This window comes from Myxine glutinosa, chromosome 1 (genome assembly GCF_964187855.1).
Source record: "Myxine glutinosa chromosome 1, kmMyxGlut1.1, whole genome shotgun sequence".
NCBI classification, from domain to species: Eukaryota; Metazoa; Chordata; class Myxini; order Myxiniformes; family Myxinidae; genus Myxine; species Myxine glutinosa.
Genome location: NC_136261.1, coordinates 414,716,418 through 414,925,661, shown reverse-complemented (window position 1 = coordinate 414,925,661; position 209,244 = coordinate 414,716,418). Strand labels below are relative to the sequence as shown.

General features: G+C 42.5%; 1 protein-coding gene across 10 annotated transcripts; it reads right to left on the bottom strand.

Annotated features, from left to right (window-relative positions):
- Positions 1–46,021: 46,021 nt before the first annotated feature.
- LOC137417712 (uncharacterized) lies at positions 46,022–198,646 on the bottom strand. Of its 10 annotated transcripts, XM_078770540.1 has the most exons (6): positions 153,101–153,213; positions 142,099–142,531; positions 107,524–107,664; positions 107,007–107,387; positions 105,663–106,334; positions 104,583–105,578 (listed from the first exon to the last, which is right to left on the bottom strand). In XM_078770540.1, exons 2-6 carry the CDS (start codon positions 142,517–142,519, stop codon positions 105,124–105,126), a joined length of 2,070 nt encoding a protein of 689 aa, XP_078626666.1. In that variant the 5' UTR covers positions 142,520–142,531; positions 153,101–153,213; the 3' UTR covers positions 104,583–105,123. The 10 variants fall into 10 exon arrangements, with proteins under 10 accessions (XP_078626660.1, XP_078626666.1, XP_078626657.1 ...); XM_078770534.1 differs by lacking the exons at positions 104,583–105,578; positions 105,663–106,334; positions 107,007–107,387 and adding exons at positions 46,022–48,230; positions 48,365–48,505; XM_078770531.1 differs by adding an exon at positions 145,252–145,424 and having other exon boundaries at positions 104,583–107,387; positions 153,101–153,207.
- Positions 198,647–209,244: the final 10,598 nt, after the last annotated feature.

Here is a 209,244-nt window from a genome sequence, read left to right as displayed (position 1 = left end):
CTTTCAATCCTGACAAATCTCACACTCTTACAATGTCTCTCCGAAAGGACCGACTGGACAACCCTCCCATCTACTTTCTCAACAATCCTCTCCAAGAAGTTCTGTCGCTCAAGCTTTTGGGTCTCACTATCTGCCATGATCTTTCTTGGGAAAACCACATTTCCAAGCTGGCCTCCAAAGCCAGTCGCCGACTGGGCATCCTCCATCGTGCGAAGTCCTTCCTTGGCACACCTGAGCTCCTCACCACATACAAGGCATTCATCCGCAGCTCAATGGAATACTGTTCCCCCCCCCTGTGCTGGTGCTCCTGCCTCACACCTTGCTCGGCTTCACGCTGTTGAGGCCAAAGCTTTCAGAATCATTGGAATCTCCTGCGATGTAGTCAACGCCGAGGGCCTTTCACTCACTCACCGCAGGCAGGTTGGTGGTCTTTCTGTCTTCTACCGACTCCTCTCCGGCCTTGCTCCCCCAGCTCTCTCTGTGCTCTGTCCCCCCAATATTCCTTCAGGTCGCACAAGATCTGCCTGCAACCCTCTTCTGGTTAAACTGCCAAAGTCTAGGCTCTCTGCTCACCTTCACTCTTTCATTCCCCTTTTCTCCCGCCTCTGGAACAAACTCCCCCACTCCCTTCAATCCCACTCCTCCCTCCAGGTCTTTAAAACAGCTGTTCACCACCATCTCTTATCTTCCCCCATCGAAAACCTTGATCTTTTCTACCCCCGGTAATTCACCCCAGAGTCCTTGCAGTGTTCATATGTTTTAATCCTCTCCCACCTCCCCCCAAGTCCTCCCGATGTCCCTGCTCTCAAATGTTGTGTTTGTGTCCTTCCCCCTCTCTTTTGTGTCCTTCCCCCTCTCTCCCCATCTTGTCTACCGCTCCCCTTGTTTTTTTGTGTTTTGTGTGTCGGTTTGTCTTTTTGTGTGATTAATGTTAGCTCTTTCACGAGCCTCGATCTTGTATACAAAAAAAAAAAAAAAAAAAAAAAAGGTGCATTTGATGATTGGCTTCACAGTCGGGTATACAAGGGTTGTTGCGTTCTGTATTAGTGGAAAACAACTGCTGCACGTCTCCAAAAGTTATTGCCGCTACCTCTGGAGATGGTCTGTCAACTCGACAATGCTGTTTGTCATGGAGTGGTGGCTTTACGAAATTACGGCATGAAACAGCGTGCTATTGCTCGGCAGTATGGCATCACTCAAGGTCAGGTGTCAAAGATCCTGAAACGAAATGCTCAGAGGGGTGTCCCTACTCCAATACCGAGGCCAGGACATCCCCGCAGAACCACAAGGAGGGATGATCGCCAGCTGCACCGTTTAGTCCGCAATGGCCGTACCAAGTCAGCTAATCGGCTTAGGCCTGAGTGGCAGCAACTGACAAATGTGCCTGAATCCAGAAGGCTAGTCAACCAATGACTGGTTCAAGCAGGCTATCGTGCCAGGCATCCCCTGAGAAAGCCATGCCTGACCAGACAACACCGCCAGCGCCGATTGCAGTGGGCCTGAGAGCACCGTCAATGGCAGCCAGGACACTGGAATCACGTGATCTTCAGTGACGAGTCTAGATTTCTGGTGTATCGTCAAGATGGCCACGTCCGAGTGCGCAGACAAGTGCATAAAGCCTACAACAAAGATTGTATAGTGCCAAGAGTCCAAGCTGGAGGTGGTGGGGTGACCGTTTGGGCTGCTTTTCATGCAGGGGGCAAAACTGACTTGGTTGTTCTGAATGGAAACCTGAACCAGTTCAAGTACAGGGCCATTCTGAAAGAAACATTGCTTCCATTTGCTCGTGCAGCCTTTCGAGGAAACTTTGTCCTCCAAGATGACAATGCACGGCCTCATCGTGCTCGCATGATCCAACACTTTCTTGCTGACCATGGTGTAGAGGACATGGAGTGGCCTGCCACGTCCCCTGATATGAATCTGATAGAGAACTTGTGGGCAGAATTAACGCGTCAAATCGACCACTTGAACCAGCAGCCGACCTCTGTGCGTGAATTGCAGCAGACTATTGTCACTGCATGGCAAGCGATTCCTGTCCAAACCTTGGCAAATCTCGTGAACAGCATGCCTCAACGTGTACATGCTCTCCTGAATGCTCGTGGGGGTTACACGAAGTACTGAACTGTAATTTTACTGTCCGTAATCCCAGTCGTAATTTAACTTTTGTTTTTGTTAAAAAAAAATTTGGCTAATGTGCAAAATAAAGAGATACTTCTGGAAAACGTACAGAGGTTTAACACAGTACTGTCCATGAATTGAGTTCGATATCAGTTTACATCACTTTCAAGGATCAATTTATTTGTTTCGAAATGTCAAATGTGGTTTTTGTTTCTTTTAAAGGTCAAATTAACACAATCTAGAATAATTTCAACATAATTCCAATGAACTTTTGGTTCTAAGACATCTTGAAAAGTAAGTTCACACCCACAAAAAAATATTCCATATTAAATGCCAAGTCTGTGTGTGAGAGAGAGAGAGATAGATAGATAGATAGATAGATATATATATATATATATATATAAATATATATATATAAATATATATATATATATATATATATATATATATATATATATATATATATATATATATATATATATATATATATATATATATATATATATATGTTTTGTGTGGCTTTCTTCAACGAAGTAATTTCTCTTTTTTTTTGGTCTGTAGTATTAACCTCGAAGAAGACACAAACGAGATTTTGTCTCTTGTCCAAAACGACCATCAGAGTCTGACCCTGGTAATTCATTATTCATCTCTCTGACTGGCACCAATAAACGGGAGCTGACATTTATTTATTCATTATCAATACGATGTATCTTTTAATCATTTCTCCTCATGTTTTTCTTTCTTTTTTCAAACAGAATACAACACCTGTTGAGAACGATGACCACAACCACGATCACGACCTCGATGACCACAACTATGAGTGGGCTGCCCATGATTTACCAAAGAGTGGTTATTTCCTGCCAACCTGTGATACCCTAAATTTTCAACTCAATGATCTTGACAAAAAGCTTGATCTTTTAGAGGTATGTGTGTGTGTGCGATTGATAATGCTCATTATTTAAAATCGTTGTTGTAATCGCAATGCTCATATCTCAATTCACAATGCTCATATCAATTCATAATCACAATGCTCATATCCTCTCCTTGCTTCACCCTATATTAATATTTTCTCTCCCCTCTTGTCTTTAACAGAAAGATTCAAAACCTGGAGACATCTGTTGCCTTTGAATTCTGCTGGGGAGAAATTGATGGCTTGTGCTGGGGGGAATTGGAATATATACCTCAAGAAAAATGTTTTATTAATATAAGGATTTTTAGGTTTTCACTATTTATATATGGTTATATTTGTTTTGACTACAATTATTTCATTCTTAATTACAAAAAGAGAATAAAGGAAAAAAAAGAAAGGGAAGTGCACCCCTGCCAAAGACCCTTCACCCCCCTCATCCCACCTCTCCCCTCCCCTTGTGTGTGTGGGGAAGGTGGGGGTGGGATGAGGGGGGTGAAGGGTCAAGGGTGGGGGCACACAGAGGGGTGGGGGATGATGGGTGTGGTCTGTGTGGCCGTGGTCTGTGTGGGCGGGGTCTGTGTGGGCGGGGTCTGTGTGGGCGGGGTCTGTGTGGGCGGGGTCTGTGTGGGCGGGATCTGTGTGGGCGGGGTCTGTGTGGGCGGGGTCTGTGTGGGCGGGGTCTGTGTGGGCGGGGTCTGTGTGGGCGGGGTCTTTGTGGGCGTGGCTTATGATTTTTATTTTTTATTTTTTTTATTACTACTAATTAAATTAACTCATCTGGGTGGGGTGGATAAAAGTATGAATGGTTGTTGTTTAATGGCTTATCAGTTTTGATTTTTGTAATTCTTGTGAGTAAAATGAACCCAAGATTTCTTCCCCATTCATATCATATAATTTGTAGGTCCAAGGGACTGTATCCATTACATCAATGATTTAAAATAATTCATTAGTCCATTTTTTTGTATAACCTTTCTCAAAATGACTTTTCCATCTGTATATTCTTACAATATCACCAACTTTGAACTTCGATTTTCTCAAATTAATCTCCTTTTCATATTCTAATTTTGTAAATGATTCTGACGGTTTTGATTTTGTTGATGAATGAACTGTAACATTGTAATTATCTACAATATCCTGAATTAAATATACCCATTGTTGAGAACCGAGTTGTGTGAATTTTTTATATAATTTCTCTTTCAAAGTGCGATTAAAACGCTCAATAACAACTGCCTTTCCTTCATTAAAGGTGCTGTATAATTTAATACCCTCCCCCTTAAGAAATTTCATAAATATTTTATTATAGAACTCTGTTCCCTCATCAGTCCATAACTTCTTTGGTTTCCTTTTATCCCGAACAAATATTAGCTTAAAGGCTAACATTAAAGTACCACCCTTTTTATTTTTTAAAGGAACAACCCAGGTAAATCTACTCCTCAAATCAATAAAGGTTAAAGCATACCTGTCATTATTCAATTCAATTAAATCAGCGGACCATATGTGGTCAGTGTCTGGAATAAACCTTCCTTCTTTTAAACTTGGTGATTATAGGTTTGTGTAATTCTTCAGCCAAAAGCTCCTCAGTTTTGATGACATCATTAGAGCCTAATAGTTTTTTGAGGGTGAATAACCAAGACTAAATTTCAATTTGGCACTTATCATTTTTTTCACAATAAACCTATCATCTTTCTCTCTCAATGTAGGATTTCCTATCAAAGACAAATTATACAACATTTCTTTATCTGCTTCATGTTTTTCATCCAATGTAGTGGAATTCCCATAAGCAATATTATGCTTCATACACACTTCATCAACCCTATTTATAGGTTTAGACCAAGGTTTAGGATTGTCAGCCTCATCTAATCTTTTGTCCAAGTTTGTTCCTGGACCACAGAAAGAATATCCAGGTAGATGTAGTTCCCCAGGAATTCCAGTTGTTGTAAATTTACTTCCTGACAGAAACTTTTGTGTGTCTCCTCCACTTTTAGGAGAGATGAATTGGCACTTTTTAGAGCCCACACACTTGACATATTCCTTTTTGATAAACTCTATTATTTTTAGCTTTAACATACGATATATTTTTCGTATTAATTTTCTTTTTACACTTAACACAATAACTCATTTATTTATTAGAAAAAGTCCTACATAGTGCCAAAGCCTTTTGGGTTTTCAAGATATACATTTCGATCTTTATTTTTAAAACATAAAGAATCCTCAGAAATGTCTTCACTCTCTCCTCCATTTATTTACAAATAAAACTAACTAAAATCAATAACACCAACATCATCAACTCTATGACCTTTCTCTTCTTCATCATGTATATCTTCTCCCTGAACTCACATCAGCAAATTTTAAAATCAATATCTTCGTAAGAGTCATCATTTCTTTATTTTCCTCTTCGGTGCATTGAGATTGATTTATTTGCCATAATACATCCAATCTTTTATGAATCTCAGGAATGGTCATATTTTTATATTTTTCCTCCCTCTCTCTTTCCTCCCTTTCCTCCTTCTCCTTTTTCTCTCTTTCCTCCCTCTCCTCCTTCTCCTTTTTCTCCCTTTCCTCCTTCTCCCTTTCCTCCCTCTCCTCCTTCTCCTTTTGCTCCTTTTTCTCCCTCGCCTCCTTCTCCTTTTTCTCCCTTTCCTCCTTTTCCTTTTTCTCCCTTTCCTCCTTCTCCTTTTTCTCACTCTCTTCCTTCTCTCTTTTCTCTCTTTCCTCCTCTTCAACTCCTTCCCTTGCTACCCTTGACTTTGGGCCCCAAAGAATATTATACATATATTCATCTGGATATTGAGATATTCTTGTATCTATAATTATTTTTCTCATAATAGGATACCAATAAGATTTGTTGATGATTTCTAAAAGAGTTTTATATTTCATAACTTTGAGAGGTTCATTTTTATTTAATATTTTAATCAAGTCTCTATTTGTGGGTTTAGCAATATCAGTATGTGAGTTTAGCAAAGGCCAGTTTTTAATGACAAAATTTCCATGTATATGTTCCAATTCATACGGTATGTAAAATTGAGCACCCTTTTCTTGTAGGTATCCTTGAATACAAAAATTATAATTCTCTTGTAGTCTTCTTCCTGCCATTTATGTATCAGAAATATATGTGAGATTAATATTATGACAGGTAATACCACTCCACCTTCCCACTACCAAATCGGTTTGTATTCCTCGACTTTCTATCCTTATCTCATTACCTTCCTTCTTTGTCATATAAACTATTGTTTTGCTGTCATATGATTTTCTATTCTTAAAATAATGTATTTGTTGTTTGCTAATTGTACTTCCACATAACTCCTTATCCTCACCAAGTGGATAATATTCTTCTTTACGAGACTGATTTAAATCATGTAGGTCTTCTAAGTTTATTGAAAAAGACCAATTATACCCTAAATCAGGCATATCATACCCCCATTTATTAATTCGCATATTAACTATATGTCCTTCTTTATAAAATTCAATTGTAAGCAGATAGTTAAATTGAATGAGGAAAGGTGTACGGCGGTATAACCAGGTGTTGTGGTTGTAAATTTTACTTGTTTAACAAAACGTGCTGTTTTATTTAAAGATATATATTGTGATAAATCACTGAATCTAATGAAGTCATTCGCATCTGTAGGGTTTGGGTAATTGATTAATTTATAAGTATTTTTCATATTAATATTTTTACTTATACTATATTTTTGTCCTTCAGCCTGTGCCTTTGTATAATAATTTGATAAATCAATATCCTGAGGGGATTCTCCAAAGATAGAACCATCTTTTCCAACATAAGTCATTTATATTAGATTAAAAATGACATCATAAATTTTTTTTTATTGTTGAGTTGAAATAATACATATAAACATAATTGGCCACAACATTTAGAATTAACTTCGTGAACTTGAAATGTTTGATAAACACCATTCTGTAAGAATTGTATTACTTCAACAGGTGGTGGCATACCATAACTATCAAAATAATATTTATCCTGACTATTATGAATACAAACCCAATGAGAACCATTCTGTGTGTCTAAATTCATAATAATATTCTTTGTATTCTTGGGCAACTTTGTTAATTCATCTCTCATACAAATAACCACATTATCAATTTTTTGTTTTTTTACAATACCTAGCAAGTTCAATATTTGACGTTGTATTCTTTCCAAATTGTTTAAACCATTCATCCATTTATTTATGAGAACGATATAACCCATTACCCCTTTTATTTAGTTTAACACCCGCTTGAGTGATAGAGGAAAGCATATCTCCAACCAACAATCTGGCTTTATCAGGTAGGCTTTCAAGTTTTTGAACAAAATCTACAATTAGACCACTTCCACTAATTTGTTTCTCCAACTCCTTGTTATGTCTTTCCAATTCTATTTGTGCTTTTAGTTGTGCCTTCCTTTCGTTTGCAGTTTTTACCGCTGCTGAAATACCACCAGTCAATGCTCCCGCCGCACTTAAACCAGCAAATAAAGGAATTAGAAATGGGAGAAATCCTCCACTCGTTTCCCTTGTTGAATATTTCTTTAACATAGGTTTTGACATTTTAATTTTAAGTGATCCAGCATCATTTAGTGTTTTTACTTGCTCTATTGTGAGTAAAACATCAATTCTTACTGCTCCTTTTCTTTGAATTGTATGAACATTAATAATACAAGGCTTTTGATTTTGAATACAAGATGTTAATTTATTAAGATTGATTTGATTAACATATACCGGTTCTTTCCTACTCATTTATTTATGAGAAAAAACCTATGTGATATTAATCATAACACCATTATCTGTATTAATCTGTAATTCTGTTTTTTCCAAAAGCAAACAATAAGCATCAACTTCTTCATTCTCTCCTCTTTCAATGTATAGAGAAGTATCCACTCTATTAGACCTTATAGTTTCCTTTTGAGAACTCAGGTCAATTGCATAGATTGTATAAAGTTTTTGAAACGCAGTCATATCCAAAATAGGATCATTATTACCGTTGCTTTCACACACCTTTTTGTAAGACTTGTAGGCTTCCGCATAATCATTTTTTCCCCAATCAACTTCCAATCTATCTCGCGGATGAAATGTGCCAATCAAGAGAAACCCGAAGTTGTTTCACCTTAGCATTATCACTCAGTGCATTATTCTTATCAGTACCATCCTCTCCATCTGTTTTTAAAAAAATGAGCCATCGGTATCGTGGCTTTCCTTGAACAACACCTAAATTCCAAGTGGAGATAATGTTTTCCAGTTTAACGTGTTGAGATCTTCTTTTAAGGTATGATACATTTAGCGGTTTCTTCGAGTTAAGTCTTCTATTTAACAGCTCTTCCGTTTTAAGATTAGGAGTATATTCACTGATATACCAACACAAATCATTAATAACAAATTTATTATTGTCGCCAAAAGCATTTTCAACCCCAAAAAGCAACCTATTTACATTATCATTCCTTTGGAGTTGAAATCTAATTTTAAGCCCATACAAAACTTTGTCATAATCACAAAATCCAAATATACCTTTCAAAGGTACTGCTACGGTAAAACTATTCTCTGTTTTTGTTTCATCATTATACATTGCCTTCCTTTGACTATAACCAAGGTCTGCGTTTGTACCCATTGACATATCAGGAATAAAACCTTCAACAGCTCCCTTACCCATTCTATCACAAAACGAATATAGTGTAAATTTCATCATTTCAGATGTAGCAGAGACATAATCAACCACTTCAATCTCTTGTGTTCCAATATACAGGTGAACACTATCAAACATTTTCCAGAAGAAATCATTTACGAGTGTAGCATTAGTATTATTCGCAGCCTTAGTGAATTTAAATTTACACAGCAAGAAACTATCAGCTAGATTCAAGTAAGTTTGTTGATTATTTATTTCAAAACTTTTTGTTCCGTTTGAATTCCAGTCTGTTCCTGTTATAGCATTTACCTTAAAATAGTCTTCCTTTTTAGTGGAGTTTGAAATGATAATCGTATCATCCAAATCATAGATACTATCAATCGCTTCCATACTTGTATTTATGTAGCATTAAAATCGTTGAAACCCTGACCCAAGTATTTTAATGATTTTTTTGTCGTTCTTGTGAAGATAGTTGAGTTTTACCTTTTTTAATTTCTTTGATTGATTGTAATTTATGAGACTCCTTTTGAGCATCTTTTACACTCTTTATAGCACCCGCAACTGAGCCCACGGCAGAAGCAGTTGAACCAATTAGGTCTTTATGTTTAAGAATGGTTGAACCAATACCCATTAGAGTATTAATTATCCATTCTCCTTTATTTCTAAATTGATGCCCCACACCCCGTTGTCTCTTCGGTTTATAGTATCCTCTACCAAGAAACATACCTTCACCCTTATAGTATGGTGAAAGGAACATCCCATCCCCTGTAATTATTTTATATTTTCCCAACTCGTGTTTTCTCACAATAACCATTATTTATTTGTTGAAAAACTTCACGTAGGTGAATTCTGATGGATATAATTTCTTCATTAAAGGAAATCATATGATTATCTTGATCGGTTATCCTAAAATTTAGTCTGTATATGGTCTTTCCTGACACCGGTAAACAGACAAGATTTTTTGGTTCCATATTAAATTTATAACCAATCGGGGTTGAGTATGCGCTGAATGGAAATATTGTATTTGTTCTTATTCCATCGTTATAAGCACCATCAATCAAATCACAATGAATTAATACTGAATTTATACCGGAGGATATTTGAATGACATTATCACTGTAAAACGTCCCGTTAGTTTCAATCTTTTTTGAAGAGAAACCCAATAGCTCTCTAAATGATTTTTCAATCGTGAAATCAACTTTATAATTATTTTTAAGTTTAATAGTTGATTTTGAAGTGTGTTTTTGAATATCTATTACAATATTTTTTGGTTCATCACCTTGTTCTTTCATAAGGCGAGAGACTTCAGAAGATATTTGAGAAATCTCGTAAGCTCCGGGTGAAACGGTTATAGTTTTATATCCACTTCCTGGATTATAACTAAACTTGTTGTTTTTCTCTGTGATATTAAACAAGGTATTATAAGTTTCCATTGACAATAAAGATGCCTCATATTCTTTTGTGGGGTTAAGTTGTAGTGGGTAAGGGAATGAAGCTGTGTAATCACTTGTCGTGAAATTAAAACTAAGAATTGTGCTCCTCATCTTATTTAATATGAAATAAAATATCTTTGTATTGACATTTATTAATTATTTTCATATTCATCAACTGATCTAAAATGGCTGAGGCTTCATTAAAACAATTGTTGTTTCCAGCCTTCTTCCTACCGAACAGCAATAATAGGCTATTAACTAATTGTGATGGGTCATTTGGAAGAAAACTAACACCCGAACCAAGCTTACTTAAAGCATCAATAAAATGTTTCTCCTTCTCATTCTGCTTACTTTTACCAGCAACAGAAACTCCATAGTCAAGTGCATTTAGCAACTCAATATACTCTCTATCTTCCTCTCTTTCTATATCACGTGGTTCATGAAAATATTTTGAACCGCTGAATCCGGAGTTTGTGAGAAGAAACATTAATCTAGTGGATAATTTAACATTTGGTTGAACAGAACTTAAGAACACCAATTTATCATTAAATATCAATACCTTTTCTTTCACAAGATAGAACTGTGCTGGTTCTTCTGTTGGAATGAGACCTGCTCTGGTTTTTGAATCCGCTGAATATTCATTGTTTTGAAGAGCTTCCACAATATAATTAGGGGGTTGATTTCCCTCCTCAAGTTTCCAAAATAATCCTTCATCATCATATTCTAATTCTCCAAGTTCTTGCTCTGTCATTTGACTAAAATCTTTGAGCATTTGAAGTTTTTTTGGAGTAAATTCTACCGTGGGAACTGTAGGTGAAATCATTTGTTGAGTTTTTAAAAGTGGTTTAAAAAATTTCTCTTGTTTTCTTTCAAACGCTTCTTCACTCGTCAGTTTCTGTCTCCTTTTCTTCTTTATGTCTTCCTGTTGCTTTACAACTTTTGAAACCAACTCTTGATGTTCTTTAAACTTTCTTGCTCTTTCTTCAGTATTCATCTTCTGTATTTATTTATTGAAAAATATCATTCAATGAATTGTAAAGGTCAATGGGCCTTTTCTTCGTCATTATAGTAAATGTGTTGAAATAAATCCTTTTCTTTAAATATTTCATCAAATTCTTTATTGGTATTAATTTGCACTAATACTTGTATCTCTGCTTTTCATACGTTTGAGTTGAGTTTCCTCATCGATATCAAAACTGAATGATAAAATCTTAACTCCATCACCACGCAAATGTTTAATAATTTGTCTCATTCCTTCAGGTCTAAAATCCCAAGACCGTTAGATTTTACCCTTTTTAACTCACTCTTACAATGTGAATATTTTGTAGAACCAAGAGAGACCTCCTCAAATATTTGACCTTTGTTCCTCAATCGCATATGTTCCTCCATTTAAATGTAGTAATAAACTTTCACTTCTACTTCTCCTGGTCGCATTGCTCTGGTTGTCGTACCTACAAAACGAATCATAGGGTGTTTAAAAAAAAAAACTTACAATCTTTTCATTTTTACTATTCAAGAGTTTAGATTTATGAAAGTTATTTCCTGAAGCAGATTTACCCAAAAGATTAATAATAATTGTTGTCATTTATGTGTGTAAAATATCAGTTAGTATCTCATCTTGTTTCACAACAATATATTTATATTTTCCAATCGTGTGTTTCATATAATTTTCAAATTCTTTTTTACTACATAACGTAGAGCAATTATCTCTCCAAAAATTATTTACATCTATTGAATTTAACTTAAATAAAATAAAAGTATTAGCATTGTTTCTTATTGAGCGCCGAGGGAGTTGAAAATATGACTGACTAAGATAAATACAATTACAAGAAGAATGTCTCCCTCTTGTACAGTAGCTATCCATTACTGTTTGGTTTCTCTCATTAACACAATCACCAAAGATAACGAGGTTCTTTTTTGATTTTGGGGTGAAGGTATATCATCCATATTATCACTGAGAATACAAGTTATGGGTTTTGGTTTCGGTTTCTGTGTATCACAAAATAATTGTATTTTATCTTCAATATTATAATCATTTAGTTTGTTTTGAAGTTTAAATAAACCGATAATGTCTTCCTTTTTAAGACCCGCATTAAAACCTTGTGAGAGTAGTTGATACTCAGGTTGAAAACTTGACTTTGTAAAAATTATTAAATTATCATAATCTAAAAAATTAGGGCTGAGGAGCATCTTTAAAAGTAAACAGGTTTTTCCACATCTGCTTGAACCAACTATTAGACATCTCAACGAATTTGGAAGATTTTTATGGTTATTAAATTTTATCTTATTTTCCCAAACGGATAAAAAATCATTCATTTATATATTTGGAAAACAAGTCATCTAACTTTTTTTGAGCTATTTTAGAAACTCTATATTTTATCCTGAGTTCAGGTTTAATTTCAAAATAATTCATTATTTTATTTATATAGTATCTTGTTCTTTTGGCGTACACCTGGTGTTGGGCTAGCGGCTAGGGTGCCAGCTTAGGATCCTAGGATCCTGGGTTCGAATCCCGGTCGATCACTGAATTAACGCCAGGGGGGTTGACTCAGCCTGTCATCCTTCCGAGGTCAGCTAATTGAGTACCAGTTCACTGGTAATTCCCTGTTTGTCGTTAAAGGCGGCAAAAAGGGTTGGCGTCAGGAAGGGCATCCGGCCGTAAAACATTGCTTCAAAAAGGGGACCAAAAAACAACAACCACGGTTCCCAAAAAAGGCCAACCCCCGCTTTGCGGGGAAAAATGGCCTCTAAAGGTGGTTATATTTATATAGTATCTTGTATTAACATTTCCATTAAAATTATTTTGAATAATAAATATCATTAAACCCTTATACATTTCCTCCATACAAATAGTCTCTTCCCTTGTAAGAAATGGTGTATTATCATCATAATGCTTAACATTCATCTCTCTTATTAATCTTGCAAAGTAATTCATTTTTGGTTCTAATTTAAAGGAGTTATATATATATATATTTTTATTTATTATCATTAATTAAAATTAAATCAAAGAAAATACATTGTTTATATGAACCCTCATTATTAAGCGCTATTCTACCACAATGGTGGCAGATTTCTAAATTATCATATGGAGAGTCTGGAAATTCTCAATCTCCTTCAGAATTTATCATATTTAAACAGTAAATTTTTACTTAAACTAAACGCAAGTTTATTAGTTAATAAATACAATGTTTCAAAGCACAAAAGACAAATTTCAATCAATCTCTACTTATGGAAAGATATGGAAAAATATGTCAAAGATGTAAAATTGAATAAAGATGAATATGGGAATTTTTGGATTAAACCAATAATGGAGAATAGCATGAGCCCCTCTATTTCATTTAAAGGAAGAGCTCTAAATATGTCAGGAAAGACATCCATTAAAGTAAATCTAACAAAAGTTTCTCCTCTACTCCTGGCAATTTATTCAAAGCTTGAAAAAGTGATCCATCGCGATACTTTGAAAAATAATGATAAGACCATCAACAATACTCGTGGAGAAATTTGTATTTACTTTAATAATCCAAAGGGTGTAGATCTACGTAAAATGAATGACGTTAATATTTCTGGTGAAATGTAATTTCGTTCTATGATAATTAGAGATTATTTTAAGATAACTTTCGATATTAAAAATGTAGTGATTGAATCCGTTAATGAAAGAAAGTATATTGATATGGATGGAAAGGTTTTTTCTGCTAATTAAATATGAGTCATTACAGCAGTGAAGATTTTACTATTTCATTGAACTCGGACGATAGTGATGATAGTATTTCATTTAACTCGGACAATGGTGATGATAGTATTTCATTGAACTCAGATGATAGTTATGATACTAATAGTTTGTGCTCAAATGATAGTTATGAGAGTAGCTTTATTGATGACTCCGAGTATGATTCTGAGTATTCATGTGATAGTTATGACTCAGATGATTCTGAGTGATAAAGTGTTTTAGTTTAAGCACAGCGATATATATAAAACGGAGCTGTAAAGCTCAAAAGTGTTTTATTTTAAGCACAGCGATATATATAAAACGGAGCTGTAAAGCTCAAAAGTGTTTTATTTTAAGCACAGCGATATATATAAAACACCACGTTTTCTCACGCTATAAATATGGTTTATTGTGATACTTGCGAGAAGGAAGTAAAATATTATAAACAACATATGCTCACAGCAAAACATACATACAACATTCTTCACAAACGTTCCCCTCTTCCACCTAAAACAAAATATTGTAAGGTCTGTAAAACAACCATCCTCAAGAAGGGGTTTAAAGCCCATCTTAAAACAAACAAACACTTGTCAAAATTGTTTACTATTAAGAATACTGATGGTTCTTTCAAAAATCATATCAGAATACGCATATTTGACTTTCATCCTCCTGGCCCCAACTCAATTGTTGAGGCTGTGGATATCATCAAACCCTCTGTGAAAGATTTTATTGAAAAGACTCTTATTGAGTTGAAATCAATCAAGTTCTATATGGGTATTAAAATGAAAATCTCAATAGAAGATCCATTCACTGGTGATGTTTTCACTGACACAGCTTACATGAGAACAGACACACACTTTATAACAACATACAATCAGGTCAATCCCGTTTATGATCAACTGATCAAACAAGAACAAGAACTTGAGCATACTATTACTGGAAGTGGTTTCAATATTGATGGAATACTGTTTATTGATATCCACGTTCTTAAATCTGACCCTCTTCACTCTGATTCATATATTGATCTACCTCCTGTGATTCAAAATAAAAAAGCTATTATTAATATTAAGAATAAGGATAATAAATGTTTCTTCTGGTCTATCCTAGCTCATCTTCTTCCATCCAACCATCATGTTGAACGAGTCTCCCACTATAATAAATTTGAGAGTGAACTGGATGTCCCTGATCTTGATTTCCCTATGACACTTAATGACATTTCAAAATTTGAGAAGAAGAATAATATATCCGTTAACGTTTACGGATTGACTGAGAAAAATAAAGTACAGATTCTGAAACTCACTGATGATCATAAATCTTGTCATGTTAACCTCCTATCATTTAACTCTGATGAGAAATCACATTATGCATACATTAAAGATCTTTCTAAATTGGTGTGCACACAAGTTAAGAGTGGGGGGAGTAAAGCATACGTTTGTGAACGGTGTCTTAACTCCTTCTACTCACAAGATAGGTTAGATAAACATATTGCATATTGTAGTGAACATGTGTCAATAGTAATTAACATGCCTAAGAAAGGATCAAAAATTTCATTCAAGGATGAGAAAAAAACATTAAAATATCCATTTGTCATATACGCTGATTTTGAAAGCATCTTGGAAAATATTGACACCGTTTCATCAAACCCATAAGAATCTTACACAAGCAAATATCAGAAACATACTCCTTGTGGTTTTTGTTATTATATTAAATCGTCTGTGGATAAGAAGTATAATAAGTTGGTAAAGTATAGAGGCCCAGATGCCCCAGAGGAGTTTGTGAAACGACTAGAAAAAGACTGTGTTCGATTAACCAAGATAATGAGAGAAACCAATAAACCAATGTCCATAACAAAAGAAGAAGAAAGAGAATTTGGGCAGCCAAAGGCTGTCTGCCATATTTGTGAGGAGAAAATTGGTGAAGGTTTAAAGGTTAGAGATCATTGTCATCTCACTGGTAAATATAGAGGTCCGGCTCATCAAAGTTGTAATATTAATTATAAACTCCCCTCTTTCATTCCTGTCTTTCTTCATAACAATGCTCATTATGATACGCATCTATTTATCAAGGAACTCTCAAAGACCTCTGGAAGTATCTCAGCAATTCCAAACACAGATGAGAAATATATTTCATTCACAAAAACAATTCATACCACTCCATTTACACAAATCAGATTCCTGGATACTTATAAATTCATGGCGTCTCCTCTTGCTACTTTAGTTAATAATCTCGATGATTTCCCATGTCTTTCAGAATATTACCCAGACTCTAGTCTATTGACACAAAAGGGAATTTACCCCTATGATTATATGGATTCATTTGAGAGATTTGCTGAGACAAAACTCCCTTCAAAGGATTCATTCTACAACCAACTCAACCGTTCAAATATTTCAGATTCTGATTACCAACACGCACAAGATGTTTGGAGCCATTATAATATTAACGATTTGGGTGAATATCATGATCTATATCTGAAAACTGATGTTCTTCTTCTAGCTGATGTTTTTGAGGCTTTCAGAACAATCTGCCATACTGGGTACGGGCTGGACCCTGCTCACTACTACACTGCCCCCGGACTGGCTTGGAGTGCGATGCTAAAGATGACCAAACAAGAGTTGGATCTCATAACGGATGTTGATATGCTTCTGATGATTGAGAAGGCAAAGAGAGGTGGCATTTCACAAGTGTGCTCAAAGAGATATGCTAAAGCAAATAACAAGCATATTCCTAATTATGATCCATCGGTAGAGAGCTCCTACCTGATGTATTATGATGCGAACAACTTGTACGGCTGGGCAATGTCTCAAGCACTTCCTTATGGTGGATTGAAGTGGTCAAAGGAAAAGCATTACAATCACATTCTAAAAAAGGTTCTTAACTCTTCACACCTTGATGATTCAGATTCTGGATATTATTTTGAAGTTGATTTGAAATATCCTGAGAAACTCCATAACCTCCACAAAGATCTTCCATTTGCTTGTGAAAAGGAAACACCAAAGAAAGAGTGGCTGAGTGATTATCAAAAATCATTTAGTGTAAAGCCTACAGAGAAACTGCTGACTACACTTTATGATGAGAAGAATTATGTTCTTCATCAATGCAATTTGAAACAGTGCATGGAGGCTGGATTGGAGGTTGAGAAAGTTCATAGAATCCTCAAGTTTAACCAGTCATTGGTTGAAATAATACATTGATTACAATACTAGGTGTCGGACTGAATCAAAGAATGATTTTGAGAAAGACTTTTACAAGCTGATGAACAATGCTGTATTTGGAAAGATGATGGAGAATGTCCGCAAGAGACAAAATATTCGTCTATCAACATCATGGAAACAAGCTTCAAAATTGATCAACAGACCAAGCTTCTCCAGAGCAGAAATCTTCACAGAAAATTTTTGTGCTATACATATGATGAAAGAAAGTGTTGAAATGGACAAGCCAATCTACATTGGGACGACAGTCTTGATTTATCAAAGTCCTTGATGTATGATTATTATTATACTAACCTCAAACCAAGATATGAAAACAATGTGACTTTGTTGTATATGGATACTGACAGTTTCATCCTAGAGATTAAGACTGATGATGTTTATTCTGAAATGAAGAAGGATCTTGCTGTATATGATACGAGTAATTATACACCAGATAGTGAAATGTTTTCAACAAAGAATAAGAAGGTTATTGGAAAGTTTAAGGAAGAGATGGGAGGACATGTTATGACAGAGTTTGTGGGGTTGAGATCAAAAGCATATGCTTATAAATACAGACTTGGCATTTAATATGGAATTTTTTTTTGTGGGGGTGAACTTACTTTTCAAGATGTCTTAGAACCAAAAGTTCATTGAAATTATGTTGAAATTATTCTAGATTTTGTTAATGTGACCTTTAAAAGAAACAAAAACCACATTTGACATTTCGAAACAAATAAATTGATCCTTGAAAGTGATGTAAACTGATATCAAACTCAATTCATGGACAGTACTGTGTTAAACTTCTGTACGTTTTCCAGAAGTATCTCTTTATTTTGCACATTAGTCAAAATTTTTTTTAACAAAAACAAAAGTTAAATTACGGCTGGGATTACGGACAGTAAAATTACAGTTCAGTACTTCGTGTAACCCCCACGAGCATTCAGGAGAGCACGTACACATTGAGGCATGCTGTTCACGAGATTTGCCAAGGTTTGGACAGGAATCGCTTGCCATGCAGTGACAATAGCCTTTCTGCAATTCACGTACAGAGGTCGGCTACTGGTCCAAGTGGTCGATTTGACGTGTTAATTCTGCACACAAGTTCTCTATTGGATCCATATCCGGGGACATGGCAGGCCACTCCATATGCTCTACACCACGGTCAGCAAGAAAGTGTTGGATCATGCGAGCACGATGAGTCCGTGCATTGTCATCTTGGAAGACAAAGTTTCCTCGAAAGGCTGCATGAGCAAATGGAAGCAATGTTTCTTCCAGAATGGCCGTGTACTTGAACTGGTTCAGGTTTCCATTCAGAACAACCAGGTCAGTTTTGCCCCTGCATGAAAAGCAGCCCAAACGGTCACCCCACCACCTCCATCTTGGACTGTTGGCACTATACAATCTTTGTTGTACGCTTCATGCACTTGTCTGCACACTCGGACGCGGCTATCTTGACGATAGACCAGAAATCTAGACTCGTCACTGAAGATCACATGTTTCCAGTGTCCTGGCTGCCATTGACGGTCCTCTCTGGCCCACTGCAATCGGCGCTGGTGGTGTTGTCTGGTCAGGTGTGGCTTTCTCAGGGGACGCCTGGCACGATAGCCTGCTTGAACCAGTCATTGGTTGACTAGCCTTCTGGATACAGGCACATTTGTCAGTTGCTGCCAATCAGCCCAAAGCCGATTAGCTGATTTGGTACGGCCATTGTGGACTAACCGGTGCAGCTGGCGATCATCCCTCCTTGTGGTTCTGCGGGGACGTCCTGGCCTCGGTATTGGAGTAGGGACACCCCTCTGAGCATTTCCTTTCAGGATCTTTGACACCTGACCTTGAGTGATGCCATACTGCCGAGCAATAGCACGCTGTTTCATGCCGTAATTTTATAAAGCCACCACTCCATGACAAACAGCATTGTCGAGTTGACGGACCATCTCCAGAGGAAGCGGCAATAACTTTTGGAGATGTGCAGCAGTTGTTTTCCACTAATACAGAATGCAACAACCCTTGTATACCCGACTGTGAAGCCAATCATCAAATGCACCTGTCCGTACATTTTTCCACGCCACCTGTGATATAATCCTGTTGTTGACTTATTGCGATGACAGACAATCAGTGACATGGTTCTTTTAACAAAGAAATCACCAAAGTGTAAAAGAAACTCGCCCGATTGATATACTGAGTTAAGAAAGTAAACCCAAGTCAAGAAAAAATATATATTCCATATTAAATGCCAAGTCTTTATATCGTGGGAGGAATTGAAAAGACGGATAAGAAGTTAAAGGGGGTTAAAAAGGGTGTTATTAAGGAGACTATAAATTTTAGTGATTATTATGATTGTTTGAAAACTAAAAAGGGATCATTTAGGAAGATTAATGGAATTAGGAGTTATAAACACGATATATATACGGAAGAGGTAAACAAACAAGCATTGAGTGCCTATGATGATAAAAGGTACATTTTAAAGGGTGGAATTGATTGTATTCCATTCGGATTTAACAAAGTATAAATGATAGAAGATAGTTGTTATCAAACTAAAGAGTGGAGGAAAAGCCAAAATTGGTACAAGAATGGAAAACAAAATGAATGTGAAAAGTACTAGATTGATTTGTTAGAAACGTTAATGGGAGTTCCTATTGAGAAGACTGATCAAAGATTGAATCTTAAGATGGGAGTTCTAGAAGGAGGAAGGAAAAGTATTTATGAATGGTCTGAGAACTTTGATAGACGCCACATCGTTGGAGGACAGACCATCTATTATAATCTCAAAATGATTTGTGGATCTGGTGGCGCACAGACTCGATCATTGAGGGAAATTTTTCACTTTATAAAGGCACAGAGACTGAATAGCGATCGGGTTCTGTTTGTGAATATATTGGATGGAGATGAGTCGAGTAGGAGTATAGATTGATTAAAGAAAATGATGAATGACAAAATATTTGTTGGATCAACGAAAGAATGGGCAGAGAATTGATCTCTACGTTCAGAGAGGGTAGACTGATCGAGTGATCATAGGGTTAATGATAGAATGATTGAATGACCATAGGGTAGAATGATCGAATGATCATAGGGTTAATGATAGACTGGGTAGATTGATGATCATAGGGAGAAAAGAGGGCATTAGAAAAAAGGTTAAGATTTTGGGGCGGGAGAGCGGGTAGATTGGAAAACCCCATGTAAATAGATGGGATGGTCTAGTGGTTCAGGATCACCATTATTGATCTACTCCCTTGATTACAGTGTGTTGGAACAAATTGATAAATCATAGGATGTTGATGAGAATAGGAACAAATGTGGAATCACGATAGAAAGACTTTTATGATGACATGAATACCGAGATTAAAAGATTGAATCAAGTAATGTTGTAAATGAGTACAGTAGAGTTAAGATAATGGCATAACGAAAATGTTATGAATTGTGTCAGTTTTACAAGATCAGGGAACTCATATCACCACAAGCTACACACCATGAAAATTAAAGTGATGAAGGTACATACTAGTAGATACCACTAAACCATTAATTACTCTTTTTTTGTTTTTTTTAAGGGGGGAGGAACTATGATAATGGATGCATTATGCATAGTTTGTTTGTTTGCAAAATTTGTTGGGAATTAGATATTCCTGTTTGTGATTTTAATCATATATACTCATTATTAATGCATTTATTTTCTTTGAGTAGTATTAAAATAACTGCTTGAGTTTAATTTTTCAAATTATATTAACCTGAAAGCAACTTTAAATGCTATTCTTAGTTTAGTAGTGAAAATACATACCTGATTTGGTTATTATTCGTGTGAAGTATATAAATGAATATAACTTTTTGAATGTTTTGAGGAAAACAATAAATTGTCAAATGTGAAGCTGTAATAAGATATACATGATTAGTTAATACATGGTAATTTCATGCCAAGATGTACCCTATCTGATTCAGTGTGTGTGGAAAGCAGATAAAGATGTACACTGTAATCACATCATCTCAAATGATGTGATAACGGCAATTGGGAAGAAGTTCGAGAAAGAAAATTTGTGGCTAAAAATGAAGTTAATCTTGGCATACACCCTCCTTCTCAAAGAATGATGAAGACATTCTCCTTTGCAAGATTGGAGATGGATGTTTACCTTCACCAAGGAAAATTTATGTGACCATTTGCCTGGATCACATTGCAACGTATGGAAGAAAGGCAATCACTTACTTTTGTTCGAATGCCTCGAGCATTCATCACGTCAGTAATTGCGGGACAACATTTTACCTGCAACTTCTACTGGATGCGGTGACGTGTGTCATTGCTCTACCAACTTCAGGGGAACCAGCGTGAAGCCGTAAGCGAACGGCTGTGCTTCTTCCTCTACAACGGCTGTGCACAATTCTGCTGGTTGCTCCTGGTATGGACCATGAACAACTTGAACACCATGGTCCTAAAATCGTTGTGGATGCATCTGGCATCTCTGTTCCACATCTTGCTGGTCAACCAACATCACATCAATACTTGCTTCCCACTCATGATGAGTGAGGAGGCAAGTCGACCACAACTGGACGAAGGCCTTGTTCAAGAACTACTATGGCTCACAGCAAGAGTGGCAAGGGTGCTACATGCAGAGCAGGGTCAGTTTATGACTCCGCTCAGCTATTACAACAGCGGAACCCTACACGAAATAGTGGAGGTGCTATGAAGACATCAGAAGAAAATGTTTCATACTTGAATTTCAAACACAAGTGATCAGCCTCTTCTTTTCAAACAAAAGTCAACATTTCTTTTGCAGCAAAACGTATTGCCAAATGTTGCAGATGCTTTATTATTTTAAAATGGTAAATTAAAATTGTTGTGTCTTGGTGAAGGTGAAGTGTTGTTTGCAGAGATATTTGTGATGCAAATGAAATGAACTGAATTATCAATATGGAAAGAGTCAACGAACAAAGAAATGTTTTGTGATCAGATTCTTCCAGGATGACGGTGTATGCCTTACGGATTGAAAATTGGATTACCAAATTTGTGGCTTGAATATTTAGTAGGTAGTTGTTTAAATTAATTGTTTTAATTTAACAAAAGCGAAAAAAAAAAATTCTTTTTTTTTGTATACTGAATCGAGGCTCGTGAAAGAGCTAACATTTATTTCACAAACAAATCAACAAGACAAACAAAACAAAAAAGAGGGAGCGGAAGACAAGATGGGGAGAGAAGGGGAGGCACACAAACACAACATTTGAGAGCAGGGACAAGTGTGGGAGGGAGAAGGCTTGGGGGGAGGAGGCGTGGGAAGGGGGGGGGGGTGGAGAGGTATAAAACACAAGGAGACCAAGGAATTCCAGGACAGAAGTTGGTATTTCAAAAAAAAAAGTGTAGGATTTTGGGTGAAATTAGCGGGGGCAGAAAAGATCAAGGTTTTGGATGGGGGAAGATAAGAGATGGTGGTGAACAGCTGTTTTAAAGACCTGGAGGGTGGAGTGGGATTGAAGAGAGTGAGGGAGTTTGTTCCAGAGGTGGGAGAAAAGAGGAATGAAGGAGTGAAGGTGAGCAGAAAGTCTTGATTTTGGCAGTTTAACCATAAGAGGGTTGCAGGCAGATCTTGTGCGACCTGTAGGAATATTTAGGGGACAGAGCCCAGAGAGAGCTGGGGCGGGGGGCAGGCCAGAGAGGAGTCGGTAGAAGACAGAAAGACCACCAACCTGCCTGCGGTGAGTGAGTGAAAGGCCCTTGGAGTTAGCTTCATCGCGGGAGATTCCAATGATTCTGAACGCTTTGGTTTCAACAGCGTGAAGACGAGCTAGGTGTGAGGCAGGAGCACCAGACCATAGAGCTGCGGGGAGAGCAGTATTCCATAGAGCTGCGGATGAAAGCCTTGTAAGTGGTGAGGAGCTCAGATGTACCAAGGAAGGACTTCGCATGATGGAGGATGCCCAGACGGCGCCTGGCTTTGGAGGCCAGATTTGAAATGTGGTTTTCCCAGGAAAGATCATGGCAGATAGTGAGACCCAAAAGCTTGAGTGACAGAACTTCTTGGAGAGGATTATTCAGAAAGTGGATGGGAGGGTTGTCCAGTCGGTATTTTCGGAGAGACATCGTAAGAGTGTGAGATTTGACAGGATTGAAAGACATGTTCCACTTGTTTGCCCAGTCTGTGATTTTGTCCAGGTCTGCAGAGAGTGAGGAGGCTGCAGACTGCCGATCTGAGGGATGAGGAATGGAGCGACAGAGAGTAGAGTCGTCAGCAAAGAGATCGAGAGGATTTTCAAGAGAGTCAGAGAGATCATTGATGAAGACCAGAAAAAGCACAGGGCCCAGAACACTGCCTTGGGGATCTTCAGACTGAACAGGAAGAGGAGATGAGAGAATCCCATTCAGGGCCACACATTGACTACGACTAGAGTGGAAGTCCGCCAGCCATGCATTTGGTGAGCAGAGCGGGGTGCCAGACCATATCGAAGGCACGTGAAATGTCAAGGGAGACAGCTCTAATTTCCTGTTTGGCGTTGAGGACCTCCATCCATTGTTGAGAAAGCAGAGGCAGCATGTCCAGAGTAGAGTGACCAGGTCTGAAACCAAATTGATGGTCAGAGATCAAGCCATTGGAGAAGAGGAATGATTTCATATCTGAAGCAATGATGGATTCCATGACTTTGCTGGTAATTTTGAGAAGGCTGATTGGTCTGTAGTTGCTAGGATCTGTTTTTGCACCTTTTGTGCAAAGTGGTGATGTTGGCTGATTTCCAAGCAGATGGCGGATGACCTTGAGCAAAAGAGAGGGTGAAGAGAACAGAGAGAGTGAGTGAAAGAGTGGAAGAACATGATTTTAGGACCCGTGGGCTGATGCCGTCAGGACCAGTTGCAGAATCAGAGTCGAGGGTTGACAGACACTTTTCCACCTTGTCAGGAGGAAAGGACATAGAGTCCAAGAGCAGTTGGGTACGACTGGGTACGGTGGGTACAGAGAGGGATGGGTTTGGGACACAAGATTTAGAGGCAAACACAGAGTTGAGGCATTCAGCTTTTTCATGTGCGGAGTCAGCCGTGTAGCCGTTTGAGGTGAGGGAGGGGATGGAGCGGGAACAAACACCAGAAACAGATTTGACCAGACGCCACCAGGATTTGGAAGAGGGAGACAGATAAGAGAGTTCGGTCTTAAGAACGGAGAGATATTGTTTCCTGGCTCTCCTGAGGGTGGACGCACACTTGTTTCGGGCTTTGTGAAAGGAAATGAGATTTCCTTCCGCTGGATTTGCTTTACAGGAGACGAAAGCAAGTTGTTTCTGGGCAACAGCCTCACCACAAGATTCCGTGTACCATGGACGGGAGGAAGGGTATGACAACTGAAGACGAGATGGGATAAATCTGTGCATGAGAGAGAGCAAATTACTTTGGAAGAATTCCCAGGATGAGTTGATGTCAGAGGTGGTAGAGATGGGACACCAGTCCAGATGATTGATGGCTGCTTGAAGACTGTGCCAGTTGGCCTGAGTGAAATGCCAGACTCGTCGACGCTGAGGAGGCTCTCAGAAAATGGTCAGAGAGATGTCCACTTTAACAGGCACATGATCAGATGAGCCGATTGGAGGAGAAGAAGAGCAGCAGACATATTCAGGGAAGTTAGTCATAACCAAGTCCAGAAGAGAAGATGCTCCGTTGACTGAGATCCGGGTTGGGAAATTGACAGATTGTGTCAGTCCCAGTGAGTCGCAGAAGTCCTTTGCTGAAGAGCCATGGCTGGTGAGAGAGGTACCCACACCCAGCCAACTGGCATGGTGACAATTGAAATCACCACATATGAGGAAGAGAGAGTTGGGATGGGTAGATAGAAGTTGGTCCATATTATCAGACAGCGAGATGTAGATGGAGTCATCACTGTTTGATGGACGGTACAACACACATATGAACAAAAGGTGGGAGCGAAGGGGAAGTCGTAGCCAAAGGTATTCCTGGGGGTGAGGTGGAGAGAGGGCAGTGGAGGGCGAGTGAGGAAGAGAGTTTTTTTTAATAAAGATATCAACCCCACCTCCAGGACGAAGCTCCGGTCTATCATACTGGAGGAGGGAGTAACCTGGGAGAGATACCAAGGAATCAGAGACATCATGAAGGAGGAAAGTTTCTGTTAAGTAGATCACATCTGGTTTGTCAGAAGCAACCTGTATGGAGAGATCAGTCAAGTTTGAGCGAAGGCCCCGGATGTTTGAGGTCCATGCCGTTACTGAAGAGGAAGGGGGAGCATCGGATACAGAACAGGGGGGGGGGAGGGGTAGGGTAAGATGCTGAAGAGGAGGAAGAGGTAGGGAGAGCTGTTGAAGGTGTGTCAGAGATTTCAGAGATTTCAGAATAGCTTGGAGAAAGGGAAGAATGGGGCAGACAAAAGGTTTGATGGAGATTGGGTGAGGCACAGTGAGGTGTTTTTTGAGGAGGGGGAAGAGCGGGGCAGAAGGTTGGGGGAGATGAAGGTGAAAGTTGGAAGGGGGAAGAAGCAGGGAGGACGCTTTGAGGAGGAGGGGTGAGAGGGGAGTCTAGGAGGGGAGGAACGAGGGAGAGTCTCGGAGGGGAGGGGTGTGGGGGGAGTTTAGGAGGGAGGGGATGGAAGGGGCAAGGGGGGAGATTTGAAAGGGATGAGTGATGGGGAAGATTTGGAGGGGAGGGGCAAGGGGGTAGATTTGGAGGGGAGGGGTGATGGGGACGTTTTGGAGGGGAGGGGTGATGGGGAAGTTTTGGAGGGAAGGGGTGATGGGGAAGATTTGGAGGAGAGGGGCAAGGGGGAAGATTTGAAAGGGATGGGTGATGGGGAAGATTTGGAGGGGAGGGGCAAGGGGAAATATTTGAAAGAGATGGGTGATGGGGAAGATTTGGAGGGGCGGGGTAAGGGGGTAGATTTGGAGGGGAGTTGTGATGGGGAAGTTTTGGAGGCGAGGGGGGATGGGGAAGTTTTGGAGGGAAGGGGGGACGGGGAAGATTTGGAGGGGAGGGGTGAGATTGGATTTTGAAAAGTGTACGGTTCATGGGAAACGAACTTTTTTTGCAAAATGAGTTCGAGACCTTCGAGTCAAAAATATGTTTGAGGACGCTGAAGGAGGGGTGGAGGGCTGGAGAGTTTTGGGAATGTAGAAAAGAGGAACTGTAAGAGATGGTATTTTTTTTTGGAATGAATAGATTTGGTGAGCAAGACGAAAGCATCCTTTTATAGGAGAAGAAGAAAAAGGTGTTATAATATATGACAGAATACAGTTCTTCAGGGGAGAGATTAAACATTTCTAACCACGTGATCGCGTGATCACGAACAACGTGAACGAAGCACGAACGAACAAAAAAGAACAACAAATAAACGAATAAGAACTGAGAAGGAAATGTTTTTTTTTTGGGGGGGGGGGTTTGAGTAGAGATATTAAACAAGGAAGTATGGGGTGAAGGACTGGGACGAAACAGAGAACGAAAGTAATTGCAGTGCATTTGACGAACCGCTGAGAGAAAACAAAACCACAATGTCAGAGACGGTAGCCTAAGCCTACTCGTACGAGTACTAGGCCTCAGAATACGCGACACGAATTAACCGACGATTGTGTATACATGTACGAAAAATTAACACCGAAAATTTTCCTAAAGACACGCTATAGGTACACACACCGAAGGATAGATACAGTTTCGACAAAAACACAATTGTGAAAAAATTACTTAGCCTCGAAAGCGTGAGCGCATGGAACAGCTTCTAAAAACGTGACCTCCAATCTAGCGCATGCGCATGTCCAAATTGAGGAACGATAGAAGATTTCTATATTCGTTAGGGTTGGCGAGTTATGCAAGTAGTTAAATTGTACTTCAATGTGAACTTTGTTCTTAAAGCATGCAAGGAAATGTGCAAAGAACTTCGACCAAGCAGTCAACCATCTGTGAGATGACCCAGTAACTTCAAAGGATGTGAACGTGGAGTTGGAATGTATCCCACCATTATTGGGACGTGGGGAGGGATTTTATCAGTTATTTGTGTCCTCCGTAATGATAAACATATGGAGTTTGGTGCCCGAAAGGCTGGCGTTAAGTGACTTCGGAATTCCAATGGAGCGAGATCAAAGCAGCTAAGATCTATTTAATGGAACACTCCGAGTCTTCGAGAGAGAATTCTCCCATGAAACGATGCGTCGTGTTTTTTGTTTGCAAAATATAACTGTATTTTCGTGTAACTACTCTCTGCAAGATTAGTAATAAATCTCGATTTGAACTGAGTGAGTCTCGTGCAGTCTGCTTGAGTTTTGGCTGAGAGAGGTGTCCAAAAGATGCCACAACAGTTTTATATTCATTATATAATATTCAATTATTTTCTTCATTTGGCATAGTCTAATTCTTATGGATATAATTTCATCATTGAAAGAAACCATACGATGATCCTGATCGGGTATCTTAAAATTTACTTTAGAAATGTTTTTTTCTGAGACGGGTAAATAGGAGAGATTCTTTGGTTCCGTATTGAATTTATAACCTGTTGGGGTTGAGTAAGCGCTGAATGAAAATATTATTTGTTTTTACTCCATCATCATAAGCACCATCAACTAAATCACAGTTAATCAACACCGAATTTATACCTGAGGATATGTCAACGGCGTTATCACTGTAAAACGTATTATTATCTTCAAGCTTTTTTGCGGAGAAACCTAACATCTCTCGGAATGAATTATTAATCGTGAAATCTATTTTATAATTATTTTTAAGTCTAATAGTTGATTTTGATGTGTTTTTGAGTACCTATTTCAATATTTTTAGGTTCATCACGTTTTTCTTTCATAGTGCGTGAAATTTCTAAACATAGTACAGGAATCTCATCAGCTCTGGAGTGTACTTAGTTTTATATCCACTTCCCGGATTATAACTAAACTTGTTATTTTTTTCTGTGATATTAAACAGGGTATTATAGGTTTCCATAGACAATAACGCCGCTTCATATTCTTTTGCGGGATCAAGTTGCATCGGGTATGGTAATGAAGCCGTGTGATCACTCGCTGTAAAATCAAATCTAAGAGTTGTGCTTCTCATTTTATTATATGTGAGATAAAAGGTCTTTGTATTGCCATTTATTAATTATTTTTCTGTTCATCAACTGATCTAGAATGGCTGATGTTTCATTAAAACAATTGTTGTTTCCCGCCTCCTTACTGCCTAACAAAAGCAATAGTCTATTAACCAATTGTGGCAAGTCGCGTGGAATAAAACTAACACCCGAACCAAGCTTACTTAAAGCAGTAAGAATATCTTTTTCCTTCTTATTCTTACTAACTGTACTAACAACAGAACCCCCATAATCAAGCGCGTTTAGTAACAATATATACACCATCTTCCACATTTTCCATGTCAAGTGGTTCCTCAAAATATTCTGAATTAGCATACCCTGCTTTTGTGAGAAGAAACATTAATCTGGGAGTTAATCTAATAGGATGTCTGTCAGAACTTAAGAATGTCAAGTTATCATTAACTATCCGTACCATTTTGCTAACAAGGAAAAACTGATATCCTTGTCCTTTATAAATGAGACCCGTTTTGGTTTTTGAACCTGGCAAATATTCACTGTTTAGAATAGCGTTCACAACATATTTAGGAGGTTGATTTATCTTCTCAAGTTGTTGGCGTGCTTCTTGTGCTTCTATAACTCCGAGCTCTTGCTCTGCCTCTTGTCTCAAATTTGCTAACTCTTGATGTTGTTTGGGAGTATATGTTATCGCGGGAACTTGAAACATAACCGCCTTTTGTTCGGAAGATTTTAAAATAGGTTTAAAAAACTTCTCTTGTTTTCTTTCAAATACGTCTTCACCTAATAGTTTTTGTCTCCGTTTATTCTTTTCCCCCTCATGTTGTTTAACAACTTTTGAAAGTAATTGGTTATATTCCTTAAATTTTATTGCTCGTTCTTTGGCGTTCATTTTATTGATGCAGAGATATTATTAGTTATTATATCATCTTCTTTAACAACAATATATTTATATTTTTCCCCCGTATGTTTCATATGTCCCTCAAATTCCTTTTTGGTACATAATGTAGAACAATTATCTCTCCAAAAATTATTTATATCGATTGAATTTAGTTTGAATAAAATAAAAGTATTAGCATTGTTTCTAATTGAGCGATGAGGGAGTTGAAAGTATGATTGACTGAGATAAATACAATTACAAGAAGAATGCCGCCCCATTGTATAGAAGCTATCCATAACCGTTTGATTTCTCTCATTAACACAATCATCAAAGATAACGAGGTTCTTTTTTGTTTCATTTAAATCTTGGGGTAAAGGTATATCATCCGTATTATCAGTGAGAATACAAGTTATGGGCGCAGACGATGTGGGTTTTGATTTCTCCTTACCTTTTGGAGGAATGTCACAAAACAGTTGTATTACATCTTCAATGTTGAACTTATTTAGTTTGTGTTGAAGCCTATATAACCTGATTATATCTTCTTTTTTAAGTCCCGCATTAAAACCTTGTGATAGTAGTTGATACTCTGGTTGAAAACTAGACTTTGTGAAAATTATTACATTTTCATAATCTAAAAAATCTGAAGTAAGGAGCATCTTTAAAAGTAAAGCGGTTTTCCCACATCCGCTTGAACCAACCATTAGACACCGTAATTAATTTGGGAGGTTCTTATGATTATAAAATTTTATCTTGCTTTCCCACATGGGTAAAAAAATCATCTATTTTAAATGGGGCTGAAAATATATAGCGGTTAATCATTCATCCTGTGTGTTGTTATCCCTATTATAATTGTGTATACATATTAGAAGTGACTCAACCAACCGTCTCATTGAGTTGAATATATCTTGAAATATTTTTAAAATGGTTTCGTCCATTTTATATACCCAAATAAAAAAATTCAATTTTTTATTTTTATAATTATTTTAGTGAAAATCAAGATAATCGAGGAAATCAGAAATTTTACACATTTTGGAAATTTTGGGAAATTTTGGAAAAATCGTGACAATCGAGAAATTCGAGAAAATGTGAAAATTGAGAAATAAATAAATAAATAATTCGACCACTTCTGGTTTGTAATCCACAACTTCCTGTTTTTGGGGCAAGGGGGATATGGGCATTCTGCTCCTGGCCTGGTCTGGTCTGGATCTCTCCTTTTCTATGTACTTATGTGCTTTGGTAATCTTTGAGTATTTTACATCATCTTCTTTATCATGTATCAAAAGTTGATATGCGTTAAATTTCTCATATTTTTAATAGTTTTTAATTTAGTATTGAACGTCTCATATTCCGTTTTAAAGTTTTTAATAATATTATTATTGATGCTAATAATATCAATGCACATTTTATTAGTCCCCTACCGGTGTTCACCGGAGGGGACTATAGGTTTGCACGCCGTTCCTCCATCTGTCCATCTGTCAGTCCGTCAGTCCGTCAGTCCGTCAGTCCGTCAGTCCGTCAGTCTGTCAGTCTGTCAGTCTGTCAGTCTGTCAGTCAGTCTGTCAGTCCATCACACAAAGAACAGTTTTCCGGACTTTCTTTTCTAAACTCTTAATGCTAATGATTTCAAACTTGGTACATGGTTTCCTCATGATAAGTTACAGATCAAGTTCGAACTTCACGAGATATCGATCATTTTTGACAAAGTTATGGCACCTTGGTTATTCTAGAGTTCTCCTCAAGCCGCACCGCGTGCCCTCAGCCTCGTCTCGTGAACGTCAAAAGCACGACACAGCGCACGCTTTTTGGAGGGGCGGAGCCAAGCCAAGCAACATATATATACACATCGATCATTGATTGTGTAGCGGAAAATATAATAAATTACTGATATTTAGCGACTCGAAAGGTTTTTTTTTGTTGTTTTGTTTTTGTTTTTGTATACAAGATCGAGGCTCGTTGTGTTGATGTTGCTCAACTCGTTAGGGTGGCATAGTTCCGAACCCGAAGGATCGGTAACCGACACAATTTCAGTCTTCGAGGCCGGCCGATAGGCAAAGTGTGACCAGAAGGGACGAGGTTCTCCTGACCACGTGGCCCTCGACTTGGTGGGGTTTGTCCGCACAATGTGGGCGCTTTCAGGATGAACTTTAGCCGGGGAGCATTTGGGCGCCCCGGTCTGATACTGCCGCCCACGCGCAGAACAACTTGTGAGTGCACGTGGGTCCCGGCGGTCCCACTGGCCTAGCGCTACCATGTTTAGACAGCGGAATCCGTCCCCGGGCACCGGCACCTACTCCCGGAAGTTTGAGAGAATAGTGGCGCCAGGCACGGTAGGACACCCGCGGAGCCCCGGCGGACCAGGGACACGTGAGCCTACGCGTTAGCATGCTACGGCGGAATCAACGGCTTCGGCCACGGTCGGGCCGATACTCGGCCCGGTCGCACCGGGAATGAACTGGTTCGATGCCCGCGCTGGAGAGGTCGCGGGCGACTGAGATGTATTAACAAATTAATTAAATAATTTGAGACGTCTGATTTCTAGTGTTTGGAAATTTGGAAGAGCTTGACCCTAGCCTTTCCCTTGCGAGGGCAAGGAGGAACTTAACGCTTGACACTTAAGCTTAGTTTGAAGTACACCCTGACCAGCGCTCACGGTGGGATGGCAAGGCAACCAGAAGGGACGAGGTTCTCCTGACCACGTGGCCCTCGATCTGGGAAGCGAGAGGCATTCCATTAGTGGACGCGCCCCTCACACCCGACTTTTGGGCGGCCCCGGCAGGCCGTTTGTTTTGACGTTCCGTGACAGGCCCCGCACCCCCACCTCCGGGCCGACCGGGCGACCGGAATGAATCCCGGTGTCCCGATCCGAACCTTCAGAGCGGGCCGGCTGGGGAGTGCCTGGCACCCCGTACCTGCACTTTCCGTCCCTGCGGTCCCAAATACCGGAACCACCCGAATACCACTTTATTCGACAAAATGAGGTGCGGCCTACATCTAGGCAAGGCCGCGTGACGTCATCGCGCTTTCACCTTAAAAGACTTATTTGATATAAGTTAATATTTTGATATAAGCCTTAGAAAACCAACCCTATAGAAGTCAATACCTCCAACGACACAGGCGCGCATTCGTGCCGCGTGACGTGGTGACGTCATCGCGCTTTCACCTTAAAAGACTTATTTGATATAAGTTAATATTTTGATATAAGCCTTAGAAAACCAACCCTATATAAGTCAATACCTCCAACGACACAGGTGCGCATTCGTGCCGCGTGACATGGTGACGTCATCGCGTTTTCACCTTAAAAGACCTATTTGATATAAGTTAATATTTTAAATTAGTCGGTCAATTTTTGCCCAATCTTTGCTAAATAAAGGTTGTCTTTACTTACCTGGTGGTGTTCCTAACCACCACAAGTAACCCGGTGCAATAATCGAAAACCGATTCAAAATGGCCCCTCGCTACGATTTTCCACGATCACATTTTATTTTCACGTACTTCAAATCGACGGATTTTTACCAAATAAAATACCTCACTCAATGCACTGATGTCGTTTTTGCGGCAGAAGTGAAAACAGATTCTAATTTGGAAATAAAACGAAGGCGTGCACAATGTAACAAAATCTCCTCAGAATCCAAAGTCGTGCCACGGAACGTGGTGACGTCACGTTGACGTGACGTGCTCGTTGTGTTGAAAGAGCGAACATTAATCACACAGAAAGACAAACAGACACATAAAACAAATAACATCGGGAGCGGTAGACAAGATGGGGAGAGAGGGGGAAGGACACAAACACAACATTTGATCAACGATCAACGACCAACGATCAAACACAACAAACAAACACAACAACACAACACAAACACAACACAACACAACACAACACAACACACAACAAACACAACACAACAACAACACAACAAACACAAACACAACACAACAACAAACACAACAACAAACACAACACAAACACAACACAACACAACACAACACAACACAACACAACAAACACAACATTTGAGAGCAGGGACCGAGAGACATGGAGACATGTTGACATCGAGACATGGAGACATCGAGAGATCTGTGGGAGGGAGAGGGCTTTGGGGGGAGGCATGTGAAGGGGGGGGGGGGTGGGAGAGGTATAAACATATGGACACTGCCAGGACTTCCAGGAAAGAAGTTGGAATTTCAAACAAGGTGGATCTGGGGTGAAGTAGTGCGGGTAGAAAAGATCAAGGTTTTGGATGGGGGAAGATAAGAGATGGTGGTGAACAGCTGTTTTAAAGACCTGGAGGGAGGAGAGGAGAGAGAGGTTTTAAAGACCTGGAGGGATTGAAGGGAGTGTGGGAGTTTGTTCCAGAGGCGGGAGAAAAGAGGAATGAAAGAGTGAAGGTGAGCAGAGAGCCGAGATTTCGGCAGTTTAACCATCAGAGGGTTGCTGGCAGATATTGTGCGACCTGTAGGAATATTTGGGGGACATAGCACAGAGAGAGCTGGGGGAGCAAGGCCGGAGAGGAGTCGGTAGAAGACAGAAAGACCACCTACCTGCCTGCGGTGAGTGAGTGAAAGGCCCTCAGAGATAGCTTCATCGTGGGAGACTCCAATGATTTTGAAAGCTTTGGATTCAACAGCGTGAAGCCGAGCCAGGTGTGAGGCAGGAGCACCAGCCCATAGGGGAGAACAGAATTCCATTGAGCTGCGGATGAAAGCCTTGTATGTGGTGAGGAGCTCAGGTGTGCCGAGGAAGGACATTGCACGACGGAGGATGCCCAGTCGGCGACTGGCTTTGGAGGCCAGCTTGGAAATGTGGTTTTCCCAAGAAAGATCATCAGATCAGAAAGATCAGAAAGATCATTCCTTTCATCCCGCGGTTCTTTATGAACAACTTATTTTCTCGTGCTTCTGCTGACCTGTCTGCAAGGTGTATAAATCGAAGTCCCGAGTGCGAATCACAGCTGAGCCCGTCCTGAGGTAATTAGCGATTGGGGACGATTCAGAACCTGTGGATAAATAACCCTTGGTAATTTCCCCAACAGTTTTCCGGACGACAGACTGCCGGTAGGGGACATGGATTGCAGCGCAATACTCAGAATGCTTGTTTGTTTTTGTTTGTATTTAAATAATATATATATATATATAATTTTCCAAAACATTCTTATTCCATTTTCAATTTTCAATTATTTTGAGAAATATATAATTTGTGAATTATACATTTTATTTAATTTCCAAAAAATGTAATTCATTTTCAATTTTTTCAATTATTTATTTTTTCTCAATTTCAATTTTAATAATTGCAATGAAAAGTCTGGTAAAATTATTTTCGTTATTACTTACAATGTTTCCACATTGCTTGTTTGTGGTGAGTTATTGCTTTAATACTCTGAGCCGTTTGCATTATACATCCCAATTTAATAATATTAAGAGATCCTTTCAATGATGTTTTATCTATCGTCTGATTGTTCTTGATTAATTTGGATTTCATCATTCTCATGCAAGAAAATATATTTTAAAAAAAATGCAGTTTATATTTCAGATATTTTACCACTTTTAAGCATTATCTTATTTCTGTTGGTAGATTTTATTGTATATCCTCAGCTTTCTCATTACGACCAATAACAATCGATGACTGTATTAGATACACACCTTTTGTTTTAGTAATAATTTTTTTTATCTTGGATATTAATATGCTCTCCTATATTAATCATTATAACGGGTATTATCTCGCTGTCAGTTTTGGTTATGTCAATCAAACATAAACCTTGATAAATATCTCCTTTTACTCCCTGTTCATCTTTAGGTCGTTGATCACCTTTTTCTCCCTGTTCACCTTTTTCTCCCACAATTCCTTGGGTACCTCTCGGTCCAGTAGCTCCTCGTCTACCAATAAATCCTGGCCTACCCTGGGCACCTTTATCACCTCTTACACACAAAACCTTTTGAATTATTGCTCCCTTTTCACCTTTAACTCCCAGTACTCCTTGGTCACCTATAACTCCCAGTACTCCTTGGTCGCCTTTAACTCCCGGTACCACAAGTCTTTTATTAATTTCACCGGTTTCCATATTTTTCTCCCTTTCCTCCCTCTCCTTTTTCTCCCTTTACTCCCTTTCCTCCCTCTCCTCCCTCTCTTCCCTCCCACTCTCTTCTTCAACTCCATCCTCATCCCTTGCTACCCTAAAAGCATCTCCCCATAGAATATTGTCGCGCAACCGCCGAAATTAATATCAGGCGGTCACGGATGCCGATCGCGAAGGCCTTAGCCCCCGTTGTGAAAACTCAATGGCAGATTCCAAAACCAAAAGCTACCCCAAGTGCGCGGGATGGAGGGAAGCGGCGAGACCTCCCAGCCTTATCTGTTAAATCAATCGCCCGGAAAACTGCGTTCAAGTATGTACAGCAAATAATATAAGGGTTTATTAAATGAAAACAGGGACTGGAAAAGCACGTGCCAGTAATGAAATATCCTAAATCGGGATCCCGCACACCAGTAATCAAATACAAACGAGGGAATCTGAATTAATGGAAAAGAACACGTCATGTACTGGTGAACGCGCAACTCGGTCTTATCTGGTCTTTGTCGTTGGCATTGGCCGCCGTCCAACACGCGGCTCCTTTCATCCCGCGGCACGCCTCACTCCAATTTCCAAAGCACCGAGCACCACGCACCAAGCCCCGATCACCACGACGTCGACCCTCATACACGGTCAACAAGCCAACTCGGATCTCACCGGGACAGCCAGCTCAGGCCGCGAATCTTCCAGGAATCTGCTAGGAATCTTACTGGAATCTGCGAGCCAATGCAACCAGGGATCTCACGAAACTGTCAGGGCCAGGAATCTCACAAGTGCGCAACTGCTCAAGTCGTCCGTAACTCACTCGGGATCCAACTCACAACTCAACTCGACTCAACTCTGCGCACTCAACTCCAACTCGAATGACTAAATGGCGTTCGGCGCGCGTTCATCAATTGCCTGAAAAATGGCGTTCGGCCTCGATAGTAGATGCTGACCCGTGACGTCAGCATTGGCGCACTGCCAACCAATCAGTCTCCTCCACCGACTCGCCAGCTCACCCAGGTGCACGCCCACTGCTCCACTCACACTCGCGCTCCCTGCTCCTTATGTCATAGCACGTGCTATTCGAGGTGGATAGGCCTCTGAGGTGTAAATGGCGGCGGCCATTCGGTGGTGTCCTGGCCTGATTTCTTCCTAAGTCATGTCAGGGGGGAGGGGATTATTTAGTGTTGCACTGAGGATCCGTCGGAATGTCTATGTGGTGTGCGGTGCCAAAAGGGACAAAGGTTTGGCTAACCAGGGGAGGACACACAGGGGTGCTACTCCTTAATCCCTACACTACTTATCACTCGAACCTCCTGGTAGATTCACAATTATACATCTTAACTGACAAAACGCCGATACAGGAACTTATTACAAGGTAGTTTTCCTTACCGCCACCTCGAAGCATGTTACCTACTCAGATCTAACTGCTCTACATATTGCTCTACCACATCGACATAACAATATTATACATATATTCATCTGGATTTTGAGATATTCTTATATGTATAATTATTTTTCTCATAATCGGATACCAATAGGATTTGTTGACAATTTCTAAAAGAGTTTTATATTTCATAACTTTGAGAAGTTGATTTTTATTTCATATTTTCATCAGGTCTCTATTTGTGTGTAATAGTCTTCTTTACGAGACCAATTAAAATCATCTATGTCTTCCAAGTTCATTGAAAAGAACCAATTATACCCTAAATCAAACATATCATACGTTTATTTTTCATATATCCTCCCCAACTACAGACTTGGCATTTAATATGGAATTTTTTTCTTTTTCTTGACTTGGGTTTACTTTCTGAACTCAGTATATCAATCTGGTGAGTTTCTTTTACGCTTCGGTGATTTCTTTGTTGAAAGAACCATGTCACTGATTGTCTTTCGCAGCAAGAAGTCAATAACAGGATTATATCACAGGTGACGTGACAAAATGTAAGAACAGGTACATTTGACGATTGGCTTCACAATCGGGTATATAAGGGTTGTTGGTTCTGTATTAGTGGAAAACAACTGCTGCACGTCTACAAAAGTTATTGCCGCTTCCTCTGGAGATGGTCCGTCAACTTGACAATGCTGTTTGTCATGGAGTGGTGGCTTTACGAAATTCTGCCATGAAACAGCGTGCTATTGCTCGGCAGTATGGCATCACTCAAGGTCAGGTGTCAAAGATCCTGAAACGAAATGCTCAGAGGGGTGTCCCTACTCCAATACCGAGGCCAGGACGTCCACGCAGAACCACAAGGAGAGATGATCGCCAGCTGCATCGGTTAGTCTGCAATGGCCGTACCAAGTCAGCTAATCGGCTTCGGGCTGAGTGGCAGCAACTGACAAATGTGCCTGTATCCAGAAGGCTAGTTAACCAACGACTGGTTCAAGCAGGCTATCGTGCCAGGCGTCCCCTGAGAAAGCCACGCCTGACCAGACAACACAGCCAGCGCTGATTGCAGTGGGCCAGAGAGCACCTTCAATGGCAGCCAGGACACGGGAATCACGTGACCTTCAGTGACGAGTCTAGATTTCTGGTCTATCGTCAAGATGGCCGCGTCCAAGTGCGCAGACAAGTGCATGAAGCCCACAACGAAGATTGTATAGTGCCAAGATTACAAGCTGGAGGTGGTGGGGTGACCGTTTGGGCTGCTTTTCATGCAGGGGGCAAAACTGACCTGGTTGTTCTGAATGCAAACCTGAACCAGTTCAAGTACAGGGTCATTCTGGAAGAAACATTGCTTCCATTTGCTCGTGCAGCCTTTCGAGGAAACTTTGTCTTCCAAGATGACAATGCACGGCCTCATCGTGCTCGCATGATCCAACACTTTCTTGTTGACCGTGGTGTAGAGCATATGGAGTGGCCTGCCATGTCCCCGGATATGAATCCGATAGAGAACTTGTGGGCAGAATTAACGCGTCAAATCGACAACTTGGTCCAGCAGCCGACCTCTGTGCGTGAATTGCAGCAGACTATTGTCACTGCATGGCAAGCGATTCCTGTCCAAACTTTGGCAAATCTCGTGAACAGCATGCCTCGACGTGTACGTGCTCTCCTGAATGCTCGTGGGGGTTACACGAAGTACTGAACTGTAATTTTACTGTCCGTAATCCCAGTCATCATTTAGCTTTTGTTTTTGTTGAAATTTTTTTTGGCTAATGTGCAAAATAAAGAGATACTTCTGGAAAACGTACAGAAGTTTAACACAGTACTGTCCGTGAATTGAGTTCGATATCAGTTTACATCACTTTCAAGGATCAATTTATTTGCTTCGAAATGTCAAATGTGGTTTTTGTTTCTTTTAAAGGTCACATTAACAAAATCTAGAATAATTTCAACATAATTCCAATGAACTTTTGGTTCTAAGTCATCTTGAAAAGTAAGTTCACTCCCACAAAAAAAATATTCCATATTAAATGCCAAGTCTGTATATGTCCTTCTTTATGAAGTTTAATTGTAAGCAGATGGTTAATAAGAAATAAGAAATAATAAGGTTAATAAGAAAAGGTGTATGGTCTGGAGAACCAGGTGTTGTGGCTGTAAATTCTACTTGTTTGTTAAAGAGTGCTGTGGAATATTTTGTTAAATCACTGAATCTAACTAAGTCATTGTCATATGTGGGGCTTGGATAATTAATTGATTAATTTATAATTATTCTTCATATTAATATGTTTTGTTATATTATATTTTTGTCGTTTAGCCTGTGCCTTTTATAATAATTTGATAAATCAATATCCAACTCTCAGGATAATCCAATGATAGAACCATCTTTTCCAATAATTACATGATCAATAAGTCATTTTTTAAATGAGATTTATAATAATATCATAAAAATTTACATTGTTGTTGAGTTGAAATAATATGTATAAACATAATTGACCACAACATTTGGAATTAATGTCTTGGACTTGAAATGTTTGATAAACACCATTCTGTAAGAAGTTAATTACTTCAAGAGGGGGTGGAAGGCCATAACTACCGAAATAAAAAAAATTCCGACTATTAAGAATACAAACCCAATGAGACCCATTACCATCTTCTAAATTCATAATACTATTCTTTGTATTTTAAGACAGCTTTGTTAATTCATCTCTCATACAAATAATTACATGATCAATTTTTAGTTTTTTGCAATATTTTGCAAATTCTATATTTGATGTTGTATTCTTTCCAAATTGTTTAAACCATTTATCCATTTATTTAGAAGAAAGATGTAATCCATTACCCCTTTTAATTAGTTTTACACCTGCCTGTGAGATAGAAGAAAGCATATCTCCAACTAACTATCTCGCTTCATCAGGTAGGCTTTAAAGCTTTTCAGCAAAATCTACAATAACACCACTTCCACTAATTTGTTTCTCCAAATCCTTATTATGTCTTTCCAATTCTTTTTGAGCTTTTAGTTGTGCCTTCCTATCGTTAGCAGTTTTTACCACTGCTGAAATACCACCGGTCAAAGCCCCCGCCGCGCTTAAACCAGAAAATAAAGGAATGAGAAATGGAAGAAATCCTCCTCTGAAATTTTAAATGTCAGTGAACCCGCATCATTCAAGGTTTTCACCTGCTCACTTGTGAGAAAAACATCAAGTCTTATATCTCCTTTTCTCTGAATCGTTTTAACGTTAATTATACAAGGCTTTTGATTTTGAATACAAGATGTTCATTTATCATGATTGATTTGACTAACATAAACATCAGTTGATACTTTACTCATTTATTTATTATGAGAAAAAAATCAATGTGATATTAGTCATAACACCATTATCTGTATTAATCTGCAATTCAGTTTCTTCCAAAAGCAAACAATATGTATCAACCTCTTCACTCTCCCCTCTTTCAATGTAGAAAGATGTTTCCACTCTATTAGACTTTATAGTTTCCTTTTGAGAACTCAGGTCAATTGCGTAGAGTGTATAAAGTTTTTGAAACGCAACCATATCCAAAATGGGCTCTTGATTACAGTTGCTTTCACACACCTTTTGGTAAGACTTTGTAGGCTTCCGCATAATCATTTTTTTCCCAATCAATTTCCAATCTATCTTGCAGGTAAAATGGGCCATCAAGAGAAACCCGAAGTTGTTTCACCTTGGCATTATCACTCAGCGCATTATTCTTATCAGTACCTTCATCTCCATCTGGTTTCTTTAAAATGAGCAGTAGGTATCGTGGCTTTCCTTCCAGAACACCTAAATTCCAAGTGGAGGTCATGTGTTCCAGTTTAACATGTTGACATCTTCTTTTAAGGTATGATACATTCAGCGGTTTCTTTGAGTTAAGTCTTCTATCTTTCTTTCTCTCTCTCTCATCTCTTTGGTTTTAAGATTCGGAGTATATTCACTAATATACCAACCCATTTCATTCATAAAAAAATTATCACCAAAAGCATTAGCATCCCCAAATAGCAATCTATTTACATTATCATTCCTTTGTCGTTGAAATCGAATTTTAAGTCCATACACAAAACTTTATCATAATCTCAAAATCCAAATATACCCTTCAGGGGAACTGCTACGGTAAAACTATTCTCTGCTTTTGTATCATCGTTATACATTGTCTTTGTTTGATTATAACCAGGGTCTGCATTTGTTCCCGTTGACATATCAGATATAAAACCTTCAACAGCCCAGTAGTCGGAGAATGGGGGTTCTGGCTCACATAAAATTTGACATTGAAGTCAATGGGAAAAATTCAGGAAACGAATTGACTCCTACCCCCTCTTGAAAAATTACACCCATTTCTACCTCTTTTTAACTTATTAACTCCCCCATTTTTTATTATACTCATACAGAGACCCAACGAATATCTGATCATGTTTTATCTCCCTGATAAGATCCGTCCTTTTATCAGAGAAATCACCATCTAAAATATTGATAAATATTACATTAGAATTTAGCTCTCGGTTTAGGTATCGCTGTTGAGCCAATATGAAATGAAAAACTTATCATAATGACCTAATCTGACCCCATCCCGAACCACATATCATTTTGAGATTATAGAAAATTATTTTCCCATGAAGGACTCCAGTCCACATACCTTCAGTCTTTATTTCTTGACAACCGTCAAAGTTCTCAGTCCATTCAAGGATATTGCCTCCTCGAGCCTCCAACTTACCCGTATTTAAATTTATTCGCTTATTTCTTTTATCGACTCTTACCCCTCTTATTTTTTTCAATGAGACTTATTTGATATTTATCACATTCATGATGTTTTCTATTTAAATGCCAAGGTTGTTGATTTCTCCAATCTTTGGTTTGGTTATTGCTTGTTTCTATCATTTATATATTAGTAAAAAAGGCGGCGGCAACCCGTTAAAATTCCTTACCCACTCCCTCACCCCCCTTTTTATCTTATCACTTGTACTTTTCACTTATGTTTATCTTAATATAGCTTAACACTTATATTTATCACTTATATTTATCTTAACACTTATAACCATGAGGGAGACTATCAATTCCATTTTCTGAAATAAACCTCTTATCATCAAAAGCCCCAAGAGCGTTCTTATTTACCTCTTCTGAATATTATTGTTTATAACTTTTTATCGCATTCATTTTATTGAACTCTTCACCAAACTTTGCCAAACTACATCAAATTCATACAAGGGATCTGATCATCACTCTGTTGCTGACAGGCACACATTGATGTGCACCTCAACTCTGAATAGCGACATTTGCAGTGTCGAGTCTTGCATTGCTTCTGGCATGCACAACAAATCATCTCGAGGCAACTTTATGGGATTGGACTCGGTGACATCAGAATCGGCTCTCATCCTGAATCACCACGTTTCCATCCCATTTCCACAGGTGCAGGAAGGTCAGGTTTTTTGTTTTTGTTTTTGTTTTTGTATACAAGATCGAGGCTCGTGAAAGAGCGAACATTAATCACACAAAAAGACAAACCGACACACAAAACACAAAATAATGGGAGCGGTAAACAATATGGGGAGAGAGGGGGAAGGACACAAACACAACATTTGAGAGCAAGGAGATCGAGAGAACTGTGGGAGGGAGAGGGCTTGGGGTGGCGGTGGGAGAGGTATAAAATATATCGACAAGTTGGAATTTCAAAAAAGTGTATCTGGGGTGAAAATTAGCGGGCGTAGAAAAGATCAAGGTTTTGGATGGAGGAAGATAAGAGATTGTGGTGAACAGCTGTTTTAAAGACCTGGAGGGAGGAGTGGGATTGAAGGGAGTGGGGGAGTTTGTTCCAGAGTTGGGAGAAATGGGGAATGAAAGATTGAAGGCGAGCAGAGAGCCTAGGTTTTGGCAGTTTAACTATAAGAAGGTTGCTGGCAGATCTTGTGTGACCTGTAGGAATATTTGGGGGACAGAGCACAGAGAGAGCTGGGGGACCAAGGCCGGAGAGGAGTCGGTAGAAGACAGAAGGGCGACCAACCTGCCTGTGGTGAGTGAGTGAAAGGCCCTCGGAGTTAGCTTCATCGCAGGAGATTCCAATGATTCTGAAAGCTTTGGTTTCAACAGCGTGAAGCCGAATGGCAAAATGAGCATTTCTCCATACCATGGCTTGATAGTATACTCACATCAAATGGAAATTAAGAGCATCACTTGTCGGTGACATTGCTTCTGGTTTACCTGTCTTGGAGAACAACATATGTCTTGCTGAATCAACAGAGGTTGTTCTGTGCACATTATATATTCTGCAGACGAACGTTTCTGCAGATTTGATTGTCTCCTCTGTGAGTTCACCAATGCCCAAGTTATTCAGCAGTTTATGGTGCACTTTGAAGACTTTCCATGATGTTTGCTTGGTGTGATTTGCAAAATAGGAGGTGGTGTGACACCCAGTTAATGCGTGAAATGGTAGCAGTGCTGTGGACAAACTTCTCGGTAGATTGTTTAGATTAGATTACCACATAGAGCTGCATGTATATACATGATATATGAATGCTTTACCCAAGAATGTGTCCAAAAATGGCAATTTGGCGGCTATTTTGTTTATGCTAATTAGAAGGTCAAAAACTCTAAATTCGGCTTGGGAAGCGCGTTAGTCGAATGCAACAAACCCTTATTATGTTAAGAAGTGAGGTTTCCAACCTTTACCCAAAAGTGCACCCAACATTCACATTTATCAGAAATCCGTCTTGTCTGTTAGTAGCTAGACCGCCACTCAGTAGAGCGCATACTCGTGCCGTGGGTGGCCGCTGCTGAGCCCTATCTTCCAATAGTAACAAATCCTTCAAAAAATTCCTGGATCCGGAATAATATCCTGAGCTTCACCAAAAACTAATCAATTATTCCTTATCCCAAGGGCAATCATCCCACCAATTTTCATCCAAATCTGTCCAGAAATTTTCCAGATATCTTGTTCAGAAACACACACGGATGGACACGATCGAATGCATTACTCCCTAGCGGGAGTAATTATCGAGCTGCCTGCTGCGTAGGTCTCTTATCTTGTATAATGAGGTTTAATAATCAAGCACTTAGTAACATGGAGATCGCCCATTGGCCCAAGGGATGGAGGGGTGCAACTGTTCGACGTTTGTTATGTAATTACGTCGATCAAATATAGATATCTCACGGTGTACAATGAACAATGTTCAATGAATGAACAATGAACGGAGCAAAGTACAGAGATATCCTGAATGAAAACCTGAAACAGAGCACCCAGGACCTCAGACTATGTTATGTCAAAGGAGACGAGATCAAGGAAGACTTTCTGTTCTGCAAGCCTCTCACAACAACGATGAAAGCAGCTGACATGAAGAAGCTCGTGGACAACTTCTTCAGAAGCAACGGCCTCTCGTGGGACATGGTGTCTGCAGTTTGCTCTGACGGAGCTGCAGCCATTCTGGGATGCAAATCCGGTTTTGGAGAACTGGTGAAGGCCGATGCACCATACATCATCGTCACACACTGCGTCCTGCACAGACACGCACTGGCATCAAAGACCCTGCCTCGAAAACTGGCCAATGTTCTGAAAATCGTCGTTGAAACTGTGAATTACGTGCGAAGCCATGCTCTGAATCATCGCATCTTCAAAGAGCTGTGCAATGAAATCGGCTCTGAATTCGAAGTCCTTCTCTACCACTCTGACGTTCGATGGTTATCACGAGGGAAGGTAATGAGCCGTGTTTTTGCCTTGCGTGTAGAATTAGCCCTGTTTTTGCGAGAACACCAGCATTGCCATGCAACGCACTTCCAAGAGTCAGAGTTCATCCTCACCTTGGCGAACTTGGCTGACATCTTCAACACACTCAATCATCTCAATTGCCAGATGCAGGGCGGTGGAGTGAATGTCATCGAATCTGAAGAAAAGCTGAGCGCTTTCCGAAAGAAGTTACCATTGTGGAGGCGGCAAACAGAGAACGACAACTTCGTGAACTTTTCGGTACTGGACGAGTGCGTGAGCGGGATGGAAGATGAGTCTGAAGTTGGAGGCACTGCTGTACCGGGGGAGCTGAAGCAAGCGATTGCCATGCACTTGGATGAGCTGGGAAAGTCATTGGACGGTTACTTCCCCGACCAAGAGCAATACCCAGCATGGGTGTGGCAGCCGTTTACTTTTGACGTGGCAATGGCAGTTGTCAATGACCAATACCTCGACGACCTCATCGAACTTCAGCAGAGCCAAACTGAACAACAACTCTTCGGCACAACAACGCTCACAATGTTTTGGTGCCGCCAAATGGAAGAGTATCCTCACATCGCTAAAATTGCCCTTGAGCTCCTCACGCCGTTCTTTACAACGTATCTCTGCGAGCATGCGTTTTCGAAACTGGTGGACATTAAAACAAAGATAAGGAGCAGGCTTGCATGCGAAAATGATTTGAGGGTGGCCCTTGCCAAAACAAAACCACGCATTTCCCAGATCGCCTCCTAAAAAGAGGAACAGAAAACGCATTAAGATGTAATTCTTCTTAATTTTTGGGTCATATTTTAGGGGTTCCGCGAGTGTTCGGTGGGTTTCTTTAGGGTTCGGCGCCTTTAGAAAGGTTAAGAACCACTGTCCTAGGACCTAACGGATGTCGTCACGAGGCGAGGAGAAACACGAACTACACAAACATCGCCATTGTCCAAACTGTTTATTCATGCATGCGCAGCTGCAACATAGCAATACATCACAAAGCTCGTTTTTCGCTCACCTAGACTTTAGTCCGGTCGGTAAATGTATCGATCGAGCAGTGTCCATAGGTAAGTGAGCGAGTGACAGAGAGTGTGTATGTATGTGTGTGTGTAAGACAGTCAGAGAGTTGTGTGAGTCAGTCGGTGAGTTGTGTGTGTCAGTCAGTGAGTTGTGTGTCAGTCAGTGAGTTGTGTGTGTGCCTGTCAGTGAGTTGTGTGTGTCAGTCAGTGAGTTGTGTGTGTCAGTCAATGAGTTGTGTGTGTCAGTCAGTGAGTTGTGTGAGTCAGTCTGAGTTGTGTGGGTCAGTCAGCGAGTCAGTCATTGAGTGAGTCATTGAGTGAGTCAGTGAGTGATTGAGTGATTGTGTCAGTCAGTGAATGTGTGTGTGTGTATGTGACTGAGTGAGACAGTCAGTCAGGGAGTGATGTGATGATGGATTCGATAACCTTGCTGATGATTGGGGTCAGTCAGGGAGTGATGTGATGATGGATTCCATGACCTTGCTGATTATTGGGGGAAGTCAGGGAGTGATGTGATGGATTCCATGACCTTGCTGATGATTGGGAGCAGTCTGATTGGTCTGTCGTTGCAGGGATCTGGTTTTTAATTTTGTTTTTTGTTTTTAAATAATTCTTACCTCTTGGTCTGGCCAGTGGCCACATCGACTTCGACTTGAATCTCAACTTTGGGGTTCGTTGGAGGGGGGGGGGGGGGGGGTGGTGGTGGGGGAGAGTTTTGTTACCCTCTTCCTTTCTTTAGAAGTCTGTGTTCAAAGGTATTCCCTCCATTAACAATGCATTACCATTGATGTTGAGAAAAATGTGGTGGAAACAATCTGTGTGGCCTTTCTTCCACGTTAGGACCTGTATAACCGAGGTGCTTGGCAGCAATCAGTGATGGCATGAAGTGCAGTCTTGCCATGATGGTAAATGTTGTGCAAGGTTTTCAACTGGTCAGATCAGGATTACTTCGAGGGATATACACACTCCAAACTCTTCTTTGACTGATAATTGACCATAATGTGCCATTACATATTCACAATAACACAGACGGTGCATTTGTGCTTTGAGGACCTCTCTTTATTGTGAAACTCTTCACAAATTCAAGTTTCATGAAAAACATAGGCAGGAGTCTTCTTCTGATAAACGATTTTACAACAAGGGTATTCTGGCTAATATCACACGTGGCAATGAAACATGTACTTCAGCTAAGATTGAGTAAAAATTGATGTTCAAACTGCCATGGCAAGATCCCATCTGAGCATAACCATAAAGGGACAAAAAAAACAACTAAATCAATGAGAAAACAAAATTCCTAAACATTTGTCACAATCAAAAAAGAACCAAAAAGAAAAAAAAGGAAGTTCTCCCAGATCCTTTTTCAGTAAAGGATCATTATTCATGAACTGGTTTATGAAACTTCATTCTCATAGCTTTGTTCCAAGGGCTTGTTTTAGAATCCCCACTGACCCTCTGACAGCCTCCACTGAAGTTTATTTGTTGTCATATTCCCTGGAATACTTTATTAGTACTGTTCGGCTTTTCTTGATCATCCAGATTCTCTGTTGCTCCAACTATCACTGATACATATTCAGGTTTCTTCAATTCCGAAATCCTATTCACCTAATTTTTAATATCCCGGTTTTTCAGATTTCAGCTCTCCTGTATGGATCTTCATATGTGATTTCAAATTGCCTTTTTGAAAGAAACGTTTATCACATATCAAGCATTTGAGAGGATGCTCTCCTGTATGGATCGTCATATGCGATTTCAAGCTGACGTTATGAGAGAAACCTTTGTCGCATATCGAGCATTTATATGGACGTTCTCCTGTATGGATCCTCATATGTGATTTCAAATTGCCTTTTTGAAAGAAACCTTTATCACATATCAAGCATTTGAGAGGATGCTCTCCTGTATGGATCGTCATATGTGATTTCAAGCTGACGTTATGAGAGAAACCTTTGTCGCATATCGAGCATTTATATGGACGTTCTCCTGTATGGATCCTCATATGTGATTTCAATTCGCCACTTTGAGAGAAACCTTTATCACATATCGAGCATTTGTAAGGTCGCTCTCCTGTATGGATCCTCATATGTGCTTTCAAATTGCCTTTTTGAAAGAAATCTTTATCGCATATCGAGCATTTGAGAGGATTCTCTCCTGTATGGATCATCATATGTGATTTCAAACTGCCTTTTTGAGAGAATCCTTTATCACATATCGAGCATTTGTGAGGTTGATCTCCTGTGTGGATCCTCACATGTAATTTCAAATTGCCTTTGCGACTGAAACCTTTGTCGCATATCGAGCATTTGTGGGGTCGCTCTCCTGTATGGATCCTCATATGTGATTTCAAACTGCCTTTTTGAGAGAAACCTTTATCACATATCGAGCATTTGTGAGGTTGATCTCCTGTGTGTAACCTCACATGTAATTTCAAATAGACCTTGTGAGAGAAACCTTCATCACATATCAGGCATTTGTGAGGTTGCTCTCCTGAATGGATCCTCATATGTAATTTTAAACTGCCTTTGTGAGAGAAACCTTTATCACATATCGGGCATTTGTGAGGTTGCTCTCCTGTATGGATCCTCATATGTAATTTAAAACTGCCTTTGTGAGAGAAACCTTTATCACATATTGAGCATTTGTGGGGTCGCTCTCCTGTATGGATCCTCACGTGTAATTTCAAACTGTTGCTATGAGAGAAACCTTTGTCACATATCGGGCATTTGTGCGGTCGCTCTCCTGTATGGATCCTCATATGTGATTTCAAATTGCCTTTCAGAGAGAAACCTTTATCACATATCGAGCATTTGTGCGGTCGCTCTCCTGTATGGATCCTCAAATGTGATCTCAAATTGCTGCTTTGAGAGAAACCTTTATCACATATTGAGCATTTGTGAGGACGCTCTCCTGTATGGATCTTCATATGTTTATTCAAATTGATTTTTGTTAAGAAACCTTTATCATAGACAGAGCAATTGTGAGGGTGTTTTCCAGTGTGGATCCTCATGTGTATTTTGATGATACTCTTTGAAGCAAAATCCATTCTGCATACATTACACTTATAACGTATTCGCCTTTCTTGCACCTTTTTGTGTTTGTTTAATTTAATATAAATATTGGTGTTGCGAGGCCCAGACTTGTATTTTATAGGAAGTGGGTCTTGATTTCGTGATTGTTTCTTCAAAAAAGGCTTCTTCTTTACTGTCAAGCTGTGACTGGACCACATTTGTCCCATTTTACTTCTGGATTGTTCTACAGAAACAAAGAACACATTTTATTTTTTGTCAAAATCAAAATGAAAATATTTAACACTTTTCAGAAAATTTTCGATTTTCTCAACACAAAGGATTTGTTAATTTTTGTGAAATTTTTACGTTTCCACTCACCAGTTGCAAAAGAGGAAGCACTTCCGTTTGTCATGTGAATATCATCTGAACCTTCCTTTGCTGAAGCACATTTTGAATCTTCTGTGACAGATGAATCGTTGTTGTGTTGTCTGCCTTCCATATTTACAGGATGGACATCACCTGTATACAAATCAGCATCAGTCTTTTGCAGGTAAATGAGATTGAGAACTATCTTTAGAGTTCATCGATCATGTTACGCCATGGATTGTGCACTTCAATTTAAATATAATAATGAAGTTAAACATTGTTAAAAACAAAAATTCCGGATGTTAAACACTATTGAAACAGTCTTCTACATGACCCTGATACACCACCCTATTTAACATGTCGAAGTACTGCTAAACTGGAGGATCGTGGAAGTAAAAATAAGGCGATTTGTGTTCAACAGTGTTTGTGTTTAATTCAATTTAAATAAAATAAAGATTGTAAAATGAATCAAAATAAATTTCTGGAATTTACTGGTGGTAAAAATTTCTCAAAATATCCTTTCACACAGCTCGGAACAAGTGTGTATCGACCCTCAGCAGAGCCAGGAAATAATATCGCTCCACTCTCAAGACTGAACTCTCAAACTTGTCTCCCTCCTCCAAGTCCTGGTGGCATCTGGACAAATATGTTTATCGTGTAGTTCCCCTCCAATTCCCTCCATTTCCTGAAATTACTACACACATGACACTGCACATGAAAAAGCTGAATGTCTCAACTCTGTGTTTGCCTTAAAATCTTGTGTCATAAAACCATCTCTCTCTGTACCCACCTAAATCAGTCGTACCCAGCTGCTCCTGGACTCTGTGTCCTTCTTTACCGACAAGGTAGAGAAGTTTCTGTCAAACCTCGACTCTGATTCCGCAACTGGACCAGGCAGCATCACCCCACAGGTCCCAAAATACTGCTCTACCGTGCTGTCACACCCTCTCTCTGTACTCTTCACCCTCTCTTTTACTCAAGGTCATCTGCCATATACTGGGAAATCAGACAACATTACCGCTTTACACAAAAAATGTGCAAAACCAGATTCCTGCAACTACAGACCAATCAGCCTACTCCCAATCCATATTCGCTTCTGATATGAAATCCTTCCTCTTTTCCAATGGCTTGATCTCTGATCATCATTTTGGATTCAGACCAGACCACTCTACTATGGAGATGCTGCTTCTGCTGTCTCAAGAATGGATGGAGGTCCTCAATGCTAAACAGGAATTAAGAGCCGTCTTCCCTTGACATATGTCGTGCCTTCGATACGGTCAGGCACGCCGCCCTTCTTACGAAACTCTCCTCTTATGGTATCTATGAAAATCTTCACACATGGCGTGGACTTCCTCTCCAGTCAAAGTCAACGTCTCGCTCTGAATGGAATTCTTTCATCTCCCCTTCCTGTCCAGGCTTGAATGCCTCGAGGCAGTGTTCTCCGCCCTGTGCATTTTCTTGTCTTCATTAATGATCTCTCCAACTCGCTGGAAAATCCTCTCTATCTTTTTGCTGATGACTCCACCCTCTGCCGCTCCATATTACAACCCTGAGATTGGCAAGCAGCAGCCTTTTCACTCTCTGCAGACTGGATAAAATCACAAACTGGTCAAACAAGTTGAACATGTCATTCTATCCTGACAAATCTCACACCCTCACTATTTCTCTTCGTAAAGACGGTTTGGAAAACCCGCTGTCACTCAAGCTTTTGGGTCTGACTGTCTGCCATGCTTTTTTTTTTTGATTTTTTTTTTTTTTTGTATACTGAATCGAGGCTCGTGAAAGAGCTAACATTTACTTCACAAACAAATCAACCAGACAAACAAAATATATAAAAAGAGGGAGTGGAAGACAAGATGGGGAGAGAAGGGGAAGCACACAAACACAACATTGGAGAGCAGGGAGATGTGTGGGAGGGAGAGGGCTTGGTGGGAGGGAGAGGGCTTGGTGGGAGGGAGAGGGCTTGGGGGGAGGAGGCGTGGGAAGGGTGGGGGGGGGGTGGGAGAAGTATAAAACACAAGGACCTTTATGGTATCTATGAGTTGGGACTTCCAGGACAGAAGTTGGTATTTCAAAAAAGTGGAATTGGGGTGAAATTAGCGGGGGTAGAAAAGATCAAGGTTTTGCATGGGGGAAGATAAGAGATGGTGGTGGACAGCTGTTTTAAAGACCTGGAGGGTGGAGTGGGATTGAAGAGAGTGAGGGAGTTTGTTCCAGAGGCGGGAGAAAAGAAGAATGAAGGAGTGAAGGTGAGCAGAGAGTCTTGATTTTGGCAGTTTAACCATAAGAGGGTTGCAGGCAGATCTTGTTCGACCTGCAGGAATATTTGTGGGACAGAGCCCAGAGAGAGCTGGGGGGCAAGGCCAGAGAGGAGTCGGTAGAAGACGGAAAGACCACCAACCTGCCTGTGGTGAGTGAGTGAGAGGCCCTTGGAGTTAGCTTCATCGCGGGAGATTCCAATGATTCTGAATGCTTTGGTTTCAACAGCATGAAGACGAGCTAGGTGTGAGGCAGGAGCACCAGCCCAGAGGGGAGAGCAGTATTCCATTGAGCTGTGGATGAAAGCCTTGTATGTGGTGAGGAGCTCAGGTGTGCCAAGGAAGGACTTCACACGACGGATGATGCCCAATCGGCGACTGGCTTTGGAGGCCAGATTTGAAATGTGGTTTTCCCAGGAAGGATCATGGCAGATAGTGAGACCCAAAAGCTTGAGTGACAGAACTTCTTGGAGAGGATTATTCAGAAAGTGGATGGGAGGGTTGTCCAGTCGTTCTTTTCGGAGAGACATCTTAAGAGTGTGAGATTTGTCAGGATTGAAAGACATGTTCCACTTGTTTGCCCAGTCTGTGATTTTGTCCAGGTATGCAGAGAGTGAGGAGGCTGCAGACTGCCGATCTGAGGGATGACGAATGGAGCGACAGAGAGTAGAGTCATCAGCAAAGAGATAGAGAGGATTTTCAAGAGAGTCAGAGAGATCATTGATGAAGACCAGAAAAAGCACAGGGCCCAGAACACTGCCTTGGGGAACTCCAGCCTGAACGGGAAGAGGAGATGAGAGAAACCCATTCAGGGCCACATGTTGACTATGACTAGAGAGGAAGTCTGCCAGGCATGCGTGGAGATTTCCATGGATACCAAAAGAGGAGAGTTTGGTGAGCAGAGCAGGGTGCCAGACCGTATCGAAGGCACGTGATATGTCGAGGGAGACAGCTCTAATTTCCTGTTTGGAATTGAGGACCTCCATCCATTGTTGAGAAAGCAGAAGCAGCATGTCCAGAGTAGAGTGACCAGGTCTGAAACCAAATTGATGATCAGAGATCAAGCCATTGGAGAAGAGGAAAGATTTCATATCTGAAGCAATGATGGATTCCATGACTTTGCTGATAATTGGGAGAAGGCTGATTGGTCTGTAGATGCTGAGATCTGTTTTTGCACCTTTTTTGTGCAAAGCGGTGATGTTGGCAGATTTCCAAGCAGATGGCAGATGACCTTGAGCAAAAGAGAGGGTGAAGAGTACAGAGAGAGGGAGTGAAAGAGCAGAAGAACCGGATTTTAGGACCCGTGGGCTGATGCCGTCTGGTCCAGTTGCAGAATCAGAGTCGAGGGTTGACAGAAACTTTTCCACCTTGTCAGGAGGAAAGGACACAGAGACCAGGAGCAGCTGGGTACGACTGGGTATGGTGGGTACAGAGAGGGATGGGTTTGCGACACAAGATTTCGAGGCAAACACAGAGTTGAAGCATTCAGCTTTTTCACGAGCGGAGTCAGCCGTGTGGCCATTTGAATTGAGGGAGGGGTTGGAGGGGGAACAAACACCAGAAACAGATTTGACCAGACGCCACCAGGATTTGGAAGAGAGAGACAGATAAGAGAGTTCAGTGCTGAGAATGGAGAGATATTGTTTCCTGGCTCTCCTGAGGGTGGACACACACTTGCTTCGGGCTTTGTGAAAGGAAGTGAGATTTCCTTCCGTTGGATTTGCTTTCCAGGAGACGAAAGCAAGCTGGTTCTGGGCAATAGCATTATTACTCAGGAATAATAATGGGGCACAATCTTTACTGGGAAAACCACATTTCCAAGCTGGCCTCGAAAGGCAGCCGCCGACTGTGCATCTTCTGTTGTGCGATGCCCTTTCTTGGCACTACTGAGCTTCTCACCACATACAAGGCTTTCATCTACAGCTTAATGGAGTTCTGCTCTCTCTCTCTCTCCTCTGGGCTGATGCTCCTGCCTCATACTTCATGCTGTAGAAAACAAAGCTGTTAGTATCATTGGTATCTCCCACGATGAAGCCGATTCTGAGGGATTTTCACTTTCGCACTGCAGGCAGGTTGGTGGTCTTTCTGTCTTCCAATGGTTCCTCTCTGGCCTAGCGCCCCCTACCCTGTCTGTGCTCTGTCCCCCAAATATTCCTTGAGGAGGCACAAGATCTGCCAACAACCCTCTTCTGGTGAAACTTTCAAATGCAAGACTCTCTTGCTCACCATCACTCTTTAATTCCTCTTTTCTCACGCCTTTGGAACAAACACCCACACTCTCTTCAATCCCACTCCTACCTCGAGGTCTTCAAAAGCAGCTGTTCACCACCATCCCTTGTTTTCCCCCATCCAAATCCTTGATCTTGTCTACCTCCGTCAATACACCCCAAATCCACCTTTTTCAAATTCTGACTTCTTTCCTGAAAGTCAAAGTCATGTCCATTTGTTTTATACCATTTTATCCCCACTCCCCAACCCCTCCACAAATCTACTAATGTCACTGTTCTCTACTATTGTTGTGCATATGTACTTTCCTCTCTCTCCCCCTCTCGTCTCCCGCTCCCTTTATTATATATTTTGTGTGTTAGCTATTACACGAGCCTCAACTTTGTATTAAAAAAAAAATGAAAAAAATAATATTGAATGGCACTCAGCAGCACATCCTTTTGACTTCAAAAGTAGTTGGTGGTTGAATTCAGTTCGCTGATAGGAAAATCTTCTTCAAATTTCAAGTGAATTGGATGACAATTGAGGATTTTAGAAATTCGAATAAGTCGTGGACCTTATCGCCGATGCTGATCTGAAAAATAGTTGGCGGTTGAATTCAGTTCGCCGATATGAAAATCCTATTCAAATTTCAAGTCAATCATATGAAAATTGAGGATTTTAGAAATTTGAAGAATATGGTTGACCTTTGGCATTTGTTGATCTTACAACCTATGTTGACATAAAAATAGGTGGAGGTTGAATTCATTCAGCAAATATGAAAATCCTCTTCAAATTTCAAGTCAATCATATGAAAATTGAGGATTTTAGAAATTTGAATTGTTGACCTTTTGGCCGATGTTGATGTCAAACATTGTTGATGGTTGAATTCAGTTAGCTGATATGTGAATCCTATTCAAGTTTCAAGTCAATCGGATGAAAACTGAGGATTCTAGGAAAAAAAAGTGGTTGACCTTTGGCCTATTTTGACCTTTTAACATCAAAAATAAAGACGATTCTTTCAGATCACCAACTCTACCGTTTGGTGGTTTCATGAAGATCGGTTGAAAACTGTGACCTGTAGACGAGTATAAGTGAGCAGACAGACAAACACACAAACCGGAGTGATCAATATACTTGTCAAAAAAGGATTTTTTGCCAAGTAACAAATAGACAGACAGACAAGGGTGAAAACAAAACCTCCACCAACCTTCGGTGGAGGAAGTAAGGATACCTGTTTTCAGTAACTCGTTCAGGAACTCAAGTCAAAGCTGAGATGAACCGAGTCAGGTCATGTGACATGGCAAAGTTAAATGCACTGACACCATGAGGATCTGTGCTGTGAGAGAATCCATTTATCTATTTATTATACCATTGAGCGGAACCATGAGTGCACGATGGCTAGTGGCATGAGCGATCGGTGAGGCAAAACATCCTGTCTATCTGTTAGCACACACTAAATCAAGCCATTTAAGGAAATTAAACAAAAACAGACAGGATGGAAAACCACATACCAAAGAACAGGTACGTATTTAGAAGCACACAAGATTCAATAATAATGGGGCACAAATTTACAAGCACATCAAACAATAACCAAACATCAAGAAAGGCACAAAAGAGTAGATCTTATCTTACCCATAGCACTTATTTCCCACTGAGGTATTCTTACTTATTTATTTGTACAAAAGACATGGCTCCAACAGAACAATTAAGGAAAAAATATAGAGAGGAAGTAAAGCGCATAAAGAGGTTGGGCAAAGTATATGGTAGACCTCTGACTCATCCTCGGCACGCGTCGATGTTCATGTGCCAATCCCGCAATGGGAAGAGAAACAAGGAAAAAGGGAGGGGTAATGAGAGCAGAATGTGGTGAGTTTTAATGAGAACAGTGTGTGGAAAGTAGCTTTAGTCTTTAGAGGAAGATAGGGAAGAGCGAATGAATAGTTAATGGGACGTTGTTATTGTTGTATCAAGGGTTTTATGGCCGGCCTTGTCAAAAAAAAAAACATCGGGAAAAGCCACAGGAGGCAATCACAAACTGGGGGGAAACTAACTTTAATCCCTACCGAGTTCACATAGCTTCACCCCCCATGTGAAGACGCAAAAACAATCTTAAGCTCCAGTTTCCTTACTTAATACATCGGGGTGCCTCCTACGCATCCACGGTCCATGCGACACCTATACAATTCTGCCTCGACGATGGTATTTCATCCCATACCCCCACAAACGTAACACTATCAACTCACTCTTCTCTGTGCATGTGCGGTCGTTAAAAATTCACAGCCAAAGAACTGTTTATTTACGGATTCATGTTCCGATTCGGGTTCAAAATATAATATTAAATTTAAATAAGTTGTCCACATTTGTAGACAGACAGACAGACAGACGTGAACCAATTGCTTAACCCCACTTGTCACTTTTAGTTTGCGAGGTAATTAAACAGCTACCTGCAAGCACAACATAGGAATCCAAAAAGCCTTTTGTGTCGAAGACACAAGAAATGCCAATATTATGGACTGTGTGTTCCAATTTACAGCAACCCTGGCTGACATCACTGTTAAACTGAGATTTTTGCCCATAACTTTCATCCCATCTGAAGGTACCACAAACACTTGAGGATTCCAAGAAGAAAAAAAAAGTGGTTGACCTTTGGCCAATTTTGACCTTCTAAAATAAAAAATAAAGAGGATTCTGTCAGAACCAGTCAGAGCCAGGTTAGGTCAGGTAGGGCAGCCCATCGCCACGCCCACTTTCTGCCGGTACTCCACAGACCTCCAAGCCACCGTCCCCCAAACAGCACGTTGCCCAGCCCATTCCCATCTCCTTGAGATACTGATCAACCGACTGCAATCACAAGGCATGTGGTCAGCCCTCGGGCTCGCACATCTCAGTGACAACATGTGGAACCATTAATATCACTGCCAAGGTAAGTGAATCTCGATGTGATCTCAATATCCTCACCACAGACAGGTACAGACCGGATAGTCGTATCCAAGATGTCATTGAAAGCCTGGATCATATATATAGTCCATGGGCCAGAGGGGCCTACCGTGCACCCCCTTCCCCCCCCCCCCCATGATCCTCCCCAATGTGCATAATTATGATGTGATGTCTCCTTAGATGGGGAAAAAATATTTTGGTCGATGTTTTCTTTTGGCATTTTGGGAGACATGTCAAAATGTCCCTTATTTAATATATCGACGATTTCTTGAAGTATGCTAATTACTTGCACCTTCGTTATGTTGTATCTCAATAATTATAAGCTCAAATATTACTGAATTTGGCATGTCATTGCTTTTGATTATGTTTAACAATCTGACAAAGTTTTACTTACGTCATGTTTTGATTTCATGTTTATTAAGTCATCTCAGCATACATTGAAATACATCATATCTGCCGTTTCTTTTTCTTTCTTTCTTCTCTTCTCTTCTCTTCTTCGTGTGTCTGTGTGTCCGTGTGTCTGTCTCTGTCTCTGTCTCTGTCTCTCTCTCTCTCTCTCTCTCTCTCTCGAATGAACACAGATAATCAAAAGAAGGATTGTGTTAAATTTTGCTTTTATTAACATCCAGTCTTCAAATAACTGTTTGAAATATTAACATGATACACCAATATGCTAATTAACCCAGTTGCACATGTAAAAGTATCACAAACACATATTTCAGTTTATACAGATGTTGTTTGTGTAATCCTTGATGACATCACATGACGTCAGCATGCTGAAAAACATCATACATTCTGTAGTTAACCCACATAAAAGGGATTTATTTGTTTTTGTTCTGGTTAGAACAAGTATTGATGTTGCAGTCGGAAATAAATAGCATACAGTATCAACAACACACATATAACAATTAATTTATTCATAAGCAAACATGCAAATCAACTTGATAACTATTACTCCATGTATTCCAAAAATAATTAACAAGTTGGTCGTGACGTTACATTGGACTATTCACTTGTTTCAAAGAATTAAAGACAACCGTGATCATGCCTTCATAAAGAATACTGTCCTGTCCGTAGCCGATAAAGACCGGCCTCGGACGGATATCCGATCGAGCTTAACAGTCCGGTGCGCTCAGTAAAAATATAGCGGAGAATACACGGGGAGGGCAAAGAGCTTACCTTCACGGGTCCCACCGGACTCTTTCGAATCGGCGATGATTAATTCAAGCTGACACATGATTTAAAATGTACAAAAATACCGAATTTAATGAAGAAATGCCGGTAACAGAATAATACACGGCAAAACTAAAATTCATAAATGGGATGTCCCCACACAGACTCGTATACCACACAAGGGGAAAAACAACTGGTGAAAATAAATGTGTGTGTGTGGGCACTTAGCTCTGAGCGTCTCCTGAACCCAGTCGGGAATCGTCCAGGCCCCAAGCACGGCACAGGCCATGGCGGGAAGTAGGCCTCAGCGCGCTCTCGTTCACACACCGCCGCAGCACAGGGTGCCGAGTCCGCCGCTTCCCAAAGCACAAACGAGCCAATGGAAGGACAATGCGGCCACTCAGCCGATCGCCCGGACCAAGAAGAAAGAATGCACGAGCAGGGACCGTCTGCAGGAACTCAGTACACCCCTGGCGACAACCGTGACTGTTCACTATCAACGTCCCAACTCAAGACCTCGTCCCAATGCAAGAGGAGGGAAAATGTCGGAACACGACCATTCGACACCAAACTCACAGCCAAGAGCCCGTAACTTCGACCGTTCGTTGAGACTGTCCCACCGCAAGAGAACAAATATCGACTGTTCACTTCCAGATCCAGAAACCGAGAGAGAAAATGAGCCACCGTTCTCTATGGAATCCAGAACGAGAAGAGAATAATAAGCGACCTTTTGCTATAAAAACCAGGACGAGAAGAGAAAATGTCGGTCCTCTCACTCCTTTGTACTCAAGGCTCTGACGTCATCTTGCGCCGCCCGTGCCTGCTCCACCAATCCAATAGTCCCATATTAGCAGTCCTTGCTCGAACCAATTCCGGACCAATCCCTGCTCTTTGGGGGCGTGGCCCCACAGACCTGCCTGCTTGATGTGGCGATGTCGCGGCTGGCAGCACCCGCGGTATTGTTCCATCTCTTGCTTCCAGTTACTTTTATTCAGTGTTATTAATGCGTGATTTCTTAGCTTTGTGTGTGTGTGTGTGTGTGTGTGTGTGTGTGTGTGTGCATTGTCATAAAGAACAGAGGAAAAATAACAGAGGCAATTACATATAGGGGATTAATCACCCATAATCCCTAACTAATTAGCACAACTGCACCCCTCATGATGGGAACAAAGATACACATACATGACATACGGTCTACCGGATCTATACTTGTGGTACATGGTGGATCTTCTTCTTTATCGTGACATTCGGAGCATGGTAATCTATACACTTCTACCTGGCTCTAAGGCCGTGAGTAGATAATAAATGTTGTTCCTGGGACACCCCAAAATCTCCATTCACTAACATGTAAATTTTCCTCTCACCCTCACTTTCCCTCATTTCCCCCTTAACACCTCTATTTCTGCCACCCTGATCTTTACAAACCTTTTGGCCTTTTGACATACCAGCTATAGCACCTATCCTTAATGTTGTTCATTAGACCACTCAATGATCCTACGAATATTTGTTCCCTCTCACTCTCTTAATATCATTGATCTCTAGTGGACCACTCAAACATCGATCCTACAAATATTTGTTTATGTGTGGGAAATAATTTAATTCTCCTACAACTCTCATCACCATCTAATAAATTAACAAAATATATGTTTGAGTTTGGTTCTTTATCAAGATATTTTAACTGAGCTAAGATAAAATGGTAAACCTCCCTCAATGTTCTTGTTTGAGTGCCTCCAGTGCCACACACTTTTTGGTAGGCTCTGCCCACTTTTTGTTAAGCTCCGCCCACTTTTGCCAAACCCCACCCACTTTGTTAAGTCACACCCACTTTATAAACTCTCAACATTGTATCATTTCCAGTTAAGACACGCCCAGGTTTGCCCAGGGAATTTCCACAGGAAATGACACACACCCAGCCCTTTTTATAAAAGGCACCGACCACACAGGCTTTTTCAAACACGCTTTCTGCTTCACTTGAGAATGGACTACTGTGCTGAAATGGAATGGGATAACTTTGCCATTCCTTGGAGTCCTGCTACCTGTGTGGAGCTCAACCTTCAGATTGATGAACTGGACTCCAACCTCTTATCAATGGAGATGGAGTCTTATCAATGGAGTTTATTTATTACTTGCAAAATCGAAGATTTTTCAAGTATATTGGTCGGTTGTGTTTGTGACTCTGTTTGTTACTTGCAAAATCGAAGATTTTTCAAGTATATTGGTCGGTTGTGTTTGTGACTCTGTCTGTCTGTTTGTTTGTTTGCTTGTTACTTGCAAAATCGAAGATTTTACAAGTATATTGGTCGGTTGTGTTTGTGACTCTGTCTGTCTGTTTGTTTGCTTGTTTGTTTGTTTGTCACCGGCCTACAGGTCACAATTTTCAACCGATCTTCACCAAACTTCACCAAGTGGTAGAGTTGGTCAAATGCCAGAAGCGTATTGTTTTTGGGGTCAATAGGTCAAAAGGTCAACATAGGCCAAAGGTCACCAACTTTGCTAAATTTCTAAAATCCTCAATTTTCATCCGATTGACTTGAAATTTGAAGACCACTTGCATATCTGGTCAGTGAATTCAACCACCAAGAATTTTTGAGGTCAACGTAGGCCAAATGGTCAACATAGGCCAAATTTCTAAAATCCTCAATTTTCATCCAATTGACTTGAAATTTGGAGAGGACTTGCATATCTGGTCACTGAATTCAACCACTAAGTAATTTTGAGGTCAACATAGGCCAAATGGTCAACATAGGCCAAATTTCTAAAATTCTCAATTTTCATCCAATTGACTTGAAATTTGGAGAGGACTTGCATTGAATTCAACCACCAAGTATTCTTGAGGTCAACATAGGCCAAATGGTCAACATAGGCCAAATTTCTAAAATCCTAAATTTTCATCCAATTGACTTGAAATTTGAAAAGGACTTGCATATCTCGTCACTGAATTCAACCACAAATTATATTTTAGGTGAACATCGGTCAAAAGGTCAACATAGGCCAAATTTCTAAAATCCTCAATTTTCATCCAATTAACTTGAAATTTGAAGAGGACTTGCATATCTCGTCACTGAATTCAACCACCTAGTATATTTGAGGTCAACATCGGAAGGTCAACATAGGCCACATTTCTAAAATCCTAAATTTTCATCTAATTGATGTGAAATTTGAAGAGGACTTGCATATCTGGTTACTGAATTCAACTACCAAGTATTTTTGAGGTCACCATAGGCCAAAAGGTCAACATAGGCCATCATGTATCATTGGAAAACTTTTGGGGGAGGGTGGATTTTGCAAGTATCGTGCTACGCATGACGTTTTCTTGTTTGTTTGTTTGTTTGTCACCGGCCTACAGGTAAGAATTTTCAACCGATCTTCACCAAACTTCACCAAGTGGTAGAGTTAGTCAAATGCCAGAAGCCTATTGTTTTTGGGGTCAATAGGTCAAAAGGTCAACATAGGCCAATGGTCACCAACTTTGCTAAATTTCTAAAATCCTCAATTTTCATCCGATTGACTTGAAATTTGAAGACCACTTGCATATCTGGTCATTGAATTCAACCACCAAGAATTTTTGAGGTCAACATAGGCCAAATGGTCAACATAGGCCAAATTTCTAAAATCCTCAATTTTCATCCAATTGACTTGAAATTTGGAGAGGACTTGCATATCTGGTCACTGAATTCAACCACTAAGTAATTTTGAGGTCAACATAGGCCAAATGGTCAACATAGGCCAAATTTCTAAAATTCTCAATTTTCATCCAATTGACTTGAAATTTGGAGAGGACTTGCATTGAATTCAACCACCAAGTATTCTTGAGGTCAACATAGGCCAAATGGTCAACATAGGCCAAATTTCTAAAATCCTCAATTTTCATCCAATTGACTTGAAATTTGGAGAGGACTTGCATATCTGGTCACTGAATTCAACCACTAAGTAATTTTGAGGTCAACATAGGCCAAATGGTCAACATAGGCCAAATTTCTAAAATTCTCAATTTTCATCCAATTGACTTGAAATTTGGAGAGGACTTGCATTGAATTCAACCACCAAGTATCTTTGAGGTCAACATAGGCGAAAAGGTCAACGTAGGCCAAATTTCTAAAATCCTCAATTTTCATCCAATTGACATGAAATTTGAAGAGGACTTGCATATCTGGTCAATGAATTCACCCACCAAGTATTTTTGAGGTCACCATAGGCCATCATGTCACATTTAAAACTTTTGGGGGAGGGCGTATTTTGCAAGTATCGTGCTACGCATGACGTTTTCTTGTTTGTTTGTTTGTCACCGGCCTACAGGTCACAATTTTCAACCAATCTTCACCAAACTTCACCAAGTGGTAGAGTTGGTCAAATGCCAGAAGCCTATTGTTTTTGGGGTCAATAGGTCAAAAGGTCAACATAGGCCAAAGGTCACCAACTTTGCTAAATTTCTAAAATCCTCAATTTTCATCCGATTGACTTGAAATTTGAGGACCACCTGCATATCTGGTCACTGAATTCAACCACCAAGCATTTTTGAGGTCAACATAGGCCAAATGGTCAACATAGGCCAAATTTATAAAATCCTAAATTTTCATGCAATTGACTTGAAATTTGGAGAGGACTTGCATTGAATTCAACCACCAAGTATTCTTGAGGTCAACATAGGCCAAATGGTCAACATAGGCCAAATTTCTAAAATCCTCAATTTTCATCCAATTGACTTGAAATTTGAAAAGGACTTGCATATCTCGTCACTGAATTCAACCACAAATTATATTTTAGGTGAACATAGGTCAAAAGGTCAACATAGGCCAAATTTCTAGAATCCTCAATTTTCATCCAATTGACATGAAATTTGAAGAGGACTTGCATATCTGGTCACTGAATTCAACCATCAAGTATTTTTGAGGTCACCATAAGCCATCATGTCACATTGAAAACTTTTGGGGGAGGGCGTATTTTGCAAGTATCGTGCTACGCATGACGTTTTCTTGTTTGTTTGTTTGTCACCGGCCTACAGGTCACAATTTTCAACCGATCTTCACCAAACTTCATCAAGTGGTAGAGTTGGTCAAATGCCAGAAGCCTATTGTTTTTGGGGTCAATAGGTCAAAAGGTCAACATAGGCCAAAGGTCACCAACTTTGCTACAATTTCTAAAATCCTCAATTTTCATCCGATTGACTTGAAATTTGAAGACCACTTGCATATCTGGTCATTGAATTCAACCACCAAGAATTTTTGAGGTCAACGTAGGCCAAATGGTCAACATAGGCCAAATTTCTAAAATCCTCAATTTTCATCCAATTGACTTGAAATTTGGAGAGGACTTGCATATCTGGTCACTGAATTCAACCACTAAGTAATTTTGAGGTCAACATAGGCCAAATGGTCAACATAGGCCAAATTTCTAAAATTCTCAATTTTCATCCAATTGACTTGAAATTTGGAGAGGACTTGCATTGAATTCAACCACCAAGTATTCTTGAGGTCAACATAGGCCAAATGGTCAACATAGGCCAAATTTCTAAAATCCTAAATTTTCATCCAATTGACTTGAAATTTGAAAAGGACTTGCATATCTCGTCACTGAATTCAACCACAAATTATATTTTAGGTGAACATCGGTCAAAAGGTCAACATAGGCCAAATTTCTAAAATCCTCAATTTTCATCCAATTAACTTGAAATTTGAAGAGGACTTGCATATCTCGTCACTGAATTCAACCACCTAGTATATTTGAGGTCAACATCGGAAGGTCAACATAGGCCACATTTCTAAAATCCTAAATTTTCATCTAATTGATGTGAAATTTGAAGAGGACTTGCATATCTGGTTACTGAATTCAACTACCAAGTATTTTTGAGGTCACCATAGGCCAAAAGGTCAACATAGGCCATCATGTATCATTGGAAAACTTTTGGGGGAGGGTGGATTTTGCAAGTATCGTGCTACGCATGACGTTTTCTTGTTTGTTTGTTTGTTTGTCACCGGCCTACAGGTAAGAATTTTCAACCGATCTTCACCAAACTTCACCAAGTGGTAGAGTTAGTCAAATGCCAGAAGCCTATTGTTTTTGGGGTCAATAGGTCAAAAGGTCAACATAGGCCAATGGTCACCAACTTTGCTAAATTTCTAAAATCCTCAATTTTCATCCGATTGACTTGAAATTTGAAGACCACTTGCATATCTGGTCATTGAATTCAACCACCAAGAATTTTTGAGGTCAACATAGGCCAAATGGTCAACATAGGCCAAATTTCTAAAATCCTCAATTTTCATCCAATTGACTTGAAATTTGGAGAGGACTTGCATTGAATTCAACCACCAAGTATTCTTGAGGTCAACATAGGCCAAATGGTCAACATAGGCCAAATTTCTAAAATCCTCAATTTTCATCCAATTGACTTGAAATTTGGAGAGGACTTGCATATCTGGTCACTGAATTCAACCACTAAGTAATTTTGAGGTCAACATAGGCCAAATGGTCAACATAGGCCAAATTTCTAAAATTCTCAATTTTCATCCAATTGACTTGAAATTTGGAGAGGACTTGCATTGAATTCAACCACCAAGTATTCTTGAGGTCAACATAGGCCAAATGGTCAACATAGGCCAAATTTCTAAAATCCTCAATTTTCATCCAATTGACTTGAAATTTGAAAAGGACTTGCATATCTCGTCACTGAATTCAACCACAAATTATATTTTAGGTGAACATAGGTCAAAAGGTCAACATAGGCCAAATTTCTAAAATCCTCAATTTTCATCCAATTGACTTGAAATTTGAAGAGGACTTGCATATCTGGTCAGTGAATTCAACCACCAAGTATCTTTGAGGTCAACATAGGCGAAAAGGTCAACGTAGGCCAAATTTCTAAAATCCTCAATTTTCATCCAATTGACATGAAATTTGAAGAGGACTTGCATATCTGGTCAATGAATTCACCCACCAAGTATTTTTGAGGTCACCATAGGCCATCATGTCACATTTAAAACTTTTGGGGGAGGGCGTATTTTGCAAGTATCGTGCTACGCATGACGTTTTCTTGTTTGTTTGTTTGTCACCGGCCTACAGGTCACAATTTTCAACCAATCTTCACCAAACTTCACCAAGTGGTAGAGTTGGTCAAATGCCAGAAGCCTATTGTTTTTGGGGTCAATAGGTCAAAAGGTCAACATAGGCCAAAGGTCACCAACTTTGCTAAATTTCTAAAATCCTCAATTTTCATCCGATTGACTTGAAATTTGAGGACCACCTGCATATCTGGTCACTGAATTCAACCACCAAGCATTTTTGAGGTCAACATAGGCCAAATGGTCAACATAGGCCAAATTTATAAAATCCTAAATTTTCATGCAATTGACTTGAAATTTGGAGAGGACTTGCATTGAATTCAACCACCAAGTATTCTTGAGGTCAACATAGGCCAAATGGTCAACATAGGCCAAATTTCTAAAATCCTCAATTTTCATCCAATTGACTTGAAATTTGAAAAGGACTTGCATATCTCGTCACTGAATTCAACCACAAATTATATTTTAGGTGAACATAGGTCAAAAGGTCAACATAGGCCAAATTTCTAGAATCCTCAATTTTCATCCAATTGACATGAAATTTGAAGAGGACTTGCATATCTGGTCACTGAATTCAACCACCAAGTATTTTTGAGGTCACCATAAGCCATCATGTCACATTGAAAACTTTTGGGGGAGGGCGTATTTTGCAAGTATCGTGCTACGCATGACGTTTTCTTGTTTGTTTGTTTGTCACCGGCCTACAGGTCACAATTTTCAACCGATCTTCACCAAACTTCACCAAGTGGTAGAGTTGGTCAAATGCCAGAAGCCTATTGTTTTTGGGGTCAATAGGTCAAAAGGTCAACATAGGCCAAAGGTCACCAACTTTGCTACAATTTCTAAAATCCTCAATTTTCATCCGATTGACTTGAAATTTGAAGACCACTTGCATATCTGGTCATTGAATTCAACCACCAAGAATTTTTGAGGTCAACATAGGCCAAATGGTCAACATAGGCCAAATTTCTAAAATCCTCAATTTTCATCCAATTGACTTGAAATTTGGAGAGGACTTGCACATCTGGTCACTGAATTCAACCACCAAGTATTCTTGAGGTCAACATAGGCCAAATGGTCAACATAGGCCAAATTTCTAAAATCCTCAAATTTCATCCAATTGACTTGAAATTTGAAAAGGACTTGCATATCTCATCACTGAATTCAACCACTAATTATATTTTAGGTGAACATAGGCCAAAAGGTCAACATAGGCCAAATTTCTAAAATCCTCAATTTTCATCCAATTGACTTGAAATTTGAAGACCACTTGCATATCTGGTCACTGAATTCAACCACCAAGTATTTTTGAGGTCAACATAGGCCAAATTTCAAAAATCCTCAATTTTCATCCAATTGACTTGAAATTTGAAGACCACTTGCATATCTGGTCACTGAATTCAACCACCAAGTATTTTTGAGGTCAACATAGGCCAAATGGTCAACATAGGCCAAATTTCTAAAATCCTCAATTTTCATCCTGTTGAACCGAGCTTTGATCAAGATTGTAAATTTAAATCTTCATGAAATGGACAATTTGCTGTATCAATGGTAAACTTTTGGGGGAGGGCGTATTTTGCATGTATCGTGCTACGCATGACGTTTTCTTGTTTGTTTGTCACCGGCCTACAGGTCACAATTTTCAACCAAACTTCACCAAATGGTAGAGTTGGTCAAATGCCAGAAGCCTATTGTTTTTAGGGTCAATAGGTCAAAAGGTCAACATAGGCCAAAGGTCACCAAATTTGCTAAATTTCTAAAATCCCCAATTTTCATCCGATTGACTTGACATTTGAAGACCACTTGCATATCTGGTCACTGAATTCAACCACTAAGTAATTTTGAGGTCAACATAGGCCAAATGGTCAACATAGGCCAAATTTCTAAAATTCTCAATTTTCACCCAATTGACTTGAAATTTGGAGAGGACTTGCATTGAATTCAACCACCAAGTATTCTTGAGGTCAACATAGGCCAAATGGTCAACATAGGCCAAATTTCTAAAATCCTCAATTTTCATCCAATTGACTTGAAATTTGAAAAGGACTTGCATATCTCGTCACTGAATTCAACCACAAATTATATTTTAGGTGAACATTGGTCAAAAGGTCAACATAGGCCAAATTTCTAAAATCCTCAATTTTCATCCAATTGACTTGAAATTTGAAGAGGACTTGCATATCTGGTCACTGAATTCAACCACCAAGTATCTTTGAGGTCAACATAGGCCAAAAGGTCAACATAGACCAAATTTCTAAAATCCTCAATTTTCATCCAATTGACATGAAATTTGAAGAGGACTTGCATATCTGGTCACTGAATTCAACCACCAAGTATTTTTGAGGTCACCATAGGCCATCATGTCACATTGAAAACTTTTGGGGGAGGGCGTATTTTGCAAGTATCGTGCTACGCATGACGTTTTCTTGTTTGTTTGTTACTTGCAAAATCGAAGATTTTACAAGTATATTGGTCGGTTGTGTTTGTGACTCTGTCTGTCTGTTTGTTTGTTTGCTTGTTACTTGCAAAATCGAAGATTTTACTACAAGTATATTGGTCGGTTGTGTTTGTGACTCTGTCTGTCTGTTTGTTTGCTTGTTTGTTTGTTTGTCACCGGCCTACAGGTCACAATTTTCAACCGATCTTCACCAAACTTCACCAAGTGGTAGAGTTGGTCAAATGCCAGAAGCCTATTGTTTTTGGGGTCAATAGGTCAAAAGGTCAACATAGGCCAAAGGTCACCAACTTTGCTACAATTTCTAAAATCCTCAATTTTCATCCGATTGACTTGAAATTTGAAGACCACTTGCATATCTGGTCATTGAATTCAACCACCAAGAATTTTTGAGGTCAACGTAGGCCAAATGGTCAACATAGGCCAAATTTCTAAAATCCTCAATTTTCATCCAATTGACTTGAAATTTGGAGAGGACTTGCATATCTGGTCACTGAATTCAACCACTAAGTAATTTTGAGGTCAACATAGGCCAAATGGTCAACATAGGCCAAATTTCTAAAATTCTCAATTTTCATCCAATTGACTTGAAATTTGGAGAGGACTTGCATTGAATTCAACCACCAAGTATTCTTGAGGTCAACATAGGCCAAATGGTCAACATAGGCCAAATTTCTAAAATCCTAAATTTTCATCCAATTGACTTGAAATTTGAAAAGGACTTGCATATCTCGTCACTGAATTCAACCACAAATTATATTTTAGGTGAACATCGGTCAAAAGGTCAACATAGGCCAAATTTCTAAAATCCTCAATTTTCATCCAATTAACTTGAAATTTGAAGAGGACTTGCATATCTCGTCACTGAATTCAACCACCTAGTATATTTGAGGTCAACATCGGAAGGTCAACATAGGCCACATTTCTAAAATCCTAAATTTTCATCTAATTGATGTGAAATTTGAAGAGGACTTGCATATCTGGTTACTGAATTCAACTACCAAGTATTTTTGAGGTCACCATAGGCCAAAAGGTCAACATAGGCCATCATGTATCATTGGAAAACTTTTGGGGGAGGGTGGATTTTGCAAGTATCGTGCTACGCATGACGTTTTCTTGTTTGTTTGTTTGTTTGTCACCGGCCTACAGGTAAGAATTTTCAACCGATCTTCACCAAACTTCACCAAGTGGTAGAGTTAGTCAAATGCCAGAAGCCTATTGTTTTTGGGGTCAATAGGTCAAAAGGTCAACATAGGCCAATGGTCACCAACTTTGCTAAATTTCTAAAATCCTCAATTTTCATCCGATTGACTTGAAATTTGAAGACCACTTGCATATCTGGTCATTGAATTCAACCACCAAGAATTTTTGAGGTCAACATAGGCCAAATGGTCAACATAGGCCAAATTTCTAAAATCCTCAATTTTCATCCAATTGACTTGAAATTTGGAGAGGACTTGCATTGAATTCAACCACCAAGTATTCTTGAGGTCAACATAGGCCAAATGGTCAACATAGGCCAAATTTCTAAAATCCTCAATTTTCATCCAATTGACTTGAAATTTGGAGAGGACTTGCATATCTGGTCACTGAATTCAACCACTAAGTAATTTTGAGGTCAACATAGGCCAAATGGTCAACATAGGCCAAATTTCTAAAATTCTCAATTTTCATCCAATTGACTTGAAATTTGGAGAGGACTTGCATTGAATTCAACCACCAAGTATTCTTGAGGTCAACATAGGCCAAATGGTCAACATAGGCCAAATTTCTAAAATCCTCAATTTTCATCCAATTGACTTGAAATTTGAAAAGGACTTGCATATCTCGTCACTGAATTCAACCACAAATTATATTTTAGGTGAACATAGGTCAAAAGGTCAACATAGGCCAAATTTCTAAAATCCTCAATTTTCATCCAATTGACTTGAAATTTGAAGAGGACTTGCATATCTGGTCAGTGAATTCAACCACCAAGTATCTTTGAGGTCAACATAGGCGAAAAGGTCAACGTAGGCCAAATTTCTAAAATCCTCAATTTTCATCCAATTGACATGAAATTTGAAGAGGACTTGCATATCTGGTCAATGAATTCACCCACCAAGTATTTTTGAGGTCACCATAGGCCATCATGTCACATTTAAAACTTTTGGGGGAGGGCGTATTTTGCAAGTATCGTGCTACGCATGACGTTTTCTTGTTTGTTTGTTTGTCACCGGCCTACAGGTCACAATTTTCAACCAATCTTCACCAAACTTCACCAAGTGGTAGAGTTGGTCAAATGCCAGAAGCCTATTGTTTTTGGGGTCAATAGGTCAAAAGGTCAACATAGGCCAAAGGTCACCAACTTTGCTAAATTTCTAAAATCCTCAATTTTCATCCGATTGACTTGAAATTTGAGGACCACCTGCATATCTGGTCACTGAATTCAACCACCAAGCATTTTTGAGGTCAACATAGGCCAAATGGTCAACATAGGCCAAATTTATAAAATCCTAAATTTTCATGCAATTGACTTGAAATTTGGAGAGGACTTGCATTGAATTCAACCACCAAGTATTCTTGAGGTCAACATAGGCCAAATGGTCAACATAGGCCAAATTTCTAAAATCCTCAATTTTCATCCAATTGACTTGAAATTTGAAAAGGACTTGCATATCTCGTCACTGAATTCAACCACAAATTATATTTTAGGTGAACATAGGTCAAAAGGTCAACATAGGCCAAATTTCTAGAATCCTCAATTTTCATCCAATTGACATGAAATTTGAAGAGGACTTGCATATCTGGTCACTGAATTCAACCACCAAGTATTTTTGAGGTCACCATAAGCCATCATGTCACATTGAAAACTTTTGGGGGAGGGCGTATTTTGCAAGTATCGTGCTACGCATGACGTTTTCTTGTTTGTTTGTTTGTCACCGGCCTACAGGTCACAATTTTCAACCGATCTTCACCAAACTTCACCAAGTGGTAGAGTTGGTCAAATGCCAGAAGCCTATTGTTTTTGGGGTCAATAGGTCAAAAGGTCAACATAGGCCAAAGGTCACCAACTTTGCTACAATTTCTAAAATCCTCAATTTTCATCCGATTGACTTGAAATTTGAAGACCACTTGCATATCTGGTCATTGAATTCAACCACCAAGAATTTTTGAGGTCAACATAGGCCAAATGGTCAACATAGGCCAAATTTCTAAAATCCTCAATTTTCATCCAATTGACTTGAAATTTGGAGAGGACTTGCACATCTGGTCACTGAATTCAACCACCAAGTATTCTTGAGGTCAACATAGGCCAAATGGTCAACATAGGCCAAATTTCTAAAATCCTCAAATTTCATCCAATTGACTTGAAATTTGAAAAGGACTTGCATATCTCATCACTGAATTCAACCACTAATTATATTTTAGGTGAACATAGGCCAAAAGGTCAACATAGGCCAAATTTCTAAAATCCTCAATTTTCATCCAATTGACTTGAAATTTGAAGACCACTTGCATATCTGGTCACTGAATTCAACCACCAAGTATTTTTGAGGTCAACATAGGCCAAATTTCAAAAATCCTCAATTTTCATCCAATTGACTTGAAATTTGAAGACCACTTGCATATCTGGTCACTGAATTCAACCACCAAGTATTTTTGAGGTCAACATAGGCCAAATGGTCAACATAGGCCAAATTTCTAAAATCCTCAATTTTCATCCTGTTGAACCGAGCTTTGATCAAGATTGTAAATTTAAATCTTCATGAAATGGACAATTTGCTGTATCAATGGTAAACTTTTGGGGGAGGGCGTATTTTGCATGTATCGTGCTACGCATGACGTTTTCTTGTTTGTTTGTCACCGGCCTACAGGTCACAATTTTCAACCAAACTTCACCAAATGGTAGAGTTGGTCAAATGCCAGAAGCCTATTGTTTTTAGGGTCAATAGGTCAAAAGGTCAACATAGGCCAAAGGTCACCAAATTTGCTAAATTTCTAAAATCCCCAATTTTCATCCGATTGACTTGACATTTGAAGACCACTTGCATATCTGGTCACTGAATTCAACCACTAAGTAATTTTGAGGTCAACATAGGCCAAATGGTCAACATAGGCCAAATTTCTAAAATTCTCAATTTTCACCCAATTGACTTGAAATTTGGAGAGGACTTGCATTGAATTCAACCACCAAGTATTCTTGAGGTCAACATAGGCCAAATGGTCAACATAGGCCAAATTTCTAAAATCCTCAATTTTCATCCAATTGACTTGAAATTTGAAAAGGACTTGCATATCTCGTCACTGAATTCAACCACAAATTATATTTTAGGTGAACATTGGTCAAAAGGTCAACATAGGCCAAATTTCTAAAATCCTCAATTTTCATCCAATTGACTTGAAATTTGAAGAGGACTTGCATATCTGGTCACTGAATTCAACCACCAAGTATCTTTGAGGTCAACATAGGCCAAAAGGTCAACATAGACCAAATTTCTAAAATCCTCAATTTTCATCCAATTGACATGAAATTTGAAGAGGACTTGCATATCTGGTCACTGAATTCAACCACCAAGTATTTTTGAGGTCACCATAGGCCATCATGTCACATTGAAAACTTTTGGGGGAGGGCGTATTTTGCAAGTATCGTGCTACGCATGACGTTTTCTTGTTTGTTTGTTACTTGCAAAATCGAAGATTTTACAAGTATATTGGTCGGTTGTGTTTGTGACTCTGTCTGTCTGTTTGTTTGTTTGCTTGTTACTTGCAAAATCGAAGATTTTACTACAAGTATATTGGTCGGTTGTGTTTGTGACTCTGTCTGTCTGTTTGTTTGCTTGTTTGTTTGTTTGTCACCGGCCTACAGGTCACAATTTTCAACCGATCTTCACCAAACTTCACCAAGTGGTAGAGTTGGTCAAATGCCAGAAGCCTATTGTTTTTGGGGTCAATAGGTCAACATAGGCCAAAGGTCACCAACTTTGCTAAATTTCTAAAATCCTCAATTTTCATCCGATTGACTTGAAATTTGAAGACCACTTGCATATCTGGTCATTGAATTCAACCACCAAGAATTTTTGAGGTCAACGTAGGCCAAATGGTCAACATAGGCCAAATTTCTAAAATCCTCAATTTTCATCCAATTGACTTGAAATTTGGAGAGGACTTGCATATCTGGTCACTGAATTCAACCACTAAGTAATTTTGAGGTCAACATAGGCCAAATGGTCAACATAGGCCAAATTTCTAAAATTCTCAATTTTCATCCAATTGACTTGAAATTTGGAGAGGACTTGCATTGAATTCAACCACCAAGTATTCTTGAGGTCAACATAGGCCAAATGGTCAACATAGGCCAAATTTCTAAAATCCTCAATTTTCATCCAATTGACTTGAAATTTGAAAAGGACTTGCATATCTCGTCACTGAATTCAACCACAAATTATATTTTAGGTGAACATAGGTCAAAAGGTCAACATAGGCCAAATTTCTAAAATCCTCAATTTTCATCCAATTAACTTGAAATTTGAAGAGGACTTGCATATCTCGTCACTGAATTCAACCACCTAGTATATTTGAGGTCAACATCGGAAGGTCAACATAGGCCACATTTCTAAAATCCTAAATTTTCATCTAATTGATGTGAAATTTGAAGAGGACTTGCATATCTGGTTACTGAATTCAACCACCAAGTATTTTTGAGGTCACCATAGGCCAAAAGGTCAACATAGGCCATCATGTATCATTGGAAAACTTTTGGGGGAGGGTGGATTTTGCAAGTATCGTGCTACGCATGACGTTTTCTTGTTTGTTTGTTTGTTTGTCACCGGCCTACAGGTCACAATTTTCAACCGATCTTCACCAAACTTCACCAAGTGGTAGAGTTAGTCAAATGCCAGAAGCCTATTGTTTTTGGGGTCAATAGGTCAAAAGGTCAACATAGGCCAATGGTCACCAACTTTGCTAAATTTCTAAAATCCTCAATTTTCATCCGATTGACTTGAAATTTGAAGACCACTTGCATATCTGGTCACTGAATTCAACCACCAAGAATTTTTGAGGTCAACATAGGCCAAATGGTCAACATAGGCCAAATTTCTAAAATCCTCAATTTTCATCCAATTGACTTGAAATTTGGAGAGGACTTGCATTGAATTCAACCACCAAGTATTCTTGAGGTCAACATAGGCCAAATTTCTAAAATCCTCAATTTTCATCCAATTGACTTGAAATTTGAAAAGGACTTGCATATCTCGTCACTGAATTCAACCACAAATTATATTTTAGGTGAACATAGGTCAAAAGGTCAACATAGGCCAAATTTCTAAAATCCTCAATTTTCATCCAATTAACTTGAAATTTGAAGAGGACTTGCATATCTCGTCACTGAATTCAACCACCTAGTATATTTGAGGTCAACATCGGAAGGTCAACATAGGCCACATTTCTAAAATCCTAAATTTTCATCTAATTGATGTGAAATTTGAAGAGGACTTGCATATCTGGTTACTGAATTCAACCACCAAGTATTTTTGAGGTCACCATAGGCCAAAAGGTCAACATAGGCCATCATGTATCATTGGAAAACTTTTGGGGGAGGGTGGATTTTGCAAGTATCGTGCTACGCATGACGTTTTCTTGTTTGTTTGTTTGTTTGTCACCGGCCTACAGGTCACAATTTTCAACCGATCTTCACCAAACTTCACCAAGTGGTAGAGTTAGTCAAATGCCAGAAGCCTATTGTTTTTGGGGTCAATAGGTCAAAAGGTCAACATAGGCCAATGGTCACCAACTTTGCTAAATTTCTAAAATCCTCAATTTTCATCCGATTGACTTGAAATTTGAAGACCACTTGCATATCTGGTCACTGAATTCAACCACCAAGAATTTTTGAGGTCAACATAGGCCAAATGGTCAACATAGGCCAAATTTCTAAAATCCTCAATTTTCATCCAATTGACTTGAAATTTGGAGAGGACTTGCATTGAATTCAACCACCAAGTATTCTTGAGGTCAACATAGGCCAAATGGTCAACATAGGCCAAATTTCTAAAATCCTCAATTTTCATCCAATTGACTTGAAATTTGAAAAGGACTTGCATATCTCGTCACTGAATTCAACCACAAATTATATTTTAGGTGAACATAGGTCAAAAGGTCAACATAGGCCAAATTTCTAAAATCCTCAATTTTCATCCAATTGACTTGAAATTTGAAGAGGACTTGCATATCTGGTCAGTGAATTCAACCACCAAGTATCTTTGAGGTCAACATAGGCCAAAAGGTCAACATAGGCCAAATTTCTAAAATCCTCAATTTTCATCCAATTGACATGAAATTTGAAGAGGACTTGCATATCTGGTCACTGAATTCACCCACCAAGTATTTTTGAGGTCACCATAGGCCATCATGTCACATTGAAAACTTTTGGGGGAGGGCGTATTTTGCAAGTATCGTGCTACGCATGACGTTTTCTTGTTTGTTTGTTTGTCACCGGCCTACAGGTCACAATTTTCAACCGATCTTCACCAAACTTCACCAAGTGGTAGAGTTGGTCAAATGCCAGAAGCCTATTGTTTTGGGGTCAATAGGTCAAAAGGTCAACATAGGCCAAAGGTCACCAACTTTGCTAAATTTCTAAAATCCTCAATTTTCATCCGATTGACTTGAAATTTGAGGACCACCTGCATATCTGGTCACTGAATTCAACCACCAAGCATTTTTGAGGTCAACATAGGCCAAATGGTCAACATAGGCCAAATTTCTAAAATCCTAAATTTTCATCCAATTGACTTGAAATTTGGAGAGGACTTGCATTGAATTCAACCACCAAGTATTCTTGAGGTCAACATAGGCCAAATGGTCAACATAGGCCAAATTTCTAAAATCCTCAATTTTCATCCAATTGACTTGAAATTTGAAAAGGACTTGCATATCTCGTCACTGAATTCAACCACAAATTATATTTTAGGTGAACATAGGTCAAAAGGTCAACATAGGCCAAATTTCTAAAATCCTCAATTTTCATCCAATTGACTTGAAATTTGAAGAGGACTTGCATATCTGGTCACTGAATTCAACCACCAAGTATCTTTGAGGTCAACATAGGCCAAAAGGTCAACATAGGCCAAATTTCTAAACTCCTCAATTTTCATCCAATTGACATGAAATTTGAAGAGGACTTGCATATCTGGTCACTGAATTCAACCACCAAGTATTTTTGAGGTCACCATAAGCCATCATGTCACATTGAAAACTTTTGGGGGAGGGCGTATTTTGCAAGTATCGTGCTACGCATGACGTTTTCTTGTTTATTTATTTATTTAGTTATTTAATTTTTTTTTTATTTTTTTAAATACGACTCGTGTAAGAGTTAGCAAAGTTTCTTTTAATATTCATAGAGCTTGATTTATACATGAAAAATATTGTATTAAATTAATACATTGTTATTTTCTCTCACAGGAAATTGTATCTGAGATAGGAAATGAAAATACTGCTTTTAACACAACTTGGAATGAAGTTATTTTTTGTTTGAAGACATTTTGAACAGCCAAGACCCACAGAATGAGTTCTATCTTGATGACCCAGCCAAAGAGTTATACATTGGAGATCCACAAAATCATGAAAAAGAGTTCTACCATGATGATACTTATTGTGAGTTATCAAAACAAAACCCACTGAACAAGTTCTACCTTGATGAGCCAGAATACAAGTTATACAATGGAGACCCACAAATTTATGAAAATTGGGAAAGGAGAGTTCTCCCTGATGGTCCACAGTTATACGATGTGAGACTCATCACAGAACCCCTAAAAAATTGGGAAAGGAGAGTTCTTCCTGATGGTCCGCAGTTATACTATGTGAGACTCATCACAGAAACCATAAAAAATTGGGAAAGGAGAGTTCTCCCTGATGGTCCACAGTTATACTATGTGAGACTCATCACAGAAACCCTAAAAAATTGGGAAATGGGAGTTCTCCATGATGGTCCGCAGTTATACTATGTGAGACTCATCACAGAAACCCTAAAAAATTGGAAAAGGGAAGTTTTTCCTGATGGTCTGCAGTTATACTATGTGAGACTTATCACGGAAACCCCCAATATTTCTGAAAATTGTGGTTCCACCTTGGAGACTTGGAAAGATGGTTATATTTTTGGAGACTCAGAATGGGGGTTTTGTTTTGATGACTCGGAATGTGATACCTATCCTGGAGGCTCAACAGGATTGTGGTTATGCAATCTCCCTTGCTGGATTTGCTGGAAAGCAAATCCAACGGAAGGAAATCTCATTTCCTTTCACAAAGCCCGAAACAAGTGTGCGTCCACCCTCAGGAGAGCCAGGAAACAATATCTCTCCGTCCTCAGGACTGAACTCTCTTATCTGTCTCCCTCTTCCAAATCCTGGTGGCGTCTGGTAAAATCTGTTTCTGGTGTTTGTTCCCCCTCCATCCCCTCCCTCACCTTAAATGGCCACACGGCTGACTCCGCAAGTGAAAAAGCTGAATGCCTCAACTCTGTGTTTGCCTCTAAATCTTGTGTCCCAAACCCATCCCTCTCTGTACCCACCGTACCCAGCTGCTCCTGGACTCTGTGTCCTTTCCTCCTCACAAGGTGGAAAAGTTTCTGTCAACCCTCGACTCTGATTCTGCAACTGGACCTGACGGCATCAGCCCACGGGTCCTAAAATCATGTTCTTCCGCTCTTTCACTCCCTCTCTCTGTTCTCTTCACCCTCTCTTTTGCTCAAGGTCATCTTCCATCTGCTTGGAAATCTGCCAACATCACCGCTTTGCACAAAAAAGGTGCAAAAACAGATCCCAGCAACTACAGACCAATCAGCCTTCTCCCAATTATCAGCAAAGTCATGGAATCCATCATTGCTTCAGATATGAAATCTTTCCTCTTCTCCAATGGCTTGATCTCTGATCATCAATTTGGTTTCAGACCTGGACACTCCACTCTGGACCTGCTGCTTCTGCTTTCTCAACAATGGATGGAGGTCCTCAATGCCAAACAGGAAATTAGAGCAGTCTCCCTTGACATATCACGTGCCTTCGATACGGTCTGGCACCCCGCTCTGCTCACCAAACTCTCCTCTTTTGGTATCCATGGAAATCTCCATGCATGGCTGGCGGACGTCCTCTCTAGTCGTAGTCAACGTGTGGCCCTGAATGGGTTTCTCTCATCTCCTCTTCCTGTTCAGGCTGGAGTTCCCCAAGGCAGTGTTCTGGGCCCTGTGCTTTTTCTGGTCTTCATCAATGATCTCTCTGACTCTCTTGAAAATCCTCTCTATCTCTTTGCTGACGACTCTACTCTCTGTCGCTCCATTCTTCATCCCTCAGATCGGCAGTCTGCAGCCTCCTCACTCTCTGCAGACCTTGACAAAATCACAGACTGGGCAAACAAGTGGAACATGTCTTTCAATCCTGACAAATCTCACACTCTTACGATGTCTCTCCGAAAAGACCGACTGGACAACCCTCCCATCCACTTTCTGAATAATTCTCTCCAAGAAGTTCTGTCACTCAAGCTTTTGGGTCTCACTATCTGCCATGATCTTTCCTGGAAAAACCACATTTCAAATCTGGCCTCCAAAGCCAGTCGCCGACTGGGCATCCTCCGTGGTGCGAAGTCCTTCCTTGGCACACCTGAGCTCCTCACCACATACAAGGCTTTCATCCGCAGCTCAATGGAATACTGCTCTCCCCTCTGGGCTAGTGCTCCTACCTCACACCTAGCTCGCCTTCACGCTGTTGAAACCAAAGCATTCAGAATCATTGGAATCTCCCGCGATGAAGCTAACTCCAAGGGCCTCTCACTCACTCACCGCAGGCAGGTTGGTCGTCTTTCCGTCTTCTACCGACTCCTCTCTGGCCTTGCCCCCCCCAGCTCTCTCTGGGCTCTGTCCCGCAAATATTCCTACAGGTCGCACAAGATCTGCCTGCAACCCTCTTTTGGTTAAACTGCCAAAATCAAGACTCTCTGCTCACCTTCACTCCTTCATTCCTCTTTTCTCCCGCCTCTGGAACAAACTCCCTCACTCTCTTCAATCCCACTCCACCCTCCAAGTCTTTAAAACAGCTGTTCACCACCATCTCTTATCTTCCCCCATCCAAAACCTTGATCCTTTCTACCCCCGCTAATTTCACCCCAATTCCACTTTTTGAAATACCAACTTCTGTCCAGGAAGTCCTTGGTGTCCTTGTGTTTTATACTTCTCCCTCCCCCCTCCCCCCTTTCCATGCCTCCTCCCCCCGGGCCCTCTCCCTTCCACACATCTCCCTGCTCTCGGATGTTGTGTTTGTGTGCTTCCCCTTTTCTCCCCATCTTGTCTTCCGCTCCCTCTTTTTGTGTATTTTGTTTGTCTGGTCGATTTGTTTGTGAAGTAAATGTTAGCTCTTTCACGGGCCTCGATTCAGTATACAAAAAAAAAGAAAAAAGAAAAAGGAAAAAAATACCTTGGGAACTTGGAAAGTTGGTTTTATTTTGGAGACTCTACCTGTGGCGTCCATCTTGGAGACTCTTTGGATTCTAAAGCAATGAACAATGTTCATTGTTTAATGACGTCTGATTTAAGGTAAGTTCAGTTCATTAAAAATCAATTAAATTATATGTTATTTAATTCAATATTAGATAAGTAATATTATTTTTTTATTTTTTTACATATACAGTATTTCAGCAATATCAAGAAAATTCGGGGAAGAAAATGCTGGAAAATTCTTTCTTCCCATTTCTCCCTCTTCAAACTTGAAAACATTGCAAGACAGAATTGGGAGAAGAGGAAAAAAAAAAAGATTATGTTGGGGTTGGGATTTTGAATGTGAGGGTTAGGGATGGGTTAGGTTAGGGATGGGGTTGGGTTAGGGATGGGGTTGGGTTAGGGTTAGGGTTAGGGTTGGGTTAGGGATGGGGTTGGGTTAGGGATGGGGTTGGGTTAGGGATGGGGTTGGGTTAGGGTTAGGGTTGGGTTAGGGATGGGGTTGGGTTAGGGTTGGGATTTTGAATGTGAGGGTTAGGGATGGGTTGGGTTAGGGATGGGGTTGGGTTAGGGATGGGGTTGGGTTAGGGATGGGGTTGGGTTAGGGTTAGGGTTGGGTTAGGGATGGGGTTGGGTTAGGGTTGGGATTTTGAATGTGAGTGTTAGGGATGGGTTGGGTTAGGGATGGGGTTGGGTTAGGGATGGGGTTGGGTTAGGGATGGGATTTTGAATGAGGGTTAGGGATGGGTTGGGTTAGGGATGGGGTTGGGTTTGGGTTCTGGATGTGAGGTGAATTTTTGAATGAATGTCATACCTCACAGACTCATTTATCTTATATTAATTATAATTGAATTGTTTCAAAAAAGTTGGAAAAAGATAAATATAATTGGAAGGTTAGACAAAGAGATGGAGATAAGAACTTTTTAAATGGTTGATGTAATGGATACAGTTGTTTAGACTTACAAATTTGGTGTTTTAATGTGGGGGTTAAGGGTTCAGTTGGGGTTAGGGTTGAGGTTGGGTTAGGATTCGTATATTATTATGACTCACTCACACACACACCAACAAACAAAATTGTGTGCAGAAGTTAAGCCCCAACTGAAAAGTTGAGGGATTCTGTGTTTGGGGTTCACAGATCTCAAGAAGGTATCCCCATTACACACACACACACAAAAGTTAAGCCCCAACTGAAAAGTTGAGGGATTCTGTGTTTGGGGTTCACAGATCTCAAGAACGTATCCCCATTGCACACACACCCAAAAGTTAAGCCCCAACTGAAAAGTTGAAGGATTCTGTGTTTGGGGTTCACAGATCTCAAGAACGTATCCCCATTACACACACACAAAAGTTAAGCCCCAACTGAAAAGTTGAGGGATTCTGTGTTTGGGGTTCACAGATGTGTAAAATGAACCCAAGATTTCTTCTCCATTTAAATCATATAATTTGTAGGTCCAAGGGACTGTATCCATTACATCAACGATTTTAAATAATTCATTCGTCCATTTTTTTGTATAACCTCTCAAAATGGCTTTTCCATCTGTATATTCTTGCAATATCACCAACTTTGAACTTGGGTTTTCTCAAATAAATCTCCTTTTCATATTCTAATTTTGTAAATGTTTCCGATGGTTTTGATTTTGTTGATGAATGAACTGTATTGTTGTAATTATTTGCAATATCCTGAATTAAATACACCCATTTTTGAGAACCGAGTTGTGTGAATTTTTTATATAGTCTCTCTTTCAAAGTACGATTAAAACACTCAATAACAACTGCTTTTCCTTCATTAAAGGTGCTGTATAATTTAATACCCTCCCCCTTAAGAAATTTCATAAATATTTTGTTATAGAACTCTGTTCCCTCATCAGTCCATAACTTCTTTGGTTTCCTTTTATCCCTATCAAATATTAGCTTAAAGGCTAACATTAAAGTATCACCCCTTTTATTTTTTAAAGGAACAACCCAGGCAAATCTACTCCTCAAATCAATAATAGTTAAAGCATACCTGTATCCCTTATCATTACTTAGTTCGATTAAATCAGCGGACCATATGTGGTCGGTGTATTCAGAATAAACTTTCCTTCTTTTAAACTGTGATTATAGGTTTAAGTAATTCATTAGCCAAAAGCTCCTCAGTCTTGTTTACATCATTAGAGCCGAATAGTTTTTTGAGGGTGAATAACCAAGACCAAGTTTCAATTTAGCACTTATCATTTTTTTTCACAATAAACCTATCAACTTTCTCTCTCAATGTAGGATTTCGTATCAAAGACAAATTATACAACATTTCTCTGTCTGCTTCATGTTTTTCATCCAATGTAGTGGTATTCCCATAAGCAATATCACGCTTCATACACACTTCATCAACCCTATTTATAGGCTTAGACCAAGGTTTAGGAATCGTCAGCCTCATCTAATCTTTTATCCAGGTTTTTCCAGGACCACATAAAGAATATCCAGGTAGATGTAGTTCCCCAGGAATTCCAGTTGTTGTAAATTTACTTCGTGACAGAAACTTTTGTATGTCTCCTCCACTTTTAGGAGAGATGATTTGGCACTTTTTAGAGCCACACACTTGACATATTCCTTTTTGATAAAGCTATTATTTTTAGCTTTAACATAAGAGATATTTTTAGATTTAGTTTTCTTTTTACATTTCAGACAATAACTCATATTTATTTATCAGAAAAATTCCGACAGAGTATCAAAACCTTTTTGGTTTTCAACACATACATTTCTATCTTAATTTTTAAAACATAAAGAATCCTTAGGAATGCCTTCACTCTCTCCTCAATTTATTTACAAATAAAAACTAACTAAAGTCAATAACACCAACATCATCAATCACAGAATCTTTTCCTTCTTCTTCTTCTTCTTTATCCCCACTTTCTCGTTTAAATCTCCTCCCTGAAAGTGAAGACATTGACGTCGTTATTCTTGAAAACAATATCTTCCTAAGTCATTAATTCTTTATTTTCCTCTTCGGTGCGTTGAGATTGATTTATTTGCCCTAATACCTTCAATCTTTCATTAATCTCAGGAATGGTCATATTTTTATATTTTTCCTCCCTCTCTCTTTCCTCCCTTTCCTCCTTCTCCCTTTCCTCCCTCTCCTCCTTCTCCTTTTTCTCCCTCTCCTCCTTCTCCCTCTCCTCCATCTCCCTCTCCTCCTTCTCCCTCTCCTCCTTCCCCCTCTCCTCCTTCTCCCTCTCCTCCTTCTCCCTCTCCTCCTTCTCCCTCTCCTCCTTCTCCCTCTCCTTTTTCTCCCTCTCCTCCTTCTCCTTTTCTCCCTTTCCTCCTTCTCCTTTTTCTCTCTTTCCTCCTTCTCTTCTTCAACTCCTTCCTCATCCCTCGCTACCCTTGAGTTTGAACCCCAAATAATATTATACATATACTCATCTGGATTTTGAGATATTCTTGTATCTATTATTATTATTCTCATAATAGGATACCAATAAGATTTGTTGATGATTTCTAAAATCTATATTATAATAGCCGTAGATGATTCTGTCTGTCTGTCTGTCTATCTGTTGGGTGTCTGTCCGGGGTGTGGCTTACTCGGTTTGCAGAGTAGCTCCACCCATAGCTCCACCCATTCTGGGAGTGGCTATAAACAAATATCCACCATTTTATTAACTCGCATAGCTTTGAGTCCTGTTTTGTAGGCCCGTGGTGTCTTGCTCTCCCCCAGTTTTATTTCAAATCAAATTCGATAAATCATTTCATTTTTCACAGTCGCTAACATAGTTTTCGACTCGGTTGAAAAAAAAAGGGAAGAAAATCCAATGAAAGTTGCCGTTTATAGAACGAAATGAATTCTCAAAGGCCTGTAACTTCAAGGCCATTGAGTCTCTCTCACGCCTTTATCTCCAATCTAACTCACCATATGATTTCATTTTTATTCATGGTTTTAGACTCGGTGTCAGCAACGCGGGAAAACGCAGAGATATATTTTTTAAAATGCACCATAACACCGCCCAACAGCCAACAAGTATCATACACCGCCCAACATGACACAGACGGCAACATTTCGACATTATCGCTTTTTCTTTAAACCGAGCCGAACCGAATAAACCGAGTGAATTCACCGTTTACTTTTGATGACAGTCGTCACAAAACGACATATATTTCTTCGTTTTTATTTCATTCAACATTATTAGCCGGAAGTAAAATATGGTTCAGGAAATATATCACCGCCCAACAGCCAACAAGTATCATACACCGCCCAACATGACACAGACGGCAACATTTCGACATTATCGCTTTTTCTTTAAACCGAGTGAACCGAGCCGAACCGAATAAACCGAGTGAATTCACCGTTTACTTTTGATGACAGTCGTCACAAAACGACATATATTTCTTCGTTTTTATTTCATTCAACATTATTAGCCGGAAGTAAAATATGGTTCAGGAAATTACCGAGATATTTCTTCGTTTCTTTATTTATTAGTTATTTGCGCATACACTTTAAATAGGTTTATTTGAAATGTTTAATTTTCACAATGTAATTTATTTGTCATTTGATGATACCCTTCCTCTTGATACACTTTCGAGATACTTCCTCTTGACTCGTGACAATTCATGCGTTGCGTGGAAACTTCCATTTCCAAAATGAATGACACAGTCGATGAAGAACGACTCGGTGTCAGCAACGCGGGAAAATGCAGAGATATATTTTTAAAAATACACCATATCACCGCCCAACACCGCCCAACAGCCAACAAGTATCATACACCGCCCAACATGACACAGACAGCAACATGTCGACATTATCGCTTTTTTTTTAAACCGAGTGAACCGAGCCGAACCGAATACACCGAGTGAATTCACCGAGCGAATTTCATCCAATTCCACCGGGTTTCATGAAACCGAGAGATATTTCTTCGTTTTTATTTTATTAGTTACCAGCAGAAGTACCCAGCGTTGCCGGGCGGGGGAAGGGGGAAGGGCATGTACACTTTAAACATGTATATACATGTGGGATGTGGGATATATACATGTGGGACATGTGTACGTGTGTGTGTGTACGTGTGTGTGTGTGTGTGTGTGTGTGTGTGTGTGTGTGTGTGTGTGTGTGCGCGCGCGCGTGCGCATATGTGTGTGGGTGTGTGTATGTGTATGTAGGCTAACCCCCGCTCTAGCAGGGAAAATGGCCTTCAAATGCATGTTGTTGTTGTATGTGTGTATATGTGTCTGTACGTGTGTGTGTGTCTGTTTTTGTGTATGTGTATGTGTATATATGTGTGTGTGTGTGTGTGTGTGTGTGTGTGTGTGTGTGTGTGTGTGTGTGTGTGTGTGTGTGTGTGTGTTGTGTGTGTGTATCTGTGTGTGTGTATCTGTGTGTGTGGAGATGTATATATGTGTATAATGTGCATATATGTGTATATGTGGATACATATGTGTATACATATTTGCATATGTGCATATGTGTATATGTGTCTGTACGTGTGTGTGTGTGTGTGTGTGTGTGTGTGTGTGTGTGTGTGTGTGTGTGTGTGTGTGTGTATATATATATATGTAAACATGGGCCGGTGTGTGTGTAAAGTGTGAGGAGGTATTGGCGAGGAAAATGCAGAGATGTATTTTTTTAAATCGCGCCATGATGAGAAACGAAAATACACCGCCTAAAATAACAGTCGACATATATTTAAAATTCGTCACACACATCCATGCCCGTGGGATTCCCACGGGTGGGAATCCCACGGGCATGGATGTGTGTGACATTTCGACATATTGAGTTAGATGCTGCGCCTGCACATTCAGTTATATAAAATGGTTACTGGCAATTGATCACATCCACAAACGATGTAATCCACACAATTTATGTACTTTACATAACGTTAATAGGAATACATGCCCGTGTAGATGGGAATGACATATAATTCACCGAAAACGTTGAAGCAACCGCATAATATTACGGTGATGTTTAACTCTGAGTGAGAATAGTTCTAAATTTTAAAAACTTTCTTCTGATATTTGTGATTTATTTCAAACAAACTGTATTTCCCATCTATACGGGCATGTATTCCTATTAACGTTATGTAAAGTACATAAATTGTGTGGATTACATCATTTGTGGATGTGATCAATTGCCAGTAACCATTTTATATAACTGAATGTGCAGGCGCAGCATCTAACTCAATATATCGAAATGTCACACACATCCGTCCGTGCCCGTGGGATTCCCACGGGTGACCCCGCTAGTAGTTTTATATTTCATAACTTTGAGAAGTTCATTTTTATTTAATATTTTAAACAAGTCTCTCTTTGTGGGTTTAACAATATCAGTACAAGGCCAGTTTTTAATGACAAAATTTCCATGTATATGCTCCAAATCATAAGGTATGTAATACCGAACACCCTTTTGTTGTAGGTATCCCCGAATACAAAAATTATAATTCTCTTGTAGTTCTTCCTGTTCCTGCCTGACATTGTTCTTCTGCCTGCCATTGCCATGTTCTTCCTGCCATTTATGTATCAGAAATATATGTGAGATTAATATTATGACTGGTAATACCACCCCATCTTCCCACTACCAAATCGGTTTGTATTCCTCGGCTTTCTATCCTTATCTCATTACCTTCCTTCTTTGTCATGCTAACCATCGCTATACTATCATATATTTTTCTTTTCTTAAAATCATGTATTTGTTGTTTACTAATTGTACTTCCACATAAATCCTTATCCGAACCAAGCGGATAATATTCTTCTTTACAAGACTGATTAAAATCATGTAGGTCTTCTAGGTTTATTGAAAAAGACCAATTATACCCGAAATCAGGCATATCATACCCCCATTTATTAATTCGCATATTAACTATATGTCCTTCTTTATAAAAATTCAATTGTAAGCAGATAGTTAAATTGAATGAGGAAAGGTGTATGGTCAGTATAACCAGGTGTTGTGGTTGTAAATTTTACTTGTTTAACAAAACGTGCTGTTTTATTTAAAGATATATATTGTGATAAATCACTGAATCTAATTAAGTCATTCGCATCTGTAGGGTTTGGATAATTGGTTAATTTATAGGTATTCTTCATATTGTACACTGCTCCTTTCCTATGCCACCTCCAGGCATTGCAAATCGTCATTGCCGGGCACCGAAGGGGGCTCGGCAGTGACGCACGCTGAAAGAGAGTACTCAGTTTTCACTCTGGTTTCTTTCTTGTTTTCTTTCTTGTTTTCTTTCTTGTTTGTTTGTCCGGACGATATCTCAGCCATCCTTTGAGCTAGGAAGCTGAAATTTCGGCACAGTAGTGAGCAAGTCCTTTGTCAAATACGGTATTTTTTGTTTTTTGAATAATCAATTAATTGAGGAGTTATTTAATTATTAGCGTTTAATTAAGTACTTATTTAATTAATTAAATTTCATTTCTCTTCTGACCATTATTAACTCAGGCACCTTTTCAGTTAGGAAGCTGATATTTTGACATGCCAATGACCAGGTGATTTGGCTGCAAAGGATATTTTTGATTTATTAATTAATCAATTAATCGATTAATTATTTAATTATTCGATTAATGACAAAAAATTTTTTTTTTTTAAGTTACAGATTCTGATGAAATAGTGGTAGTTTATGTGTTCTCTGACCAAATTGATTAATAATTTAATTTTTTTATGATTATTATTTATTTATTTTCATTATTAATCATTTATTTATTTTCTTTCTCATTTGGCCAATATCTCAGGCACCTTTTGAGCTGGGAAGCTAATATTTGGACATGAGTGACCAAGTGATGTGGCTATCAAGGATATTTTTGATTTATTGATTAATCATTTCATCTATTAAGTATTTATTGATTAATCGATTAATTATTTATTGAGTAATCAATTAATTATTTAATTTTTTATAAATGACTTATTTAATTAAATTTCTAAAAGATACATCTTCGGATGAAGCACTACTGGTTTAGTTATGCGATTAGCCAATTGATTATGAAAATATTTTGTGATAATCTTTTATTGATTTTAATTATACAATTAATCAATCAATTAGTGTACACCTCTCCCTCCCAATGAAGCCTCAATGAGCTGCACTGCGGTATTGCCGGGCGCCTGAGGTGCCCCGGCAATGCCGCGCTGCAGCATATTTAATTATTTGGCATGGGGCGGTGTACTTTGAATGTATGTGTACTTGTTAATATTTTTACTTACACTATATTTTTGTCGTTCAGCCTGTGCCTTTGTATAATAATTTGATAAATCAATATCCTGAGAGGATTCTCCAAAGATAGAACCATCTTTTCCGACATAAGTCATTTATATTAGATTAAAAATGACATCATAAAAATTTTCATTATTGTTGAGTTGAAATAATACATATAAACATAATTGGCCACAACATTTAGAATTAATTTCTTGAACTTGAAATGTTTGATAAACACCATTCTGTAAGAATTGTATTACTTCAACAGGTGGTGGCATACCATAACTATCAAAATAATATTTATCCTGACTATTATGAATACAAACCCAATGAGAACCATTCTGTGTCTAAATTCATAATAATATTATTTGTATTCTTGGACAACTTTGTTAATTCATCTCTCATACGAATTACCACATTATCAATTTTTAGTTTTTTACAATATTTAGCTAGTTCTATATTTGACGTTGTATTCTTTCCAAATTGTTTAAACTATTTATCCATTTATTTATGAGAAAGATACAATCCATTACCCCGTTTAGTTAGTTTAACACCCGCTTGAGCGATAGAGGAAAGCATATCTCCAACTAACAATCGAGCTTTATCAGGTAGGCTTTCAAGCTTTTCAGCAAAATCTACAATTACACCACTTCCACTAATTTGTTTCTCCAACTCCTTGTTATGTCTTTCCAATTCTTTTTGAGCTTTTAGCTGTGCCTTCCTTTCGTTAGCAGTTTTTACCGCTGCTGAAATACCAACAGTCAATGCTCCCGCCGCACTTAAACCATAAAATAAAGGAATTAGAAACGGGAGAAATCCTCCACTCGTTTCCCTTGTTGAATATTTCTTCAACATAGGTTTTGTCATTTTAATTTTAAGTGATCCAACATCATTTAGTGTTTTCACCTGCTCTCTTGTGAGTAAAACATCAATTCTTACTGCTCCTTTTCTTTGAATTGTATTAACATTAATTATACAAGGCTTTTGATTTTGAATACAAGATGTTAATTTATCAAGATTGATTTGATGAACATATACCGGTTCTTTCCTACTCATTTATTTATGAGAAAAAATCTATGTGATATTAATCATAACACCATTATCTGTATTAATCTGTAATTCTGTTTCTTCCAAAAGCAAACCATATGTATTAACCTCTTCACTCTCCCCTCTTTCAATGTATAGAGAAGTAACCACTCTATTAGACTTTAGTTTCTTTTTGAGAACTCAGGTCAATTGCGTAGATCATATAAAGTTTTTGAAACGCAACCATATCCAAAATAGGATCATTATTACCGTTGCTTTCACACACCTTTTGGTTAGACTTGTAGGCTTCCGCATAATCATTTTTTTCCCAATCAATTTCCAATCTATCTCGCGGATAAAATGTGCCATCAAGAGAAACCCGAAGTTGTTTCACATTAGCATTATCACTCAGCGCATTATTCTTATCAGTACCGTCCTCTCCATCTGGTTTAAAAAAAAAAATGAGCCATAGGTATCGTGGCTTTCCTTGAAGAACACCCAAATTCCAAATGTAGGTAGTGTGTTCCAGTTTAACGTGTTGACATCTTCTTTTAAGGTATGATACATTTAGCGGGGTCTTTGAGTTAAGTCTTTTATTTAACATCTCTTCGTTTTAAGATGAGTATATTCACTGATATACCAACACAAATCATTAATAACAAATTTATTATTGTCGCCAAAAGCATTTTCAGCCCGAAAAAGCAATCTATTTACATTATCATTCCTTTGTAGTTGAAATCTAATTTTAAGACCAAACAAAACTTTGTCATAATCACAAAATCCAAATATACCTTGAAGAGGTACTGCTACGGTAAAACTATTCTCTGCTTTTGCATCATCATTATACATTGCCTTCCTTTGACTATAACCAGGGCCAGCGTTTGTACCCGTTGACATATCAGGAATAAAACCTTCAACAGCTCCCTTACCCATTCTATCACTAAACGAATATAGTGTAAATTTCATCATTTCAGATGTAGCAGAGACATAATCAACCGCTTCAACCTCTTGTGTTCCAATATACAGGCGGACACTATCAAACATTCTCCAGAAGAAATCATTTACGAGTGTGGCATTAGTATTATTCGCAGCCTTAGTGAATTTAAATTTACACAGCAAGAAACTATCAGCTAGATTCAAGTAAGTTTGTTGATTATTTATTTCAAAACTTTTTGTTCCGTTTGAATTCCAGTCTGTTCCTGTTATAGCATTTACCTTAAAATAGTCTTCCTTTTTAGTGGAGTTTGAAATGATAATCGTATCATCCAAATCATAGATACTATCAATCGCTTCCATACTTGTATTTGTATAGCATTAAAATCGTTGAAACCCTGACCCAAGTATTTGAATGATTTTTTGTCATTCTTGTGAAGATAGTTGAGTTCTACCTTTTTTAATTTCTTTGATTGATTGTAATTTATGAGAGTCTTTTGAGCATCTTTTATACTCTTAATAGCACCCGCAACTGAGCCCACGGCAGAAGCAGTTGAACCACTTAGGTCTTTATGTTTAAGGATGGTTGAACCAATACCCATTAGAGTATCAATTATCCCATCTCCTTTATTTCTAACTTGATGTCCCACACCCCGTTGTCTCTTTGGTTTATAGTATCCTCTACCAAGAAACATACCTTCACCCTTTTAGTATGGTGAAAGGAACATCCCACCCCCTGTAATTATTTATATTTTCCCAACTCGTGTTTTCTCACAATAACCATTATTTATTTATTGAAAAACTGATGGATATAATTGAATTCTGATGGATATAATTTCTTAATTAAAGGAGATCATACGATTATCTTGATCGGTTATCCTAAAATTTACTCTGTATATGGTTTTTCCTGACACAGGTAAATAGACAAGATTTTTTGGTTCCATATTAAATTTATAACCAATTGGGGTTGAGTATGCGCTGAATGAAAATATTGTATTTGTTCTTATTCCATCGTTATAAGCACCATCAATCAAATCACAATGAATTAATACTGAATTTATACCGGAGGATATTTGAATGACATTATCACTGTAAAACGTCCCGTTAGTCTCAATCTTTTTTGAAGAGAAACCCAATAGCTCTCTAAACGATTTTTCAATCGTGAAATCAACTTTATAATTATTTTTAAGTTTAATAGTTGATTTTGAAGTGTGTTTTTGAATATCTATTACAATATTTTTTGGTTCATCACCTTGTTCTTTCATAAGGCGAGAGACTTCAGAAGATATTTGAGAAATCTCATAAGCTCCGGGTGAAACGGTTATAGTTTTATATCCACTTCCTGGATTATAACTAAACTTGTTGTTTTTCTCTGTGATATTAAACAAGGTATTATAAGTTTCCATCGACAATAAAGATGCCTCATATTCTTTTATGGGGTCAAGTTGTAGTGGGTAAGGGAATGATGCTGTATAATCACTCGTTGTGAAATTAAAACTAAGAATTGTGCTTCTCATCTTATTTAATGTCTAATAAAATATCTTTGTATTGACATTTATTAATTATTTTCATATTCATCAACTGGTCTAAAATGGCGGATGTTTCATTAAAACAATTGTTGTTTCCAGCCTTCTTACTACCTAACAACAATAATAGCCTATTAACTAATTGTGATGGGTCGTTTGGAAGAAAGTTAACACCCGAACCAAGCTTACTTAAAGCATCAATAATATGTTTCTCCTTCTCATTCTTCTTACTTTTACCAGCAACAGAAACTCCATAATCAAGTGCATTTAGCAACTCAATATACTCTCTATCTTCCTCTCTTTCCATATCAAGTGGTTCCTCAAAATATTTTGAACTGCTGAATCCGGAGATTGTTCGAAGAAACATTAATCTTGGAGTTAATTCAACATTTGGTTTAAATATCAATAACTTTTCTTTCACAAGATGGAACTGTGCTGGTTCTTCTGTTGGAATGAGACCTGCTCTGGTTTTTGAACCCGCCGAATATTCATTGTTTTGTAGAGCTTCCACAACATAATTAGGGGGTTGATTTACCTCCTCCAGTTTCCGAAATAATCCTTCATCATCATATTCTAATTCTCCAAGTTCTTGCTCTGTCATTTGACTAAAATCTTTGAGCATTTGAAGTTTTTTCGGAGTAAATTCTATCGTGGGAACTGTAGATGAAATCGTTTGTTGAGTTTTTAAAAGTGGTTTAAAAAATTTCTCTTATTTTCTTTCAAAGGCTTCTTCACCGGTTAGTTTCTGTCTCCGTTTCTTCTTTATCTCTTCCTGTTGCTTTACAACTTTTGAAACCAACTCTTGATGTTCTTTAAACTTTCTTGCTCTTTCTTCGGTATTCATTTTCTGTATTTATTTATTGAAAAATATAATTTAATGAATTGTAAAGGTCAATGGGAAAATTTTCCTTTTCTTCGTCATTATAGTAAATGTGTTGAATTCTTTATTGGTATTAATACAAGTTGTTATTTCTTCTTCACTAATACTTGTATCTCTGCTTTTCATACATTTGCGTTGAGTCTCCTCATCGATATCAAAACCGAATGATAAAATCTTAACTCCGTCACCACGCAAATGTTTAATAATTTGTCTCATTCCTTCAGAATTAGTTTCTAAAATCCCAAGACTGTTAGATTTTACTTTATTTAACTCACTCTTACAATGTGAATATTTTGTAGAACCAAGAGAGACCACCTCAAATATTTGACCTTCGTTCCTCAATCGCATATGTTCCTCCATTGAAATGTAGTAATAATCTTTCCCTTCTACTTCTCCTGGTCGCATTGCTCTGGTTGTCGTACCTACAAAACGAATCATAGGGTGTTTAAAAAAAAAAACTTACAATCTTTTCATTTTTACTATTCAAGAGTTTAGATTTATGAAAGTTCTTTCCTGAAGCAGATTTACCCACAAGATTAATAATAATAGTCATTTATGTGTGTAAAATATCAGTTAGTATCTCATCTTGTTTCACAACAATATATTTATATTTTCCAATCGTGTGTTTCATATAATTTTCAGATTCCTTCTTTCTACATAATGTAGAACAATTATCTCTCCAAAAATTATTTGTATCCATTGAATTCAACTTAAATAAAATAAAAGTATTAGCATTGTTTCTTATTGAGCGCCGAGGGAGTTGAAAATATGACTGACTAAGATAAATACAATTACAAGAAGAATGTCTCCCTCTTGTATAGTAGCTATCCATTACTGTTTGGTTTCTCTCATTAACACAATCATCAAAGATAACGAGGTTCTTTTTTTATTTATCTCAATCTTGGGGTGAAGGTATATCATCCATATTATCACTGAGAATACAAGTTATGGGTTTTGGTTTTGATTTTGATTTCTGTGTGTTACAAAATAATTGTATTATATCTTCAATATTATAATCATTTCGTTTGTTTTGAAGTTTAAATAAACCGATGATGTCTTCCTTTTTAAGACCCGCATTAAAACCCTGTGAGAGTAGTTGATACTCGGGTTGAAAACTTGACTTCGTAAAAATTATTAAATTATCATAATCTAAAAAATTAGGACTAAGGAGCATCTTTAAAAGCAAACAGGTTTTTCCACATCTGCTTGAACAAACTATTAGACATCTCAATGAATTTGGAATATTTTTATGGTTATTAAATTTTATCTTATTTTCCCAAACGGGTAAAAAATCATTCATTTATAAATTTGGAAAACAAGTCATCTAACTTTTTTTGAGCTATTTTAGAAACTCTATATTTTATCCTGAGTTCAGGTTTAATTCCAAAATAATTCATTATTTTATTTATATAGTATCTTGTCTTAACATTTCCATTAAAATTATTTTGAATAATAAATATCATTAAACCCTTATACATTTCCTCAATACAAATAGTCTCTTCCCTTGAAGGAAATGGTGTATTATCATCACAATACTTAACATTCATCTCTCTTATTAATCTTGTAAAGTAATTCATTTTTGGTTCTAATTTAAAAGAGTTATATATTTTTTTATTTTTTTTATTATCATTAATGAAAATTAAATCACAGAAAATACATTGTTTATATGAACCCTCATTATTAAGCCCTATTCTATCACAATGGTGGCAGATTTCTAAATTATCATATGGAGAGTCTGGAAATTCGAAATCTCCTTCTGCCATATTTAAACAGTAAATTTTTACTTAAACTAAACGCAAGTTTTTTTTAGCTAATAAATACAATGTTTCAAAGCACAAAAGACAAATTTCAATCAATCTCTACTTCGGTGGAAGATATAGAAAAATATGTCAAAGATGTTAAATTGAACAAAGATAAATATGGAAATTTTTGGGTAAAACCAGTTATGGAAAATAACATGAGCCCCTCTATTTCATTTAAAGGAAGAGCTCTAACTATACCTGGAAAGACATCCATTAAAGTAAATCTAACAAAAGTTTCTCCTCTACTCCTGGCAATTTATTCAAAGCTTGAAAAAGTGATCGATCGCGATACTTTGAAAAAGAATGATAAGACCATCAACAATACTCGTGGAGAAATTTGTATTTACTTTAATAATCCAAATGGTGTAGATCTAAGTAAAATGAATGATGTTAATATTTCTGGTGAAATGTCATTTCGTTCTATGATAGTCAGAGATTATTTAAAGATAACTTTTGATATTAAAAATGTGGAGATTGAATCCATTAATGAAAGAAAGTATATAGATATTGATGGGAATATTTTTCCTGCTAATTAAATGAGTGATAGTTCCTGCTCAGAAGTTTCCTCATATACTGAGAGTCTCTGTGATACAGAGAGTCTCTGCTCCTGTGATACGGAGAGTCTTCAAAACTAAACTTCAGTAGATAGTTTTGATTCAGAGTCTTTGCTCTTGTGATAGTTGTGACAGTAGTTTTATTGATGACTCAGATGTCTCTGATTGTGAGATTGATTCTGAATATGACCCCAGTTCTGATATCGATTGGGAGATGTAAAGGTGTTTTACAGACTTGGCATTTAATATGGAATTTTTTTTTTTCTTGACTTGGGTTTACTTTCTTACTCAGTATATCACTCTGGTGAGTTTCTTTTACACTTTGGTGATTTATTTGTTCAAAGAACCATGTCACTGATTGTCTGTCGCAGCAAGAAGTCAACAACAGGATTATATCACAGGTGGCGTGGCAAAATGTACGGACAGGTGCATTTGATGATTGGCTTCACAGTCGGGTATACAAGGGTTGTTGCGTTCTGTATTAGTGGAAAACAACTGCTGCACGTCTCCAAAAGTTATTGCCACTTCCTCTGGAGATGGTCCGTCAACTCGACAATGCGGTTTGTCATGGAGTGGTGGCTTTACGAAATTACGGCATGAAACAGCGTGCTATTGCTCAGCAGTATGGCATCACTCAAGGTCAGGTGTCAAAGATCCTGAAACGCAATGCTCAGAGGGGTGTCCCTACTCCAATACCGAGGCCAGGACGTCCCCGCAGAACCACAAGGAGGGATGATCGCCAGCTGCACCGGTTAGTCCGCAATGGCCGTACCAAGTCAGCTAATCGGCTTAGATCTGAGTGGCAGCAACTGACAAATGTGCCTGTATCCAGAAGGCTAGTCAACCAACGACTGGTTCAAGCAGGCTATCGTGCCAGGCGTCCCCTGAGAAAGCCACGCCTGACCAGACAACACCGCCAGCGCCGATTGCAGTGGGCCAGAGAGCACCGTCAATGGCAGCCAGGACACTGGAATCACGTGATCTTCAGTGACGAGTCTAGATTTCTGGTCTATCGTCAAGATGGCCGCGTCCGAGTGTGCAGACAAGTGCATGAAGCCAACAACAAAGATTGTATAGTGCCAAGTGTCCAAGCTGGAGGTGGTGGGGTGAACGTTTGGGCTGCTTTTCATGCAGGGGGCAAAACTGACCTGGTTGTTCTGAATGGAAACCTGAACCAGTTCAAGTACAGGGCCATTCTGGAAGAAACATTGCTTCCATTTGCTCGTGCAGCCTTTCGAGGAAACATTGTCTTCCAAGATGACAATGCACGGCCTCATCGTGCTCGCATGATCCAACACTTTCTTGCTGACAACATGATCCAACACTTTCTTTCTTGTGGTGTAGAGCATATGGAGTGGCCTGCCATGTCCCCGGATATGAATCCGTTAGAGAACTTGTGGGCAGAATTAACGCGTCAAATCGACCACTTGGACCAGCAGCCTGCCTCTGTGTGTGAATTGCAGCAGGCTATTGTCACTGCATGGCAAGCGATTCCTGTCCAAACCTTGGCAAATCTCGTGAACAGCATGCCTCAACGTGTACGTGCTCTCCTGAATGCTCGTGGGGGTTACACGAAGTACTGAACTGTAATTTTACTATCCATAATCCCAGTCGTAATTTAAATTTTGTTTAAATTTTTTTTGGCTAATGTGCAAAATAAAGAGATACTTCTGGAAAACGTACAGAAGTTTAACACAGCACTGTCTGTGAATTGAGTTCGATATCAGTTTACATCACTTTCAAGGATCAATTTATTTGTTTTGAAATGTCAAATGTGGTTTTTGTTTCTTTTAAAGGTCACATTAACAAAATCTAGAATAATTTCAACATAATTCCAATGAACTTTTGGTTCTAAGACATCTTGAAAAGTAAGTTCGACCCCACAAAAAAAATATTCCATATTAAATGCCAAGTCTGTAGTTTAAGTAAAGTTATATATATAAAAAGCCTGTAAAAAGGCAGTTTCTTCTCTATGTGTTTTACTTTAAGCACAGTTTCATCTTTTAAAAAGCCTCTAAAAAGGTGTTTTACTTTAAGTATAATTTTGCTCTATAAATATGACCAAAGCAACGTATTGCAACATTTGTGAACAAGAATATAAACAATACAAAAGACATCTTAAAACTAACAAACACACATTTAATCTACTTCACCAACTAGCTCCTATTCAGAAGGAAACAAAGCACTGTTCTGTCTGTAATAAAAAATATCCTCAAGAAAGGCTTCGAAATACATCTTAAAACAAATCTACATTTATCAAATTTTATCACAACTAAAAACTCTGATGGCGCATTCAAAGGACATATCAAAATAAGAGTCTTTAACTTCAAACCTCCTGAAGCAGAGCCTATAGTTGATGCTATAGAAATAGTTAAACCTGCTGTTCAAACGTTGATTGAAAAAACACTAAAATAAATGAAACCACTTAAATTTTATGTGGGAGTAAAATTAGAAATGACAAAGGATGAAGGAGTTATAGATACACCATACATGAGAACTGAGCCACACTTTATATCTTCATATCAAGATTTTAAAACATCAGGAGTCTATGATGAACTTATTAAACAAGAGCAAGATGTGGATAATTCAATCGTAGGAAGTTGATTCAATATAGGAAAAATTATTTACATAGACATTCATATTCTTAAATTAGATCCTCTAAAAGCTTCTTCTTACATCGATTTACCCAGTGTTATCAAAAATAGAAAAGCAGTTATCAATATCAAAAATAAAGACTAAATGTTTTCTCTGGTCTATTCTAGCACACTTACATCCTCCACATTTTCATGATGAAAGAGTATCTCATTATAAAAAATATGAGAATACATTAAATACAAAAGATCTAAAGTTTCCGATGACTTTAAATGATATTCCTAAATTTGAAAAGTTAAATAATTTATCAGTTAATGTTTATGGTCTAACAGAAACAAACAACATTCAGGTTTTAAAGCTTTCTGACAATATTGTAAACAACTTCATATTAATCTTCTATATTTTAATTCAGAGGAAAATTCACATTATACATACATCAAAGATATTGCTAAATTAATAAAACCACAAATATGTAAAAGAACAAATAAAATATATGTTTGTTTGCATTGTCTTAACTTCTTCCATACACAAGAAAGATTAGATAAACATTCAAATTATTGTGGTGAACATAAATCAACGGTAATCAATATGCCTAAAGAAGGCTCAAATATCTCATTCAAAGATGAAAAGAAAACAATAAAACCACCATTTGTTATATATGCTGATTTTGAAAGTATTCTAGAAAAAATTGACACCGTACAACCAAATCCAAAGAAGAAAGATGGTACAGGAAAATCATACACAAATAAATATCAAAAACATACTCCTTGTGGTTTTTGTTATTTTATCAAATCATCCGTTGGTGATGAATATAACAAGTTAGAGGTGTATAGAGGCTCAAATACCCCAGAGGAGTTTGTGAAACGACTAGAAAAAGACTGTGTTCGATTAACCAAGATAATGAGAGAAACCAATAAACCAATGTCCTTGACAAGTGAAGAGAAAAGGGAATTTAGAAAAAACAATGTTTGTCATATTTGTGAGGAAAAAATTGGTGAAGGTCTAAAGGTTAGAGATCATTATCATCTCACTGGGAAATATAGAGGTCTGGCTCATCAAAGTTGTAATATTAATTATAAACTCCCCTCTTTCATTCCTGTCTTTCTTCATAACAATGCTCATTATGATACGCATCTATTTATTAATGAACTTTCAAAGACATCTGGACACATTTCAGCAATTCCTAACACGGATCAGAAATACATTTCATTCACAAAAACAATTCACACATCTCCTATTACTCATATCAGATTTCTTGATACATTTAAATTCATGGCAAGTCCATTGAAAAAATTGGTTAATAATCTTAAAGAGTTTCCATGTCTTTCCGAATATTTTTCTGATAAAGATTTACTAACACAAAAGGGAATTTACCCCTATGATTATATGGATTCATTTGAGAGATTTAATGAAACACAACTTCCTTCAAAAGAAAATTTCTACAACAAATTAAACAATAAACATATATCTGACAAAAATTATTTACATGCTCAAAATGTTTGGAAAAAATACAACATCAAGAATCTTGGTGAGTATCATGATTTGTATCTCAAAACTGATGTGCTTTTATTGGCTGATGTATTTGAGACCTTTAGATCTGTTTGTCGCACTGGATATGGATTGGATCCTGCTCACTACTACACAGCACCTGGATTGGCTTGGAGTGCAATGTTGAAAATGTCCAAACAAGATTTGGATTTGATAACCGATGTTGATATGCTCTTGATGATTGAAAAGGCAAAAAGAGGTGGAATTTCACAAGTCTGCTCGAGTAGATACGCAAAAGCAAATAACAAATATCTTCCAAATTATGATTCAACGAAAGAGAGTTCTTACTTGATGTACTATGACGCAAACAACTTGTATGGCTGGGCAATGTCTCAAGCTCTTCCTTATGGTAAACTTAAATGGGTAAAGGAAAAGGACAATCATAAAAAGGTTTTACAAGATGTATGTATCTCTACACAAAAAGAATTGGATGATTCAAAGGTTGGTTATTATTTTGAGGTCGATTTAAAATATCCTGAAGAACTTCATATCAAACAAAGATCTACCATTTGCTTCTGAGAAAGAAAGTCCAAAGAAAGAATGGTTGAGTGATTATCAACGATTGTTTGATATAAAAGGTGATTCAACAGAAAAATTACTTACTACAATATACAACAAGAAAAATTATGTTGTACACCAAAGAAATTTGCGACAATGTCTTTCAAAGGGTCTCCATGTTGAAAAGATACATAGGATTCTCAAGTTTAATCAGAGTCATTGGTTGAAAGAGTACATTGATTTTAACACACAATGCAGGATTGGATCAAAGAATGATTTTGAGATAGACTTTTATAAGTTGATGATTAACTCTGTATTTGGAAAAACGATGGAGAACATGACGAAAAGACAAAATATCAGACACAACATCTTGGGGACAAGCATCAAAATTGATTAATAGACCGAGTTTTTAAAGAGCTGAGGTCTTAACTTAGAACTTTTGTGCGATCCATTTGGTCAAAGAGTATTGAAATGGCCAAACCTATATTTTTTTTTATTTTTTTTTTGTATACAACATCGAGGCTCGTGAAAGAGCGAACATTAATCACACAGAAAGACAAACCGACACATAAAACATATAACATCGGGAGCGGTAGACAAGATGGGGAGAGAGGGGGAAGGACAAACACACTGGTTTCTTTAAAATGAGCCATAGGTATCGTGGCTTTCCTTCCAGAACACCTAAATTCCAAGTGTAGGTAGTGTGTTCCAGTTTAACATGTTGACATATACTTTTAAGGTATGACACATTCAGCGGTTTCTTTGAGTTAAGTCTTCTATCTTTCTTTCTCTCTCGCTCTCATCTCTTTCGTTTTAAGATTAGGAGTATATTCACTAATATACCAACCCATTTTATTAATAAAAAAATTATCATTACCACCAAAAGCATTAGCATCCCCAAATCATAATCTATTTACATTTTCATTCCTTTGTAGTTGAAATCGAATTTTAAGTCCATACAAAACTTTATCACAATCACAAAATCCAAATATACCCTTAAGGGGAACTGCTGCGGTAAAACCTTTCTCTGCTTTTGTATCATCGTTATACATTGTCTTTCTTTGATTATAACCAGGGTCTGTGTTTGTTCCCATTGACATATCAGGTATAAAACCTTCAACAGCCCAGTAGTAGGAGAATGGGGGTTCTGGCTCACATAAAATTTGACATTGAAGTCAATGGGAAAAATGAAGGAAATGAATTGACTCCTAACCCCTCTCTTGAAAAATTACACCCATTTCTACCACTTTTTAAATTAACTCCCCCATTTTTTATTATGCTCATACAGAGACCCAACGAATATCTGATCATGTTTTATCTCCCTGATAAGATCCGTCCTTTTATCAGAGAAATCACCATCTAAAATATTGATAAATATGACATTAGAATTTAACTCTCGGTTTAGGTATCGCTGTTGAGCCAATATGAAATGATAAACTTATCTTAATGACCTCATCTGACCCCCTTCCGAACCACATATCATTTTGAGATTATAGAAAATTATTTTCCTATTTAGGACTCCAGTCCGCATACCTTGTCTTTATTTCTTGACAACCATCAAAGTTCTCAGTCCATTCAAGGATATTGCCTCCGAGAGCCTCTAACTTACCCGTATTTAAATTTATTCGTTTATTTGTTTCATCTGCTCTTGCCCCTGTTATTTTTTTCAATGAGACTTATTTGATATTTTTCACATTCATGATGTTTTCCATTTAAATGCCAAGGTTGTTGTTTTCTCCAATCTTTGGTTTGGTTATTGCTTGGTTCTATCATATATATATATATTAGTAAAAAAGGCGGCGGCAACCCGTTAAAATTCCTTTCCCCTCACCCCCCTTTTTATCTCATCACTTGTACTTATCACTTATGTTTATATTAATATAGTTTAACACTTATACTTATCACTTATATTTATATTAACACTTAACCCGTTAAAATTCCTTACCCCTCACCCCCCTTTTTTATCTTATCACTTGTACTTATCACTTATGTTTATCTTAATATAGTTTAACACTTATACTTATCACTTATATTTATTTTAACACTTATAACCATAAGGGAGACTATCAATTCCATTTTCTAAAATAAACCTCTTATCATCAAAAGCTCCAAGAGCTTTCTTATGTACTTCTTCTGAATATAATTGATGTTTATAACTTTATATCGCATTCCTTTTTCTGAACAATTCACCAAACTTTGCCAAACTACATCAAATTCATACAAGGGATCTGATCATCACTCTGTTGCTGACAGGCACACATTGATGTGCACCTCAACTCTAAATAGCGACATTTGCAGTGTCGAGTTGGCATGCAGCACTCACATTGCTTCTGGCATGCACAACAAATCATCTCGAGGCAACTTTCTGGGATTGGACTCGGTGACATCAGAATAGGCTCTCATCCTGAATCACCACGTTTCCATCCCATTTCCACAGGTGCAGGAAGATCAGGGTTTTTTTTGGGTTTTTTTTTGTATTCAAGATCGAGGCTCGTGAAAGAGCAAACATTCATCACACCTAAAGTCAAACTGACACAAAAAACACAAATTAAGGGGAGCGGTAAACAAGATGGGGAGAGAGGGGGTAGGACACAAACACAACGTTTGAGAGGAAGGAGATCGAGAGAACTGTGGGAGGGAGAGGGCTTGGGGTGAAGGTGGGAGGGATAAAATATATCGACACTGCAAGGACTTCCAGGAAGGAAGTTGGAATTTCAAAAAAGTGTATCTGGGGGTGGAAATTAGCGGGCGTAGAAAAGATCAAGGTTTTGGATGGGGGAAGATAAGAGATGGTGGTGAACAGCTGTTTTAAAGACCTGGAGGGAGGAGTGGGATTGAAGGGAGTGGTGGAGTTTGTTCCAGAGGTGGGAGAAAAGGGGAATGAAAGAGTGAAGGTGAGCAGAGAGCCTAGATTTTGGCAGTTTAACTATAAGAGGGTTGCTGGCAGATCTTGTGTGACCTGTAGGAATATTTGGGGGACAGAGCACAGAGAGAGCTGGGGGACCAAGGCCGGAGAGGAGTCGGTAGAAGACAGGAGGGCGACCAACCTGCCTGTGGTGAGTGAGTGAAAGGTCCTCAGAGTTAGCTTCATCACAGGAGATTCCAATGATTCTGAAAGCTTTTGTTTCAACAGCGTGAAGCCGTATGGCAAAATGAGCATTTCTCCATACCATGGCTTGATAGTATACTCACATCAAATGGAAATTAAGAGCATCACTTGTCGGTGACAATGCTTCTGGTTTACCTGTCTTGGAGAACAACATATGTCTTGCTGAATCAACAGAGGTTGTTCTGTGCACATTATATATTCTGCAGACGAACGTTTCTGCAGATTTGATTGTCTCCTCTGTGAGTTCACCAATGAATGAATGAATGAATGATCGTTTTAAGGCCATTTTTCCCCGCCAGAGTGGGGGTTAGCCTTGCGAGCCCCATGACAATCATGGTTCCCTGTTTGAGGCAATGTTTTTATGGCCGGATGCCCTTCCTGACGCCAACCCTTGGACGCCTCTTACGATGCGCAGGGATACGGTGTACCTATTCTAAACCAGGGTACACACCAGGATCATTCATCCCAGCAAGCTGGTACTCAATTTGCCAACCTCAGAAGGATGACAGGCTGAGTCAACCCCCCTGGCGTAAATTCAGCGATCGACTGGGATTCGAACCCAGGATCCTAGGATCCCAAGCCAGTACCCTAACCGCTAAGCCAACACCAGGCTAATATGTGAGTTCACCAATGCCCAAGTTATTCAGAAATTTATGGTGCACTTTGAAGACTTTCCATGATGTTTGTTTGGTGTGATTTGCAAAAAAGGAGGTGGTGTGACACCCAGTTAATGCGTGAAATGGTAGCAGTGCTGTGGACAAACTTCTCGGTAGATTGTTTAGATTAGATTACCACATAGAGCTGCATGTATATACATGAGAAAAAATGCTTTACCCAAGAATGTGTCCAAAAATGGCAATTTGGCGGCTATTTTGTGTATGCTAATGAGAAGGTCAAAAACTCTAAATTCGGCTTGGGAAGCGCGTTAATCGAATTCACCATACCCTTATTATGTTAAAAAGTGAGGTTTCCAACTTTTACCCAAAAGTGCACCGAACATTCACATTTCTCAGAAATCCGTCTCGTCTATTAGTAACTAGAACGCCACTCAGTAGAGCGCATACTCGCGCCGTGGGTGGCCGCTGCTGAGCCCCATCTTCCAATGGTAAAAAAATTCCTTCAAAAAATTCCTGGATCCGGAATAATATCCTGAGCTTCACCAAAAACTAATCAATTCTTCCTTATCCCAAGGGCAATCAGCCCACCAACTTTCATCCAAATCCGTTCAGAACTTTTCCAGATATCTTGTTCAGAAACACACACGGATGGACACGATCGAATGCATTACTCCCTAGCGGGAGTAATTATCGAGCTGCCTGCTGCGAAGGTCTCTTATCTTGTATAATGAGGTTTAATAATCATGCACTTAGTAACATGGAGATCGCCCATTGGCCCAAGGGATGGAGGGGTGCAACTGTTGGACGTTTGTTATGTAATTACGTCGATCAAATATACAGATATCTCATGGTGTACAATGAACAATGTTCAATGAATGAACAATGAACGGAGCAAAGTACAGAGATATCCTTAATGAAAACCTGAAACAGAGCACTCAGCACCTCAGACTATGTCATGTCAAAGGAGACGAGATCAACGAAGACTTTCTGTTCTGCAAGCCTATTACAACAACGATGAAAGCAGCTGACGTGAAGAAGCTCATGGACGACTTCTTCAGAAGCAACGGCCTCTCGTGGGACATGGTGTCTGCAGTTTGCTCTGACGGAGCTGCAGCCATGCTGGGATGCAAATTCGGTTTTGGAGCACTGGTGAAGGCCGATGCACCACACATCATCGTCACGCACTGCGTCCTGAACAGACACGGACTGGCAGCAAAAACCCTGCCTCGAAAACTGGCCAATGTTCTGAAAATCGTCGTTGAAACTGTGAATTAAGTGCGAAGCCATGTTCTGAATCATCGCATCTTCAAAGAGCTGTGCAATGAAATCGGCTCTGAATTCGAAGTCCTTCTCTACCACTCTAACGTTCGACGGTTATCACGATGGAAGGTAGTAAGCCCTGTTTTTGCCTTGCGTGTAGAATTAGCCCTGTTTTTGCGAGAACACCAGCATTGCCATGCAACGCACTTCCAAGAGTCAGAGTTCACCCTCACCTTGGCGTACTTGGCTGACATCTTCGACGCACTCAATCATCTCAATTGCCAGATGCAGGGCGGTGGAGTGAATGTCATCGAATCTGAAGAAAAGCTGAGCGCTTTCCGAAAGAAGTTACCGTTGTGGAGGCGGCAAACAGAGAACGACAACTTCGCGAACGTTTCGGTACTGGACGAGTGCGTGAGCGGGATCGAAGATGAGTCTGAAGTTGGAGGCACTGCTGTACCGGGGGAGCTGAAGCAAGCGATTGCCACGCACTTGGATGAGCTGGGAAAGTCATTCGACGTCTACTTCCCCGACCATGAGCAATACCCAGCATGGGTGCAGCAGCCGTTTACTTTTGACGTGGCAATGGCAGTTGTCAATGACCAATACCTCGACGACCTCATCGAACTACAGCAGAGCCAGACTCAACAACAACTCTTCGGCACAACAACGCTCTCAATGTTTTGGTGCCACCAAATGGAAGAGTATCCTCACATCGCTAAAATTGCCCTTGAGATCCTCACTCCGTTCGTTACCACGTATCGCTGTGAGCATGCGTTTTCGAAATTGGTGGACATTAAAACAAAGATAAGGAGCAGGCTTGCATGCGAAAATGATTTGAGGGTGGCCCTTGCCAAAACAAAACCACGCATTTTCCAGATCACCTCCTGAAAAGAAGAACATAAAACGCATTAAGATGTAATTTTTCTTTATTTTTTTTTTGTCAAATTTGAGGGTTTCCACGAGTGTTCGGTGGGTTTCGTTAGGGTTCGGCGCCTTTAAAAAGGTGAAGAACCACTGTCCTAGAACCTAACGGATGTCGTCACAAGGCGAGGAGAAACACGAACTACACGAACATCGCCATTGTCCAAACTGTTTGTTCACGCATGCGCAGGCGCAACATAGCAATACATCACAAAGCTCGTTTTTCGCTCACCTACACTTTAGTCCGGTCGGTAAATGTATCGATCGAGCAGTGTCCATAGGTAAGTGAGGGAGTGGCAGAGAGTGTGTATGTATGTGTGTGTGTAAGTCAGTCAGAGTTGTGTGAGTCAGTCAGTGAGTTGTGTGTGTCATTCAGTGAGTTGTGTGTGTCAGTCAGTGAGTTGTGTGTGTCAGTCAGTGAGTTGTGTGTGTCAGTCAGTGAGTTGTGTGAGTCAGTCAGTGAGTTGTGTGAGTCAGTCAGTGAGTTGTGTGAGTCAGTCTGAGTTGTGTGGGTCAGTCAGTGAGTTGTGTGTCAGTTAGGGAGTTGTGTGAGTCAGTCAGCGAGTCAGTCATTGAGTGAGTCATTGAGTCAATCAGTAAGTCAGTGAGTGATTGAGTGATTGTGTGTCAGTGAATGTGTGTGTGTATGTGACTGAGTAAGTCAGTCAGTCAATGAGTCAGTCAGGGAGTGATGTGATGATGGATTCGATGACCTTGCTGATGATTGGGGTCAGTCAGGGAGTGATGTGATGATGGATTCTATGACCTTGCTGATGATTGGGAGCAGGCTGATTGGTCTGTCATTGCAGGGATCTGGTTTTGGATTTTTTTTTTTGAATAATTCTTCCCTCTTGGTCTGGCCAGTGGCCACATCGACTTCGACTTGAATCTCAACTTTGGGGTTTGTTGGAGAGGGGGGGGGGGGGGGTGGGGGAGAGGTTCGTTCCCCTCTTCCTTTCTTTAGAAGTCTGTGTTCAAAGGAATTCCCTCCATTAACAATGCATTACCATTGATGTTGAGACAAATGTGGTGGCAACAATCTGTGTGGCCTTTCTTCCACGTTAGGACCTGTATAACCGAGGTGCTTGGCAGCAATCAGTGATGTCATGAAGTGCAGTCATGCCATGATGGTAAATGTTGTGCAAGGTTTTCAACTGGTTAGATCAGGATTACTTCTGGGGATATGCGCACTCAAAACTCTTCATTGACTGATATAATTGTCCATAATGTTCCATTACATATTCACAAAAACACAGACGGTGCATTTGTGCTTTGAGGACCTCTCTTTATTGTGAAACTCTTCACAAATTCAAGTTTCATGAAAAACATAGGCAGGAGTCTTCTTCTGATAAACGATTTTACAACAAGGGTGTTCTGCTAATATCACACGTGGCAATGAAACATGTACTTCAGCTAAGATTGAGTAAAAATTGATGTTCAAACTGCCATGGCAAGATCCCATCAGAGCATAACCAAAAAGGGACAAAAAAAACCAACTAAATCAATGAGAAAACAAAATTCCTAAACATTGGTCACAATCAAAAAAGGACCAAAAAAAATAAAAAAAATAAAGGAAGTTCGCCCAGATCCTTTTTCAGTAAAAGATCATTCATTCATGAACTGGTTTGTGAAACTTCATTCTTATAGCTTTGTTCCAAGGGCTCGTTTTAGAATCCCCACTGAACCTCTGACAGCCTCCACTGTAGTTTGTTTGTTGTCATATTCCCTGGAATGCTTTATTAGTACTGTTAGGCTTTTCTTGATCATCCAGATTCCCTGTTGCTCCAAATATCACTGGTACATATTCAGGTTTCTTCAATTCCGAAATCTTCTTCACCTAATTTTTCATATCCAGCTATTTCAGATTTCAGCTCTCCTGTGTGGATCTTCATATGTGATTTCAAATTGCCTTTTTGAAAGAAACCTTTATCACATATCAAGCATTTGACAGGATGCTCTCCTGTATGGATCGTCATATGTGATTTCAAGCTGAAGTTATGAGAGAAACCTTTGTCGCATATCGAGCATTTATATGGACGTTCTCCTGTATGGATCCTCATATGTGATTTCAAATTGCCTCTTTGAAAGAAACCTTTATCACATATCAAGCATTTGACAGGATGCTCTCCTGTATGGCTCGTCATATGTGATTTCAAGCTGAAGTTATGAGAGAAACCTTTGTCGCATATCGAGCATTTATATGGACGTTCTCCTGTATGGATCCTCATATGTGATTTCAAATAGCCTTTTTGAGAGAAACCTTTATCACATATCGAGCATTTGTGAGGTTTATCTCCTGTGTGGATCCTCACATGTAATTTCAAATTGCATTTTTGAAAGAAACCTTTATCGCATATCGAGCATTTGAGAGGATGCTCTCCTGTATGGATCGTCATATGTGATTTCAAGCTGAAGTTATGAGAGAAACCTTTGTCGCATATCGAGCATTTATATGGACGTTCTCCTGTATGGATCCTCATATGTGATTTCAATTCGCCACTTTGAGAGAAACCTTTATCACATATCGAGCATTTGTGAGGTTTATCTCCTGTGTGGATCCTCACATGTAATTTCAAATTGCCTTTGCGAGTGAAACCTTTGTCGCATATCGAGCATTTGTGGGGTCGCTCTCCTGTATGGATCGTCATATGTGATTTCAAGATGACGTTCTGAGAGAAACCTTTGTCGCATATCGAGCATTTGTGTGGTCGCTCTCCTGTATGGATCCTCACATGTAATTTCAAACTGTTGCTATGAGAGAAACCTTTGTCACATATCGGGCATTTGTGAAGTCGCTCTCCTGTGTGGATACTCATATGTTTATTCAAATTGCCTTTTTGAGAGAAACCTTTATCACATATCGAGCATTTGTGAGGGCGCTCTCCTGTGTGGATCCTCATATGTTTATTCAAATTGCCTTTTTGAGAGAAACCTTTATCACATATCGAGCATTTGTGAGGGTGCTCTCCTGTATGGATCGTCATATGTGCTTTCAAATTGCGTTTTTGAAAGAAACCTTTATCACATATCGAGCATTTGTGCGGTCGCTCTCCTGTATGGATCCTCATATGTGATTTCAAATAGCCTTTTTGAGAGAAACCTTTATCACATATCGAGCATTTGTGAGGTTTATCTCCTGTGTGGATCCTCACATGTAATTTCAAATTGCATTTTTGAAAGAAACCTTTATCGCATATCGAGCATTTGAGAGGATGCTCTCCTGTATGGATCGTCATATGTGATTTCAAGCTGAAGTTATGAGAGAAACCTTTGTCGCATATCGAGCATTTATATGGACGTTCTCCTGTATGGATCCTCATATGTGATTTCAATTCGCCACTTTGAGAGAAACCTTTATCACATATCGAGCATTTGTGAGGTTTATCTCCTGTGTGGATCCTCACATGTAATTTCAAATTGCCTTTGCGAGTGAAACCTTTGTCGCATATCGAGCATTTGTGGGGTCGCTCTCCTGTATGGATCGTCATATGTGATTTCAAGATGACGTTCTGAGAGAAACCTTTGTCGCATATCGGGCATTTGTGAAGTCGCTCTCTTGTGTGGATACTCATATGTTTATTCAAATTGCCTTTTTGAGAGAAACCTTTATCACATATCGAGCATTTGTGAGGGCGCTCTCCTGTGTGGATCCTCATATGTTTATTCAAATTGCCTTTTTGAGAGAAACCTTTATCACATATTGAGCATTTGTGAGGACGCTCTCTTGTATGGATCTTCATATGTTTATTCAAATTGATTTTTGTGAAGAAACCTTTATCACAGACAGAGCAATTGCGAGGGTGTTTTCCAGTGTGGATCCTCATGTGTATTTTGATGATACTCTTTGAAGCAAAATCCATTCTGCATACATTACACTTATAACGTATTCGCCTTTTTTGCACCTTTTTGTGTTTGTTTAATTTAATATTAATATTGGTGTTGCGAGGCCCAGACTTGTATTTTACAGGAAGTGAGTCTTGATTTCGTGATTGTTTCTTCAAAAAAGGCTTCTTCTTTTCTGTCAAGCTGTGACTGGACCTCATTTGTCCCATTTTACTTCTGGATTGTTCTACAGAAACAAAGAACACATTTTATTTTTTGTCAAAATCAAAATGCAAAATATTTAACACTTTTCAGAAAATTTTAGATTTTCTCAACACAAAAGATTTGTTATTTTTTGTGAATTTTTTTACGTTTCCACTCACCAGTTGCAAAAGAGGAGGCACTTCTGTTTGTCATGTGAATATCATCTGAACCTTCCTTTGCTGAAGCACATTTTGAATCTTCTGTGACAGATGAATCGTTGTTGTGTTGTCTGCCTTCCGTATTTACAGGATGGACATCACCTGTGTACAAATCAGCATCAGTCTTTTGCAGGTAAATGAGATTGAGAACTATCTTTAGAGTTCATCGATCATGTTACGCCATGGAATGTGCACTTCAATTTAAATATAACAATGAAGTTAAACATTGTTAAAAACAAAAATTCCGGATGTGAAGCACCATTGAAACAGTCCGCTACATGACCCTGATACAGTGTATCAGTGATACACCACCCTATTTAACATGTCGAAGTACTGCTAAACTGGAGGATAGTGGAAGTAAAAATAAGGCGATTTGTGTTCAACAGTGTTTGTGTTTAATTCAATTTAAGTAAAATAAAGATTGTAAAATTAATCAAAATAAATTTCTGGAATTTACTGGCGGTAAAAGTTTCTCAAAATATCCTTTCACACAGCTCGGAACAAGTGTGTATCGACCCTCAGCAGAGCCAGGAAATAATATCTCTCCACTCGCAAGACTGAACTCTCAAACTTGTCTCCCTCCTCCAAGTCCTGGTGGTATCTGGACAAATACGTTTCTCGTGTTAGTTGCCCTCCAATTCCCTCCATTTCCTGAAATTACTACACACTGGACACTGCACGTAAAAAAGCTGAATGTCTCAACTCTGTGTTTGCCTTAAAATCTTGTGTCCCAAAACCATCTCTCTCTGTACCCACGTTAACCAGTCGTACCCAGCTGCTCCTGGATTCTGTGTCCTTCTTTACCGACAAGGTAGATAAGTTTCTGTCAAACCTCGACTCTGATTCCGCAACTGGACCAGGCAGCATCACCCCACAGGTCCCAAAATACTGCTCTGCCGTGCTGTCACACCCTCTCTCTGTACTATTCACCCTCTCTTTTACTCAAGGTCATCTGCCATATACTGGGAAATCAGACAACATTACCGCTTTACACAATAAATGTGCAAAAACAGATTCCTGCAACTACAGACCAATCAGCCTACTCCCAATCCATATTCGCTTCTGATATTAAATCCTTCCTCTTTTCCAATGGCTTAATCTCTGATCATCATTTTGGATTCAGACCAGACCACTCTACCATGGACATGGACATGCTGCTTCTGCTGTCTCAACAATGGATGGAGGTCCTCAATGCTAAACAGGAATTAAGAGCCGTCTTCCCTTGACATATGTCGTGCCTTCAATGCAGTCAGGCACCCCGCCCTGCTGATGAAACTCTCCTCTTATGGTATCTATGAAAATCTTCACACATGGCGTGGACTTCCTCTCCAGTCAGAGTCAACGTCTCGCTCTGAATGGAATTCTTTCATCTCCCCTTCCTGTCCAGGCTTGAATGCCTCGAGGAAGTGTGCTCGGCCTTGTGCATTTTCTTGTCTTCATTAATGATCTCTCCAACTCGCTGGAAAATCCTCTCTATCTTTTTGCTGATGACTCCACCCTCTGCCGCTCCATATTACAACCCTGAGATTGGCAAGCAGCAGCCTTTTCACTCTCTGCAGACTGGATAAAATCACAAACTGGTCAAACAAGTTGAACATGTCATTCAATCCTGACAAATCTCACACCCTCACTATTTCTCTTCGTAAAGATTGTTTGGAAAACCCGCTGTCACTCAAGCTTTTTGGTCTGACTATCTGCCATGATCTTTACTGGGAAAACCACATTTCCAAGCTGGCCTCCAAAAGGCAGCCGCCGACTGTGCATCTTCTGTTGTGCGATGCCCTTTCTTGGCACTACTGAGCTTCTCACCACATACAAGGCGTTCATCTTCAGCTTAATGGAGTACTGCTCGCTCCTCTGGGCTGATGCTCCTGCCTCATACTTCATGCTGTAGAAAACAAAGCTTTTAGTATCATTGGTATCTCCCATGATGAAGCCGATTCTGAGGGATTTTCACTTTCGCACTGCATGCAGGTTGGTGGTCTTTCTGTCTTCTAATGGTTCCTCTCTGGCCTATCTCCCCCTACCCTGTCTGTACTCTGTCCCCCAAATATTCCTTGAGGAGGCACAAGATCTGCCAACAACCCTCTTCTGGTGAAACTTTCAAATGCAAGACTCTCTGCTCACCTTCACTTTTTAATTCCTCTTTTCTCACGCATTGGAACAAACAGTCAAACACCCACACTCTCTTCAATCCCACTCCTACCTCGAGGTCTTTAAAAGCAGCTGTTCACCACCATCCCTTGTTTTCCCCCATCCAAATCCTTGATCTTGTCTACCTCCGTTAATACACCCCAAATCCACCTTTTTCAAATTCTGACTTCTTTCCTGAAAGTCAGTCATGTCCTTTTGTTTTATAGCATTTTATCCCCACTCCCCCACCCCTCCACAAATCTACCAATGTCACTGTTCTCTACTATTATTGTGCATATGTACTTTCCTCTCTCTCCCCCTCTCGTCTACCGCTCCCTTTATTATATATATTTTGTGTGTTAACTATTACACGAGCCTCAACTTTGTATTAAAAAAATAATGAAAAAAATAAAATTGAATGGCACTCAGCAGCGCATCCTTTTGACTTCAAATGTAGTTGGTGGTTGAATTCAGTTCGTTGATAGGAAAATCTTCTTCAAATTTCAAGTGAATTGGATGACAATTGAGGATTTTAGAAATTCGAATAGGTCGTGGACCTTATCGCCGATGCTGATCTGAAAAATAGTTGGCGGTTGATTTCAGTTCACCGATATGAAAATCCTATTCAAATTTCAAGTCAATCATATGAAAATTGAGGATTTTAGAAATTTGAAGAATATGATTGACCTTTGGCATTTGTTGATCTTATGACGTATGTTGACATAAAAATAGTTGGAGGTTGAATTCATTCAGTAAATATGAAAATCCTCTTCAAATTTCAAGTCAATCAGATGAAAATTGAGGATTTTAGAAATTTGAATTGTTGACCTTTTGGCCGATGTTGATGTCAAACATTGTTGATGGTTGAATTCAGTTAGCTGATATGTGAATCCTATTCAAGGTTCAAGTCAATCGGATGAAAACTGAGGATTCTAGAAAATAAAAGTGGTTGACCTTTGGCCTATTTTGACCTTTTAACATCAAAAATAAAGACGATTCTGTCAGATCACCAACTCTACCGTTTGGTGGTTTCATGAAGATCGGTTTAAAACTGTGACCTGTAGACGAGTATAAGTGAGCAGACAGACAAACACACAAACTGGAGTGATCAATATACCTGTCAAAAAAGGATTTTTTGCCAAGTAACAAATAGACAGACAGACAAGGGTGACATGACATGTGACATTGTGACAAGGGTGACATTCGTGACATGCGCATTGGAGAGTCTGCGCATGCGCAAGATTGGAGGTCACATCTCTTCAAAGCTGTCCATACGCGCACGGTTTCGAAGTTAAGTAATTTTTCACAATTGTGTTTTTGTCAAAACTGTATCTTTCTTTCGGTGCGTGTACCTATTGGCGTGTCTTTAATAGGATTCTCGGTGTTGGTTTTTCATACCTGTGTACAGAATCGTCGGTTAGTTCGTGTCGCATATTCTGAGGCCTAGTGTAGTAGGCTACCGTGTCCGATATTGGCTTGAGGCTTTGTTTTTGTCTTAGCGGTTCTTTGATTGCGCTGCAATTACTTTCGGTCTCTGTTTTTCCCGATCTTTTCACCCCCATACTTCCTTGTTTTAAAATCTCAACTCAAAAAAACAAAACAAAAAAAATAACAATTCCTTCTCTGTTCTTATCCGTTTGTTCGTTCTTATTTGTTCGTTCATTCTTCGACCACGTTGTTAAAAAAATGTTTAAACTGTCCCCTGAAGAACTGTATTCTGTCGTATACTATAACACCTTTTTCTTCTTCTTCTATAAAAGGATGCTTTCGACTTGCTCACCAAATCTATTCATTCCAAAAAAAAATTCCATCTCTTAGAGTGCCTCTTTCATACATTCCCTAAACTCTCCAGCACTCCACCCATCCTTCAGCGTCCTCAAATGTATTTTTGACTCGAAGGTCTCAAGAAACTCATTTTGCAATAATGTTCGTTTCCCATTAATCATACACTTATCAAAATCCAATCTCACCCCTCCCCTCCAAATCTTCCCCATCACCCCTTCCCTCCAAAACTTCCCCATCACCCCTTCCCTCCAAAACTTCCCCATCACCCCTCCCCTCCAAATCTACCCCCTTGCCCCTCCCCTCCAAATCTTCCCCATCACCCACCTCTTTCAAATATTCCCCCTTGCCCCTCCCCTCCAAATCCTCCCCATCACCCATCCCTTTCAAATCTTCCCCCTTGCCCCTCCCCTCCAAGTCTTCCCCATCACCCCTTCCCTCCAAAACTTCCCCATCACCCCTCCCCTCCAAAACTTCCCCATCACCCCTCCCCTCCAAAACCTCCCCATCACCCCTCCCCTCTAAATCTACCCCCTTGCCCCTACCCTCCAAATCATCCCCATTACCCATCTCTTTCAAATCTTCCCCTTGCCCCTCCCCTCCACATCTTCCCCATCACCCATCCCTTTCAAATCTCCCCCCTTGCCCCTTGCCCCGTCCCTCCTAAACTCCCCCCACACCCCTCCCCTCCGAGACTCTCCCTCGCTCCTCCCCTCCTAGACTCCCCTCTCACCCCTCCTCCTCAAAGCATCCTCCCCACTTCTTCCCCCTTCCAACTTTCACCTTCATCTCCCTCAACCTTCTGCCTCACTCTTCCCCCTCCTCAAATAACACCTCACTGCGCCTCACCCAATCACCATCAAACCTTTTGTCCGCCCCATTCTTCCCTTTCTCCAAGCTATTCTGAAATCTGACACACCTTCAACAGCTCTCCCTAACTCTTCCTCCTCTTCCACATCTTACCCTACCGCTCCCCCCCTGTTCTGTATCCGATGCTCCCCCTTCCTCTTCTTTAACAGTATGGACCTCAAACATCCGGGGCCTTTGCTCAAACTTGACTGATCTCTCCATACAGGTTGCTTCTGACAAACCAGACATGATCTGCTTTACAGAAACTTTCCTCCTTCATGATGTCTCTGATTCCTTGGTATCTCTCCCAGGTTACTCCCTCCTCCGGTATGATAGACCTGAGCCTCGTCCTGGAGGTGGGGTTGCTATCTTTATAAAAAAACTCTCTTCCTCACTCGCCCTGCACTGCCCTCTCTCCACCTCACCCCCAGGAATACCTTTGGCTACGGCTTCCCCTTCGCTCCCACCTTTTGTTCATATGTGTGTTGTACCGTCTACCAAACAGTGATGACTCCATCTACATCTCGCTGTCTGATAATATGGACCAACTTCTATCTACCCATCCCAACTCTCTCTTCCTCATATGTGGTGATTTCAATTGTCACCATGCCAGTTGGCTGGGTGTGGGTACCTCTCTCACCAGCCATGGCTCTTCAGCAAAGGACTTCTGTGACTCACTGGGACTGACACAATCTGTCAATTTCCTAACCCGGATCTCAGTCAACGGAGCATCTTCTCTTCTGGACTTGGTTATGACCAACTTCCCTGAAAATGTCTGCTGCTCTTCTTCTGCTCCAATCGGCCCATCTGATCATGTGCTTGTTAAAGTGGACATCTCTCTGACCATTCTCAGAGAGCCTCCTCGGCATCGACGAGTCTGGCATTTCACTCAGGCCAACTGGCATGGTCTTCAAGCAGCCATCAATCATCTGGACTGGTCTCCCATCTCTACCGCCTCTGACATAAACTCATCCTGGGAATTCTTCCAAAGTAAATTGCTCTCTCTCATGCACAGATTTATCCCATCTCGTCTTCAGTTGTCATATCCTTACTCCCGTCCATGGTACACGGAATCTTGTGGTGAGGCTATTGCCCAGAAACAACTTGCTTTCGTCTCCTGGAAAGCAAATCCAATGGAAGGAAATCTCATTTCCTTTCACAAAGCCCGAAACAAGTGTGTGTCCACCCTCAGGAGAGCCCGGAAACAATATCTCTCCGTTCTCAGGACCGAACTCTCTTATCTGTCTCCCTCTTCCAAATCCTGGTGGGGTCTGGTCAAATCTGTTTCGGGTGTTTGTTCCCCCCCCTCCCTCCCCTCCCTCACCTCAAATGGCCACACGGCTGACTCCGCACGTGAAAAAGCTGAATGCCTCAACTCTGTGTTTACCTCTAAATCTTGTGTCCCAAACCCATCCCTCTCTGTACCCACCATACCCAGTCGAACCCAGCTGCTCCTGGACTCTGTGTCCTTTCCTCCTGACAAGGTGGAAAAGTTTCTGTCAACCCTCGACTCTGATTCTGCAACTGGACCTGACGGCATCAGCCCACGGGTCCTAAAATCCTGTTCTTCCGTTCTTTCACTCCCTCTCTCTGTTCTCTTCACCCTCTCCTTTGCTCAAGGTCGTCTGCCATCTGCTTGGAAATCTTCCAACATCACCGCTTTGCACAAAAAGGTGCAAAAACAGATCCCAGCAACTACAGACCAATCAGCCTTCTCCCAATTATCAGCAAAGTCATGGAATCCATCATTGCTTCAGATATGAAATCTTTCCTCTTCTCCAATGGCTTGATCTCTGATCATCAATTTGGTTTCAGACCTGGTCACTCTACTCTGGACATGCTGCTTCTGCTTTCTCAACAATGGATGGAGGTCCTCAATGCCAAACAGGAAATTAGAGCTGTCTCCCTTGACATATCACGTGCCTTCGACACGGTCTGGCACCCCGGTCTGCTCACCAAACTCTCCTCTTTTGGTATCCATGGAAATCTCCACGCATGGCTGGCGGACTTCCTCTCTAGTCGTAGTCAACGTGTGGCTCTGAATGGGTTTCTCTCATCTCCTCTTCCTGTTCAGGCTGGAGTTCCACAAGGCAGTGTTCTGGGACCTGTGCTTTTTCTGGTCTTCATCAATGATATCTCTGACTCTCTTGAAAATCCCCTCTATCTCTTTGCTGATGACTCTACTGTCTGTCGCTCCATTCTTCATCCCTCAGATCGACAGTCTGCAGCCTCCTCACTCTCTGCAGACCTGGACAAAATCACAGACTGGGCAAACAAGTGGAACATGTCTTTCAATCCTGACAAATCTCACACTCTTACGATGTCTCTCTGAAAAGACCGACTGGACAACCCTCCCATCCACTTTCTGAATAATCCTCTCCAAGAAGTTCTGTCACTCAAGCTTTTGGGTCTCACTATCTGCCATGATCTTTCCTGGGAAAACCACATTTCAAATCTGGCCTCCAAAGCCAGTCGTCGACTGGGCATCCTCCGTCGTGCGAAATCCTTCCTTGGCACACCTGAGCTCCTCACCACATACAAGGCTTTCATTCGCAGCTCAATGGAATACTGCTCTCCCCTCTGGGCTGGTGCTCCTACCTCACACCTAGCTCGTCTTCACGCTGTTGAAACCAAAGCATTCAGAATCATTGGAATCTCCCGCGATGAAGCTGATTCTGATGGCCTTTCACTCGCTCACCGCAGGCAGGTTGGTGGTCTTTCCGTCTTCTACAGACTCCTCTCTGGCCTTGCTCCCCCTGCTCTGTCTGGGCTCTGTCCCGCAAATATTCCTACAGGTCGCACAAGATCTACCTGCAACCCTCGTATGGTTAAACTGCCAAAATCAAGACTCTCTGCTCACCTTCACTCCTTCATTCCTCTTTTCTCCCGCCTCTGGAACAAATTCCCTCTCTCTTCAATCCCACTCCACCCTCCAGGTCTTTAAAACAGCTGTTCACCACCATCTCTTATCTTCCCCCATCCAAAACCTTGATCTTTTCTACCCCCGCTAATTTCACCCCAATTCCACTTTTTTGAAATACCAACTTCTGTCTCGGAAGTCCTTGGTGTCTTTGTGTTTTATACTTCTCCCACCCCCATCCCCCTTCCCATGCCTCCTCCCCCCAAGCCCGCTCCCTTCCACACATCTCCCTGCTCTCAAATGTTGTGTTTGTGTGCTTCCCCTTCTCTCCCCATCTTGTCTTCCGCTCCCTCTTTTTATAGATTTTGTTTGTCTGGTTCATTTGTTTGTGAAGTAAATGTTAGCTCTTTCACGAGCCTTGATTCAGTATACAAAAAAAAAAAAAAGGGTGAAAACAAAACCTCCATCAACCTTTGGTGGAGGAAGTAAGGATACCTGTTTTCAGAAACTCGTTCAGGAACTCAAGTCAAAGCTGAGATGAACCGAGTCAGGTCATGTGACATGGCAAAGTTAAATGCACTGACACCATGAGGATCTGTGCTGTGAGAGAATCCATTTATCTATTTATTATACCGTTGAGCGGAACCATGAGTGCACGATGGCTAGTGGCATGAGCGATCGGTGAGGCAAAACATCCTGTCTATCTGTTAGCACACACTAAATCAAGCCATTGAAGGAAACTAAACAAAAACAGACAGGATGGAAAACCACATACCAAAGAACAGGTACGTATTTAGAAGCACACAAGATTCAATAATAATGGGGCACAAATTTACAAGCACATCAAACAATAACCAAACATCAAGAAAGGCACAAAAGAGCAGATCTTATCTTACCCGTACCAATTATTTCCCACTAAGGCATTCTTACTTATTTATTTGTACAAAAGACATGCCTCCAACAGAACAATTAAGGAAAAAACAAGTACAAATACATTCAAAGTACACCGCCCCATGCCAAATAATTAAATATGCTGCAGCGCGGCATTGCCGGGGCACCTCAGGCGCCCGGCAATACCGCAGTGCAGCTCATTGAGGCTTCATTGGGAGGGAGAGGTGTACACTAATTGATTGATTAATTGTATAATTAAAATCAATAAAAGATTATCACAAAATATTTTCATAATCAATTGGCTAATCGCATAACTAAACCACTAGTGTTTCATCCGAAGATGTATCTTTTAGAAATTTAATTAAATAAGTCATTTATAAAAAATTAAATAATTAATTGATTACTCAATAAATAATTTATCGATTAATCAATAAATAATTAATAGATGAAATGATTAATCAATAAATCAAAAATATCCTTGATAGCCACATCACTTGGTCACTCATGTCCAAATATTAGCTTCCCAGCTCAAAAGGTGCCTGAGATATTGGCCAAATGAGAAAGAAAATAAATAAATGATTTATAATGAAAATAAATAAATAATAATCATAAAAAAATTAAATTATTAATCAATTTGGTCAGAGAACACATAAACTACCACTATTTCATCAGAATCTGTAACTTTAAAAAAAAAAAATTTTTTGTCATTAATCGAATAATTAAATAATTAATCGATTAATTGATTAATTAATAAATCAAAAATATCCTTTGCAGCCAAATCACCTGGTCATTGGCATGTCCAAATATCAGCTTCCTAACTCAAAAGGTGCCTGAGTTAATGGTCAGAAGAGAAAGGAAATTTGATTAATTAAATAAGTACTTAATTAAACGCTAATAATTAAATAACTCCTCAATTAATTGATTATTCAAAAAACAAAAAATACCGTATTTGACAAAGGACTTGCTCACTACTGTGCCAAAATTTCAGCTTCCTAGCTCAAAGGATGGCTGAGATATCGCCCGGACAACCAAAAAAGAAAACAAACAAGAAAACAAGAAAACAAGAAAACAAGCAAGAAACCAGAGTGAAAACTGAGTACTCTCTTTCAGCGTGCGTCACTGCCGAGCCCCCTTTGGTGCCCGGCAATGACGATTTGCAATGCCTGGAGATGGCATAGGAAAGGAGCGGTGTACAATATAGAGAGGAAGTAAAGAGCACAAAGAGGTTGAGCAAAGTATATGGTAGACCTCTGACTCATCCTCGGCACGCGTCGATGGACATGTGCCAATCCCGCAATGGGAAGACAAACAAGGAAAAAGGGAGGGGTAATGAGAGCAGAATGTGGTGAGTTTTAATGAGAACAGTGTGGGCAATGTAGCTTTAGTATTTAGAGGAAGATAGGGAAGAGCGAATGAATAGTTAATGTGACGTTGTTGTTATTGTTGTATCAAGGGTTTTATGGCCGGCCTTGTCAAAAAAAAACAACATAGGGAAAAGCCACAGGAGGCAATCACAAACGTGGGGAAACTAACTTTAATCCCTACCTAGTTAACATAGCTTCACCCCCCATGTGAAGACGCAAAAACAATCTTAAGCACCTGTTTCCCTACTTAATACATTGGGGTGCCTCCTACGCATCCACGGTCCATGCTGCACCAATACAATTCTGCCTCTATGATGGTATTTCATCCCATACCCCCACAAACGTAACAATATCAACTCACTCTTCTCTGTGCACGTGCGGTCGTTAAAAATTCACAGCCAAAGAACTGTTTATTTACGGATTAATGTTCCGATTCGGGTTCAAAATAAAATATATATATATAAAATAACCACCTTTAGAGGCCATTTTTCCCCGCAAAGCTGGGGTTGGCCTTTTTCGGGAACCGTGGTTGTTGTTGTTTTTCGGTCCCCTTTTTGAAGCAATGTTTTACGGCCGGATGTCCTTCCTGACGCCAACCCTTTTTGCCGCCTTTAACGACAAACAGGGAATTACCAGTGAACTGGTACTCAATTAGCCGACCTCGGAAGGATGACAGGCTGAGTCAGCCCCCCTGGCGTTAATTCAGCGATCGACCGGGATTCGAACCCAGGATCCTTGGATCCTAAGCCGGCACCCTAGCCGCTAGCCCAACACCAGGGGTTCAAAATATAATATTAAATTTAAATAAGTTGTCCACATTTGTAGACAGACAGACAGACGTGAACCAATTGCTTAACCCCACTTGTCACTTTCAGTTTGCGAGGTAATTAAACAGCTACCTGCAAGCACAACATAGGAATCCAAAAAGCATTTTGCGTCCAAGACACAAGAAATGCCAATATTATGGACTGCGTGTTCCAATTTACAGCAACCCTGGCTGACATCACAGTTAAACTGAGATTTTTGCCCATAACTTTCATCCCATCTGAAATTACCACAAACACTTGAGGATTCCAGAAAGAAAAAAAATTGTTGACCTTTGGCCAATTTTGACCTTCTAAAATAAACAAGTACAAAAAGTTTGAATTAAAACAAAAGCCACGTCGATGTGACACAATGCCTAGATGCAGCTGTGCCTATAACGTCGATGTTATAGGCACAGGACATTCCTTTTGATTCGATTACTTGATGTTATTTTTGTGCAAAGTGAAAATATATCTCGGCAATTTCCCATGTGTGGCGACGAATTTTTAATATATCTCGGCATTTTCCTGTCTGTTATTTCAGGCGGTGTATGACTGACCATGCCGCGATTTTTAAAAAATATATCTCGGCAATTTCCCGTGTGGGGCGACACGTGAACGAAGCTATGCTCCTCTCTCCACATTATTGTGATGACGTATAAATTAAATATTTCATCGTGACGATTGTCATCAAATGGACGAATTTTTAATATATCTCGGCATTTTCCCGTCTGTTATTTCAGGCGGTGTATGACTGACCATGCCGCGATTTAAAAAATATATATCTCGGCAATTTCCCGTATGTGGCGACACGTGAACGAAGCTATGCTCCTCTCTCCACATTATTGTGACGACGTATAAATTAAATATTTCATCGTGACGGTTGTCATCAAATGGACGCATTTTTAATATATCTCGGCATTTTCCCGTCTGTTATTTCGGGCGGTGTATGACTGACCATGCCGCGATTTAAAATATATATATATCAATGGACTTGAAGTTACAGGCCTTTGAGAATTCATTTCGTTCTATAAAGGGCAACTTCCATCGGATTTTCTTCCCGTTTTTTTTCAACCGAGTCTAAAACTATGTTAGCGACTGTGTAAAATGAAATGATATATCGAATTTGATTTGAAATAAAACTGTGTGAGAGAGGAAGACACCACGGGCCTACAAAACAGGCCTCAAAGCTATGCGAGTTAATAAAGTGGTGGATATTTGTTTATATGAAGCCTCTCCCACAATGGGTGGAGCTATGGTTCCCAGAATGGGTGGAGCTTTGAGGTTTTGTCTTCTCTGCAAGAACAAGACAAAGAACAACAACAACAACAACAGCAGAGGGCACTCTATTAGCAGCGTCTGCAACGCGGCTAAAAATAAAGAGGATTCCGTCAGAACCTGTCAGAGCCAGGTTAGGTCAGCCCATCGCCACACCCACTTTCTGCCGGTACTCCATGGACCTCCAAGCCACCATCCCCCAAACAGCAAGTTGCCCAGCCCATTCCCATCTCCTTGAGAAACTGATCAACCGACTGCAATCACAAGGCAGGTGGTCAGCCCTCGGGCTCGCACATCTCAGTGACAATATGTGGAACCATTAATATCACTGCCAATGTAAGTGAATCTCGATGTGACCTCAATATCCTCGCCACCGACAGGTACTGCAGACCGGATAGTAGTATCCAAGATGTCATTGAAAGCCTGGATCATATATATAGTCCATGGGCCAGAGGGGCCGACCATGCACCCCCCCCCCCACCCCCATGATCCTCCCCAATGTGCATAATTATGATCAGTGATGTCTCCTTAGATGGGGTAAAAAATGTTAACATCAAAATTTTTTATTTTGGGAGACATGTCAAAATGTCCCTTATTTAATATATCGACCATTTCTTGAGGTATGCGAATTACTTGCACCTTCGTTATGTTGTATCTCAATAATTACAAGCTCAAATCTTACTGAATTTGGCATGTCATTGCTTTTGATTATGTTTAACAATCTGACCAAGTTTTACTTACGTCATGTTTAGATTTTATGTTTATGAAGTCATCTCAGCATACATTGAAATACATCATATCTGCCGCTGTTCTCTCTCTCTCCACTGTGAATGAACACAGATAATCAAATGAAAAATGTAGGAATGTGTTATATTTTGCTTTTATTAACATCCAGTCTTCAAATAACTGTTTGAAATATTAACATGATACACCAATATGCTAATTAACCCAGTTGCACATGTAAAAGTATCACAAACACATATTTCAGTTCATACAGATGTTGTTTGTGTAATCCTTGATGACATCACATGACGTCAGCATGCTGAAAAACATCATACATTCTGTAGTTAACCCACATAAAAGGGATTTATTTGTTTTTGTTCTCGTTAGAACAAGTATTGATGTTGCAGTCGGAAATAAATAGCATGCAGTATCAACAACACACATATAACAATGAATTTATTCATAAGCAAACATGCAAATCAACTTGATAACTAATACTCCATGTATTCCAAAAATAATTATCAAGTTGGTCGTGACATTACATTTGACTATTCACTTGTTTCAAAGAATTAAAGACAACCGTGATCATGTCTTCATAAAGAATACTGTCCTGTCCGTAGCCGATAAAGACCGGCCTCGGACGGATATCCGATCGAGCTTAACAATCTGGTGCGTTCAATAAAAATATAGCGGAGAATACACGGGGAGGACAAAGAGCTCACCTTCACGTGTCCCACCGGACTCTTTCGAACCTGCGATGATTAATTCAAGCTGACACAGGATTTAAAATGTACAAAAATACCGAATTTAATGAAGAAATGTCGGTAACAGAATAATACATGGCAAAACTAAAATTCCTAAATGGCATGTCCCCATACAGACTCGTATACCGCACAAGGGGAAAAATAACTGGTGAAAATAAATGTGTGTGTGTGGGCACTTAGCTCTAAGCGTCTCTTGAACCCAGTCGGGAATCATCCAGGCCCCAAGTGCGGCACAGGCCCTGGCGGGAAGTAGGCCTCAGCGCGCTCTCGTTCACAAACCGCCGCAGCACAGGGTGCCGAGTCCGCCGCTCCCCAAAGCACAAACGAGCCAATGGAAGGACAATGCGGCCACTCAGCCAATCGCCCGGACCAAGAAGAAAGAATGCACGAGCAGGGACCGTCTGCAGGAACTCAACACAACCCTGGCGACAACTGTGACTGTTCACTATCAACGTCCCAACTCAAGACCTCGTCCCAATGCAAGAGGAGGGAAAATGTCGGAACACGACCATTCGACACCAAACTCACAGCCAAGAGCTCGTGACTTCGACCGTTCGTTGAGACTGTCCCACCGCAAGAGAACAAATATCGACCGTTCACTTCCAGATCCAGAAACCGAGAGAGAAAATTAGCCACAGTTCTCTCTATGGAATCCAGAACGAGAAGAGAATAATAAGCGACCTTTCGCTATAAAAACCAGGACGAGAAGAGAAAATGTCGGTCCTCACACTCCTTTGTACTCAAGGCTCTGACGTCATCCTGCGCCGCCCATGCCTGCTCCACCAATCCAATAGTCCCATATTAGCAGTCCTTGCTCGAACCAATTCCGGACCACTCCCTGCTCTTTGGGGCATGGCCCCACAGACCTGCCTGCTTGATGTGGCGATGTGGCGATGTGGCGATGTGGCGATGCAGCGGCTGGCAGCACCTGCTGTATTGTTCCATCTCTTGCTTCCGGTTACTTTTATTCAGTTATTAATGCGCGATTTCTTAGCTTGTGTGTGTGTGTGTGTGTGTGTGTGTGTGTGTGTGTGTGTGTGTGTGTGTGTGTGTGTGTGTGCATCGTCATAAAGAACAGAGGAAAAATAACAGAGGCAATTACATATAGGGGATTAATCACCCATAATCCCAAACTAATTAGCAAAACTGCACCCCTCATGATGGGAAGAAAGATACACATACATGACATACGGTCTACCGGATCTATACTTGTGGTACATGGTGGATCTTCTTCTTTATCGTGACATTCGGAGCATGGTAATCTATACACTTCTACCTGGCTCTGAGGCCGTGGTTTCCAACCTGGGGGACATGGCCCCTTGTGGGGCCATGGTGTATTTCTCGGGGGGCCATGGGGTAATTTGAACCACACTAAAAATTAAATATTGTTTTTTTTCTTTTTCCTATTGCAGATTTGACATTATGGCTTCTGGGAGTAAAAAAAGGAAGTATCTTGACGAATACATAAAGCTTGGATTCACGTCCACTACCGTGTCTGGCCAGGATAAACCACAATGTGTGCTGTGTCACAAGGTTTTGAGTACTGAATCCATGAGGCCATCCAAGTTGAAGTTGCACCTCGAGACGAATCACGCACAACATGCAAAGCAGGATCCCAAATTTTTCAAGCGGCTTGAAATAAATTTAAAGTGACAGAAGTTGGATGAGGGAGGAGTTTTTCAACAACAAAATGTAGCAACTGTCCAGGCTTCTTATGAAGTTTCTCTTGAAATGGCAGAAGAAAAAAAACCCCCACTCGATTGGGGAGACACTCATCAAGCCTTGTACCCTACTCATTGTCAAACAGGTTCTCGGCAAGGCAGAGGCTCGCAAAGTTGAACATGTGTCTTTATCAAATAACACAGTGCAGCGTAGTATCCGTGACATGTCGGAAGATGTGAAACAACAGATCATCAATGAGATTAAGGCGGCGCCTTTCGGCTTGTTTTCTTTGCAACTAGATGAATCGACCGATGTTAGTTCCTGCTCCCAGCTACTGGCATTCGTACGCTATGTCAAGGGAGATGATATCAAGGAAGAATTCTTGCTCTGCAGTGCCCTGGAAACAACGACAAAAGCTAACAACATCATGGAAAAAATGAAGTTGTTCTTCGATGCGGGAGGAATTCAGTGGGAGAATTTATGCGGTGTCTGTACTGACGGTGCTCCTGCCATGCTTGGTTCCAAATCCGGATTCCAAGCAAAAGTGAAGATGCTGGCACCACAAGTGAAAGGAACCCACTGTATGATTCATCGCTACGCCCTGGCTTGTAAGACTCTCCCTCTCTCATTGAAGAAAGTTCTTGAAGTCGTAATCAAGATTGTTAACTACATCAAGGCAGGGGCTCTCAACATCCGAATGGTCAAGGAGCTGTGCAAAGACATGAACGTGGAACATGAAACGTTGCTGCACGATACTGCTGGACGCTGGCTTTTGAAAGGGAATGTTCTGAACCGCGTCTTTGAACTTCGTGCCGAAGTCAAACATTTCTTGAATCTTCAAGGGAAACATGACCTCCTGCAGCATTACGACGAAGAATTGTGGAAGGAACGACTTGCTTATCTTGCTGACATTTTCAAGCAGCAAAACCAGCTGAAGCTCAAGCTCCAAGGAAGAGCGACTAATATTATTATTTTCCATGATCATCTCAGAGGATTTGTTGCCAAGATCCAAAACTGGCGCAGGAAAGTGAACACAGGAAACATTGCTATGTTCAAAAGAATGTCTGAATTGCAAGACAGCATGGGGAAAGAGCTTGATCCCGTACTGAAAAATGACATTCTTGAGCATCTGCAGTCACTGGAGCTAGAATTTCTCATAAGTATTTTCCTGATTTAGATGACAATGAGGCAAAAATTGTGAGGAATCCTTTTTCCATCAACCTTTGCGTGGAGAGCATGCCGGAGGCAATGCAAGATGAATTCCTGGATCTCCAAAACGATTAATTTGCCAAAGACACATTCGAAGAGAAGAGGTTGATGGAGTTTTGAGTGGGAATGGGTCACCACTCTAATATCAGCCAGATAGCTATCCGGGTGCTTCTGCCATTCTCGTCTGCCGATCTCTGCGAAACAGTGTTTTCCACGTTGTTGAATATCAAATCAAAAAACAGCGTAATCGGCTCCACGTGGAAGATGACCTCCGCTGTGCCCTGACTGTGACTCAACCACGGATACCCCAATTGGTAGCTAAAATGCAATTTCAGCCATCCCACTGAGTTTTTAATTCACTTTTACGGCGCATGCGCTACGTCCCTAGTTTGGATTACCTGAGTTGTTGTCGAATTGAGTTTCTTTTTGTGAGATTATAGCACGCTGCGTTAAATACAGACACAACAGAGGTTTTTAGTTTTCACATATTCTTGACTTGGAACATTTTCATACTGTTTTCTTGTGTGACAGTTCTATTTTATGCTGTCCATAGTGTTGCTACTGATAATATTAAAATCTCATATCAAACATGTATCATTCGAGCGACGTTGCTTTGTTTGCTTCTTCCAAAAATGATGTAGTTGGGAGCCAGTAAGGAACAGAAAAAAATACTATGGAACTAAATGTTCAAGTTGGCTACTTGGAATTCCTCATTTTCTGTGTAATAATTTACCAACTCTCATACAAGCAAAATAGCCAATTAAAGGAAAAAAACACCTCTCAGAATGCACCACAGAGCATCTAGAAATCAAAGTTTTTCTGGGGGTCATGCCCCCAGACTCCCCGAGCCTGCTTACACACGCTCCGCCGCTCTACCCTCACGAAAGGGAGGGGGGGGTGCTGGGGATGTGCTCTGGGAGCCAAGGGGGGCCAGAACACAAAAAGGTTGGGAACCCCTGCTCTAAGGTAATCATTGCCTAACCCCCACAAACGTAACAATACTTTTTAAAATGTGATATTATGGAGATCAGCAAAATCACTTTCATTATCAACTTCTGGAACATATTTTGTGGGGACAGATTGTCTGAGAGAGTATCAATATGTTTGGGATATTTGACTTATTTCCTGGACATTTCATGAAGACTCTGTTGATCTCTGACAAGTTTATCAATCCATGTGATGTTTTTGTGAAAAGGCAGACGAAGATTTTTTTCAGTTTATGGTTATCACATCTAAAACAGTCTATGAGTAAACAATTCAATACAATTAATATATATTTCGGAAAATGGAGAATTTCAATGAGAGGAATACAATACACAAAGATATGGTGAATATAATGCAGTAATGGACAAATTGTTCTTTAAAAGCATGAATCTAAACATCCTAGGGGAAGAGTTGCACCTTCTACACATCATGATAAAGAAAGAGTTAACTTGTAGAGTGTACACTGCTCATGAACGAAAACAAAAGATGAAAATGAACCCCCGCTACACCCCCTCCCCAAAGGGGAGGAGAAGAGGAAAACAAATATAAATATGGCAGCACATGTTCGTCTTCAAAAATTGTGCAGTTAACTTGCACCATCTGAGAATGCAATTTAAAACTGCATACAGATCTTGGCCCCTTAGCTCTAAAACAAAATAAAATATCAATATTCAACTCAAAGGAAAATGTCGTGCACCAGACCAAATGTGTAATCAAGATTCTTTTTTGGGTTCCACAAAAATATCTAATCATGCTTCAATATCCAAGATGGATATACACTACCGGTCAAAAGTTTTGGAACACCTCAATTTTTCTAGTTTTATTGACATTTACGCAGTTTAATGTCTCAATGTACAGTACTCTGAAATTAAGCATAGAACAAACAAAGAATTGGAGATAAAAAAAAGAAATCATTGAATCATTTTGTTTAACAAAATTAAATTTAAATTTTTGACTCAGCAAAGTAGCCACCGTTTGCAGATATAACCGCCGAACACACTCGTGGCATTCTTTCTGAACATGCTAGGGGAAGAGTCAAAATCAAATATTGGAAATCAAATATTGTTCGGGAAGTTCTTCCCAACACTGTTGCACAAGTTCCCACAAATGTGTTGCACTTGTAGGTTGCTATGCTTTCACCCTTCTGTCCAGTTCATCCCAAACCAGCTCGATGAGGTTTAAGTCTGGAGACTGTGCTGACCATTCCATGATTTGAAGCCTACCGTCTTGTTATTTTCCTCGAAGGTAGTTTTGACATAGCCTGGAGGTGTGTTTAGGGTCATTATCTTGCTGTCGGATGAACCGCTGACCAACTAGGCGTATACCAGAGGGTATTGCATGGCGCTGCAAAATGCTGTGGTCGCCCTTTTGGTTCAGGGTGCCAGTCACTCTATGCAAGTCGCCGACTCTGGATCCAGCAAAAGAGCCCCAGACCATCACGCTTCCTGCTCCATGTTTGACAGTTGGTGTCACCAACTGAGAAACCATCGTTTCGCCGACTCGATGGTGTACAAAAACCCTGCGTGATGAACCAAAGATTTCAAATTTTGATTCACCGGTCCATAAGACCTTCTTCCAGTCTTCAGTAGTCCACCAGCGGTGCTTCATGGCCCAGGCAAGCCTCTCTTTCTTATTTTGCCATCTTAGCAATGGCTTTCTTCCTGCCACTCAACCTGTCAAACCTGCAGCTCGAAGTCTTCTCTTCACAGTTGAAAATAAGACTTACAACACATATTATAACACCTTTTTCTTCTTCTTCTTTAAAAGGTTGCTTTCGACTTGCTCACCAAATCTATTCATCCCAAAAAAAAAATCCATCTCTTACAGTGCTTCTTTTCTGCATTCCCTAAACTCTCCTGCATTCCATCCTCCCTCCAGAGTCCTTAAACGTATTTTTGACTCGAAGGTCACAAGAAACTCAATTTGCAATAAATGTTCGTTTCCCATTAATCGTACACTTTCGAAAATCCAATCTCACCCCTCCCCTCCAAATCTTCCCCATCACCCCTTCCCTCCAAATCTTCCCCATCACCCCTCCCCTCCAAATCTTCCCCATCACCCATCCCTTTCAAATCTCCCCCCTTGCCCCTTCCCTCCGAAACTCCCCCCCACACCCATCCCCTCTAAGGATCCCCCTCGCCCCTCCCCTCCGAGACTCCCCCCTCCCCTCCAAATCTCCCCCATCTCCCATCCCTTTCAAATCCCTCCCCTTGTCCCTTCCCTCCTAAACTCCCCCCTAACCCCTCCCCTCATAAACTCCGCCCCTCGCCCCTCCCCTTCAAATCTCCCCACCCTCATTTCTTCTCCATTTCCCCCCTCTCACCCCTTCTCCTCAAAGCGCTTCCCCGCTTCTTCCCCCTTCCAACTCTCACCTCCATCTCCCCCAACCTTCTGCCTCGCTCTTCCCCCTCCTCAAATAACACCTCATTGTGCCTCACCCAATCACCATCAAACCTTTTGTCCGCCCCATCCTTCCCTTTCTCCGAGCTATTCTGAAATCTCTGACACACCTTCAACAGCTCTCCCTACCTCTTCCACCTCTTCCACATCTTACCCTGCCCCTCCTCCCGCCTGTTCTGTATCCGATGCTCCCCCTTCCTCTTCATTAACGGTATGGACCTCAAACATCTGGGGCCTTCGTTCCAACTTAACTGATCTCTCCATACAGGTTGCTTCTGACAAACCAGACGTGATCTGCTTAACAGAAACTTTCGTCCTTCATGATGTCTCTGATTCCTTAGTTTCTCTCCCAGGTTACTCCGTCCTCCGGTATGATAAACCTGAGCCGCGTCCTGGAGGTGGGCTTGCTATCTTTATCAAAAACTCTCTTCCTCACTCGCCCTGCACTGCACTCTCTCGACCTCACCCCCAGGAATACCTCTGGCTACGGCTTCCCCTTCCCCTTCCCTTCCCCTTTTGAGCGTATATGCAAGCTAAATAACTCATCAAGTTGTAAACTATGCTGCTACAGAATCTACATGCGGATCTTTTTTAGTAAATGAAGAACAGGCTCTCAAAATGACCCAAACAAGAATTGGATGTAAGAAAATGCTTTAAAATGGTGACTGCTTGATAATGTATGCATAATTATATGCATGTACATAATTATATGTATGACCAGTGTTTCTATGTAACCATGGGAACTATCATAATTAGTGTGCACGTAATTCGCAAAGCCCAATAAATGGTCGATATTTTGGAAAAGGGTCATTTTGTCATGTCTACCAAAATTATTTTTTTTGATGTTAACATGTTTTTCCCATGTAAGTAGACATCACTGAACATAATTATGTACATTGGGGAGGATCAAGGGGTGGGGGGTAGGAGGGGAGGAGGGAGCACGTTAGGCCCCTCTGGTCCATGGACTATTGGACTATTAGTGTTGACCCTGGAGTCCCATAATCGCAGTGGCCCCGACTCCTCATTCATCACCTTGAGGGACCGACCCCATAAGGATGTCCAGAGTCTGCGCAAAGATGACTGGATCATCTGCAAAATAATAATCCACCTACCCAAATAATCCACCAAGTTTTGTGTCCATCCACAACGTTTTTTTAAATACCTTTTTTTCTTTTTTTTTTGTATAGAGAATCAAGGCTAGTGAAAGAGCTAACATTTATCACAAAAAAAAAATCAAACAGACAAACATAATATATTGTTGCGGTTTTGAGAACCCCTCACTTGTAAATAATTATTGTAAATAATATCTCATCGTTTAAAAGGTTAAAGGTCGCACCCATAGTTAGTCCACAAGCAACACGTAGGACACCATAGGAACTTCTCAGTTATTTCCTTAGTCTGTGTTTAGTTAAGGCTGTGTTCCCAATAGTTGACTCTGCGTTGCTTTAATTAAATAAGATAGGTCCTTTTCAATTTCATTCATTTTGCGGCTTAACTCCCGACAAATTGTTACGCGCCTTTGACTTAGTGCTCGCTCCAAACGCCATGACGCACACGGTCAAGCTTGGAGAAGAAGGGGGTGGAGCAGCCAGAACGAGGCGTGGCCCTGTCAGTGTTCCATCAAGGGTGGAGTGGTGAGCCCTCGCCATCCAATCAGGGCTGAGGTGAGCTCACCGGTGGGTGGGGTGCGAGAATACGCGGCTTGATTTAAAAGCGCACTATATAAGCGCAAGCGCGGCACCCTTGCACAGTTGAGTTGAGTTGAGTGGAGTGGAGCAGTTGCGCGAGGGGAAGCGACCGATGCGCAGAGAGAGCTCGTTTGTACCAGATGTGCGTGGAATCATTAAGTGGCGCTGAGCACCTGAGAAGCTGAGTAAGGAGGTCACGAGCAGAGAACGGCGCATACGGACTTGCGAAGGACTACCCCCCCCCCCCCCCCCGCCATATATAAGGTCCGATCGCGCGCCAACGGTACGCGCATGCTGCCTGCCCGGGTTTTCGCCCCGGTACGAGTCAACACCTGGAGCCGGACCTCAATGCTTGAACCATCTGCCTGGACCTTCCACCCCTACCATCTGCCTGGACCTTCCTCTCCTACCACGACCATCCCGTGTGAGTCTGTCTGTTTGTCCGGGGTTAAGTTAAGACTGTATAGTTAAGGTTGCCCTGTGTCTGCTTCTTCTTCTTCTTGTATATTCTTTCTCTTTCGTTTCCTCTTTGGGTTTTTGTACATAATTAATAAATCATATTTGTTCTTTCTATACTTTGGTTTCCTCTTATTCGATCGCTTTCGTCTTTCCTCCATTGAGTACCTGTGGCACGATTTGGGAAACCGCTCAGGATCGGGTTTAGTCCTTTGTTAATGGCTCGGGCTTCGGATTGCTAAACCGCTCGGCAATTTCCATCTTGTCCACGGTCCGAGCGGGAGTTATCTCCTCGCTTTACGGTCAGGTTAGTAAGCAGGTATTTGGGACTCCATTGACCAATTACCCTGGCTAATACCGACCGGAAGTGACGTCATAGCTTCCAGGATCGGGGGACGGCCAGCTTTAAAGACAAGGGGATTAACCCCCCTTGATAAGGGGAGCGCCGACCCTGAATCCGTAACAATATAAAAAGGGGAGCGGTAGACAAGATGGGGAGAGAAGGGGAAGCACACAAACACAACATTTGAGAGCAGGGACATCGGGAGATGTGTGGGAGGGAGAGAGCTTGGGGGGAGGAGGCGTGGGAAGGGGGAGGGGGGTGGGAGAAGTATGAAACACAAGGACACCAAGGACTTCCAGGAAAGAAGTTGGTATTTCAAAAAAGTGGATTTGGGGTGGAATTAGCGGGGGTAGAAAAGATGAAGGTTTTGGATGGGGGAAGATAAGAATTATTTATCTATCCATCATTCATCATCCTTTTTATCTATCATCCTTTTATTTTATCATTTTATTTATTTGATTTATCATCCTTATTATCTATCCATCATTCATCATTCAATTATCTATATCCATCATTTTGGCCCCATTTGTTTCCTCTTGATGGTGACCAATCACTTAAGAAATTCTCAGATCCGCATTCGAATGAATCACTTAAGAAATTCTCAGATCTTGGCTGAGAGCATGGATGTGCCACTAATGCAGCACCCCCTCAAGACACTAAGATTTTAAGCCAGCCAACATAACCGCTAAGCCAACACTGGGCTTCTCTCAAAAATGAAGAATCACTTTAAAAAAACTGGAAAACATCTGAAAATGTAAAGCCCATCCACGTGCAATTTGCATTCGGACTTCTTCTTATTCGTCTTCCATATGCGAAACATGATGAAAAGCAGTATAAAGCTTGTCAAAAATGACGGTTGTAACAGTTTGTTTGATGGTGCAGCCGCGTGAGCATGCCAAAGTCTGAAGCCTGGGCCTAGTGTCATATGTGCATTTATCTTTATTTATTAGACATTCTACAGACGTAAATGAAAACTCGGTTTACTCTGCGCCTGTTGCACATTGCATGCAGCAAATTTCACCTCCCTGCACCTTTTATATACATTGTGATTATAAAAAAAATGCCTCTGTACACCGACCTTGAGGCTTGGTTTGTAAGCCACCATCTACAATTCCAATGTAAGAGACATAATTACTCTTCTTTTGGATATTTGGAGTCCTCAGCAGTCCTTTGGGTCCTCTAGGTCTTCTGGGTCTTCCGGTTCCTCAGGGTCTTTTGGGTCATTTGAGTCTTTGGGGTCCTTTGGTCTTTTCAGTCCTCTGGGTCTTTGAGATATTTTCGGGTATTTGGGGTCTTCATGGTGATTTCGTATTTTAGGGCATTGAGTTCTTTGGTGAATTTTGGGTCTTCAGGCACTTTTGGGTTTTGTGGTCTTTGGGTATTTTCAATCTTTTTGGTCTTGAAGGTTTAATGGGTCTTCGGGTCTTTATGGGTCTTCGTTTATGGATCTAAGGGTCTTTTGGGTCTTTGGGGTATTTTGGGTTTTTAAGGGTATTGGGGCCTTTTCATTCTTTGGGGTATTTAGGGTCTTTGTGGCATCTTGGATCTTTAAGGGTATTGGGGTCTTTTGAGTCTTCGGGGACTTTTGAGTCCTCAGGATATCTTGGGTGTTTAGGGTCCATTGGGTCTTCAGGGACTTCGGAGTCTATTGGGTCCTCTTGGTCCAGGGTCATTGGGATATTTTGGATCCTTTAGGTCGTTGGGGTCTTTTGGATCCTTGTGGTATTTTGTGTTTTCTGAGTCTTTGGGGTATTCTGGGTCCTCAGAGTATTTTAGGTCTTTTAACAGATGGACAGTAGTGTGCAAAGATTGCCCGTTAAAACCCCACATAAAACCCCACTCCCTCCACTACTAAAGCACGACTCAAAGCCTTTAAAACCTACCCTTATGAAGAGGGACAGACACACAAATACACAAACACACATTGTGTTTTATATGGTAGATATCGAACAAAAAATACCAAAAAATTGACAATTTTAGGCGACCTTTAACTTTTGACCACAAAAGCAATGGGCTTCAGCAAACCAATATGCAAACCCTGCTCAATTTTCAAGTCAATCGTATGAGAATTAATGATTTTTTTTCCACCTTCACAGTTTGTTCTAAAATAAACAAAAAAACAAAAAACAATCAGCTTCTAGCTATTGACTGGTGAGCCAATGCAGTGACCCAGCATGCAAATTCTTTAAATTCCATGTCAATTTCATGAAAATTGACGATTTTATGTGACACTGACCTTTGAACTTTTCACCAAATTATTAATTCGTCTTCTCCATATCCTCCAAATAACGTTATGTTGAAAACTTGATGACAAAGCTCAAATGGGACAAAAAAAGTTAGTGGACAGACACAGACAGACAAACCTCATCAATGAGCAAGGACATGGATACACCCTGATGTACACACACAAGATTGGCATCAAATTGGCTGCAACATAATCAAATTTTGAGTTATTATACCCTTAAAGATCCAAGATGCCACAAAGACCCTAAGGACCCAAAATAATGAAAAGGCCCCAATACTCTTAAAAACCCAATGTTGAATGATCGACAAATGTAATGTTGAGTCGCCAGCTCTGTGATTGCTTCGGTGAGAAACTACTTCCGATGGGCCAAAGGAGGGTGTTTTCTGGGATGACTGTGGGTGAAGGTAAGAGCCTTCGACAAACCAAATGAGTGTTGGAAATAAAGGAAAAAACAAATTATGGGACAGACCACCGTGTGGTGTAAGCATGTGTTGCGGCACCGAGCTCACTTCGGGGACGATCTCGCGAGATCACGGCGAGGTCACGTCTTTTCGAAGCTGTTCCATGCACTCACGCTTTCGAAGCTAAGTGATCTTTCACAATTGTGTTTTTGTCGAGACTGTATCTATCTTTCGGTGTGTGTACCTTTAGCGTATCTTTTGGAAAATTCTTGGTGCTAATTTTTCGTACATGTATACACAATCGTCGGTTAATGCGTATCGAGTATTCTGAGGCCTAGTACTCGTAGGCTTAGGCGACCGTACCATCTCCGACCTTGTGGTTTTGTTTTTCTCAGCGATTCGTCGAATGCGCTGCATTTATTTTCGTTCTCTGTTTCGTCCCAGTCGTTCACCCCATACCTCCTCGTTTAATATCTCTACTCCAAAAAAAAAAAAAAAACCAAAATTTTTTTTCCTTCTCAGGTCTTATTCGTTTATTTGTTGCTCTTCTTTGTTCGTTCGTTCTTCGTTCACGTTGTTCGCGATCACGCGATCACGTGGTTAGAAATGTATAATCTCTCCCCTGAACAACTATTTTCTGTCATATATTATAACACCCTTTTCTTCTTCTCCTACAAAAGGATGCTTTCGTCTTGCTCACCAAATCTATTCAACCAAATCTATCCCAAAAATATATATAATACCATCACTTACAGTTCCTCCTTTCTACATTCCCTAAACTATCCAGAACTCCACCCCTCCTTCAGTGTCCTCAAACGTATTTTTGACTCGAAGGTCTCAAACTCATTTTGCAAAAAATGTTCGTTTCCCATGAATCGGACACTTTTCAAAATCCAATCTCACCCCTCCCCTCCAAATCCTCCCCATCACCCATCCCTTTCAAATCTCCCCCCTTGCCCCTTCCCTCCCCTCCCTCCTAAACTCCCCCCACACCCCTCCCCTCCGAGGCTCTCCCTCGCTCCTCCCCTCCTAGACTCCCCTCTCACCCCTCCTCCTCAAAGCATCCCCCCTGCTTCTTCCCCCTTCCAACTTTCACCTTCATCTCCCCCAACCTTCTGCCTCGCTCTTCCCCTCCTCAAATAACACCTCACTGTGCCTCACCCAATCTCCATCAAACCTTTTGTCCGCCCCATTCTTCCCTTTCTCCAAGCCATTCTGAAATCTCTGAAATCTCTGACACACCTTCAACAGCTCTCCCTACCTCTTCCTCCTCTTCCACATCTTACCCTACCCCTCCCCCCCCCCCTGTTCTGTACCCGATGCTCCCCCTTCCTCTTCATTAACGGTATGGACCTCAACCATCCGGGGCCTTCGCTCAAACTTGACTGATCTCTCCATACAGGTTGCTTCTGACAAACCAGATGTGATCTGCTTAACAGAAAATTTCCTCCTTCATGATGTCTCTGATGCCTTGGTATCTCTCCCAGGTTACTCCCTCCTCCGGTATGATAGACCTGAGCCTCGTCCTGGCGGTGGGGTTGCTATCTTTATTTAAAAACTCTCTTCCTCACTCGCCCTCCACTGCCCTCTCTCCACCTCACCCCCAGGAATACCTTTGGCTACGTCTTCCCCTTCGCTCCCACCTTTTGTTCATATGTGTGTTGTATCGTCCACCAAACAGCGACGACTCCATCTACATCTCGCTGTCTGATAATATGGACCAACTTCTATCTACCCATCCCAACTCTCTCTTCCTCATATGTGGTGATTTCAATTGTCACCATGCCAGTTGGCTGGGTGTGGGTACCTCTCTCACCAGCCATGGCTCTTCAGCAAAGGACTTCTGCGACTCACTGGGACTGACACAATCTGTCAATTTCCCGACCCGGATCTCAGTCAACGGAGCATCTTCTCTTCTGGATTTGGTTATGACTAACTTCCCTGAAAATGTCTGCTGCTCTTCTTCTGCTCCAATCGACTCATCTGATCATGTGCTTGTCAAAGTGGACATCTCTCTGACCATTCTCAGAGAGCCTCCGCAGCGTCGACGAGTCTGGCATTTCACTCAGGCCAACTGGCACGGTCTTCAAGCAGCCATCAATCATCTGGACTGGTCTCCCATCTCTACCGCCTCTGACATAAACTCATCCTGGGAATTCTTTCAAAGTAAATTGCTCTCTCTCATGCACAGATTTATCCCATCTCGTCTTCAGTTGTCATACCCTTCCTCCCGTCCATGGTACATGGATTCTTGTGGTGAGGCTGTTGCCCTGAAACAACTTGCTTTCGTCTCCTGGAAAGCAAATCCAACGGAAGGAAATCTCATTTCCTTTCACAAAGCCCAAAACAAGTGTGTGTCCATCCACCCTCAGGAGAGCCAGGAAACAATATCTCACCGTTCTCAAGACCGAACTCTCTTATCTGTCTCCCTCTTCCAAATCCTGGTGGCGTCTGGTCAAATCTGTTTCTGGTGTTTGTTCCCTCTCCATCCCCTCCCTCACCTCAAATGGCTTAACGGCTGACTCCGCATGTGAAAAAGCTGAATGCCTCAACTCTGTGTTTGCCTCTAAATCTTGTGTCCCAAACCCATCCCTCTCTGTACCCACCGTACCCAGTCGTACCCAGCTGCTCCTGGACTCTGTGTCCTTTCCTCCTGACAAGGTGGAAAAGTTTCTGTCAACCCTCGACTCTGATTCTGCAACTGGTCCTGACGGCATCAGCCCACGGGTCCTAAAATCATGTTCCTCCGCTCTTTCACTCCCTCTTTCTGTTCTCTTCACCCTCTTTTCCTCAAGGTCATCTGCCATCTGCTTGGAAATCAGCCAACATCACCGCTTTGCACAAAAAAGGTGCAAAAACAGATCCTAGCAACTACAGACCAATCAGCCTTCTCCCAATTATCAGCAAGTCATGGAATCCATCATTGCTTCAGATATGAAATCTTTCCTCTTCTCCAATGGCTTGATCTCTGATCATCAATTTGGTTTCAGACCTGGTCACTCTACTCTGGACATGCTGCTTCTGCTTTCTCAACAATGGATGGAGGTCCTCAACACCAAACAGGAAATTAGAGCTGTCTCCCTTGACATTTCACGTGCCTTCGATACGGTCTGGCACCCTGCTCTGCTCACCAAATTCTCCTCCTTTGGTATCCATGGAAATCTCCACGCATGGCTGGCGGACTTCCTCTCTGGTCGTAGTCAACGTGTGGCCCTGAATGGGTTTCTCTCATCTCCTCTTCCTGTTCAGGCTGGAGTTCCCCAAGGTAGTGTTCTGGGCCCTGTGCTTTTTCTGGTCTTCATCAATGATCTCTCTGACTCTCTTGAAAATCCTCTCTATCTCTTTGCTGACGACTCTACTCTCTGTCGCTCCATACCTCATCCCTCAGATCGGCAGTCTGCAGCCTCCTCACTCTCTGCAGACCTGGACAAAATCACAGACTGGGCAAACAAATGGAACATGTCCTTCAATCCTGATAAATCTCACACTCTTACGATGTCTCTCCGAAAAGACCGACTGGAAAACCCTCCCATCCACTTTCTGAATAATCCTCTCCAAGAAGTTCTGTCACTCAAGCTTTTGGGTCTCACTATTTGCCATGATCTTTCCTGGGAAAACCACATTTCAAATCTGGCCTCCAAAGCCAGTCGCCGATTGGGCATCCTCCGTCGTGCGAAGTCCTTCCTTGGCACACCTGAGCTCCTCACCACATACAAGGCTTTCATCCGCAGCTCTATGGAATACTGCTCTCCCCTCTGGTCTGGTGCTCCTGCCTCACACCTAGCTCGTCTTCACGCTGTTGAAACCAAAGCGTTCAGAATCATTGGAATCTCCCGCAATGAAGCTAACTCCAAGGGCCTTTCACTCACTCACCGCAGGCAGGTTGGTGGTCTTTCCGTCTTCTACCGACTCCTCTCTGGCCTTGCCCCCCCAGCTCTCTCTGGGCTCTGTCCCCCAAATATTCCTGCAGGTCACACAAGATCTGCCTGCAACCCTCTTATGGTTAAACTGCCAAAATCAAGACTTTCTGCTCACTTTCACTCCTTCATTCCTCTTTTCTCCCGCCTCTGGAACAAACTCCCTCACTCTCTTCAATCCCACTCCACCCTCCAGGTCTTTAAAACAGCTGTTCACCACCATCTCTTATCCTCCCCCATCCAAAAACCTTGATCTTTTCTACCCCCGCTAATTTCGGTCCCCTTGTGTTTTATACCTCTCCCCCCCCCCCCCCCCCCTTCCCATGCCTCCTGCCCCCAAGCCCTCTCCCTCCCACACTTCTCCCTGCTCTCAAATGTTGTGGTTGTGTGCTTCCCCTTCTCTCCCCATCTTGTCTTCCGCTCCCTCTTTTTGTATATTTTGTTTGTCTGGTTGATTTGTTTGTGAAATAAATGTTAGCTCTTTCACGAGCCTCGATTCAGTATACAAAAAAAAAAAACAAAAAAAAAAAACAAGAAAAGGAACCTTATCGCAAGGAGGAGAAGGAGTCCATTTACTACTGTAACGTCTATTCAAGACATCAACAGTGGGGGATTCACAATGTCAACATCAACAGTGTCCCCCAATGTCAGTAGAGGAGGTACTTTAATGGACAAGCTGAAAAATACCACATTGATCACCAGAGCAGCGACACTGTGCCATCCCAAAAATTCAACAAAGTTGTGTCAACGGCACATAAATCCGAAAATAAAAATAAAATCAGAGATAACGGTGAAGGCCAGAAGACAAGCTGAATAAATTAGGAGGTTGGGAGCCACGCGCTCACCATGGATGGGCAGAGGAGAGGTGGAAAAGTGGCCACAATGGCGCTGGGATGGACTGCACAATGAAGCAATGGTTTGGAATGCAGAGCATTTCTGGTGACCCAGAGGTGAAGTCGTGGTGAGACAGAGGTGGAGGAGACAAAGAACCACCTTAATGGGGAGGGGAAACACACTTGCAATTGTAGACCGAGTGAAAACACCAACATAAATGAATGGGATGAAAATGAGAATGGCGGATGATAAGACACAGAAGGGAACTAGACGGTATTCATAGAATACTTACCCTGCGCAGTCAACTTGGTGCAAGCCAACTCTTCTATTTTTGAACGTTTTTTTTTTTTTTGATCCAATATGGCTGTTCGACCACGTGAGCGATGACATCATAAATTTATATTCTCTAAATAATTGTCGCATAGATCATGCTCAATAAATTTCAAACTGATCAGACTAAGCGTTGGCCCTGTCAAATTATGACATCATAATTATGGCACCAATGATGTCATCGTTAACAACACCTATTCCCCATATGGAATTCTTTGCAATGAGCCACGTTTCAATTTTTAAAATGCTGACATGGCACACACTTTACTTTCCTGCAATGCAGACACAAATGTTATATTTTCATCAAAAATTGTGGGAATTTTGCCAAATCTGTTTTGGTCATGTGTTAATATACCTCAGCAATCGACAAATCTGAAATCAAAATTTTATATGAGGTCAAAATGACCCCGTGAGGTTGCTCCGTACTTTGCCTGCTCGTCGTGTGCAGTGTGATAATGAATTCCATGCCCACTCTAGATGACTCTTCTTCTTCACGCAATAACAACTTCAAGCTTCCAGACCATACATCCAATCATCTTGAAATTTTGCACACTTGTTACACTGCATTACCTCCACTACAATTTAAAGTTTCACATCGATCAATGAAGCGGTTCAAGAGTTATAAAATTTTTAATATTTTCATTTAATTATTTATATCTGCCAAACCACGTGACTCATCGAAAATTCCAACAGGTCATTTTAGCAGACTGACATGCTGAACACATCTGTGAAGCTTCCCCTCGATAAGATCAAAAAATGAGGGAGGAGCTAGGTTTTAAAAGTTTATGCTTACGTCACCATGTGATGAATGGCGTCATGCTCACAGACTTTTTACTTTTTTGTTCGTCTTGGGTATGTGATCCTGCCTGCAAAGTTTGGCCTTGGTCTTTCAGTTGTTTTGGAGAAAATTTGATTTCAGTGGTTTTTCAGGCTTTCCACTCAAAACAATATGGCGTCCAAACCACGTGACCTACAACGTCATTATAATTTTATTTCTGCATCAATTTATACCGAGAAGATGATTAAGAAATTTCATCCTGATCGGATAAAGTTTTTTACTTGTCGAATTATGACGTCGTCATTCACATATGTTATTCCACATGGAGAGTTCTTTGCAATGAGACCTGTCTCAATTATTTATGTGCAGCGCTTTTTGAGATAGAGGTGCAAAGGTTTTTGGTTTTTCCAAGATGGCACCCATACCACGTGACCTGTGATCTCATAATATTCACTAAAATATTCTACAGCCGGAGGCCCTCCTATGGCGAAAATTTCATGTCAATCGGACCCACAGTTGCCGAGAAAATGAATTTTTAAAATGCAGACATGCACGTACGTACCCGAATGCTAAACCCTGCCTTTCGCTTCGCGAGCGCAGGGTAACAAGGAGGTGAAGGAGAGGAGTACAAGGATGATGAGGCACAACGAAGACTGGAAAAAGAGCTGGCAAACAAAATAGTGGAGATGAGATTGGCACCATTTGGGGAAAGTCCAAAACTATATGAGAAAACAACCGATGGACAAAAATGCTGCTTGGACGACACCCAAATACACAAGGAATGTGGAGTAATCCACTCACCCATCTGCAAAAATCTCAATATTTCAGTTCCAGAAAACTCATGCTATCGTTATCCAAAAGCAATCATGGAAAACAATGAAGTAATCCCTGGCTCAGGTACAACCTAATTATCCCATTGAGTATAGAAAACAAAGGATTGTGACCAGATATCATATGTGGGTTCAAAAAAAGAAGGCAAAACCCTGTCTCCTGCAATGCGGCAGAATGGCTAATTATAGGACCCGCATCCGGATCTTCACCAAAATCTAACCAACATGTCCTCGTCACACACACAACCTGTCCACCCGCCAAGTTTTGTCAAAATCCATCCATAATGTTTTGAGATATTCTGCTCACAGACAAACAAACAGTGGTGAAAACATAACCTCCATCCACCTTTGGTGGCAGAGGTAAAAATAAATAAATAAATCACAGAACATCAAGGTTACTGCTTGACATGCTGTGTTGTTTTAAAAAAATACGTCACGTACCAGACTTGGGTGTTAATCCATCATCCTGAAAATGGAGACTGCAGAAATCACTGAGCCCAATTCCAGAGAAACCAGAAACGTTGTCCCAGTGCACATTTTGGGATCTGAAAATCTTTTCACAGAAACTGGAAAGTTCCCGAATAACATTCTCCAAAATTTAGCCAATCACAGCCGTTATCTAATCAGGTTGAGATAATGACATGAGGGATAGAAATCTGCAATAGGAAAGCAAAATGCTCAATGGTTTTTTGAAATATCGTGAACACAAAAGTACATGGACAGATGATCGGTCGGTCGGAGCGACAGTAATATAGTAACAAAATTATTTTAGCACAAAAAGTAAAAACAAAAAAGGCGTCGGTTGATGGTAAAAACAATTTAAAACTTTTTTTTGGTGCCCCATTTTTTTTGGCCCTTTTTCTGATCGGCTCCGATCTTGTCCGAGGGGAAACAAAAAAAATACTTTAATTGTTATTTACCATCAACCGACACCTTTTTTGTTTTTACTGTATTAGCGATAATTATTTTGATACTATATTACCTTGTCACTACATTATTTTGTTGCAACACATTACTGTATTATTTTGTTACTATATTATTTTGTTACAATGTTATTTTGTTCCTACATATTACTTATTTTGTTATGATATTACATGCCTGTCCCAAGTTTGGTTAAAAAAAAATCCCATTAACAATTCACAAGTTATTGCAGCAGACACACGGACGGACAACCGAAGAACATGATACCTGCATATCAGAACATAACAAGGTACTGGAACTTTTATTCATGTTCACAAAATGTGGGGAGTTGTTGTTGTTGTTCTCCTCCTCCTCTTCCCTTTATAAGGGGGTCAAACGATACCAAGCTTCTGCCCAGCCTTGACCGTGATACTCCTCCAATCCCCTCCGTCCTCAGCCAACTCTCTCCACCCTCCAACCACCCCCACTTTACTGATATCTTTCTTCACACAATCCTCCCACCTCAACACAGTTTACCTCTCTTCCACCTCGCATATTTGCTCAACCTATCTACTTTCTTTGCCATTCTTTCTTCCCCCATCTGCACCAAATGTCAAGCCCATTTCAGCCGACATTTCACCAATGTCCCGGTCAAACTCATCTGCTCACCAATCTCCTCCCTCAGTTCTTCCATTCTCCTTCTATCCACCCTCTTCACTCCCACAGTCCTCTTGACTCAGTTGTTCTTGCAAACCTGCAGTCTGTCATTGTATCTCTGTCAGTGCCACTGTCTCCAGACCCTAAAGGTAGGCCGGTGTTACACATCACATCAGAACCTTCCCTTTCATGTCACTAAAATCTGTCCGCCATTACACACTGCACCCTCCTCCACACTTTTGAACCCACCAAAATCCTCCCCCGCATCACTGCCTCTGTTTTACTCAAACCTATTTCCTTATCTGATCTCCTTCCCCTACAAACTGATATTCATTTCTTTTCTCTTCTGCCCAACCCACATCACCTGGGTCTTCTCCATGCTTATTTTCAGCCGATGTTTCTCAAATGCCTCTTTTCACTTGCCAAGTACTCCTGCATCTCCTGCCCAGACTCCACCACAACAGTCAGATCATTCTCACACAATATCCTCAGAATATCTTTCATGTATACCTTTCATATTTCATGTGTCCCCCAATGCTGATTGCATATGCAAGATAACATGAAAAAAATGTTTAAAAATATGCCCCGAATTACATTTTTTGCTATTCTACCATTTGGTATTCCATTTTTGCAAAGGCACCAAGGGGGCGGGGTCAAAATGATACTGCTAATACACCTTATTGCCATGTGATCATAACAACCAAGTAGATTAATTTTTACACAATCGTTCAGGAGGAGACAGCATGACAGACAGACATATGGAGGGACAGAGCCAATTACAATATGACTACGATGAAGCGTCTTAATATTTTTCAGAAAGCGTGGGAAAACAAGGAAAAGCCTTCCATGAAAATAACTTCCTACATGCAGATAACTTAAATGTACCGTTAAACATGGAACACAGAGGTATTTAAATGCAATTCCCCCCCACACCCCCCCCCCCCAAAAAATAGGGGCAAATAGACCCCAATTTTAAAAAATACTGTGAACATCACGGGTGATGAAGGTTGTGGTCAAGTTTTTCAAAATCGTCAATGCAGTTTCAGATAAGAGAGCAAATAACCATTTTAGGATATCAGGCCCGCTCACCAGGCCTCACCCACCATCCCTCCCACCTCCTTGAACTCCAAATTTTTAATGCCGTGTATAAAATTGAGTTCCAACACACAAAATATAATTTTACCCAAGTTTGGTCACAATCCCATCAGCAGTTTCGGAGAAGAAGCTGCAAGTGCTTACGGACAGAATGACGACGCGCCATCCAATAAGCTCCCCGGAAATATGTTCCAGGTGAGATAAAATTTACCTTGTAATCTCCATCAAAAATCCATTAATATTAGACAATACAAAACTGCACTAAAAGAGATTACACAGGTTAAAATAATACAAAAAAAACAATGGTAGAAGATCAAGATATTTGTTGACGTGTGATGTTGTATTAAAAAAGTCACATACCAGACATGGCTCTTGACCCATCATCCGGAGAGCGGAGGCTGCAGACATCACTGAACCCGATTCCAGAGAAAGCAGGAACATTTTCCAACTGCACATTTTGGGATCTGAAAATCTTTTCACAGAAACTGGAAAGTTCCCGAATAACATTCTCCAAGTTGACGAAAATACTTCCCAACAGAGAAGAACCCGCAATCTGGACATCTTGCGGCTTCGAAAAAGAATTAATAAATTTGCAGAAGTCAGCATACATTGCAAATTGTAATTTCTCTTTGGAGAGAGAAAGGAGCTCGATTCGCAATGGATCCGACTCAGTACAAGCTCGAATAACCTTCTGATTCTCAATTCCAAGCTTATCGATCACTGCTTGGGCTGTTTCTGCTCTCAGGCCTTGGGACATGAGCCATTCCAAGAAGCTCTCCATTGCACCGATGACCTGCCAAGGATACAATGCTTATGTTAATCACAGAAAAGTTATACATGTTATTTTCTTTACTGGAATGTTTTTGAGTTATTTCCATTGACAATCCAATCAATTATTATCCAATAAATGCGGGGTTTGCATCCAGTTTGTTCACCCGCTGTGTCCCATTTTGAAAGATTTATTATCAATCAGCATCTAATGAATGTGAGTTTTTATAAACAGAGACAAAAACAAACCCAGAGTAAACTAGAGGAGACCATTTGGCCCATTATGCTGCGCCACATCAACACCAGACAAATTTCATCCACCAAAACGATGCAATTTCATTTGGGGAATGAGGAGAGAAATGTGGATGAGACGATGTGGCAGACCCAGGGATATCCCAAGCGAGTCAAATACAAATGAGGAAACAAAATTATTTTAATTGTTTAAATAACAAAAAGAGAAAAAGCAATCTTTTGTGTTATTTTTTCAGAGGTGGGAGGGGGAGGGGGGGGGAGGGGAAAGATTTGGGTGATGGCGGTTCTTAGATGACAAACACACAACATCAACAATAACCGCTTGTCGAGACCCCCCACAGGCACGACACTCTTCACTTCACTTCACTTCACTCAGATGCACCCAATCTCCCAATCCATGCGCATGTCACAAACGTCTTGCCAATATCCCGACACTCTTCTATCTCTAATGCTTCCAGGTACCTATCTAATCCTAATTTAAACTTATATATTGATTCTCTTGCCACCGCCTTTCTCGGAAACCATCTTATGCATTAACTACTCTCTCAGTGAAAGACCCTTACCTTACCACCGTATTAACTCTTCTTTTCTTTACTAGGCTATGGCCCCTGATCCAGTCACTGTCTCTGCTGAATAATTTTTCTGCACTTATTTCGTCTATACCCTTAATTATCTTAAACATCTATCACATCCCATCATAACTGCCTCCTTTCTAATGTATAAAGCCATCTTTTTCAGGCACCCTAAATTAGTTGAGTCTAGCTGGGCCCCGAATCAATCAAGTAGGCCTGTACTGAAGCCTCTCGACCGTAGCTATGTCTTTCCGACTTGTGGTGACGAAAAATGGAAACAAAATTCTGGATGAGGCCTCACTAAGTGCTCAAGTACATACTTCAATTTTATTAAAATAATGATATTAAAGATCGTTTTTAAAAATCCAGAAGTGTAGCGCTACTGAAGCAGTCTCATCCATCACCAGTATGGACTTGCACAATGTAACAAGCCGATGTTGAGTCGCAGTTTAGAAGATGTACACTTTATTGATCAACACAGAACAAAGTGTCATTCGGCTTTCTACGACACATCCATATTAGCAGAGTCTTCTTCACCACAATCAAATCCAAATTTAAACTTATCCATTGGTTATGTTGTCATTGACATCATTGTTTTTTTTTGTATACAAGATCGAAGCTTGATAGTCAGCACTGAGTGGCCTGCTGACGAGGAGGGGAGTTGCGTTGAAGCTGAAGGGAAAGGTGGATGCTGCATGTGTGAGAAATGTCATGATTTATGGGAGAAACATGGGTAATGAACGTAGAGCAGCAAAAAAGGCCGCAAAGGGTGGAAATGCGAATGGTTCGGTGGATGTGCGGACTATCGTTGAGAGAGAGGAAGACAAATAACGAATTGCGAAAGATGATGGGAATAGAGCCTGTGATGGATGCTGTGAAGAGAAACAGGTTGAGATGGTTTGGTCAAGTGTTGAGGCAGGATGAAAGTGACTGGTTGAGAAGAGTGATGGAAATGAATGTAGAAGGAAGTCGAGGACGGGGAAGACCGAGAAAGACTTGGCTAAAGGTGGTGGAAGAAGAAATGCAGGCAAGGGGGTTAACAAGGGGAGATGCCGAAAATAGGGCAAAATGGAGAAGATCGTCATGGGGACCGCAAGGCTAACCCCCTCTCAGCAGGGAAATAACCTTAAAATGCCGATTGTTGTTGTTGTTGGTCCCTGGTCCTGTCACTGTCTCTGCTGTAGAATTATTCTGCACTTATTTTGTCTGTACCCTTCATTATCTTAAACATCCATCATATCCCATCATAACCGCCTCCTTATAAAGCTGTCTCCTTCAGGCTCTCCTCGTAGTTGAGTCTAGTTCGGCCTGGAATCAATCTCGAGTAGGCCTGTGCTGAACCCTCTCTATAGCAGCTATTTCTTTCCAGACTTGTGGTGACCAAAACCACAAACAATATTCCATATGAGGCCTCACTAAGTGTCCAAATGCATACTTCAATTTTCATAAAATAATGATATAAAAGATCGTGAAAAAAATCCAGAAATTTAGCGCCACTGAAGCGGTCTCATCCATCACCAGTATGGCCTTGAGCACTTTAACACGCCGACGTTGAGTCACAGTTTAGAAGATGGACGTTCTATTGATAAACACAGAACACAGCGACAATCGGCCTCGTACTGCATCGAGTCTTCTTCACAACAATCCTGTCCCTCTTACATGCCAGGCCTTCTCATGCTAAATATCAATATATTGTGGCGGACACAAGCAAGGGACACGAATTCAGCGCACCAGCAGGTGGCGCGGACGTCCAGGCGGGGAACTGGAATGCATGCCCCGCCTATCGACCGACCGGCCACGCCCGGGGACGAGGCGTGGCCTCGGCACATATATGCGGGCTCTAAGCTCGAGCCCGCCCAGTGCTGCAGTTCGAGCTTTCATAATAAAGACTCTTGGTTTTATCAAACGTGTTGTGGCCTACCTCTTTGGCAAGCAAGTTGTGTGCGCAGCACCACACCTCACTGGTGACCCCGACGTGATATGAACACGCAACCTTGATCCGGACCACCCCCCGCCAGCAGCTCTGCCTCCGCGTCGAGGCCGCCCCCCGGCGGTTGGACCCCCGGCACCCCACAGCCCCCCCAACACCCACCTCTGAAAAAATAACACAAAAGATTGCTTTTTCTCTTTTTGTTATTTAAACAATTAAAATAATTGTGTTTCCCCATTTGTATTTGACACGCTTGGGATATCCCTGGTTGTGCCACATCGTCTCATCCACATTTCTTTCCTCATTCCCCAAATGAAATTGCATCGTTTTGGTGGATGAAATTTGCCTGGTGTGGATGTGGCACAGCATAACGGGCCGTATGGTCTCCTCTAGTTTACTCTGGGTTTGTTTTTGTCTCTGTTTATAAAAACTCACATTCATTAGATGCTGATTGATATAATAAATCTTTCAAAATGGGGCACAGCGGGTGAACAAATGGCCTCTAAAGGTGGTTTATATTTAAGTGTGGTGCTGCGCACACAACTTGCTTGCCAAAGAGGTCGGCCACAACGCGTTTGATAAAACCAAGAGTCTTTATTATGAAAGCTCGAACTGCAGCACTGGGCGGGCTAGAGCTGAGAGCCCGCATATATGTGCCGAGGCCACGCCTCGTCCCCGGCGTGGCCGGTCGGTCGATAGGCGGGGCATGCATTCCAGTTCCCCGCCTGGAAGTTCGCGCCACCTGCTGGTGCGCTGAATTTGTGTCCCTTGCTTGTGTCCGCCACACGCGCCCCCCCAGAATTCCGCGCACCTGAAGGGTGAGTTTGCGGGGAAGCCGGATGACCTGGCCGAAACGCCCCCTGGTGATGGGTGCAGGTCTGGGGGGTGGCGGGACGGCGGGGCTGTGGGGTGCCGGGGGTCCGACCGCCGGGGGGCGGCCTCGACGCGGAGGCAGAGCTGCTGGCGGGGGTGCCGGGGGTCCGACCGCTGGGGGGCGGCCTCGACGCGGAGGCAGAGCCGCTGGCGGGGGGTGGTCCAGATCAAGGTTGCGTGTTCATATCACGTCGGGGTCACCAGTGAGGTGTGGTGCTGCGCACACAACTTGCTTGCCAAAGAGGTAGGCCAAAGAGGTAGGCCATTGTGCAACCACACTTCAATATACTGTTACGAATTTGGGTAGTGATATATGTAGAGCAGAGTAGATCTGAGTGGATAACATGCTTCGACTGTCACGATAGGGAATCTACCTGTAATAAGTTCTGTGTGTTTAGGTGTTTTGTCGGTCAAGTTGTATAACTGTGAATCTACCAGGAGACTCGTGTGTTAGGTCGTGTCGGGGTTAATGAGTAGAGCCCTTGTATGTCTCAGCTGTTAACCAAACCTTTGTCCCTTATAGCACTACAGACCACATAGACACTAGTTATGACCTTTAGTACAACATTAATGACGCCCTTCCCCCCTGACATGACTCAGGAAGAAATCGGACTAGAACGCCGCCGATAATGGCCGCCACCATTTGCACCTCTGAGAGGCCTACCCGCCTCGCATAGCACGTGCTGAGACCAAGGAAGCGGGGACGGGAGTGAGAGTGGCGCAGTGGGCATGCCCCTGGACGAGCCGGCGAGTCGATGGAGGCTCTGATTGGCAGAGCATTGCGCCAATGCTGACGTCACCGGCCAGAGATATTATCAGCGCCGGACGCCTTGGCTGGCAGTTCAGTTCAGAGTTGGATCGAGAGTTCGTGTGCACCAGAGTGAGGAGTTAGATCTGAGTCAAGAGTTCGTCTGCACCAGAGTGAGGAGTGAGATCTGAGTCAAGAGTTCATGTGCACAGTGGCCATTGTGCAGTTGAGAAGATCTGACCCAGAGCAGTTGGATTCCTGTCACTTCGCAGTTCAGTAGTTGATCCCAAGCAGTTGGAATCCTGGCAGCGCAGTTCAGAGACCCCGACCCGAGTTGGGCTGAGGTGTAGCCCGAGTGGAGCTCGCTGTCCTGCTGTGGGACCTCGGGGTGCTTTGGAGCTTGGTGCACGGACCTCGGGTGCAGCGGCGAGGGCGTTGGCTTGGGCCTAGCGGGGCGTGCGAGGCGGATGGAGGATTCTTCCAGGCCGGGAATTGAAGACGACAAGACAGCTAAGACCGAGCTCCGCATACCCAATTACATAACGGACGTTTTTATTTTCGTATTCATCTCCCTCGTCTCGTGTTTGAAATCTGTTGTGTGTGGGATCCCAATTTAGCTACCTTATTTTATTATCGGCACGCATTTTCCTGTCCTGCCTTTTTCATTTGAATAAACCCTTGTATTATTTTGCATCCCCCATTCAAACCTGTGCCGCCTGAGTTAATTTCCTCTCACAGGACCGGAGCTACGCCGGCGTTCTGCAGTTAAGTGCTTTCACCGCAGCCTCCATTTCCCTTCTTCCTCCTGCGCGGCCATAGCCGAATCCGTGTTTGGGTAGTTGCCTCCAATAAGACCGTTTAGGCTATCCGCAACTCTGATGTTAATCGGCGTTGCATGACAATACCATGGTTCTTGAAAGTACGAGTATTATGAAGGCGATTTTTGTTAAATAATATTCAAGTATTTAATTCAATTTAAATGAACATTTGAAAGTGTAAAGTAAAAAAATGTTCCAGGTTTTACCACCATTTTATCCAGTGGCTATTGCACCACCTTATCATTCTAACATGTTACAAGAAAGGGCATTCTTGGGAAAAATGGCAGGGGCAAAGAAAAGGCTCCTTTATATGGTACGTGCCATGTGGCAAACTATAGAAAAGCAGGGACATTCCTTATCTAGGTACAAAATGCCAAATAAGGCCGAAAAAAATATATTGCTGATCTCTGGTCAGACCAAAGTTCCAGAATTGATGTGGCGATGAGTTTTTTTCTTTTTTTTTCTTTTTTTGAAAAGCATGGATTGCACATATAAAGGTGTTGTTTTTTGTGTCCTCATGCCATGCGGTCCTCCTCATCTGCCGTGGCGCTATCCAGAGAGAAATTAAAGATAGCCAATGGGACAGGTCGGCCTTTTTGTAAATAATGAACACAAGCTTAATAAGTTATTTTAAAATGTATTTATTCTGAAAATCATTAAGTTGTTCAAGCATATTATAGACTGCCATTTCGTTCTCATGATCGCCTCGCCATACCTTCAAACATTCCAATGCATCGATCGCGTCAACACTGCGCAAGCGCAAGTGGTCGAACAGGCCGATGGTCTCCCACGATCTCTTCTCCCAGTCCACCAGATTATCACAGACATGTACAACTTAATGACAGATGAGATAGGATCCAGGCCTAACAAATGAGTCCACCCGCAGCTCTCTAGGCCTTCTGGTTGCTTCACACGAACCCGACAAAGAGCGTCTTCGTTTCAATCAATGACAATATCTGGCCGATTGGATTAATGACGGCACGGCACACAAAACTATTCATATCTTCGAAACGGCTGGTTGGATTTGAATGTCCCAAACTAAGGGGCATTCAAAAATCTCATGTGCATGCTGGATTACCCTTGTGTTCTTAGGAGGAACCAAGTAACGTTCTATGAATGTTCATATGAAGGGGCGCCCTACATCGAGCAAATAAAATAAATTTACTTGTTCATGCAGCTGTATGAATCATTGCCATTTTTCCCAAGAATATCCCTTCTTTTCTATCATGTGCCACATGGCACACACCAAAAAAGGAGCATTTTATTTAGTTTGCCACATGGCACATACCATATAAAGGAGCCTTTTCTATAGTTTGCCACATTGCGCATACCATATAAAGGGGCCTTTTCTGTAGTTTGCCACATTGAGCATACCATATAAAGGGGCCTTTTCTCAAGTTTGCCACATGGCGCATACCATATAAAGGGACCTTTTCTATAGTTTGCCACATGGGACACACATACCATATAAAGGGGCCTTTTCTGTAGTTTGCCACATGGCACATACCATATAAAGGGGCCTTTTCAATCGTTTGCACATACCATATAAAGGGGCCTCTTCTATCGTTTGCCACGTGGCACACACCATAAAAAGGGCCTTTTCTATAGCTTGCCACATGGCACGTACCATATAAAGAGGCCTTTTCTATAGTTTGCCACATACCATATAAAGGGGCCTTTTCTATAGTTTTCCACACAGCACATACCATATAAAGGGGCTTTTCTATAGTTTGCCACATACCATATAAAGGGGCATTTTCTATAGTTTGCCACATGGCACGTACCATATAAAGGGGCCTTTTCTATAGTTTGCCACATACCATATAAAGGGGCCTTTTCTCTAGTTTTCCACACAGCACGTACCATATAAAGGGGCTTTTCTATAGTTTGCTACATGGCACGTACCATATTAAGGGGCCTTTCTATAGTTTGCTACATTGCGCATACCATATAACGTGGCACATACCATATACAGGGGCCTTTTCCATAGTTTGCCACATGGCACATACCATATAAAGGGGCCTTTCTGTAGTTTGCCACATACCATACAAAGGGGCCTTTTCTATAGTTTGCCACATACCCTATTAAGGGGCCTTTTCTATCGTTCACCACATACCATATACTATAAAGGGGCTTTCTATAGTTTGCCACATACCATATAAAGGGGCTTTCTATACTTTGCCACATGGCACGTACCATACAAAGAGGCCTTTTCTATAGTTTGCCACATGGCACATATCATATAAAGGGGCCTAATCTGTAGTTTGCCACATGGCACATACCATATAAATTGGCCTTTTCTGTTGTTTGCCACATACCATATAAAGGGGCCTTTTTCTAGAGTTTGCTACGTGGCACATACCATATAAAGGGGCCTTTTCTGTAGTTTGCCACAGAGCACATACCATACAAAGGAGCCTTTTCTATAGTTTGCCACATGGCACATACCATACAAAGGGGCCTTTTCTATAGTTTGCCACATCTCTATATATAAAGGAGGAGTGTCTGTGTGTGTGTGTGTGTGTGTGTGTGTGTGTGTGTGTGTGTGTGTGTGTGTGTGTGTGTGTGTGTGTGTGTGTGTCTGGATGTCCGCTTATAACTCAAGAATTACACATCGGAGAAAAGTTTTAGACACAGATTCGGAATCAGCATAAAATCCCGGTGGTTTTAGGCTACGTTTTATTTTAATATCAATGGTTTAAAAAAACCGTGCCAGCTGCAATTCCATGGTGTAGTTTGTGGCGGCGCTAGACGTTCGGGGTGTATTGCAATGGTTTGTCGGGTTTGGCTGTGGGTCCAGAATAGCTCCCATTTCCAAATGTTCTTCCACTTTTATTTTGATTCTTCTGTTACAACGCCTTCCTTATCTACCTTATATCCCCCCCAACGAGGCCTCTACATAATTTCATGCGGCAGAATTTCGTGCATTTTGAGTGAAAGAAGTGAGACGAAGTTGTAGGAGGAATAAGAGGCGCGGTCACTGTGGAGGCCTCGATCGTGAGTGGAAATGGCGGGAATTGCGTTTGTATCGCAAAGTAAAGGATCTGCATTCATTTCTGAACTTGCATTGGTGGATTGTTACACATCTGCATTATTTTTCATTAAAAAAACTTTATGTTGAACTTGAAGGCTCCAAGCACGGACTATATATATAGCCCTCATTGAGGTAAAAATAAAAGTAAAAAGCCTGCTATCGCTTGCCAAGCTAGCCGTTCCCTCTCCCTCTCCCCTCCTCCCTCCCCCTCCCCTCCCCTCCCCCCTCCCCCTCCACTCCCCCTCCCTCCCTTCCCCTCCACTCCCCCCTCCCCCTCCCCCTCCCCCTCTTCTCCCCTCCCCCTCCTCTCCTCCCCCCCCCCCCCGTTCCCCTTCCCTCCCCTTCCTCCTCCCCTCCCTTCCCCCGCCCGGCGATGCCGGGTACTTCCCATGGCCAGCTGTACGTGGGCTGCTCGAGGGTTGGAAAAGCAAGCAATCTTTATGTCTTGGCACCAAGTAAGAAAACCAGAAATGTTGTATACCAAGAGGTTTTGAGAAATTGAAAATTGACAAAACGTCATGTAGGAAATGTACTGTGATATTGCTCTAAAATATACATGTTCTTTTCATCATATATTTGAATTATTCTTATTCAACCCGGGTACCTCAGCTAGTACCATATAAAGGGGCCTTTTCTATAGTTTGTCACATAGCACGTACCATATAAAGGGGCCTTGGGTATAGTCTGGCACATGGCACGTACCATACAAAGGGGCCATTTCTATAGTTTGCCACATACCATACAAAGGGGCCTTTTCTATAGTTTGTCACATACCATACAAAGGGGCCTTTTCTATAGTTTGTCACATTCCATACAAAGGGGCATTCTATATAGTTTGTCACATACCATACAAAGGGGCCTTTTCTATCGTTGCCACATGGCACATGCCATACAAAGGGGCCTTTTCTATAGTTTACCACATGGCACATACCATACAAAGGGGCCTTTTCTATAGTTTGTCACATACCATACAAAGTGGCCTTTTCTATAGTTTGCCACATGCCACATACCATACAAAGGGGCCTTTTCTATAGTTTGTCATATCCCATATGGAGGAGCCTTTTCTATAGTTTGCCACATGGCACGTACCATATAAATGGGCCTTTTCCGTCGTTTGCCACATACCATACAAAGGGGCCTTTTCTATGGTTTGCCACATGGCACATCCCATGTAAAGGGGCCTTTTCTATAGTTTGTCACATACCATACAAAGGGGCCTTTTCTATAGTTTGCCACATGGCAAATACCATATAGAGGGGCCTTTTCTATAGTTTGCACCATACCATATAGAGGGGCCTTTTCTATAGTTTCCACCATACCATATAAAGGGGCCTTTTCTGTCGTTTGACACATACCATGTAAAGGGGCCTTTTCTATAGTTTGCCACATGGCACATGCCATATAGAGGGGCCTTTTCTATAGTTTGCACCATACCATATAAAGGGGCCTTTTCTGTCGTTTGACACATACCATGTAAAGGGGCCTTTTCTATAGTTTGTCACATGGCACATGCCATACAAAGGGGCCTTTTCTATAGTTTGCCACATGGCACATGCCATACAAAGGGGCCTTTTCTGTCGTTTGCCACATGGCACGTACCATACAAAGGGGCCTTTTCTATAGTTTGCCACGTGGCACATACCATGGAGAGGGGCCTTCTCTATAGTTTGCCACGTACCATATAAAGGGGCCTTTTCTATTGTTTGCCACATGGCACAGAACAAATAGAGGGGCCTTTTCTATGCTCCTGGCATTTTTACAAGAATATATCTAAACACACATCAAGTGAATCTGTTGAAAATTGATGATTTCTGTCACCAAGACCAAAGACATGTTCCCCTCAAAAACAACCCACTTCCAGTTTCGCGCGCCGCTGATGCAGTGCCCCCTGTTCCCGGGAGCCTCGTACTCATTTTGCCGACTTCAAAAAGACGACACGCTTGGTCAACACACCTGGTGTTATTTTAACGACGTGACCCTGACATCTTAAATCAGCCACATTAAACATGAAGCCAACACCAGGATTAGTTTAACAGGTAACGAAGTAGACCGTCACTCGATATCACACAAACCTCCACCAGGATAAACAGGTGACGTTTTGTATCCACTGATAGACATGATCTGGATTCGGCCCTAAACCGAAATCGAATCAGTCCCGTCTTCCTCTTCTTCTTCTTCTTCTCTCCTACCCTTCTCATCCCCCTAGATTCCCAATAATCCATCCACAACTCTTTGCCATATCTTGCTCTGTATAATCATAATGTTCGTCCGATCTCTCTGTTAATATTGTGAAGAATCACTTCAAATTATCGTTTTACAGAATATCTTGCTCAGTATTAATATTAAAATGAGAAACTCCGAACAAACCTTTTCCTCAGAAGATCCGACCCGATCACTGTTTCAGCCGCTTGTGGAAAAGGACACGGAGCCGATGTCAGTTCAAGCAAGTCATGTTCCATGTCCTGACCGGAAGTGACGCCGGAAGTACGTCACCACTGTATGCCATAATCACCCTCTAGGCGGTGAATGTGTAGGTGTTACGGTGTGTGTGTTATGCAACAAGTGAACACCCGAAACAACACCCCGTGACGTGTACACATGCATCAAGTTTCCTTGCATTGTATATTTGCATTATAACACCGTTTTCATTGAATCTAATAATCCAGTGAATCCCTGTGAAATGACCAATGTAAAATCATTATGTGACGTAACATTCAATTTGAGGTACAAATTATGAAACAATTAATTGATATTCCCTGTTTTTTAAAATAATTTATTGATATAAAATCAATGTGTCACTCCCCACATTTTATTTACATTCCTGTTATGTTAAAAAGGATTCCGAAAACTTGTCTGACTTTTTAACAGGTAACAAACATGTATCGAGCTCACCTGTAGTCAGGTTCACTATGTTTTTTCGTTCAAAATTTTGGTAGATTAGCAAAACTATACATTTTTGGAATATTCAGGGCATGAGGAATCCAAAAATTAATGTTTACATTTGCGTAGACACCTTTGCGAAAATGCCACTCAGGACAGTGATGAAGATCTGGAAAAGCATATTCCTGAACGGTATAGACCTCGTACATCCTGTGTATAGGACTTATAGTTCAATCTGATACTACCTATAACTTCCTATAACAACCCATAACTTCAACGGACTTGCAATATCATGTATTATATAATACAGTTATATTGAAGGAGCTGTGCTCCAACTCGAATCGAAAGAATGGACGCGACAAAAAGCTGGAATTCGTCCGAGTTTCTTTATTGTGTCAAATCAACTCGGGTACTCTGAAAAGCCCGTTTATCGGGCAGCAATATATATACACATTATGCCGGAGCGTTCGCCCGGGAAAGGCGAGACCGGGCGTGCCCGGGCGTCCTGGGCAAGCCCTGGAAAGGCGAGAGCGGGCATGCCCAGGCGTCCTGGGCGAGCCCTGAAAAGACGAGGCTGGGCGTGCCCGAGCATCCTGGGCGAACCCTGGAAAGTCGAGTCTGGACGTGCCCGGGCGTCCTGGGCGAGCCCTGGAAAGGCGAGAGCGGGCATGCCCGGGCGTCCTGGGCGAGCCCTGAAAAGACGAGGCTGGGCGTGCCCGAGCATCCTGGGCGAGCCCTGGAAAGGCGAGTCTGGACGTGCCCGGGCGTCCTGGGTGAGCCCTGGAAAGGCGAGAGCGGGCATGCCCGGGCGTCCTGGGCGAGCCCTGGATAGGCGAGACTGGGCGTGCCCGGGCGTCCTGGGTGAGCCCTGGAAAGGCGAGTCTGGGCATGCCCGGGAAAGACGAGACCGGGCATGCCTGGGCGGCTCGGGCGAACCCGGGAAAGGCGAGTCCGGGCATGTCCGGGAGAGGCGCGTCTGGGCCTGTCCGGGCGGCCTGGGCGAGCCTGGCATGGTGATCGCTCCCTGGCCGCGTCCTCGGCAGGTGCAATGCGATTGTGTATACCCAGCGGTAACCGCTACACACGCCCCCCCAGAATCGACTTGCACCGGCAGGGTCAATTTAAGGGGGGTCCTGATGACCCGGCCGAAGCGACCTCTGGAGTGTCGTGGGGGGGGGGGGGGGTCCGGTGTGGTGGTGGGTGGTCGAGTGGGGGGAACCGTGGATGGGGGGAGGCCTCGCTGCGGAGGAAGTGCCAACCAGGGCGGTTGGCCGACGTCCACGTGCGCCGGCTTCAGGCGGTCCACCGAAATCCGGTCCGACCTGCCGCCGATGTCGAGGACGAATGACTTGTCGTCCCGTTGCAGGACCCGGAAGGGCCCGTCGTACGGTGGCCGGAGTGGCCCCCGGTGTGCGTCATGACGCACAAAAACGTACTCCACTGTGCGAAGCGCTGGGGGGACGTAGGACTGGGGGTCACCGTGGTGGGACGTTGGCATTGGGGCAAACCGTCGGGCAGTCTCCTGGAGCTCCGAGCGCTGGTGAGCTGCGGACCAGGGACTGGTAGCGTCGGGCACGAATTCGCCTGGGACGCGTAGCGCCTGGCCGTAGACAAGCTCGGCGGTGGACGCCCGGAGGTCCTCCTTGGGGGCCGTGCAGAGGCCCAAAAGGACCCACGGCAGCCTGTCGGCCCAACCGCCGTCCTGAAGGCCGGCCATGAGCGCGGCCTTCATGGAGCGGTGGAACCGCTCGCACAACCCGTTGGCTTGGGGGTGGTAGGCCGTGGTACGGTGGAGCTTTACCCCCAGGTTGCGGGCGACCGCGCCCCACAGCTCGGAGGTGAACTGCGGCCCGCGGTCCGATGAGATGTCCGCCGGTGCGCCGAAGCGGGCGACCCAGGTGGCGATGAAAGCCTGCGCCACGTCGGCGGTGGTGGTGGAGACGAGGGGAACGGCCTCCGGCCACCTGGTGGTCCTGTCCACCATGGTGAGGTGTGTGAAACCCCGTGAAGGGGGGAGGGGGCCCACCAGGTCCACGTTGACGTGGTCGAAACGTCGTTCGGGCACGGTGAAAGGTGCCAGCGGGGCCTGGGTGTGTCGGTGGACCTTGGCCTGTTGGCAGGCCATGCAGGTGCTGGTCCAATCGCGGACATCCCGTTGAAGGCCGTGCCAGACGAATCGCGCTGACACCAGCTTCTGGGAAGCTTTCCGGCCCGGGTGGAAAGGCCGTGGAGGGAGGCGAAGATGCGGCGTTGCCAGGTAACGGGCACGACGGGGCGAGGCTGGCCTTGGGAGACGTCGCAGAGCAGGACAGTGTCCGCGAAGGGGATGTCGGCCAGGCAGAGGCCCGTGTCCGCCGCCTGGAGGGCTTGCACCGTGGTGTCGGTGGTTTGGTCAGCTGCCATAAGCGCGAAGTCCACGCCGAGGTGGACCGCGTTCACGCTGGCCCGAGAAAGACAGTCGGCCACGGCGTTGTCTTTGCCGGTGACGTGCCGGATGTCCGTGGTAAACTCCGACACGGCGGAGAGGTGGCGCTGTTGGCGGGCCGACCATGGCTCCGTGACTTTGGCCATTGCGTAATCCAACGGCTTGTGGTCGACAAACGCCGTGAAGGGTCGGCCCTCCAGGAGGTGGCGGAAATGGCGAACGGCCAGGTGTAGACCAAGGAGCTCACGGTCAAATGTGCTATATTTGAGCTCGTTCGGCCGGAGTTGCCGGCTGAAAAAAGCGAGTGGCTGCCAAACCCCGTTCACCCATTGCTCATGTACGGCGCCCACCGCGGAGTCGGAGGCATCCGTGGTGAGGGCGATGGGAGCGTTGAGCACCGGGTGAGCGAGCAGTGTTGCGTCGGCGAGGGCGCGCTTTGAGCATGTAAATGCCGCGTCCATGGCTGCGGACCAGACGACGTCGTGTTTGGCCGGCTTGCCCTGGAGGGCTTCGTAGAGGGGCCGCATGAGTTGAGCAGCGCGGGGCACGAAGCGGTGATAGAAATTCACCATTCCGAAGAACTCCTGCAGGGCCTTGATGGAGCGGGGACGCAGAAACGCGGTGATGGCCTCGACCTTGGTTGGCAGCGGCACGGCCCCGTTCTTGGTGATGTGGTGGCCCAAAAAATCAACGGCCGTCGTGCTGAAGTGGCATTTGGCCGGGTTGACGATTAGGCCATGCTCGCTGAGGCGCCCGAACAGCGTTCGGAGATGGAGGAGGTGCTCGGCCCGGGACGCGCTGGCGACGAGGATGTCGTCCAGGTAGACGAAGAGGAACGGCAGGTCGCGCAGCACGCCGTCCATCAAGCGCTGGAACGCCTGAGCCGTGTTCTTGAGGCCAAACGGCATTCGAAGGAATTCGAATAAGCCAAACGGCATGATGACGGCCGTTTTTGGGACATCGGCCGACCTGACAGGTACCTGGTGGTATCCCCGTATCAAATCGATCTTCGAAAAAATGACCCGTCCTGCCAAACGGGCGGAGAAGTCTTGGATGTGCGGGATCGGATACCTGTCGGGGGTGGTAACATCATTAAGGCGGCAGTAGTCGCCACATGGGCGCCAGCCGCCCCCAGGCTTTGGGACGATGTGTAGTGGCGAAGCCCACGCACTATCGGAGCGCCGCACGATGCTGAGCTGTTCCAAAGCATCGAACTCGGCTTTGGCCACAGCGAGCTTGGCTGGGTCGAGGTGGCGGGCTCTGGCGTAGACCGGCGGGCCTGTGGTTGGCATGTGGTGCACGATCCCATGTCGTACTGCGACGACCGAAAACGTCGGCTGCGTGAGGGCTGGGAACTCCACGAGCAGACGAGCAAACTCGTTCGCCACCGGGAGGGTGCATGCTAGCTCGGTCGGCGCGGAGCTGCTCAACGTGCATGCCAGGGAGCTGAAGGTCTCGGCGTTGACGAGGCGACGCCCTTTGACGTCAACCAGCAGCCTGTGTGCGCAGAGGAAGTCGGCGCCTAGCAGAGCCATGGGCATGCTTGCGGTTACAAAAGTCCAATTAAAGCGCTGGCTGCCGAAGCAGAGGGTGACGTTGCGCGGGCCGAAGGTGCGGATGGCCGATCCGTTGGCCGCAACCAAGGAGGGGCCGCAAACCGCGGACTGCCTGTCCTGATCGGAGGTGGGTATGATGCTCAGTTGGGCGCCGGTGTCACACAGGAAGCGCCGTCCGGACGCTTTGTCCCTGATAAAAAGTAAGTTGCCCGTGTGGCCGGCGCTCATGGCAGGTAATGAACGCCGGCTCGGCCGTTTCCCGACTTGCCAAAAGTGCACGGGGGTTGGCATGTCCGGGCCTTCTGTCCGAACCTGGCATGGTAGTAACAGCACGCCTGGTCAGGTGGAGGCCCCGGTCGTCGTGTTGGAGGCGGTCGGCGCAGCGTAGCGGCCGCCAATTGCGCCGGCAGTTCGGCTGCCGACCGTGCCGGGTGCTCGGGCGCCATGGGCGTTGCTTCGGACGGGGGCGGGCTCCAGGTCGCTGCCCCGATGCGTTGGCCTGCCGAGGAGATCTTGTCGGCTTCCCTGGCGAGGGCGCGGGGATCCGTGATCGTCGTGCTTGCCAGGGCGAGGCATACCTGGATGGCAGCTGACGGAGGAACAGCTCTAGAAAAAGAAAATCTGGGGCGTGCTCCCCGAGGAACGAGAGCATGTAGTCCATTTGTTTGGACGGGCGCGTGTCGCCGAGCTCGGGCAGGTCGAGCAGGCGCCGTGCGCGTTCCGCCGGTGAGAGGACAAAAGCGTTGAGGAGGAGCTTCTTGATCACGTCGTACTTGTCAGCGGCTGGCGGGCGCTGGAGGAGGCTGAGAGCGCGGGCCGCGGTGGCTGAGCCGAGTGCTGCTCCCACATGGTGGAAGCGGGTGTCGTCGGTGGTGATGCCTCGCAGGGCGAACTGGGAGTCCGCCTGGGTGAACCAAACCGCCACGTGAGCCTCCCAGAAGGTAGGCAGTTCGAGGGCAACTGCCGTGTCCATGTCGGGTCACCAATGAAGGAGCTGTGCTCCAACTCGAATCGAAAGAATGGTCGCGACAAAAAGCTGGAATTCATCCGAGTTTCTTTATTGTGTCAAATCAACTCGGGTACTCTGAAAAGCCCGTTTATCGGGCAGCAATATATATACACATTATGCCGGAGCGTTCGCCCGGGAAAGGCGAGACCGTGCGTGCCCGGGCGTCCTGGGCGAACCCTGGAAAGGCGAGAGCGGGCATGCCCGGGCATCCTGGGCGAGCCCTGGAAAGGCGAGGCTGGACGTGCCCGAGCGTCCTGGGCGAGCCCTGGAAAGGCGAGTCTGGACGTGCCCGGGCGTCCTGGGCGAGCCCTGGAAAGGCGAGAGCGGGCATGCCCTGGCGTCCTGGGCGAGCCCTGGATAGGCGAGACTGGGCGTGCCCGGGCGTCCTGGGCGAGCCCTGGAAAGGCGAGTCTGGGCATGCCCGGGAAAGACGAGACCAGGCATGCCCGGGCGGCTCGGGCGAGCCCGGGAAAAGCGAGTCCGGGCTTGTCCGGGAGAGGCGCGTCTGGGCCTGTCCGGGCGGCCTGGGCGAGCCCGGCATGGTGATCGCTCCCTGGCCGCGTCCTCGTCAGGTGCAAGGCGATTGTGTATACCCAGCGGTAACCGCTACAATATCACAAATATAAAGACAATGGTTTTCAATTACCTTTGTTTGTTGCTTTTCTATAATCCTGAGCACTATTTTGAGGCCTTTATTGGATTCCTTGACCCAGAAAACATAGGATTAGCATATTTAATTAAGTCTCTAGGTTGACTAGAAGCCGAGATCGCGCAAAATATGTATTTTAAGGCGGCCATTTTCAAAATACAAAATGGCGGCCATGCAGGTGTCTGTGCAAATGCCAACATTGATTTTCAGATTCTCCATGCTCTGAAGATTCCAAAAATGTACAGGTTTGCTAATCCCAAAATTTTGAAAGAAATTATATTTGTTGACATAGTGAACCTCACTCTCTTCATCACTGTCCTGAGTGTCATTTTCGCAAAGGTGTCTACGCAAATGTAAACATTAATTTTTGGATTCCTCATGCTCTGAATATTCCAAAAATGTATAGTTTTGCTAATCTACCAAAATTTTGAACGAAATTATATTTGTTAACATAGTGAACCTGACTACTGGTCCATAGTCAGGTAAACGTATCGATCGAACTGTGTGTGTGTGCGTGTGTGTGTGTGTGTGTGTGTGTGTGTGTGTGTGTGTGTGTGTGTGTGTGTGTGTGTGTGTGTGTGTGTGTGTGTGTGTGTGTGTGTGTGTGTGTGTGTGTGTGTGTGTGTGTGTGTGTGTGTGTGTGTGTGTGTTTGTCAGTGTGTGTCAGTGAGAATCAGTGAATTGAGGGAGTGAGTGGGTGTAAGTGAGACAGATAATGAGTGAGTCAGTGAGGCAGACAGTGAATGCATTGTGTGAGTGAGTCATTCATTGAGTTGAGTGAGTCGGTGTGAGTCAGTGAGTTTGTATGTGAGTGAGTGTCAGTGAGTGAGTCAGTAAGTGAGTCTGTGAGTGAGTGTGAGTTGGTGAGTGAGTAAGTATGAGTCGTTGAGTGAGTGAGTGTGTCATAGTGAGTGAGTGAGTCACAGTGAGTGAGCGGGTGTGTATGTGAGTGGGTCAAGCAGAGGCAGATTAACATTTTTTGGGGCCCTGGGCACAAACCCTTTGCACAAACCACCGATATTTACGAAACCTCACCAAATCATAGAGTTGGCGAGAAGGAAAAACAAACCTATTGATTTTGAGGTCAAAAGTTCAGGATAGGCCAAAGGTCAACAATTTTGGCAGATTTGTAAAAATCCTCAATTTCAATCCGATTCACTTGAAATTTAAAGAAGATTTGCATTTCAGGACAATGAATTCAGCCACCAATTATTTTTGACGTCAACATCGGCGAAAAGGTCAACATCGGCCAAAGGCGAACAACTTTACCGATATCGATACGTTTACCTTCCAAATCCTGGTGGCGTCTTGTCAAATCTGTTTCTGGTGTTTGTTCCCCCTCCATCCCCTCCCTTACCTCAAATGGCTACACAGCTGACTCCGCACGTGAAAAAGCTGAATGCCTCAACTCTATGTTTGCCTCTAAATCTTGTGTCCCAAACCCATCCCTCTCTGTACCCACCATACCCAGTCGTACCCAGCTGCCCCTGGACTCCGTGTCCTTTCCTCCTGACAAGGTGGAAAAGTTTCTGTCAACCCTCGATTCTGATTCTGCAACTGGACCTGACGGCATCAGCCCACGGGTCCTAAAATCCTGGTCTTCCGCTCTTTCACTCCCTCTCTCTGTTCTCTTCACCCTCTCTTTTGCTCAAGGTCAACTGCCATCTGCTTGGAAATCAGCCAACATCACCGCTTTGCACAAAAAAGATGCAAAAACAGATCCTAGCAACTACAGACCAATCAGCCTTCTCCCAATTATCAGCAAAGTCATGGAATCCATCATTGCTTCGGATATGAAATCTTTCCTCTTCTCCAATGGCTTGATCTCTGATCATCAATTTGGTTTCAGACCAGGTCACTCTACTCTGGACATGCTGCTTCTGCTGTCTCAACAATGGATGGAGGTCCTCAATGCCAAACAGGAAATTAGAGCTGTCTCCCTCGACATATCACGTGCCTTCGATACGGTCTGGCACCCCGCTCTGCTCACCAAACACTCCTCCTTTGGTATCCATGGAAATCTCCACGCATGGCTGGCGGACTTCCTCTATAGACGTAGTCAACGTGTGGCCCTGAATGGTTTTCTCTCATCTCCTCTTCCTGTTCAGGCTGGAGTTCCCCAAGGCAGTGTTCTGGGCCCTGTGCTTTTTCTGGTCTTCATCAATGATCTCTCTGACTCACTTGAAAATCCTCTCTATCTCTTTGCTGATGACTCCACTCTCTGCCGCTCCTTTCCTCATCCCTCAGATCAGCAGTCTGCAGCCTCCTCACTCTCTACAGACCTGGACAAAATCACAGACTGGGCAAACAAGTGGAACATGTCTTTCAATCCTCACAATCTCACACTCTTACGATGTCTCTCCGAAAAGACCGACTGGACAACCCTCCCATCTACTTTCTGAATAATCCTCTCCAAGAAGTTCTGTCACTCAAGCTTTTGGGTCTCACTATCTGCCATGATCTTTCCTGGGAAAACCACATTTCCAAGCTGGCCTCCAAAGCCAGTCGCCGACTGGGCATCCTCCGTCGTGCGAAGTCCTTCCTTGGCACACCTGAGCTCCTCACCACATACAAGGCTTTCATCCGCAGCTCAATGGAGTACTGCTCTCCCCTCTGGGCTGGTGCTCCTGCCTCACATCGAGCTCGTCTTCATGCTGTTGAAACCAAAGCGTTCAGAATCATTGGAATCTCCCGCGATGACGCTATCTCCGAGGGCCTTTCACTTACTCACCACAGGCAGGTTGGTGGTCTTTCCGTCTTCTACCGACTCCTCTCCGGCCTTGCTCCCCCAGCTCTCTCTGGGCTCTGTCCCCCAAATATTCCTACAGGTCACACAAGATCAGCCTGCAACCCTCTTATGGTTAAACTGCCAAAATCAAGACTCTCTGCTCACCTTCACTCCTTCATTCCTCTTTTCTCCCGCCTCTGGAACAAAGTCCCTCACTCTCTTCAATCCCACTCCTCCCTCCAGGTCTTTAAAACGGCTGTTCACCACCATCTCTTATCTTCCCCAATCCAAAACCTTGATCTTTTCTACCCCCGCTAATTTCACCCCAAATCCACTTTTTTAGGTGACTTTTGACTTCTTTCCTGGAAGTCCTTGGTGGCCTTACGTTTTGTACCTATCCTGCCTCCCCCCAGGCCCTCTCCCTCCCACACATCTCCCGATGTCCCTGCTCTCAAATGTTGTGTTTGTGTGCTTCCTCCCCTTCTCTCCCCATCTTCTCGACCACCCCCCTTTTTATGTAGTTTCTTTGCTTGTTTGTCTGATTTGTTTGTTTGATAAATGTTAGCTCTTTCACGAGCCTCGACTCTGTATACAAAAAAAAACAAAAACAAAATTATTTTAGGGATTTCCCAAGTATCGTTCTGTCCACAACAGATTTCTTGTTACTTGCAAAATCGAAGATTGTTCAAGTATATTGGTCGGTTGTGTTTGTGACTCTGTCTCTTTGTTTGTTTGTCACCGGCCGACAGGTCACAATTTTCAACCGATCTTCACCAAACTTCACCACGTGGTAGAGTTGGTCAAAAGCAAGAAGCCTATTGTTTTTGGGGTCAATAGGTCAAAAGGTCAACATAGGCCAAAGGTCACCAAATTTGCTAAATTTCTAAAATCCCCAATTTACATCCGATTGACTTGAAATTTGAAGACCACTTGCATATCTGGTCACTGAATTCAACCACCAAGTATTTTTGAGGTCAACATCGGCCAAATGGTCAACATAGGCCAAATTTCTAAAATCCTCAATTTTCATCCAATTGACTTGAAATTTGAAGAGGACTTGCATATCTGGTCAATGAATTCAACCACCAAGTATTCTTGAGGTCAACATAGGCCAAAAGGTCAACATAGGCCAAATTTCTAAAATCCTCAATTCTCATCCAATTGACTTGAAATTTGAAAAGGACTTGCATATCTGGTCACTGAATTCAACCACAAATTATATTTTAGTTGAACATAGGCCAATAGGTCAACATAGGCCAAATTTCTAAAATCCTCAATTTTCATCCAATTGACTTGAAATTTGAAGAGGACTTGCATATCTGGTCACTGAATTCAACCACCAAGTATTCTTGAGGTCAACATACGCCAAAAGGTCAACATAGGCCAAAAGGTCAACATAGGCCAAATTTCTAAAATCCTCAATTTTCAACCAATTGACTTGAAATTTGAAGAGGACTTGCATATCTGGTCAATGAATTCAACCACCAAGTATATTTGAGGTCAACATAGGCCAAAAGGTCAACATGGGCCACATTTCTAAAATACTCAATTTTCATCTGATTGACTTGAAATTTGAAGAGGACTGGCATATCTGGTCACTGAATTCAACCACGAATTATATTTTAGGTGAAGATAGGCCAAAAGGTCAACATAGGCCAAAAGGTCAACATAGGCCAAATTTCTAAAATCCTCATTTTTCATCTGAAAAATCGTCACTTTTCATCGTGTTGACCTGAGCTTTGATCAAGATTGTAAATTTAAATCTTCATGAAATGGACAATTTGCTGTATCAATGGTAAACTTTTGGGGGGGTTGGGGAGGGCGGATTTTGCAAGTATCGTGCTACGCATGACGTCTTCTTGTTTGTCTGTTTGTATGTCAATTACCCACAAGTTACACTTCCAACCTGATCATCATGAAACTTTACGAAGTTGTAGAGGTAGTCACAACTGAGAAGCCTATTGATTTTTAGGTCAAAGATTATCTTGAGATCAAATTTCTAAAATAGTCATTTTCATCCGATTGCTGTGAAAGTTGAACAGCATTTTCATATTGAATCATCGCATTGGGGAATCAACTATCTTTTGAGGTTAAAAGGTCAAATGCCAACTTAAGGTCAAACTTATAAAATCATCAATTTATGTCTAAAAACTCATCAATTTTCATCCGATTAACCTGAACATTAAAGAGCAATTGCAAAGTGCCTCACTGAATTGGGAAATAAACTATTTTAAGGTCAAAAGGTTAAAGGTCAAACTTTCAAAATCATCAATTTTCATCTAAAAATCAATGAGTTATGATTAAGATTGTCAACTTTAATCTCAATAAAATGGACAATTTGATGTCTCAGTGGCAACTTTTTGGGGTGGTTTTGAGGTGGATTTTATCAAGTATTGTGCTCTGCACGACGTCTTTCTTGTTACTTGCAAAATCGAAGATTATTCAAGTATATTGGTCGGTTGCATTTGTGGTTCTGTCTGTTTGTCTGTTTGTTACTTGCCGGAAAAAATTCCGGCAAGTATGTTGGTTGGTTGATTTGTCTGTCTGTCTGTTTGTCTGTGTTTGTCTGTCTGTTTGTGCACAGTGCTACGTCTACATCGTTGCACATAGCATCGCCATACTTTACACACATATTTGCCTTGCTCTGGAATAGACTGTGCCCAATTTTTAACTCTCTAGGCCCAAGGTCAAGCTCAAAGTCACCCAATTAAGGTCACCCAATCATTTGCACCTTCCAATTGAAGCCCCGCCCTTAGGGCGGGTACCGTTGCGAGTGATATATAATGGCGATACAACAATTTTTACCGCTTTGCTTTGAAGAATGGGAATGAAGGGGGAGGAGCGTGTTAATATGTCTGCTTGAAGGCTTTGGGTGGTGAGGGGGCTTGAAGCCAGATTTTAATCTTACAGCCACCATGTTGGTGCTCGCCGTCACTGCAATGCGAAGCGAAAGACGCCTCAGAGCTGTCACAATCACAATCGCTATGTTGTATGTGTTCCCGATATGTGTTTCCTTCATTGTAAAATCTACCAAGTCAACAGTTAAAAGGATTTTTAGCCGATGGTTACGGCTAGTCATTACGGCCGAGGTTACGGCCTTGGCAAGATCGATGGAGACAGCGATCTGTTAGCTTATACACTGCCCAAATAGCGATGTGGAATTCTCTCATGTAGAGATTAACCCCACATCGTTTGAACTTTTGCAGAGGTCATTATTTACTTTTAATGAGCCAAAATGGCCAATAAAAAGTACATTCCGGCAAGTCCTCAGTCTCTGACTGATTTTTCATTTGTTTGTTTGTTACTTGCCGGAAAAGATTCCGGCAAGTACGTTGGTTGGTTGGTTTGTTACTTGCCGGAAAAGATTCCGGCAAGTATGTTGGTTGGTTGGTTTGTCTGTCTGTTTGTCTGTTTGTCTGTTTGTGCGCAGTACTATGTCTACATCGTTGCACATACCATCGCCATACCTTACACGCATATTTGTCTTGCCCTGGAATAGACTGTGCCCAATTTTTAACTCTCTAGGCCCAAAGCCTCCATTATGACATCATCATTCGATAATTTGACAAGTACAAAACTTCATCCAATCAAGATGCAATTTCTTGAGCACCATGTCGGCATAAACTGGTGGAGAAAGTAATAATAATGATGACATCATCGGTCACGTGGTCGGGCCGCAATCTTAGAAAAACCCAAAAAACTTTGCACCTCTATATCTCCGAAAGTGCTGAATTGAAAAAATTTGAGACATGGCTTATTGTAAAGAACTCCCCACGAATATATCAAGTCACTAAATTGGGAAATGTACTATTTGAGGTCAAAAGGTCAAAGGTCAACTCAAGGTCAACTTTTCAAAATCAATTTTCATCTGAAAAGCCGTCAATTTTCAACCGATTGACTTGAACATTGAACAGCATTTGCATATCGAGTCACTAAATTGGGAAACATACTATTTTGAGGTCAAAAGGTCAAAGGTCAATTCAAGGTCAAACTTCCAAAATCATGAATTTTCATCCAAAAAAACCCATCAATTTGCATCCGATTGACTTGAAAATAGAACAGCATTTGTGTGTTACCTCACTGAATTGGGAAACCAACTATTTTTGAGGTCAAATGGTCAAAGGTCAACTCAAGGTGAAACCTCTAAAATCATCATTTTTCATCTGGAAAATCATCACTTATCATCCTGTTCACCAGAGCTTTGATCAAGATCATAAATTTTAATCTTCATGAAATGGACAATTTGCTGAATCAATGGAAAAATGTATTTTGCATCAAAATATTTTAATTTCAACTTATTAATTTAAATTTTAATTAAAACTCATTTGCTCCGCATATACATTTAACATAACGTGTTCTTTTTATTAATTCACATCCCCTGTTCGTGTTTGAAATCTGTTGTGCGTGGGATCCCAATTTAGTACCTTATTTTATTACCGGCGCGTGTTTTTACTGTCTCTGCTTTTCCTGAATAAACCCTTGCATTATTTTTGTACATATATCTGAATGCAGTTTACCGGGTGGTTTATTTCAATAGTTAAGGCTGCGGGGACTTACGCCACTTCCCTCCATTCCGCGCGCTGAGGTGTTTTAGATTTTGGAATCCACCATTGAGTTTCCGCCTCAGAGTTAAAGCCTTCGTGATTGGCATCTGCGACCGCCTCATATAAATTTCGGCGGTTGCGCGACATTTGGTGTCAGGAGTTAGGGATTCGAACCTAGCGGACAATATTTTTGTCCGGAGGAAGGGAGTCGACGCCGGCTGGGTGAAAAACCCCGCCCAGCATTTGGAACCGAAATTTTTATAGTCGAGGCGGAGAAATTTGAATAATCAATTGGGCGTACGGAGCGCGATATCGTGATGAAATTTATGAAGGATTTAATAAACGAGAGCAGTGAGCGAACCAGTAAGGAATTGAAGGGCGAAATGCGAGAAATGAAAAGTGGGTTGGAAAATAAAATGTTGTGCATGTTGCTCACGAGCAGGGAATTGCGCCGGGAATGGCAAAGTTGGGAATTGCACCGGGAATGGCAATTGTGGCATGTGTACAGGTGAGCGTGGAGTGCCCACAGGTAGATGGAGAGACTGCAGGTGCAGAGGTGGATGGGGAATGTCCACAGGTGGATGGGGAATGTCCACAGGTGGATGGGGAATGTGAACAGGTAGATGGGGAATACCTGCAGGTAAACGTGGAGTGCGCACAGGTGAGCGTGGAATGTGCAAATTGCAATAGGGAATGTTTCCCACCTGGCCTGGTTGTTTGTCGGGACCGAGTGGATGTCACAACACCTCAACAGGGGGATGAATTGGAATTGGTGCAGCACCAGGGCGGTGGTGCGGAGCAAGAGGGGGTAGAGTTTTTGGGGGTCCGTGTAATGGAGCCGGACCGGGTATTTATTGGGGGTATTGATGAAGACCTGGCGGGGCCAGAAATGATTTGTGATGATGATGATGATGATGAGGATGATTTGACGCAGCGGCTGGGGACCTGGGATAGTCCCATGGAGGTAGAGTTTGTTCAGGCCCAAAGGAGTTTGGGGAATGAGGTGAGTTGGTCCGAGGAGGTGGTTGGAATGACCAAGGGGACCCTCACCGTGCTCAACGATTTGGTAACAGAGGCTCCAAAATTACAGAACCAGTTGGGGAGTGTGTTGACTCCGGGCTGGATTTGGACCTTGGAGGATCGGGGGATAGAGCCTCTGAAGATTTGGTCCCCGCAGGGAATTTGGACCAGCTGCAGGGAGGGGCAGAACAACCGGTGGTAGAGGTTGTTACCTGCAGCTGCGGTGATTGGTCACCTGGAGCCAAAGGTTCTAAAAGAAAATTTAAAATTAAATTTAAATGGGAGTTTGATTTGGCACAGCCATGGGGATAATTGGTCCCCGGGCTGCGGGATTTGGACATGGGGAGGTCAATGAAGATAGCCTCGGGGAAAAGTTGCCCCTTTCGAAATTTAGTGATGCCATCCAGCTGGGGGGCTGTGCTGGCGAGATTTGGACGTGGGGTCCAGCCATGGGGGGCATGGTACGACCTGGGCCCCACGGGGGGTCTGGTGGAGTGTGGCGTCCCTTGTCCGTCGGGGCGCCGTCAGGGCTTGTGGCTCGGGCCGACAGGGTCACCGGACCCTTGTGGGGGTTAAGACCTCCAGGGGGGTCCGAGGTGGTTTCTCAAGCCTGGGAGGGCCTTTATTGAGGACCACAAGGGGGAGGTGTTGTGGGTCACGCTTTGGTGGTGGCACTGCGGACGGCCAACTTGGGCCTGATGTGGTGACCACCCGGGCATGCGACCTGACACCCTCTCCCTGAGAATCTGGGACAACCAGCATGTGGTGACCTGACATGGTGGTTGGTCTATGGACGCGGGTCGTACCGAATGGACAGGAATGAGACAGCCTGCCGGACAACCATTGGGGCATCTGTGGAACGTGAGGGTGTGAGAGTGACCTTCCACAGATGCTCCGTTATGATTTATGGACTCTCGGGTTGGGAAGAGTAGCCATGGAGTTGTTGAATTTGGAATGTGTAACGAGCCGAGCACATGGGCCATGCTCGGCTGGCATGTGTATGGCAAAGCATCTTTCTTTCGTTGAGATTAGTAAAATGTGAAAAATGTTTGGCATGGGTAATCTGTGGGTTAGATGTAAATTAAGGGGTGAATTTTTGTGAAGAGAAATGGTGGACACTGTATAGTGACGCCATTATTGATCCAGGTGTGTTTTACCAAAGTGTTGGAGGCTGTGATAAAATTAATAAGGTAGCAGGACACAGCTTTCAACTGGTTGTGGGGGCGACTGTGCTGATATTTGGGACGCGGGATCATGGGGATGTAGTTGTGTGGTCTGAGGGTCAACGTGGTGCTATGGGTGTCCGAGGGGCGTGGACCATGTCTTCTGGGTGGGTCACCTGGTGGAGCATGGCTGTTGACTGGACCTTGGTGTGGTCAAGTGTGGGTGAGCATTGGGGGGCTGCGGTTCTGTGGACTGGGGGACGCGAGGGCGGCGTAGGTGACGTGAGGGGAATGACACGCATTGCGGCCGTCTCCCCCAGGGCCGAGATTGTGTGTGCGCTAGTGTGTGTTGTGGCAGCAGGTGCTCACCACATTGGCCAGCTGGGGCTGGTGCAGCCCTGTTCCTCGCAGGGGGGGGGGGGGGGGTGGAGGATGGATGTTGGGTCGCACCCTCATGGACACTCATGGGCCAATGCTGCATGTGTGAGAAGTGTAATGATTTATGGGAGCGAGACATGGGTAACTAGAACGGGCACTCGGTAGAGCGCATACCTTCGCCGCAGCTACTGTTCTGTACTTGGCATGGGAGTGTAGGGAACAGAACAACAAAAATACGATTTTGACCTTTTCGTGACCTTGACCTTGACCTTTGACCCGATTGCTCCCAAAATCTAATCAAATGTGTCCCGTATAATAACCAATCATCCCACCAAATTTCATGCAATTCGGTTGAATACTTTTTGAGTTATGCGATTAACATACACACACACACACAGACATACAAATAAATACACAGCGATCAAAACATAACCTTCCGCTTTTGCGAAGGTAATGAACGTAGAGCAGCAACGAAGGTTGGAAAGGGTGGACATGCGAATGGTTCGATGGATGTGTGGAGTATCGTTGAGAGAGAGGAAGACAAATGATGAATTGCGAAAAATGATGGGAATAGAGCCTGTGATTGATGCTGTAAAGAGGAACACGTTGAGATGGTTTGGTCATGTGTTGAGGAAGGATGAAAGTGACTGGTTGAGAAGAGTGATGGAAATGAATGTAGAAGGAAGTAGAGGACGGGGAAGACCGAGAAAGACTTGGCTAAAGATGGTGGAAGAAGAAATGCGGGCAAGGGGGTTAACAAGGAGAGATGCAGAAAATAGGGCAAGATGGAGAAGATTGTCATGGGGACCGCAAGGCTAACCCCCGCTCGAGCAGGGAAAATGGCCTTAAAATGCATGTTGTTGTTGTTGTTGTTGTATATGTTGAAATATTTTGAAAATGGGCTCATCCATTTTATATACTCTGAGAAAAAAAAGTTTGGAGTAAGGAGCATCTTTAAAAGTAAACAGGTTTTCCCACATCCGCTTGAACCAACTATTAGACACCGTAATGAATTTGGGAGGTTCTTATGATTATTAAATGTTATCTTGCTTTCCCACATGGGTAAAAAATCATCCATTTAATGGAGGGCTGAAAATACAGACTTGGCATTTAATATGGAATATTTTTTTTGTGGGGGTGAACTTACTTTTCAAGATGTCTTAGAACCAAAAGTTCATTGGAATTATGTTGAAATTATTCTAGATTTTGTTAATGTGACCTTTAATAGAAACAAAAACCACATTTGACATTTCGAAACAAATAAATTGATCCTTGAAAGTGATGTAAACTGATATCGAACTCAATTCATGGACAGTACTGTGTTAAACTTCTATACGTTTTCCAGAAGTATCTCTTTATTTTGCACATTAGCCAAATTTTTTTATTCCAAAAACAAAAGTTAAATTACGACTGGGATTACGGACAGTACAATTACAGTTCAGTACTTCGTGTAACCCCCACGAGCATTCAGGAGAGCACGTACACGTTGAGGCATGCTGTTCACGAGATTTGCCAAGGTTTGGACAGGAATCGCTTGCCATGCAGTGACAATAGCCTGCTGCAATTCACGCACAGAAGTCGGCTGCTGGTCCAAGTGGTCGATTTGACGCGTTAATTCTGCCCACAAGTTCTCTATCGGATTCATATCCGGGGACATGGCAGGCCACTCCATATGCTCGACACCACGGTCAGCAAGAAAGTGTTGGATCATGCGAGCACGATGAGGCCGTGCATTGTCATCTTGGAAGACAAAGTTTCCTCGAAAGGCTGCACGAGCAAATGGAAGCAATGTTTCTTCCAGAATGGCCCTGTACTTGAACTGGTTCAGGTTTCCATTCAGAACAACCAGGTCAGTTTTGCCCCCTGCATGAAAAGCAGCCCAAACGGTCACCCCACCACCTCCAGCTTGGATTCTTGGCACTATACAATCTTTGTTGTAGGCTTCATGCACTTGTCTGCGCACTCGGACGCTGCCATCTTGACGATAGACAAGAAATCTAGACTTGTCACTGAAGATCACGTGATTCCAGTGTCCTGGCTGCCATTGACGGTGCTCTCTGGCCCACTGCAATCGGCGCTGGTGGTGTTGTCTGGTCAGGCGTGGCTTTCTCAGGGGACGCCTGGCACGATAGCCTGCTTGAACCAGTCGGTGGTTGACTAGCCTTCTGGATACAGGCACATTTGTCTGTTGCTGCCACTCAGCCCGAAGCCGATTAGCTGACTTGGTACGGCCATTGCGGACTAACCAGTGCAGCTGGCGATCATCCCTCCTTGTGGTTCTGCGGGGACGTCCTGGTTTCGGTATTGGAGTAGGGACACCCCTCTGAGCATTTCGTTTCAGGATCTTTGACACCTGACCTTGAGTGATGCCATACTGCCGAGCAATAGCACGCTGTTTCATGCCGTAATTTCGTAAAGCCACCACTCCATGACAAACAGCATTGTCGAGTTTACGGACCATCTCCAGAGGAAGCGGCAATAACTTTTGGAGACATGCAGCAGTTGTTTTCCACTAATACAGAACGCAACAACCCTTGTATACCCGACTGTGAAGCCAATCATCAAATGCACCTGTCTGCACATTTTGCCACGCCACCTGTGATATAATCCTATTGTTGACTTCTTGCTGTGACAGACAATCAGTGACATGGTTCTTTTAACAAATAAATCACCAAAGTGTAAAAGAAACTCACCAGATTGATATACTGAGTTAAGAAAGTAAACCCAAGTCAAGAAAAAAAAAATATTCCATATTAAATGCCAAGTCTGTGTATAGCAGTTAATCATTCATCCTGTGTGTTGTTATCCCTATTATAATTGTGTATACATATTAGAAGTGACTCAACCAACCGTCTAATTGAGTTGAATGTATCTTGAAATATTTTGAAAATGGTTTCGTCCATTTTATATACCCCCCAAAAAAAATTCTTTTTATTTTTATTTTTATAATTATTTTAGTGAAAATCAGGAAAATCGAGGAAATCAGAAATTTGAGACATTTTAGAAATTTTGGGAAATTTCGGAAAAATCATGAAAATCGAGAAATTCGAGAAAATGTGAAAATTGAAGAATAAATAAATAATTATTTCGACCACTTCCGGTTTGTAACCCACAACTTCCTGTTTTTGGGGCAAGGGGGATACGGGCATTCTGCTCCTGGCCTGGTCTGGTCTGGATCTCTCCTTTTCTATCTACTTATGTGCTTTGGTAATCTTTGAGTATTTTACATCATCTTCTTTATCATGTATCAAAAGTTGATATGCGTTAAATTTCTCATATTGTTATAGTTTTTAATTTAGTATTGAACGTCTCATATTCCGTTTTAAAGTTTTTAATTATTTTATTATTGATGCTAATAATATCAATGCACATTTTATTAGTCCCCTACCGGTGTACACCGGAGGGGACTATAGGTTTGTACGCCGTTCCTCCGTCTGTCAGTCCGTCAGTCCATCACGCAAAGAACAGTTTTCCGGACTTTTTTTCTGAACTCTTAATGCTAATGATTTCACACTTGGTACGGTTTCCTCATGATAAGTTACAGATCAAGTTCAAACTTCACGACGTTTCGATCATTTTTGACAAAGTTATGGCACTTTGGGTATTCTCGAGTTCTCCTCAAGCCGCACCGTGCGCCCTCAGCCTCGTCTCGTGAACGTCAAAAGCACGACACAGCGCGCGCTTTCGGGAGGAGCGGAGCCAAGTCGAGCAACATATATATATACACCGATCATTAATCGTGAACCGGAAAATATAATAAATTACTGATAATTAGCGACTCGAAAGGTTCTTTATGAACAACTTATTTTCTCGTGCTTCTGCTGACCCGTCTGCAAGGTGTATAAATCGAAGTCCCGAGTGCGAATCACAGGTGAGCCCGTCCTGAGGTAATTAGTGATTGGGAACGATTCAGAACCTGTGGATAAATAACCCTTGGTAATTTCCCCAACAGTTTTCCGGACGACAGACTGCCGGTAGGGGACATGTATTGCAGCGCAATACTCAAAATGCTTGTTTATTTTTGTTTGTATTTAAATAATATTTTGAAGTGTGGTACTGCGCACACAACTTGCTTGCCAAAGAAGTAGGCCACACGTGTTTGATAAAACTAAAAGAGCCGTTATTGTTAAAGCTAGCAACAGATCCTAGCAACTACAGACCAATCAGCCTTCTCCCAATTATCAGCAAAGTCATGGAATCCATCATTGCTTCGGATATGAAATCTTTCCTCTTCTCCAATGGCTTGATCTCTGATCATCAATTTGGTTTCAGACCAGGTCACTCTACTCTGGACATGCTGCTTCTGCTGTCTCAACAATGGATGGAGGTCCTCAATGCCAAACAGGAAATTAGAGCTGTCTCCCTCGACATATCATGTGCCTTCGACACGGTCTGGCACCCCGCTCTGCTCACCAAACTCTCCTCCTTTGGTATCCATGGAAATCTCCACGCATGGCTGGCGGACTTCCTCTCTAGTCGTCGTCAACGTGTGGCCCTGAATGGGTTTCTCTCATCTCCTCTTCCTGTTCAGGCTGGAGTTCCCCAAGGCAGTGTTCTGGGCCCCGTGCTTTTTCTGGTCTTCATCAATGATCTCTCTGACTCTCTCGAAAATCCTCTCTATCTCTTTCCTGATGACTCCACTCTCTGCCGCTCCATTCCTCTTCCCTCAGATAGGCAGTCTGCTGCCTCCTCACTCTCTGAAGACCTGGACAAAATCACAGACTGGTCAAACAAGTGGAACATGTCTTTCAATCCTGACAAATCTCACACTCTTACTATGTCTCTCCGAAAAGATCGACTGGACAACCCTCCCAACTACTTTCTCAACAATCCTCTCCAAGAAGTTCTGTCGCTCAAGATTTTGGGTCTCACTATCTGCCATGATCTTTCTTGGGAAAACCACATTTCCAAGCTGGCCTCCAAAGCCAGTCGCCGACTGGGCATCCTCCGTCGTGCGAAGTCCTTCCTCGGCACACCTGAGCTCCTCACCACATACAAGGCTTTCATCCGCAGCTCAATGGAATACTGTTCTCCCCTATGGGCCGGTGCTCCTGCCTCACACCTCGCTCGGCTTCACGCTGTTGAAACCAAAGCTTTCAGAATTATTGGAATCTCCCGCGATGAAGCTATCTCTGAGGGCCTTTCACTCACTCACCGCAGGCAGGTAGGTGGTCTTTCTGTCTTCTACCGACTCCTCTCCGGCCTTGCACCCCCAGCTCTCTCTGTGCTCTGTCCCCCAAATATTCCTACAGGTCGCACAAGATCTGCCAGCAACCCTCTGATGGTTAAACTGCCGAAATCTCGGCTCTCTGCTCACCTTCACTCTTTCATTCCTCTTTTCTCCCGCCTCTGGAACAAACTCCCTCACTCCCTTCAATCCCACTCCTCCCTCCAGGTCTTTAAAACAGCTGTTCACCACCATCTCTTATCTTCCCCCATCCAAAACCTTGATCTTTTCTACCCCCGCTAATTCACCCCAGATCCACCTTGTTTGAAATTCCAACTTCTTTCCTGGAAGTCCTGGCAGTGTCCATATGTTTTATACCTCTCCCACCGCCCCCTTCCCATGCCCCCCCCCCCAAAGCCCTCGCCCTCTCTCAGATCTCTCGTTGTCTCCATGTCTCTCGGTCCCTGCTCTCAAATGTTGTGTTTGTGTCCTTCCCCCTCTCTCCCCATCTTGTCTACCGTTTCCGATGTTATATGTTTTATGTGTCGGTTTGTCTTTCTGTGTGATTAATGTTCGCTCTTTCACGAGCCTCGATCTTGTATACAAAAAAAAAAAAAAAAAAAAAAAGAAGCTCAAACTGCAGCACTGGGCGGGCTCGAACTTCGAGCCCGCATATATATCCCGAGGTCACGCCTCGTCCCCGGGCGTGGCCGATCGGTCGATAGGCGGGGCATGCTTTTCAGTTCCCCGCCTGGACGTTTGTGCCACCTGCTGGTGCACGGAATTCTTGTTCCATGTGCCCGCCACACGCGCCCCCCCCCCAGAATTCCCGCGCACCTGAAGGGTGAGTTTGCGGGGAAGCCGGATGACCCAGCCGAAACGCCCCCTGGCGATGGGTGCAGGGCTGGGGGGCAGTGGGCCGGCAGGGCTGAGGGGTGCCGGGGGACTGACCGCCGGGGGGCGGCCTCGACGCGGAGGCAGAGATGCTGGCGGGGGTGACGGGGGTCCGACCGCCGGGGGGTAGCCTCGACGCGGAGGCAGCGCTGCCGGCGGGGGGTGGTCCGGATCGAGGTGGGCCGGCTTGAGGTGGTCCACGGAAATGCGATCCGGGGCACCGCCGATGTCGACCGTTAAAAACTTGTCACCAGTCTCCAGCACGCGGAAGGGCCCGTCGTGCGGGGGCCGTAGCGGTGCCCGGTGGGCATCGTGCCGGATGAACACGTACTCTGCCGTGTGAAGCTCCGGGGTGATGTGGGCAGGTGGGCAACCGTGGTGTGCCGTTGGCACCGAGGCGAACCTCCGGGCAGTCTCCTGAAGGGCGGAGCGCTGTTGCGCCGCGGACCAAGGAGCCGTGGAGTCGGGGATAAATTCACCCGGTACCCGCAGTGGTTGCCCGAAGACCAACTCCACCGAGGACGCGTGCAGGTCGTCCTTGGGCGCCGTCCTGAGGCCCAGCAGGACCCAGGGGAGCCTGTCGATCCAGCCACCATCGCGGAGGCTGGCCCGGAGTGCGGCCTTCATGGAGCGATGAAAGCGCTCGCACAGGCCATTGGCCTGGGGGTGGTAGGCTGTGGTGTGGTGTAGCTTCACCCCGAGTCCTTGCCCCACCGCGGCCCAGAGCTCCGAGGTGAACTGGGGGCCGCGGTCGGACGAGATGTCCGAGGGGGCACCGAACCGGGCAACCCACGTGGTGATAAAGGCCTGCGCCACCTCAGCCGCAGACGTCGCCGCCAATGGGACGGCCTCCGGCCACCATGTGGTACGGTCGACCATGGTGAGGAGGTGGGTGAACCCTCGCGAGGGGGGCAGGGGTCCCACCAAGTCGACGTGCAAGTGGTCGAACCGCCGCTCGGGCACCGTAAATGGGGCCAACGGTGCCTGGGTGTGGCGGTGGACCTTTGCGTGCTGGCACGCGAGGCACGTCCTGGCCCAGTCACGGACGTCCTTCCTGAGGCCATGCCAGACGAACTTCGCCCCGACGAGTTTCTGGGATGCCCTCGCGCCAGGGTGGGACAGGCCGTGGATGGCGTCAAACACTGGGCGCTGCCAGCCAGCAGGCACGATGGGGCGAGGCCGGCTGAGGGAGACGTCGCAGAGGAGGGCCGTGCCTGTGGCGTCGAACGGCACCTGGGTGACGTGGAGGCACGTGACGGCGGTCCGCAAAGCCTGGACGCCGGGGTCGGTGGTCTGGGCCTCCGCCAACCGGGCATAGTCGACCCCGAGGTAGACCGCGTGCACGACGGACCGGGAAAGGCAATCCGCCACCGGGTTGTCCTTACCCGCCATGTGATGGATGTCCGTCGTGTACTCGGACACGGCAGAGAGGTGGAGCTGCTGCCGTGCCGACCATGGCTCGGCGACCTTGGCCATCATGAACACAAAGAGCTTGTGGTCAACGAAGGCCGTGAACGGGTGGCCCTCCAGCAGATGGCGGAAGTTTCGGACCGCCAGGTGGAGCCTGAGCAACTCGCGGTCGAAGGTGCTATAACGGCGTTCGTGCGGGCGAAGCTGCCGGCTGAAAAACGCCAGCGGTTGCCAAGCACCACGCACCCATTGCTCGTGCACCGCGCCCACCGCGTAGTCCCAGCATGGTGGCGTCGGCCAGGGCCAGCTTTGTGCCCGCGAATGCCGCAGCCATCGGCTCCGACCATGCGATGTCACCTTTGCCCGGCTTGCCCCGAAGGGCCTCGTGCAAGGGGCGGAGGAGCTGGGCGACGTGGGGCACGAAGCGGTGGTAAAAGTTTACCATGCCCAGGAACTCCTGGAGCCCCTTGATCGTGCGGGGCCGCGGGAAATCCCTGACCACGTCCACCTTGGCCGGTAGAGGGACGGCCCTGTGCTCGGTGATGCGGTGCCCCAAGAAGTCGATGGTGGCGACACCGAAACAGCACTTGGCAGGGTTGATGATAAGGCCATGCTGGCCCAGGCGTTCGAAAAGTGTGCGGAGGTGGAGCAGGTGCTCCTCCCGGGACGCGCTCGCGACTAGGATGTCGTCCAGGTAGACGAACAGGAAAGGTAAGTCGCACAAGACGCTATCCATAAGCCGCTGGAACGCCTGAGCCGCGTTCTTCAACCCGAAGGGCATCCGTAGGAATTCAAAGAGGCCGAAAGGGGTGATGACTGCCGTTTTTGGGACGTCGTCCGGTTGGACGGGGACCTGATGGTAGCCCCGGATGAGGTCCACCTTTGAAAACACGGTCGTGTTGGCCAACCGGGCAGAAAAGTCCTGAATGTGTGGGACTGGGTAGCAGTCGGGGGTGGTGGCATCGTTGAGCTTGTGGTAGTCCCCGCACGGCCGCCATCCCCCGCCGGGCTTCGGCACGATGTGCAGCGGGGAAGCCCAAGCACTATTGGAGCGCCGCACGATGCCCAGCCGCTCCAGCATGGCGAACTCCGCTTTCGCCACCGCGAGCTTCATCGGCTCCAGTCGGCGTGCCCGGGCATAGACCGGCGGCCCGACCGTGGGGATGTGATGCTCCACCCCGTGTTTAACAGCCACCGCTGAGAAGGTGGGCCGCATGAGGGCCGGGAAACTGGCAAGGAGGCGGGTAAAGTCGTCCGCTGCCAGAAGCGTGCAAACTAAACTCGCCGGGACGGAAACGTCTTGCAAGCCACTTGGCAAGCCGCTCGGTGAGCCGCTCAGTGAGCCGCTCAACGAGCTGCTCAGCGAACAAGTGAGCGAGCTCAAGGTCTCGGCCTGGACGAGCCATCTGCGCTTTACGTCGACCAACAACCCATGCGCACATAGGAAGTCCGCACCGAGCAATGCCATGCGCACACTGGTGGTTACGAACGACCACCGAAAGCGCTGCCCTCCGAACCGCAGGGAGAGGCAGCGCTTCACGAACGTGCGGATGGGTGTACCTTTGGCGGCAAGAAACGCGGGTCCCCGGCCCGCGGTTCGCTTGTCGGACATATAGGCTCACCTGCGCTCCTGTATCGCAGAGGAAACGGTGCCCGGACAAGGTGTCCGTGATGAATAGAAGGCTGCCGGAATGGCCGACGCTCAGGGCCGCTACCAAGCGCCGGCCTGGGCGTTTCCCGACTTGCCAAATGAGCACGGCGGGCAACACTTCTTTGCCTTGTGGCCGAACCTGGCGTGGAAAGAGCACCAGGCTTGCGGCGGCGGCGGCCGCGGTTTTCTCGGCGGCAGTGGTGGTGGGCAGGGCGCGGCAGCGGCCACGAGGGGTGCAGCAGCATCAGCCTCGGGATCCACGACGGCCGCACCGTAACTCACCCGCGTGTCGCAAGCCGCGAAGAACTTGTCGGCCTCTACGGCCAGGGCGCGGGGTTCCCTTATGTTGGAACCGGCCAGCGCGAGGCATACCTGTGCAGGTAGCTGGCGTAGAAAAAGTGCCCGGAATAAAAAATCCAGGGCTTGGTCACCAAGCAACGACAGCATATGATCCATCCGCATGGATGGTCGTGTGTCGCCGAGTTCGGGAAGGTCCAGGAGGCGGTCGGCCCGTTCGATCTCCGTGAGGCCGAACGTGGCGATGAGGAGACGTTTGAGCGCCCTGTACTTGTGGTCGGCCGGCGGGAGCCGCAGGATGGACACGACTCGGGTGGCCGTGCCGGGCCCGAGGGCGGCGACCACGTGCTAGTAACGGGTCTCGTCCGCCGTTATGCCTCGAAGCTGAAATTGTGCTTCGGCCTGCACGAACCACACCTCGGCCTGTGCTTCCCAAAACTCTGGGAGTTTTACCGTGACTGCGTTGTTGGCCATGGCGCTTTCAGTGGTCAGCAACGGCTGAACCAATCGGGGTCACCAGTGATGTGTGGTGCTGCGCACACAACTTGCTTGCCAAAGAAGTAGGCCACACGTGTTTGATAAAACCAAAAGAGTCTTTATTGTTAAAGCTCAAACTGCAGCACTGAGCGGGCTCGAGCTTAGAGCCCGCATATATATCCCGAGGTCACGCCTCGTCCCCGGGCGTAGCCGATTGGTCGATAGGCGGGGCATGCTTTTCAGTTCCCCGCCTGGACGTTCGCACCACCTGCCGGTGCACAGAATTCTTGTTCCATGTGCCCGCCACAATATATATTTTAAGTTTTCCAAAACATTCTTATTCCATTTTCAATTTTCAATTATTTTGAGAAATATATAATTTGTGAATTATATATTTATTTATTTTTACAAAAAATTTAATTCATGGACGTTCGCACCACCTGCCGGTGCACAGAATTCTTGTTCCATGTGCCCGCCACAATATATATTTTAAGTTTTCCAAAACATTCTTATTCCATTTTCAATTTTCAATTATTTTGAGAAATATATAATTTGTGAATTATATATTTATTTATTTTTACAAAAAATTTAATTCATTTTCAATTTTTTCAATTTTTTGTTTTTCTCAATTTCAATTTTTATAATTGCAATGAAAAGTCTGGTAAAATTACTTACGTTATTACTTACAATGTTTCCACATTGCTTGTTTGTGGTGACGTTATTGCTTTAATACTCTGAGCCGTTTGCATTATACATCCCAATTTAATAATATTAAGAGATCCATTCAATGATGTTTTATGTTGCTGTGTTGCCTAGTGTTGGCATAGTGGTTAGGGTGCTGGCTTGGGATCCTAGGATCCTGGGTTCGAATCCCGATCGATCGCTGAATTAACACCAGGGGGGTTGACTCAGCCTGTCATCCTTCCGAGGTTGGCAAATTGAGTACCAGCTTGCTGGGATGAATGATCCTGGTGTGTACCCTGGTTTAGAATAGGTACACCATATCCCTGCGCTTTGGAAGAGTGTGACCAATGGTTGGCGTCAGGAAGGGCATCCGGCCATAAAAACATCCGGCCATAAGGGGCATCCGGCCGCAAAAACATTGCCTCAAAACAGGGAACCATGATTGTCATGGGGCCCGCAAGGCTAACCCCCGCTCTAGCGGGGAAAATGGCCTCAAAACGATCATTCATTCATATTCTTTCAATGATGTTTTATCTATTGTCTGATTGTTCTTGATTAATTTGGGTTTCATCATTCTCATGCCAGAAATTTTTTTTTTTTTAAATGCAGTATATATTTGAGATATTTTACCACTTTTAAGCATTATCGTATTTCTATTGGTAGATTTTATTGTATATCCTCAGCTTTCTCATTACGACCAATAACAATCGATGACTGTATTAGATACATACCTTTTGTTTTCGTAATAATTTTTTATCTTGGATATTAATATGCTCTCCTATATTAATCATTATAACGGGTATTATCTCACTGTCAGTTTTGGTTTTGTCTATCCAACATAAACCTTGATATCTCCTTTTTCTCCCTGTTCACCTTTTTCTCCCACAATTACTTGGGTACTTCTTGGTCCAGTAGCTCCTCGTCTACCAATAAATCCTGGCCTACCCTGGGCACCTTTATCACCTCTTACAAACAAAACCTTTTGAATTATTGCTCCCTTTTCACCTTTAACTCACGGTACTCCTTGGTCACCTACAACTCCCAGTACTCCTTGGTCGCCTTTAACTCCTGGGTCGCCTTTTACTCCCGGTACCACAAGTCTTTTATTAATCTCACGGGTTTCCATATTTTTCTCCCTTTCCTCCCTCTACGTTTTCTCCCTTTCCTCCCTCTCCTCCCTTCCACTCTCTTCTTCAACTACATCCTCATCCCTTGCTACCCTAAAAGCATCTCCCCATAGAATATTGTCGCGCAACCGCCGAAATTAATATGAGGCGGTCACGGATGCCGACCGCGAAGGCCTTAGCCCCCCGAGGCGAAAACGGAATGGCGGATTTCCAAAACCAAAAGCTACCCCAAGCGCGCGAGATGGAGGGGAGCCGCGAGACCCCCCTGCCCCACCCCCCCCCCCCCCCCGCAGCCTTATCTGTTAAATCAATCACCGGGAAAACTGCGTTCAAGTATGTACAGCAAATAATATAAGGGTTTATGAAAAGAAAACAGGGACAGGAAAAGCACGCGCAGGTAATGAAATATCCTAAATCGGGATCCCGCACACCAGATATCAAATACAAACGAGGGAATCTGAATTAAGGAAAAGAACACGTCATGTACTGGTGAACGTGCAACTCGGTCTTATCTGGTCTTTGTCGGTGACTTTGGCCGCTGTCCAACATGTGGCTCCTTTCGCCCGCGGCACGCCTCGCTCCAAGTTCCAAAGCACCGAGCACCGAGCACCACGCACCACGCACCGATCACCACGAGGTCGACCCTCGTACACGGTCGACAAGCCAACTCGGATCTCACCGGGACGGCCAGCTCAGGCCGTGAGTATTCCAGGAATCTGCCAGGAATCTGCTCAGAATCTCACTGGAATCTGCGAGCCAACACAACCAGGGATCTCACGAACCTGCCAGGGCCAGGAATCTCACTAGAGCGCAACTGCTCAACTTGTCCGTTACTCACTCGGGATCCAACTCACAACTCAACTCGACAACTCTGCGCACTCAACTCCAACTCGACCGACTAAATGGCGTTCGGCGCTCGTTCATCAACTGCCCAAAAAATGGCGTTCGGCCTCGATAGTATCTGCTGGCCATTGACGTCAGCATTGGCGCACTGCCAACCAATCAGTCTCCTCCACCGACTCGCCAGCTCACCCAGGTGCACGCCCACTGCGCCACTCCCACTCCCTGCTCCTTATGTCAAAGCGCGTGCTATTCGAGGTGGATCAGCCTCTCGGAGGTGTAAATGGCGGCGGCCATTCGGCGGTGTCCTGGCCTGATTTCTTCCTAAGTCATGTCAGGGGGGAGGGCGTTATTTAGTGTTGCACTAAGGATCCATCGGAATGTCTATGTGGTGTGCGGTGCCAAAAGGGACAAAGGTTTGGCTAACCAGGGGAGGGTACACAGGGGCGCTACTCCTTAATCCCTACACTACTTATCACTCGAACCTCCTGGTAGATTCACAATTATACATCTTAACCGACAAAACGCCGATACAGGAACTTATTACAAGGTAGTTTTCCTTACCACGACACCTCAAAGCATGTTACCTACTCAGATCTAACTGCTCTACATATTGCTCTACCACATCGACATAACAATATTATACATATACTCATCTGGATTTTGAGATATTCTGAGATGTATAATTATTTTTCTCATAATCAGATACCAATAGGATTTGTTGACAATTTCTAAAAAGAGTTTTATATTTCATAACTTTGAGAAGTTGATTTTTATTTAATATATTTTCATCAAGTCTCTATTTGTGGGTAATAGTCTTCTTTACGAGACCAATTAAAATAATCTATGCCTTCCAACTTCATTGAAAAGAACCAATTATACCCTAAATCAAACATATCATACGTTTATTTTTCATATATCCTCCCCAACTATATGTCCTTCTTTATGAAGTTTAATTGTAAGTAGATGGTTAAATTTAATAAGAAAAGGTGTATGGTCTGGAGATCCAGGTGTTGTGGCTGTAAATTCTACTTGTTTGTTAAAGAGTGCTGTAGAATATTTTGTTAAATCACTGAATCTAACTAAGTCATTGTCATATGTGGGGCTTGGATTAATTAATTGATTAATTTATAATTATTCTTCATATTAATATGTTTTGTTATATTATATTTTTGTCGTTCAGCCTGTGCCTTTGTATAATAATTTGATAAATCAATATCCAACTATCAGGATAATCCAATGATCGAACCATCTTTTCCAACATAAGTCATTTTTAAAATGAGATTTATAATAATATCATAAAAATTTACATTATTGTTGAGTTGAAATAATATGACTGTATAAACATAATTGACCCCAACATTTGGAATTAATGTCTTGGACTTGAAATGTTTGATAAAGACCATTCTGTAAGAAGTTAATTACTACAAGAGGCGGTGGAAGGCCATAACTACCGAAATAAGATAAATTCCGACTATTAAGAATACAAACCCAAATGAGACCCATTCCCATCTTCTAAATTCATAATAATATTCTTTGTATTTTTAGACAGCTTTGTTAATTCATCTCTCATACAAATAATTACATGATCAATTTTTAGTTTTTTGCAATATTTTGCAAATTCTATATTTGATGTTGTATTCTTTCCAAATTGTTTGAACCATTTATCCATTTATTTATAAGAAAGATGTAATCCATTACCCCTTTTAGTTAGTTTTACACCTGCCTGGGCGATAAAAGAAAGCATATCTCCAACTAACTATCTCGCTTCATCAGGTAGGCTTTCAAGCTTTTCAGCAAAATCTACAATGACATCACTTCCACTAATTTGTTTCTCCAACTCCTTATGATGTCTTTCCAATTCTTTTTGAGCTTTTAGTTGTGCCTTCCTATCGTTAGCAGTTTTTACCACTGCTGAAATACCACCGGTCAAAGCCCCCGCCACGCTTAAACCAGAAAATAAAGGAATGAGAAATGGAAGAAATCCTCCTCTGAAATTTTAAATGTCAGTGAACCAGCATCATTCAAGGTTTTCACCTGCTCGCTTGTGAGCAAAACATCAAGTCTTTTATCTCCTTTTCTCTGAATTGTTTTAACGTAAATCACACAAGGCTTTTGATTTTGAATACAAGATGTTCATTTATCATGATTGATTTGACTAACATATACATCAGTTGATACTTTACTCATTTATTTATTATGAGAAAAAAAATCAATGTGATATTAGTCATAACAACATTATCTGTATTAATCTGCAATTCAGTTTCTTCCAAAAGCAAACAATGTGCATCAACTTCTTCACTCTCCCCTCTTTCAATGTATAGAGATGTTTTCCACTCTATTAGACTTTATAGTTTCCTTTTGAGAACTCAGGTCAATTGCATAGAGTGTATAAAGTTTTTGAAACGCAACCATATCCAAAATAGGATCATTATTACCGTTGCTTTCACACACCTTTTGGTTAAGACTTGTAGGCTTCCACATAATCATTTTTTTCCCAATCAATTTCCAATCTATCTCACGGGTAAAATGTGCCATCAAGAGAAACCCGAAGTTGTTTCACCTTGGCATTATCACTCAGCGCATTATTCTTTTCAGTACCTTCATCTCCATCTGGTTTCTTTAAAATGAGCCATAGGTATCGTGGCTTTCCTTCCAGAACACCTAAATTCCAAGTGTAGGTAGTGTGCTCCAGTTTAACATGTTGACATATACTTTTAAGGTATGATACATTCAGTGGTTTCTTTGAGTTAAGTCTTCTATCTTTCTTTCTCTCTCTCTCATCTCTTTCGTTTTAAGATTAGGAGTACATTCACTAATATACCAACTCATTTCATTAATAAAAAAATTATGTTATCACCAAAAGCATTAGCATCCCCAAATAGCAATCTATTTACATTATCATTCCTTTGTAGTTGAAATCGAATTTTGAGTCCATACAAAACTTTATCATAATCACAAAAGCCAAATATACCCTTCAGGGGAACTGCTACGGTAAAACTATTCTCTGCTTTTGTATCATCGTTATACATTAACCAGGGTCTGCATTGTTCCTGTTGACATATCAGATATAAAACCTTCAACAGCCCAGTAGTAGGAGAATGGAGGTTCTGGCTCACATAAAATTTGACATTGAAGTCAATGGGAAAAATGAAGGAAACGAATTGACTCCTACCCCCTCTCTTGAAAAATTACACCCATTTCTACCTCTTTTAAAATTAACTCCCCATTTTTTATTATGCTCATACAGAGGAGACCCAACGAATATCTGATCATGTTTTATCTCCCTGATAAGATCCGTCCTTTTATCAGAGAAATCACCATCTAAAATATTGATAAATATTACATTAGAATTTAACTCTCGGTTTAGGTATCGCTGTTGAGCCAATATGAAATGATAAACTTATCTTCATGACCTCATCTGGCCCCCTTCCGAACCACATATCATTTTGAGATTATAAAAAATTATTTTCCCATTAAGGACTCCAGTCCGCATACCTTCAGTCTACTGCTGTTAGCTAGATTCAAAATCCCGTCTCGGAACCGTCTCGATAAATTTTCAATTTTCATAACGGGATCTCGGGTCGGCTCGGTTCCCGGCAAAGTAAAAAAAAAAAAAAAAATAAAAAAAAAAAATAATAATAATACTAATAAATAATAAGGCTTCAAAAATAATGGAATTTCATTACAATATATAAACAACAATGAAAAAAATTCATTTCTGATGTTGAGTACTTAAATTCCGACTTAGCTTCCATTTACCGGGATGAAATAAAATACACCGCCTACATGCAGATGATCGGCCACCGATGGGACCGGGTTATCTCATTACAATTTGTATTGTCGTGTAATTTCTTGCTCGGAATGTCAGAGAGAGGGAGAAAATGTTTCTGCCCAGGCATGTTCGAGTCCCGGTTGGAGTTTCATTATCATTTTGTGAGTTGTGATCGCCAAGGGGCTCGCTCCCCCCCCCCCCTCCCCCCCCGTTCCCCTCCCCTCCCCCGCCCGGCAATGCCGGGTACTTCTGCTAGTAAATTATAAAGCAGGCGGTGTAGTGATCACCCCCCCCCCTCCTTATTTTTACTCTGTGACTAAAGTAAACGTAATCAACTTATCAGGCCTAAAGTGGAGATAAGATAACCAAAATACTTTCACATTCAAACCGTCAAACCAAACCCCGAGGGATTCTTACAATTTATAGATTTAGCGTTGCAATTAAACATAAACGTTCATCAAAAACTCATTTCATAAAACTACATAATGTATTGTACTTGTATTAATACATTGTGTGTAGAATAATCCGTTATAAACGTGTTTTTAATCTAAATAAACATCGTCCCTCCATTCACGGGGCTCGAGCGAGTCCCTCGATATTAATGTGCTAAAGACCCTAGCAACCACATTCCGTAACTCATCTCCAAGGACGGACACGTGACCGCAGCGTAAAGCGGGGCGAGGCGGAATGATACAGCGGAAGGATTCAATGGTTTAAATGAAGCCGCGATGCGGCGGATTTTCATTGGGACCTTTATCCTCATTTCGTTACCTCCGCCACCAAAGGTGGATGGAGGTTATGTTTTCACTCCTGTCTGTTTGTCCGTTTGTTTGTGAACACAATATCTCAAAAAGTTGTGGACGGATTCGGACGAAATTTTGTGGAGATGCAGCGTGTGTGACAAGGACGACAGACATGATTAGATGTTGGTGAAGATCCGGATTCGGAATTCGGATTCGTTTGCAGTGCATTGTTTGTTGACAAGGGGAAAATCCTGGAACAGTGAGTTTTCTTTATCTATCATCGTTTGTGTCAGTTCAGCTGCACTTGCGAAAAATGATGCTTGTGCAGAAGCAGAGTAATGAAAGCAAGGCTCAATAAATGCCTCTAATATGGAAAATATCTGCAAGAAGTTGGAATTTTAACCGGGATTTTTTTACCGACAAATTGCGTCAGTCAATTTATCTCGGGACCGTACCGAGACCGTCTCGAAAGCCGAAACCGCCGGGATTTCGTCCCGGTCTCGGCTCGGTTGACAGCCCTACTTCAGTCTTTATTTCTTGACAACCACCAAAGTTCTCAGTCCATTCGAGGATATTGCCTCCGAGAGCCTCTAATTTACCCGTATTTAAATTTATTCGCTTATTTGTTTTATCTACTCTTACCCCTGTTATTTTTTTCAATGAGACTTATTTGATATTTTTCACATTCATGATGTTTTCCATTTAAAGGCCAAGGTTGTTGTTTTCTCCAATCCTTGGTTTGGTTATTGCTTGGTTCTATCATATATATTGTTGTGGATATGAGAATTGTGTTTTTTTATTGTGGTAAAATATCACCCTCCTTCCTCCATTTGTTGTGTATAAAGGTCAAAGGTCGTTCCCGTTAGTTATTCCATATACCACACGTAGCCAATCATAGATTTCCTCCTTGTTCAGTAGTTATCTCCTTATTATGTGTATTTGATTAAGGCCTTGTCTTCCATTAATTAACACTCCATTGCACCAAATTCAAATCAGGTAGATTCCCTTCACCTTCCCCTTTCGTCAATTGCCAACTGCATTGAGCGGTTTGCTGCATTCTACCGCTGCTGTGGGGTTGTGGTTGTTTTCGCTGCAAACTCCATTGAGCACGAGGTCATCTCGGAGCGGAAGGTGGGAGGAGTCAGCCCAGTGCCAGGAACAAGGCGTGGCCTTGCCAACGCCTCCTCTGGGGGCGGGATCGTTGGGCCCTCGCGGCCAATCAGGGCCGCGGCGAGCTCGCCGATGGGCGTGTCCTGGAGGCCGGCGGCTTGATCGCCCCAGGGGCAATAAAAAGCGCCCGCGCAAGCATTTTGAGAGAGAGGCGGCGGATGTGGCAGATGCGTGACAAGAGCAGTCCACCGGAGAGAGCTTAGACAGGGAGAGAGAGAGAGACGCGGCAGAAGCAGTACCAGGCAGCTTCGACTCCACCAGGCAGTGTTGGCTCCACCAGGCAGCTTCGACCCGTTACCCCGCGGGAACCAGGATCGGTGGCATCGGTGGCCGTCGAGGTCCAGCCCGGCGTCCCGTGCGGGATCAAGCCCGAACCATCTACCCCAGCTGAACCTTCCTCTCTCCTTCCAGTCCTTCAGTCCTGCCATTCCATCCTTCTGTGTATGTGAATTTGTTCTGTGTGTCTTGTCCTGGGGTATAAGTTAAGCCTGTTTAGAATAAGTTAATATTTGCACTGTGTCTCCTTCCATTCTTTCTGTCTTTATTTTATTATCCTTCCTTCTTCCTTGGTTTCTTTTGGTTGTAAATAGTAGTAATAAATCATATTCATATTTCCTACCTTTTGTCTTCTTCTTCTTCTTCACATCCTTCGTCTTTGAGGTTTCCACATTGAATACCTGTGGCACGATTTGGCCAACGTTCAAGGATCGGGTCTAGTTTCTGTTAATAGTTCGTGCCGCGGTTGCTAAAACTGCTCGGCAATGAACATCTGTCCGTGGTATGAATGGGGCTGTGACACCAGCCTTTCTGGAGGTCGCTGGGCAGCGCCAGGGACCACGTCGGTCAGTTATAGAAAAGGGGATTAATCCCCCCTCGAAGGGGAACCGAGGCCGACGTTGGGTTTCGCAACATTTGGTGTCAGGAGTGGGATTCCGGCCTGAAGCGCTTAGCGCGCTCAAATTACGAGTGGCCCGAGATTTTGTTTTATAAAATCCTAAATTTAAAAATCGTGCCATGGATGGTCAAGGCGACGGGATGCCGGTGGGGAATTAGAAGAGGGGTTAGGGGTAACCCAGGACCTCGGGGAAATGTATGTGGGAGAAATGGAGGAGGAGAACAATGAGGAGGTGGTTGAGGAGGTATCAGGCGCACAAAATGGCGCCCTCGCGCACGAGGTGGCAGCAGCACCAAATGGCGTGGCGCACGTGACCACAGCAGCGGTCTTTGATGTGGGGGACTTCGTGGCGCAATTCACCGAGATGCTGAGAATAGAGAGGGAGAAATTGAGTAATGAAATTGAAGAAATAACTGAGGGAATGGAGAGGGAAAGAGACCGCAGGTTGGGCGAGCAGGTCCCACGGGTGCACGAGGAGGTAAAGCGGGTCAAGGAGCACTGGTTGGGCGAGGTGGAGAAAAGCACGGGTAAAATGACGGGTATAGAGATCGTGACCCGGGGTATGGGGAAGCCGGCGACCGCTGAGGTACAAGTGGGAATTTTAATAAAGCCAGCGGTCGTTGAGGTGAATTAAGAGAGAGCAATAGTTATCGTTGAAATTGAAAAGACGACGGAGGTAGCCCGGGAATTGAAGGGAGAGATGGATATTGCTCAAAGTCTGAATGCACATCCTGATGCCGTACTTGCTAATCCTAATAAAGATTTGCAGGTGCGCGTGGAGAAAAGGATCCCCCAGGTGAGTCGGGCTGTATGTGGTGCCGGGAGATTTTGTAAGAGGGGGTTCGGCGTGAAGAGAATTGTCGTGCGATTGGGATCGATATGGCACCCGGGCATTGGTGAAGGGTCCTGTGTGAGTGGAAATGGCGCGCGTGTGAGGAAAAAGGGTGCGTCAAAGAGTGAGCGTGTTATAAAGTGTGGGAGTGATACCGAGTGCGAGCGAGAATGCACTTCGGAGTGTATGGAGTGTGACACGGAGAGTGAGTTGGTGGTGGAACCGGTGCGAGGATGCACGTATGGGATGAACGGCAAGAGTGTGCGAGAATGCACACCTGGAATGGTCGAACGTGTGTGAGGGAGCACACCTGAGTTGGTTGTGGCGCATGTGCGGGAGGGCACATCGGAGCGCGTTAGTGGGTGGATGCAAGAGTGCACGCCCATGGTGAGTGTTACGGGGGATGTAACGGAGGAGAGGTGTGGACCGAAGTGTGCGAACGGCGAGTGTGCGCAAGAGGGTGCGCGAGAGGTGTGGTGTGTAACGGGGAGTGCGTTGGTGGAATGGATGGAGTGTGTGGAATGTACGGGCGGCGTTGGAACTCCGGGCTTGGTGAGTGTGGAAAGGGTCGCGTGTGTGTGTGAGCATGCGAGTAAGGCATCGACGTTGAACGGGGTAGCGTTTAGGGTAACGGATAGCCGACGCGGGCGCTCGGTGCGCCGCGGGCTTTGTTGGATGCGAAGCTTCACGCGGATTGATGCTGTTTCGCCCCGCTACGGAGCGTCGCGCACAATTCGGGTCGGGCCCTGCACTGAATGGTCGGAGCCACGTCAGAGCAGCGATCGGCACGATTCCGGGGGTAGGGAGCCGGGTCGGACCTTCACCCCCTGGCCGGGACGGGGTTCCGACCGGGCGAGCCTCGGTCATCGGGCCGGAGACCGCAAGGTTCCGAGCTGCGATGATGCGTGGAACCTCGGCCCGAGCATGCCTCCTCCCCAGAATCTTGAATGCCGGACGGATCCAACTGCAGGCGACCAAACCACCCGAATTCATTGCTCGGCTTTACGAAGCCGGGCTTTGGAGATGAAATGGTGCACCGAGAGGTTCAAGTAAAGGACATTTGGTAGGGATAGGGAATTTGGAAAAGCAAAATTTGTGATTGGCAGTGGTTGGAAAATTTTTGATTGGTTGGAATTTTGAGAGCAAAATTGGTAGTGAGAGATGCCCGATGTGGTGGGATGGCAACCCTGCCGTCCCTCGCAACGGGGGCAAAGGAGCAATAGTTTTATGGGGTTTATGGCGGAGAAAACTAGCCCGGGAGGGTTTGGATAATGGATAGGGATCTAGAGAAGATGACCATAGGTAACGGTAAGTTTAAGTAGCGACTTTGGACAGGTAGTTGGGGACATAGAGAGGGTAGTTGGATGATAATGACGAGGGAGCGCAATAATATAAGGGGCGACGGGGAAGTGCGAGTTTTAGCAGGGCACCAGGTAGGTCAGATGATGCCGTGTGAGTGTTGGAGGTTTAATCAGAAGTGTATTGTGAAAAGGTGATTGTGAATTGTATTGAGCGTGGAAGTGTATGGAGCAGTGAGTGAGGAACAATTGTGATTGCACAGGTGTGCAACTGAACAGGTGTATGGAGCAGTGTATGAGTGAGTAATCGTGATTGTGTGTTGTGTTGACCAAATGGTCCAGGGAGGAAGGAGGGTGCAGGAAGCACCAGGAGGAGTGATTGCACAGGTGTGCAACTACAGGTGTATGGAGAATGGTTGTGTGGAATACATGGAGTGTGGAATATATGGAGTATGGAATGGATGGTATGGAGTGGGTATGGTGGAAACTGTGGAGTGGAGGGGATGGTGCAAAGCTGTGAATGGGGGAAGAGTGGACCCCTATCACGAATACCCGGGGAGGGTAGTGTAAGTGTTAGGTAGAGGGTACAGGTAAATTGTTGTTGGATATTGGCATCTGTGGTGCGTGGTGGAAGAATGGTGTTTGGATGGGTGCATTAGTGTCGTGGAAATGGCTGGGCGTGTGGCCTGTTAGTGTGTGTAGTTGGTTGAGCACTCCACCACTGTGAGGATGTCGGCCAGGTGAGGCCGCAGGTGGGCTCTGGGAGCCGGTAGAGTTGTGGATGGGGCCCGAGGATCCGGAGGACGGACCCGGGTAGCCCAGTGCCAGAGAGGGCACTGAGTGGGGACAGCGCCAGAGGGCCTTCCCCAGTTAGATAGGTTCGGGTGAGGAGCAGGTAAGCTCGGAGGCAACTACAGTGGTGGAGGTGTGCAGGTGGGTAGACCTGCTGGGAGAGCTGCACGACCCAGCCCGGAAATTGTGCGAAGGCACAGGGAGTTGAATCGGGGGAGTGAGACCCCAAATTGAGAAGCACCACAGTTTGGTCAATGGGAATTTGGTTCTTAAAACCGCATAGAGTAAGATGGCCAATGGTTTGGCAGGGAAAGACCCTGGGTAGTGTAAAGTGTGTTAATGTCATTTAGAAGGTAGTTAGGATTGAGATCTCCTCGCACCATCTACATCCACTCACCTGAGATGATGTACCTCCACACCATGCCAGGTTGTTTTATTATTTTTTGGTGCAAATGTTTGAAATGTGAGACGCATCATGACGTGGGTGTGACATTGTGCCGTTGTTCCATCTCTCCCTCCTTATGAGGATTGATGATGAATTGGTGATGGCAAATTTTGGATTAGTGGGAGTGAAGACGAATTTGGTATAGGGGAAATATGGGGAAGACGAGACATTAGTGACGAATTTGTAAATGTGTAGATTTTTGTAAATATGGGGTAAAGGCAAGGGTAGAGTAGATAACAGGGGGGGGTGACGTACGGTAGGGACGAGCTTTTCTCCGCTCAGTCTCCAGATGCACCTCACCTTGCATTGCCTTTATTGATGTGTACCCTTGTGACCTTACCCCTCGCTCACCTGTCTTCTTCCCCCCCCCCCTTGTCTCCCACGCGAGGACTGTGCGCCACTGGGTGCCGAGCGGAGCGTGCGGGAGTCCGCCATTGTGTGCCAGAACTCTCGCAACCACAGCTGTCTGCATCGATGCACCACTTATGGACCACATGTCTGTGGCTGAGCACCACTTATGGACCCAATGGGTTGGGGCATGGCCCCTCTGCTGGAACCGGCCATGAAGGCCTGAGATCTTGCTGGCGGACCTTGGTCACAGGGCATCGATGCCCCACAGGTGAACCACCCCTAGTCGGCCCTGTGGGCCATAAATAACAACAATGGACACGTTTTGTGCAAGTTTTATTTCCACCAAATAGGCTGCCAGCAAAGAAGAAAGACAACAACTGAAAGAATACCAATGGCCAGCAGAGGGAGCCAAAGAGGAAGACCAGCACCAGGGTTTGTTGGTTTATTTTTATTATGAACTGTGGTGACTGTGCACCGATTGGTGCTTGATGGTGTTTTGGTGCGTTTTTGGGTGCTTTCTGGTGCGTTGATGCAGCACAGGCTGTCTCCCCCCCCCCCAAAAGAACAATCGCAGGTCCTGGGTTGCGTTTTGTAAATACAAGTAGAGTAATTGGAAATAATGCTCCCCCATCGTTCATGTTGTAGTTTGAAGACAATTCCGCAATTCTGTTAGCTGTGGGCATGAGTCTGTTAGGCAGGGTGCAATGGAGCAGCGGGACATATTTATTTATGTTTTAAAACTGTCACACTCAGGGTCAGGTTAAATGTAGAGGGAACTACACCTACGTGCCACACTAAAGGTAAAAGTTAATAGGCCCGGACCGTGCCTAAGAGGAGGAGGGTGCAGTGTTGTGGAAATGAGAATTGTGTTTTTTTATTGTGGTAAAATATCACCCTCCTTCCTCCATTTGTTGTGTATAAAGGTCAAAGGTCGTTCCCGTTAGTTATTCCATATACCACACGTATCCAGTCATAGATTTCCTCCTTGTTCAGTAGTTATCTCCTTATTATGTGTATTAGATTAAGGCCTTGTCTTCCATTAATTAACACTCCATTGCACCAAATTCAAATTAGGTAGATTCCCTTCACCTTCCCCTTTCGTCAATTGCCAACTGCATTGAGCGGTTTGCTGCATTCTGCCGCTGATGTGGGGTTGTGGTTGTTTTCGCTGCAAACTCCATTGAGCACGAGGTCATCTCGGAGCGGAAGGTGGGAGGAGTCAGCCCAGCGCCAGGAACAAGGCGTGGCCTTGCCAACGCCTCCTCTGGGGGTGGGATCGGTGGGCCCTCGCGGCCAATCAGGGCCGAGGCGAGCTCGCCGATGGGCGTGTCCTGGAGGCTGGCGGCTTGATCGCCCCAGGGGCAATAAAAAGCGCCCGCGCAAGCATTTTGAGAGAGAGGCCGCGGATGTGGCAGATGCGTGACAAGAGCAGTCCACCGGAGAGAGCTCAGGCAGGGAGAGAGAGAGAGAGAGAGAGAGAGAGAGAGACGCGGCAGAAGCAGTACCAGGCAGCTTTGACTCCACCAGGCAGTGTTGGCTCCACCAGGCAGCTTCGACCCGTTACCCCGCGGGAACCAGGATCGGTGGCATCGGTGGCCATCGAGGTCCAGCCCGGCGTCCCATGCGGGATCAAGCCCGAACCATCTGCCCCAGCTGAACCTTCCTCTCTCCTTCCAGTCCTTCAGTCCTGCCATTCCATCCTTCTGTGGACGTGAGTTTGTTCTGTGTGTCTTGTCCTGGGGTATAAGTTAAGCCTCTTTAGAATAAGTTAATATTTGCACTGTGTCTCCTTCCATTCTTTCTGTCTTTATTTTATTATCCTTCCTTCTTCCTTGGTTTCTTTTGGTTGTAAATAGTAGTAATAAATCATATTCGTATTTCCTACCTTTTGTCTTCTTCTTCTTCTTCTTCACATCCTTCGTCTTTGAGGTTTCCACATTGAATACTTGTGGCACAATTTGGCCAACGTTCAAGGATCGGGTCTAGTTTCTGTTAATAGTTCATGCCGCGGTTGCTAAAACCACTCGGCAATTAACATCTGTCCGCGGTACGAACGGGGCTGTGCCACCGGCCTTTCCGGAGGTCGCTGGGCAGCGCCAGGGACTGCGTCGGTCAGTTATAGAAGAGGGGATTAATCCCCCCTTGAAGGGGAACCGAGGCCGACATTGGGTTCCGCAACATTTGGTGTCAGGAGTGGGATTCGGACCTGAAGCACTTAGCGCACTCAAATTACGAGTGGCCCTTGCCAAATCAAAACCACGCATTTTCCAGATCACCTCCGGAAAAGAAGAAGAAAAAACGCATTAAGATGTAATTTTTCTTTCTTTTTTTTGTCAGATTTGAGGGGTTCCGCGAGTGTTCGGTGGGTTTCGTTAGGGTTCGGCACCTTTAAAAGAGTTAAGAACCACTGTCCTAGAACTTAACGGATGTCGTCACGAGGCGAGGAGAAACACGAACGACACGAACATCGCCATTGTCCAAACTGTTTGTTCACGCATGCGCAGGCGCAACATAGCAATACATCACAAAGCTCGTTTTTCGCTCACCTAGACTTTAGTCCGGTCAGTAAATGTATCGATCGAGCAGTGTCCATAGGTAAGTGAGGGAGTGACAGAGAGTGTGTATGTATGTGTGTGTGTAAGTCAGTCAGAGTTGTGTGAGTCAGTCAGTGAGTTGTGTGTGTCAGTCAGTGAGTTGTGTGTGTGTGTCAGTCAGTGAGTTGTGTGTGTCAGTCAATGAGTTGTGTGTGTCAGTCAATGAGTTGTGTGTGTCAGTCAATGAGTTGTGTGTGTCAGTCAGTGAGTTGTGTGTGTATGTGACTGAGTAAGTCAGTCAGTCAATGAGTCAGTCAGGGAGTGATGTGATGATGGATTCGATAACCTTGCTGATGATTGGGGTCAGTCAGGGAGTGATGTGATGATGGATTCGATGACCTTGCTGATTATTGGGGGAAGTCAGGGAGTGATGTGATGGATTCCATGACCTTGCTGATGATTGGGAACAGGCTGCTTGGTCTGTCGTTGCAGGGATCTGGTTTTGGAATTTTTATTTTTTTTAAATAATTCTTACCTCTTGGTCTGGCCAGTGGCCACATCGACTTCGACTTGAATCTCAACTTTGGGGTTTGTTGGAGAGGGGGAGGGGGGGGGGGTTGGTGGGGGAGAGGTTCGTTCCCCTCTTCCTTTCTTTAGAAGTCTGTGTTCAAAGGTATTCTCTCCATTAACAATGCATTCCATTGATGTTGAGAAAAATGTGGTGGCAACAATCTGTGTGGCGTTTCTTCCACGTTAGGACCTGTATAACCGAGGTGCTTGGCAGCAATCAGTGATGGCATGAAGTGCAGTCATGCCATGATGGTAAATGTTGTGCAAGGCTTTCAACTGGTTAGATCAGGATTACTTCTGGGGATATGCGCACTCCAAACTCTTCATTGACTGATAATTGACCATAATGTGCCATTACATATTCACAATAACACAGACGGTGCATTTGTGCTTTGAGGACCTCTCTTTATTGTGAAACTCTTCACAAATTAAAGTTTCATGAAAAACATAGGCAGGAGTCTTCTTCTGATAAACGATTTTCCAACAAAGGTGTTCTGCTAATATCACACGTGGCAATGAAACATGTACTTCAGCTAAGATTGAGTAAAAATTGATGTTCAAACTGCCATGGCAAGATCCCATCTGAGCATAACCAAAAAGGGACAAAAAAAAACAACTAAATCAATGAGAAAACAAAATTCCTAAACATTGGTCACAATCAAAAAAAGACCAAAAAAAAAAAAAAAGGAAGTTCTCACAGATCCCTTTTTCAGTAAAGGATCATTCATTCATGAACTGGTTTGTGAAACTTCATTCTTATAGCTTTGTTCCAAGGGCTCGTTTTAGAATCCCCACTGAACCTCTGACAGCCTCCACTGTAGTTTGTTTGTTGTCATATTCCCTGGAATGCTTTATTAGTACTGTTAGGCTTTTCTTGATCATCCAGATTCCCTGTTGCTCCAAATATCACTGGTACATATTCAGGTTTCTTCAATTCCGAAATCTTCTTCACCTAATTTTTCATATCCTGCTATTTCAGATTTCAGCTCTCCTGTGTGGATCTTCATATGTGATTTCAAATAGCCTTTTTGAAAGAAACCTTTATCACATATCAAGCATTTGAGAGGATGCTCTCCTGTATGGATCGTCACATGTGATTTCAAGCTGACATTACAGGAGAAAACTTTGTCGCATATTGAGCATTTATATGGACGTTCTCCTGTGTGGATCTTCATATGTGATTTCAAATAGCCTTTTTGAAAGAAACCTTTATCACATATCAAGCATTTGAGAGGATGCCCTCCTGTATGGATCGTCACATGTGATTTCAAGCTGACATTACAGGAGAAAACTTTGTCGCATATTGAACATTTATATGGACGTTCTCCTGTGTGGATCTTCATATGTGATTTCAAATTGCCTTTTTGAAAGAAACCTTTATCACATATCAAGCATTTGAGAGGATGCTCTCCTGTATGGATCGTCATATGTGATTTCAAGCTGACATTACAGGAGAAAACTTTGTCGCATATTGAGCATTGATGTGGACGTTCTCCTGTATGGATCCTCATATGTGATTTCAAATTGCCTTTTTGAAAGAAAACTTTATCACATATCAAGCATTTGAGAGGATTCTCTCCTGTATGGATCATCATATGTGATTTCAAGCTGACGTTATAGGAGAAACCTTTGTCGCATATCGAGCATTTGTAAGGTCGCTCTCCTGTATGGATCGTCATATGTGATTTCAAGCTGACATTACAGGAGAAAACTTTGTCGCATATTGAGCATTGATGTGGACGTTCTCCTGTATGGATCCTCATATGTGATTTCAAATTGCCTTTTTGAAAGAAACCTTTATCACATATCAAGCATTTGAAAGGATGCTCTCCTGTATGGATCGTCATATGTGATTTCAAGCTGACGTTATGAGAGAAACCTTTGTCGCATATCGAGCATTTATATGGACGTTCTCCTGTATGGATCCTCATATGTGATTTCAAATTGCCTTTTTGAAAGAAACATTTATCACATATGGAGCATTTGTGCGGTCGCTCTCCTGTATGGATCCTCATATGTGATTTCAATTCGCCACTTTGAGAGAAACCTTTATCACATATCGAGCATTTGTGCGGTCGCTCTCCTGTATGGATCCTCATATGTGATTTCAATTCGCCACTTTGAGAGAAACCTTTATCGCATATCGAGCATTTGAAAGGATGCTCTCTTGTATGGATCGTCATATGTGATTACAATTCGCCACTTTGAGAGAAACCTTTATCGCATATCGAGCATTTGAAAGGATGCTCTCCTGTATGGATTGTCATATGTGATTTCAAGCTGATGTTCTGAGAGAAACCTTTGTCGCTTATCGAGCATTTATATGGACGTTCTCCTGTATGGATCCTCATATGTGATTTCAATTCGCCACTTTGAGAGAAACCTTTATCACATATCGAGCATTTGTAAGGTTGTTCTCCTGTATGGATCCTCATATGTGCTTTCAATTCGCCATTTTGAGAGAAACCTTTATCACATATCGAGCATTTGTGAGGTCGCTCTCCTGTATGGATCCTCATATGTGCTTTCAAATTGCCTTTTTGAAAGAAACGTTTATCACATATCGAGCATTTGTGAGGGTGCTCTCCTGTATGGATCCTCATATGTTTATTCAAATCGTTTTTTGTTAAGAAACCTTCATCACAGACAGAGCAATTGCGAGGGTGTTTTCCAGTGTGGATCCTCATGTGTATTTTGATGATACTCTTTGAAGCAAAATCCATTCTGCATACATTACACTTATAACGTATTCGCCTTTTTTGCACCTTTTTGTGTGTGTTTAATTTAATATTAATATTGGTGTTGCGAGGCCCAGACTTGTATTTTACAGGAAGTGAGTCTTGATTTCGTGATTGTTTCTTCAAAAAAGGCTTCTTCTTTTCTGTCAAGCTGTGACTGGACCTCATTTGTCCCATTTCACTTCTGGATTGTTCTACAGAAACAAAGAACACATTTTATTTTTTGTCAAAATCAAAATGCAAAATATTTAACACTTTTCAGAAAATTTTAGATTTTCTCAACACAAAAGATTTGTTAATTTTTGTGAATTTTTTACGTTTCCACTCACCAGTTGCAAAAGAGGAAGCACTTCTGTTTGTCATGTGAATATCATCTGAACCTTCCTTTGCTGAAGCACATTTTGAATCTTCTGTGACAGATGAATCGTTGTTGTGTTGTCTGCCTTCCGTATTTACAGGATGGACATCACCTGTGTGCAAATCAGCATCAGTCTTTTGCAGGTAAATGAGATTGAGAACTATCTTTAGAGTTCATCGATCATGTTACGCCATGGAATGTGCACTTCAATTTAAATATAACAATGAAGTTAAACATTGTTAAAAACAAAAATTCCGGATGTGAAGCACTATTGAAACAGTCCTCTACATGACCCTGATGCAGTGTATCAGTGATACACCACCCTATTTAACATGTCGAAGTACTGCTAAACTGGAGGATAGTGGAAGTAAAAATAAGGCGATTTGTGTTCAACAGTGTTTCCGTGTTTAATTCAATTTAAATAAAATAAAGATTGTAAAATTAATCAAAATAAATTTCTGGAATTTACTGGCGGTAAAAATTTCTCAAAATATCCTTTCACACAGCTCGGAACAAGTGCGTATCGACCCTCAGCAGAGCCAGGAAATAATATCTCTCCCCTCGCAAGACTGAACTCTCAAACTTGTCTCCCTCCTCCAAGTCCTGGTGGTATCTGGACAAATACGTTTCTCGTGTTAGTTCACCTCCAATTCCCTCCATTTCCTGAAATTACTACACACTGGACACTGCACGTAAAAAAGCTGAATGTCTCAACTCTGTGTTTGCCTTAAAATCTTGTGTCCCAAAACCATCTCTCTCTGTACCCACATTAACCAGTCGTACCCAGCTGCTCCTGGACTCTGTGTCCTTCTTTACCGACAAGGTAGAGAAGTTTCTGTCAAACCTCGACTCTGATTCCGCAACTGGACCAGGCAGCATCACCCCACAGGTCCCAAAATACTGCTCTGCCGTGCTGTCACACCCTCTCTCTGTACTATTCACCCTCTCTTTTACTCAAGGTCATCTGCCATGTACTGGGAAATCAGACAACATTACCGCTTTACACAATAAATGTGCAAAAACAGATTCCTGCAACTACAGACCAATCAGCCTACTCCCAATCCATATTCGCTTCTGATATTAAATCCTTCCTCTTTTCCAATGGCTTGATCTCTGATCATCATTTTGGATTCAGACCAGACCACTCTACCATGGACATGGACATGCTGCTTCTGCTGTCTCAACAATGGATGGAGGTCCTCAATGCTAAACAGGAATTAAGAGCCGTCTTCCCTTGACATATGTCGTGCCTTCAATGCAGTCAGGCACCCCGCCCTGCTTACGAAACTCTCCTCTTATGGTATCTATGAAAATCTTCACACATGGCGTGGACTTCCTCTCCAGTCAAAGTCAACGTCTCGCTCTGAATGGAATTCTTTCATCTCCCCTTCCTGTCCAGGCTTGAATGCCTCGAGGAAGTGTGCTCGGCCCTGTGCATTTTCTTGTCTTCATTAATGATCTCTCCAACTCGCTGGAAAATCCTCTCTATCTTTTTGCTGATGACTCCACCCTCTGCCGCTCCATATTACAACCCTGAGATTGGCAAGCACCAGCCTCTTCACTCTCTGCAGACTGGATAAAATCACAAACTGGTCAAACAAGTTGAACATGTCATTCAATCCTGACAAATCTCACACCCTCACTATTTCTCTTCGTAAAGACTGTTTGGAAAACCCGCTGTCACTCAAGCTTTTGGGTCTGACGATCTGCCATGATCTTTACTGGGAAAACCACATTTCCAAGCTGGCCTCCAAAGGCAGCCGCCGACTGTGCATCTTCTGTCGTGCGATGCCCTTTCTTGGCACTACTGAGCTTCTCACCACATACAAGGCGTTCGTCTTCAGCTTAATGGAGTACTGCTCGCTCCTCTGGGCTGATGCTCCTGCCTCATACTTCATGCTGTAGAAAACAAAGCTTTTAGTATCATTGGTATCTCCCACGATGAAGCCGATTCTGAGGGATTTTCACTTTCGCACTGCATGCGGGTTGGTGGTCTTTCTGTCTTCTAATGGTTCCTCTCTGGCCTATCTCCCCCTACCCTGTCTGTACTCTGTCCCCCAAATATTCCTTGAGGAGGCACAAGATCTGCCAACAACCCTCTTCTGGTGAAACTTTCAAATGCAAGACTCTCTGCTCACCTTCACTCTTTAATTCCTCTTTTCTCACGCATTTGGAACAAACACCCACACTCTCTTCAATCCCACTCCTACCTCGAGGTCTTTAAAAGCAGCTGTTCACCACCATCCCTTGTTTTCCCCCATCCAAATCCTTGATCTTGTCTACCTCCGTTAATACACCCCAAATCCACCTTTTTCAAATTCTGACTTCTTTCCTGAAAGTCAGTCATGTCCATTTGTTTTATAGCATTTTATCCCCACTCCCGCACCCCTCCACAAATCTACCAATGTCACTGTTCTCTACTATTGTTGTGCATATGTACTTTCCTCTCTCTCCCCCTCTCGTCTACCGCTCTCTTTATTATATATTTTGTGTGTTAACTATTACATGAGCCTCAACTTTGTATTAAAAAAATAATGAAAAAAATAAAATTGAATGGCACTCAGCAGCGCATCCTTTTGACTTCAAATGTAGTTGGTGGTTGAATTCAGTTCGTTGATCGGAAAATCTTCTTCAAATTTCAAGTGAATTGGAGGACAATTGAGGATTTTAGAAATTCGAATAGGTCGTGGACCTTATCGCCTATGCTGATCTGAAAAATAGTTGGCGGTTGAATTCAGTTCACCGATATGAAAATCTTATTCAAATTTCAAGTCAATCATATGAAAATTGAGGATTTTAGAAATTTGAAGAATATGGTTGACCTTTGGCATTTGTTGATCTTCCGACGTATGTTGACATAAAAATAGTTGGAGGTTGAATTCATTCAGCAAATATGAAAATCCTCTTCAAATTTCAAGTCAATCAGATGAAAATTGAGGATTTTAGAAATTTGAATTGTTGACCTTTTGGCCGATGTTGATGTCAAACATTGTTGATGGTTGAATTCAGTTAGCTGATATGTGAATCCTATTCAAGTTTCAAGTCAATCGGATGAAAACTGAGGATTCTAGAAAATAAAAGTGGTTGACCTTTGGCCTATTTTGACCTTTTAACATCAAAAATAAAGACAATTCTGTCAGATCACCAACTCTACCGTTTGGTGGTTTCATGAAGATCGGTTTAAAACTGTGACCTGTAGACGAGTATAAGTGAGCAGACAGACAAACACACAAACTGGAGTGATCAATATACTTGTCAAAAAAGGATTTTTTGTGAAGTAACAAATAGACAGACAGACAAGTGTGACATGACATGTGCCATTGTGACAAGGGTGACATTCGTGACATGTGCATTGGAGAGTCTGCGCATGCGCAAGATTGGAGGTCACGTCTCTTCAAAGCTGTCCATGCGCGCACGCTTTCGAAGTTAAGAAATTTTTCACAATTGTGTTTTTGTCGAAACTGTATCTTTCTTTCGGTGTGTGTACCTATTGGCGTGTCTTTAATAGGATTCTCGGAGTTGGTTTTTCATACCTGTGTACAGAATCGTCGGTTAGTTCGTGTCGCGTATTCTGAGGCCTAGTGTAGTAGGCTACCGTGTCCGACATTGGCTTGAGGCTTTGTTTTTGTCTCAGCGGTTCTTCGATTGCGCTGCAATTACTTTCGGTCTCTGTTTTTCCCGGTCTTTTCACCCCCATACTTCCTTGTTTTAAAATCTCAACTCAAAAAAAAAAATAAAAAAATTCCTTCTCTGTTTTTATCCGTTTGTTCGTTCTTATTTGTTCGTTCGTTCTTCGACCACATTGTTAAAAAAATGTTTAAACTGTCCCCTGAAGAACTGTATTCTGTCGTATACTATAACACCTTTTTCTTCTTCTTCTATAAAAGGATGCTTTCGACTTGCTCACCAAATCTATTCATTCCAAAAAAAAATTCCATCTCTTACAGTGCCTCTTTCATACATTCCCTCAACTCTCCAGCCCTCCACCCATCCTTCAGCGTCCTCAAATGTATTTTTGACTCGAAGGTCTCAAGAAACTCATTTTGCAATAAATGTTCGTTTCCCATTAATCCTACACTTATCAATATCCAATCTCACCCCTCCCTTCCAAATCTTCCACATCACCCCTTCCCTCCAAAACTTCCCCATCACCCCTCCCCTCCAAATCTACCCCCTTGCCCCTCTCCTCCAAATCTTCCCCATCACCCACCTCTTTCAAATATTCCCCCTTGCCCCTCCCCTCCAAATCTTCCCCATCACCCATCCCTTTCAAATCTTCCCCCTGGCCCCTCCCCTCCAAGTCTTCCCCATCACCCATTCCCTCCAAAACTTCCCCATCACCCCTCCCCTTCAAAACTTCCACATCACCCCTCCCCTCTAAATATACCCCCTTGCCCCTCCCCTCCAAATCATCCCCATTACCCATCTCTTTCAAATCTTCCTCCTTGCCCCTCCCCTCCAATTCTTCCCCATCACCCATCCCTTTCAAATCTCCCCCCTTGCCCCTTGCCCCTTCCCTCCTAAACTCCCCCCACACCCCTCCCCTCCGAGACTCTCCCTCGCTCCTCCCCTCCTAGACTCCCCTCTCACCCCTCCTCCTCAAAGCATCCTCCCCACTTCTTCCCCCTTCCAACTTTCACCTTCATCTCCCTCAACCTTCTGCCTCACTCTTCCCCCTCCTCAAATAACACCTCACTGCGCCTCACCCAATCACCATCAAACCTTTTGTCCGCCCCATTCTTCCCTTTCTCCAAGCTATTCTGAAATCTGACACACCTTCAACAGCTCTCCCTACCGCTTCCTCCTCTTCCACATCTTACCCTACTGCTCCCCCCCTGTTCTGTATCCGATGCTCCCCCTTCCTCTTCTTTAACAGTATGGACCTCAAACATCCGGGGCCTTCGCTCAAACTTGAATGATCTCTCCATACAGGTTGCTTCTGACAAACCAGACATGATCTGCTTAACAGAAACTTTATTCCTTCATGATGTCTCTGATTCCTTGGCATCTCTCCCAGGTTACTCCCTCCTCCGGTATGATAGACCTGAGCCTCGTCCTGGAGGTGGGGTTGCTATCTTCATTTAAAAAACTGTCTTCCTCACTCGCCCTGCACTGCCCTCTCTCCACCTCACCCCCAGGAATACCTTTGGCTACGGCTTCCCCTTCGCTCCCACCTTTTGTTCATATGTGTGTTGTACCGTCTACCAAACAGTGATGACTCCATCTACATCTCGCTGTCTGATAATATGGACCAACTTCTATCTACCCATCCCAACTCTCTCTTCCTCATATGTGGTGATTTCAATTGTCACCATGCCAGTTGGCTGGGTGTGGGTACCTCTCTCACCAGCCATGGCTCTTCAGCAAAGGACTTCTGTGACTCACTGGGACTGACACAATCTGTCAATTTCCTCACTGGGATCTCAGTCAATGGAGCATCTTCTCTTCTGGACTTGGTTATGACTAACTTCCCTGAAAATGTCTGCTGCTCTTCTTCTGCTCCAATCGGCTCATCTGATCATGTGCTTGTTAAAGTGGACATCTCTCTGACCATTCTCAGAGAGCCTCCTCAGCGTCGACGAGTCTGGCATTTCACTCAGGCCAACTGGCACGGTCTTCAAGCAGCCATCAATCATCTGGACTGGTCTCCCATCTCTACCGCCTCTGACATAAACTCATCCTGGGAATTCTTCCAAAGTAAATTGATCTCTCTCATGCACAGATTTATCCCATCTCGTCTTCAGTTGTCATACCCTTACTCCCGTCCATGGTACACGGAATCTTGTGGTGAGGCTATTGCCCAGAACAACTTGCTTTCGTCTCCTGGAAAGCAAATCCAACGGAAGGAAATCTCATTTCCTTTCACAAAGCCCGAAACAAGTGTGTGACCACCCTCAGGAGAGCCTGGAAACAATATCTCTCCATTCTCAGGACCGAACTCTCTTATCTGTCTCCCTCTTACAAATCCTGGTGGCGTCTGGTCAAATCTGTTTCGGGTGTTTGTTCCCCCTCCCTCCCCTCCCTCACCTCAAACAGCCACACGGCTGACTCCGCACATGAAAAAGATGAATGCCTCAACTCTGTGTTTACCTCTAAATCTTGTGTCCCAAACCCATCCCTCTCTTTACCCACCATACCCAGTCGTACCCAGCTGCTCTTGGACTCGGTGTCCTTTCCTCCTGACAAGGTGGAAAAGTTTCTGTCAAGCCTCGACTCTGATTCTGCAACTGGACCTGACGGCATCAGCCCACGGGTCCTAAAATCCTGTTCTTCCGCTCTTTCACTCCCTCTCTCTGTTCTCTTCACCCTCTCCTTTGCTCAAGGTCATCTGCCATCTGCTTGGAAATCTGCCAACATCACCGCTTTGCACAAAAAGGTGCAAAAACAGATCCCAGCAACTACAGACCAATCAGCCTTCTCCCAATTATCAGCAAAGTCATGGAATCCATCATTGCTTCAGATATGAAATCTTTCCTCTTCTCCAATGGCTTGATCTCTGATCATCAATTTGGTTTCAGACCTGGTCACTCTACTCTGGACATGCTGCTTCTGCTTTCTCAACAATGGATGGAGGTCCTCAATGCCAAACAGGAAATTAAAGCTGTCTCCCTTGACATATCACGTGCCTTCGACACGGTCTGGCACCCCGCTCTGCTCACCAAACTCTCCTCTTTTGGTATCCATGGAAATCTCCACGCATGGCTGGCGGACTTCCTCTCTAGTCATAGTCAACGTGTGGCCCTGAATGGGTTTCTCTCATCTCCTCTTCCTGTTCAGGCTGGAGTTCCACAAGGCAGTGTTCTGGGCCCTGTGCTTTTTCTGGTCTTCATCAATGATATCTCTGACTCTCTTGAAAATGCCCTCTATCACTTTGCTGATGACTCTACTCTCTGTCACTCCATTCTTCATCCCTCAGATCGGCAGTCTGCAGCCTCCTCACTCTCTGCAGACCTGGACAAAATCACAGACCGGGCAAACAAGTGGAACATGTCTTTCAATCCTGACAAATCTCACACTCTTACGATGTCTCTCCGAAAAGACCGACTGGACAACCCTCCCATCCACTTTCTGAATAATCCTCTCCAAGAAGTTCTGTCACTCAAGCTTTTGGGTCTCACTATCTGCCATGATCTTTCCTGGGAAAACCACATTTCAAATCTGGCCTCCAAAGCCAGTCGTCGACTGGGCATCCTCCGTCGTGCGAAATCCTTCCTTGGCACACCTGAGCTCCTCACCACATACAAGGCTTTCATTCGCAGCTCAATGGAATACTGCTCTCCCCTCTAGGCTGGTGCTCCTGTCTCACACCTAGCTCGTCTTCACGCTATTGAAACCAAAGCATTCAGAATCATTGGAATCTCCCGCGATGAAGCTGATTCTGATGGCCTTTCACTCGCTCACCGCAGGCAGGTTGGTAGTCTTTCCGTCTTCTACCCACTCCTCTCTGGCCTTGCTCCCCCTGCTCTGTCTGGGCTCTGTCCCGCAAATATTCCTACAGGTCGCACAAGATCTACCTGCAACCCTCTTTTGGTTAAACTGCCAAAATCAAGACTCTCTGCTCACCTTCACTCCTTCAATCCTCTTTTCTCCCGCCTCTGGAACAAATTCCCTCACTCTCTTCAATCCCACTCCACCCTCCAGGTCTTTAAAACAGCTGTTCACCACCATCTCTTATCTTCCCCCATCCAAAACCTTGATCTTTTCTACCCCTGCTAATTTCACCCCAATTCCACTTTTTTGAAATACCAACTTCTGTCTTGGAAGTCCTTGGTGTCTTTGTGTTTTATACTTCTCCCACCCCCATCCCCCTTCCCATGCCTCCTCACCCCAAGCCCTCTCCCTCCCACACATCTCCCTGCTCTCAAATGTTGTGTTTGTGTGGTTCTCCTTCTCTCCCCATCTTGTCTTCCGCTCCCTCTTTTTATAGATTTTGTTTGTCTGGTTCATTTGTTTGTGAAGTAAATGTTAGCTCTTTCACGAGCCTTGATTCGGTATACAAAAACAAACAAAAAAAAGGGTGAAAACAAAACCTCCATCAACCTTCGGTGGAGGAAGTAAGGATACCTGTTTTCAGTAACTCGTTCGGAACTCAAGTCAAAGCTGAGATGAACCGAGTCAGGTCATGTGACATGGCAAAGTTAAATGCACTGACACCAGGAGGGATCTGTGTTGTGAGAGAGAATCCATTTATCTATTTATTATACGGTTGAGCGGAACCGTGAGTGCACGATGGCTAGTGGCATGAGCGATCGGTGAGGCAAAACATCCTGTCTATCTGTTAGCACACACTAAATCAAGCCATTGAAGGAAATTAAACAAAAACAGACAGGATGGAAAACCACATACCAAAGAACAGGTACGTATTTAGAAGCACACACGATTCAATAATAATGGGGCACAAATTTACAAGCACATCAAACAATAACCAAACATCAAGAAAGGCACAAAAGAGTAGATCTTATCTTACCCGTAGCAATTATTTCCCACTAAGGCATTCTTACTTATTTATTTGTACAAAAGACATGGCTCCAACAGAATAATAAAGGAAAAAATATAGAGAGGAAGTAAAGAGCACAAAGAGGTTGAGCAAAGTATATGGTAGACCTCTGACTCATCCTCGGCACACGTCGATGGACATGTGCCAATCCCGCAATGGGAAGACAAACAAGGAAAAATGGAGGGGTAATGAGAGCAGAATGTGGTGAGTTTTAATGAGAACAGTGTGGGCAATGTAGCTTTAGTATTTAGAGGAAGATAGGGAAGAGCGAATGAATAGTTAATGGGACGTTGTTGTTATTGTTGTATCAAGGGTTTTATGGCCGGCCTTGTCAAAAAGAAAAAACATAGGGAAAAGCCACAGGAGGCAATCACAAACTGGGGGGAAACTAACTTTAATCCCTACCGAGTTAACATAGCTTCACCCCCCATGTGAAGACGCAAAAACAATCTTAAGCTCCAGTTTCCTTACTTAATAGATCGGGGTGCCTCCTACGCATCCACGGTCCATGCTACACCTATACAATTCTGCCTCGACGATGGTATTTCATCCCATACCCCCACAAACGTAACACTATCAACTCACTCTTCTCTGTGCATGTGCGGTCGTTAAAAATTCACAGCCAAAGAACTGTTTATTTACGGATTCTTGTGCCGATTCGGGTTCAAAATATAATATTAAATTTAAATAAGTTGTCCACATTTGTAGACAGACAGACAGACAGACGTGAACCAATTTTTTAACCCCACTTGTCACTTTTAGTTTGCGAGGTAATTAAACAGCTACCTGCAAGCACAACATAGGAATCCAAAAAGCCTTTTGTGTCGAAGACACAAGAAATGCCAATATTATGGACTGTGTGTTCCAATTTACAGCAACCCTGGCTGACATCACTGTTAAACTGAGATTTTTGCCCATAACTTTCATCCCATCTGAAGGTACCACAAACACTTGAGGATTCCAAGAAGAAAAAAAAAGTGGTTGACCTTTGGCCAATTTTGACCTTCTAAAATAAAAAATAAAGAGGATTCTGTCAGAACCAGTCAGAGCCAGGTTAGGTCAGGTAGGGCAGCCCATCGCCACGCCCACTTTCTGCCGGTACTCCACAGACCTCCAAGCCACCGTCCCCCAAACAGCACGTTGCCCAGCCCATTCCCATCTCCTTGAGATACTGATCAACCGACTGCAATCACAAGGCATGTGGTCAGCCCTCGGGCTCGCACATCTCAGTGACAACATGTGGAACCATTAATATCACTGCCAAGGTAAGTGAATCTCGATGTGATCTCAATATCCTCACCACAGACAGGTACAGACCGGATAGTCGTATCCAAGATGTCATTGAAAGCCTGGATCATATATATAGTCCATGGGCCAGAGGGGCCTACCGTGCACCCCCTCCCCCCCCCCCATGATCCTCCCCAATGTGCATAATTATGATGTGATGTCTCCTTAGATGGGGAAAAAATATTTTGGTCGATGTTTTCTTTTGGCATTTTGGGAGACATGTCAAAATGTCCCTTATTTAATATATCGACGATTTCTTGAAGTATGCGAATTACTTGCACCTTCGTTATGTTGTATCTCAATAATTATAAGCTCAAATATTACTGAATTTGGCATGTCATTGCTTTTGATTATGTTTAACAATCTGACAAAGTTTTACTTACGTCATGTTTTGATTTCATGTTTATTAAGTCATCTCAGCATACATTGAAATACATCATATCTGCCGTTTCTTTTTCTTTCTTTCTTCTCTTCTCTTCTCTTCTCTTCTCTTCTCTTCTCTTCTCTTCTCTTCTCCTCTTCGTCTCCATGTGTCTGTGTGTCTGTCTTTCTCTCTTTCTCTCTTTCTCTCTCTCTCTCTCTCTCTCTCTCTCTCTCTCTCTCTCTCTCTCTCTCTCTCTCTCTCTCTCTCTCTCTCTCTCTCTCTCTCTCTCGTGAATGAACACAGATAATCAAAAGAAGGATTGTGTTAAATTTTGCTTTTATTAACATCCAGTCTTCAAATAACTGTTTGAAATATTAACATGATACACCAATATGCTAATTAACCCAGTTGCACATGTAAAAGTATCACAAACACATATTTCAGTTTATACAGATGTTGTTTGTGTAATCCTTGATGACATCACATGACGTCAGCATGCTGAAAAACATCATACATTCTGTAGTTAACCCACATAAAAGGGATTTATTTGTTTTTGTTCTGGTTAGAACAAGTATTGATGTTGCAGTCGGAAATAAATAGCATACAGTATCAACAACACACATATAACAATTAATTTATTCATAAGCAAACATGCAAATCAACTTGATAACTATTACTCCATGTATTCCAAAAATAATTAACAAGTTGGTCGTGACGTTACATTGGACTATTCACTTGTTTCAAAGAATTAAAGACAACCGTGATCATGCCTTCATAAAGAATACTGTCCTGTCCGTAGCCGATAAAGACCGGCCTCGGACGGATATCCGATCGAGCTTAACAGTCCGGTGCGCTCAGTAAAAATATAGCGGAGAATACACGGGGAGGGCAAAGAGCTTACCTTCACGGGTCCCACCGGACTCTTTCGAACCGGCGATGATTAATTCAAGCTGACACATGATT

What these genes read in the sequence shown, in the direction of transcription:
- LOC137417712 (XM_078770530.1), bottom strand. Translation starts at nt 142,519, where the DNA reads ATGGAGAGCTTCTTGGAATGGCTCATGTCCCAAGGCCTGAGAGCAGAA. An exon ending in TGGGTCAAGAGCCATGTCTG is followed by an intron (nt 107,665 to 142,098) that starts GTATGTGACTTT and finishes ATTTGTACACAG; the next exon opens with GTGATGTCCATCCTGTAAAT. An exon ending in TGCCTCCTCTTTTGCAACTG is followed by an intron (nt 107,388 to 107,523) that starts GTGAGTGGAAAC and finishes TTGTTTCTGTAG; the next exon opens with AACAATCCAGAAGTAAAATG.